This window comes from Erpetoichthys calabaricus, chromosome 13 (assembly GCF_900747795.2).
Source record: "Erpetoichthys calabaricus chromosome 13, fErpCal1.3, whole genome shotgun sequence".
NCBI lineage: Eukaryota > Metazoa > Chordata > Cladistia > Polypteriformes > Polypteridae > Erpetoichthys > Erpetoichthys calabaricus.
Window position 1 is genome coordinate 608,467 of NC_041406.2, and position 222,327 is coordinate 830,793.

The following is a 222,327-nucleotide window of genomic DNA, read 5'->3' on the forward strand; positions in this document are numbered from 1 at the left end:
AAAAATAAAAGTAATTAGATGTGAAAATGAAAGAACAAAAGCAAAAGTTCAAAGAAATGACAGAAGGACAATTCCACAATAGGAAAATCTCCAAAGAAGAAGTAAAAAGAAGAGGAACTCAGAAACATCCGTAAAACACAAGCAGGGCATGACAGCGCCATTAAGCAAGAAGACAAAGAGATGTTTGGCTGACTGAATTATCAACGTCGTCATCATCATTAGCCATCATAGTCATCATTATCATCCTCATCATCATCATCAGTCATCTGCTCTCGAAACATTGGTCTGCCTCTCCGGAAAATCTCATAACAGGTATGACATACAGAGGTGATCACATGGGACTGTTAAAAAAGAGAGAAGGACGCTCTGTAAAAGGAAGGCCAATAGATAAGAAAGGCGCTATATAAAAGTTAGGGAGGTCACTCAGGAGACAGACAGACAGCTAGATAGTGAGGAAGGGCACTATATAATAGGCACTATGGGGTAGATAGATAGATAGATAGATAGATAGATAGATAGACAGATAGATAGATAGATAGATAGATAGATAGATAGATAGATAGATAGATAGATAGATAGATAGATAGATAGATAGATAGATAGATAGATATTGAGTGAGGAACGGCACTCTATAAACTTTGCTAAGAGACAAAACACAAGTTTCTCTCCATTGCAGGCTCATTTTCACCCTGACTGGCACAGATACCCCCAGCCCCACTAACTCCTCTTGCTCTGCCAACATGAGTGCCCGGCTTGTGGGTCCTAAACCTGAGCTCCTCTCCAGCTGTACCCATGCTGTCTGTCGTGCCCTTTGGTCCAAGCGGTCAATGTGATGATCTGATTTCAGTGCTGGATATCAAATTGTATAAAATCCCTCATCTCCAGTCTCTGATGCCAGGCCCTCATTCCGTGTTCGTAGAGGTGGCATTTTGCCCAGGCACCAGTGAAGTGCAGTTTGCTTCTGTCACTTTTCTTTCGAGACGGCGCACGTCAGCTGAAGGAGACTCAGGCCTGTCAGCAGTGCCCTCTAGTGGTGCAGATAAAAACTTCATTTCTTCCACGTCTTGTTTTCATGCCCAGGATGAGCTCAAGGCGCTTTACAACACGTCAGAGAAGTACAGTAGTTACATGCAAAGAAAAACAAATCCAATTTAAATAAGAATAATAATGAATTATCAGTAATAACAAATATAGGTAGGGCATTTACATAAGAAGGGGATATAACTGAGGGAAGGACAGTATTTAAATGTAGAATTGTTATTCAAGTCCGATGATAAAGTCAGATAGCCGAGGCGGGCTGAAAAAATAAAAACAAGAAACAAAGCTCTAGTGAATGCCTTTGCTGCGTGTCCCTCTCTGTCACTCTGTCACCCTCCCCTCACGCCGTGTCGTGGTAACGGAGCATCTCGGTGGCCCCCTGCTGTCGGTGAGCCAATGTGTGTCAGGTGTGTAAGAATTGTGACTCTGTTAATTCTGAGAGGCCTGGTAAAAGGCGCTATATAAGAAGAGGCGATCTGGAGGGGGGGGGGCAGCACAGAAACAGCAGGTGGGACACACAAATCCACCACAAAGGCTGCAGACCCTTCGCGTTTCACTTGTTGCTCTGCGTCTCTCTTCTCCTAAAATCGTTTCCATCATCAAGGAACAATTAACGTGTCACCGGGATTTTAGAAATTGATGAAAAGCGGACATATGCCAGCAACACAAGCCTGCAGACCCTTCACTCTGCACTTAGAGCTGAAGCCCCTTGAAGACCCCGGTCACTGGTGGTGTGGATACGGCAACATTGAGCCAAAGACTGGGGAGGGGGGTCCTCTGTGACACTTCACGAAGACGGATGAGAGCCTGTCAATCATTGTGACACACTTCCGGGGGCTCCGGTCACTTGAAGAGTATGGGTGGGCTTGGGGAGGCTGGTGAGTACTGAGTGCCAACGTCTGGGCCGAGGTGAGGCGCCAAGTGTGCGAATAAATAAAGAAATAAATAAGGCCGCCTGGAGAAGCGCAAACGAATCGTGCCGTCCTGCGCAAACAACACGTGAGTGCCACTCTTGTGACTCTGGCGACTGTCACAGCTTCAGCGCTTGGGGACTTTAAGGCATCCTTGTGTCCCTCCAAGCATCACATCGTATGAAGGTGGGCTTTGCCATTTACTCCACTTGCTAATCAATTGTCAATGACGAATGAGGGGTAATGCAGGAGACATGCGAGGGGGCACCACTCGGCCCAACTGTCGCTCGTCTGTTGAGCTGATCGCTCAGCTGTCCCCACATCTCCTCTCATCGCCTTAGTCCTAATACACTTCTCCTTCGTGTCCCCTGATGTCCTGACAGAATTGTGACTGCCTCAGCACTGTGGACCCTAATCTCATTTCCTCTCTTCGACTTTGTCGTCGTCCTCCTCTGAAGTTTCCAGAGATGTCTGCCTGCCTGTCCCGTCCAGCCTGAGGGTCCCACAAGTCGGGTCTCATTGTATTCCTTGTAGTTTGGGCGCCTCCTCTGCTCCTGCTGTACTCTGGTCCGGTGGGACCTCTTCAAACCACTGGAACGCTGGAAGAATACAAGAAGAAGACGAAGAACAGAAGACATAGTAACACTGAAGGAGGTTCACCTTCATCTCGATATTAAAAACCGCAGCTCCAGTCTCAGCATCTGCGGGATCTTAGGAGCCATCTGAGTATTCGCACCACGACTTGGTTGGCAGGACACTGACATGTGACATCTGACTGCAGAAATGGCAGACTCTGGTGGATGCCCCCCCACACATCATCATCATCATCATCATCATCATCATCTCCCCAAGTGGGATTCCTGCCAGCTGCCTTCTGCTATTCTTCAGGTCAGCGTTACTTTGTGACGGTCATCATGTTCACTCACTCACGTGCCACTCAGAAGCGTCTGCAGAATAACAAAGTGCTGAGGTCCGCCTGTGCGTCTCCGGCCCCCTAACGGCAGATTCACTAAAGTCGCGACTTTTCTGAATTCAATGGCAGAAGGTCGCGTACGGATTGTGTCACCGTGTGGCTCTGCCATGACCTGCAGCGGTGGCACAAGTCCTCCCCCAGCACCCCCCACCATGATTCTGGGCCTCAAAGACACAAAGGCACAAAAGCTTAAGTGACATCACAGCGTGAGCGCAATCTGATTGGTCCGCTTGGCTTTGGCGATGCGATCAGAAGAGGGACTGCGAAGGTGAGCCTCGCATGCTGGGAGTCGGCGTGACAGGCCTTCCAATTCATGGTCAGTCTGTCCAGACACACGGCCCAGAAAGACACACATCACAGAACAAATGAAGGAATACAAATCCACAATGAAGCTAAAGCCGCTGTCTCCGACAGACAGAGAAGGAAGTCGGTCGCCTCGGCCAATCACAGGCTTACCCAGAAGAGAAATCGACACGTAAAGAAAAGCAGCAAAACCTACAAAGAGTTGGAGGAAGAGCAGATGAAGCTAAACACCCTGCCATGTCGCGACCCATTCATGAAGAACACGGACATCGTGGACGTCACCACACGCTGGCACAGTTACATCACAAATATTGGATCCCACAAGCCAATTCAGCGATCAGAGAGATGATCTCAAGATGATCTCACAAACAGGCGAGCGAAAGATGGCAGACCTACCAGAGGATCGTCTACTTCCTGACCAGCCACCTTTACTAACGTCGGACTCGATTATTTTGGCCCCTTCCAAGTAAAATGAGGGCGAAGTCGAGGGATGAGGTATGGAGTCATTTCCACTCGCCTACATTTAGAAATTGCGTAGACTTTGGACACTGACTCTTGTGTCAATGCCATACGCCGATTTATTCACAGTTGAGGGCGAGTTATAATCATGCGCTCGGATAATGGAACGAACTTCAACGGAGCAGAAAGAGAAGCAGCTGAACATCTCGTCCAAGAGAAACTTTGTAGTGCCCTGACGGACAAAGATATCGAATGGATTTTCAATCCGCCGATGGCCTCCCACCGCCTTGGTGTGTGAGAAAGACAAATCAGAAGCATCAGAAAAGTCCTAAACAGAGTGAAACCATCCAAACAGTCCACCCTCAACGACAGACCCCTCACAGAGGTCTGACCCGGAGGCTCACACTCCGGCCCAGGACTCCACTGACCAGCAGACCACACACAAACGGCTCACAGCGAGGACTCCTGGGAATGAGACGAGTCGTCAAGACAACGGCGGACACCAAAGGGCAGTTAGAGGGGTCTGACCTGGCAACCAACTGGGCGGGGCCTGCTGTGCTCCAGGAACACCAATCACTGAAATGACTGCGCTTAAGATTTGCATAACTGGACTTGGGCTTTTACACTTAAGTAGAAATGAAGTCTTTGACCAAACTTACTGGTGACGATGTTCAGGTGACTGCATAAACAATTAGGGGCTTGTTATCGAGGTCGTATTCAATATTAGTGCCTAGTAGTCTATGGGTGGTCCTTGTAGCCCCCCTAGCTAAGCTGGACTGCTGGATTCTGACTGTTTCTTGCCCCTCTGACCACAGATTAGTCTCAGTAGTTTGTGACCTGCCTGGTTGTGTTTAAGGCCTCATAATAATCAGGAGTTGCATTTATAAAGCGCCTTTCACAAACCCAGGGTCACTTTACATACAAAGGAGAAAACCAAAATCACACAGAAGACAAACATTCATGGAAGAGGAAAGTTTTGAGATTTAAAGGAGGAGAAAGAGGAGCAAACTCAGAGAGACTGAGGAAGAGGAGCCATCACACTGAAGGAGCTGAGAGTCTGGTGTGTGGGACAGCAGGAGAGGACTGTGTGAGGACCTGAGAGAGCGACGAGGAGTGCATGGAGTGTGAGGAGCGGAGTGAGAATCTTGGAATGAATCCTTGATGTTGTAAGAAGTGGACGCTAGGGGTCATTGTTGCCCCCCAACAGACAGACACAGGAACACAGGTTAAAAGCACCAAGACGTTACTTTTTCTTCTTCTTCTTTCTTCTTGTACTGTGCCCCAAGCACCACAGCCACAAATACACAATTCTAATCACAATTCTCTTTCTCTTCCACACCTCCCAGCAAGCTCTGCCCACCTCCACCCGACTCCGGCTCCCTTGCTGGGAGTCCTTGACCCAGAAGTGCTCCTGTTCTTCCTCCCACGTGACAGATGGAGAATCCCAACTCTTTCATCAGCCCAGACGTGCTTTGGGACTTGCGTCTTCCTGATCCACTGGTACTTCCGGGCTGCAAGGGAAAGCAGGACTCCCCAGGTCCTTTCACAGCTCCCCCCGGTGGCACCCAACAGGGCTGAGAAACTGAACTCCAAGTTCACCACTACACTCCAGGGGAGCTGCCATCTAACGTTTTGGGGGAGACAAGTAGCCGCCTTCCCCCATCCTTCCATCTCAGGGCCGGGATGAGCTGCTGGCCATCCAGTCCAATGGAAGCAGTGAAGGTGGGAGAGAACAAGGGAGACGTGAGCAGAACGCTTGGTGTGGCTGCCGACTTCTGAATGTGCTGGAGCCTCTGTGTGGATTGTGCAGGGAGACCGAGGAACAGGGAATTCCAGTAATCGATACGAGATGATTACGAGAGTCTGAGCTTCATTAAAGGACAGAAATGGACGACGGCGAGCAACGTGATGGAGATGACAGAATGACATGTTGGACAGAGACCTAATGTGAAGCTCAAAGTTAAGTGATGAATCAAACAAAACGCCGAGGTTTGTGACAACAGGAGCAGATTTGACATCAGAGAACTTGGAGGCCTTAGAGAGCAGGCAGTTTGGGCCAACCAGTGACACTTCATGAAGTTTGAGAAAGTGATTTTCCATTGTGGACCACCAGGTGGCGTAGCAGCCATCCGAGCTGACATAGACAGGCAGACGCACAGCACACACGTTTATCTGCAGTTGGGGAGCACTTTAGCTTGTTCCTCACAGCACAGTACATAAAGTACACTCCTTTGTTCTTCTTCTTCTTCTTCTTCTTCTCCCTTTTCCTCCTCTCATCCGGTAAGCTTTGTCTTCTCCTACCCGACTCTGGCTCCCAGAGTAGAGGCTGCTGGCCTCAGGAAGTTCCTCAGGTCCTTATTGGTCCACTTCCAGGTGTGGCAGAAGTGCAGCAATTAAGAGTTCAGCAGCTCTCCAGGCGCCCCCTGGTGGTGTCCACGGGCCCCAACAGAGTTGAGCTTCCATGCTCCAAACCCGTGGTACCATCACACTCCAGGGGGGCTGCCCTCTAGCGCTTCGAGGGAGACAATGCTCCTTCTGATGTAGAGGTGTCCCAGCCGGGCGATGGCCCCACCATATGCCACACCATCCATAGCTTAAGATCAGTGATGCAGTCGGTGAGTGTGCTGGGAGGCGAGTCGTCCTCAGATATAACTGAATGTATCATCTGCATAGCAGTGGAAGTTCAGGCCACGTCTGTGAATAATCTGAGCCAAAGGAGGGATATAAAGTAGAAAGAGTAACGGCCCCGAGGGACACCACGTGACACAGGTGACATGAAGGATTTCTACTGTATATCGGCCGAGTGTGACAGACTATGACGTGAGCCATTGAAGATGCCTACAGCGGAGAGACGTGACAGGAGGACTTAACAGTGTCAAAGGCTGCACTTTAGTCAAGAAGGAGGAGAAGATGAAGTGAGGAGGAGATCATTAACTTCACGCAGTGCCGGGCTGTGAAGGCTCATGGAGTGTGTCATCTACAGGAAAGGCATGGAGTTGTGCAGTGACCACGCGTGCCATCATCTTAGCCAGGACACAGATGGGAGCTGTAGATGTACCACCCACAGCTGGCCAGGCCGCCCCCTTGTCCTGTGGACCTGGGTGTAGATATGTGGCCGTAGTCAGGGGGAGACAGCAAGTTGAAATGTCAATGGTCACCAGGCTGTTGCCAAGTTTTCATAAGAAGAAACACGGAGGGCACGCAGTTTCAAACCGTACCTTATGTGCCCACTAGCATGAAACACAGTGAGCTCTGCTGAAGGTGCAGCGTCACACCGAAGGTCTTGAAGTTTAGAAAGAACTGAAGTTTCACAAGAAAAGCGACGTTTAGAGAAGAGGCGTTTTATTCTGCGTGTGTAACGGCCTTTTTTCTTTATTTTTGTGTGTGTGAATTTTCGCTAAACCTTTCAAAACAAACCGTTGGACTGAGAGAATTTCTTCATGTGAACCCGCGCTTGATCGGGCCATAATCACCAGCAGCTACACACCTGGACCACCAAAAACACTTGAGGAGCTTGAAATGGAAGCACAAAACACTCAGTGGTCCAGCGAGCCCACCATCTGAGCCTCCTTTAGAGTCCCGTCCTGCGATTCCATTTGACTTTACTGTCACGTCATGTTATGGCGGGACAACAAACTGCAGATCAGCAGCTGACCAAGCGTGAAAAGAGACAGGAAGGCGCAGTAAGGCAGCAGACAAATGAGAGCAGCACATCTGAATTTACAGGTAGAGGGAGACATGAGGAAGACCACGGCAGCCTGAAGGCTGACCAGCGAGTGCAGATAAAGGACAAAGGAATAAATAACCAAGATACGAAATGTCATTATGTGCAGAACGGCTGAAGATACACACAGGGTGCACTCAGGCGTCGCTCACATTGACCGTTCAGGATGGCGCCGCCCTGGTGGAGGGTTACATGGCTGGGGTGTGAGGCGAGCCCCTCCCAGATACTGTGTGTACTGCCGGTCAGCAATGGTCAGCCGCGGGATGCCAAGGACGTGCTGCACATATTCCACCACCCGCTGCAGCCTCGGAGCAGCGGCCATTGCACACCAGAGTGCAGTTTGTTAGTCCATAAGCGCTCAACAGGATCTGAGGAGACCAGCAGGCTTTGTCTGTCCAAGAAAGGACCTCAGAGATGTGGACACCCAGGAATATGAAGCTGGACGCACACCCCACCTCAGGCCCATTTCTACTGCCTTTAGTCTTCTGGGAATCCACACTGAGCTCTTTGGTCTCCTTGGTGTGGAGGCCGAGGTTGTTGGCAGGTGCTGAGCCTCCTCGTCATCGTCACCGATCAGTCCTATCACCGTCTGCCAAGTTTATGATGGAGTTGGAGCCAAATGAGGGACACAGTCATGGGGGGGAGAGGGAGTGGAGGTGTGGGCTGAGCACCCAGCCCTGCGGAGCGCAGATCCTATTCAGGGTCAGGGCAACAACAACAACAACAGTAATTTCTGTCGCACGTTTTCATACAAATGATGAGCTCAAAGTGCTTTACATGATGAAGGAAGAGAAAAAAGACAAAATAAATACGAAAATAGAATTAGGGAACACAAATTAACAAAGAATAAAAGGAAGGAACCGATGGCCGGGGAGGACAGAAAAAACAAAAAAAAAAACTCCAGACGGCGGGAGAAAAAAAAAACAAAATCTGCAGGGGGCCACGAGACCACCTGACCACCCTCTGGGCATTCTACCTGACATCAGTGACCTCAATCAGTCCTCATGGTACTCAGGGTACTCATGCAAGAACTTGATGGCGACGGTCATGTGGACCTCTGGCCTTTAATCCATCAATGGAGGGACATCACGGCGCTTTGGGCAGAGGATGTCTGGTGGTTTAACGTGACAGACGGGGGTCTCTCGGTTAGAAAGTGAAGGTCCAATCGCAGAGAGCGGTGCTGATGCCGAGGTTGCAGGGTTTAGTTATCGCATTGGAGGGGATGACTGAGCTAAAATCAATAAATAACATCCTGACGTAGAGCTGAGGATATGGCGAGAAATGCCCCCCCCCCATCACACCAGCTTTCATGGCGCTGACCTTCACATGCGAGTGTCACAGCAGCGACCGAGACTCAGCAGACCAGGCAACCTTCTTCAGTTGTCCAGTTTTTGTGAGCCCTCAGTTGCCTGTTCTTAGCTGACTGGAGTGTCACCCGCCGTGGTCTCCTGCTGCTGTAGCCCACCAGCTCAAACGTTTGACATGTTGTGCGTTCAGAGCTGCTCTTCTGCACACCTCGGCGGTAACGAGTGCTTATTGGAGGTCCTGTTGCCTTTCTGTCAGACCAGAATGGCCATTCTCCTCGGACCGCTGGCATCAACAAGGCATTCTTGCCCACTGGATGGTTTCCCTTTTCTGGCCCATTCTATGGAGACCCTGCAGATGGCTGTGTGTGAAGGTCCCAGGAGATCAGCAGTTTCTGAAATATTCACGGCAGCCCGCCTGGCACCACCAGCCATGCCACCGACATTCCAAGTCCTTTCAGTCCCCTTTCCTTCCCCATTCTGATGCTCAGTTTGATCTTCAGCAGGTGGTCTTGACAATGTCTCCATGCTGCCATGTGATTGGCTGCTCAGATATTTGCGCTAACAAGCTGGTGTACCTAATAAAGTGTCCCCCTAACCCTGGCTGCACAGTGACACCTCAGCGCACTACGACTGCGCCTCACCTCCTCGTCTCCTGGCAGAGCACAAAGACTAATCAGGAAAGTGAATGAAGGACGTCAGGGCCGCGCCGCCCATCCTGCTGTTCCTAGCGTTCATATTCAGTTTCTGTACTTGGACATTCTCCACTTAAGGCTTTTCTTCCTTGCTGTTGTGCGTGGTTGAGATCTTTTTATCATTTATTTTATGGTTTCATTTTGACCAGTAAGATGCCAATGTTGTAGTTAGGGGCGGAGTCACGGAGGTCGTGACCCAGACGCTAATAGCGTGACAGGTCAAAAGGCCGTCCTCCTGCGTGTGTTGTCTATCTGACTTTCTGGACCCAAAGACGCTTTGTTATTCTCTCCTTTGATCGGCCGTAGTTGTCCTGACTTTGCCGTTTTTGTCTCACGATTTGCTTCACTACTGCGTGCCCTCGGCTACTCGTTTCAACTTACGCCAGTCCCCCAATCTGCCATGTCACTCATTTGCTGTCTTGTATCACACAACAGGTACGCCGTACACCAGCGTGGACATGGTGAGCACACAAGAGGACACTGATCAGGACGTCACAGTCACTTCCCTCTCCCGTCAGAAAGCCAATGGACACCAAGGACCCCATCGGGGCCTGCCTACTGCCCACCCGCCTTGTGTGGTCTCCATGGCCTCCACAGACAAGATGGTGTCAGAGCTGAAGGAGACAAAAACAACTCAACTTCCAGCTACTCCTCAGCATGTGACAATAAGTGGCGTGTCCTGTCGGAGCCTCAGACCACCCCCCTATACACACACACACGTATAGCGCACCATATAGGTGGACAGCATCTGTCTGGGTGAATACCTTGGTACTGACGCCCAAGTGGTGGTGAAGGAGGTTCAAAGGAGACTTGTGGACTGCAAGTCATTTATTAAACCACAATGCTCGTGCTGTCGGGACACTTTGAAACCCCTAAAAAAGTCACACATCAGCCGCACAAACAAACAGCCAGGCCACCGTACATCAGCCAGCAAACCATTCATTTAACGTCTGTCCCCCGGAGGTCACAAGACCCCAGCCCCACAGTACCAGAATCAAGCAGGGGGACAGCTAGAGGGGGTGATGAGACACACTGTAGCTCATTGATGGATTTCACTGCATCCCAGGCTGATGTCCTAGTGAAGCCACTGGGAGGACAAGTGACATCACAGACATGGCTTGAGAAACAGAACAACATAAGACAGACAGTGACAAAGCTGGGACAGAAAGGACACTACGCCAGCTAGACCAGACTGCCACTTTAACAAGTGTACGTGTTCTCCCTGTGCCCACATGGGTTTAATCCGAGTGCGCTGGCAATGTCCGCTTGTCACTGCAAGTTCCTTCTCGAGTTTTCCAGAAAAGAAAAAACATCAACTGGAAAGGAATGGCAGCAGACATGAGGAGCAGGTGGTCTGCAGTTTAAATGGCATCAGCCACAAACCGACAGAAACGGCTTCTAATTATGAAACGGGGGGACGAAAGCCTGCAGTGACGGGGGTCCTTGTTGAAATCTTGTTTTGTTGTTTTTTTCCCCCCTTTTCCTCTGGTGGTCTTTCCAGTTCGATTTTGGAATAATTTGTTACCCAACTTCTGCTTGACTGTAAACTATGTGACATTCTTGAAATAAAATTAATTAAAAAAAGGAACATGCCTGTCCAGCAGGAATAAGTCGAGCGCTACAACAACAACAGCATTTATTTATATAGCACATTTTCATACAAATAATGTTAGATTGACAACAGAAAAATAAATAAATAAATAAATAAATGCCAATAAACTGGCACTTAAACACCACTACAGTACAATAACAACAGAACACAACGAGGGGCCACAGGTCTGGGATAAACTGGCAGCCCACCGGGCTCATTTCTGTGTTGTGCCCTAAGTGTCTCAGAGAAGTTGCAGATTTTATGTGGGCCCTGAAAATAGAAGACCCCCGCACTCAGATTTTAATACTAACAAAAAATAGACCTGAAGTTAGTCACCTTCTATGGACCCCATACCCGGGGAGGCGGGGGGGTAACAGTGTGACAAAGACGCTATAAAACGCCGAGACCTGCTATCTGATTACACATACGGACCCGACCCGTGTAACTGAGCGGCCTGCGGCGGACCGGCAGTCCATCCACGATCAGCTCGCACCGGCTCTCCACGACTCTCATTCGCCCATCTATCCGGCTCGTGGCTCGTGAAGGTCTAAGTCGCCTTGCCGCCGCACACAGAGTCGAATGAAAAACGCTGGAAAGACCTCTGTGCTCTCGCTGAGACCCCCGTCGAATCATAACTCGACACTGAGGTCCTGGAAAGGCGCAAATCTTCGACGAAGGCGGCCGTGATGTACTCTTAACTTCACTTTACAGGACCGTGTCGTTTTGGTGCAAGTTCACGAAAGAAAAGGTCCCTTCTTTGCAGTAGCGACGTGACGAGGTGTCGCCTTGTGTCCCCTTTTACAGTAATAATCGCGGTGGCTGTTTGAACCCACAGTTCCACTACAAGCTACGTGACAGCGGCTCAACGTGGTGTCACATGCAACGAAACACATCGGTCCTCACTACAAACGACAGAAACGTTTAAAGCCACGGGTGGAATAGGAAACGCAGCCCGCCACCTCAGAAGAAGACGCGCACCTCCCACTTCAACGGCGAAGGTCAACATAAAGTCAACGCGGAGATCTCGCACGACGTGCTGATTGGATAAATCATGAAGGACATCCAATCAAAAGCAAGCGGAAGGCGGGACTCACTGGGGCACGGGGTCCAGCTAGCCAATTAAAGGCGCGGGAAATCACGTCAATAACAATCTGACAGCGAATTGGCGACGACCAGAGCGTTTAACTTAACGATGGAAGAAAATCAAATTTAAAAAGAATTCAACTTAAAAAAAGTAGGAGAAACAAATTTAACAGAAGAGCTGATCGTCTGGGAAATGACCCTTCAGAGAAGCCGGATGGACTTTTAAAACAACACTAACTTGGCACGGAGATCAGAACGTCCTGACGTACGTGGGCTTTAAGTTTATGGCGAGTTCAGGGAGTTTGGCAGAAAGTGCGGTTTTGATTGTTCATTAAAAGGATTCCTACAGCTTTAGTTAATCTAGTAAAAGAGTACATTGCATATTTTACCTTTATTGATGTCGTTGTTCTTTGGAAACATAAACTTTGAAAGAACAAATTATATCTATCTAAAAGCAAAAGCAGTACTGTACACGTTAGAATGTCACGTGATATTCCTTTAGAGTGACTTTTTAGGTTGAAATTTAACTCTGATTGTAATATTTGATCTTATTGCAAATATATATAATACAACTCAGATATTCTTCCTGTGTAAAGCAGTAGAAAGATTTTGGGGTTCTGTAAACGTTTGTCTTTGTGCATAAATTCAAGCCTCCTGAGATTCCAGTTGGAAAATACGACATTTGGTTTGTTTATCAAGGAGCAGAGAGTTCATTTATGGTCAACACAATTTACATTTAATTTAAATACTTTATACACACATGTAGATTTTAAAAATCTCCTGCAATCAGCATTGTCAAAACTGTGAAGCCTAACTGCACCCCGAGTTCATTCTGCCTGCCAGTTTAATGTAAGCTGAGACCCCCAATGCTGTCTGTTCGTTGATTTTATTGGTATATTGAATTATTTCACTAAATGCTCTACTGATACACGTGAACAACAGGAACAGGAACATCGATTATAAACCCAAGACGGGAGACTCTGAGCTGCAGGTTTTAGGGGTTTATGTTGGCCCAACGTTCCCATCGTTTAAACAACGTGCAGAGAGCATTAAAGAGAAAAATAAAAAGCCAGGTTATACCCTAAAAAGTGCTGAATGACACTCTAGAGAGCCCACATCTGGAGTCCTAGGTGCAGCCACACAGCAGCCCTTGAAGAATGGCACAGGAGAACAACCAGGTGCATCATGGGACTTGAGGACGTGTCCTGCTGCCTTTAGTCTGAGCAGAGGAGACTGTGTGGGGACCTCATCGTGGTCTTCAAAATCCTCAAAGGCCTTGATAAAGTCCAGCTTAGTAAAAAGATTCTCTGGTCTGAGGAGATGAATTTGAAGTGTTTGGGCCTGAACTCCAAGGACGATGTCTGGAGAAGACCAGGCGCTGCTCATCAGCTGCCTCATACCTTCCCTGGAGGTGACAGGGACAGGAAGACTGCTCAGAATGGAGGGAAGGATGAAGTAGGATGAGATATACTTTATGAATGCAACAAAATCCAGAGAGGTCCTTGAAAACCTGCTCCAGGCTACACAGCACCTCAGACTGGGGCAAGATTTCAATGACCCGTAGTACACAGCCAAGACCACGCTGGGGTGGCTTCTGGACAAGTGTCCCTGCCAAAGCCCAGACTTACACCCTCCTGAAGATGTCAGTTTGAGAGGATCGGTCAGGAAACATGGAGTTAGCTGTCCAAATCCAGGTGTGCAAAGCTTGTAGAGACATCCCCTGGAGACCCAAAGCTGGAACTGCAGCGTTCTACTATGTGGTTGAATGAACCCTCTGAATACTTCTATGAATTAATTTTTTATATCAAATACATTTGCAAACCTTGCTGAAAACAAGTTTGCATTTTGTTAATATAGCTTCTGAGTGTAGAATGATGGACACAAATGGCCAAAGTGTCCATTTAAAATGAAATCTACAACAAAAGAAAGTCTGCGCAAACTGAAGGGGAGACCACCGCCTTTTAGCTGTATAGCTTTCATCAGGTGTGCCGTATAAGCATATACACACACACACACACACACACACACCATCCATCCATCCATTGTCTCCCGCTTATCCGAGGTCGGGTCGCGGGGGCAGCAGCTTGAGCAGAGATGCCCAGACTTCCCTCTCCCCGGCCACTTCTTCTAGCTCTTCCGGGAGAATCCCAAGGCGTTCCCAGGCCAGTCGAGAGACATAGTCCCTCCAGCGTGTCCTGGGTCTTCCCCGGGGCCTCCTCCCAGTTAGACGTGCCCGGAACACCTCACCAGGGAGGCGTCCAAGAGGCATCCTGATCAGATGCCCGAGCCACCTCATCTGACTCCTCTCGATGCGGAGGAGCAGCGGCTCTACTCTGAGCCCCTCCCTGATGACTGAGCTTCTCACCCTATCTTTAAGGGAAAGCCCAGACACCCTGCGGAGGAAACTCATTTCAGCCGCTTGTATTCGCGATCTTGTTCTTTCGGTCACTACCCATAGCTCATGACCATAGGTGAGGGTAGGAACATAGATCGACTGGTAAATTGAGAGCTTCGCCTTGCGGCTCAGCTCCTTTTTCACCACGACAGACCGATGCAATGCCCGCATTACTGTGGATGCCGCACCGATCCGCCTGTCGATCTCACGCTCCATTCTTCCCTCACTCGTGAACAAGACCCCGAGATACTTGAACTCCTCCACTTGGGGCAGGATCTCGCTACCAACCCTGAGAGGGCACTCCACCCTTTTCCGGTTGAGGACCATGGTCTCGGATTTGGAGGTGCTGATTCTCATCCCAGCCGCTTCACACTCGGCTGCGAACCGATCCAGAGAGAGCTGAAGATCACGGCCTGATGAAGCAAACAGGACAACATCATCTGCAAAAAGCAGTGACCCAATCCTGAGCCCACCAAACCGGACCCCCTCAACACCCTGGCTGCGCCTAGAAATTCTGTCCATAAAAGTTATGAACAGAATCGGTGACAAAGGGCAGCCCTGGCGGAGTCCAACTCTCACTGGAAACGGGTTCGACTTACTGCCGGCAATGCGGACCAAGCTCTGGCACTGATCGTACAGGGACTGAACAGCCCTTATCAGGGGGGCCGGTACCCCATACTCTCGGAGTACCCCCCACAGGATTCCCCGAGGGACACAGTCGAATGCCTTTTCTAAGTCCACAAAACACATGTAGACTGGTTGGGCAAACTCCCATGCACCCTCCAGGACCCTGCTAAGGGTATAGAGCTGGTCCACTGTTCCGCGACCAGGACGAAAACCACACTGTTCCTCCTGAATCCGAGGCTCGACTATCCGACGGACCCTCCTCTCCAGGACCCCTGAATAGACTTTTCCAGGGAGGCTGAGGAGTGTGATCCCTCTGTAGTTGGAACACACCCTCCGATCCCCCTTCTTAAAGAGGGGGACCACCACCCCGGTCTGCCAATCCAGAGGCACTGTCCCTGATGTCCATGCGATGTTGCAGAGACGTGTCAACCAAGACAGTCCTACAACATCCAGAGCCTTGAGGAACTCCGGGCGTATCTCATCCACCCCCGGGGCCCTGCCACCAAGGAGTTTTTTGACCACCTCGGTGACCTCAGTCCCAGAGATGGGGGAGCCCACCTCTGAGTCCCCAGGCTCTGCTTCCTCATTGCAAGGCATGTTAATGGGATTGAGGAGGTCTTCAAAGTATTCCCCCCACCGACCCACAACGTCCCGAGTCGAGGTCAGCAGGGCACCATCCCCACCATATACAGTGTTGACACTGCACTGCTTCCCCTTCCTGAGACGCCGGATGGTGGACCAGAATCTCCTCGAAGCCGTCCGAAAGTCGTTCTCCATGGCCTCCCCAAACTCCTCCCACGCCCGAGTTTTTGCCTCAGCAACCACCAAAGCCGCATTCCGCTTGGCCTGCCGGTGCCTATCAGCTGCCTCTGGGGTCCCACAGGACAAAAGGGTCCTGTAGGACTCCTTCTTCAGCTTGACGGCATCCTTCACCGCCGGTGTCCACCAGCGGGTTCGGGGATTGCCGCCACGACAGGCACCGACCACCTTACGGCCACAGCTCCGGTCAGCTGCCTCAACAATAGAGGCACGGAACATGGCCCATTCGGACTCAATGTCCCCCACCTCCCTCGGGATGTGGTCGAAGTTCTGCCGGAGGTGGGAGTTGAAGCTACTTCTGACAGGGGGCTCTGCCAGACGTTCCCAGCAGACCCTCACAACACGTTTGGGCCTACCACGCCTGACCGGCATCCTCCCCCACCATCGAAGCCAACTCACCACCAGGTGGTGATCAGTTGACAGCTCCGCCCCTCTCTTCACCCGAGTGTCCAAGACATGTGGCCGCAAGTCCGACGACACGACCACAAAGTCGATCATCGAACTGAAGCCTAGGGTGTCCTGGTGCCAAGTGCACATATGAACACCCCTATGCTTGAACATGGTGTTCGTTATGGACAATCCGTGACGAGCACAGAAGTCCAGTAACAAAACACCGCTCGGGTTCAGATCGGGGGGGCCATTCTCCCAATCACGCCCTTCCAGGTCTCACTGTCATTGCCCACGTGAGCATTGAAGTCTCCCAGCAGAACGAGGGAGTCCCCAGAAGGTATGCCCTCTAGCACCCCCCTCCAGGGACTCCAAAAAGGGTGGGTACTCCGAACTGCTGTTCGGTGCATACGCACAAACAACAGTTAGGACCCGTCCCCCCACCCGAAGGCGAAGGGAGGCTACCCTCTCGTCCACCGGGGTAAACCCCAATGTACAGGCTCCAAGTCGGGGGGGCAATAAGTATACCCACACCCGCTCGGCGCCTCTCACCGGGGGCAACTCCAGAGTGGTAGAGAGTCCAGCCCCTCTCAAGGAGATTGGTTCCAGAGTCCAAGCTGTGCGTCGAGGTGAGCCCGACTATATCTAGCCGGAACCTCTCAACTTCGCGCACTAGCTCAGGCTCCGACATCTTCAGAGAGGTGACATTCCACGTCCCAAGAGCCAGTTTCTGTAGCCGAGGATCGGACCACCAAGGTCCCCGCCTTCGGCCACCACCCAACTCACACTGCACCCGACCTCCTTGGCCCCTCCCATAGGTGGTGAGCCCATGGGAAGGGGGACCCACGTTGCCTCTTCGGGCTGTGCCCGGCCGAGCCCCATGGGTGCAGGCCCGGCCACCAGGCGCTCGCCATCGAGCCCCACCTCCAGGCCTGGCTCCAGAGTGGGGCCCCGGTGACCCGCGTCCGGGCGAGGGAAAACGCCGTCCAAAATTGTTTTTCATCATAGGAGGTTTGTTTAACCGCTCTTTGTCTCATCCCTCACCTAGGACCAGTTTGCCTTGGGTGGCCCTACCAGGGGCATAAAGCCCTGGACAACAGAGCTCCTAGGATCATTGGGACACGCAAACCCCTCCACCACGATAAGGTGATGGTTAAAGGAGGGGCACACACACACACATATATATATATACTGTATATGGCCCACAGTTGTATAAGTACAGTACGTAGTCCCAAGTATTATACAACGTCTATATAAAGTATTCGCTCCTTGCGAGCTTTTCCATTTTATGGTTGCAGAACGTTGAAACTCATTTGATTTAATTTCGCGTTTTTGAGACACATTTGTAATTCATTGAGAACACTTTGACATTTAAAAGGTCTTTTTCTGCAGATCATTATCAAAAGAGCCAAATTTCATTCTAATGTGACTTAATGTGAAATAATAAAATTTGAAGACTTCCCATTAACTAAACAGCAGCACACGACCCGTGCTGTTGCCGATCCGTATACTTTGGAATTTGTTACGCACATAAGTAATGAGAGACATTTTGTGCCTCCTTTGCGTCTAAGTTTTATTCCGATAATACTGCACGTGCGACGCAGAATCATCATGCGCACTGCACATTTAGCATTTTAGATAACAACGGCTGGCGATAAGATAAGTGACTGTGGGCAGCTAGCAGAGAAGAGATTGTCCATCGGAATCGTCAATTTCTTGAAAATTGATAAACCTTCAGAGCCAGTGTTTTTTTGAATGACAGACGATTGTGAAGGCCCCTTTAGAACAATAGCGGACCCTTTCTGTGACTCCATTGACAACTTCGATTCTTCGCAGCTTTCAACTTTTACAAAACAGGGTAGCAGTTCATTTAATTCATTGGCTGGCGGGCACGTGACGTCAAACTCTTGCTCATTCTTGTCCTCCACCGATTGGCTAATGGTCTGACTACTCTAGGACCTGCCTTCCGCAAGCCGGCTGTCGCGTCATTCTCCTTGCTATTCGCCGAGCTGCTTGTCAATTCGCGGTGGAGGACGAGACCGACACGATTTTAAGGCGGGGCCAAGCGCGCTCCGCCTTCGCTCTCTACCTGTCGCGTTGTGAGAGGCAGAACGCGCTTCCTGTAGTCGGAGCCCCGCCTACATCTCCACCCTCTGGCGGACTGGAGTCAGAGACGCCGCTGCGCGTGAGTTCGGCGGGCGGCTGTAATGTCGAAGTGTTGCTAGTTGCGTTGCGTCTTGGAATTAATAGCAGTGGAGCACATCTGATCGGGGGGGAAGAAGGCAGAAGAGGTGGAGGAGGCGGAGGTGGAGAGAGAGTGGGAGACCATCGGGGACTGAGGCGGCGGCAGGGGCTCTCTTCCCAACCTAGAGTCACACAAGCGGTCTCTACGCAGAATATGGCGGAGCAGCAGTCCGTCCCCGACGGCAAGCACAAGGCATCCCCAAAACCCGTTGGCTCGCCTGTGGGAAACAGTCGGTCGAGCTGCAGCGGCGCCGCCACGGCGGGCAGTGGAGGCCTGTCCGGTGGCCTGACCCAGCCCGCCGGCTGGCAGTCCCTCCTCTCGTTCACCATACTCTTTCTGGCCTGGCTGGCAGGCTTCAGTTCCCGGCTGTTCGCTGTGATTCGCTTCGAGAGCATCATTCACGAGTTCGACCCCTGGTGAGTAAAGTTCGACGCGGCGGCGTTCGTTTTTTTTTTGGGCGCTTTTGCGCGTAGTTCGCGGGGAAGGCAACTTTGTTTCGAGCCCCGGTCAACTTTTAGGCCGAAATTGTAGTTCTTTGGCAGGTAAGCGCAAGGCGCTGCGCTCGCAGCCCCAGTTGTTGTTCTGCACTTGAGTTTCTTTGCTGCAACTGTGCCGGGTGGCGTTTCAGTTTGGCGCGGGTGTTGTTTTATTTGTGGGTTTCCATAACCCCCCCCCCCCCCTTCGGGTTTGCAGTTATTTTAAAATGCGACGGTTTCACGAATCGCGCTTGTTCGTAAAGGCGCGTTATAAATAACCGCGAATAACGCGAGCGATCGGTTGAACGAGCAGGCAACGAATTGCACACCTTTGGGATTTCCAGAGCTCAACTCACCTCGCCGCTGGTGGTGCTTCTCCACCCGGAAGTGGCACGTTTGAGGAGCCCTTTGAGCCCCCTCCCTCCCTCTGCCTTCTTGGAAAGTAAATCGTTATTGTGTTTAGCGCCATTGGCGACACGCGCCGGCACCTGACGATTTCCACATGAAACAAGAGCGTGTAGGAAACGGCACATCGACTTTATTAATAGGAAAAAATAAAAGCACACAAAACCGACAGTTGGAGCATCTCGGGAAAACGCGTGGCGTGTGTGCACTTGACGCAGTGACACTTGCGTCCGCTCCCGCGGTCATCACGGTTGGCCTTTCTTGGTGGCTGCTGGGCATGTGGGGGAGCTGCTTTTATGAATGCCACCGGGCATCGCGATGATCGCCAGCGCTCCACGATTCGGTGCACGTTTTGTTGGATTCTTCAAGTCGGCCTCCGCACATCCATTGACCCGGAGGAGGTCAACAGTTGGAGTTTGTCCTCCTGAGCTCTTTAGGAAGGCACTCTAGTCAAATGGTATACTAGTGACATAAACGACAATGGCTCGTAGAGACGCCGATTGATTTTTGGTTCAATTTGCGAACCTTTACTTTAGGGGTCACAAATGGGGACTAAGTTGGGGTGCGCGGATAATGTTTTGAAGCACAAAGGAAATGTGCGCATGCGCCGTCAAGAACACCACCGTAGAACATAAAAACGTTATGTAGACCTGTAACAAAACTAAAGAGTGCCAATGTGCAAGAGCCTGCTGTATACACCTGATTAAGAGCCACACAGTAATACCCCCCCCCCCCCCCCCGGAGTGTGACATTTATGACAGGGACACAAATGGGAAATTCAGCCAAACACTTGGAGTTTTCCTTCAGATATATAGATAGATACTTTATTAATCCCAAGGGGAAATTCACACAAAACCACAAACTTGTGGAAGGCAGTTGGGCTTCAGGCACCTTCAGAACTGGACTTGATGTTTTTTTTTGGAGGATTGGTTTGTTGCTCTGTTTTGCCAACATTTTTCTGATATTCTAATGTATGCAAGGCCCAGTTTTCTACACGCAGTTTAATAAAAGTGATGGGATAATGTAAAGAAATGTTGACCATCTGCAGTGTATCTGTTAAAACTAGGATGGGTGATGAAGTCTGATGGTTGTGGGCAAAGGGGCAGTCAGTGGCAGCAGGGTACGCTTGTGCCAACCTACACCTGCATCTAATTGGGCAATTCAAAGTCATCGGTTAACACGTCTCAGATGAGGGAGGAGAGTCTGTTGAAGAGGCACTGAATTGTTTAAGTAAGTAAAAATGTATTACGAAGTGCCTAGCACAGACAAAAGTAACGAAGCGCTGAACAGTAAAGAAATTGAATTAAGTAAGATATTAAAACAAAATACAGAGCAATGACAATACAGAAAACACCCACAGATGACCACGCTACCCAAATGGCAGTCTGAGCCAATGTGTCCCAGGTTGACACCTAAACAGTAACCTGACACATCGATACTCTCAATTGTAGTTTTGTTGGATTTGTAAAGTCGGACTCGGCGCTCGCGCACACACACACACACACACACACAGACCTAATGGTTTACCCATTGACCCAACAGTTGGAGTTTATCCTCCAGAGCTCTTTAGGAAGGCACTTCATCAAATCGTGTGCTAGTGACACACATGAGGATGGATTGTAGAGAGGCCGATTGATTTTTGACTACAGTAAATCGCTCATTTCCAGACCTTCATGATCCAAGTTAGTCTCGGTGGAGATGAGGGTGGGTAGACTTTGTCTTTGTGGATTAATCAAGCACATTTGCTCGCTTCAGTGCACCTTCAGACCTGAGGTTGTGGGTATAAGTCCCGCCGCTGACTCTTTGTGACCACGAGCAGATCTCTTCACTTGCCTGTGCTCCAGTTGGAAAAACAAAAGAAGCAGAACTAATTATATTCAAATTCTTTAAGTCGCTTTGCCTAAAGTTAAAATTTAAAAACATTAAGTAGAAACTGAATTGCATATGCAAAACCCTGTCCTTTACATTGGACTTAATAATATAAAGAGAGAGTGCCCTCCAGCAGCGTGTCAGGGTACTATGGGAGATGGCATTACAGTCTGATGGCTGTGGGCACAAGAGCCATAGTGAGACCTGATTGTGCAGTGTGGTGATGTTGCCAGTCAGTGGCAGGGCACACTTTGAATACACCCACACCTGCCACAGCCGGCCCTGGGTTCAAACCCGCAGCCAGTAATCCCTAAATTAGTAAGTATTGCACCGTCTCGGTGTCAGGAACAAGTGGAGTTCTTAATCAAGGCCTGTGAAGTCCTTGTTTTGCTGGTCCTTACCCAGCAGTCTGCATGTCGTGATTAAAGAAAAGTGTAGTGTGAGGACCCTTCTGAACCCGAGCTTTGAATATTTCTCCTGTTAATCGTATACGACCCCCTTCTCGGGTCACATCTCAAAGGACACGGGTTTGATTTAAAGGACATCCATCTGCATGTGGCAGTCGAGACTTTGAGAGGTTTGGCCGAGGGACCTGAAAGTGAATTCTCTTTCTCTTTGGCCCTTTGAGTCGACCAACACCCCAAATCTGAGACCACCTGCAGGTGAATGTAAGCAGCTACCCCAATTGGGGAACTTTGGGCACTTGTGGGTTTAATCCTGATTACTGGTACATTTGTGAAGTAGATGAAGCTGTCTGCTTATGCTGTCTCTCATTGTTCTGTCCTGGAGTGGCACAGTGCCTGGCTCTGCCTGCTGCTGCACTCCTCCAGCATCCTTGGTTTGAATTCCACACTTTGTTGTTGGCTGTGTGCAGGTTATGAATTCTTCTGTGTTTTTTTTTTTTTTTTAACATGTACCCCACAGAGGTGTAGTTAAGTACATTGGCCTGGTTTGGGTGTGGGCAGAGTTGGTACCCACGTTTTGCTCAGGGTAAAGTTCAGTGCCCTGGGGTCCTGAATTTGGTTCTGTGGGCTAGAGAGTGTGGGTATGAAAGTATCCATCATCTTCTCCTCTGAGCTCCAGATGGCGATTGAAGAGAAGGTGCTTGGGGTTCATAGAGCTGAAAAGACGGTCCTGTGAGGACTGTGGGGCTCCATTCCTATTAGAGCAGGGGTGGGCAGTATTGGTCCTGGGGGGGGGGGGGGGGCAGGGGGGCTGCAGGTTTTCCTTCCATCCAAATTGCTTAATTAGAAACCAGTGCCTGTAAATCTCTGACCTGATTTAATTTAATGGTTTGTTAGGTTGCTGTGTAATGTTCCCTTTCCATTGATGTCATCCAACTGATTTGAAGCCTGAAACGGATACGTTTGTCTGATAATTCGTCTTTGTGTCTGATAATTCTTCTCTTAAGTGTTTTTGTTTTTTAAACCAAATGGTGCAGGATGAATCCACACAGGTGTAAATGGAAACAAGCGAGATGGAGAACTGCTGGCTCCTTTGTCGTTTACATCTTATTGCTATTGAGGTGCCATTAAAACACTGAATGTGGCTGTTTAAGGGTGGGGAGCCTTAACAATTGAGACCACTAAAACGAAGCACCAACATGTCACTTGATCAATAGGCGCAGTAATGGACTTGTCATTAAGAAAGTGGCTTGGAATAAAAACCTGCAGCCTCTGTGGCCCTCCAGGACTGACGCTGCCCACCCCTGTCAGAGAGCTTGGCGCTCCAGGAAGTTTTTGAACTGCCAATGGCACTGATGTGAGGTTCTGAGCTGCTAAGATCAGAGTAAGTCGTCTTGTGGTGTGGAGCTCTTCACTTGTGATACCGAATTTCAGAACTTCACCTCTAAACACTCCCCGGGCTGATGTGTACTCCATTGTGCTGACCTCTTTTATAAGTCGCTTTGGATATATGTGTCTGCTAAGTTAATAAATGTAAATGTCAATAATGATGATTTTAGCATCTGGTGAAAGTCCTTTGGCTGGAATGGACCACAGTGAGCAGGCCCAGGGACTGACAATTCCAGGGAATCTCTTGATTGAGTTATCTGTGAGCGAACTGAAGAAGTTCTGGTCCGTCAGGAGCCGCTAGTTAGAAGTGCAACCTTCAGCCTGGTCAAGTGGACTGAAGATGAATGAATAATAAAGAAGAATACACAACGGCAGATCATTCAAATAACACTCCGGAAGTGCAGATGGAGTGAAGCAGCGCTGGAGTGCACGGCCTGTGTGCAGTAGTACAGGGGTCTCAAGCTTGGCGGTGGTGGCGCATTTGTTTTCTGAATTATTAATTCAGCTCGTTTGAGTTGATTTTAAATTGTATCGAGTTTTTAAGGGTATGTTGGGTTTCCGTTCAGATCTTACAGTGGACTGCTTATTAAAACAATTCCTGGATGCCCCGTGAGCATATGAAAGGCGCTATATAAATGTGTTCTCATTCTCTTGGCTGATGTTTTGAGGTCTGCTACTTTTTGGGTGGTGGGGGGTTTACTGTTGCTGTAGATTATTAATTTATCTCTCCCCCCCCCCCCCCCCCACCGTTGAAAGTAACTATTGTGTGTTGTTTGTACCCCCATTTTGTTTGCCAATGATCAGCGCTGTCGTTTCATTGGCTGTTAGAGCAGCTCCTGAGTTTTTTCGGGACACTGTGACTAAATGGTCCTTTGGTGTTAAAAGTGGCCTGGACAAGTCACAACTTCATCCAGGTTTGCGGATTTCAAGAAGCCTTTTGTTGTTTGTTTGCTAGAAGATGCCCTTTACTACGGGGAGTCAGTGGTTTTGACACGTGTCATCCTTCTTGTCTCTGATTTTTGTCTCGTGGTGGGTGAGATGGAACTGCACTGCTGCCAAAGCCACACTTTTTGTGTTTACTTGCCTCTCTCTTGCGGACGTCTCTTCTGCTGGTTACTCGATGAGTTCTCTTGCTTGTGTTTCTAGCACAATGGCCGGCCGTTGTGCTTCCTTGCTCGCTGGGTATTTCGTAAATGCCCGCGCTCATTGGCACAGTGCAGGTGAACTTAGTCTCCAGTTGAAGAAGGCGATTCTTTTCACTTCCATCTCAAATCGATTCATCTACAAAGGTGTCCAGAAACAATCCGTTAGGGACATAACAGCTGGGACAGGCAGCATTTTAAAAAATGTAGTTAAAGACAGAAACGTGCAATTTGTTACGCATCGAAAAGATTACGTTTCATTTTATTAGCGAGGATTTCCATTCGGGCTTAAACAATTCTGGGCTGAAACCCAGCAGCTTCATGGTTTCTGTAGCACCGGGAATGTTGGCCATCATTGGAGGCCTTTCAGATGAAGCACATTGTGTGACTTTTTATGAAATCTAAAGAGGCTCAAGTCGGGCCCAGTTAGTAAAGCGAGGGGGCATTTCAGAAGACTCCCTCCGCTGGGGGTCCTCCATGTGCTTTCATGGCGATGCCTCAAATGGATGTTTAGTCAGGAGTTCCCATTTTCAGCTATTGATTTTTATTTTTATTTTTTTTCCTACTTCAGTCATTCCCAAGTTCAGTCCTGTGGGACTCCTGCGGCCACGGGGTTTTATTTCAACCAGTTTCACATTTAATGCGTCGTTTTTACTTTTAATTGGTCTGGTTGTTTAGTGAGCTGCCTTTTGTAGTCCCTTAAAGTAAGAAGTTGTTTAAATGACGTTATTTGCCACTCTTTCTTCCTGTGGATGCGGTGTCATTCATTGTATCCAAATAGCAGTGCAGACACGTAGTGTCAATGAGCGGGCCAGCGAGTGTGACAGTGAAGTCGATGATCTCCTTTAGTCTCGTTGTTAATCATTGACATCTGAAAACATTTAAATTCCCCCATCACCCTGCGTGACTTTTCCACTGTTGTGGCTTCATTTACGTGACCTTAGAAGGTCCAGTTTGACATCCCCAGTGATTTGGTCATAGGGGTCCGCAGCTCAGAGATGTTTGACTTTTGCCTTGAGCTGCCTGGGGTGGGCTCTGTGTGTGGATGTGCGCTGGACATGTGACGTGCACAGTGAGGCCACAAGACAAAAAGAAACATGGCAGGGTGTTTGGACCTCGCAAACAGAGATGCGGCTCATCTCCCTGATGTCTTGTTTGTCATATCATGACAGAATGGAAAGTGAAGGGTCTGAGACCACCAATGGACGCACCCCACCTAGAAAACGCTCACACAGGCAGCAAGTGTAGTGAGCTGACTTTGGAAACTTGAAATGGGGCTAAAGAGGGGTGAAGCCGAAGTCGTGTAATCAGTCATCCCCTGCATTTCTAGCCGTGTAATGCGACAAGATCAGCAACTGCAGCTCCTTAACGTTTAACAAAGACGTTTAGTGTGCAACCGACACTTGAAAGAAATTGGGAGATGCAAAAGAAGCAGGCGTGTTTAAAGAACGCAAAGACTTACTGATGTAATGTCAATATTAGTCAGAAACCATGTCATTTTATTTATTTTGTTGGTATTTGCTCCACTGTATTTATCACTTAGGGGGAGATTGTCTTTTCACATGACCTTTGGGGGTCAGAGCACAGGGTCCGCCATAGTACAGCAAGCACCTCGGGAGCAGTTTAGAGGTTAAGGGCCTTGCTCAGGGGGTCCTACTCTGGCAGTGACAGGATTTGAATCGGCAGCCTTCCCGATACCAGCGCAGATCCTTCACCTCTGAGCCAATCAATTGAAAGTAAGAATTGACTGGAATGAAAACTGCAGCCACAGGAGACCCTCAGGACTGCGCTTGTAGACCACTGCTCTGTTCATACTGAGTCCTAGCAATGACGGACCCTCAAGTAATTATGACAAAGAATTTTAAAACCCTAAGTTTCATCTTTAATAACTGAATGTCGCAGAGCTCGTCTCGTGGTCCTTGTTTCTGTTTTGTATTCACTGCTTAAGTTCCTTTTTACTGTCTGCTTTGGTTAATTTCAAGTATTTTCTTTTAGGTTTTTTATTTTTCTGTATGTATAACTGGTTGTGCCTCATGGCTTCACCCACATAGTAGTGAAACAGGACAGCGAGGAGGGCCCTGCCTGGATCCCTAATCCTGACGTCACACTTCCTCCTCCTCTCGGATTAGTGCAAATATATCATGAATATAATAATATATATGAACTGTGCTGCTTACGGCGATGAGAGAAGTCACAGAATCAACCGGAATGTTCAAGTAAATTATAGAAAAAAAAAAAAAGAAACCCCAATCTAAATCCGTTAAGTAGCACTCTCGAAGTGGAGGCTGACGCGTAAGTGAGGATGGCCCCGCCCCCCTCGCCTCAGCCCGCGGCGTCTCTCAGATGCATGCAAATAAATGGGTATGGCAGGCGAACTCTGATACTGAACACGATGAGAGAATTCGCAAAATCAACGGAATGTTCAAGTAAATTATAGGGAAAAAAAACAACCCGATCTAAATCCGTTAAGTAGCTCTCTCGTGAAAAGCAGACGGAGTTTTCTTTATTGTGTCGCTTAGATGTTCTCTCAGGCCGCTTGTGCTTTGTGGTGTGGGAGACCCAGCTGGTCCAGTGCGCCTCATTTTGGTGCGGCGAGTCCTCTTGTGTTTCCCGTGACTATCATGCGTGTTGTTTGCTGGATTCTCAGATTACCGTATTGAGCCTTTGCTCGTTCCCCGTTGTTAGATCTTTCTATTTGTGCCTCTTCAGAGCACTTCTGTGTTTCAGAGCTGTTGAGAAATGAATCTCTTAACTTGTTAAGGTTTTTTGCCTGCCCTGATTCACAGCCAAAGGTTAAAGGTCAGGCACATTTGTTACCGTATTTTTGGACTTGTATTTCAGTGGCCAGTTTCCCTTTTAAGGGTCTGGGACCTGTCCGGATTGGGTGGGTCTTGGCAGGGTGCACCAGTGAGGGTTCTGGTTTACTCCCCAGCCAGTGTGGAGGCCTCTGAGGAGTTCAAGGTGAAGATAACAACTTGCCTGTTGAGTTTTGCTTCTTTTGTTGTTTCCAGTTGCAGTGTAATCCCCTTGGCAGATGTTGGCATGACCCCACTGCCCGCAGAAGCTTCAGGAAAACTGCAGTGCTGTGTGGTGGACGTGCTCTTAATTGCCTCTAATCTGTGGTGTTAATTTTATGGTTGGGTCTTCAGGTTTCCCACCAGACACAAGTGGTTTGATGGCCATGCGGCTAGTTTGCTGTTGATTGGCTGCACTTTGTAAATGGAAGCACGAGGCCTGCTGTCTTCACTGCTGGGGTGATTGTTGTACATAAAATACACAGACTCGCATGATGGAGGATCGGATTGGCAGGGCCTTTATGTTGAGATTATTTTGCACTGATTTAGTAATGTACTGCTGTAAAGTATGGGACAGAAAGGCAATGCTGGCACACACACGAATCATGGATTCAAATCCTGGCTCAGTCACGTCACATTGTGCATTTGGATGTTTTCCTTGTGCCAGTTTCACCTATTAAAAAATGCATCGTGCGAGTGGTGGAGCCGCCGGAGATAAAAGCAGGTCAGTGTTGACTGGGAGGCCTGCACTCGGCGATGAAGAAGGAGCAGTAACTGCAAGCTGACCTCTCGTTCAGTTCAAGTGACGTTTGTGTAGCACCCATGACTGAGTACAAGGTGACAGCAATGGCGCACATTACATCAGTTACGTTAAACATGCTCAGAAGAGACCACTCACAACCTGATCAAGGTGAAGTATACACACACCAGTCAGTCAGCCATAACATTTACACCACCGGCCTAATACGGCGTGGGTCACCCTCAGAGTCCTCTGAAGGTGTCCTCTGCCATCCGCACCAAGCCATTACCAGCCGATCCTTTGTAAGTGGCGAGGTGGGGCCTCCATGGATCAGAGTTTTTCTTCCAGCACTTTTGATCCAGTTGAGACCTTAGGAATTTGGTGGCCGAGTTAACACCTTGAACTCTTCGTCACGTTCCTCAAACCGTTCCTGAACATTAGTACAGTGTGACAGGCGGGGCACTTTATCCTGCTCAATGAGGCCAGTGCCGTCCGTAAATACCATTGTCACAATGGGGGGGTGTGCAGCGATCTGGAGTCCATGTTAAAGTAACCTCCACCTGGATGTCAGGCCCCAAGGTTTCCCAGAAGAACACTTCATCACGCTGCCACCACTGGCTGGCCTTCTACCCATAGTGCCTCCTGCTACCATCTCTTCCCCAGGTAAACAACGCATGCATGTGATTCACCAGACCAGGCCACCTTCTCCCAAAGCACCTTGTCGGTGCTTTAGATGGTGGACAGGGGGTCAGTATGGGCACTGTGCCCATTCTGCAGCTACTCAGCAAGCCATGATGCACAGCGTGTTCTGACTTTCTCTCATGGCCAGCATTACATTGCTCAGCACTTTGTGGCACAGCAGTTCTTCTGCATCAGTGAGCCTTCACACCCATGACCCTGCCACCGGGACCACGCATCACGGGAATACCCCACAAGAGCAGCCTGACCCAGCTGTCTAGACGTCAGTTTGGTCCTGGTCAGAATGATCGCTCAGATCCTTATGCTTACCCAGTTGTTCTTGTCTCTAACACGTCTCCTTCAAGAGCGGACTGTTTACTTGCTGCCATTGGAACGAGATGAGTGGTGCTGTTCACTGCATTGCTGGAGAAAACCTACCAGGGGTCCATGGCTGGTCATGACGGGTCCCAGTTGTGGTGTCCCCGTCTAGCTGGTCCGCTGTCACCAGTATTCTAGATGGGTTTGTGCTGGGAAGTCTGATAGGAAGATTACGTCGCCGCTGTCCTCCAGTGCTTACTTGAGTGTCTACAATACAAAAATAAAGAGTTGAGATGGTACGTAGCATGTGACAGATGATCAGAAAGTTCAGTGTTAGTGATTGTTATCTCCATCAATAAAACTGTAAGCCGTTTCTGTTTGTTAGTCTGCTCGTCTGTTCACTGGTCACACAAAACGGCGAAACTGATTTTCACCTCATCCTGGAACAAGGATATCGTCATTGGAGTGGCCAAAGCGTCGTTTTCTTCTCTAGTTATTTGCAGGATTGCGGCTTTTCTCCACGAGTGTAGCTGTTTGGCGTGTTGTGGGTTCTACTTGGCCGTGTTGAATTTCCAAAGCCTGTTTATTTATACCCAGGCAATGGCAGGAGCTTTGGCTACAACATACTGTATATGCACTCTGTTTGTTCTCATATAATATTTGTTCTTATGATTGACTTTTCAGTTTAAACGTATGCATCGTGGGTAGAAGCTGTCCACTGGCCAGAAGGTAGGAGTCAGGAAGCGGCTGTGCAGGGGGGCTCAGGTATTTATTTAATGAAGCCGTATGCCTTGCTAAGTAGTGAATAGAAAGGTGCCAGCCTAATTGTGGGCCACCTTCAACACACTATTAGTATCTCACCGCCCTGGAATGAGCAGGTGCCCTACCAGGCAGTGGCACAGCGAGTGAAGATGGCCTGCAGACGCTGGCGAGAACTGCCATGTAGTGGGGACAAGGTGTGGGAGACGGTGGGTTGGTGTCACCGAGAGGGGCCGCACCGCACCAGGCGTTCAGGGACAGGCTCACGTGGATAGTTCACCACAGAGAAGATCTTCAAACTGAAACACATTGGCATCTGAGTAGCTGAGGCACTGGTGAGCCTCCATGACAAGAGCCGAGTTGTGTTGTGTCCGCTTCAGCTCGTCAGTGATGGTCACTTGATGTCTGCAAGGATTAACAAGCCATCCTTGGACTGCAGGGCGCCAGTCTGTGTGGCGTCTTTTTCCATGGCATCAAGAGCTACATAGAGACGGGTCAGTTGCAGTTCATAGTTTTTGTTCTGCTTATTCTGTGTGAACGATAAACAGATGTAATGTACACGTGGGGTATACGTGGCCCGTTGAGGTCATTTCTATCAGATGATGTCCTCCGTTCTTTGATTGAAGCTCTAGACCAGTGGTCCACCGTGTATCATGGACTGGACCAGCTAGATATCATGTTGATGGTGACTCGGTCTGGTCACGTTGTGCTATTTTCTAACCTGCTTAATCCAGAGCAGGGTGACAGAGGGTGCTGGAGTTTATCCCAGCTAGCATTGGGGTCCGTCACGGGGCAAACAAACAGAAACACACACACGTGCCCATGTAGCACTGCCAATTCACCTAACCCTGTGCTATGTAAATTCAGTAAAGCCTTGTCAAACACCATGTCACTTTGTCAAATATCCTAACATCATTTTTAGGTCAATTGTCCCTTTATTGTGGAATGTCCCCATAATTGGTCATCTGACAGTGGTGTCCACGTGATGGCCATTGTAGACTGAAATATTTAAACGTGTTTGCGAGCAAACTTATCAGCAGATGGTCTCCTCCTCCTCCTCCTCCAGTAAAGTGGCAAATGACTGTCTGATGTACTTTTGGTTATTTCACTGGCCTTACATGGGGACCCCTGGACACTTTTAGATTTTTCGTGGCCTCCTCCAGTTGTAGGAATCCATGTATGATGGTGTCTTTCTGGTCCTGCAGCCCATAGGGGATTGAGTTGGAGGTGGCTGCAGTATTTTTGTCTAACTTGACCTACATTTCTGAGGGCCATCCTGGCTGGTGGTCTTGCTGCAAATGTATCCAGGACCCTCCTGTGAGTAGACTGTTGAACGGCCTGTTTCAGGACACTAGAGCTACTTACCCGCGGAAGCTGCTTGCTAGTGTGACTGGTGCGAGGCGTCGTTCATAAAGCTGATCTTTACCAGGTCAAAGACCCACCGTGTCCCAAGGGCACTCGCATTGATTCGAGTCAGCCAGGCAGACTGATGAGATTCGCCATGAAAAGTCTAAGACGAATTTAACTCAAGCAGCTCCCCGACGATTCCTTCTGAGCCTGTGCTGTATTCACGGGCCGTTTGAAATACGTGGGAGCGTTCAGAGGCCTTCAGCGTTTAGTTGACCTGAGACTGCGGTCTGGGGTCTGTGTGTGAACTGGGGCGTTGGTGGCGAAGGCCACACACACACACACACACACACACACACTGGTCTGGAGGAGTGCTGAGATGTCGTGAGCTTCATAAACGTCAAAACACAGGTAGTGAAGGCACAAACACAGCCTTGTGAAGATCGCTCAGTTCTGATGCGGAGTCCTGTCTTGTGATTCTTCATTTATGTTTATGTTCGTCTGCCAGCGCCATTTCATTCTTGTCCTTTTGTTGAGCCACCGTGTGGCACGTTTTGCTGTCCTCCTACCATCTGAGCCTCAAACTGGTGCTTTGCGTTGCTCTCCCGCTTAGCCTTTGGTGTGCATGTAGATGGCATGTGTTGTAAATGCCACTCTTGGTGGTTTGTGTGCCAGTGCTGGCCTGCAGTTTTCTAAATGCACAATAAGAGACAAAGCAATGAGACCAATTGGGGAGAAATTGTTCCTGCAGCAACTGGAACAAGTGGGAGCGTTTAGAAAGTGTGCTTGAAATACAGTAATCCCTCGCTATATCGCGCTTCGCCCTTCGCGGCTTCACTCCATCGCGGATTTTATATGTAAGCATATTTAAATATATATCGCGGATTTTTCGCTGCTTCGCGGGTTTTTGAGGACAATGGGTCTTTTAATTTCTGGTACATGCTTCCTCAGTTGGTTTGCCCAGTTGATTTCATACAAGGGATGCTATTGGCAGATGGCTGAGAAGCTACCCAGCTTACTTTTCTCTGTCTCTTGCGCTGACTATCTGTGATCCTGACGTAGGGGGTGTGAGCAGGGGGGCTGTTTGCACACCTAGACGATACAGACGCTCGTCTAAAAATGCTGAAAGATTATCTTCACTTTGCTACCTTCTGTGTGCAGCTTTTAAGTATGCTGCACGGTGCTTCGTATACTTAAAAGCTCAAAGGGCACGTATTGATTTTTTAATCTGTCTCTCTCTATCTCTCTCTAACTCTCTCTCTCTCTCTCTCTGCTCCTGACGGAGGGGGTGTGAGCTGCCGCCTTCAACAGCTTTGTGCCGCGGTGCTTCGCATACTTAAAAGCAAACAGCCCTATTGATTTATTTGCTCCTTTGAAGAGGAAGATATGTTTGCATTCTTTTAATTGTGAGACTGAACTGTCATCTCTGTCTTGTTATGGAGCACAGTTTAAACTTTTGAAAAAGAGACAAATGTTTGTTTGCAGTGTTTGTATAACGTTCCTGTCTCTCTACAACCTCCTGTGTTTCTGCGCAAATCTGTGACCCAAGCATGACAATATAAAAATAACCATATAAACATATGGTTTCTACTTCGCGGATTTTCTTATTTCGCGGGTGGCTCTGGAACGCAACCCCCGCGATGGAGGAGGGATTACTGTACGCCACTCTGTGCATTGTCCAAATTATTCGGTAAGAAGCGCATGTGCACCTTTAGGATTGGGCAAGTCATCATAGCGACCTCCATGTCTCCTGCTCGTCTTTCCAGTTTACGTTGCTGTGCACTTTGGTTTATTTTTCGTTTTCATTTAGCGCAGTTGACGTGTTGCGCGAGGTCACTGCTGTGACTTGTGGTTTGAGGAGGATCGTCCGTCATTGATATATAACCTGCAGCCTTTCTTTCCATCCTGTGTAACTCGTAACAAATGCTCTTTGGTGTTCAAACACCGGTGTCGCCTTTTCGGCATTTTGTGTGGACTCAACGGGAGGGGGAATCCAAATCAAAGTGACTCCAGTTTATCACAAGTGCAGGCAAAATAGTAACTGAGTGAATGAATACGTGATTGAGGTTTAATGGGTGGGCCCAAAAGTACGGTAAGGTAGCAACTGTTGTCAGAAAGAAATGCATGCTGGGATTAGTGACAGTGTGTTTTAGTGACAGATCCGCATTCTGATTTCACTGGTGAAGCACAGCAGGATGAAGAGTGAGGCTTCGGCTGAGAAAACCTTCATATGAGGTGAGACACACAAATAACCGGATTGGTATAATAATAATATTATTATTATATAGATAGATAGATAGATAGATATATATTATATGTATTGATGAATTCCAGCCTTCTAAACATCGTCACCTTCTCTATAGCCCCCCTCCTGATCTCTATACCGCTCCAGACGTCCTGGGAGGCTTCTTGCTTGAGGCTCTTCAACTGGCTGGTCGTTTCTGTCTTCACTTCATCCATTGAAGTAAAATGTCTTCCCTTCAGGTCACTTTTGATTTTTGGGAACAAGTAAAAGTCACAGGGAGCTAAATCGGTGAATAGGGAGGATGAGCGAGGGATGTTTTTGTCAGTGGGAGCTTTGTCTTGGTGAAGCACAAACAACCCTTCACCCAACCCGGGCATTGAACGTCTTCCACATTCTCTTGTCTTTCCTTGAAACATTTGTGCAACTCAAACTTGTGTGCAACACCGACTGTTGTCACCATACACGGTTTTTATCATTTCATAAGTTCCCGTGGCCATTTTGTTCAAATTAGTGAGAAATTTGATGTTGATTTACTGTTTGATTTTTTTTTTTTTTTTCCACCCAACATTATAGCGCCAACTCGTGTAGCGATCGTTGTGCAGATCCTGGCTGGGCTCATCACAGGATACACTGAGCCGGCCGGCGGTTTGAGAAGGCCTTTAGGAGGGAGGGGATATAGTTCTATTGTTCGCATCCAGCCAGCCGACCTCCAGACGGTTTTCCAGGAAAGCCCCAAGCCCAGTCTGGTTATTTTTGTGTCTCGCCTCATATATTCTGAAAGTCCAGTTTAGGGTCTCGGTGCCTATCTGAGAACTTCCAGCTGGGTGCAAGTCAAGAAAACGGCTGCAATGTGACTGTTGACCACCCAAGGAGGTCTTTGTGATGAACACCATGGACGTGAAATCAGCTGGAGGACTCCAGAGCCCTCGGTGACGATCCCTGTGTTTGTGTAGAACTCCTTAACGTCCTGTCACTCGTGTCTGTAGTCATCAAGCAGTGATCGACAATGCCCAGTCTGTGATGGCAGAGATGAAACCTAATGAGCAGGTTCAGAGTAAGAGTTAAGTATTGGGTGCCAAAGTGTATGTTAAATTGAGCAGGCAGTTCAATCCCAGAGAGTAGCGACGACTCTTTATAGACCTGGAAAAGTGATGAAGACGCAGAGAGTTTGAAAGTTCAAATCCCGCTTGGTGCCAGTCCCAAACCAACCCATCCATCCATCCATTATCCAACCCGCTATATACTATCTACAGGGTCACGGGGGTCTGCTGGAGCCAATCCCAGCCAACACAGGGCGCAAGGCAGGAAACAAACCCCGGGCAGGGCGCCAGCCCACCGCAGGGCGCGCACACACACATAGACACACACACCCACACACCAAGCACACACCAGTGACAATTTAGAATCGCCAATCCACCTAACCTGCATATCTTTGGACTGTGGGAGGAAACCCACGCAAACACGGGGAGAACATGCAGACTCCACGCAGGGAGGACCCAGGAAGTGAACCCAGACGGGTCTCTTAACTGTGAGGCAGCAGTGCTACCCACTGCGCCACCGTGCTGCCCCAGTCCCAAATCGGCTTAATGAGTCACTTCTTACCAAAGTAGGCCAGGAGAGGAAATGGAAGGGCAGCCGCATTAAACGTCCAGAGAGTCTGATTGAATGTGCACGGAGTGGAGTCCTTCCTCTGCGCCACAGTTGTGCTTTTAAATGTGTTTTGTTTTTTCTTTTTCTAATTGCATAAAAGTGCTTGATGAGGCAGCAGTGGGGGTCTGCATTGGCACATTGGTGGTCTCGGTGAGTGAGCGAGTGAGAGGAGCCGATGAAGACCTGAGGAGGCCTCGGCGTCGACTCCGCTAAGCTAACGGTGCAGTAGAGGAGATGGAGCGAGTTTGGGCTTGAACAGCAACCACAGAGCTGGGTGAAGACTTTTGTGTGAAGATCACGTCTCCTACGGTCTTTTGCGATGGGTAAATTACCCTTAATGAATATTTAGAACAACTTGGCGTGTAATTGAAGCGAGGCTGTTACTGGAATGGATGCATTTTAGGAGCGGCAGTGAGGAATAATTGGGTGCGCTAGAATGTCAAATTACATTCCATTAAAATGGAGCCGAGGCTTAGCTTAGCGTGTTAATCCTGCTGGCCTCGCTCATCTAATGGAGTCTGATCAGCTTTCGTCTAAGTGGTGTTTTATGTAAATGTGTGGGTAGTCTAGTAGTGGTGCAGTAGTAAGAATTGGTGTGCCACACACACCTCAGTTTGCCTGCCCAGAGTGCATTGCACACTTTGACGTCTCCGCTGTAATTTAAGATGGCTTGACTTAGTTGTGTCTTGGAATGGGTAGGAGGAAACCACAGGCACCCTGCCTTTCTCCGGGCATTAGAGTCATCCAGCAGTGGCTCAGTTTGAGACCATGTGCCACTCCTCTCAGGTGGGCGCATGTCACCCCCTTGGTGTTTAGAATTGGGACACCTTGTACAGAACAAGACATTCCTGTTTTAGGGTCCTGTCTCTCGTTGTTCTGTTGTTGGTCTGTGGGACGTATTAAACTCCAGAAGGTACTTTGTATTAATAATGTGGAGATCCTTTTATCGATTAATTAAAAGTGCGTCACCTTGTCATTTGTGCTGCACTGTTACTTGGGCCTATGCCACGTCCTGAAGCTTCACTTTAAAACCTGAGGCAGCGTTCAGTACGACCCTTCATCCCTCAGATGTGGGTCTCGCCCTCTTGTTGTTTTATTTCCTGGTCTTCGTTAATTGCTTTCCCCTTCTTGACTTGGTCTCTGGTTTTAGCAACGACACCACATCTTCTAGTTGCTGATTCCTGGAGATCCTGGTGTCGGTTTTAGCTCTTTAGTTTGTGGCAGTGGGCAGTTTGAGTTTTATACGTTGACTCTTGTGACGATTTCTCTGACGCACAGGACATCACCATCTTCACGGTTACTCACATTTCCTTTTGCCACCCGGCAATTCAGGGAGGTCGGTTGGAACTATAAAAGCAGGTGGGCTCCGTCGGTCTGTGCTGCACTCCAGCAGGCCATCTCTGGGGACTTGTGACAGGCACAGCAGTTGGCCATCTGTTCTTGGTGGGCCTCATAGTCATTTCAGTGGAGTGTAAGTCGTGATGATGATGGTCAAGTTGGCTTAATTTAATAGATGAGGTTTTTAAAATGCCTACAGATGGCAGCCATGAAATGTTAGTGCTGGATTACAAGGGTTCTTTCTGCCTTGACCAGCTGATTGTCCAGCTCCTTAATGACAAGAGTCCCAACATCACTGAAGATGTGTCTGCTCTGATGTCACATGTCAACGAAGGTCACATTTGCACTACCAGATCTCAAAGCCCAACCTGGAAAATGATGAAGAATTCCACTCGAGCCATCGGTGGCTGTTACATTTGTGCTCAGGTTCTGGGGATGCTTTGTGACGCAGGTAAGGAGCTCCCATGGACCCCTGCATGTTTTTTCCACTGATAGCAGAGCTTGTTTTCTAAGTATGGTGGGTCAGTATGGGAGATGGCCCTTGCATTTGTATGCCTTGGCATTTACTATGGCGATTGCCACCTCCTGCATTTGGAGGAGAACTTGGATACGCGACAGGAGCCGAGCGTGATGGAGCACTGCTGTTATTAGCAACTCTGGTGAAGGATTGAGAACTCGTTGAGTAAGATTAACGACGTTTGAATATCCACGCGGTCGTCTCCCCCTAGAAGCCACTTTCACCTTTTAATGTGCTGCACTAAGCACAGAAATGATGTGGTCAGGTGACCGTATGATGATTTTGGACATTTAGAGTTGAACTGGAGTCCAGTCTGACAATCGGAAGCAGCCGGATCTGATGCAGACCTTGTGCACTTTAGGGGTAATGCTAAACTTCAGTCTCTCGCCCTTTGTGGAAAGTCCGAATTGGGGACACATCAGAGTGTAAGTGGAAATAGATCTGAATGAGGATGAGGAGTAGCCTGTCAGAGAGGATCGTCTGTCATTGCTTTGCCGATCTAAAACAGTAGCGCCTCAGTCTGACTTGAAATGCAGGTAGGCCTTGGCACTGGCTTACTTTGTGCACCAGAGTCGTGCCCACCTTTAGTCGTAGGTCTGATTTTTATGGTGGAATGGCAACTCCCTCGTCACTTTTGTAGTTGGTGGTGGTCTGCTGTATGTGACAGGTGCCCCATCACTAAAGGTGGTGGCAGTAATAGTAGTCAGGGTAGTTGTGGTGTCACATGTGGTGCACGATGATGATTGGTGATTTAGGGTCTTCTGCAGGGTGGTACAGTGCTGGACTTGGTTAAAGACCCCAATTTTAGGAGTACAGGGCTTCCTACTACTGTAATTGGGTCAGCCCAAACCACAGAAATCCAAATTGAACCATTCACCCCCCCTTGGACAGTTGTAGGAATGTGAGAGACCACCTCTCAGTGCTTTAAGCCCTTTTGTGTGGCTAATAGCCGAGATGACCTGATAGCTCATCCTGGTCCTCCTTAAAGGTTATAAGGTTTCTGCTGTCTCGTTGGTTTGCTTCAGAGTCCCACAACTCTTCATCTCCCTTCATCTGCACCACTTTCCTCAAGTGTGGTTATGTGGCCTGTTCTGTTGAAGTCCTGGATTAGGAGCTCTGCTCCGACGTTAACCAGCTGAATTCACTGAGCGTGTGCGAGGAGGCGGTGGCCTCAAGTCCCAGGATGCACTTGGTGGTTCTTCTCTGTACAACTTCAGGTGCTGCTCTGTCTTTGTATGCAGTGGTGACCAGAACTTCTCGTGGTCTCATTAGCCCAGCTTGTAGTCGAAGCATCGCGGCCCTCCATTTACGTTTGGCTTGGCTGCCTCTCCTAACTTTTTATTTGCCTCCTTCTGCACTTGACTCAGATGATGAGTGCGTTGCGTCCACAGAAACTGCTAAACTCTGTTCACAGGTCACTTCCTGCAGCTCAGGGTCTCCCATCATTTTTTTTATATCTGATGGTCCTCCTCTTCTCCCCCCCCCCCCCCCCCCCCCCCCCCCCCCCCACTTTTCCGAGTGTTTTCCCAGGTCTTTTTAAATTGTTTGCCGACCCCGTCCTCGCTGTCTCGTCTCTCCACTTTTCATATCGTGAGTGACTTTCACAGATTTACTAACAAGAGTATACCAGAATCTGTCATTAATGTAAATGAGGAGAGAGCCCCGGGGGGCTTCATTGATGACCTCCCCTTTATCTGCACTCTTCATCTCCTCAGACATCTCTTGCTCCAGATTAGGGGATCACTTGCTGCTGTCCTGCTCAGCTCACCATGGGGGACGGTTTTCCCTCGCGTCGAGTATCGGCTAATCTGTTGAAGTATCTTGTGAAGCTCTTCAGTGACTGTTAATCTCCATATCGACTGTCAGGTAGTCCTGGGCTTTATGGCCGGCCAGTGGAACTGTAAATGCAAAACTGAGGGCTCAGCCATATGCAGCGGACTTTGAAATGGGACACCTTTGTGCTTACTGCTGGCTCTTAAAGGCTCCTGCCACAGCTGAAAGGTGGATGCCATGCGAATTCATTTGATCAGACAGACGCTACCTGCTTACCTCCTAGGAGTGATGGGCCGGAGAGGGCGAGTTCTGTAGATGCGGGTGACGTGTATTTGTATGTACTTTAAATACTGCAGAGCTGAAAAAGGTTCAGAGAAAGAACAGAAAAATATTGGACAATACGCATCGTGTCTAGTGGCTTCATGGTGTGCATTAAGTAAGGTGTTTAGGGGCTTGTGTCAATTCACAGGGCAGCACTGAATGGCAGTGGTCTCCATCTCTGATACCCTTAGATCTCCTGCCGTGTGCGTGTGATACTCGTGCTGCCTTACTGCTCATTTCTCAGTTTTAATTTCAGTTTGTTTTTGTGTTGTGTTCTTTATTGAGTAGAGAATTGGGACACTTTAATGACATGTGTACAAAAACATAAGAAATGGACAATGTACGTACAAAATCCGAGTCAAGTTAAAGACCAAGTAAAACGAAGCAATTTTAACATGACATGTTGGGGATTATCTAGAAATTCATAACTGAGGATCGATCAAGCATGACTGCAAGTACTTTAGAAGGCATATGTGAGGAAAAACTACTTCTAGAAATGGCTGACAGTGGTGGCGATAGAGCATTGTGAAAAGAAAAGACGCAGACGTCCTGTTTGGAAAGGCAGTGTAGGCCATCCAGTCCTGTCCACTGAAATCCTCCATAATAACATCGGGTTGTGTTCTGAAAGTCCCCAAAGTCCTCCTGTCTGCCACACTACTTGGTCACTTATTCCATGTCTTTGTGGTTCTCTAGGCGAAGAGAAATTTCCTAATGTTTGTGTGAAAATTTCCCATCAGAAGTTTCCAACTGTGTCTCAATCCACTGTGCTAATTCCCTTCATCATTTTAAACACGTGAGTCAGGTCTTCTGTTCATCACTGTAAAGGCTCAGCTCTTTTCATCTTTCCTCCTAACTCATCCCTTGTAGCCCCCCATAATCAGCCGAGATGCTCTTCTCTGGACCTTCTCTTTGCTGCTAGGTCTTTATGGAGACCCAAACTGCACCCAGGAATCCAGATGAGGCCTCACCAGTGTGTGTTAAAGGTTGAGCAGAACCTCCTGTGACTTGTACTTCACACATCAAGGCGCTGTATAACCTGTGAGCTGCCTTAATGGCTTCTGAACATCCTGAGGTGCACTCAAGTTTCAGACCCCCCATTGTGTGTTCAAACCTCACGTTTTTACTTCCTCTTTGTAATTCTTTACAGTTACTGACATTAAATTTCAATGTCCACAAATCTGCCCAGGTCCCTCTGTGGTGATTCAGCGGATTCTCGATTATCTGCCAATGCACCTATCTTGGTATCATCTGCACACTTAACCAGCTTGTTCCTTGTATTCCTATCTAAATCATTTATTTATATTAAAAATAGCAGCGACCCCGGCACTGCCCCGTGCTGGTCACCACTCTTAACATCAGCCGATTCTGATGAGGTTCCTCGCACCCTCACCCTCTGTTTCTTGTGTCTGATCCAATTCTGCACCCACACCACACCCTGAAGTGCCACTTGTTTTAGTTTGATGCCCACCCTGTCATGTGGCACCTCATCAGATTTCTTCTGAAGGGCCAGATAAATAACAGTGTAAGCTCCACTCTGATCACATCCTTTGGTTACCTTCTCTTTGAAGTCCATCTTGTTGGTCAAACTCGACCTCCTCCTGCTGACCACACTCTTACTTTCCTGTTTTTTTGCCGTGTGTTGCTCCATCTCCTCCTGTTAATTTACCCATCCTGCATTGCAGATGTTGCTCTGTCAGGCCTCATACGGCTGCCTTTCCTTTTGCAGCTTCTCTTTGTTAGCCCACTGCAGTGTTTTTATTTTTATTTTCATTTTTTTTTTGTTTCTATTTTTTAATTTCAAATTTTGCGCTGTTCCTGTCCCACATTCTCCGCAGAACCTGCTCCTTGACGGTCTCCACTCCTATCCCAGTAAAAACGTTTGGCCTTGGCATCTGCGCTCTGCCAAAACCCTGACCATTGTGTGATGTTGTGGTCATTTTAGGACCCTGGAGGTTCAGTCGCCTTGACCCCCTCAGTTCTGTGCTGATTAATGCTACGTCTAGACAGGCAGCCCCCCATAAACTGCTGCGCTTGTACTCCGCTCTTTGTAAGGGCAGCCCAGGTAACATTTGGGTAGTTGAAGCCCCCCATGTCTGTGTTAAACTTGCCTTTTTAATGTTAATGTTCTGTAGTGTCAGTTGCACTTTAGAAAGAAGACGTGCTGTAATGACGCTTATTTGGCACTGCGTGGTACAAGCTGTGCCAGTCAATAACGATCTCCTGATATTATTAAGAACACGGGGGGGCTTTTCACTTTTATAGGAACTGAGGCTGCTGGTACCAGGGGGCCCTTTTCTATTGAGAATGAGGGACTTGTCGTCACAGGCGTGGCGGCCGCAGATTTTATTTCTGCTTATTTTAGCCGACCTCTGACCCCCTCGATACCTCTGCCAGGCAGTTGCTGTCTAGTTGTGCGGCTTCTCAGCGGTGTGTGCTGCCGCCGGTGAAGTTCTGGCCGCATTTAGCTGCCCGTGCCCGCTTATTCGCTAGCGTTGTTAATTTGCTAGCTGGCAGAAGGAGGCGAATGGATGAGAAGAGGCCATTTATACCAATTTGTCTTCTCTTTCTGTTCTCAAACACATGTGAAGAGTAACACAGAGCTGCAATTTGGAAGCCCTGGCGGCGCCACTTTCAGACGCACTAATTTGTTCAGCAGATCCGCAGCTCATTCTTCAAGCATCGCCTCCCGTGTCCTTAAAAGCGACCCACCCAGGCTGGTGATGTGGAGTCCCCCCAATCTTAGATCCCTTTATGAGGGCCGCCTCTGCGTTTTTCTGATGAATTCCGCTCCTCTCTTCTGGGTTTTCCTCCGTGATGTTGTGACCGCAGTAGCCGCTCTTCGTAAAGTGGTCAGTCATGTCTGTTAGGTGGGAGGCTTCGCAATGATTGTGTGCCCTTTGGAAGTGCTGACATGTTCATTCAGTAGAGTTGAGTGGACTGTCCCCAAATGAGGTGAGTTATTGTCCCCTGACCTGTCCTGTGAGCCAAAGGTTTGGGCTTATGGGCCCATTTTTGTGACAGCGCATGTTAATCGCTGTGCACGCCTCACAGGTCTCTGCTGTTTCATGTCTGCCTTTAGTGTTCGTTCTGCATTGTCAGTTGAGGACATCTTGAAGCTGATGGCCCCTGATGCCAGGTGGCACAAGCCTAAAAAGCACAGGCCCTGAAGCTGTAGTGACCCCGTGGCACTGCGGCTAATATTGCTCACCCCTGTTAATAATAAATTCAGATGGCTCGGAGCCCCTTCATTAACTTCCAGAGTGTTCCTCACTGTGATATTTAGGGCGGTCTCTGCTCTTCTGAGCGCCATACTTTAAGGCATTTCATTCCAAACCGTCTTCACCGAACACAGCAGTAAAATAAAGTCATTCCAGGTTCACGTAGGTCAGACGCTTGCTCCCCCAAATCCACGTTGCTTGGTGTATCAGGGACCACCATCACAGGCTCCGCAAGTGCGGCTCAGGGTGACGAGAAGTTTTAAGCAAACAAAATGGGAGTCTAATCTGGTAGGACATGAGAGTGGACGGACAGACACCGGAGGATCAAGTGGTGGGGACAATGATTTGAATGGGGGCTTCACAAACGGGTCCAGGCGGGGGCAGCGTAAATGAGCCTTCACTGAAAGACGGGTGGTCACACCGTACCAGGGGTGTCAAACTCTAGGCTCCGATCCTGCCCTGCGGCCCACTCCCTCCATATGATGGCCAATAGATTTCTCAAAGACCCCCTCTAGTGTGTGCTTACATTTACACCTGCCATTTAAAACGAGTGCCCCCAATGATCTCATTCTAGCTAGAATGAGAGCGGGCTGCTTGTAAAGACCCAACAAGAACACGTGATGGATGTCCTGCTGCCATAGAGAAGTACGGTAGGTGTGACTCGAGACGCGCCGCTACTGCCACTCCACTCACGGGAGTCAGGACTGGCTAAGCTGCGCTTTACTGGGCTGCTGCCCACCGCCCCGGCCCCTCACAATTCTTTTTCTCTTTACCGCTGACTCGATTGCTGTATGTGTTAAATGTGATCACTAATCCCTCACCTCTGAATGTGACCTGCGCACAGCCTTCATCGCCAGCGTGTGTAGTTTAACGTGGTCACGTGTCATCCAGTCATGACGCATGTTCAAGTCGGTGTAAACGCATGGGCTTTGCTTCATCTGCCAATGCCTACACATCCACTACTGGCCTTTTACGGGTGGTGGTGGTGGTGTTGGCGTCACGGAGGCCCACTTTACGCCGAATGTCCTTGTGTCTTTGTTTTCGTCTGCCGCAGGTTTGTAGCTTTCCTTTTAGTACGTTTGTTCTGTATCTTGTTTTTTAGCCTAATTTCAACATTGATGCGGTTTTTGTGATGCGTATCTTTGGTTACAAAATAAAGGAAGAAACAAAGTGCATTGTCATGACGAGTGGCTTTTACAAGGGTCTTTTATGTGGCCGTTACGAATCCTGCAACGTTTAACAGTCTACTCACAAAACTGGTCAGCATAGACATGAAAACCCTGGCATTTCTTCAGTTGCGTATTTGTGCCAGTTTTAGAGCAGTAGTAGTATTTTATATTTTATTAGTATTAATTTGAATACTTGGTAAAATTCATGGAACTTACAGAAAAACCCAATCACCCAGCCATGCATGTCCATGTTGGCCATAAGGGTCAAAGTTCAATGCTGGAACACGTCCCAGACAGGAGGCCAGATGGAGATGAAGGGAGAAGCGTCCCTTGAATTATTCAAAAGATGTAAAAATAAAAGAAAGAGGGCAGGCACCAGAAACAAGTGCCCAGTCCTGTGCCCTGTAACTGCTGGCACTGCTGGGCCGCTATTGAGGCTTGTCTGGCCTCTTTGGGATGCCTGGTGAGTGGTCAGTCCATGGAGCCCCTCTGAGAGAGCTGGGAGTGCAGGAGGACGTAGAAGAGGAGCCAGAGGGGCGACTGAAAGGTCTTTATTTTGCTTTCGTGCCTCATTTTTTGTGGGTTTTTGCCTTCCAAGTCCTGCAGCCATTAAGTCAAAAATCTAAAAGAAACTTAAATAATGAACTGGCGGAGTGGTGGAGCGGAGGCTACGGACTGGCACTGGTGTCTGAAGCTTCAAATCCTGTCACTGCCCTCGAGCCTTGGCTCCGGGTGTGCTGTACAATGGCTGACTTAGTCCCCGAGAGGTCAGTGCACCAATAAAGTGTACAGACACCCGAGTCCATATTCTGCACCCACCGGGTCATCTGCGGCGCCAACTTGCATTCCGGCGTGGAGATCATTTTGTATATTGTGACGTCCACATGTCACTTGGTAGCCGTTGTAATGCAGCCTTTGGGATTGCGTGATGTTTCACAGGGATGGTGGTCTCTTCTCTGTGTCTCCATTTGCTCTCCTCACATTCATTTTTGTGTTGGCACTTGAGATGTTTGTGGCGTTGCCTTGTCGTCTCCATGGAGCTCTGTAGTTCTAGACCACAGAAGAGGTCTCGTTCTCTTGGGGCGGATGCTAAAAGTTGTTTCTTCATTTTCAGAAGCAGTTGGCATTTGACCAGTGTTACCCATTTTGGAATTGGAGCGCTGCCAATGTCGTTTTCTCCTCCTCCTTCACTTGCACATCACAGCGTGCTTGAGGTCACATGGCACATTTCACTGGTCAACGGTCAGTGGATCCCTAATATTACCACAGATGGCTTTATGTACCTGTGCAGCGCTGTGAAACAGTATTTGTGGCCTGCATCCTGGTGTCCTCTGGTTTTGTAGATTTGTCACAAGAAATGGCTTTAGATATTTAGAAAAATGAAGGGAACCACAGTAAAATGTCATTTTAAATTGCTGCTTAATATCCTTAAGTTAGGCAAGCACTTTGTGTCTGTGTGAAAAGGTAATTGCCCCCCTTGGTTACACACTCAAATAGTTGACCACAGTCCATTGTTCTCTAGATTCAACTGACTGAACACCACCAGCCCTCTTGATAGAACCCTTCCCATCTACTGATTCTCTGCATGAGATCGAAGTCCTCAGCTGACCTGCCGAAATGACCCCAAGGGCGCACACAGTGACATCATCCTCAAGATGTCACAGAGGGTCACAGAACAACATCCTAAATACTGCAGGCTCCCGTTACCTCGGCTAAGGTCCGTGTTCAGGACTCCATTAAATGAAAGACGATAAATGGGATTCATGGGAGAGCACCAAGGAAGGGAACCTCGGCTCTCCAAAAGTATTCCAGAATATCCGTAAGGAGAAGGATCACTCATCTGGCACCATGATTCTGAAGGGCCATCAGGTCATGCAGCAGGACAAGGGGCCAAAACACACGGGCAAGTCTACAGCTGAGTAGGTCAGAAGCTTTGAAGTGGCCCAGTCAAAAGTGTAGATTTGATCGCAGTAGAGATGAACTGGAAGGAGCAGTCGATGCCCACACGTCTGCCAGTGTTGGAGTTTCGCAAAGACAACCGGGCCAAAACTCCACAGCAATGTGAGCTCAGACTATAAGACGCATTGAGCAGCGTGAGTCAGGAAGCTGCTGGGGCTTTGACTTCTTCTCATGGCATGTTGGATGTTCCTTGAATCCTGCAAGACCCGATTTCAGGGCTGTGCTGTGTGTTCCTGCAGGGTCCCTTTGTCTAATATGGTGTTTTGCCTAAAGGGCTGAGGCCTTTCATTGTGTCGGACATGCAAACATGGTGGAGACGGGGGAGAGAGCAGATGTTTTCACAGCTCTGTACGTGTTTGGTGTCCAAACACCAAGTTGTTTGAAGTTAAAGCAGGTAGACATTCATACACAAAGTTCATAAGGGTGTTTGCTGCTTCCTGGTCACTTGGCTTTGTACACTTTAGTCAAGCAGGTCCTGCCCGCTTTAGGCCTCTGCCTGCTGTTTGTTTACATGCCTGTAATGGGTTAGCAGTTCAGCGGACTGTGTGTGTGCCCTCAAAGCTCAGGGCCACCCACCCCTTATGACTTTCTGAAGACCAGCAAAATAATAAAAATCCTCAACAAGCAGAGCTGTTCCCGTTTCATTTTATTTGCCATAAATGCAAGGCGTTTCACAGATATTTAAAATGGGTCACACGGTGTTTGTCCCAGAAAGAAGCCACGCATCAGGCACGTGACGGCTTGTATGGCACTGAAGTAGTAAAGAGCCGTTATGTCACCTTAGGCTGGGCTTATGTCGGTTACAGTCGTTGGAGTTTTCTGTGCTTGACAAGCGAGGGCAGCATTAATCTGATTGCCACCACTAATGGCGTGGAGATCAAAGGAGCCTCAGTTTTTGGCAGCTTTATCACTTAATTCCTGGAATCCACCAGAAGATAAAAAGCAAATGTCATTTTCATCAAACTGTGGCTGCAGAAATCTGTGTAGCGAGATGAGGAAGCACATGCATGTTGGCTCGGGCTGATATCCTCACAAAATGGAGGCAGCAAGAGCCACACATACATGTAGGCTTACCAAGTATAGAAGGCCCAGGTGTCTCTCCATTTAAACGAGTGCCCAGGACGAGTCCATCCTCACTGGCTTCCTAATGGCACCTGCTCATGCCAGGGCCACAGGGCACTACAGACATCAATTAACATAAAAAAGACCCCAATCAGTGACAAGTGCAGAATGGAGCTGATAGAATCTTAACTAGGAAAAGAAAATCTGAGTACATCACCCCAGTCTTAGCGTCACTACACTGGTTACCTGTGCCATTTAGAATTGACTTTAAAATCCTGCTGATGGTTTACAAAGCCTTCAATAATAATCTGCTCCATCCTATAACTCAGAATGCCTGTCACCTTACACTCCGAATCGTAACCTTAGAGGGTCTGCTTTAGAAATCCAAGAGCTAAACTTAAAAGAAGTGACGAGGTGGGCGGCCTTCTGCTGTTATGCACCTCAAATCTGGAATACGAGTTTACTGATAGAAACTGGCCAGGCTGATACGGTGGAGCTAAGCCCCATTATCGCTTTCTCATAGCTTCATTTTAGTGTAGCCCTGCTATTCTCCATATGCATTGAGTTACAATTTTTATGATGGCTCCACAATCCACACTAACCCCTACTGTTCTCTGCTGTTCTTTCACTGGTCGCCGCCGCCACCACCACCTGATCAGGGCACCACGAGGTCCACATGACCATCATCATCTCGTTCTTCTACGTGAAGCCTGTAAACCATGAGGACTGATTGAGATCATTAATGTGGGGTTGGGTGGAGGCTGGGTGGTCTAGTGGCCTTTTTTTGTTTGTTCTGTCCTCCTGGCCATCAGACCTTACTTTACTCTTTGTTACTTAGTGTTGCCTGATCTTATTTTTGTATTTTTCTGTTTTCTTTGTTCATCTGGTTAAACTCTCTTAGCACCGTCATTTGTATGTAAATGTTACAGAGGGTAGAGACGTGCAGTATGTCGTGAACAGCAGTGTGCAAGGAGCATACAACAGGAGTCGCCCCACACCATCCGCTTTCAGAGCCATTGGCACTCGTCCCACTAGATTTGGTTCATAAGGGTGACGAGGAGCCCCTCGCGCCAACCACCACTTGAGAGAACCTAACAGTTGTGTGTTTGGCTTATTACAGGAATCATTGGAAGCCTGCCACCTTTTAATAAGATGTCACATGAGGTCTAATGACCGCTGTGCGGTTTTTGTTTTGTTTCCTCACAGAAGCGACGTGGCCAGCGTTAAAGGCCCCTTTGACTAAGCGTCTCGCTTCTTCTGCTGCTCTTGGTTTCTACCAAACTCTCATCATTCATTATTTCTCCATTAAAGTTTTCATTAGTGGGTTCTCTGAATGCTGGAGGGTATTGAACAGGGGTCTCCTCTCTCACCCCCTTAATAATTAAGCAGTGAAACATCATCTTTGGATAACCAAAAAGGAATATTAAATTGAATTACAATAAAAGCACACCCATACAGTGGCGTCTGTATAGTTTTTAAATTGCATTCACCAAGGGCACGTCCACAGAACGGCACACGCGCATTTTTAACCGAATCCCATTTTTCTAACTTGTGGTGGCACTGCCAGAGGACAGCTGAGGACAGAGAGCAATAAACAATGTGTGGCGCACGTTACAACATGTTTATGAATTTCTCCACTGGCACATCCACTGTACATCTGATAATGAAGTTTATTACAAGTAACGTACCTGAACGCTTCTCACTGAGGTATTACAAACTCTGGTCAAGTGAAGGAGGCCACGTCCGAGACTGCTGCTGGTCTAACGCTGCCTTCACGTGCTAACGGACAGACGGGCGACTCGAGCCCCCAAGTTGGAAATTCCACGTGGACGTCTCACAAACTCGAAGCCCCAAGACGAACAATTTGGAGGAACGAAGCCACGTGAACTCTCGGAGTATGACGTGTCAGTGACCTTTCACCTCAGTCTACTGTATACATTAATAAAGTATAATCTGGTCATTTCATATACAGGTTAAGCTGTATTTCGAGTGGTGACGCATTTAAAATGTTTGCGCTTTATTTTCATGAGAAATCTGCAGTTCATCTTAATATGTCTGAAGAACCAACCAACCTACCAATCAGCCGCATCCTCGCGTTTCTCTGAAGTGGGAAGTTGAGACGTCCCAAGTGGAGCCCCGCTCTTAGGATGATCCCAAAGCCATCCGACTTCATGTCTTCCTCGTTGGCTGAAGACCACAGGGTGGCAGAGTGGCAGCGCGTGCCGTTTACAGGAGCGCCCCTTCTGCCTTTGTATTTTGTGTGGTAGACGTTATTGCAGCCTCCACCCAGAAGGCCATTTTTTTCCTGCCCATCAGGGTGAGTAATCATGGCGATTGCCATCCGAAGCCGGCGGGCCCCCCTTAGTCTGCCACACACGATGTTAACGCTCCGTTTCAAGATAAAGCAGCTGAACAGGAAATTGAGGCAGTGTGTCATTAACTCCTCGAGCGGCTCTCTTAATCGCGTTTGTCTTTATTTGTTTTAATACCTACATGATTTTTTCTTTTTTTCCCTCTCCTCTCCGGCCTTATCTATAATTATCTTATTTGGGAATTAAACTATTAGGGAACATAATGCAGAGCAAGCTGTAGTTCATCCTTTCTGTAAAAGATTAATAAGATCTGCGCTCTCTTTGGTACTAACCGCTGTTAATGCCGCCTTTGTGGACCTGGCATAAAATGATTCAAATTCAATGCAATAACCATGCGCATGTATTACCAGAAAAGCGGGCTTTCTGCTGGAGCGCCGGGCCTTGTTAGCTTTGTTCTCCACGGTTTCCTTGAGTCATGTTTATGAAAATTTGTTTCGAAAATGAAACATTTTGACTGGAGGACATGATGGGGTCTGAGGGAAGAGGTCCGTCCTGGAGACGACAGATGGGAGGTTTGTTTTTAGGTATTTCATCGATAACCTCGTAGGTGTCCAGATATTTGTGTGTTTTAGGGACCCTGGTCTGTGTGTCAAGTGAAGGCCTCTCTCCTGCCACCCGTTTCAGTCGGCCCAGTGGTCTCCAGTCTGCCGCTCTAACCAGTTTGGCAATGTGAACGAAGATGTGGCTCAGACGCAGACATTCATATGCTTGGTGGCCGTGTGTGGGCTGCACGTCATGCGTGAACGTAGGAGGAGGTGATAAAACGGCGAGTCCCCAGTACGTGGGATTGCATTCTATTCATGGTGTAGATTTCAAGGAAAAAACATTCAAATATAAAACCTGCCCTTTCACAAAATGTGCAACCGCTAATGTGTCCGTTTCTGAGTGTCCTACGAGGCGGTCACGTCTGTCTGTCTGTCTGTGTGGAGTAATAAGAACGCTCCCCAGAGTGATGTGTGTGCAGACTGATGCTAGCTCTGACCCAAACCCATCGGGTTAAGACGGGCAGACAGTTTCCGTGTTTAAAGTCGGGGATTAGGAGAGGAGGACAAGAAGAAGAAGCCGCCGCTGCGTCTATTTGATAGGTGATGGCCTGAGTGACAAAGACGCTGCACTTCGATCTGCTTACCGTTTGAGTAGCAGGGCACTGAGAGTGTTTGGGTGAGGTGACTCGACGTTCACATTACAAAGCCCTGCGTCTGTGTAACTGTCATAGGGACACATCTGTCCTTTAAAACGACACACAATTACACACCGACATCTGTGCACCAGTCTTCTGCATCACCAACAACTAACGTCACACTTGTGAGGCGACTCGTCATACTGAAACTCTCCAAGTGGACGGGCTAGTTAGTAGCCAGGGGCCGAATGTCATTTGGCTCTGGAGGACGGCAAACCGCTCGTCAGCAGCACTTGATTAGGTCGAGAATGTGAGGAGACGCCAGATGGTGACTTCTGATGTTCTCGCAGCTACTGCTGCACCAAGAGACGTGCGGGTACGAGGAAGGAGCCAGCAATGGTGCGACCGTGACTGTTGTCACAGCTGTAGCTCTCCTCCATTGTCATTGTCTCGTGCTGGCTGATGATGACACCTCTCAGGCCATGTGTTGTGTAGGCAAAAAAACAAATGCCTTGATTTCCGACCTTCCTGCACTCGTTCATGTCACATGATGCGTATCTGATCCAGGACCACATATGAAAGCGACTCCAATCTGATTTGAAAAGATGGGATTTCTGTGTCCACACGGCCCTGAAAACATCGGATTTGAGTCGCTGCAGCCTGGTAATGTGAACGGAGTCTGAGGTGTGCGCAAAGGAGTCGATGGTACGTGTGCGTCAATCTGTAAAATATAAGGGAGGGACATTCAGAAAGCTTCTGCTCCATTTATTAAGAATTTCAAAAACACTTTTCTACATCGTCACCTTCCTTTGCGGTGCAGTTTTCCCAGCGTCATACCATCTTTTTAAAGCCATCAGCAGAAAATGTTTTTGGTTGAGCACGTAGCCACTGATGCCCCGCTGCTTTCACATCATCATCATCATCACATGAAAATCTTCTTCCCGTCTGGAATGCATCCATCACTCTATTACGGCCATTTTCAAACACTCCCAGATGACTCTACAAGAGAGAACTTGATCCTCCATACTGAGATGAATTGGTGCTCCTGGCACACCTCCTGCCCACTTAAAGCATACGTCAGAACGCTGTTCTCTTTGGTGCAATGTAGAAGTTTGGCAGCCATCTTCACCACGGGGCGACAACTCTGATACTAACTGCAAGGGCAGCCGGCTTATACAGACAGAACTAGTCACATGACCCTCTCAGACCTGACCAATCACCACTCCTCTGTCCCGCCTTCACCGTTTCCAATGCATATATAAAAGTGCGGACACTTTTTGAACGTCCCTTGTGTGTATCTATACAAATACGTTGTAAAGGTGTGCAGTTGAAGTTTTAATTATTCAGTGATGACGATTTCTGGCCACATCGTCCGCTCGTTGATAAATGGCTGCAGTTCTCGAGGAGCTGTTGGCGTATTTTCTCTGGTTGTCCCTTCTGTGCTGTTGCTCGACTCTTTGAAAATATAAATATGTGATGAAACATTTTTTTGTTTGGTGGAATTCCACATTTCTGCATCCTTACAGCTTTGCATGGGAGTCGACCCCAAATTTGAGGAGTACAGGTGGGATTTGGGTTACAAAACGAGATCCATGTCTGCAGATGTTCATAACCCAAAGTTGACGCTTGACCTGAGAAACGGACCTTGACATTCAATTGGCTCAAATGCATAGCGATGGTGGCACCTTATTTTACTGAAAAATGGTTCACATTTCCTAGAAACATAACAGCGAAGCAAGGCGACTGTGCTTTGATTCACAAAACTCAAACTCAACTCCACGTTACGTCCAGTTTGTCCGCCTGCAGGTTTGAGTTAAACCACCACGGCTGGCTGACGATTGGGAGACGTGTCCCGTCTCAGCTAAGGAACTTCGCTCCCCTGGGGCTTCACTGCTGGGTTACGCACTCGAGGTTTACAAGTGGCGAGTTTCTGTTGCTGTTGATGGAGCATATCGTGCAGGTGCAGGCACCGCCATTTACGATTGCTGACCTGTGCAAGCGAAAGCACAACGAGATTGAAAATGGCGACAGATTCCATAAGTCTATTTACTATTCCCTGGTGTTGCATATTCGTCTGTTCATTCATGGTGGGTGAAACTCGGTTAAATCTTGGGCCGGGTGGCAGCTTGTGTGCTGGTTGGTGTGCATCTTGAGAATTGCCACAAGCCATAGTGTCCTGACCCGTGACCTGCTCTTCACTTGTGTGTCTGTCTGCGTTCTCCGCCCCGGCTCATGTAAAGACTGGCAGTAGCACTGGAGCTCTGCGTGGTGATTTGGTGCAGCCATTTTGGTTTTTATTCTTAGTCGAGATTCTCCACTTTCTGCCCAAGCCAGGCATTTAAGCGGCAAGTTGAGTCACTGAAGTGAAGGTTGGTGTTCTGCCACTGTGACTGATTTCTTTGTTTTTTTTTTTTGTCGTTGCAGGTTTAACTACAGATCAACACATCACCTCACAACCAATGGATTCTATGAATTTTTAAATTGGTTTGATGAAAGAGCGTGGTATCCACTTGGGAGGATAGTAGGAGGCACGGTAAGTACCGTGTGCGCTTGTTGTTATACAAGTGGGTCCAGAGGATTGGCCCTTGAAAGTTTTGGCCTTACTCCGTCTTGCCCAGTCGGAGAGAGTAATGGAAATGTGGTGCATTCTGGGATATTGCAATGAAGAAAAATGGGGAAATGTGTACAGCTGAACAAAGAAGAGGAAGAAGCTTACGGTGCCATGCAGAGGCAGAATTTTCACAGCCCTCTTTGGGGGGCCTGTCAAGAAGGCGACTCTCGACACTCGCAGAAGTGCACTTCATGTTAAACGCTTGTGCTGTGGCTGCGCGTGTGGCCTAATCGTGCAGGACGATCCCCATTGGACTGTTTGTGGCCCGTGGTGGTGTTTCATCACTGGTTTGCATGTAGGGGCTTGAATTTCATGGGAGATGAAGGAGGGGGGGGGTTCCCGAGGGACCCACCCCCCAATTTCACAACAAATGGCAGGATTGTGTTATTTATAAGCAGTGATATGAGCACCCGTGGACGTCCTTCTTCATCTTCACGTGTGCACACATCTATTCATAGTGCTTCAAGTGACTGTTAAAAATCAGTCTTCACACATTCTTGTTTGTCTTCTACACGTTTTTATGCCAAGAGTGTGGAGGAGCCACGAGCAGGAGAACGGCAGTAACATGTAATGGACAAGTCCAGTGAGTTGAGGGCTCAAAGGTCACAACACACTGCGAGCGACCTGATGCTCTCCCTGCTCTTGCTGATTTGCCTTCATTTTAAGGGGACCTTGTTGAAGTCAAGCTTGTCCATTTAAGACGATCATTTCATGAAGCCTAAAGCGGGCAGACTGCTGCTGCTGTTCATTAATGCAGAATTAGTCATTGAGTTGGACGGAGTGTAGGTGCAGAAATTAGTCACGGCAGCTCAGATGTGAGTCCTGTGTGCTTCAGTCCAACTTCAGCTATTCCACAAATAGACCTTCTGCAAGTCTGTGGACGCCTTCGCTGTTTTCCCATTGTGCTCTGCTGCAGCCCCTGTGCTAAAATCCTTTACATTCACGTAAAGCAATACTCGCGTCGTCTTTTTAGAAATTCCACATCGCCACAAGTATTCAGACTCTTTACACAGGAATTACAGTTCTGGCCTGACATCGTCTTTGGTTTGACATTACAAGCTTCATACCCCCGGATTTGGGGATCTTCTGCCAGTCTTGTCTGCAGACCCTCTTACGCTCTGTCAGGTTAGATGGAGGCCATTGGTGGGCAGCTCTGCTTTGATTTTGTACCCGCCAAATGTTAGCAAAGACTGCAAGATTATCTGTTAAATATACGCTTGAGTCTGAAAAGTGTACACCGATGCATTCTAGTGGCATTGACTTGAGCTGGCAGAATGTTGGTTTAATTCTCTTGTGAAATGCCCTCCTCCTGCCCACACTGCGACTTGAGTAGATGGTGGGCTTAAGTTTCCTTTCTTGGATGTCAATTTTCATTTTTTTTCCCTTCTGTAATAACCACAAGAGAAATAGATGAAGAGTCGGGGCTCCTTAATGACCCCCATATAATAATGGCAACAGCAAGTGTTTTTTCAGATGTCTTTGACGGACTCCAAGATGGCGGTGGAGCCACTGTTCAGTCTGGAGGACAGGAAGAGGCGGGTTCAGGCAATCAGGGACCAGAAGTGACATCATTAGGGAATGCGACTGTCAATCACAGCCTCTGCAGAGGGAGGAAAACAAAAAGGCATTGGGCAACAGCGCCACCCCCTGGCTGGGAGTGCAATTACATTCACGTGAGCCCTGAAGTTGTCTGCCAAGTGCACGTGTGTGTGACACCTCTTGTGTCTCCTAACTTTTTCTAAGAATTTGGAATAAATAAGCACCTGAGCAGGTGTTGATGTTGTCAAAGTCTTCATTAATCTGAATGGCGTCGAGTTTTAAAAATCGGGACGGCTTAGCTCTTGATAAACTGAATGGCCTCCTCTCACTTGTCACATTTCTCATGTTCTAACACTGCACACGGTGAAAGCCGTGCAAATCCTTGGCTTGGACCTTTCAAGTCCAAGGCTGATAAGGGCGGATGTCAACTTTTGTCGAAACTCGGGGGTAGAGGACGGTAAACAGCGACAGAACTCACTGTTATGTTGTAGTTCGGCTCTCTTTGCTAGAAGAAAAGACAGTTTGGTTGCTCTGACCTCGATTACCTGCACATGTATGAGACGTGAAGAGCAAACCACCTCTAAAATGGCATCGACGTCTGGCGAGAGACCAAAGCGAACGTGCAAAGCAAAATTCTGTGTATTGTCATTGAGTCCGACTCTGACTTGCCGGACTCCGATTTTGATGCAGGTGATCTGGAGATGGAAAGCAGAAGTGAGGTACTGGCATCGTCTGATCGGTCCTCAGGCGCTGAGCAAGCTGGTGTATCTGATGCGCCCATGGGGACATTCACCTGGGAGGACCGCCACTTACAACGATAAGGGGTACAAACCAGATAGCATCGCACTGTGGCTGCCACCGCCACGTGAAGACAGCCGGCCAAAATGGCGAACAGGCAGCAAACAAAGCAACAGACGTTTTATGTTGTTTTGTGTGCTTTTCAGAAAAATGAGGAGTAGTTCAGCCCTCGAAGAGTTAACTATAAAACATCTCTACAGCGTCTGCTCCGCTTGTATGAAAAAATTCAAGTTTTTGAAAAGGCCGCTTGTTTCAGAGTCGTTAGTTGATTAAAGTGTGTGTGTGTGTGTCCCATGTGGCACCTTTTCTAGTTTGGCTGTGTTAATGATAGATAGATAGATAGATAGATAGATAGATAGATACTTTATTAATCCCAAGGGGAAATTCACAAATGGAATGGACTACTTTGTAAATAAAATGAATTCTAATAAAGCGCTTCATTGATCCTTACACAGTTTTTCATTTTTGTAAATCCTTCTTTGCAGGTCTACCCAGGCTTGATGGTAACAGCCGGCCTCATCCACTATGTGCTGAATCTCCTGCACATCACAGTCCACATCCGAGATGTGTGTGTGTTCCTGGCCCCGATTTTCAGCGGCCTCACTTCCATATCAACGTTTTTACTCACCAGAGAGCTCTGGAATCAGGGGGCCGGACTGCTAGCCGCCTGTTTCATCGCAATAGTCCCAGGGTACATCTCTCGCTCAGTGGCAGGATCTTTCGACAATGAAGGCATTGCGATTTTTGCACTTCAGTTCACTTATTACCTTTGGGTAAGTTCTCTCTTTTTTGTATTCCTTTTTGATTTTTAACAGAGTGTATGAGTCATAATGGTAAAGCAGTCGCTCCGTGTATTTCCACAACTGGCATGTCAGCAGATTGTGTCGTCTTCGTGGCACCTGTTGTGATTCTCAGAATGCGGATACACGTCTGGTGACATCCTGCTAAAATCGCAGTAGCAGACAGCAGCCGGGCCCATAGGGCTTCTTTCTACAAAGCTGAGTTCCGCCACTCCATCCACTGTCAACATTTAGAGTGTAAGAGATGGCCGGGACGCCCAAGAAGTGGAAGGAGGAGGGGTGGCAGCCTCTTCCCCCAGAATGCTAGGTGGCAGCTCCCCTGGATTGCAGTGACGCCCCGGATTCCCACAGTGCACTATGGGACTTGGAGTTGTTTATCTCGGCTCTGTTGGGTGCTGTAAACACATGGCGTTTCCACCTCACCCGGAAGTGCTACTATATATAGTTGGCCACTATAAGAGGCCTTGCCAGCCTGATGGTGAGGAGGCAGAGCCGCATGGTGGAGGACAAAGCTTGACAGAGGAAGAGAAAGAAGAAGACTTGGTGCTGTGTAGTGGAGAGCAAAAGAAAAATGCTTCCCCACTTAAATAAAGGGGTGCTATCTGGAAATCCTTGTGTCTCAGCCTGTCTCTGCCACGGGTGGGGTGGTGGTGCCCCCCTGGTGGTCCACAAGGGCTACAACCAAACACACAAGTGAAGCAACATCTTGGTGGCTAGCAAAACGCATTGAATTTGCTAAGGCAACATTTTAAATTGGAGGTCTAAAGTGTAACACTTGATTCCGTGTTGGGGTCCCACATATTCTGCTATGGCATGTGTGGCATTTAACACTAAGGCGGTAATTTTAACTTCAGTTGTCTGTTTAGATGTGCTGGCATCCCGCTGTGCGGCTCATTAGGCACATTTACTTTTTCGGGTGTACTGATCACAGAAATCCCCGTAAAGACCACCCTTAATGGGATTTTTTTCCCCACCTCCTGTTAGCTGGGTGTGTTGGCACACCGTTTAGCATAGATGCCCATCCTAGAGGTGGTGGTCTTTTTACAGATGCAGCTGCCTCTCATTTAGTCTGAATGTATAGTTGTGTAACTGCACGTCAAAGACCACCTGCAGCCGTCAGCAGCGCGTGGTTCGCTGTTACTGAGAGCCCAGTGGTGCCTTGGAGTACCGGGGTACAATCTGCTTTCTCACTTGTAGTAGGAGATGTTCACTTTTGACGTGTGTGACTTGTGCTCCAAGGAGATGAGGAGGAGGAGGTGAATGCCGTATGATGAGCTGTTACATACAGGATTGATATTTAGTAGTATTAGTGTTATTTTACTGTACACCTACAGTCCTGTTCAGACATCTTAAGCACATGGTTACATCTGCTCCTCCCTCCCCAACATGCTGGATCCTCTCCAATTTGCTTACAGAGCAAACAGATCTACAGAGGATGCCATTGTGCTAACAATAAACACTGCCCTCGCCCACCTGGAAAGAGGAAATACATATGTAAGAATGCTGTTCATAGATTACAGCTCGGCATTCAACACCATCATCCCCTCAAAACTCGTCTTGAAGCTTGACGACCTTGGGCTGGGGACGACCATCTGCAGATGGATTTTCTCTTTCCTGACAAACAGGCCCCAGGTGGTGAGAGTCGGCAATCGCACGTCCTTATCACTCATTTTAAACACAGGAGCGCCGCAGGGCTGTGTGCTTAGCCCCCTCTTGTATTCCTTGTTCACCCACGACTGTGTTGCAAAACACGGCACAAACAAGTTTGCAGATGGCACAACCATCATAGGCCTTATCACTGACAACGATGAGACGGCCTACAGAGAGGAGGTGCTGGCACTGAGTAATTGGTGCCTGGATAACAACTTGTCTCTTAACGTCAGCAAAACCAAGGAGATGATCGTGGACTATCGGAAACAGCAAGGCGGAGAACAGCAGGCCATCTACAGCAGTGGCGTAGAAGTTGAAAGGGTTAACAGCTTCAAGTTCCTTGGAGAAAACATCACCGAGGATCTCTCGTGGACCCTTCACATAGACACTGTGGTTAAGAAAGCTCACCAGCGGCTCTACTTCCTGAGGAGGCTGAGGACGTTTGGCATGAATGCCAACATCACCTCAAACTTTTACGGGAGTGTGGTCGAGAGTCTGCTGACGGGCTGCATTACCGTCTGGTATGGAAGCTGCTCTGTCAGCAGCCGGAAATCACTACAGAGAGTGGTGAAGGCAGCAGAGCACATGACTGGCAAGAGTCTCCCTGCCATTGAAGACATTTACCTCCATCGGTGCTTGTGTAAGACAAGCAGCATCATAAAGGACCACAGCCATCCAGCACGCCAGCTGTTCTCCTTGTTACCGTCTGGCTGCTCGGACTACAAGACTTCAGAACAGTTTTCACCACCAGGCCGTTTGACTCCTCAACAGCAACACCTGAACTCTTACATACACTTACAGTACAGTACACCTACATTGCACTACTCACACACAAACTGTACCTGCACACACTCGGAATACTGACTGACCGGAACATGCATCTGCACTTTATAAACCATTATCTGTGCAGTAACTGTCATTTGTACTTGCTGCTCATTCAACTCCTATTGCTCTATAACTTCTTTTAAAACGTACACATTTTATTTTATATGGCTTGTCTATTTTTAACTTGTAATTTTTTTTTTTAATTATTTTTTAGCTTTATTGGATCTAGGCTGAGTGACTTTTTTCTAGTCATACACATTTCATTGTATGTTGACCCTGTGTTAACCTATATATAACAAATAAACCTAAACCTAAAAAGAGAATTCTGTAAAGCAGAGATGTATTATTGCAGAATAATTAAACGACAAGTACAGATAAAGCCATCAGGAGGAGTAGACGACCAGCACTGTAACCTGTCAAAGGTCACTTTAAATAGAATAAGTGGAGGAAGCCCATTGGCACCCCAGACTCGCACAGAAGGAGGCGGTCGATTGCCTTAAACGTGGGTCCCAGGAGGGCACCGTGGCCTCTTTTATAGCCGTTAATGGAAGTTTTTGATTTACGTGATTCATTTTTGCTCTCATTTTGCTACATTAATGAGGACAGATCAGCAGCTTGTTTAATGGTCTCGAATGAGGTTAGTACTCCTTCCATCCGTCATTTTGGCCCTTTTATTTTTCTATTGGAATTTTCCTTCATCATGTTAGTGTGTCAGTTTCTCTTTTGTCTCAGTTGTATGAAATTTGCTATAAGGTTCTTAATAGCAGTGTTAGTGCTAAGCGCCATCTATTGGAATGGAAAGTGTGTTGCATTTTAATTACTACACACACTTCAAGTACATTTCAGTAGGGGGCACATCGCAGCCTTTAACACCGAGTGGGACTGCTGGACAGACAAGGAACGTCTAATATTGATTGTGTAGATTCTGTGGAGCATCAGTGGTCAGAACTCGGACATTTACACTTTTCTACTGACTCACTCACTAAGACAGAAAACAGATCTGAGGCTCACTGCATGCTGCCTGTTTGCTGTTTAGAAGGAGCGAGTCTGATAATTAAGTGCAGAACAGTTCCATTAACGTTTATCCAGCGCTCTTCATTGGGTGCCATAGCGAGTTCACAGGTAATTCCAAACTTTACAGATGGCTAATTATACTAGGAGTACACATAAGGGCACCGATTAGTTTAAACAGACCTTTAGGGCCACAATAAATGCAAGACAAGGGAGTCTGCCCCAACCAGACACGTGCGCACTCTTTGCTCCTGAAGGTGGCGATGTGTTCTCCTTCAGTCTTGTACTCCTTCGTTTCCAGCTGATCTCGGTAATCTGCTCCTTAAATTGCTTTCCGTTATCCCGACTGAGCAGATTTGGCTTCCTTGCCTCTTCACAAGGTGTTGCTTTGTGTGACCGCATGCCGCTCTCGCTGCTCAGACCATCTGCCATCGACTTGCTCAGCTATTTCTTTGTGTGTTCCTGCAGGTCAAAGCTGTGAAGACCGGCTCAGTGTTCTGGACGATCGGTTGCTGCCTGTCCTACTTTTACATGGTAAGCGTGTTCTCCTCCTTTTTATTCTCCTCTTTCAGTCGGCTGTTTCACTCGACCCTGGCTAACTTGGAGCAGTTAGACGTGCGTCCAGCTGCGTTGTCCTTCTCTTGTGCTCACTGCTTATTCAACGCTTGCTCAGGGTGGTCCACACGGGGTCAAGCAAGTTGTTCCTCTATGTGCTCTTGTGCTGTCTTGCTCACCCTGGTGTGCGATGGCACGTGTGAGAATGAGGGAGTTGTGTTTGTTTACCTGTGACATTAGCTGATAAATGAGGTTTGTGTGTTGAAATTTAAAAAGTAAATAGTGGGATATATTTGAACTTGGGTCCTCACAATTCTGGGTGGTATGTGCACATTTGTGTGTGCTTTTTTATACTTTATGATTATGGCAATGTCCACAGTGGCAGGCATAGCAAGAACAAACACCAACAGCAACCTCCTGAAAAGAAGCTAGTGCTACTTGGGTGAGTGTGATTTAAAAAGAAGAGCCATTGAAGTTATTGTGAGCAGCTGCACCCTATAAAAGGAAAGCAGCGGCACTGGCATCTTACTTAAAGTCGAGTACGGACAACTGGGCGACCAAGTCTTAAACCGTACAGCCCGTGGGGCACGAAAACACTTGATGAGGAAACAAGGGCTTTGGAGAAAACAGAGCCCCACAACGTCACAGAATGTCCATCATGCTGGACAAAGGGGGTCAGGTTCTTTTTAGTGTAGCCAATGTCTTCCTTTCTGCCAAACCCCCCCTTGAGTTTTGTTGCTGTAAAGTCAGACCATAGAACTGCCTTATCAGAGTGTAGTAACCTGTGGACACAAGAGGGGAGCCCGGCCTGCTAGAGCGAGATATGGAGGTTTTGGGTATAGAAAAGTAGTTTGGACTGGAACGTGTCGGTGCCCGTTAACAATGCTGTCTCAAAAATAATCCACGTGTAAGGGGCACAGCTTCCCTGGTGACAGTTGCCCCAAATGGCATACTGAGTTGAGATATGATGAATGTTGCATGAGCTGTGAGGGCTCCACATTGGTACACAATTTGTATTCACGCAGCTGAAGGACAGATGAGGTTTCATTTACATTCATGCGTTTCAGACTTGTTGGTTTTCCTGTCTGTTAAACAAATCTGTGTCTTTGTTTGCTCCTTTGTTATTTCATTATTAAAGTTTGTATTTGCATTTTACCTGCGAGATTGTCATAGCACCCTGTGCCTGCACTCGCTGAGGGCCGCAATACACAAACACGCCGCTCATGCTCAAGTCACATGTTAAAGTGGTCCGAATGCAATTGGAAAAGTTCTGATTTCATGTGCTTGCTTTTCTTTTTTGCTTCCTTTTCTGTCTGAAAAAGATGAGACTTGTGTCTCAAATGATTTAAAAAAAGCGGAGTTAGGCTGCAGTGTGGACATCCTGTAGCCTACGTGAGTCCAGGCGATGCCAAAGCAGTCTGCAGCCTGGACACCGACCCCTATAACTGTTACAGTGAGTGTGGATGTGAAACCGGCGGGCTTCCCCTTCAACCACTGGGTCGGCGTCATCATCTGTGTTGAGTTGGAGTCCCAGTATTGTCACCTCTAGTACTTGTGTCTCATGTGCTGTTATGAACGAGACTACATTAGTCTGTTATTTAGTGGCTGATGCACTGAGCACATGACACTTAACCTCCAGGTACAGTCTGGCAGATGACACTCTCTTGGAGGGTCTTGTCCCAACTTCTTCATCCATCCGGCCCTAACAAAGCCTTCCTGAGACGAGTGTCACCTATCAGCCCTCGTGCTTCAAAGCAGGAAGTGCAACAGTGACTACTATGACTACTGGCCTTCGCTAGCAGCAAAAGAGGAATGGAAGCGGCGGAGTGTTGGCGCTCCTGAAGCGTGGCAGATACCAGAAGGCTCTAATCTCTGCCGCATGGATGTATTTGTACAGCTGAACGAAGGCTTTCCACAATCTACCTTTTTCACGCTCTTCTGTAATTAGAAATAAATTGTTTTCAAACAGCTGAGCCTGGCAGGTTTTGTTTTAATTTAGCCTAATTTTCACAGTTTATAGTCATTACGTGCAGAATAAATGTGTGCCATTTGCTTAATTGGCAAGTTAATGCTTTAAAATGGAGGGATGCCCAGTGGAACCCTCTGAAGTGCAGCATTACTCGTTGGTAAAGTGAACTTTACTTGGACAGCAGGTTAATAAGTAAAACTAATAACAGACCCCCAGATACTAGGCATGCCATATTTCTGTAACCCTGGAATGCCTCATGGCTGGCGTTCCCTCCCAGTCTGCTCCAGTTTGCTGTGCCCAGCTAGTGTGTAGTGGTCTCCTAGTCGTCATTGGCGCTCAGTGGTTTTTTTTGTTTTTTTTTTATTGGCCACCGTTGCTTCTCCCCAACTCCCCTCATTAGCTGCTCCTTCTTCATTTGTTTGGTCATTTCTGCCAAGGCTGACGTTAACGAAATCCTGAAAGCCTCACATGTCATTCATCGGCGTTTACTCCTTGTGTTCTGCTTTATAACTAAAGTAAAATAAAGCCATTCACGTACCCTGCTTAGGCCCAGTGTGACCAGAGGCATTTGTTGTCTGTGTGTGTCCACCTCCTGGTGGAGTGGTGGCTCTGAGGTAGTGATTTACGTTGGCAATTAGAAGGTTGCCGGTTCGAATCCCATAAATGCCAAAAGTGACTCAGGTGTCAACCGTTGCATGGCTGCACTCGGGTCCTAACCTGGGGTCCTGTGTTGGTGTGTGTGTGGCAATGCGCTGTATCCTTAACCTCCAGATTTGGGGTACTTACTCACAAGAGGATAATGCATCATGAATGACGACAACGGGACCACCACTTAGAATTAAGTGTATGCTGCTCTCTAAAGCTGTTGCTGGCCCCAGTGTTCTTTCAGTATTTTAGTAAGGCCGAATCTTACAGTCCATATTGTTTAAATGCTGGATGGCCATCTGCTTCTTAGCAGGAACTTAGCAACTTACCTAAAACAAACAAACGAGAGAGAACTTTTGACAGCAACACAAATCTAAATTAGAACAATCTAGACGAGAACAGGCCACCCAGCCCGCCAGAGCTTGCCAGTCCTGTCCTCTTCATTCTTCGAATTTTGAAGGTTCCTAAAGTCCAACTGTCCACTACACTTCCTGGTCACGTATTCCATCTGTCTGTGGCTCTCTGTGTGAAGTTTCCATGGTCTTTGACTCAGATGAAGTGTCATTTCTAAGGTTACAGCTGTGTTTATTCTGTATGGCGATATACTGAGGTCTGTCAGCGTGCTGGCATGAGAAAGGGGAACACACCTGCCCTGGAAATCAAGGAGGAATTCCTCCAGCAAAACTTGGTAGCGCTTGTCCACTTTGAGTGTGATTGTTGACGACGGCTTCTCGGCTCTGTTGAGACTGGGATAGAATTAGTTCAGGAACATTGGAGTGGGACGGACTGACGCCTCACTGAAATACACCATGACACGAGATTTTCTGTTCACTCCTTTGTCCTGCCGCCTGGAGTCACTGAAATGGCAACACCAAGACGTCAGCGCAGGACTTGTGTACGTATATCTGTATCACTAAGTTAGTTTTCAGTCCCAAGTTTGAGTTTTATAAATCACGACTTTTGTGTACCAAATGGCTTATGGACGTTACCAAGGACAAGCAAGTTTTATGCTTGAGGCCTCACAAATCAGCAGAATAAGGAATGAATGTGACGACAACATCAAACCTAAAGTAAATAAAACCAAATCAAAAGGAGAGGCAACTCTCAAGAGCGAATTTAAAACGGCCCTGGCATACCTTACGGCTTCTGGCAGAGCATTCCAGCCGAGGGGTGTAGGCGGCATTGCTGGGCTTTAGGTTTGGACTGAGGCGGCAGCAGGGTGAAGGTTAGAATATCTAAAATACGGAGAGGGACAAAGTGCAGCCATCAGACGTGCATCTTGAAGTTCACCAGTTGAACTTTGAACTTCATATTCTTTTGTTGGTTCCCCCCCCCCCCCCCACCTTGCTTGTGCTTTAGAAATCTAAACCTTTGTCGGAGTTCACAGCCTCGTCAGCAGGGTGGTATTGGAGCAGACATTTTTAAAGCTGGTCCCCTTTCAGCCTCCTTTAGTTACCAGAGGGACGGTGACCATCTATTAGGCCCGGGTGAGAGGGTCAGTTTGTGGAATGAAAGCAGAGGTGCTAATTATTTAGCATGGAGTGGAGTGTCAGACTGGGCGGCCTCTTGGGCCTTTAACACACACACACACACACGGATTACTGTTTTCCTGCATGGATTCCGTAATTGATATTTGACTTCCCAATCTCTTATCACTGAGCTGTTTTCACTGTCGATGGAAGGCTCAGGATCTGTGGTTTATCCTACTTTGTCATTCGGCTTCATTAGTAGCCCCCCGTGATAGTCTGAGCCTTGCGTCCCATGAAATTGGAGATCAGCCAGAGGTTTTTAAACCTAATTGAGATTAATAGCTGCTATAAAATAAAAAGCGCCTTTTAAAGTATTAGCTGGTTTTTTTTTTACCTCTCCTTTAGACGACGTGAGATGCGGTAGTTTGGTTTTGGCTCCTGCTAGGCGGCCGGTACACTTGTTTCCCCCTTTCATTTATTTTCTCTTTTATTTATTTATTTTTGAGATTTTTGATTTCATGCGGATTACTGGCAGGGCTGCTGTTTGCTGCTGCTGTATGTGATTTACAGCGGCGTCACTGTGTGACGATATCAAAGGACAAAACTTCTGTCACTGGCTAAGCGTGACTATTAGATAATAGAATGGGCCATGACAGCTATTGGTCTTTTTTATGGTTTTCCATTCATGGCTGGATATCTTTGTAGGTCTCGGTCATCTTGACAGATGAGAGCTTTGCGGTAGACGGGCATGGAGATGCTCAGCAGTGCCGTGCTTTTGGTGCAAGTAGCCATCCTGTCACCTTGAACCCATGCTTGTGTTCTGCTGATGTCTCCACTCACCTGCTGCTGCACCAGAATGTGTCTTTGTATTTAGGGGCCCAAATGAGACCCTCGCATTGAAATGAATGGCCACCCATGTGGCACTTTATCACAGTGGTCTTTTGCAGAAAATGAAATTTGGTGGTTGGCACTGGTTTGCTGACCAAAGAGGAGCCACAGTGGAGGAGATGACAGTGAGAAATGATTTGATGATAAATTCAGTAATGTGACGAACGTCCTTTTCTAACAAAGGAGGAGTGCACAGCGGTTTTTATGTAAGTTAGAATACAAGTTAGAAAATGTAAATAGTGGCTGATATACCAGAAGAATTCACTTCAGTTTAATGTACTCAAGAAGAAGTTTTTCGAGTACATCTTGATCATGTGATAAGTTCTTCATGTTTATTACTAAGAACTTCTAGCAGTGTGGATTTGGAAAGAACAGATTTACTGGCACGCTAAACACTGGCGAACGCATGCAAACATGACGCACAAAACTCGCATGCAAAAGCAGACGGGACAGGAGGTTTCAGCGTCTTTGTGCATGGAGCTGTATGTCAGTTCAGCGTACCAAGTCAGAGTCCACCCCTTTCAGAATATCACCGAGAGGGATGTCATCAACAAACAGGAAGACGGGACAGGAAAACGCTGTGCTTCAACAGGAGAATCTGACCGTAGGCCTCCACCGCTCTGCTCCACATTGACAAGTCGATGAAGTCGCACCACACAGATGATGTTATCCTCTAACACATACCAATGATACCTGAATAAGGACTTTCTAGTGAGGGTTTTGTGCACCAAAGTCGTGAGTTTGACGTGGCATTGACTGTTTATCTCGTCGTTTTTGTCTCCTGTGTCCTTCTTCTCAATCCAAATCATTTAAAGGAATTCTCCACCCAAAAATGATGTTTTTTAATGGTTGTTACTCCATGCACTTTGTACTTGTCATTGAGAATTTTATTGTCCTTTCTGGGTGGAGAAAATAAAAATTGAAAATTCAAACTAAACGTTGGTGGGCAGTGCCTAATGATGTAAAAAAAAAACAACAAAAAAACAAACCACCCATAGAAAGGAAAAAACTATTTTTATTGTTACAGTAAATTATTGTTAAAATTGCTACAATACAATGCAGTCATTACAATAAAGCATTTATATTATTACAATGTGCAACATTTGAGCATTTTTTGTGAACATATTAGAAGTTGCTTCCTTAAGCCCTGCATTGAATGTAAGCAGAGGAGACCTCATTCCCACAATGCTGTGCGTCTGAATTAAAGACGGGTTTCTTCACCAATGAATGAGGGGGATTGGTGGATCTTCCTGTTCACATTGAGTGTGGAGATTCGGGGAGTAACCACTACAAGCTACTTGGGGTAAGTAACATTAAAAATAAATTAAACGTTTGGGTGGAGTATTGCTGTAAGGTCAACACTTGTGCAAATCTGTAACTCCTGGATGGAGGTGGTGCTCTCCAAGTCATGTGACATTATTAGTCTGCCATCCAGTTGGCTGTTTAGTGGCCTTGCTGAATTAAAATTGAACTTTGATCAAATTTCCTTGAGGGATAAATGTGCACAATTTCAAAAAGATCGGTCCAGTGGGAAGCGAGGCACACAGACATGGCGACGACAGTAGGAGAATTTTGCATTATATTTGAACACACGTACATACAAATTTTAAATTGTATTGTAGCAGCTTTCTGGGGTTTTTTTTTTTTTGTTTTTTCTGTCCACCCTGGCCATTGGACCTTACTCCTTTTCTATGTTAGCTAATGTTGTCTTATTTTAATTTTGTCTTTTATTTTTCTTCATTATGTAAAGCACTTTGAGCTACTTTTTGTATGAAAATGTGCTATAGAAATAAATGATGTTGTTGTTGTAAATTGAACCGCATTCACAAAAGGCCTGCAGATTTTTAATTGAATCACAATCCAAATAGGTACCTCTGCTTATTTTGGGGTGAGATCCTGGTGGGACGCAGGCTCAGGGGGAGACGGGGTTGTGCATACGTGCTGACCCTCTGCTCACACCCCTCAAGGCTCCATGATCCATCCACAGGTTCACCAACAGAAACCTTGTTACGCCTTTAACTTCCTCTGTAGGCACGTTTGATTGCCTTCTAGGCGCTAGGCCAGGGGCGCATCTGAGGACATCGACAAGCCGTCCAGTCAGTAGTAGCGATGGGTGGTGTGTACCCAGGGACATGACTTAAATCAGTGCCAGCTTATGATCTGAACAGACTGGGAATTCCTCATTCAACTGCAAGGCCCAGTCCCCTTTACGCATGGGGGTTCAACAGCTTACCCCCACCTCTCAGCCCCGGGTAGGTGCACACCGATCTATTCCGTATAGCACCCGGGCATCTAAGGGCATCACTGACCTGTTCTTGGTCAATCTCACATTTTGCTGGTGCGTGGTTTATGCATGATGACTGTGAGTACGAACCCTGATGCCCATTCCTGCCCCATCTGCAGCGGGGTCCTTATCCACAAACAGACCACGAGTGGCTCAGAACGGGTTACGCTTTTATTATAGTGGATAGTGGGGATTTCCTGGGATTCGTTTTGATTTACCAGAACTTATACTCATCATTACTGTGATTTTTTTTTTGACTATGACTCATTGTAATAAAAACATATGCAGAAAAACTGGTCTTTAAAATATAAAGTAATCTAAAACTGCACCAACTGTCAGAGCCGTTAAGCAAACCCTTGAATGCTATGTCTTGCCTCGGTTTTCTAACTTGTTTTTTTAAATAGGCGGTCAGAACACCGATGGTCACTTTTCTGTTAAAGTATAACATTTGCTTTAGACTCAAATGGGGTGTCACGTTGTTGCCTGAAGGCCGTGTCAGATTTACGTCTCAAAACTATGAATTTTATGTGGACAGCAGGTCTCCTCTATGGAATAGAGTTGCTGAAATCTTGATGCCCCCTGGTTGCTGCCACTGCCCTTTCCTTAGGTGGCTCATTCTACGAGCGTTTCTCCATCTTCACACTGATTCCAAAACACACACTGCATTACACGTGTAATACAAGCTAAGTGGCTTTTCAGACAGTTGACATGAAGAATGGTGGAATATGTGCAGGAGCTCCATGTGAAAGTAAACTAACAAACCTGCAAAATGGACTTCTTGGTCACAGTGCGTCTCAGAGTAACGTAATCAGCTTCTGACCTGGACGCTGCAATGCCCACCCACTGCCCTTGGCATGCAGCACATTTATTTAGCGTGGAGCTTTAAATTTGGAAGAACCCTCTCCACTGGCTGATGTGGCTATGTTTCTGTAAGATTAAAAGCTTAACGGGGAGGTCGGCCAGCCAGAAGGCTGCTTTTCCTACGCTGCTTGTCGGTTCCCCGGTGCAGCCCACCCGCTTCTAATTTACACTTTACAGCAGCTCTCCAGGTGGTTGTCCGGCATTTCTAGTGTGCGTAAATTAGAAACTTCTCACCCAAGAACCACGATGCAGGCCGTGTTTGGATTCTTGCTGTGCATCGCTGCTCTCCATCATGGCTGAGTGTTGAACATATGCTGCTTTCGCTGTGTGTCTGTCAGGGGAGGTCACAAGGTGAGTGAAAGGTTTGCATATTTCATGGCTAGGATTTTTAATGAGCTGGTCCAAGAGTCGCTGCTGGTGTGTCTCAGAAAAAGAAACCCTAAAAACACCAAAAGCACCATCAGTTGAGAAGCTCTTCTCTGCACACAGGCCTGTGCATCAGTGGCTCCAAAGGAGAGAACATGGCTGCTGCTTGAAGAACGTCTGTTGGCAGCACGACATTCACAGGGCTGAGTTCAGCTAGAAGTTTGAGCAGCCCCCTAAAAATGTGGGTAGTGTGTGGGTGTGGAAAAAAAATCTGAATCTGTAGTCAATGTGGCTGTAGTCTTGGAGATTCAGGAGACCGCTCTTTAGACCTGACCTGTGTGTTTTTGAGAAGTTCCTCATTCTCAGTCCGTAAATTCCAGTTTACTCTTTATGTTGTGTTACAGCAGAGGGGAGAACGTTCATTTAATGATTAGCTCTTCATATAATCAGTAAAAGGGAGTGAGAGCGGGTACTGACATGGAGAGATACACCACAGTGAAATGAGTGAAGCGCGGCAGCAGGGCATGCTGGTCCGAATGAAGATCAGTAACGTCTTTGCCACCTGCTGGCTCAGTCTGGCAGCTTTGTAACTAGAATTTCCAGGCAGTACTTGGTGGGGTTCAATTACTAAGTTACCTGCGTTTTCCTTTAATTGCAACATTGTGCTACAAAGGAGTAGGAATGTAAAAAGATTGGCTGAAAACCGACAACTCAGCCCAGTGCTGCAAAAGTGAATTAAACTGGGATTGACAAGCAAGGTTGCAGACCCCAAAAACATCTACTGTACCACTTGGCCACTTAATCAGAGAGAAAATACTTTGTATCGTTAGTGTAAAGTGCTAATAATGAACTAAAGCCTCGTGGGAGTTACTTTATGAATTAGTGACCCGCCTCTGCCCTTCATTCATTGGTCCAGAGCCCTGTTTTCAGTTCAGAAAGTTAATCCCATGAGGCTTTAGTTTTGTACTTGTGATGTGTGCTTATTGTTCTGGAAGTAACTATGTATTTCAGAGTATTTGTTATGTACATTTTGAGCATATGATTGGATTATGGGACATGAGTAAGGCGAGTGGATGGTTTTTCACATCATTTGCTGTTGTACAGAAGTTGTCACTATTGGCGTCTCATATGGCATAAACATTTTTCTCTCCATTCTGCATGAAAACATGAGGTTAAAAGTTTTTCATTTGGCCACCAGTGCCAAGTCCATGGGGTAAGTAACATTAAAAACTGCCTTTTGGGTGGAGTGTTCCTTTAAACACCAGCCTGGTGTCCATCTTTAATGATTTTGCTGATTCTTAGGACATTCAGTGTATTCTGCAAATTTGTGATAATCCAGGTGTGCGGATTCCTCCTCCCTCCCTTCCCAAACCTCCTCATTGCTGACATTCTTTCCTCTTTACCTTTGCCAGGTTTCTGCGTGGGGCGGCTATGTTTTCATCATCAATCTCATTCCTCTGCACGTTTTTGTGCTGCTGCTCATGCAGAGGTTCAGCCGCAGAGTGTATATCGGTGAGTAGCTACACGTCTCTTGTACCACCTCTAATGTGTGTATGTGTATGTTTAAAAACCCTAGTTATGGGCATTTTCTAAGTTTGGTAAGGCGCTGTCTGTGCCATGTTTCATGACATCTCACCCATTGCTGCATGTTCTAAATTGTGATGTGTTAACAAAGAAGCAGCAATCTCCGGCTTGTGTACGTCGTGTATGGCCAAGGCCAGGGTGGCAGCCGAGCGGAAAAATCACCAGGCTTCCCATTCCACCATGTTTGCTCCCATCATGAACGTGTGACCAAACTTCATTTCATAATGGACTCACCGGCCAGTTTATTAGGTGCACCTTGCTAGTGTTGGGTTGGACCTTGCTGCACATTTGTTGGCTGCACATCCATGATGTGAATCTCCTGTTCCACCACCTCCCAAAGTTCTCTATTGGATTGAGATCTGGTGACTGGAGGCCATTTGAACTCATTGTTCTATTCAACAAACCAGTGTGAGATGATTTGAGCTTTGTTATCACAATGGCACGTTATCCTGCTGGAAGGAGCTGTCAGAAGATTGGTGCACTGTGATCATAAAGGGTTGGATGTGGTCAGCAACAATACTCTGGTAGGCGGTGGCATTTAAATGGTGCTCAGTTGTTACTGAGGGAGCCAAACTGTGCCATGAAAATATCGCCCACACTGACACCACCACCCCGCCATCCGAAAGTCCCAACAGAAATCGAGTCTAATCAGACCAGGCGACATTTTTCCAATCTTGTATCAGTTGCCTGTTCTTAGCTGACTGGAGTGTCGCCCGGTGTGGTGGTCTGCTGCTGTAGCCCCCCTGCTTCAAGGTCTGACGTGTTGTTTGTTCAGAGCTGCTCTTCTGCACACCTCACTTATAACGAGTGCTTATTTGAGTTCCTGTTGTCCGAGCTGATATGAAGACCAGTCTGGACATTCACCTCTGGCACAGAGAACGTGCCAGTCAGGAGATTTTTTTTTTTTTTTCTCCCATTCATCTGTTATGGATATTTTGAAAGCTGTAAATTCTTAAGGAGTATAATTGTATTTTCATTTGGTATAAATAGTTTCAGTTTGGTTTTAGAAAAATATAAATATTTTAGTTGTCTAACTTTAAGAGCATTACACGGCCGTCTTGTAGTGGGCAGTATGGCTACAAATCCACATCCTGGTCCCCTTTGAACATTTTGAGGGGTCCCTTCTTAAGATGTCCTGTGACACACTTGAAACGAGCAGCTCAATGTTGTATACGTGCTTTTGGTCAAGGCACGCGTAACAAACTTAACGATGAAGCCCCTCCGTCTAATACTGTGGTGGTCTTAGGTACAGGTGATATCTGTGGGCAGCATCTCGTCGAGGATGGCATGGGGAGCCCAAACCAGAAAAAATGAAGAGCATTAAAGGGCTTGGTATGTATGCAGAGGGGCGCGCACTCCAGACAACAAGGGGGCTAGGTCATCGAAATCAGAGTTCTGTCTGTGCCGTTGGGCGCACGCTCTGCTAATTCCACGGTACACACACAGTCTATAGATGGCTACAGTTAGCCTTGTTTTGGAACGCCATTGAAATACAGTATGACGTGTGTGGCTTTGGAAACCTTAAGTTTTATTATTTTGGTTTCAGGTGACCCACCACGGCACACCTATAGCTCTTTATCTGCTCCCTCCTCTGGCTCTGCCCAGCTTGCCTTTTGAGATGTGCACTGTAATGGCACTCCTTGTTGTCCTCTCAGAGCCACCACCCACCCTCTGGGTAAAGACCTGTTTTTAACTTGTTTATAGTGGACCCCCCCCAAGTTCAAGCTATGGAGCTGATGTGCTTGTCATGCTATGTGTGAGGACCCTCAAGAGGGACACTTAAGCCTCTCTTCTGGTCATCTGTCAGGTTTTCCATCCTAACAGCACTTGTAATAGTTTGCTCCGTGCCAAGGTACTTGGTAGGCATGGTAATGTTTGCTCAGGAGGAGCTTTCCTCACCTTGCTTAGCCTTTTGCCATTCACACAGATTTTCTTCTCTTGGGCGAGCCAAAGTCCCCTGTGCTCTGGGCAAGTGGCACAGAGCATCCAGCCTTGTGCAGTTTGTGCCTTTATAGCATTAACTGGCAGCACTGTGAGTGACCTTGCAGGTAGTGAAGCCAAGTCAATCTGCTTTGAACAAATTGGCTGGCAGCAAAGTTGGCGTCATATTTAGGGGCAGATAGAACATTCTGGATCACAGTCAAGGACAAGAAGATGCTGCAGCTTGGCAGACGGCTCGGAGTGAAGTGCATTTAAACAGCTGGGCAAGAATGATTCCTCCGCCTTCGGAAATCGCCATGGTTACCCAGGCTGCCTTCTGTGCCCTGCGCACAAGTGCTCAGGATGGCTTAGTCAGCTCTTTCTAAAGCTCTGGGGGGTACGGCCTGTCACGGTAACTCCAGGCTGAGGTTTAAGCCTCCCAGCCTGCCTTTAGCTTGGCGACGACTGGAAACTGTCTCGTGTGCTTTCTAGGAAACATCTGACGCCAAGCGCCACATGTCTGATTCATTTAAAAGTCATGAATACCCACTACACGGCACCACGCAGGTGACTCTCTACGCCAAATTTTTATTTTATTGTTGTTGGGGAGGAAAATGAAGGAGCTGCGATTATAATGTTAGACTTGAGGTTGTCTTGTGTATTTGACTTTTACATTACTAAGGAGATGTTCACCTTTACTTATTACACAACTGCTGTCAGAATGGAGGGTAACCCAAAAAAAGGAGACCTCCTAAGTAATCCGGCCCACCTTCTCTATGATCTGCTGTCCTGGCACAGTGTAGGCCGCAGGCTTATTGCACCATAGTGTGCTAGGTGGCACTGCTGGGGTCTACAAACCAAAAGGCCGCATAATCCTCCCTCACGTTGTGTGTCTGACTCGATTTGAAGTCAATTCTATCACACGAAATAGTCATCCAAAAGTGCATTGGATTTAAATCATTATATATAAAAAATATGTGTAAGGGCCCCCCATCACACAGAATTTCAGGCCATTCCAGAGTCGGCACTGAAAATGTCACCAGTGTGTCAATGGCAAGTGACGATGGCAGATGCCAGCGAGGCTCCTACTGAGAGAGCCTCAAACTGTCGAAGGAAGGCCCAGGGGTCGTGGGTGGGTTTGTTTTAGATGGACAAGCTGACATTTCAAGAGGTGGAGGTTTCCAACTTCCATGAAAGCCGCTAAGCCGAGCAGCCTTGGGACGCACTACTTCAGCAGGTAAGGTGCATAGCTGGCCTACGGGATATCGAAAGACCGAATCGACTGGTGGTTAACTTTTGGGAAGTGCCCTTCTCCGGTTTGCTGGGTGTCTTTGTTTCTCCTGTTTTTGCCCTTTGTATGTGTGGTCAGCCCCACTCTCGGTACCACCACAGAGGCAAAGGGGGCTGTAAATCGGCTTGTGACATTTGACTGTAGAATTGATGTCTCAGACGATTATATAAAATGACTGCAGTCAGGTAAAATAATTGTGATAAGGCAACTATCGATGATTGGGACGGGCCCAGCACCACCTTTAGTGGCACAGTAGGGCCTGGGGACTTGAGGTGGCCTGGATTTGGTAGAAGTGAGTAGCCATAAGGTCTTGGGGGTCCATTTTACTAAGACATTCCATATTCCCTGTTAAGATGGCTCAACGGCACCTTCTGTGTTTGGGAAGGAGAAGCAAAGCCAGCCTGCGTCTACCCACAATGGAGACCATACTCAGATGCTGGGTGACCCCAAGGCCCTACAATATTAGGGTCTTAACTGCAGCCTTAAGAAAAGCTCTTTGCATTGTCTTGGGTTGACCACAGCACACTGATGAAGGGTCTTCCTGCCCTCCATTTATACCCCTTTGCTATTAAACAACTTCTTCATCTTCACCTTTTCCCACTTTTCTGTGCAGTTGAACCCGTTGTAGCCCCTTGACCTCTGACAGAGAATGGAAGCCCCTGGACTTTCTGACCACCCTGCAGTGTTTCTGTACACTCTGAGACTTTTGATGTCTAATTCAAAGCTGCTGCGTGTTTACTGATATTTAAACTTCATTGTTTTGGAAGGTATCATGACAGCACGCTGAATTGGAACTGAACTGAGTATTGTAAAGCAGGACTTCAGTGGCACCTTGCTGGAATTGTTCACCTGCACTCGCCAAGCGCCATATTGTCAGATCAGAAGTACGAGGAGGCGTGGCTTATGCATCTCTGTATGACGTGATTGGTCTGTTTCAGAGCTGCGTATCCTAACTCCTGGTGTTCTCCTTGGCCGCCACTGCAGCAGCAGAGTAAGATTTCAATGTTCGGCCAACACGGAGTACTAAGACGACCCCCTAATCACAGCGGGGTGTATGTAATGCTGAAGGATCAGCACAGGACTCTGTGTGGCCGTTTGTGTTTTTCACTAAAGTCTTTGGTGTTTCATGACGATTAGTGCGTCAATAGACAGGAGCAGATTTTAAAGTCCAGACGTTCCTTTTGTTAAATGTAAAGCAATACAAAGGAATATCTCAGTGTCCTTAAATAATGAAACTCCCATAGTAGCTGAGCACTTCAAGTCCGGTTCAGAAACGTGAGCTGTGTGTAGACGTGTGGCCCAGTGCCTGGTGATGATGCTAATAATCAATCTGACGTCACGTGTATCTTGAACCAAAGTGATGACCTGAAACAGTCGTGTAGAGGAATAACGCTGGGTGGGGACAACCACATCCAAAAGGTACGGTTGATTTAGACCTGGGGGTTTACACTGTGAGCATAGCAACAAGAACCAAGGGGGCTCATCCTGCATCATTGAGGTCTCCCCAGACAGACTGGTGTTTCCAGATGTGCTGTCCAGGATTTTCTGTAGAGACGTTCAAATTTGAGGGTTAGAAACACAGTGGTCGGTGACAGCAAACCAGAAATACATCAAGTTTACTTGCCGTCAACATCAAGAGACGTCCAGCACCACCATCAGTACAAATCTAGTCGAAACCACCAGGACTGACCCCGGGGCACTCGTCTATGGCCTGGAGAATTCTTTTCAGAAGTTGTCTTCACAGAAGTGTTGTAATTTTAGGCCCTAACAGAGCGTAGCGTGTCGACTGAAGGGCTGGAGATCAACTCATGAATGAATGTCTGCAGGCAACAGTCAAGCGCAGGTTTGGAGTGGCATATCTGCACACTGAATTGGTGGTTTGATGACCCCTCACTGCTGAGAGGTCCAGGCAGATTCTTAGCCCTCATGCCGTATCATTAGGGAGGCATCTGATGGGTCTGCACTTCATTCTGCAGCTTGACAATGAGCCCAAAACCCCTGAAAGAAGAACATGGAATCATGTGCCAGACAGATTGGCCTACAGAGCCCTGATCTCCAGTATCATTGAGCCACTGTGGGGCGACAGGGAGGTTGGCCAAAGTCTGCAGCAGAACATTGACAAGAGGAAGGCGAGGACCTGCAGAAACTATGGGACAGTGGAGATCTAAGACCAGGCAAAGGGTGGGCACACCTGAGAAGTGGGCATTTTGGGAAAGTTTTTAGGCTTATCTTCTGTGCCCCGTAGACTTGACTACAAAGTCAAATGCCTTGAGTGAGAAAGATCATTTTTTAAATTTATAGAAAGCGATGAACTTTAAATAAAACCCAGCTTTGAGTGGCAAATACATTCAGTACACCCCAGGTTTGTGAAGAAAGAACTTCAACTTGTCCTTTGAGCAGAATCGGTGCGGAGAGCTGATAATTCAGCGGAGTGTCATCTTTGTAAATTTGTTTGTTCATCTCCCTTTTTTCTTTTTTTCCCTTCCAGCTTACAGCACCTTCTACATTGTTGGACTCGTCCTCTCCATGCAGATCCCATTTGTTGGCTTCCAGCCTATAAGGACGAGTGAGCACATGGCGGCTGCAGGTACTCTCAATGAATTCCTTCAGTCTGAATGGCTGATTTCTAAGAAATGTAAAATTGTTTTTACGTATGTATCTTATGGACGCTTGTAGATTTATATTTTTTATTTTATTAATTTTCATTGTAATCATTCCATACAAACAGATCAATTTATAACCCAACAAATTTGAAGACAAATCAAACCCCACCCCTGAGAAGGAGAGCTTAGCTAAAGGAAAATTGCTTAAGGCTTTTTAATAAGGCAACATTAAACAAAAGAAAGGGAGAAGTAAATATCTATGTAAATAAGAGATGGAGAAGGGACTTAAATGCGGTAATAGTTATTTCTCTTATTCTAAAATAATATTGATTAAATCCTGCTATGTTTTGAAAAAATTTTGTACAGATCCTCTAACTGAGAATTTGATTTTTTCCGCTTGTAGATTTAGATATATATATTTTAAATCTTCTGTCAGTTTGGATGTTCAGTCTCCCAACGTGGTGCTAATTGTGACACTCGCTGAAGCCCTCACATTAGCTAATGGTGTCTGGGCTGTTGGCTTTTTTGCTTTTCCCTTGTCGGCCTTTTCTTCCCTCTGCCAGTCGCTTTCCTTTCTGCTGTGTACTTCAAGCTGTGTCCACACGACTGCATTTGTAATTATAGTCTGTGTTTTATAAATGAAAATGATCCGTGTCCACAGCAGCATTTTCACATCGTTAATAAAAGTATTTTTGTCCACACTAAAGTGACTAAAAACCCATCTGACATGACCGACCGCCTGCCAGCACTGGCCATGCACACAGTGTAGACATCTCTAGCCTGGCAAACGCTGTGCGAGTCTGACGCAACTTTTAAACCTGACTTGCGGTCGTCGATTGATTTTGAGTCAGTCGCTTGACAACAAGTTATGAAAGTGGCACAAAATGTCATTTAGATGCATACAGGTAAGCAGTACAAGAAGCGTCATGGAAAGCAACTGTTCCATACCTGCTATGGCAGAATGTTTTTCTTTTTCCGTGAAGGGTGACCAATTAGGGAATTAGACATTGCAATGAATGGGCTCCAGTTAAGAAAGACGCAGTAAGTACAAGCCCACCATAGTGCATCGGAGTTGACGTTTTCCAAAATCTTTGTAATCGCCCCTCTGTGGCTCTCATTTTTGTGGATTGAAGCCACTGGTGTAGGGTGAATGAAAGGCAAAAATGGAGTTGAATGTCTGCGATTTTAAACAAGCACATTTTATTTAGTGTGGACGGATGGGGTCTCAGATTATTAACGTAAGCGCCGTTTGGCTCAAGTGGGCCTCTGTAGGGTCCGCTTTGAGTCAGCTGAGCAGGTGTGCACTTGGGTGATGTACAGAAAATGAAGAAAAGGGATCTGCTGGTGTGCTTCAGGACCTGAAATATTCTTTAAAGAAGTAATGACGGCCACTGGGATTCTGAAAGCGTGACACTGCGAGGTCCTCAGAAGTGTGCAGCCAAGCCCCTGAGGCAATCGCTCTTTTATCAGTGCCCTAGTCTGGCATGGTGGCTTCATTGGAATTTGAAACATTAGCATGTTAAAGAAAAGTGTTTGGAATACAAATCACCAGGTTTCCATTTGAGTTCCTGTGACGCCGAGCGAGTTGCGTCATGTCCTGTGCCCCCGAGCCCCAGCTGCGGGACCCTGAAACGGCTGTTTGAGACTTGCAAGGCACTTTTCAGGGAATGGAACGCTTGTGAAACCTTTAGGACAGTTCAGTCCAGGGTGGCATCCCGTGGTAATTTCACAGTCCGTGTGCCATGCGCTCCTTGTTTAGTGAACTCTCTCGCTCTGTTTGCCATTCATAGCCTTCTGTTGTCATTGTCTTTCTTTCTGTTTGAGTTTGCTACCCTCGTTCCATAGGTGTTGGAATAAACTTGCAAACACTACACAGAGTCAGGAGCATCCAGGAACACAAATAATTGTTCTGAAATATCCACAAGTAATGCTGCAAGTCTAATTGGACTGTTTAGAAACGGCACAAGAAAGCCACGATTCTTGGCTGTTTTCATAGAAGTGGCCAAAGCATACAAATCTGCTATCGACAAGCCAATGTGAAGGGCATGTGCAGTTGGTAAGGAAATTATACCGAGAGTCCAAATTACAACACCAATAGTCACATGACTCACAAACGTCCTTACAAAAGGAGAAATTGAGACGTACAGCAAGTGGAATTTAATGTCATCGGAAATCTGAAGCCCCCCTCTCATCAAGTAGTCAGTCTGTCAGTCAGGTTGTACGCAATTGAGTTAGGATTTTGAGAAAAGGTTTTAGGGGCAGGTAATTCAGCCATCTTTGAGGGGTATGCAGTATGGCATTTTAAGGGCAAAACACAGAACTTTAATTGTAGCAGTGAATGGTCTCATGCACTTTTTTTGAAATCCTCGTCAGTGGGCCCAAAGCAGTGAGGTGAAGTTTAAAGGGTTAAGTGAACTTGCAGTCATTGGTGTGCAATATGAAAGGCAGTTGTTCGGCCTTCATTTCTATAGCACCTTCTGCGGCATACAAGATGACCAAGCAAGGCTCAGAGTTCAGTGTAGTGTCGTAGGACAGATCTCACAAACGCTGCTAGGGCAGACCCCAGGGGGCACTGGGAAAGAAGCATCTTGGAGGACATTTAAACAGCAAGCATGAAAAGGAGCTGTACAAGTCCGACACGAGAGCGGTCTTATTAAAAGAGAAGAACACTCGTTTATGATAATGTCCATGGCCTTTATCCGTCACCGAGACTATTCTGCTAAATTGTCCGTAAAGATTATTGGCATAGAGACAAAAAACAAGGTAACCTGATTGTGTTGCCTGTGTGGTGCATGAGGCTTGTTTCATTCTCGCTGTGTGCTTTTCTGTTGGAGTCGTGCCAGGCTGCCAGCTCCTTTAAGGCACAGCAGGCTCGTCTCCAGGGATGCGTAAAGTTGAAAAGACTTGCGTTTGCTCATTTAGCTGACTCAGATATGCAGAGTGACTCGCTGGAATCCTTTCCATCAACCTACAGGGTGGGCAGGTGCGGCAGTTCACTCGCGGTCACAGGTAGAGTCACTTGACCTGACGCCTCAACGGAGACCCCACCATGCGAGGTATTCCAGCAGGTCTCGGTTCATTGAAACGCCATTCTGTCTTAACAGTTTCAAGGTGGTACTCTCCTGGCCTTTGCCTAGGTGTGATACCCCAGTGCCAATGGCCACCCCACTTTATGCAGACTGTTTCTGTACATTACAGGGAGCACAGATTTCCACCTCTCGTATACACCGTTTGAGATGAGGATTTTCACACACCTCTGGTTCAAGCCGGTGTGCTGTTTAATTTCCTTTTCTCTCGTATTTTCAAGGTGGCCAGTCACCTGCACACATGAGACGTGATTTGGGCTCTTGTGTAACCGAATGGCAGAGTTGATAGACTTCAGGTGAATGTCCTCCACCAAGGAGCCGCTTCAAAGCCGAGTTTCCTCCTTTCGTGCCACAGTTTTAGCGAGTGCAGCTGTTTGGCCCCATCAGTTACTCCCAAGTGCTTTTCATTTACATTTTCTGTAATTTTATTTGTGTCAGCAGGATGAAGTCCTTCTCGTTTGATCCTTACAAAGTCTCTTTCAATGGGCTTTCCTAAATCTGCACATCACACCCACCATACGTTTTCATATACAGTGGGTACGGAAAGTATTCAGACCCCCTTCAATTTTTCACTCTTTGTTATATTGCAGCCATTTGCTAAAATCATTTAAATTAATTTTTTCCCTCATTAATGTACACACAGCACCCCATATTGACAGACAAAAAAAAGAATTTTTGAAATTGTTGCAGATTTATTAAAAAAGAAAAACTGAAATATCACATGGTCCTAAGTATTCAGACCCTTTGCTGTGACACTCATATATTTAACTCCGGTGCTTTCCATTTCTTCTGATCATCCTTGAGATCACCTTCATTTGAGTCTAGCTGTGTTTGATTATACTGATTGGATTGATTAGGAAAGCCACACACCTGTCTATATAAGACCTTACAGCTCATAATGCATGTCAGAGCAAATGAGAATCATGAGGTCAAAGGAACTGCCTGAAGAGCTCAGAGACAGAATTGTGGCAAGGCACAGATCTGGCCAAGGTTACAAAAAAATTTCTGCTGCACTTAAGGTTCCCAAGAGCACAGTGGCCTCCATAATCCTTAAATGGAAGACGTTTGGGATGACCAGAACCCTTCCTAGAGCTGGCCGTCCAGCCAAGCTGAGCTACCGGGGAGAAGAGCCTTGGTGAGAGAGGTAAAGAAGAACCCAAAGATCACTTTGGCTGAGCTCCAGAGATGCAGTCAGGAGATGGGAGAAAGTTGTAGAAAGTCAACCATCACTGCAGCCCTCCACCAGTCAGGGCATTATGGCAGAGTGGCCTGTCGGAAGCCTCTCCTCAGTGCAAGACACATGACAGCCCGCATGGAGTTTGCTAAAAGACACCTGAAGGACTCTGAGATGGTGAGAAATAAGATTCTCTGGTCTGATGAGACCAAGATAGAACTTTTTGGCCTTAATTCTAAGCGGTATGTGTGGAGAAAACCAGGCACTGGTCATCACTTGTCCAATACAGTCCCCACAGTGAAGCATGGTGGTGGCAGCATCATGCTGTGGGGGTGTTTTTCAGTTGCAGGGACAGGACGACTGGTTGCAATCGAGGGAAAGATGAATGCGGCCAAGTACAGGGATATCCTGGACAAAAACCTTCTCCAGAGTGCTAAGGACCTCAGACTGGGCCGAAGGTTTACCTTCCAACAAGACAATGACCCTAAGCACACAGCTAAAATAACGAAGGAGTGGCTTCACAACAACTCTGTGACTGTTCTTGAATGGCCCAGCCAGAGCCCTGACTTAAACCCAATTGAGCATCTCTGGAGAGACCTAAAAATGGCTGTCCACCAACGTTTACCATCCAACCTGACAGAACTGGAGAGGATCTGCAAGGAGGAATGGCAGAGGATCCCCAAATCCAGGTGTGAAAAACTTGTTGCATCTTTCCCAAGAAGACTCATGGCTGTATTGGCTCAAAAGGGGGCTTCTACTAAATACTGAGCAAAGGGTCTGAATACTTAGGACCATGTGATATTTCAGTTTTTCTTTTTTAATAAATCTGCAACAATTTCAAAAATTCTTTTTTTTTTTGTCTGTCAATATGGGGTGCTGTGTGTACATTAATGAGGGAAAAAATTAATTTAAATGATTTTAGCAAATGGCTGCAATATAACAGAGTGAAAAATTGAAGGGGGTCTGAATACTTTCCGTACCCAGTGTAAATGATGGAGCTCAAAGTGCTTTGCAAGTTGAAGAATGAAAAATATCAAAATAAGATTAGGCAGAATTAAATAACAAAGAATAAAATAAAGTCCGATGGCCAGGGAGGACAGAAAAAAAAAAAAAAAACAAACTCCAGAGGGCAGGAGAAAAAAAAACAAATTCTGCAGGAGTTCCAAGGCCACGGGACCACCGAGCCCTCACTGGGCCTTCTACCTAACATACACTGTATTGTCTAAAGTATCCTCCAAATGATTGAGTTCAGGTGTTCCAATCACTTCCATGGCCGCAGGTGTATAAACTCGAGCCCCTCGGCACGCAGACGGCTTCTACAAACACTTGTGAAAGAATGGGCTGCTCTCAGGAGCTCAGTGAATTCAAGCATGGCACCGTGAGATGATGCCACCTGTGCAGTAAGTCCATTCGTGAAACTTCCTCGCTATGGTGAACCGTTGGTGGTATTATAACTAAGTGGAAACAAATGGGAACAACAGCAACTCAGCCACAACGTGGTAGGCCAAATCACAGAGCGGGGAGACGTTCAGAAGTCGCCAACCTTCTGCAGAGTCCATAGCTACAGACCACCAATAAGCTCAAGAACAGTGCAGCGTAGAGAGAGAGGGAGCGTCATAGAATGAATGGGTCTTCATGGCTGAGCCAAGCCTGACATCACCAAGTGCAATGCAAAGCACCAGATGCAGTGATGTAAAGCCCACCATAACGCCACTGGACTCGAGAGCCGTGCAGATGTGTCCTCTGGAGTGACGAATCACGCAATCCGATGGACGAGTCTGGCCAGGAGAACAGGACTCGCTGGACTGCATTGTGCCAAGTCTGCTGGATGGGGGATTATGGTGTGGGGTTCTCGTGAAAGGAACTCTTAATGATTCAGCATACGAAGCCGTTTTCATTTTCAGTTTGGGGATGGCACTTCCTGTTCCAACATGACTGCACACACACCAGTGCACAAAGCAAGGTCTGTAAAGGAATGGAGGAGTGAGTTTGGCGTGGAGGAACTGCACAACACATGCACAACTTACCAGGTCAGATGAGACTTCTGTGGGAGATGAAAGACCAGCAGTTTTATTTTCTGGGGGGGTTACAGGTGGCCAGAGATGAAGACTGAAATGAAGCAAAGGGAGTTGCTACACTAGAACATCCGGTTGGTCCAGGAGGAGCATCAGGGAAGCTGGGCTAGCATACATTTAGACTAACAAGGAAGGCCAATGTCTCCTGCCGCTCTGTGCGTTCGGCCTCGCTGTCTGTTTCTGCCAGATCCCATCAGACCAGAGACCAATCAGAATACTAAGACGGCGAGCCACCTGGTAGCTAAGCACGTGAAGGTCATCTGCTTATTAGTCAGGTTGTATTATTTTGCCATCACTCATTTTTGTCCATCTTTCATTTTGGACACAATTGTAAATCTTAGCTTGATCTGGCTGAGTTGTAGAGGATCAAATCCTCATTTCTCTCAATGACATGCGAATCAATTTATCACTTTGATGTCATGTGGTTTTTTTTCTGGATTTTTGGTTGACGTTCCGTCTCTCTCCATTAAAATGAAGCTACCATTAAAAATGAGAGACGGTTCAAGTGAGTAAACGTACAGATTCAGCAGGGGATCAAGTACTGATTTCCCCCACTGTACAAGGGCTGGAGATGGGATTTGGGGCATTCAGTTCAGGTGTGCATAGTAAGGCATCTGAAAGGGAAAAATGGGGTCACCTGCGGACCCTACCACGATCAAAGACCTGGAAAGGCCTCGTTAGGGCATCGGCACGCTGTAAGTAAGCTCCCTATACTTTGGAACTCATGTCATTTGTCATCCCCTGCACTGACTAGTTGTGTAATCTGACATCTTGAGGGTGACACGATAAGCCAGTGCAGTTGTCAGGGCCGACTTGCTCTTTGATTAGAAGTCGTGCAGCTTTATTTGAATAACTAAGAAAAACAGGAATGGTAAATCCACCAGTGTTTATTGAGTCAAGTATTATTGTGGGGAGTGTTATTAAACCGTTTCAATGCATTTTGATTATGACTCAACAGCCCATCCATCCTTTTAGACTGTGATGCCTACTACCTCCAGAGTGCCCACCGGTCTGCTCGTCTTCAAGGACTGTGGTATTTTTTTCTACAGTGGTTGTCCACCCTGATTGGCTGAATTTGAATGTTGTATCAAAAGCCCTGACAAAGAGCCCACCTCGAAACACAAGGCACCTGTAAACTTGGCAAAACTACCACTGCCATGGTCACTGAAAGTGACTCTCTAGTCGGCACAAGTGTCCTTGGAAACGTCTGAATTTATTATACATGTCAGGCACGACCGCCGGACTCTCTGAACCTCACGTTGTGGCCATTTAGTCACAAAATGTAACGACGCGCGTCTCATAAGCCCCTCTCGTTCAGACAGACGTCTTATTAGCAGCCTAATAACCAAGTGACTCAGAGTTTATTGGAACGTCTTCTCCTGGTTGTTCATTTAACATTCTTTTCATTTAATTTTGTGGCAGTGCGTCTCTTTTTATTGCTTACATTCTCCATCATTGATTTACATTGACCCTTTAAATATGTGGTAATAAGAGGGTCTGCTTTTCAGATGCTCTCTTAGCACCACTTTTGTTCACGTATAAGTTACCTGACTACTAACAGTAGAATACACGCACATCCAGGGCATTTTTTCCATTTAAATGAGCAGCACACGTCGTTTATTTGGACAAATGATGTAAATTTATATTTAAACGGGCAGCAGCCTGCAAGTAACAACTGCATGAAAGGCTACAAGTTATAAGAACGATTACTAAATGTGATGATGATGAAGAAGAAGGGCGTTAACTAAGATAAAGCGTCGTGACCCCCGGTTTTTGTTTTTGAAGCAGTGCCAGCAAACGGCCTCTTGGGTTTTCAGGCTCTCCTTCATCATTTGGCTTGAAAGTGAAATTTGTCATAGTTTGCAGTCTGAACTGATTTACGTGACAGCATTACCCATGAAACCTGCTGTGTGACGTCACTGTTTGCTTGTTATGGGGACAATTTGCTAATACGTGCCACAATCTGAGCCACCTGTCCATGTTTGTTTGTTTGTAATGAAAACTTCTCACAAAATGAGTTACGTTACGTTTGGCTTTGAAATAAACATTGTCACTGCTTTTTGTCACTAATGGGATAGAGGCTTCCCCACCCCAGGGTAGTTGTCTTAAAGCGGTGGAATTGTTGCTAAAGGCGGAAACGTCCATTAATGAAATCGGCTTCTGGGCTTTGGAAAGCCTGTGGGCCCTCAACAAGGCCTCACTGACCCTGATTGACCCGTCCAGGTGGCATCAGTGATTGGTGTCGGAGTCTCAGTGACTCACCACAGAATGGTCTTGGCTTCTCAGAGGTGGTCTTGGCCACAGCATTAACACTGCAAGTTGGGCCGCTTTGGTATCCTGTGCAGCTTAAGTGGAGTTCTCCTGGAGGTCCTCTCCACCTTGGATGAATCTCTTCTCATCCTGGTCGTTTCTTCTCCCACCTGCTCCACTTAACACCACTTGCTTGAAACCAGCAAGGACCAAGGCAGCAGTCCAAGGTGGTATGCACAGTTCCAAGACCTGGCTAGGGGCAATGGAAATGGAGGCTTAGAATAGAGATACTAATCCAAGATGGCGTATGCATAGCGAACTGTAGGCAAGGGAACCAGGAGCTTCTCACCCGCTTGACAAGTCTGCAAACAGTCTAGATGCCAGCTGGAGGAAACGTCTTTACAAAGGGAGTAACGATGTCTCAAGTGTGTCGCATGTTCCATTTGGGGTGGACATACTCGTGTTCCCCAGCTGAATCTTGTCACCTCTGTCCAGCAGCACTTTGCTGTTCTTCCCGTGACACTGACAGGCAAGGCGGCCTTTTTATTCTGCACTTGGCCACCAAATGCATTTAGATAGAGGGATATTCTGCTCTTGTGTACTTTACAGGTGACCCTGAATGGCATTTGAAACCACAGTGATGTGACAAATGTGACACCTGCCTCTGAGCGTCTCTGTCTGTGTCTCTTTCTCGCCCAGGTGTGTTTGCACTCCTACAAGCGTATGCCTTCCTGCAGTATCTCAAAGATCGGCTCACCAAGCAGGAATTCCAGACGCTGTTTTTCCTTGGAGTTTCGATGGCCGCTGGCGTCGTATTCTTGACTGTAATTTATTTAACCTACACAGGTAAGTCTTTGATTTCTGCGATTTTGATGTGAAAATTCACAAATGATGGTTTATGGGATGTAGTTACGCTTATATATTAAATGAAAACTGCAAAGTCCAGAAGGCACCTTTTAAAGATTGTGTTTCTTGTAGTGTGAAGTTGGACTGATCGTCGTAGCGTTGGCACATATTGCACAGTAAATTGATGAGCTATTAACCGTCTGGCCAGTCAGAACACGATTGTTTCTTTTCATACCTTAAAACTGTTTTTTAATGTCAAGAAGACTTGCGGATCTTCACACAAAGAATTGTTTGTGTGCACATGCAGGCAGGCCCCCATCTTTTACAGGTAAATGTCATTTATGGAGGAAAGCCGGACAGAAAATCTCAAGGATCTCGACCTGGCGGTGCTGCAGGGTAAATAGCCTTTGAATGCCTTGGCCTACATGAGCCGACTCGTACCCAGGTCAGGGCCCACGACAGGCCTGCTGAAGGGGGATACAAGCTGTCCAATCAGAACGGCCCGTGTGCGGTGCCTTCAGAAAGCGCTTAGACCCCTGCTCTTTGTGAGGCTGCAGTCTTGCACTAAAATCTTTTCAATTCACCCCCCACAAATCAATTGATCTAGTATGGCAGAGCGTAAACGGAATTTTAGAGGTTTTTTTTCCACCAGTTTACTAAAATATAAGCTGAAGTATCACATTGACACGAGTATTCAGACCCTTGGCTTTGGCATCCCGTTCTTTTAATCGTCACTGAGATGTTTCTACTCCTTGTTTGGAGTCCAACTGCACTCGATTCATTTGACTGGACTGATTAGGAAAGGCCCACACGTGACTGTCTATCGAAGGACCCACAGGTGAGCAAAAACCAAGCCATGAGGTCAAAGGAATTCCCTGCAGGGCTTTCAGACAGGATGATGTCAAGGGGCAGGCCGCAGCACTGAAGGTTCCCAAGAGTTCAGTGGCCTCCAACATTGTAAAATGATAGACGTTAGGAGCAACCGCGACTCTTCCTACAGCTGTCCTAACCAAGCAATTGGAAAGAAGGACCTCGGTAAAAGAGGTGACCAAGAGTGCCTGTGTAGAGACGGCAGAAAACTTCCAGAAGGCTAACCGTCACTGCCACTCTCCACTAACCGGGGCTTTGTGGCCAGGTGTCCTGGCAGAGGGGTCTCCTCATTAACACTAGAATTCCTGAAACCTTCAGAAAAACTCGTAAGCCCAGGCCGCCTTAAATTCCTTCACAGCTCTCCTCATCAGCATCTTTAGTTTTACAAAAGTGTCAACCAGGATTACGAGTTTTAAAGCCCACCTGGACCTAAAGGACTCCTCAGAATGTGAGAAATGAGAGTCTGTGCTCTGATGAAACGAGACTGGCGTCCTGTGCAGTGCCATTCCAGTGGCATTTTACTGCAGTGGCAGGGACTGGAAGATTAGCCAACGATAAGAAACAGCTGAATGGAGAAAAGCACAGAGAGAGACGTCCTTAATGAAGACCTGCGCAGAGCACTCCGGACGAAGGCTCACCTGCCAACAGGACAAAGCAGAGGCAGCACAGGAGTGGCTTAGCGACCTTTTAGATTTCTTACAGCCATCAAAATGCTGTGAACCCCACCTCGGTGTCTCTTTCTGTATCTGCTCCTTGCATATTGTCATTTTATGGCAGGTTATGAACTTAAAGTTTCTGCTTTGACTGTTAAGGGATGGGAGGCCATCATTTTGTTATAAGATTTTCTTTTTTTAACCCACCCTGTAAAACTATTTGTGTCTAAAATGTTTTGTCATTTAGATGCCTAGCAGAGTAACTGCACTTCTGATGACATTCATAAATCCTGTTTGTTTGTCCCTCTGAGAAATAAGACACACACAGGTGTCCCATCTCTGTCCTTGCATCACACACTGGATGCTTTACAAAAATACACACAAAGCTTTGACTCGTTAAAGTCGGCGCTGAAATGCCATTTTGAATCGAGTCTGAATGTGTCCAGCGGATGAGCTCTGCTGTGTAGGGTGGAGAGCTGACCTGCTGGAATGACATCTGAAATGAAAACTGTTTGCTCATCTGCTCTGCTCTTTCTTTGTTCACTAGTGATGATCTCTTTGTTTTTTCTTTTGTTCTTTCCAAGGATACATCGCACCGTGGAGCGGCAGATTTTATTCATTGTGGGACACCGGGTATGTAAGCACTAGCCCTGCACGACGTCCTCTAAGTGCTTCTAGTTCACGCACGTCCTTTTATTTTGATGCTAGTGTGATTTGTAGACTGTGATCTCCTTGTATTTTGCATCATTTTTCAGTGACATTAATTAACTAAAAATAAATTAACCAAGCATGGTGATGAACTTCACTTGACTTGAATAGGGAGGGAGTTAGCTGCGCTCGGGCATCTGATCAGGATGTCTCCTGGACGCCTCCCTGGTGAGGTGTGCTGGGCATGTTTAACCAGGTGGAGTCCCCGGGGAAGACCCAGGACACGTTGGAGGGACTATGTCTCTCGGCTGGCCTGGGAACGCCTCGGGATTCCCCCGGAAGAGCTAGAAGAAGTGGCCGGGGAGAGAGAAGTCTGGGTATCTCTGCTCAAGCTGCTGCCCCCGCGACCCGACCTCGGAAAAGCAGAAGAGGATGGAAGGATGGATGGATGGATGGGAGTTAGCTGCTGCTCTTAATTCATTCCATTCTCAAGCTGCCTGTTGAACCCAACTTGGGCTTTTGCAGGGCTGCATCTTTTCTCTGCAGCTTCTCCTCTGATGAACTCCTGCTTCTCGGCCCAGGACAGGGTGCCAGCCCATCAGAGGGGGCACACACACACAGGGTACAATGTTATAGTGTCTATTAACCCAGCATGCATGTCTTTTGGGGTGGTTTTTAGGTAGAAAGCTCACACAGACTTGGCTGGGCCCAGCATGCTGGCTCTGTGAGGCAGCAATGCCAACCACTATGCCATTTCACTACCCCAGGTGACTAATATTAAATAAACACCCATTTTTTGGGGTTTTTTTTCTGTTACTTAAGCTTGGAGTGATGAATGAGGGGAAAGAAATCTTAATCTCATGGAAAGTGAATTGAGGCCCTTGCAGTTTGCTGAAGCTAAAGTGAGAGTGTCATGTCATCTACAGCAGTCCCCAGTGGCCCTGAATTGGATTAAGCGAGGTGGAGAATGTCCTGTAAAGTTGCCTTCTGTGAAGACGGCTACACAAACATGAACTGAAGTGAATGTTGGCTTCCCCAAAGTGTCCGATGAGTTTATACCTCATTTAATGTACTTACGCTCTACCAGGCCTTTCCCTGGACGTTTAGAGTAGCTGAGAAGTGGCCACAGAAGAATTGGCATACTAAACCCCATAGAGCAAGGTGACCAGGATGGAGCAGCCCTGGAGCTTCATGGTTTTTACTCCCTTAGTCTTTGATTTCTTCCATTCTGCTTGTTTAACTCAAAGCTCCATGCGTCTCTCCTGATGCCCACTTGTTTTATTTTGAAGGTATGCAAAGGTTCACATCCCAATCATTGCTTCGGTGTCAGAGCATCAGCCCACCACGTGGGTTTCCTTCTTCTTTGACCTCCATATCTTGGTCTGCACTTTCCCAGCCGGCCTTTGGTTTTGCATTAAGAATATCAACGATGAACGAGTCTTTGGTGAGTTGTTTTTATGCATTTTAGGCCTGTTTCTATCTACACAGATGAGCAAAGCGCTTTCCTAATTCAAGAAAACGTCTCTCAAGTGGAGTGTCCTTTATAACTGATTGAACAAAGTGGGATCTCCGGGCACAAGCCTTGTGTATTTGGCATGGTGGTGACAGACACTGAGCAGCCTGTAAGCACTGGGGTGACACAAATATTTAGGCGAGGATTAAATGATTTGAGTAGCTTTCATTATTAGCAGAGTTTAATTTTTGTTTTGTTTCTAAAAAGATTTATGTTCCAGGATGTTAAACGTGTTTCTTTGTAATTAACGAATTGATCTTCTGATTACGAAAAATGTTCTAAAGCTCTACTTCCACCTGTGATGCCCTGAGTGCCCGCAGTCGTGACATTGATAGTCGTGACAGAGGATGGACTGTGACAAGTGAGGACACCACAGGAGTGCCCAGTGCTTTTATTCAGTCAAAGACAGTAAAGTGAAGTAAAATCAAGCGAGTTAATGGCAATACATAGATAAACGGAGGATAAAATCAGAGTCGCACTTCTCTGAGCCCTCTGTTCACTCCTTGATCATGCTCAGCAGAGCCGAGACCCTCATGAATGTGGTCCACATTATGACTCCCTCCTTATGCCCATGATCACCTTTGCTCCACAAAATCAGCCCCAGGATCGCCTCTGCGGGGCTTCCCCGACTGCTCGCCTCCGTCCATCTGCATGGGCTCCAGCCCAATTCTGCTCTTCCTTCTCGGAGTCCACTTGGTTGTCCTCCCTCTTTCTTTCCATCTCAGTCCTCCTACACTCTCGTGAGTGCAGGTGCACACAAGGATGTGCAGAGCACTGATGACGGATGGTTGAGCAAGTGAATCGGTCCATTTTCCCCAAATTGCACTCCACAGCCACTCGTCACTCTCTTGCGCTGATCCACACCATTTACAAATAAGTCTTACACCTACTGTGGTCCGCCATGCTTCACCTCACCACCCTGTACCGTGCTCTGAAAGCGCCTCCTAATATCAACCTTGGCAGACAGTCGGTGCCATTTGTGTAGTCCAAATCAGGATTGGGTGACGACACCATAAGTGAATACAGTAAGTTTATTATTCTAACCCGTAATCAAAGAGCGGGGAGAACAACTAGAAGGTGAAACACAGGAGGCAGGGTCGAAGTTACCAGGTCATTTCAGACATGTCGAGTTTCCTAAGAGGGAAGTCATCAGGGCTTTACAGAGAGAGTGCAATGTCCCATTTAGAACGCAGCATACCTGTGAATTGGCGCATTAACACGTAATGCTTGTGAGATTAGACCACACGTACAGTAGTGTTGTATGTCAAGATTAAACCAACACAGAGACTAATCAACGACTGAGCCGAGTTCAGCTCACAAGTTACACCAGTGAGGGTTTATTTCAAAGATTCAAAGCTGCAGAGCCATTCACTTGTGATCCTTAGAAATTTGAACCTGTGACCAGATGGCAGCAGCTACAGCTGTGAGTGTAGGGTGGGTGAATACGCTCTGCTATGTCCGCGGAGACGGGTTAACTTCCCTCGGCAGTGACATTCATGTCTCTAGTGACTTTTCCTATGAAGTCAGTAGACGCATTGGGGGTCATGAGGTTGCTGGAAAGGGGTGTGTGGCGCTCCCGGTATGTCTACAAAAGGATGAAGGTCCAAGTCTTTAGAGCCATGGTGCTTCCTGTTTGTCAGACATGGACGCTGTCCAGTGACCTGAGACAAGAACTGGACTCCTTCACTACTGTGTCTCTTCAGAGGGTCCTTGGGCATATATGTCCGCCATACTTGCTGTAAGATTTCACTCCAGTGGACCTTATTATCTCACCGTTTCACTTGGTCCGTTTATGTTGGTAAAAATGAACTTTTCCATGCCAAGCTAACATAAGTAAATAAATACAATAAAGACCGACTCAAGATTTATTAAAAAAAAAAAAACAAGTTTGGAACTCAAAGTAAAAAGACTTGGTGTGCTTAGACAGGAGACAGCTTCTCTATTTTGATTAAAACTGCAAAGAAAGGAAATGGTCAGATTGCATTTAAATCACGATAATCAGAGAACTGAATGCCACATTTTGTAGTGGCACAGCAGTACATAACACCGGAGCAATGGCGCCAATCCAAGCATTGCCGCCTTGTCCTCCCTGCATGCGACTGCTCAGTAGTTGGGCTTGAGTGGCTCCAGTTATGGATAGGAAGGACTAGGGGCGGAGCCTCAAACAGTAGGCAAAGGGAAGGTGTGTGACATCATAAAAGGGGCAGGGCTAGGGGAGGAGTTTCCCTTCTCTGTTAAATGTAACAGAGGTGGCCTGAATTTCAGGTAGCATATGCCAGCATAGCAGCCAGCTTGAGAGACGTTCTGGTGACAGCAGAGCTCTAGTGCAGTTAGGACATTTTAATTAAAGTGTTGACAAGACGCCTAGGAGTGACTAAAAATGGCTTTACTGGCGATCTTTACCTCCCTGCTGAGAGAGGGTTAAATGAACAGCAAAGTCCAACAAGTCATAAAAGTAAATGTCAGCGGCAGCAGCTGCTTCCTTTGCATGCACAGCAGGTGAAGTGAGATTTGAGAGTCGCCATTCACGTGGCACTCAATTAAAGAACTGCTGCAACGGACAAAAAGCGTGCATGCGTGTGAAGCTTCTGTGAGCCATCTTTATATAAGAGTGTTCTAGAAGTTTTTGTTTTTAATGGGAGACTCGTCAAAGAAAAGAAGGGTTACAAACGCTGGTTTTGGTGGCTCGTGTTTTAAGGCAGCCTTCTTCCCAACTCATTGAAGGCCCGAGTGACTTGGATTGTAAGTCAGTTTCAAGTGTCATCTTGAATCACCGGCTTGTTGAGAATGTGTGCACTGTGCCGATTGTGTAATGTGAACTACTGGAGACATGTTGGGAAAAACCAAAGGAAACCGTTACATTCTGCTCATGTTACATGGCGTATGCTCTTGTTCTCCGTCAGCTGTCATTGTCATAATTAAACAGTTTAATGTCGCATTACACATAAATGGTGGTCCAAGTCCGCAGAGGAGGCTTGTCCCCAGTCCTTGTCGATGTGTGTTCAGCCCCAGCCTGTTCTCCGGACCTCCACCCCGTACCTTTGACTCTCTTATTTCAGGAAGCAGCTGGCTTTGGCTTTATGAGCTGAGCTGTAAGCCTAAATGCTTTGTTTTACACCACACTGTGAGGTGACGAGCGTTTCTCTGCTTTTCTTTTGCAGTGGCCTTATATGCAATCAGCGCCGTATACTTTGCTGGAGTGATGGTCCGTCTGATGCTCACCTTGACCCCTGTTGTCTGCATGTTGTCAGCCATTGCATTTTCAAACGTTTTTGAACATTACTTGGGAGACGATTTGAAACGGGAAAACCCACCAACAGAGGACAGTAGTGATGAGGATGACAAAAGGAATTCCGGGAACTTGTATGACAAGGTAAACGTCTTCACTTTGCTATGCCAGCTTTCATTACACAAAAAGAATGCATTTTTTAGGCCACTGGGTCAGATAGTCTTGTACTGGGTAGAAGTGGCACAAGGCCTTTTGTCTCATTCACCAGAAACTAAAAAAAGAAACCTGCCAGCCTTCATTGTCTTTGTCATAGGGGTCTGGCCAGGACGAGGAGTGGAAGCAGAGCACTGCTGACAATGACCACACAAGCTGCTGTGTTAGTATAATTGGTGCAAATCTGAGACGCAGAACGTTTACCTGGGGCTTTGGTTAAGTTTGTTGGACTTTCTGATCCCTGTGTCTCGTGATTGTTTGGCTGCTGATTTATGAAAAATTAAACCATTAAAATGGTACCCCGTTTCATCAGCGGCAGTAACTGTTACTATTGAAGCACAAATCTGCAGACACTGTGGCCACCCAGGGTTTGATTTTGACTCCTGTTCTGTGACGCATCAGGCATAAGTGGCCACCAGGTGGAGCTCTAGGCTAGCGAGTCAGTCTGGTGCTTTTTGTAAACGGTCACTGACCTGGTGACCTCAGGATGAGGTTTGAACCCGGACCACCTCTAGTGGCAATTGGAGTATAAATGTGGGAGACACGGAGATGTCTATCAGGTAGGCGTGGTAAGGCTCTGGAGTGCCCCCTACCTTTAGGGCTGTCTTAAGGAGACCAAGTGCTGGCCCCCTAGTTTGGTCATTTTAATTCATAGATTCATTTGTATGAGGTGCTCTGTGGGTGTTTTTCACTCTATAATGGTTCTGCAGTTGCATGGCCGCACTCTCTCAGCAGTGAATTTCCACTTCTCACATTTACTTCCAGTGATGAGGTGTGACAAGACGTTCCAGGCGCCTACCCGGATGGGCCGCCTCAAATTGGGACCCGAGTGCTGTCGTGCAGTGGGTGACGCCTCCGCACCACACCAGTTCTGATCTCCAACAGGCCTAATCCCATTGGCTCTCATCTAGGAATGGGGTTCCCAAGGGCTTCCCCCATCCCAATCATAATGAGAGCAGCCTTCCTATGGGCGGCAGCAGTTGTGCTACCCCGCAAAAAGGAGTCCCGTCTGTCGTCTCGGAGCTGTGTGAAAGTTTGTTTTTATGGTGACTGGAGTGCCAGTTCTGCCATCAACTCCCATGATTTCCCAGCAAGTTGCAGGACCGCATTTTAAAGTCCTACCACTGGACATTGTCTGCGGAGAGATGTTAACTTCCCTCAGCAGTGACATTCATGTCTCTAGTGACTTTTCCTATGAAGTCAGTAGATGCAAAGGGGGGTCATGAGGTCGTTGGGGTGTGTGGAGCTCCTGGTATCTCTACAAAAGGACGAAGGTCCAAGTCTTTAGAGCCATGGTGCTTCCTGTATGTGAGACATGGATGCTATCCAGTGACCTGAGACGAGGACTGGACTCCTTCACTACTGTGTCTCTTCAGAGGGTCCTTGGGCACCGCTGGTTTGACTTTGTGTTGCTCATAGAGTCTCGAATCAGGCACATGACCTGCATGGTGAGGGAGCGTCAGTTACAGCACTGCGGCCATGTGGCGAGATATCATGAGTGTGATCTGGCTTGCATTGTGGAGGACCCGAGTGACTGGACCAGGCCAAGGGGACACCCACATAACATCTGGCTGCAGCAGACAGTCATTTCTGGTGGATGGGGGACTGGATCGCATGACTGCCTGAGGGGTTGCCAACCAGGATCCCAAGCTGTTTCATCTTGTGGTGGGTGTGGCAAAGTGCTATACCAGTGCAGGCTCCCTGACCTGACAAGATGTCCCAGTGCCTTCCTGAACTTGCACTGAAAGGCAACAGCAGACCCGGAGTGCAGGACACCTGAGGATTTGTGACTAAAGTCTTTGAACGCTTTCTCTGTCTTTTTATTTTGGGAGTTTGTGATGTTTGCTGCTTTATAATTTGGTGCTGGGAGTCCAGTTTCCTACCAGCTTGGACTGAACATGTCATCATCGGTTGCACCGCCTGACCTAGAGGATGAAGGATTTGAACTTAACGCACAAGTCCTTCCACTTCCCTCGTGTCCCCATACCTTCTCCTCCTCCTCTCATACGTTGTGTTGGCTGTTCGTGGTTGCCCTGTCCCTCCGTCACTAGTTGTCAAACATCTCTTGCAGCAGTCTGACCCAAACCATACCAATGTACAGTAATGGATCTGTGGAGATACACAAATACGAGAGTGGTCTCCACACCGCCACAATCGGAGTGTGTGGTCTGCAGAGTGGGGGAACAGTACTTTTAAAAGTAACTTCACTACATTACTGATTACAGACAATAAGCAAGTAAATGTTTGTGACATAGTTAGTTATTATAAGATGTAATGGACTACAAGATGTCTTACCTTGGCATTACTTTGTCTTTTTTTTACATGAAAACTGCACATGTCACTGGTTTAGTTATTCAATCCTCCACCCATGAAATGGACCAGGGACATGGCTGAATGGGAGCTTTTGTGTGCGTTTTGTAAATACAGCAGCACCCCGGGTCCAGACCTGTGAGCGACACGTACCTCGGGTGGCAGGAGTACCAGCTTTAAAAAGCTGCAGCCTCCCTAGAGCACCTGGATTGTGTCTCGAAGCTCCTAAAGCCCATCAGCCCCTTGCCTTACAGTGTTTGGCCAATGACACATGCTTGACAAGTAGAAGACGAATTTGGGGGGTCACCTGGTATTACTGACTTTAGGAGGGGAAAAAAAGAGGAGAAGATGGCATGAAAGACCCGGACATTAACCAAAAGTAGTAAAGAGGGGGCGAGTTTAATGTTCTTGTGCGCTGGTGGACCTACATGATGGAGAGATGCATGCTGGGTATTTTGCATGTCGCCTTGCACTTTGCTAACTGGTTGTGTGATATTTAGTACTTCCTTTATCATTCTGGCAGACACGTGACCAGTTTGATTTTAATTTAGTGTTTGGTGGACTGCTAGATCTTGTATTTGGAAGGTCACATTTATGTATAATTGCTCCGGTTTCCTCCCGCAGTCCAGAACACGTGCATGTTAGGCGCCTGTGTTTTCACCCGGCGATGGGCTGGCGCCCTGTCCTTGTTCCTGATGCTTGCTGGGATAGGCCATAATTAAAACATTTAATTTAATGGACAGATACAATTACAATACCATTTATTTTTGTATAGCCCCTGCCCTTTGACAGCCCCCCAGCCTTAACTGTCTAAGAAGACACGAAAAAACTCCCAAAAACAAATGGGAGAAACCCTGTGAAAGGCAGTTCAAAGAGAGACCCCTTACCAGGTAGGCTGGGGGTCAATACAACACAATCCACAGAACAGAAGACAAGTCATCCGCAATACAATAGAAATCTGACAAGTACAGAGCAGAACTGAGCAGCAGATGACATCACACAAAAGATCTCCATTTATGTTTGTCACTTTCAAACTTGGTATCCTTGTCTGTGTGTTTAAACAAATGGCGGTCTTTCTGTGTGCTAATTCAGTATTTAGGAAGTTTTAAAAAAGTATACTTCTACCGGAGAACTTGTCGCCCACACTCGCTGAAGAGCGCTATACAAGAATAAACGGAATTAAATGGACTCTGCTCCAGCTTCCTCACAAACTCGCTCAGGATAAGCGGGTTTGGAAATTGGACGGACGGACAGATGGATGAAGGGACATAAAGGTCAGATGTGCAGGTTAGCCGTCTGTCTGCTTTTGACCTTTGATCAGCCAGTTGTTCAGGCTGAGGGTGTATTGGAGTAGATCTTTTATGACACATGAGAGGCGGTGGTCACCTGATACTAACCCCAGGTCACTTGAGTCGAGGTAATGGGGGTGACGTGAAAAGGTTAAGAGAGAATTGGAGAGGCTGATCAGCCTGAGTGAAGAAAAATGGACGTGAAACTGGTGACGATGACGACAACCTCGGCTTCTGCTGTCCTCTCCTTATTTCTTATGTATGTCAAAGTCACCGCATGTTTGCTTCTCACTTTCAGTGACCTTGGCCTTCTCTACATTGTGGTAAAAGAATGATTATTGTCATTATAAACAAGGAGCATTTTTGAGTGTTGTAATTCTCTGTCTGTTTATTATAGTTGGCTTTTCTTTCTGAATTTGCAATAAGTTTTGTGTGTTCACTTTTTTTATTTTTTTTTGTGATTGGGTAACATTTTAAAATAACGGGTGGACTGCAGAGGCCCACCGCTGCTTCCATCTTCGCAGTCCTGTTTGTCTTGACAAGCTGCTCTCGTCTTTGATAGGCTGGCAAAGTAAGGAAGCACGTGTCTGAGCAGGAGAAGACGGAAGAAGGACTGGGGCCCAACATTAAAAGCATTGTCACCATGTTGATGCTGATGCTGCTGATGATGTTTGCCGTTCACTGCACCTGGGTTACCAGCAATGCTTACTCGAGTCCCAGCGTCGTCTTGGCGTCCTACAATCATGACGGGTGAGGACAGATTTGCACTTTCTGGTGGGCTCGTCGACTGTGGCTATTCAGGTTAATGGGGGGTCTGGCTGCTCGTTAACCCTGAAGGTAACAATCTGCTTTTCTTTTTGTTATAATAAATGTTTTTATACATTAAACTGTGTAATGTGTCAGCCAGCAGCAAAGCACTAACTGGCGTTTATTAAGGTTCTCCATTATCATGTCAGTCTGGACAGGTGGATGCAAACCATGTGATTAAGAAGCTTCATGGCGTTTAGTTTTACATACGTGTTATACAGGGTGGCGCACGAAAAACCGAACCATCTCCGACCGGGAGGCTCGAGCTATTATACATGTGGGTGCCATCGCGAAAACAGAGCCTCGTTGTCACGACGGGGTCAGCAGCCCCAACTGTGCATTAGTAAGGAGGCTGTGAGCTAGTGAGACATCTGGAAGATGTATTCTCTGCAACAGGAGATTGGAATAGTGGAGGCGTCTACCGGTTCTTCTAAGGAAACACAGGACATCCTTGGTGTAAACCTACCAGCAAAGAGCAACATTCACGAGTTGGTGAGGAAGTGGCGTGAGACTGGGTCAGTTGCAAACTGCATAAAGATCGGGCCCCGTCCGTTTGTACACCTGCGGTCGTAGCAGATATTCTGGAACGGGTGGCCAGAAGCCCTAGGAAATCGACACATAAATTGGCACAACAAGCAAAAGTCTCGTGCAGGTCTTGTCAACGTGTGTTGCACTCGCTACAAATGAAGCCGTACAGAATGACTTGTGTCCAAGAACTGAAGGATGACGACAAGGGAAAACGTGTATTTTATTGCACGTGACTCCTTCAAACAATTGCAATTGGATTTTTGTATTGCATATCTTTCATTTCGTGTTCGGGCTAAGAAACATACATCGACGTCAGAGATGGTTCGGTTTTTCATGCGCCACCCGGTAGAATTTCAGTCATAATGAATGGCAGCGCTCATGGCTGTAGGGTTCTTTAGAATCGCTCACAGTGTTGCATTTATTAGCTTACCTTTACTTATTTGGGTGAGGCCTTTATCCAGGGTACGATTGGTGCCACTTCTTTTGTTGTTCCAATTGGAGTCCCAGCAGGTGAAGTGACTTAACTCGGGGGCCACGGCTGCGTTTGAACCCACAACCACAGGCTTTGACATCCAAGGCCTTAACCACTGGGCCCCAGTGCCAGCAGTGATCTCGCATTGTGGGAGTTCTGCCGGGTCGTCTTCCCTCATATACTTTGCAGTCTTGTATTCCATTTCTTGTTTGATTGGAATTTATAGTTTAAATGATACAAAAAATAAAGAAGCCCAATAAAAGCAACCCTCGAGTCAATTCACACCACCGAAAATGTGCTTTCCAAAGTAGCATCTAAAATCTCCACTGTCCCCATTATAAGACTGGGAGCGCTCCGTTGTGGTGCACCACACACATACACACACACACACATACACCGGTGTTTTTTTTTGTACCGTCACAACGCCAGGCACAGTGGGCCCTGTTATGCCCAGCCTCGTGTAGCTAGAGTGTATAGGCAGTTCCTGGATGACAAAGGCATTGATGCCATTGACTGGCATGCAGGTTCCCCAGATCTGAATCCAATGGAGAACCTCGAGATGTTGTGTAGTGGTGCATCTGACACTGCTAAGTAGTGCCACAGACGTGCCAGGAGCTCACTGATGCCCTGGTCCAGGTCTGGGAGGAGATTCCCCAGGACGCCATCCACTGTCTCATCAGGAGTCCATACAGGCACATGGGGACCACACACACTATGGAGTCGCATTAGGAGTTTTTTGTGTCTTGATTTTCGGTGTGATGTTCAATTGGCCCTCATTGGGTTGGTGATTTTGGTGTCCATTGACCGTGGGCACGTCATTTTGTTCTTAATGAATTACACAGCATAACAACTGAATATTTTGTTTGAGTTCTGATGTGTGATTTAAGTGTTCTCTTAATTTTCTCAGCAGGGTATTTATATGAGAGTGTATTTATTTATTTATTTATTTATTTATTTATTTATATATGTGCAGTACGTGTGTATACTTGTAAAGTTGTACTATTTGTAACCCTTTGTTTTTGCTCCCAGCTTCACACACTGCCCCTTCTTTTCCTTTTCTTACTAACCCTTTTTCCAAGGCCTTTCCCTAATCCCAATCAACCATCTCATCTGCAACCCCCTGGTAGTTTCCTTTTGTTGCTTCCTCATAGAATTCCAGCATATTAGTGAACACTAATCCCAGATTTCAAATCTGCTTGGATAACCATGTGATGAATAATGCAAATGTTATCCTTTGCCAGGTCTCGGAATATCCTGGATGATTTTCGTGAGGCCTATTATTGGCTACGACAAAATACAGATGAACACGCCAGGGTCATGTCATGGTGGGACTATGGCTATCAGATAGCGGGGATGGCCAATCGAACAACGCTCGTGGATAACAACACGTGGAACAACAGTCATATAGCATTGGTAAGTGAAAATGAATTTGTCACTCTTCGTCATTCCTAGCCGTCTTGGTGACAGTTGCTTCACTTACACGTACAAGTTGATCACGGAAGGGCATTCAGTGTCACTCCTGCCCCAGATAGCCTTTACAGTTTGCTGCTGCTTTTGCTGTGCTGATGGTATGGATTGAGGGCACGGGGGGACATTACTTTTTGTGGTTAACACTGAAGGAAAAATGTGCAAACTCGTGTAATGTCCTCCTTCAGCCCTGGGCAAGTCTGCCAGGTTCAGCTCATGTTTAAGTGAATTTGTTGTTTCCGCCAGGAGTAAGGTAAACAATTCTTGTTAAAGTCACAATGATCTCTAGACCGATGCCACACCGAATATTTAATGACACTGCAACATCCCAGCAGTCTGGTCTTTGCAGAGCTGATGTGTTTATTTGGGACATAAGGGGAGCTGTGTGCCTGCCAGGATGAAGCACTGCCACATAGGCAAGTTTGTGGATTTGGCCAGAGGTGGGCTCAGTACGTAAAAGAGATGCCAGTCAGCAGGGGTTGCTAAATCCTGATGGTAAACTGTGGAGTGAGAGTGACGAGGGAACGTTTGGTGTTCAGTTTGAAGGATTTGGTGGTCAGTTTGGTCTCATCTTTGAAGATATGAGAAAAGTGAAAACTTGACCAGAGTGCAGGGCACAGAGAGCTTAATGGGGCTAAAGTTTGGTGACAGTTAGTTTAAGAAGCTCTGCGAGTGTGAAGCCCTGTATCGACAGAACTGGTTATACCAGAGGACCATTTTAGTTCTGTCGGAGTTGCTCATGTTGGTAACTTTATGAACTGTGCATTCACATCTCAATAAAAAAAAAAGAAAATCACCCCAGTGTGAATCAACATGTCGGTAAAATTCAGTCCTGTCCCCTGGGATTTTAAAGGTTTTCACCAAAAAACAAAATGGAGGCAGTCGAAGAATGTGTCCGTGCTCTATGTGACCAACGTGGAGCCACTGGTTCATACTGCGTCAGTCAGATGGATGAGTTTGTGGACAAAGAAGCTCCAAATGCAGAATTTCTACCAGAGGGGTCGCGCTTGTGGCGTCATTAGGTGAACGGCCCACCTGATCCTTCTAGATCCAGACACACAGGGTATTCAGTAACACTCAGTCTCCGAAGGACATTTCTCTCACAGCTCTTTAAATATGCCCACCAATCCAACCACAAAACGACAGATTGGTACTGCACCATTCACTCCAGAGTCTGGGAACGCTGGTCAGCCTGACTGAGAATGAGGCACAGTGTTTCAGCCCTGCTCCAGTTGATGACTTTCCTAAGCTTGGTTGACTGCCACCATGATGGTTTTCTTGTTATGGAGAGGAATAATAATTACGCAGCTACAGCGTGTGCGGCTCTTTAGAGGAGATGATATTGCATAGCCGTAGAAAGCTCGCCTGCCTTTACTGGTTTTCTAGGAATGTCTTGTAACTGTGCAAAGCCGTGGCAAAAAGTACCAACATTGTGTGCCAACGGTGACTTTGTAACAGCCGACCCCTCACCCAGACTGGCATCTATCTATCTTTATTTCTATATCTATATGCATCTATACTATATATTATTTACAACAAGCAATCAAAACAATAGAAAGCCCCTGCCCCCCCCAACCCCCCACCTTGTCATTATACCATAAATCAGTGGTCCCCAACCTTTTTGATAGCAAGGACCACTTTATTAGATGCAAATTTTTCCACGGACCGGTCCCTTGGGTTGGGTGGGGTGCAGTTTTATACACAATTTAACATAACATATCTATTATTATTAAGCAGTTCGCATACGTTTGCAATCTGAGATTTTTCTTCTTTTTTTTGCATATAACAAAGACGTATGCTTTGCATTTGCCAATCCAACAGACTGCACATCACAAACATTAACACTGCTATCGTTTTTTTCGTGTCTGCCATTTCTATAGGAGGGTGACAATGAGTTAAATTCCAATGGATGTTTTTCAGATGTTGACAAGCAATAAACAAAAGGAATCAATGAAAACCACAGACAACAAAAACGGCAAAAAAAAAAACAGTACGAGGAAAGTTCGAAGAAAGAATTTTTTTTTTTTTTTTACAATGTTTCTGTTTGGGGATCGTTGTGCAAATGTGAACAACTGAGCTGCGACCACAGATCTAACTGCTCTGTGGATGATTCATTCAGGCATTTCAAGGTCACTTCGTTGTAATGAAAGCATTTGCTGAATGTACTTCGTAGTAACGTGATTTCTATAGACTCGTGTCATATGGGGAAACTATCAGGACCGTAACAATACTTTATTGTAATACTCTCTCCTCTCTCTGCGCCGCTGCAAAGCCCCGTCCGCCAAGCGTTCTGAAAAGTCTGAGTGAGTCTCCGTTGCCGGCAGTTCTCTCGCGGCCCGGCTGTCAGACGGCTGCGGCCCGGTAGTGGGTCGCGGACCGGTGGTTGGGGACCCCTGCCATAAATGAATAAACACAGAACAAAAACAAACTGCAATGAATGGATTGAGTCCAATAGACTCAAATCCAAAGTCCAAGTCCAAAGTAATGAATGTCCTGAATTAAATTAAATGCTGTTCACTGTGATATGTTTGCTCCTTCTCAAAACAACTCAACAATCTCACCGTGCGAGTCCTCGGCTTTGGTTGAAATAAATCCAAACCCCAGGGGTTCTCCGAACTGGCTGATGTACTGATGATCCGGTCAATGAATAAAGCAGACGGTGAGGTTGCACAATGAAAAGTAAACGATGATTTTATGAATTGAATACGAAGTGGCTCCTTTCGATCTCTCCCTTGGTTCTTCCCTCCTGTGGTTTAAGTAAAAATATCCCAGATGAAATTGGTGTGTCAACAGGAGATACCAGTATTGGAGTTGCTGCCTCCCTGCATCATCCTTCCCCGTTTGTTTCCCGGGGACAACATTTACATAGACACACAACTGATTTAAAGGGGACAATGCAAAAAAGTGCTGTGACTCAGCACCAGACACACATCAAATATCTACACTCATGTAGCCCCACTTCAACTTTACAGACATGTCCCATCAGAATTGGGCTCAAGGGTGAGAACGAGAGAGACGTTCTTGATTTCGATGTCTTTGTGTAATAATTGTCCGATTTAGTGAACAAATTTTGTTTTATTTTTCAATTAATTGAACACAGAATTGACCAATGTGTCTGTGGCACTGACCTTAAGGGATTCTCGATTGCACAATAAAGTGTTTGTTGTGAGTTGCACGTCTGTTGTCTGCCTCAGTTTGCTGTACTGCTGGTCCTCTGTCCCGTTACGAGACGTCCTTGTACTGAACCGTTGACACTAACAGTGCAGGTCATCACATGACGTGAGATTCTTTTGCTGATTTGCCACCCAGCTGCTAAGATGTATCTGAATCTTTTTTCCTTTATCCTCCATTTGCAGGTTGGAAAAGCCATGTCCTCTAATGAAACGGCTGCTTATCAGATTATGCGCAGCTTGGATGTCGATTACGTGCTCATCATCTTCGGAGGTGTCATCGGCTACTCGGGAGACGACATCAACAAGTTTTTGTGGATGGTCAGGATAGCTGAAGGCGAACACCCCAAAGATATCCGAGTGAGTGGCGTGGGCTGAGAATTAGGAGTTTGAAACAGAATCACGTAGTGGTATTGAGAAGACCACCGGCTGGCAGGAAGCTCCTGTCATTTTGTTTGTTTGTAACCAAACTTTTTAACTCTGTGCTTTTTTTTTTTTTTTTTTTTTTTTTTTTGTTACGTCAGGAGAGCGACTATTTTACACCCCAGGGAGAGTTTCGTGTCGACAAGGCTGGCTCGCCAACATTGTTAAACTGCCTTATGTACAAGATGTCCTACTACAGATTTGGTGAAATGCAGGTGAGACGTCGCTACTGTGCAAGTCCTAATGTTTAGTTTAGCTGGGCCCTCTTCATTTACAGGGCTGTGATTAAATGTCTTCCTCATCCATCAGCATCCTCTCTCTTTTTGCATATTTGACACAGTGGATGGCTTCAGACCTTTAGTCAAAATGCAGTATTGGAGAACGGGAACCTGAATGAAGGCACAGTAGAGTTTTTAAATTAGTACTTTCAAGGTGAAAGTCACCCTGTAATTCCTCCCATTGCTTGACCACTTGGACAGGTCACCGCACTGTTAACTCGGGTTCACCCGCTCCACCTTGCAGACCTGCTTTACTTCGGACGCACTGCTTGTTTCAAGGCCATTCCGACCTCTCGACGATTCAGTTATCGACTCGCTTTTGTGTTTTCTGTCCTTGTCCTGCTGTGTGACCGAGTGACGCTTCATGTGACAGTCAGATGTCTGGCAATCTCCTGATAAAGTGCACAACTTATTGTTACTCCAATAATGGCAAGACTTTCAAAGCATTCCCCCCGCAATAGCCCCCACCCGCCATCGTCTCCACACTATTATCCACCGACATGTTTTATTGTAAATCTGACGTTTGTACCATCAAAACGCTGGGCGCAGTGGGCCCTGTACTCTCTACTTATGACCGATGTGTCATTATTCATAAAGGCTTGGGGAACATCCAGGTGTTTCTTTGTCCTTCTGTTCCCCTTGGACACCAGCGGTTTCTCCCATGAATCCCGTTTTTCTTCAGTCTCTTTTTTTTTGGGGGGGGAGTCTTGAACTCGGACCTTAGCTGAGGCTGGAGAGGCCTGCAGGTCTCTGGATGATGTTCTGGCATCCCCTGTTGTAACAGCCTCGCTTGGGCATGGATGGCAGCAAGTTACGCACTCCAGTTGTGAAGTAAACCGTACTTACCTTTCAGTTTGTCACTCTCCCCAGCTGACAGACAAAATCAGATAAATAAGTCGAAGGGTAAGTAAATGTAAAGTGAATATATTCAAAAAGATGAAATGTTACGTATATCTGAATTCCCTGAGCCCAATGTAAATGCAGATATTTACTGTGATGGAAAAGTACAACATAAAATGAACCCCAACCTCCCTTCTCTTAACTCTTAATGAATGAGCGTCCATAATGTGAGCTCTTTGAGACCCCAGCTACACTCGGTTAATGCTGGCAGGGTCTGCTTGTCGGCTGCCAGCTCCCCGTGTGACGTGTCCTAGGCCCGCTGGTCCCTTTAAAATGGGCCACTGATCTGGCGCTGTGTGCACTTTGTGTCCTCGCTTGTGCAGGAAGGCAGGACTGCGTCATCATCCCTGACTCCGTGCTGCGTGTGTTTTAGTAAATGCGTTAAGGACGTTCCTGACCTGACAACAATAAGGCTGATTTTTTTTTTCTTGGAGCCTGGACTCGCCCCTTTTCTCTTGTGCAAGTCTGCGACCCCCCCCACATCACAACATACATACACACAAAGTCCAATATGAAAACGCAGTGACTTTAGGGATGGAAGCTGTCAAAATCCAAATGGTGACGTCACAGTAGAAACACAACTGAAATGGGGCTTTCTGGAAATGTGACCCAAAACAGTCTTGCTGGGTGTCCAGCAGCCTACAAGTCTGACAGCCATCAGCTAATCGGCTCCCTGCCGTCTGTAACTGGATGAAGAGTGGTGGTCTGCTGTTGCTGTCAGTGAAATGATCAGTTAAATCCCGGACTCTCCTGCCTCCTTTTCTCTTTTTGAAACGTGCGGCCCTTCCTTTTAATGTGTGCAACGCGGAACCCAAGGACAGAAACCCCCTCATCTACCACCACCGGCTCCAAAGGAGGTCAAGCATTGTAATGGGTGACGTCCTTGCAGTTTGCAGATGGAGGGAGACTCTTCTAGAGTTAAATATACGAGAAAAAAGGGCAGACACTCACACAACACGTATCAGCATTGAACAAACACAATTGACCTTTTATTGTATGGGGGCTTTAATGAGTCCTCAGTATGTGCCTCATTGGTCATTTTGGCAGGCCAGCCTGTCCTGGCAATGGTTTGCCACTGTTTGTGTACTGCATGGCTTTCTGTGCCTTTCCTGAATGATAGGTGACCCCACAACCCAATCTCTTCTGGAATTCTGGGTCGTCATCATTGTTCTAGAAACCTTCACTCTCAAGGTGAGGGGTTGTTTGTGGGAAAACTTTACAGCAGATTGAGCAGGACGGGTTGTGTTCAGTCAGCTGGGACTAATGATTAGTGAACTTGGGGCAGCTATCTGTAAGTGACAGACAAAGGGGGCACTTACCTTTTCACACACAGTACGGGCGTTGGATAGCTTTCTTTAATATATGTCAATTTAGAAGTCTTACTGTGCCAACTATCCAAACTAGAGGATATCCTAAAGGGGCGATTACCTTTTCACACAGACAGTACTGGATGACTTGACTCTGCCAAGTATCAATTTAGAATTCGTGTTCTGTGTTTCCTTTGGTTCCCTTCATCTAATATGACATTTTGTCTAAATATGTGAAGCCATTCATTGCGACAAATACACGGAAATACAGGAAATCCAAAAGAGGGCAAGGACTCTCACGGCTCTGTTATTAATTAAGGTTGTGTGTGTTTGGGCGTGTATTTATCACTTTTTTCAGTTACCATTTAAAATGAAGATGTGCCCATTCAAGATTTTATTTCATAACATGGCACCGTAGCGGGTATGCTTTGTTGGTTTATGTAGGACAGTTCAGTTTGAGGGGCAGCTCATGAGCCGAGAGTGAGGGGCACTTGCTTCTTTCTGACAGACTGCCATGTGCAGTCATTGGATGTTTTAGAAGTCGTAGAAGTTCCTGTCGTTGTTTTACTAGTGACCTTGGTGCCATGTGTTATTGCTGGAAGGGCACGTTTTCCAGTTATTTTTTTCTACAAACTCGCTTTGTGTTTTAGTCTTTTCTCAGGATTTCCATGTGTTGTGCCACTTAAGGACATTCACTGCTGTTTTGTCCGCTACTCCATTAGAGCTTTGATTTTATACTTCCAGTCATTTGTCCTGCTGAAGCCACTTGGAGGTCTACGGCCCACTCAAGTGGGTTTCCTTGTCGGTTTACCAGCACGTTGTGCTTTCCTGGGCAAGCTGATGGGGCTTGTAGCTGCTGATGTTCAGTGTTGGGTTGGATCAACACACTCCATACCGTCCGACTTTCTGCTAAACGTCTGAGAACTTCACACAATGAAGGAAATGGCGAACCTCTCCTTGACAAATGGCTCATTACAGGCATGGCATTGGCTTAGTAAATCCGTGCTGTGTTTGTACAGAGTTAAAGGTGGTCGAGTTAGGAGATGAGTGGTTTAAATGTCACAGCTCCGCTCTTCTTTTCCTCGCCATCGGTCGGCTGCAGCTGCCATCTATTCATTTGTGGGCCTGTGAAGTCGCCTCCTCGTGCAGACGTGTGTAATGGACACACAGGCCTCACACTGTGCATGTGACACCAGAAGGCGCTGCCTTTATGCCAGAGGCTTTACAACTTGTATGATCTCAAGACCCAGTCTTACCATTGTAGTTCACCGAGGAAGAGCAAGACGGTCTTTTCTTTCCCCCTAGTGAAACAAGCACAGTTTGAAATGGAAGAAAATATCGTGGTGGACTGTAGAGGGATGTCACAGCAACTCAGTAGATGAATTCCTGAGGCATTCTGGTGTGCCTGTGAGCGATTGACAGCAACTTGTGACCAATCCGTGGTTGAGGGGGGCTGCTTTATGGAAGACTGAGCCACAACTCGAGTAGGCAAAGAATTAGTTTGTGAAGGTTTTCTCTGCACCATTTCTGTGATGCCCACAGTACAGTAGCATGACACTGAGCTATGCTGGGCTATGCAGGCCTCCCCATTCCCAGTAATGTCTTCTTCAGCTGAGAGATATAAATAAGTCCTCGACGATGTCCGGGGTCTGCCTCTCCGTCTCCTCCAAGTGGGCTGTGATACACTTGAGACCAGTGGCACATCACACGACTTCTTGTTGGGCCTGACTGCTGCATTTGCAGGATCTCATCACGTTGAGGATGTCAGATTCCACAAGTTACATGACTGCCTCGTGACATTCATGGCACTGGAGAGTGGTGACGTGCTGCATGTTGATTACTGTCTACAAGTAAGAACGTCACTGGCCTCTGTCCACATGACAGTGGTAACCCTGTTAACCAATCAGACGTTTGCCCCACTGTGACAGCCATGTGATGTGCTGCCTGTCCACGCTGGTGCCTGTATGAGTGCCTTCCAGGAATGGGGAGCTCAGCCGCAGTCCTGGGCCGCCTATTTGTATTTGTTCCTCTCACTTGGCAGAGAAGCCTCTGTTTGGATTTTGTGGTCTCTCTCCCCCCCCCTTTTTCTTTCTTTCCTCCTTTATTGGCTGGTTGTCGGCACACATACCGCCCTTGCGACACTGGTGGGCACAGGAGTGCAGCACAACTGCCCCTGACTCACTAAGATTGTGTAACTGAAGTCTACAACCGAAAATCGTGTAGTGTGATGGGGCTTTAGAGAGCCATACCAAAGAAAACGGATGACCGCTCCCTGCTTGGGGTCTCAATGTCGGTAAACCAAAGGCAAAGCGGCACGAGTATTGGGGGTTTATTTAAAACAAGACCACCCATCCACATGGAAAGGTGATACCCGCTCAAAAAATAAACTGGGGTGGCACACACTGCATCGCCGGATACTCTGGGGTGGTCCTTGGTCTTCAGGTTGCTTGAAGTTTCTGATGTCCAGGAAGGTTGGGGTTTGGACAGATTTGTGCACCACATAGACAGCAGCCATTTTGACTCCTCGTGTGACTTGTTAGGCGGGTTTAGTCTAAATGTTTTGTTCTTCTGTTCTATTTGGTTCTTTATATTTTATAATAAATGACGATTTAAGTATTCAGGTTTGACTTCAGTAGTAAAAAATGTTAGCTTTAGTTTCACTTAAAGTTGCCACTGGCCTGGCTGAGGACATCAGTCAAGTGTACTGTCTGAACGTCTGACTTCTCTGTCCGGTCTTGAGTTTCGTTTCTCCTGCTGGCTTATAATGTATGTTTTTTCTTTTTAGCTTGACTTCAGGACGCCCCCTGGGTTTGATCGCACGAGGAACGCTGAAATTGGCAACAAAGACATCAAGTTCAAACATTTAGAAGAAGCCTTCACCTCTGAGCACTGGCTAGTGAGGATTTATAAAGTCAAAAAACCAGAGAACCGGGAAGCTTTGGACCATAAGCCTCGGCTCACCAACACCGCTTCAAAACAGAAGCATTTATCTAAAAAGGTGGGTTTGATGGCGGGACTTGCTGACGCCTCTTAAGCTAAGTGTGTGAGTTTGGTGGGGATGGCTTTCATTTTAACAGGTCAGAAACTGCTCTGTATGGATCAGTCAGTCTTTCAGAAAGTGGCACTCCAACGGGCCACTGGCAATTTGGCCATGATATCCAGCAGATGGGGACGAGAAACGTTTTGAGGCTGCCATGATGGTGTTTAGGGAAAAGGACGCCTTTGATACTCCACAGGTCAGATGGTCACTTTGTGCACGCTGTGAGTTGAGCAGACATCCTTTAGTTGTAAACCTGTGGACCTCCTGTTAAAGTAGTCGGAGGATTAGACAGACAGACGTTGGTGTGTTTTCAGTTCTCTCTGAAGATGCTGGACCAAAAATGCAAAGGTGCCAGTAACTTCAACCGTAAGAACACAATCAGAAAGACGGAACACAATGGCAGGAAGGTGAAAACAAGCGTGAAAAGTTTTGTGTCCGCTGAAGCCTGCCTGGCGTCGGTCCGTAAGAAAGGAACTGACGGCATTCTGGTGGTCTTAAAGTCCAGGCTGGTCAGCGTAATCATATGGCAGGCCGTTTTAACATTTGATCCATTTTCTTTGATATCCACAGTTACAAAACTGATATTGTTAGTTCTGAGTTTTTAAAATGAGATATTGTGGTTATGAAACTTAATATCAAAAATGACGGCTTAAATGCTAATTAATATATTATGTGAGGCCTTTTTAACGTATAATCCAATTTTCTTTTTAGGAAATTTGATGTCATGCTTATAAAATTGGATAATTTTTGAAATTTGATATCAACATCCTCAAACTTAATATCCGATTTTAAAACCATGATATCAAATTTCATAAACATGATATCAAAATGACACAATGATGTGAGAGTTTACAGTGTGTGTGTGTGTGTAGGGGAAATTCACATACTCCAGCAGCAGCATACTGATAAAGAACAATATTAAAGAGTGATAACAATGCAGGTATACAGACAGACAATATCTGTATATAATGTTAACGTTTACCCCCCACCGGGAGGAATTGAAGAGTCACAAAGTGTGGGGGAGGAACGATCTCCTCAGTCTGTCAGTGGAGCAGGAAATGACATATCTATCTATATAAGCATTTAAGCTATCATTTTAAATTTTAAAAGTGCGGATATCAAATTTAAAACTCTTTATCAATGTTTTCAAAGCAGATATCAAAGTAAAGTGATGAGATGTTCTGACGGCTTGCCGTGTGATCGGTGCGTGGTGATTGGATTGCTGTGTACTGACATGTGACTTGTCTGTGATTGGATTGCCGTGTACTGACATGTGACTTCTCTGTTTTTCCTCCCTAGGTTTCCAAAAGGAAGCGTGGCTTTATTAAGAATAAATTAAATCTCAAGAAAGGCAAGAAATTAAACAAGAAAACTGTTTAAAAAGAGCCGAGTCACCTGGAATCCCGACAACCTTTGCCTTGAGCTGCATTCCCATTTCACAGAGCGGTGGACACCCGCACTCTCAGTGGTCCACGGTCTGTCTGGAGTCCGTCTCCTTTTTTTATACTTGAATGTGCTAGCAAGGCAGAGAGCTGCTGTGTGTTTATGGCGGCACATGTTGTGTGGTAAACGTTAAACCTAGAAAAGTCCTAACGAGGAAATCGGATCGATTGCACCAAAGAGCCCCTCTTATTTGGTCCTCGGCACATGTAACTTGTTACCTTTATTAAAAAATCCAAACCCGAATCGAGAGACAATTGTGTACAAGTAGGAGTTCCTGACGCGTGTACAGACGGCACTAGATGGAGGAACGAGATGTGAACAGATGTTTCTGACATTTGACAGTCTTAAATTGTCCAAATCTGTAAATAATGTGATATATATATATATTAAAATAACAATCTTCAGATGGGGTTATATAATATATTCTGTTTTGTTCTAGTTATTTTAAATATGCAAAAAAAAAAGGACCCCCAGCAACTGATTTGAATTTGCAGGTTCTGCTGCCCCCCTAATTGACTCTAATAATACGATGGCAATAATTAGAAACGAGCACCCGCCGCGGCGCAGGGGCTGTCAATTTAGTGACGTCGACTCCTCGCAGCGGGCCAAAGGTAACAAGTCTACAAGCGGGAGGCTGCACAGGCGGGCGGGCGGGCGTACCACGGGGGCTCAGAGCGTTTACTGCGTACCCCTCGACTCTTTCCCTTTGTTAGATACGGCGAGCGGAGCGGAGGTCCCCCCTTTGAGCCGTTTCCAGTTTGTCAGCTCGCTTGTTTTTTAACGGCAGACGTGACAAACTGCGAAGCAGACGAGAAAATGAAAAAGCGACGAAGCAAATCAAACTTGTAAAGGGCCAGAAATGGTGTAAAGATGTAATTTCTTTGTAAACATAACTTTATTCCCGAATATAAAAACGACGGGCCTTTTGTAAATAAACTGTCAGAGGGCCAGTTAAGTAAAGGAAAGCCTTACCAATATAAATAGAAAATGTCAGGAGGGCTTTTGGTTTTTTTTTTTGGTTTGGTTTTGCCAGCTTCTGCTTGACGAATTGTTTTCTTTATTTTGTAAAATTCTCTTTTGATTTTCTTTTCATTGTTTCTTCCTCACCCCATCTGCCTTTTTTTCTTTTTCTTTTTTTATGCTTTGATGAAGACCACCTGCCGACTTCATCCTGCCTCCTCCTCCTCCTCTTCCTCTTCTCATGTATGCCTGGGGAGTTCATTTTTGTTGTGTGTCGTTTTCTTTTTCCTCGACCCAGGAGTACATTTTTTACATTGTTGCTTAAAGATTTGGTTTAGACTTGTTAAAATGTAGACAGAAATAAAACTTCAAGTTTGTGTTAAAGTCTTGTTGTTCTCCATGTCGTCTTATTTGTGGGCCCATCTGACTGAAAGTCTTCACAAAGGTCTGCAGCCTTGGCGTAACCCTCCTCCTCCTCCTCAAAGTGACCGCTTTAACTTCCCTGCGAGAATAAAGTGTGGGGGCTCTGAATGGGAAACAGCGGCGGGTGGGCGAGTGTCAGCTACTCGTGTCACCTGATCAAAGCACCGCTGGCCAGTCGTGTCCTCGCAGCATCCCTGACACACACACACAAGCTGCGCGGCGGTGGGTGAGTTCAGGTGGCCTGTGAATTGAAGCCCCGCCTCCCCCATTCATTGGTCAGTCCTGCCCACTGACGGCAGAGTGACAGCCAATTAGGTATTAAAAGTTACAGATAAGCGAGCGGCGAATCTCATTGGAGGAAAAGTAGGCATCAGACCGGAGGGGCTTCAACAAGCAGACGATGGGAGGCTCAGAGTGGCGATGTGGCTTAATGACGAGGGGCACCAGTGAGTAAGCTGGACCTCCTGAGTGGTGAATGGTGACGCGGGGCTGTGTGCTCCTCACTGTCACACTCAAAGTGCCACTATGGGACTGTATGAGCACACCTGACATTATGTGACGTGACTGATTTGTGGTCCCCATAACGGTGGCACTCATATTGTGATTTTCAGTCTCGTTGAAAACATGAGATTAATTTTTTTTTTTTTTTCTTTTTACCTTCGCTCCAAACAACGCAGAGCGAGTAAAACGAGAAACGGGGTCCTCTTTAGGTGGAGGATTCCTTTAGTGGGCTTCAGTCATTTGCAGCCATCTTGAAGGGGGTCCCATTCGGTGAAATGTACAAAAGTGACTGGAGGAGTCCAGGAGCCTTGACGCCATTCCCAGCAAGCATCGGGCCGACAACTGTGAGTGTTTGCTTTGGTTTACTGCTGCCTGGCACCCTAGGGGTTAAGTGGGCGGAGCCTGCAAGTGTTGTATGTTAATTTCTCTCTTTATGCTAATTAATGTCCTTGCCACATGGCTCAGGCCCCCTCTGTGTACACACACACACACACACACACACACACGGACAGTAGACGTGTAGGTCAGGCGGTATATAACTGATTGGTCAAAGCTGCTTCTCCAAACTGAAGGCCTCGTAAAGTTTCAGACGTCTTCCTCACTTCTGTCCGTCTCGGGTGGCGTGAGTCACATGCCCACCTGGTGGTCTGCGCCTGGCACCTCGCCCATTCTCAGGTCATTTATGAGGCTAAACCTCAGGGGTCTCTAGTGGACGCCCAGCCGGCTCAGACAAAAGAGAATTGAAAACAAGTCAGAGGCCGAGCCACCCTCAGGTGGGCACTCAGAGGTCCGTGACTGTGGTGGGTTTAACACTAAAGGGAGTTTGTGAGACGGAGTACTGCCACGCTGTCTGCATTTCTGTTTTTTCTGAATGATGGTCCAACATAGAAGGGGCAGCATATCGAGTATCGCAAGTGAGGGCACCGAGCTCGCGGTCTCCTAACGCAGCACACCGAGACCCCAGTAAAGTGTCCATCTTTTAATCAATGTGCAAAGCAAAATAAAAATAAATATTTCTAATTGCAAACGGCTCGAGGAGAGAAACGTCACAGACGGGCGAGGAAAGGAAAGACTCTTTGGAATGTCGACGCCCGCCGCTCCCTGTGCTGATGCCATCTTGGTGCCCGTGGGATGAGTGAATGGCAGATTCATGCGTGGAGTCTCAGTTTGGCAGGTCGCATTACGGTGGTATCATGAAGACATGGAGGAGGAAGAAGAAGAAGATGTTTGTGCCGTACAACTTGGTACAAGTGCAAAAAAAGGCCTTGGCAAAGTGAAAAATCGACAATTCTGTGTACGTCTCTACCCGAGCCCGCCGCCCGCAGGGTGGGTGGACAGATGGCTCTTGTTTAGGGGTCCATAGTGTTCCCTCTCTGTCTCCTCCACGGAGACCTGTCACAGTGATGGCGGCAGCACACCGGTGGGCTCATCACAGCTCCTTCCAGAGCGGCCTGTGGTATTGCCATCCCTCTCCCTGCAAGAAATGGTGGAAGAAGAACACGTCGGTTAAGGTCGGCCACACTGTGGATTGTCACGGCGAGGCCCACCCAGGCTCAGTGGGGTCATTAAATGGCTGGCCAGCTGTGTGGGGCAAGCGGTGACGATGACAACAGAAAAAAAACTCGACACATAAGGGGCCTTCATGAAGTCTCGAGCCTTGAAATCCATAAAACAGCAGCAAACGCCGCTCCGCAGGTCGAGACCACCGACCCGAAGGGGCAGACCTTCATCACCGATGTCCAAATGGCCAATTAAATAAACCGATCGGGGCAGCTGCCCTCTGATTGGTCGCCTTCCCCTGGGCGGCCATTTTTAACCCCCTAGTGGCTTAGGGCGACTGAATGAGTAAAGGCGCTATATTAGGTCAATCGCCTGTGTGCCCCCCCAATGCCCAGCACATTACAGCACACAGTCGGACAGGACGCTCACCTCCTTGTTGAAGTACTTGGCTTTCCAGTCGATGTTGTTGGTGACCCTCAGTCTCTCGTGGGCCCGCTGCTGCTCCTCGATGACATTCTTGCTCTCGGTGGCCGCGTCGAGGTCGCCTTCCCTCAGGGCGCTGGTGACGCCGTGCCAGACACGCCTGCCAAACAAAGAGTGGACAGCAGCTGTGAGTCGTCCTCGTGTTCTGATGGCACATTCCCCGTCCAGTCACCTGGTGGGTGGGCACACTTGCCTATAGCCAAGTGGCCAGCGTTTGGTTAAAGTTTTCAGGTTTGCTTTGCCCACCTCACAGGGTGGTCCCCTGAATGGGACAGGAGGGCCATCACTGGGCGAGTGACATTTTACTGAGCTTGAGGACGAGGAATCGCAGGGAAGCTCGTTGTTTGCAGTTCCCTCCCAAGTGGGTGGCACGGCTCTCTGACTGTTTGTGCCACACGAGTTCAGCCGCCGTCTCGTTTCTTTTAGTTTTTTATTTTCTCATGGAATGACAGACGCGAGCCATCACAGACGGGCGTCTCTCTCTCGTGTTGGTGGCCGAGCGTTCAGTGGTCTGTCAGCTCAACCACACGGGAGTCTCGCTGTAGACCACTGGGGTCGAGTCGCTGGGCTCGAGAAGGGTCCTATGACAATAGATCAGGTGAGGCCCATGATGTCCGTCACAAAATGCCCTCCAACACCCCGAGTGTAACAGGGCCCTAATGCGGTGGGCGTTACGTGACGGACATCGAGGGCGTTTGGTGATCACATGACTGACCTCGTAGCTACTGCAGTCTGCAGTTACACTCGGATCACGCAGATGAAAATGCTGGACAATCACATAGGTGGACCCGATGGGACCCCCCGGCCGGCCACCTCCAGCCCATCCATTGGGGACTCTGCCACCTCGGACTGCAGCAAGTGAATGTCTGGTGTAGGGGGCCGGCTCTAATTAGCATATTCATGAAGCCCAGTGGGCGGTGCTGACCAATAGGGGCGACGAATCAGACGCTCAGTGGAGCTCACGATGGAGGGACAATCAGAAGTGACATGGGAGTGGCAGTCGTGGTCGCGCCATGGCCATCAGATGACATTAAACGACAGGGTGGTCCTGGCTGTGGCCCCCTAGTTGTGTCTCCAGTGTGGACTCCCTGTGGATTGTGATTGGGTCTCACCTCGACTCGTAGGGGCTCTGCTTCTTCAGTGGGCGGATCTTCTTCTTGATGACGGGCAGCTTGCTGGTGTCGATGACTTTGGTGTCCCCGCTGCTGTAGGCGAACTCCAAGGTGCCATTCCACTCGCCCTGCGCTTTGCACACGATGGTGTTGCTCGCGTGGTCTTTGACTTCGGCCGTCACCCTGCCGGACACAAACAAAGGGGTCAGGCGAGGCCTTCCATAAATGGAGCTGTGCGCTGTCTGCCCCCTCGTGATGACAGAACCCCCTGAAGTCCCCATGGAAAGCACAGAGTGAGGACAGAGGGTGGGAGGGAGGCCTGGCTGTGCCCCCAGAGAGAGAGCCTGTTAGATGGCGCGTTGTTCTACGTCTGGCCATTGTTAGATAGACAGAAACTTTATTAATCCCAAGGGGACATTCAATAATATATAATAATAATAATATGATTCTAATAATATAGCGCCTTTCACTTTACTCTCTCTCTTATTTTCTATTGCGCCTTTCACCCTGTGAAGTTGGTGCTCTTGGCAGCTCTCCGTCTAAACTGACGCCTTTCACTCTCATGCCTACAATTTAAATGCTGTCGTCATTGCGGACCCCCAGGCTGCCCACAGCGCAGGCACCTGTGACTGCCAACGCCCTTTTGATCACATGACATGATGGGCAGGCCCAGTATTTGACTGTCCTCACGGCCGTGGTGCCACCCTGTCATTTGTCCCCCTGATGCTCGTTTTAAGTATGACACAGTCAGATATGACAGGCGCTATATATAATATAATATATAAACAGACCGGTGTCCTGTGTGCCCCCCACCCTGGCTGACCTTCACAGTGTTGAGGAGCAACAAAAACTGAAAAACAGGCCTCTCGGGGCGGCAGAGGAGGAAGAGTCCTGTGCCACCACTGCATCTTTTAATGTTTGTGGCTTGTGCCCCCCCCCCCCCCCCCCCCCATATGCCATACCTGTGCACTTTGCCCCCATAGAAGGGTTTTGTGTGGAACGTCACAGAGGCTGAGTAGCCTGTCTTGGCACAGCTGATGGTCACTTTGCCCCCCAACTCCATCCAGGGCACGGTGAGGATGGAGCGCACGTAGGCACAGGGCAGTGTGAAGACGTACTCCTCATCGTGCTCCAGGAGGAAGAGGACACCTGCCAAAACAGAAAGAAGAGCAAGTGGGTGAGGCGGGGAGAGGACCACCACGTCACGGGGCACCGGCGCCCGTCTGCCTGACTGCTGCAACAGGGTGGGCATCGGAGCCTCGACCTCCTCCCACTCGGAATCCAACAATTTGTGCCCAGCCCTCGGCCACCGAAAGGGTCAGTCAAAGGCTCTGTATGACGGAGAGGTAGACAGGTGGTCAAAGGCGCTATGTAACTGATGGCATAGTGAGGGTGAAGTGGTGAACCTCGGCTCCAGAAAGACACAAGAAAAAGAAGGCGCCATCTAACAGAATACACGTAGATCATGGCGCTATATAACAGACCACTCGCTATGCCAGGCATTATCTAATGCTTATGAAAGGCACTATATAATAGGGGGGGTAGTTGGCCAAAGGTGCTAGAAGATTCAAAACTATGGAGACCCCCCCCCCCCAGTGAAGAGGGGTGCCAAGAGTGGCACCAGCAGAGCAACCAGACTGACAGGTGTGAAAGGCGCTATATAATAAAAGGAGCAATACTCAAAGGCAGGTAGGACAGGCTGGGGTCCACTATGAAAAGAAGACCCCCTTGCAGTCACTGAACTCAGCTGCTCTGATGCCCACCACTGTGCCAGCTGCACTCTGGCCTGGGACAAGGAGAGCCAATAGGGGGAGCTCTTCAACATTATGCCACTTACCAGACAGGGCACCGGGGGGGGGGGGGGGGGCTAAGGCTCTCACTTAGAGACGAAGGGTACAAAGGTCAGCAGGAGGCCGTGCTGTCACCCAGGTGTCACCATTACATGGTCCTCTCCTGTCCAGGGTGTCTTGTCCTGGGGGGCAGAGACTGAGTGAGGCACGGGTGTACCCACCAGGAGTCAATGCTGTGTGCCATGACTCGTCCTGCTGTTGTGCGTATCAAAGGTCACTTTGTGACCTCAGGTTCCTACATTTGACATTGGTGTGGCACCCAGAAGTGCCCACCCCCCTGTCCTTTTGGGTGGTATTTGTCATCACTGGAACAGAGGACACCAAAGCAAGTGGACGCCATACTGAGCTGTGCTGCGCGATAGTTCGGTCACTTGGCAGCTGTGCCCCCTTGCCCACCTGCCCGCCCTCTTTGTATTTCCGTTGGTTCAGGTATAAAACGAGATGCCACAACATCTACTCCACGAAGGATTTGACACCCGCTAGCTAGAGAATAACCAGAAGAGGTCGCCTTACCTTCGCCCGCCATGGATATGCCCACAGACATGCCCAGGAACTTGGTCTTGGTCAGCACGTGGGCATTGACGCACAGCCGCCGCTCTTTGCACTCGCAGTAGAAGCCCGACACCGGCGGGTGATGAGACACCTGCTCGGCCAGAAAGCGCAGCTTGTAGCAGTCGCTGGGGTCCTCCTCGTGGGTGGCAGCCGGTGGGCCGCCGGTGGCCAGGGGCTTCACCTTGTCCTTTGGCACGTCCCAGGAGCAGTGGAAGGTCTCGCCGTGGGTGGGGTTGTAGGGCTTCTTGGCCACCGTGCCCTTCCAGCCCTCGTGGAATGCGGTCAGGTAGTACTCGACGAACAGGATGATCCGCTCCTCGGGGCTCGAGCCCGCCGTGATGCTGAGGAACATGTCCGGGTGGGCCATGAAGTTGGCGTACATCTCCAGCAGGGACTTCCTCTTCAAGATGAAAGCTGGCAGTGCCACCTGCAAACAGGAGAGACGCTTGTAAGGGACCCCTGGAGGAGATTGAAAGGTCATGGGGGTGGGCTGTGAGGTGGGGACCTCGAGAAGTCACTTGGACTACTCTGTTTGTCTTGAGTTCTCCAAGCTTGTCACTTGTCACTTATTTTCAGATCTCCGCCGTTTTGTGCACAGTGGGCCGTAGCGTCTATGGTCTGGGCGGTCGTCACACATTATGTGGTGGCAGTGTCCCCTCCCCACCACCAGTATAAAAAATGGTGGGATGTTTGGCAAGGTGTTCCCCCTTTGGACACAAAGACCCCAATCTGCCAGTAAGCTGATGTGAGGGGCTTTGAGCCTGCTGATTTGGGGTCTTGTCATCTCTGCTCAAATCATTTATCTCATCCCTCCTGATGTGACACGACTGTCACCACCGCCTCTGTACAAGTCAGACCAAAGGTCCAGACATCACTGAACTGAAGACCTGTTAACGGTGGTCTCATTTGCCAGACATGCTGCCCGTCTGTCCAGGCCACCTTTTAGGCCGTGTCCTCGTCCCACCACCACTGATGCAGAGGCGCTGGGCACAGAAGGACCACCCTGCAATCTACACGACCCACCCCGACTCGGTGACCGATGAAGAACACGTCACAGGGCCCTGGATGGCAGGAAGCCCACCCGCCACCTTCTGCCATTGCCGTCCTGACCACCTGGGCACTCTGGGGGGCTCCAGTGGGCTTTGAGCACCTCGTCGTCTGCCCTTTGACCTCCTGGGTGTTCTTTAGTTGCGTCCCATAAGTAAATAGCAGTGCTGCTTTGTCACCCATCCCCAGGAGACACTTGTCATTGTCATCGTCCGCCAAAAGCTCAACGCTGATCAGGTGACAAAAGTCGAAAGCAAACGCAAGACGGGCGGGCGAGCGACTTGGCGCTGCAGCAGAAAACGGAGAAAAGCCGCGCAGCGCTTTGCTGACACCGCAGGCGTACGGCGAAGCCATTAAAAGGCTAATGAATGTCACCCTGAAAACGGCTTACGCTGTAAAACGCACCATGCCGGGGGGCTAAGGGGGGGGGGGGTCTACAATTAGCAAAAATAAATAAAAAGAACGAGAGACCACTTAAAAATGAATGGAGAGAAGTGAAGTGGGCAACTTGAGGCAAATGGCGTAAAGAGGGCACTGGAGCATTCAGTTTGAAATGGGGGGGCACAGAGTGGGCACCCTATAGATGGACCACCCTATAGACGGACCACCCTGGTGGATTTCAGCTTTCTGTCCAGCAGGAAAGAGCAAGGGTCCATCAGTCAGTTCATCAGGCGGTCAGCTCAGTGGTGCCAGCTGCCTACCCTGGCAGCTGTGGGCACACGTTGGTGAGATCCCCCTTGACTGTTTCAAAGCCCCCCAGCATGTTGACTTGCTATGTGTGACACTTTACTTCCGTTGAAGGTCCTCGTCACAAAGTCTGTGCAGGTCCTGCTGCTGCCTCTGCCGAGGTGTGGGGACAGCATGGCCAGTAGTGACACAAGCGGGTGACAATAACTGAATGGCCTCTCGATTCTCGTGGTCTAACTTGTGTGTCCCTGCCTGGAGGTCGAGGTGGGATCTGTACCCGTCCTGGCGGTGGTCTGAGCGCTGCGGCCGAGGGGGAGACACGGTGCCAGCTTTCAGGGAGGAGAGGAGAGGCGGCCCACCGGGCTGGAGACACGAGCCGCACCAGTGGGAGGTGTGGGTTCACGGTGCCACCCGGTCGTGTCACATCACATCAGTTTTTGTAAGTGTGAAGGGCAGCCATGAGGGTCCCCTCCTATCACACCACACATCAGTTGCTGAAACCCCTTTAGATCTCAACTGGGGGTCTCAGGTTCATGCAGTTGAATGACTCGGGCCGACGGTGGCAGCAGAACCTTCTAGAAAGGCTGTCATCGGCCTCTCAAACTGGCTTGATCCAGTTCAGGGGTCAGCGAGCCCAGCACAGGACCCACTTGGAGTCGCCCGCCAGTCCATTCTTTATATCTTATTTATAAGGGGGTCAGGACTCGGGCCTGCAGTGTGGGTGGACTGGCGACGCTAAATGAGCCCCTGGTGTGTGCGTGTAAGTGTTCACTCTGTGAAGGACTGGCATCATGCCCAGGTGGTGTGCCTGCTGATGGCTGTGATTGGCTCCAGCTGCCCCGCGACCTGCTCGGGACAAGCAAGTTGGGTAAATGGATGGATTGGTGGCGGGGGGGGGGGGGGTATTAATGGATGTTATAAGCCCACCATACAGGCAATTATGAAAATGGGGGGCACCAAGACATGGGCAGAGATGCCCATGTGCTCATCCCTCCTCCAACGTTCCTTCATTGATTTCCTGAGGCACCGTTTGTGTTCAGTTGGTGGCACACATGGGATTGTACTGACTAGAGAGCCCCTAAAACAGAGAAATGTACATCCCATAATATGCCCGAGAACAGTGGGGGTGATGACTGCAGGCCTCGTCTGCTGTTATCAGAATTGGGCACCAGGTGGAGCTTGAGCCACTGTCACCCATCTGTTCGTGCCAAGCTGACATGAGCCTGGCATGACTTCAAAGGCCAGGAGTGCTGGCACACAAGCACGAGAACACGCGCCCGCCGACCCAAACGAAGCAACTGTGGCCATCCATTGAGAAAGGAGGCCGTGGGTGAGGCCAAGTAGGGAGACGTTCTGCCAGCGGGTGGGGGGCTCCATTCTTTACCTTCTGTGATTTCACTCGAATGGCCCGGCCCCTCACTGTCGCCAGGATTCATTCAGTGCCACCTACCCTGGTGAGGTCCATGCCCAGCTTCAGCTTGGACAGGAGGTGCAAGATGACGCTCCTCTGCTCCTCCATCACTGTGGCATCTTCCTCTTCCTCCTCATCTTCAGTGTCCGTCACCTCTTCAGCTGGGTTGAACACTTCTGGCTCTGGAGGCTGAAGCACAGAGAGAAGGCGGTCGGTCAATAAAGCAGCAAGATGAGGACCACCCAGCAGAGTCCGAGAGAAAGGCGAAAGATCACAAGACCCCCAAGGACTAACGCAGGACTCGTGGCAAGCGCGGGTGGCTGCCCAGACAGCTAGGGGGCGCCCTTTGGCAAGGCCCAAGAGACCTGGAGGGCCACAAGAACGGATGGCATCCTCTGGAGTCTTCTAAAGTAAGCAGACGAGGGGCCGAGTGTGGACTGGGGGGGCTTTTGTGTCAAGTCGGAATGTTCTCCTTGTGCCAATTACAAGACGTGCAGGTGGGTCAGTGAGCACCTGAGGGGACCTGATGGCCACCAAATTTGTGAAATGTGGAGACGCTCTGTTAGTTACACACTTGTGGAGTGTGAAGAAAGACCACCCTGTGGCTGTCACTTCATGGCACTGGGAAACGGGCAGCAGAATCACCCGAGTATACCAAGGACACACAAGGTGACACGACGTGGTTTATTTGCTCTGTCAAGTGTCACATGTCACCACAAACACACACACACACGCATTAATACCTAGTGTCACCTCCACATGCATAAAAGGTGACAAATGTCCTCCCCTGGCCTTTTGAACTGCTTGAGGCTCGTTGCTGCTGACCACACCATCCACACCAGTCACGTACAGTACATGTGCGATCGGCCAGCTGAGGTGACCACCAGACCACCTTTAGGTGCACCAGGGAAATCTGGGTGGGCATCGTCTGGATGGATGAACACACTGGACCTGGAGCAGCTGCTGATGTCCCCTCATCAAATCCCCAATGCAAACGTGCACTGAAGCTGCTAGTAATGATGCCCGCCATGGGCCAGGAGTGTGTGCCAGGCTGGCAGCCACTTACAGGGTCTTCACCAGGCTTATTCACGAGCAGCAGTCATTCACAGGGAACATCTGCTTTCATGACTAAAGATGAGAGACCACCGTCCCTCCCTCCAGTCAGCCTCTTGAGGTGTCACTTGTGACAATGAGTGAGTGACACTTGTGATGGGCAGTAGACTGACGGGGGGGGGGGGGCAGCTGGAGCCCATCCTAGCAAGCAACGGGCACAGGCAGGAACAACCCCTGGACTGAGTGCCAGCCCGTCACAGGGTCACCACACACACACACACACCTCACCAACTCGCCCCCCTTGCATGTCTTAGGACTGTGGGAGCACCAGGGACAGGACGGGACCCCCAGACTCCTTACTACAAGGCAGCACCGCTACCACCATGTGCCTTAAAAAGTGAGAAGAAAATGCCCTCAAGTGACGTTGTGCATCTGCTTGGCAGAATCCCCTCCCCCCCCATACAGGCCACCCCACCTAATGTCAGTAACCCCCCCCCCCCCCCCCCCCAAGTTCACAGTCAATAAAGTAAAGTCATCACTTGGGGACACTGCCAAATGTGTATGGTGATTAGGTCATGAATATTCAAAAGGGGCGTTTCTTAAGCCATACATGGCAACTGGCGGGAAGTGACAGGGAGGGGCTAAAAGTGCATCGGTGATGTCAATTTAAGATGAGCAAAGGAACTTGGGGTGGCACCTGGCATACACGGGCTTCGAGACCCCAGAACACTATTGTACTGATGTCACTTCTGTGCCCAAGCCCCCACGCCGGAGATCCTGTCTCCTCCACCCCAGAATATATGCAATCAACGATGAACCCGAACGTTGAAGGACCCCGTATCCGACAAGCATATGGTGCCCCCAGAAACACATCGCCTGGGTTTACCCAGCTGGCACGTTTTGCTCTTGCAAATGAGAATTGGGCCGTGTTCTCTACATGTGACAGTAAACTTGCCTTGGCATGATTTGTGCCCTACATGCACACTAGTCATTGTGTTTCCATATGCCTCCTTTTGATTGGCTGTGCAGTCTGATGGCAGACCTCTCCCTGAATCTGCTGGCATGAGTGCCAATCGTTCGGGCATAGGTGACCGTGGCTGAGCTCTTCAGTTATCTATCTTGTGTGGCGTGACTGTTCTGTCTGTGCTGAACAGAAGGCAGCAGGGTGTCAGTCATATGCTAGTGCCACCTTTGCCAGCCTCTACCAATTTGAGCCAAGTGATGAAGTTGAAGAGAACAGACGGAGAAACACGAGGTGCCCACTTCGGTGATGGGCACTGCTGCTCCTGCCCTGTGATGTCGATGTCGGTCGGGCCTGGTGGTTTTGCTGACATTAAGGGTCAGATTGCCATCCTGATGCCACTGAGTCAGCAGGGTGTAAATGTCCCCCCTGCCAACGGGCACACATGCAGGCTGAATCAAGTGTTATCTGAGGTTCTGAGGACTCGAGATCAGTCCTGGGGGAGCTGCACGCTGGTCGGATATCCAGCTAAGAGTTTCACCATACTCGGTGGATGTGCCAACGTCATTAAGTGAGCGTGTGGCTGCCCCAAGTCAAAGGCGGTGCCAGTCAGTCTGACTCAGCTTATCCTGTCTAAAGTTCAGCCACAGTCACGAGGACACAAAGTGGACAAAGTGCACTGCGTGCCGGGCTGGAAGTCAGCGAGGCTGTGGACCCAGTAAACCCTGAGAGCCCCCCGGTCCTGCCTTCTGCTTTAACGCACCTGAGATGCCAGGCCCGCACGTCCCACCCTGCACGTTCGTGTCTGCGACTTTCAGGCTCCACAGTTGTGCTCTTCCAGCTCATCCTTGACACTTTCTGGTGCCTTTGAGCAGCTGACTCGGGACCCTCGAATGACCCTTCCTCTGCCCCTAACCCCCCGAGCCCTCCAGACCCCCTTCACGCCGTTTGATAAAAACTTACATTCCACGGTGGGACGACTACGGGCTTGCGTCTCCTCCAGCTGGACCACATTGTCAGGGCTGTCTGACTGCTACTTGTGTCCCTGAGAGCCGAGGGCTGGAACTGACAGAGGAGGGGGGGGGGGGGCTTGAATAGGGGAAGAGGGGGGGCCGGAATGGGGGGAGAGGGGGGGGCTTCATCTCAGTGTGGTTTGCTTTTATTTGAATTCAGACCTACAACTGAACATCATGTGCCGTGTCAGACCGGTCAGCCTGACTGCACAAGTGACACACGTGGACCTCTCAAGTGGTCTGCCCGCTGGTGGGCTCTGCCCTCAGGCAGCTCGTTGGCCGCAGTGCAGATGACTTCGCTGGAAAAGAATTTGGTCAAAACTCCAAAAGGGGGGCAGCGTACAGCTTTGTGGTCAAAGTATTAAACTGTAGAGCAGGAGGGTGGCAATCGAGGCCTAGTCACACACACAGCAGGTGCCCCTCAACGGGACACCACAACATCATGTGATGGGCAAAAGCCATCAAATAGAGGTGGCCTGTCACCGCACAAAAAATGTGATGGGGGGGGGGGGCTGCACGACGTAGTTCTGCTGAATTCAAATTAAAGTCCTTCCCAAAATTTAGGAAACGGGTCCTTAACTTGTTTGTGACGGGCTGTGAGCCGAAGGGGCATCTGAGCCAGAAAGTCTGAAACACTCTGGTGGGCCCACAGACTGGGGGACATAGGCTCCACCCACTCCGCCAGTCCCACCCTGAGAGAGAGAAGGGGAGGTGCCATCAGAGTGGGTGGAGCCTTAGAGAGGGAGAAGTGCTGTCAGAGTGGGTGGAGCCTTAGAGAGAGAGAGAGAGAAAAATGGGGAGGTGCCATCAGAGTGGACCGAGCCTAAGAGAGAAGGTTTCTGCCGGAGTGGGCGGAGCCTTAGAGAGAAAGAGAGGGAAGGATGGGAGGTGCTGTCAGAGTGGGTGGAGCCCTGAAAAACAGAGCACAAAAGGGAGGTGCCATCAGAGTGGACCGAGCCTGAGAGAGAAGGTTGCTGACAGAGTGGGTGGAGCCTGAGAAAGTGCGAAAAACAGAGAAAAGGGGAGGTGCCATCAGAGTGGGCTGAGCCTGAAAGAAAGAAAGACAGAGAGAGAGAGAGAGGTGCTGTCAGAGTGGGTGGAGCCAAAGAGAGAGGGACTGTCAGAATAGCACACTAGCCTTAAAGAGAGATGGGAGGGTGGAGCCTGTGAGAGGCAGATGGATGGAGGGAGGGAGAGGGAGATACAGTTAGTAGGGGTGGAGTCTAAGAGTGGATGGTGCTGTCAGAATGGGTGGAGCCTGAGAGCGGAGACCGTCATTGGTAGCAGAGCCGTCTGGTGCAGACCGTGTGTGTGTGTGTGTGTGTGTGAGAGATGGCAGCACTGCGAGACCCGTTCCTTGGCTTGTATCCATTGGCTGGGGTTGGGGGGCCCTGGTGATGCCAGAAAGGATCCTGGCGTGGATTGGCTCATGGAATTTGGGTAAGCGCATTGTCTCTGATCTAAAGTGAGTGGTGTGAGGCAACGCTGGCACAGTGAACACACAGGCAGTGGGCACAGCACAGAAAAGGTCACTGGAGCCACATGAGAGGAGCGGTGGAAGAGCAGAGCTGTGGCTGAGGAAGGAGATGGCCTTCAGTAAACCACACATGACATTTGACAAAGAATTAGGCCACCAGCACCAGTGATGAAAACGTGTTGTTAGCCAACGTGAGGACAACCACCAAAAGTGAGAATTGAAAGACCCCTCAACATGAAATAGTCGACAGCCAAAGCAGCTTCTGAAGTTTCCAACTTTTGTTCAAAGTGCCACTAATAGTAAATCCCACTGTAGACGAGTAATCGACGTCACTCACGATAAAGACAAGGACTCCTGTGAAACGGGGATTGAGGTCCCGGGTATCTCCTGGGGCTTTGGCCTGGCCAGTGGACCTCGGTTTCCCACCCTCGATCTTCAGTAGCCCAGCCGTTCTTCCTCATGTTCTGCGTTCTAATAACACATCAACTATGCAGAGAGTCCATGGGGACCCCCACGAAATCTCATGGGGCACTGCCACCATGTTGGAGTGATGGCATGACGTACTGTAAGTGCTGAAGCCAGCGCCACCCCAGCGAGACACACAGGTCCACACCACCTTTTAAATGGTGTCATACGGTGAAAAGCTGGGGCTGCACCTGCGCACACCTGAGCACAGCGGGTCTGACCGGGCAACGCCAGCCAGGCACACACGCCAAAGTGAAAGACCCTTCTAGATGAGAAACCGCGCTGAGCGTGTGGTGCAGTAAACATCTACCAAGCCATCCAGTTACTGTTGGCACAGGAGGCAGGGCCCACCTGGCCTTACTGCAGAGATGCCACCGGGTGCCTGCGTTTGAAGTTTGTATTTTAGTGTTTGTTTGGTCAATAAGGTGCTGAAGCCTTAAATTGGGGGTGTCAGGTGGCCGAGCAGGTGACGATGTTGCAGATATGACCAGAGCCGCGTGGAGTAGCCACATTCGCTTCAGGGTTTGTTTGTTAGGTCTTTCGTGTGAAGGTTGTAACTTCGGCTTTATGTGGCCTGGGACGTTTCTACATCTAATCGAGTCCCAGAAGACCCGTCCTGTCCCTATGAAAGGCGCTATACAAGGCCACAAGATGAAACCTCCACTGCGGACTCCCCGAGGGAGAAGCCGTCTCTGTCACACTTCACAAATGTCCAACTGCCGGAGGGGACTCGTCACTTTGAGCGGCACCCTATGAAATGACAAGATGACCGTTTCTATGGAGACAGCCCGTCCTCCAGAGCTCACCATGAAGGCCGTGTTGTCACCGCTGCTGTGTCACTGCACGGCTCCTCGTGAGGCTCTACATCTGCCGGGGCTCATATTGCAGATGTGAGGGTGGTCTTTCCTGGCATGTACACCCATGGTGCCATCCCATTTAGGCGTTTACATACACCCAGTGCCACCGTGCTACACGTGTGAAATAATTCAAGTGCCAGCTCAGTCGACCAGCCAGAACCGGGAGATTCAGCTGCCTGTGCCCTGACTGCTGCACTTCACGGTGGGGGGCACTATATAAAGTTGTGCAGTGTGAGGTGGGACGGCGGGTACTGCACATGTGAAAGGCCCCATGCTGCAGAGTCGCCGTGTGTCCCCGTGTCACATCACCTGAGCAGCCCCTACATAAACACCTGTGGATGGCCGACGGGTCCAGATGTGAAGTGTTTGGTGTGCCACCTGTCCCGACACGCCAAGTGTGGAGAGGAGACGAAGTCCACCGCAGTGCATGACGTGCCGAAGGCTAAAACACAGGAGTCCTCGCTTCTCATCGCCGGCGTCACTCAGCACTTCAAAGAGGAAATGACAAATGACACAAAAAAGCCACCTGATAACAACAACAGCCGGGCTAAGCCACCGTCACCTGATGCCAGCCACTCAACAACGCGACTGTTAAAACTGTGAAAACGCCCACCTGAGGGCCTTCAGGGGCCCGACTTAGAAGAACGTTCTGGAAGGTGAAACAACGAGCCCGTCGTCACATTCTTGTGCATTTGACATTTTTGTAAGGATGAGTCGTATTTGAAAACTGGCTGATCCGGCCTAGCGCTTAAATCAGAGGCGTCGTCTCACTGACGTCGATTCAACAGTCGGTCACACCTTCAATGTCACTCGAGGCCGTCATTCTCGATGGTTCACTTTTGTATAGCGCCTTTCACTGGGTGCGAGTTGTGACCTAATAAAACTTGTCAAGCAAATCCTGAGTTACAAAATGCATACACATACATTCCCCAAGGCGGTAGTTGTGTGTCCTAATAACCTGCTGTCTGCGCGTTTCATTCCAACAGATGGCGCATACAAGTGACACTGTAACCTAATAAAGGAAATTAAATTGAAGAAAATAAAAAAAAAAAAAGGCTGATAGAGGAATCTTATTGGAGCCCACCGACTGTCACACGGATGGTCTTGAACTCGGGAGGCCAGCTGGTGCCCTTTTATGTTATTACATCATGGCCTACATGACTAAGGGCAGAGCCCCAGAATGTCTCATGGAGCTCACATGAGATCAGGGGGTCAGCTCCAGAAAGAGACCCTGGGTGACCCTGGACCTCAACGCCATTCCAGGACCACCAGATTAGTCACCAGGCCGATGGACAGACAAGCAGCAGCCAAACACTGCGAGTCCCTCGGTGCCAAACTCGGCTTTAGGCTGGCATGGTGATGGGTATGCTCGGTGCCAATGGGCGTGCCCAACATGTCAGTGAGCTCTCGGCTCTCCTCGTCTTCACTCCTCGCCACGCTGTTTATGTTGTTCGCCCAGGTAAGGAAACTGGAAGACACAAAGTCAGCTTGTTCTGTGCACCGTGGTGGAGATTGGTGAGGCCTTGTCAATGTGCTATATCAGTTGGCATTTATCAATAGATGACCCTGATATGACACCCTGGACCTGACGTTTCAAGTCGGGGTCGAGCTGCTCCCTAACTGTGGCACTGTAGGGTGGTGACGTGTTGCATGGTGGTTACTGTTTCCCAGTACTCAATACACGTGACGGCACTGTCCCTAAAAATGTGGCCTAACAGCCTCTGACACGCTTGATTCAATTCACGGTGGACGGCCAATTCTAGCAGCACTGCGCCCAAGTCCACCCAGTCAGGGTCCGTTTGAAATGGGCAATGAACACGTCTACTGGCACACGAAGAGAACATGCCAACGCCACGCTGACAACTCAAGACGCACCTCCCAGAGTGTCCTCCATGACTCTCTGGACACTCGATGCCACCACGTCCTGCCACTGGCAGCGCTGAGCGTCGACCCAAAGGCAGATAAAAGACAAAAACAAGCAGCAGAACGTCCGACTTGTCCAGCCGTTGTGTTAAGGTTGTCATTTGAAGACCACGATGATGACACACTTGTTGTCACAGAAATGACGGATATCACATGGCAGATGTATTAAAACTCGATGGCCAGGGTCACCGGTTCAAATCTCACCCTCAATCATTCTGCAGATGGGTGCGAGTGACCTCATCGGAGGGCCCCACACCGGTGGATGACGCTATATAACCTGACAAAAGGCCTCGGGTGACATGTGCTAGAATGGCAGCTTCCATGGACTGGCGCTTGATGCTCTAATAAAAGAGGGGACTTGGCTGGCTTGTTTGTTTCAAATATTGACGTCAGTCAGAGCTTTCAAATGGTGCCACGCGTGCCCATTTGGTGACACTGAGAGCAAACGTCCAGCCTCTGCTCAAGAGCGCCCCCACCACCCCCTCAGGTGGCTGCTGCTGCTGCTTATTGGGCGGGCAGTGTGGCATAACGCTAAAGGCAAAGCCTGAGGATGTGGGTTCAGATCCCACTACTGACACCACTGTGGGACCCCAAGTGAGTCACGTCACCTGCCGGTGCTCCAAACCAATGGAGAGTGGCCTCGGATTAAAGAGTCGGCAAATAACTCAGGATAATGAAGAAGAATAAGAATAATTAATAATAATAATTAATAATGTGTTATCACGGGGCTCTTCAGAGAAGCCTGGGAGTGAAGTTGCTGGCTGTGTTTAGACAAGCGTCCCCAAATGTCACCTAATGATTAGTCACTTATCAGTCACTGGAGTTTTCTCTCTCTGTTAGTATTGGCGTGTCGCTCTGTGACCCCCGGACCCTCTTTGGTTAAGGTGTCTCGCTTTCCTCGGATTTGTTGTGTGAGGTCAAAGTTCATCTGGCTGCTGTCCTCTGGCTTTACTGTCCAAAGGGCTTCTGTGTGAGGCACTTGGTGTAAAGAGCGTCAGCGGCAGGAGTGTCCACCGTGTGTGTGTGTGTGTGTGTGTGTGAGTCCCACTTGCACTTTACCTGAAGACAACGCACACACAACGAGGGCGACTCGTCTCCTCCTCCTCCCGTGTTTTGGGCTCTGCCCTCTGTCCTTTCACTTACAGGACCTGCGTGCCCCCTGGCTGGGTGACGTCAGCTGTCGCCCTCCTCCTGCTGAGCCTGTAAAGCTCCTCAAACAGCTCGAGGGATGCCAGGCCAGGTGCCATCCTGACTGACTCCCTGCCTGTCCACGTCACGTCTACAGCTGAGCGGAGTGAGGGTCACCCAACAGGGCCCTGGACCACCCACTCTAAGCCTTCCACCCCAGTCCTCTCCGTCTCTCCCTGCCCCGTTTTTTCTAAGCCTTCTGTCGACCACCTAACTTCACATTCCTTACTGGGCACTTGGAGCTGTGTCACATGTCACCATGTCCCTCAGGTAAGTTTAATATTCTTGCCAGTCTAAAAATCTGATTTACTGAACATCTGCATAGGAAGGGAGACAACGAGCGAGGACAAGTAGCCCCCGTCACGCCGGTCAAACCAAAGACCTCACACTTGGCCACCCCGATCTCTCTGTCTGCGGACATCACGCGGAGCTCAGGGTCACCCTGGCCTGACGCGTGTCTCCAAATGCCAGTGGCCGTCTCTCTTGTCATTCTCCTCTCATGGCAGCTTTTTCTCGTGTCATCTCCCCGCTTTGTGACCTGCTGGTTTCTTTTCAGTTGCACATCTCAAGAAGGCTTTACAGACAAACTGTCGCGTCTTTAACCTTTTAAAGATGGCATGCGGGGACTGGCATCCCGGCTGGGAGGTCAATGCAATGGAAGGACCGGGCAGATGAGCGCTGATAAATATTTTCTCCCCCAATACACCAGATGGCAGCCTCCCGAGGTTAGGAGCTCCGTATTGACGCCCCAGGGGATGCTGGGACCTGTAGTCCCGTGAGGCAGCCCTGTTGGTTTTGGTCCGGTCCACCGGGGGGGTGGGGGGCTGATGGGATTTACAGTTTGTACTTTTTGGGACTTCTGATTGACCTGGAAGTACTCCCGGGTCCAAGATAAGACAGACCACTCAACCTCATCGGGTGGAAGGAGGGCGAAGGTCACCTGGAAGGTGTGGAGGAGCAAAAGGAGAAGAGGATTGTGTTGAGGTCGGCTGATGACTCGTTTGAAGTCTTTGTGCACTGAAACCTTTCATTTATAGCACAACTTGTGTCTGGGGTTTGGGGTGCTGCTGCAATGCCCCCTGGTGGTCACGGCCTTCATCCCATTTTGGTTTAGATATAACTGAGAGGCACACAAATGTGTCACTTGAGTAGATTATGGTGCCCAGCGGTGTCCTCCAACACACAGGAGTGACATTTGAACTCCTGGGCTGGTCCTCTCATCGGCCACTGCTGACAGGTCTTGACACACAGGGTGAGGACCCGTTAGGACTCCATCCATCCATCCATCCATTGTCTCCCGCTTATCCGAGGTCGGGTCGCGGGGGCAGCAGCTTGAGCAGAGATGCCCAGACTTCCCTCTCCCCGGCCACTTCTAGCTCTTCCGGGAGAATCCCAAGGCGTTCCCAGGCCAGTCGAGAGACATAGTCCCTCCAGCGTGTCCTGGGTCTTCCCCGGGGCCTCCTCCCGGTTGGACGTGCCCGGAACACCTCACCAGGGAGGCGTCCAGGAGGCATCCTGATCAGATGCCCGAGCCACCTCATCTGACTCCTCTCGATGCAGAGGAGCAGCGGCTCTACTCTGAGCTTCTCACCCTATCTTTAAGGGAGAGCCCAGACACCCTACGGAGGAAACTCATTTCAGCCGCTTGTATTCGTTACGGTCCCGTTAGGACTGCTTTTGGATATTCTCTGCAGTGGGAGCCGCTTCAGTGACTTACTCGGGGACATCCATGGGGTCTACAGGCCCGTTCCTTAGTCACTAACCTTCACGGCACGGCTCTGAGGGATTAACAGCACAGAGCCCTTGGGTTTGGTTCATCATCTAAACAAGTAGTGAAGGTGGGCCATTGAACTCGCCTGGTCATCAGTGACCGGTTTACTCTCTGATGGCGTCTGGGGACCTTGAATGAAATCAGATCTAACCCTGGTCAGCCACCACGATAAAAAAGCTTTGCCTGGAGAGTGACAAAGGTCTTCACGTCGTATGGAAGAAGGCAGCAGAAAGGCCGTCACTCAGTCACGTCAAGCACCTGAGGGTGGAGGTCCACAGAGCCGGCCACCGTGCCACTTGGTCATCTGTCAACTCAGTGCACGCACCCTAAAGCAACGGGGTCTGCCTCTTTTAAGATTCACCTCGAGCTGGCATAATGAACATTAATTAACTAATGTAAAGTGCCCTATAAATAAAATGCATTATTAGTATTATAATTAGATGTTCCACACAGCAGGTTGGCCATCAGACCACGAGAGGCAGAATTGGCTAAAACACGGGAGGCAGAGGGTGACGGGGTGAGGAAGCTCCTCAGAGATGGTGATGTTAAGAGAGGTGACCAGCAGGGGGCAGTGCTGAGGCCGCTGCTATATCTAATATTTATAAATGATTTAGATAGGAATATAAAGAACAAACGAGTCGAGTCTGCAGAAGATACCAAGATGGGTGGACTGGCAGAGATCTCTTAAATCATCACAGAGGGACTTGGACAGCAGACTGGTCTGCGCAAATTTGTGGACGACGAAGTTTAATGTCAGTAAATGTTAAAGTGTGACATGTAGGAAGTAAAAACGTGAGGTTTGAATACACAATAGGAGGTCAGACAATCGAGAGTCCACCTTATGAGAAGGACCTAGGGGTCACAGTGGACATTCAACTGCCAGACAGATTAAGGAGGCTAACAGAATGTCAGGTTATATAGCACCTTGATATGTGGAGTACAAGTCCCAGGAGGTTCTGCTCAGGCTTTATAACACACTGGTGAGGCCTCATCTGGAGTCCAGTGTGCAGTTTGGGTCTCCATAAAGACACAGCAGCACAAGAGAAGGTCCAGAGAAGAGCGACTGGGCTGATTATGGGGGGTTAGAAGAGCTGAGCCTTTACAGGAGATGAAGAGGAGACCTGACTGAAGTGTTTGAAATGATGAAGGGAATCAGTGCAGTGGATTAAGATGGTGACTTTAAAATGAGGTCATCAAGAACAAGGGGACACCACTGGGACACTTGTTAAGGGTGAATTCTGCACAAACATTAGGAAGTCAAGCACAGACACACGGAGTAAGTGACCAAGTTGTGTGGTGGGCAGCAGGGCTTTAGGGACTTTATAAACCCGACTTGATGTCATTACGGAGGAGTAAAGTGGACAGGCCTGGTGAGCCTTGGTGGGCTGAATGGCCCATCCTCGTCCACAATGTTCTAATATATTTTAAAGTTCAGAGATTTTGGTAATGTCTCCTGTCCCTTAGGATGAATGTCATGTGTGATAGATGACTGGGGACCTGGAGAGGGACAATTCCTACCTCTGGATCCCTCCGGGATTGCATGGGAACTATGGAGCTGGGAAGCTCAACCTTATGGGGACCAGTGGCCACCGCCAGAGGGCGCCCAGATGGTTCAGAAGCCACACCAGGAAGTGCTGCAAGAAGGTCATCAGGGAGCACCTGGAGCCCATCTGGGTGAACTATAAAAGGGGCCGCCTCGCTCCATTGGGGGGGCCGGAGTCGGCAGGCAGAGGACGGAGTTTGAGAGAAGTGGAGGCGGCAGAAGAAAGAAAGTAAAGGAAAGTAAAAGGACCGAGTCGTCGCTGTGACAGAGAGTGGGCACTTGAACGTTGTGTGTCCTTGGCGTCACACAAATTTACGACTGAGCCTTCGCTCCTTCTCGTGCAGGGGCGTCCAACTCTAACCCCTGGGGGGCTTGCAGCCCCCTCACTGCTGATGTGGACGGCACACACTGTATTGTGTTGTCTTCATTTTAATTGTTTCATTTCGTCTTTAGATGAGCAGCCAAATGATAACGAGATGCAAAGAGAGCCAAAAGATGGTGGGCTAGCTGAGACCTCATTTGCGCCAGTGTCATTCATACAAGGCCTGCCACCATGAAATATCTGAAAAGAGAGAAAGCGAAGGCCTGAGGAAGACGGGTCTGCTGTGGCGCTCCAACCTTCTGGACGGTGATTTACGAAGCCATGAATTGTTGTGGCCGTCCTCTTATATTGTCCTGTTGAAGGCCCAGACGTTGGAGATGAGCGACTGAGCATTTCGCTACCCGTTGTGCCGTGGGCATCACTTGTGTGCGACTTGATCTCAGAGTGTGGTAGAATGACAACGCTAACAAGCCATTAAATGAAATCCTGCGCTTCATTAACAGCTCAACAGGAGATTGGCTGGACTGCTCTGAGACCCCCGAGGTAGCTGGTCATCTGCTGGCTCTCCTTGCAGCTCTTTACCATTTGGCCCTGGTGTCACGCATGTCTGTCACACGATTGCGTTCTGGGCTCATCTAAGGCGTGTCAACCCCACTCCAGGATGACAGGGGGCGCTGTCGCTAACTGGGTTGTCTCCCTTTTCCTCTACAATTCTGAGAAAATGCCCAGTGAGGGAAACTGGCCCATCCAGCTGGACCCCTATAAAGCCCCCAGAAGGAGGGCCCGCTCGAGAGAGCAGAACAACCCTAACCCTCGAAGGGCCGCTCTTTGTCTTTTGTTTCATTTGTTCTTCTCCACACCAATGTGTGAACTTTTGAGACCACTGCTGGTTAAAAGGGACGGCCCAGCTGGCACCCCGACACTTCTATTTGGACAAATACGATTAAACACGTCAGTCCTAATTAATGCAGTAACTGACTGGTCAGTAATTAAGAAAACCCACAGCCAGTGTGCCCGCCCAAGGGCCCAGAGGTGGGTACACCCCTGTTCTAATCCTTAATCCGGCTCATCTCCTCACCAGTGATGTGCCACCCAAGATGGCCAAGTCCACATCTGCTCTATGTGTGTCACGGTGTGTAATTGTGCTCTTTCTGCTCCCACACACAACTAAAGTAAATTTACATCAACAGAGAAGCCCTACAGCACCACGGTAGACGGGTGATTCAAAGATGGTGGGCACCAACCTTCAGTATGGCCGCTCAGCACAAAGCCTCAGACTCGACCCACTGAAGTCCGGCTGGCCTGCTGCTCTTAAAGTCGGCCTTGTCCTCCCCTTAGGCTCCGCCCCGGACTACTCCATTGTTAAGCACAATGGGAATCGATGGCAGCAGTCCCCATGGATACCATCTATAGTGAAGACGAAACAGCCGATAGTGAAGGCCCTCCAAACACGACGTGAAGTGGGCACTCGGAGACACGCGACAGGATTCTGAATGCCCGCCTCGCCTCATGGAACATTCCAGCTGTGCAGTAAGTGCAGGCCCAGCCTGACAGACACATCAGCGGACCGCCTGTGCCTGGCTTTGCTTCTTTGGGTCCTTGTAGCTCCTAAGAGGACATACTGTACACCATGCCAGCCATTTTAAAGGGCGGGCTAACCCTGAGGTGATCAGCACCACGCCGCCCCCCCAGGTCCTCATCCACTACCTGCAGCTGCATAAACCTTCTAACGTCTGAAACTCTGAAGACACAACGCAAGTTACTGCAGTTCAACGAGGCCATCTGGACATCTGGATCGTATCCAGCATATTCGTTAACCAACAGCATGCCAGGGCCACCTCACCAATGTACACATGTGGCCATGGTGACCCTTCAAACCTGGCTCGGTTTGTTTTTTATGATTTTCATCAGATCAGGTGACATACACCACATGGCCAAACGGCTGACTTCAGCTGTTTCATTGTGAATGGGTGCATCAGATCAGCACACAGCTGTGCCATCTCCTCCACTGAAGGGCTCAGTGACTTTAAACGTGGCACTGTCATAGGATCCCACCTTTGCCACAAGTCTGTTCTGTGTGGAGGCACTGAGGACCAGCAACAGCTCTGACATGAAGTGGTGGACCATCAAGTGCTACAAATGGCCGCTCGTCGGTGGTGTCCCCCACAGCGGGGTCTCAGACTGCCTCTGGAAGTAACGTCAGCACAGGAACTGTGCACCAGGAGCAGCATGGAATGGGTTAACATGGCCGAGCCTCAGATCACTGTACACAATGCCAACCATCGGCTAGAGTGCCATAAAACACACTGCCAACCATTGGACTCCAGAGCAGTGGGCACGTGCAGTTCTCTATCTGGCAGTCACTGTCTGGGTCTGGAGGATGCCAGGAGAGCATCTACTTTCTGGACTGCGTAGTGCCTGCTGTGAGGTTTGGCAGAGGAGTGATGATGGCAGGGGTTGGCTTCGGCCCCTTGGTCCCAGTGAAGGTCCCTCTTAATGCTATAGCAGACAAAGACATGTTAGACAATTTGTAGTTCTTCTCTGTTTCACTTGGGCACAAAGTGTGGTCCTAAAAGACATGGAGGACCTTGAGTGGACGACACAAAGTCCCAGCCTTGAATTGGAATGCTGATTGTGAGCCAGGTTTTCTCATCCAACATCAGCACCTGACCTCACAAGTGGAACCAAATTCCCACAGTCTCGCTCAATTGGGCGACTCCATATTAACACCCATGGTTTGGGAATGGGACGTTCAACAAGCCCATCCAGGTGTGATGATCAAGTGTCACAAACTTTGGGCCGTATAGCGTATGTGGGACTGTATTGTCACTTGTATGACAGGAGATGATGAGTAACCAGCAAGCAGTGTGAGCTCCCAAAAAGTGAATCCCTCCTGGTACGCATTGCTGCTGAATCGGGACAAGGGGCTATTTAATAAATTAGGGTACACATTGGTAGTACTAGGGTGTTACTAGGATGTTCAGCGACAGACTGCTGTCACAGTCCTGCTCCACTGACACACTGAGGAGATCGGTCCTCCCCCATATACAAAGTTATTGTCTGTTGTTACCTGCATTGTTATCACTCTTTAATTTAATATTGTTTTTTTGTATCAGTATGCTGCTGCTGGAGTATGTGAATTTCCCCTTGGGATTAATAAAGTATCTATCTATCTATCTATCTATCTATCTATCTATCTATCTATCTATCTATCTATCATATAGCGCCTTTCACTCTATCTATCTATCTATCTATCTATCTATCTATCTATCTATCTATCTATCTATCTATCATATAGCGCCTTTCACTCTGTCTATCTATCTATCTATCTATCTATCTATCTATCTATCTATCATATAGCGCCTTTCACTCTATCTATCTATCTATCTATCTATCTATCTATCTATCTATCTATCTATCATATAGCACCTTTCACTCTATCTATCTATCTATCTATCTATCTATCTATCATATAGCGCCTTTCACTCTGTCTATCTATCTATCTATCTATCTATCTATCTATCTATCTATCTATCTATCTATCATATAGCGCCTTTCACTCTATCTATCTATCTATCTATCTATCTATCTATCTATCTATCTATCTATCCATCTATCTATCTATCGTGTTCATTTTGCTTGACTTCTCACTACATGTATACATTGGGAAAGTTTGCATAATAATAGAAAATAACTAAGATTTTTGTTGGATTATTTGTTGCATGTATTCTTTGAACAGGACCACAGTACACTCTTCTGCTTTATACAATGCAGGTGATTTATCTTAATTACCTACAACTCCCAGCAGCCCCTGCAGTACTGCGCCATAGGGCAGAGTCAGAGGGCGCAGGGGTTGCTGGGAAGAAGAGTAATTGAGCGGGCTTTTTGGAAAAAGGAACCAAAAAAGGCGCCGAGAGGAGTCGCGCGCATCACGCGCCCAACTGGATGACACTTTTAGTGTCCTGTGGATGTAACTGCTGTGCTTGTCCTGCGCCTGCTTGCCTGTGTGATTTCGTCTCAGTTGGACGCGTCTTCACAACGAATCTTTACTCAATGCTGTGAACCCGGTAGGACGAAACTTTACAATTCTTTCCGAGGGCTGTTCCCGGTAGGTTTGGGGGTTTCATTCCACACACCTGCCGTACCGGACCTTTATCGCGGGTGTTCATTGTTACGGAGGGGAGTCGGGAATGGCTTTTGCCTACGCGTTGCTTGTTCAATAATTGTTGTTTTATATACTTGTCCTGATTATCGATTGATTGAACCTCTTTATCAATGTTTCGGTGTGCGTGTGTGTGTGTGCGCGTGTGGCGGTCAAGGCCGGCCGTGTTTTTGGATCACCGTAGTAAATTAAACAAATCGCCGTCTTTGGAGGATATGAGTCTTCGCGACCGCTACAGCGTACAGCCAAATCATTTCTGAACTTGAGTCCTTCATAATCAAATATTCAAGTCCCTGATTGTCAAAACTCTTATACCGATGGAAGAAGGAGTCTGCTGTATGGCTGGTGTGTTACAATGACATCGTGCTGTCCACATCTTCTGTGAGGTGACTGGTTTCACGGACACGGCCGTTCAAGCAGTGACACGTTAGGTTAATCACACGCTTCTGAGCGATGACAACCCTGGTGGGTCGCTGCTGTCTGTCTGTCTGTCTGTCATACTGTCCGGTCCACTGTGATGGCCGAAGGTGGACGGAATGTGGAGTCTGTATTGGACTGCTTTATTGTGCAGCCGAGTACTGCAAACGTTTTTCAGGGGTGTGTATAGTCGGTGAAGAGTCCCCAGAGCGGCACTCTGCCTACAAAAGTCAGCTATGATGCTCGTCCCCGTGTTGTCGAGGAGCGTTAATTGGTGGTGCACCCCCAGCGCGGCTCGGTCGGGGAAGGCGCAAGACGCGGTGTGAGGAGTCGCGCCGTCTAAGCGCTCTCACTGCCTCGGTTTAATATTCAGATTTACTTGTCACGTTGTATGTGTGGCACCACGTGAATATCTCCAGTGTTTTGTTTCACATACTGCATGTGCGGCTATTTTATATTTAAAGGTATTACAGTAGTTGGAAGGTTCGTGCCGATCGAAGCGTCAGTGGTGTACAGTACTGGATTGAAATCGCGTAGCCTCCGTTTTCTGTGTTTTCTCAGTTTCATTTTGTGTTATCTTAGTGTGAAATGTTTTATTTATTTATTCTGATTTCGGTAGGAGTAAAACAGAGAAGCTGATTGCCGGTGTCACGCTTTTTTTGCCTTGTGTATCTCCGGTCCCAGCTTTTCTTTCTCTCCCGTACCCCTTGATTAGGCTTTTCATGTATGAGTACCCCCTCTCTTCCACCCAATCCTCAAAAGTTTTTTTTTTTATTTTCTTAAGTTAGCTAAATAATCAAACGACTCAAATGAACCTACTGACATTTATAGGCTGTTATCTTTGATTTGACATTTTACCATTTATTTACCATTTATTTCAATTGTTTTATAATAGCAGCCTAACATAAGATCAAAACAAATAAAAACAGCATCTCTGGCAAGAACAGTCGCTGCACCCTGATCCCCTTGTGCTTGTGAGTCATCAGGTTGCTCAGAAGTACTTGCAGCTGCCGAATCAGCAGGTTGAATTTCAATGCTAACTGCAGCTCTCTTAATGAGTTCCAGTTTTCAAGCACTTATCCATTTTGGGGCACAAAACAATATCAATAGAAAGTCACTCAAAACAATAAATAATATTTAAAAACACTTCAAATTAGGCACTCAATCTAGGCCTGTTAATACACGTTACTCACTTGACACCCAAACCAGCCCTAAAATGATGGACCGCTTTCAATCACAGGGACAATTTTGGTGAAGAGGGGGAATCGCGCGATATGACTAGTGGTGGGCGCGTCTAGTGACAACTCTCACACGTCTCTCTTTGTAAACCCAAACTCTATAACTTAATAATTCTTTACATTTATATAGCGCTTTTCTCACTACTCAGAGCGCTCAGCAATTGCAGGTTAAGGGCCTTCCTCGCTCAAGGGCCCAACAGAGCAGAGTCTCTATTGGCATTTTACGGGATTCGAACCGGCAACCTTCCTAATGCCAGCGCAGATCCCTAACCTCAGAGCCGCCACTCCACCTTAGTTTTTGTGTTTTTATTTCAACTCCTCTTTTTGGTGTTTTCCGCCATTACCAATATTCTTTTCACATACCCCCAACTGGTCGTGCCACAGGTTGGGAAGCGCTGAAGTAGATTATCGTGGTAAATATATTTTTGTGTAATGTGATTTACTTTTAACAGTTGTTTCTGTGTAAATGGAGACGCAGTGTAAGTGCTGAAGAGGAGTCAGAGAAAGAGAGAGAGAAGTTCATTCCTCGTGTGACGCCATCGAATCGGTCTTGTCTGCCACCCTGCTCGACTCAGAGGGCAAGCAGGACACGGTGGGCTACAGTTGCGCTCTAATTATATTTGTAGAGCACTGCGCAGGTTTTTAAAATTTTTTTTTTTACTACACTGGAATTTCACCAAGTGTTTTGATTGAAGATTATCGATGCCCTGCTATTTCACAGTTCACTCTGGCGTCCTGCTATTCTCGCTTTGGCAGCACAAACTGGCAGAGCTCTGACTGACCTGTATGGTCCACTCAACACGGATGTAATGAATTGAAGTCCATTTTCTGTGGGTTCTGTCATGGACTTCTTTTAAGCAATTGTTCTGAAGTCACTCTGCAAAGGGCTCGGTATACGAGGGGCGACTCAAAAAATATTGGAATCGGTCAACAGCACAGGAGTAGGGTGTCCTTGTCAAACATGCCGCTAGGTATTGTATGCCTACAGTTTTCCAAGTGGCATTGCACCGAGTTGACAGAGTCTGGGTTTTGGCCATTCTACAATCTTGCGTGTCATCTATTTTTTTTTCCTCCAAGATGACAAAAGCATGTCATGTCACATCACGATGATCACATTTCCAACAATAACTAACTTGTTAATGATTTTGTTCCCTGTCACCAGACTGTTATTAATTGGTGACATCACACTGAACTGCTGAGGCGTCTGTTTGAAAGCATCAGGAGAAGATGTCCGGAGCAGCAGCAGCAGCAGCAGCACTCCCAGAAGTGCATTGTGCACCATAACAGCTCCCCTGAACACACCACATTAATGTGCGACACCACCGCTAACACACATTCTACTTATTACTCTAGAGAGGAAAAGTAACCCTCAGGGGGACAACTGACATCGTTTCTGACATGACACTCCTCCTGCTCATCTGGGCACATTACTGTAAACCTCCAAATTCAGACCAGCTTGGCACCAGAACAGAACTCCGCCAGTCTTGGACTGTTTTTGCAGTGCACTTGTTTGCCACTGTCCTTTTCATCCTTTGGGGCTATGATATTAAACCGGGCATCTCTTAGGACCCCGGCTGTCATTTTTATTTTGTTTTTTCAGTGGATCCATTGGAGAGAGACCAGCAATACTGACATTGAACTGACACCACACTGCCTAACGAAGACACTCCTTTAGGTTTCATTGTCCTCAGATAAGAAAGGTTGGTTTTAGTGTGAAATCTGTATGTGTGTCTGTAGAAAAATGAAATTGATTTTCACATCTTAAAATTAGGGTGTTTGTCAGAAAATTGTGGGCTTTGTTTCTTTTGGCTGTTTGGGATGTGAAGTATTTGATATTGGAAGGTGCTATTTAAATATGCCCTTTGTGTGTTCTTCAGAGTCTTGATGGTATTGTTATCAACTTATTTTTGAACATAACTCACTACTACAAGACTAGTGATCAGATGATTACTGTCTATGGTGAAGTGGCAAGTAACTCAAAAATTTAAAAACACTCCAACTTTCAAAACTGTTACCCAAAGGTGCCCAATGTCGCCACATCAGCTTTAGTTATGTCAGATTTGCAGACTGCAGTTGCCAGGCCCAGCGATGTTCACATTTACTGACCTTCTAGTGGAGTTGTGCTCGCCCTTTATGTGACAGCCTGACAGTGCTGATGCCATATGAAGGGTAAACAGGCAGGGCGAGTTCAGCCCTTCTTTTCCTTTCTGACATGATATGTAATGTATCCCTAATACAGGAGACTCTCCTCAAACCACCGGTGTTCCTTACTCCATGTTGCTGCCTTCTGTGTGTTGTACTTCCAGATGAGCAGTCATCAGTTGTCCACTCACATGCACACACAGCCACTCCTATGACTACTGAGCCAGGGCCAAGTCACAGGCTAGTTAGACTGAGTTGCTGGGTTCCCAATCATGTCCCCATTTTCTTGTTGAAGTATTTAGTTTAAAGTAACATCTGGGATCCACTGTCCTCATTCCTTTCATAATTGTAAACGCTTGAATCGGGTCACTGCGGTGGACTGGCGCCCTGCCCAGGATTTGTTCCTGCCTTGCGCCCTGTGCTGGCTGGGATTGGCTCCAGCTGACCCCCGTGACCCTGTGTTAGGATATAGCAAGTTGGACAATGACTGACTGACTGAATCAGGTCACCTGTTAACTTCCATTAGCTTCATCTCCTTTATTGTGTGTCCTCATAGCTCAGTCCAGCTGCTCTACTTTGGACCTTCAATGGCACTGCTTTGTCTTTTTTGTAATATGGAGATCCAAACTACACCCAGTACTCCAGGTGAGCCCTCACCGGTGCCTTAGAAAGCTTAAGCATAACCTCCTTTGACTAGTGCCCTGCACATCAGGATGCTATACTGTATAACCTAACATCCCATTAGCTTTCTTGATTGCTTCTGCTGCAGGACAGACTGGCATTGCCACACAAGACTTTGCTAAAAAGCAAAGTGCCAAACACTCCTAATTCCAGCTCAAGTGTCAGTTTTTTTGTGTCTCTTTGGACTGAAGCCATTGCGTCATATCTGATAAAAATGACCAATCCCTGACCAAGTGGCATCCCAGAGATGTTTTCATGTGGTATCAGTTCAAACATCCATCCAGCTCAAAGAGCCACATCTCAATGACTGGCAACCATGATGGACAAAACTCTGCACCAATAGTCAACCAAAAAACAAATGGGCTTATGTACACGTAAGCAACTAATAGCAAGATGTCCACTGCTTCCTATAAACACCACTGCACAGCCCAGTCTGAGCTGTCTCTATCAAACTCACTGCTCAGCCTGGCAGTAACTTCTGCTCTCTGTAGCAGATACCCCATTGCCAAGGGTGTGTCCATAACCAAGACTGGAGCTGCCAAAAGGCAGCAGAGTGCTGGACTGGAGGAGTGGAAGGCGTGTATGTAGATTTATACATCGCTAAGGAAAGCAAGTTCACGAGCAAGAGAGAGACCAAGCTAAAAAGAAAGCATTTGACCTGCTGAAGATGGGAGTTGACTGATCAGCGGCTGCCTAGCAGGTGTACACTGTGTGTGTGTGTGTGTGTGTGTGTGTGTAAAAATCACAAAGGGAAAACTGCAGTACTGGCCACAACCAGAAGGTGTGACCAGGGTGAACAAAGAAAGGAAAGCGTGGTGAAGATCCTTCTACATGGGCTGGAGAAGGCCAAGCCGGAAGGGAACGACGTGCTGATTACACTGAGCTGTAAATACACCAACTCGGATTGTAGTAGTTGGGATAAAGTCAGCTAATGTGTTAGGGTCTTGGTGTCACAGTAAACGAGAAGTAGTAGCTTTTGTGAAGGACACGGCTTTAATTTTCATCCTAAATTCAGTAGGAAATTCTGGAGCAGCATCACACACACACACACACACATAGAGAAACTGCAGGGGTAACCCAGTGTAGATTAGCTGTGAGCAAATGAACGTCACCACCGTGGTGTAGATCCTTGAAGCTTCAAAACTAGCTAAAAAATTGAATTCATGTGGTCAAGATAGAAACTTAAGTCATGCGCCTTTTTATATAGGACACTAAGCTGTCATCATTTTATTATTTAGTGATGGTACTTTTGTGTGTGCGTATATGTATGTATGTATGTAGTGTGTAGACATCAAAATCCTCCCATACACTTTATTAATATGGCACCCTTGTCTGGGCATCCTACTCATTTTTTCTTTTCTTTTTTTCCTCCCGTCACTTGTAAACCTTCTCAGATGATTCTGCACTTACAGGGTGTACTGATAAAAGGGATGAGACAGAGGAGGGGAGTCAGGGGGAGAAGTTTGAGAGTTCTCTGCAATTTAACGTCAGCAAACTTAAGCAACTGGTTATTGACTTTTGCCACACCACACAGCCTCTATGTCTGGTCACTATTCAAGGAGTGGATGTGGAGGTGGTCCACTCCTACAAGTACTTGGGGGTCCAAATCTATGACAAGTTGGACTGGCCTTGTAACACTGAGGAACTAGAGAAGAACAGGCAGCCCTCTTTTCTTAGAAGACTGCATTTCTTTCATGTGAGTAGTGACATCCTTCTCATCTACATCTCTGTGATGGCCAGTGTGGTGTGCTGGGCTGGTCACCTCACCTCAAGTGAGGCCCACTGAATCAACAAGCTAATTAAAAGGGCAGCTTCAGTTTTGGGAGGCACTCTGGACACCCTGAAGGTTGTAGAGGAGGAGAGAATGAAAACAAAACTGTGTGCCATTATGAACTAAGGACTTCAGCCAACGAGGCATACAGTAGAAGTATGCCAAGAAATGCAATTTGGGGTCCTTTATACATCAGCAATACACCTGTTTAGTGCCTCACTGGGGCTGCCAAGTCAGAGGTTTTCTTTCTTTTTGAATTTTCTTCATTTTTAGCCATTCCTAAGTGTGAATGTGTGTATTTATTTATTTAAAGAACTTCTGTAAAAGGCCAAATTTCACCTAGGGACAAATCAATGACAATTTTACTGCCCTTCCGCCTTGATTGGTATCATCTGCCACCTTGCTAAGGGTAGATTTCACACAAGTAGTAAAGTTTTTCTTCATTCAAAAAGTACAGACACGTGGAGTAAGTGACCAAGTGGTGAGGTGGCCAGCCAGAATTGTGGTGTTGTTTTAGGTGGTCAAGGCAAACAGGACGGACAAGCTTGTTGGGCTGAATGGCCTGTCCTTGTCATGGCTGTCGTAATGTTCTAACTGTGGTGGGTGAGTTGACCATTTCTTAGAATAGCTGGACGGCACCTCCAAAGTGTTGCTTACGGAGTTCTCCAAAGGCCTTTGGTTGTGTTGTTTTTGTCTGTTGCTTGCTTTTTTTTTTTTTTTTTTTTGCCGCATACCATTTATCTCTTATTTCATTATAATTTTAAGAATTCCTTCTGTATGCTTTGAAATCACTTCACACATGATATATCATTTCACTTGTCTTCATGTCTACTTATGCAGGTTATCAAGTGTTTTGGACCCAAAACCCCTCATTTTAGATCATTTCTGGATCATATTTAAAGTTAAAATAATATCAACTATAATTATATCATAGTTATACCTGCATTGTTATCACTCTTTAATATTGTTATTATCAGTATGCTGCTGCTGGGGTATGTGAATTTCCCTTTGGGATTAACAAAGTATCCTATCTATCTATCTATCTATCTATCTATCTATCTATCTATCTATCTATCTATCTATCTATCTATCTATCTATCTATCTATCTATCTATCTATCTATCTATCTATCTATCTATCTATCTATCTATCTATCTATCTATCTATCTATCTATCTATCTATCTATCTATCTATCTATCTATCTATCTATCTATCTATCTATCTATCTATCTATCTATCTATCTATCTATCTATCTATCTATCTATCTATCTATCTATCTATCTATCTATCTATCTATCTATCTATCTATCTATCTATCTATCTATCTATCTATCTATCTATCTATCTATCTATCTATCTATCTATCTATCTATCTATCTATCTATCTATCTATCTATCTATCTATCTATCTATCTATCTATCTATCTATCTATCTATCTATCTATCTATCTATCTATCTATCTATCTATCTATCTATCTATCTATCTATCTATCTATCTATCTATCTATCTATCTATCTATCTATCTATCATGACACCTTTATGATGAAGAGTAAACCCATAGGTGTCTTCAGCAGAAGAATTTGAAGATGTGCAGGCCACATTAACCGGGCCCCAGAGACTCCCACCCTAATGGGATATGAGGGGGTCACAAAACTTCAAAGAAAGGGGGGTCGTGTACTGTCCTCTTATTATTTCGAGGTTGCTGATCATGAATATGATCACGTTTTTAATATTCTGTACCGGTGGTCCTAGCCACAGGTTCAGAATGACAAATTTCATACATATGCATGTGGCATATTAATTTGAGACTATTTCAAGGTCAATGATTATGAATGTTAAGGGTATTTCTGATATTTGATCCTTTACTGACCCTCTATGGACCTGCATCAGAGTGTGATAAATGACAAATATCTAATAAAATCGAGAATATTTAGACTTTAAACATTTCAACTGAAGCACACATTTCAAATATTTGATGTGACTCTTGTTATGTACTCATGAACACCCCAAATTAGGCTGGCTTACGCTAATTCCGACTTCTTGTAATGGCGTTTGCCTACACTGTGGTGCGAGTAAGGCTGAATACTTTGTTTTGTAGATATGAAGAATTGAAGAAAATCCTTGTGAGTCGCTACATGTGGTGTCTGTTAGCATCATTGCAGGAAACTTCAGCTCAGGGTCTGTTAGGATCTCCACTTGCTGCTTTGACTGGCCTCTCATTGTTATTTTGCAGCCAGGAAATGCTGGGGTTCAAGTGCTCTTTTTATTTTGTTCGTTTTTCATGTTAACCTTTTAGTTTCTGTAATCTGTTGAGTTCTTTGTGTTTTGTGGGTGGTTCCCTGAGAGGCGGGGCCACCTGCTCGTCACCGTCAAGGGACTGCCCTCAGCCCACTGTCCCTTGCAGTGCGGTGACTTCTCCTGTGTGTTTCTTGTGCTTTTGTAAGGTGTTTGGATATTTTGAACCCTTGCCCTTTCCATTTCAGGCAACTCCTTTTGTGCTCTTTGGGACTTTCATTATCACAGAGTATTCTGTGAAAACACAGTTTTATTTTATAAAGATTCTTTGTCCCCGTGACCCTGTAGTTAGGATATACCGGGTTGGATAATGGATGGATGGAAGATTCTTTGTTGCCCTCCTCATTACTAGCTGGGGTTTGATGGCGTTTCCCTCTCTAGTGGGCATTTTGAGTTTTTCTCGGACTCTGTGCATGGGAACTCTACGGTCGTTACCAGCTCATAAGATGCAGCGTGTTTTGTACCCGATAATTCCTGAACGTGTCTGTAAATTTTTACAAATGCGGCAAAAAACAATGAAGCTTTGGTGTTTAACGGCACCTTAGTGAACACTCAAACAAACTGTGCTGGTCATTAATAAGCAAACAAAGCAGGAAGTCAATCAGTCTTTATTGAATAGAGTGCCATGTCTATCGAGTAAGTACCATCAGAAGCAAACAGTATTACAATATAAAATGACAAAGCATGTACCTTCATACAAAAATAAAAATCAGAAAAATATGAAACTGGAAAAAACGTCGAGACTCTGCATAGATTGTTGTGAATTCTGACGTCTGAACAATAAACTGAAGGAGCTCCAGAGGACTGGCACAGGAGAGCTGAAGCAGGACGAATCGGTGCTGGTGTTTGTGGCGTGGACGGCCGCATGTCATGTGTGTCAGCCCGTCTGATGTCCCCTCTAAGGCTGTGATGTCTCTTTGGGCCTCAACTGAAGCAAAGCCTGATGAGCGGAGTGCCGTCCATATGAATGAAGTTCTGTTTAAAGCTATAGTCTTGAATTGACAGGACAGAGAGAAATGCACAATTCATACAGGACGACTTGACCTTTTTTTTTTTTTGTTTTTATTCCTCTGTTGCTCACGGCTCACTTCAGGATGCACCATAATGCTGATGTCACGAGAAGGAGGGCTACAGTCTGGGTTTTTAAGTATGGAGGAACTTTACGAGACCAGGAGAGCAGAGGGCACCACACACTTTATTTCCATAACAGCCCAGTACAGTGAACTCCATTCCAAGGAACAGGTCCAGTGCAGGTGTTTGGAATGAGAATGAGGCTTGTGCTGGATTGGCACCTCACCAGAGCCATTCAGGCGCCACTTCACTGGGCATTTTGTAATGTATGTGAACTCTATTTGAATAGCGTATGTGATACACGGCTGTCCGATGTAAAGTTAGTTAAGTAAGAGAAACAAGCTAAAAACAAAGCAAAGATTCAAACAAATAAGTGCCAAGATAAACCAGTCAGCCCCACTGGATTGGGCAAGGTGCTCCTTCACGTGCATCTAACATGCCAGGATCTTCTTTATCTTTTGGTCTCAGCCAGTGAGCCTTTTTTCCCACAATTCCCCCCAATTCTGGGCTCAGTTTGGCACTTGGATTGGCGTGAATCTCTTTTTCTGGGTCTGTGACTCCTGGGCCAGCAGTCTGTAGTTGGGTCCTCCATAGCAGTCTGAGGCAGCCTGATATCTTTAGTCCTGGCTGGCTTGCCATCACATTGTCAGTTTGGGTGACAGCAGAATGCTGGTTGGTTTCTCGCAGTCCCCTGCCCACACTGGCCATTCTGTCCCTAATGGGTGCTTCTTTTGTTTCTATACTGTACCAACTCCTTGCCCTTTCTGCATTTAGACAGTGTGCTCATCAAATGTTAGGAGCGGACAAACATGACTTTCTTCAACAAGCAATGGAAATCCTTTTGCTGTCATTTATTAAAACAAAACAAAATGAGCTGACCCCTCCAAAGATTTATGTGAAAAGGAAGAGCCCTTAGATGTGGTGAATGCCTGGGGTTCCTCGAGGTGAAATGAAGGAGCTTCCCTCTGGCCCACTGGTCCAGCCTTAACAGCTTTGGCAATGTGAGCCCCAAAATCTCTCCTTGCCAAGAACATCACTGCATCTCCATGACATTCAGGGCTGGCTTATGACTTGGCTCTTCTAAAGTCCAGAATTCTCTCCTGTCCCACTGATAATGTGCCCGTGTTTCCTCCTGGCTTGGTCCAGTTTTGTGTTCTGGTTCACTTTGAGAGTGGGTGTCTCACATCTGCATCAAGAACTATCTGCTGAAGAGGGCACCGATTCGGGAGTCTTTGACATTAGAGCAGGCCCCAAACTCTCAATTCCACCATTTTGCTTGATACTTAGTTTGGTGGTCCTCTGATCCATCTAGCCAAAGGGCTGCCATTGTGGCATATCTATCCAAGTTATTCAAGCAGACAAGGTCTTCATTGAGCACTTGAAAGCCAGGCTTGTCTTAATGGTGGACAGACAGACAGACAGACAAGGGTTCACTGGTTCATTGAATGTAGTAGTCGAGCTCCTGGAGACATCTAGTCGCATTCTGTGACCAAATTTCTAAGAGGACAATCAGTCACTCATGTGAAGACGTTACCTTGACACGATGGACTTTGTTCCATTCTGGATTGATGAGCAGCAATTACTGATCATTCTGTAAGAAAACCTCCTGTTTCTTTGTATTCCTCCCTGATTGCAGACTCTGGTGATTGAGGATGTTGTGGTTTGGTATTCAAGTGCAGCAGCTCCGCTGTAATCCGCTGATCCCACACACACATTGTGGTGCGTTTGATTGTCTTGACTGGACCGATGGCGGCACACACTCCCTGCTGGTTCTCTTTCTTGTCTCTTCTTTTTTTGACAACTTTTCAGTGATAACATACTTTTATTTTTTTGTGTGTGTATTTGTCCCATTAGGTGCATTCCTGTGGAGAACTAAGTGAGTGTCAAGTAGGACCGTACAGATGCTGAATAACTTCAAGTTTACTACCAGAATTCCAGAGTGTTTATGTTCTTGCACAAATGACCGACTAGCTGGACGTGCTTCAGTTTACACACTCAAGAGCACGGCATGCTTTAATTGTCAACTGCTCTTTTATAATGTGCTTCTTAATGAAACGCATAAAGGTGCTAATCACGAAAGGTGCAAATCAAGTGATGATCATCTGATAACAAACAGAGACCTCCCCAGGTCAGAGCCCAAGTCCTCAAGGCTTCAAAGAGTCCTTATTACACATGGTGGCCCAAACAGAATGGGCCAAGGTGGACCAAGCAAAGCGTGTTGCTCAGCTTAAGCCACAACTGCAAAAATTACATCCACTGCTTGCCCATCTTGCCTCTTAATCTGGGGTGGGGGGTGGAGGGGGGAGTCATAAAGTTGGGTTGGCTGAAGCTCAGGCACGTGTTACTTGGTGAAGGCCACAGACGGTTTCTGTCGGGATTGGGAGGCAGATGATTAGGCAGATGTAGCTTCTGTGGTGGAAGTGTTGGCTTCATCTCACTAGGCTAGGACTTCACCGTGTCAATAGGCTAAGGATTTGTAAAAGAACAAAGACTACGTTAGAACAAAGATGAACAGATGAGCATTTACCTGCCTGTCTGGGGGTTTATGTTGACATCAAAGCAATGCGCAGAAGTGAATACAAAGCCAAATAAAATGTCAGGCTATATCACTAAAACCATCAAATATAAATCAAGGGATGGTATGCTCAGAATGGATAATACACTAGTGAAACCACATCTGGAGTACCGTGAGCAGTGCCGGTCACCACGCGACAAGAAGGACATAGCAGCACTTGAAAGTGTGCTGAGAAGAGCAACCAGGAACATCTCGGGACCTAAGAACATGTCCTACTGGAACCGACTGTTTAGTGTGCGCAGAGGAGACAGTGTGGGGACCTCCTCCAGGTCCTCAAAATCCTCAAAGACCTTGATACATTTGATCCAGCAGAATTGCTTCAGCTTATATGATGAATCACGTATTCGAGGACACAAGTGGAAATGCATTTAGGACTGAAGCCAGCAAGCATTTTTCTATACATGGAGTTGTGGGAACAAAGTACCAAAACATGGACTTGAAACAGAAACTTGAACAACCTTTAAAACATTAGAACATTAGAACACTCTAGACGAGAACTGGCCATTCAGCCCAACAAAGCTCGCCAGTCCTGTCCACTTATTTATTCCAAAAAAACATCAAGTCGAGTTTTGAAAGTCCCCAATGTCTTACTGTCTACCACACTACTTGGTAACTTATTCCAAGTGTCTATCATTCTTTGAGTAAAGAAAAACTTCCTAATGTTTGTGTGAAATTTCCCCTTCACAAGTTTCCAGCTGTGTCCCCGTGTTCTTGACGAACTCATTTTAAAATCACCGTCTCGATCCACTGGACTAATACACTTCATCATGTTAAACACTTCAATCATGTCACCTCTTAATCTTCTTTTGCTTAAACTGTAAAGGCTCAGCTCTTTTAATCTTTCCTCATAACTCCCCTCCTGTAGCTCTGGAATCAGCCTAGTCAATACCACCTGGGGTGGGGGGGGGGTGGTAAACGTTAACATTATACAAAGTTATTGTCTGTCTGTATACCTGCATTGTTATTACTCTTTAATTTAATATTGTTTGTATCAGTATGCTGCTGCTGGAGTATGGGAATTTCCCCTTGGGATTAATAAAGTACTGTATCTAGCTATCTATCTAGTCGCTCTTTTCTGGACCTTTTCTTGTGCTGCTATGTCCTTCTTGTAGCCTGGAGACCAAAACTGCACCCAGTACTCAAGATGAGGCCTCACCAGTGTGTTATAAAGGTTGAGCAGAACCTCCTGTGACTTATACTCCACACATCAAGGCGCTATATAACCTAACATTCTGTTTGCCTTCTTAATGGCTTCTGGAAGTCGATAGCTTAGAGTCCACTATGACTCCTAAATCTTTCTCATAAGGTGTTCTCTCGATTTTCCGACCACCCATGGTGTATTCAAACCTCACATTTTTCCTTCCTATGTGTAATTCTTTACATTTACTGACATTAAATTTCATCTGCCACAAATCTGCGCAAGCCTGTCTGCTATCCAAGTCCTTCTGTGATGATATAACGGATTCCAAATTATCTACTAATCCACCTATCTTGGTATCATCTACAAACTTAATCAGCTTGTTACTTATATTCCTATCTAAATCATTTATATATATTAAAAATAGCAGCAGCCCTAGCACTGCCCCCTGCTGGTCACCACTCTTATCATCGGCCAGTTCTGATGAGGTTCCTCACCATCACCCTCTGCTTCCTGTGTCTGAGCCAATTCTGCACCCATCTAGAAACATCACCCTGAACTCCCACTTCTTTTAGTTTGATGCCCAACCTCTCATGTGGTACCTTATCAAATGCTTTCTGAAAGTCCAGATAAATAATATCATCTGCTCCACTTTGATCATATCCTTTTGTTGCCTCCTCATAGGAAGGACTTGGAGGAGACTTGGGGACAGCTTAGCTAGTAGGTAAAGAAACAAGTGACACATGGACTGGAGTGGTCTTCTCTGGTTTGTCAGATTTGTCTGTTGTACCACCAATAGGTTAATAATACTATTCAGCTGTTTGGTTTTATTTAGATTTTTGTATTTTTAGCAGGGACTGTCTTTGCAGGTCAGTGTGTTGCCACAGTGGTTAGCGTTGCTGCCTCACTACCCCAAGTGTCTTGGTTCAAATCCCAGCGCAGTCGTTATCTCTTTATACCTCTATGACTAGATGTGTGTTGGTGGTAATGTGCGTGAGAGAGTGTGTCACAGAGTTTATTTCTGACTTGTGCTAACTTGATGGGTTCCAAATTTCCCTCTCCATAGCTCTTAATGTGGAACTTGTGAAATCTGGTAAAGGTTAACCTTGCCAAATATCCACATCCTCAACCTACAGGAATCTCTCGGACAAGGCCTGGTGTATAGAAATAGCACCGATTTCGCAGGTAAAACATCCTCTCAAGATTCTAGAGTGAAAAGACAATCTAGAAGACTGTTAGTCTGGAAATGCAGACAAAGCCATGTTAGGAGATGCCAGTCCACTACACTCAAGTGACAACACCCATAAAATGATCTAAAGTAATCTTCTAAGATTAGCCAGAATCACTTCATGAACCTTCACAAACTTTGAAAGAACCCCCTGCACCACATCCAAGGATGTGTTTGGTTAAAGTCACCCATTGCAAGTGTGACAGTCTTATTCACGTGAGAGGAACACAGGGTGTGATGGTACAGTGAGAAGGACATCAACTGACAAATGGTAGTTTTCTGGAGACTTTGGTTCTTTTGGATGGCCAAGTCGAGTGGGCACCTTTCAGTAGGTTGTACCAATTGGCACTGTACTTACTGTACACCAGGATCTACACTTCACCACAACACCGAGCCATATCCAGACTGGACTCCCTTAATCAATTTTTAAAATAAGAAACACACAGAGTTAAGGAAACATCAGAAGTGTAACTGACAGGCAAACACAACCAAATATGCAACAAGAAATCTGAATCTGCACCACAGCTCTTTGTAAAGGCGTTATTTATAAGTGTCAACGCACCCTAATTACATCACCGTGTAACCTACGGGTCACATGAGACCCCTCATCTTAAGAGGGCTGAATATTTTCACAGCAATACTTTGTATGTAAATCCCTGTCCCACATTATCCCCTTTCCTCAACCCCAGTAAGTGTTTGGAGAAAGTAAAACAATCAAACATCCAAAGAGATTAAAAAGAAAGGAGTTGTATATTAAATTGTAAAAAACAAACACACGTCCTGCACAGCAATTCCATTTGTAAACAGATACAAAAATAAATAAACAGAAGCCCAGCGACCCAACCCAACAATACTTCTCTCAGTTATTCTCACGACATTAGACCCAAACAGCCCCCATAACCGTACACTATAAGAGACTCTGATTAAATGCAAATGAAAAGTTTATGTCAGTCAAACAGGCATATGGGAACGGCGTACCATCCTAAACTCACTCCACATTAAAAGCTTCACCAGTTTAATAGCGTCAGTCCTGATTCTTGTTTAATCGATTTGCTTCAAGCTGCTTAAGCGCGTCTTATTGTCTCCCTTTTAACAAAACCCTTGGGACAGGCGGCTTGGCAGAGGGAGCGATTGACTGACACCTTCAGATCTCTTGTAGTCTTCTGTCATGCACAACTTCATATGTTCAACCATTAAAAGCTCCAGAGTGACAGACAAGAGAAAGCACTTCTGATGATCTGCCGCTCACAATCCACTTGGATGAAGTCAGTAAGTCAGTCTAAGCCTAACCCTAACCTGGAAACCAGTCCAAAACTGCACAATCAATCCCTAGAGCTCAACAGAAAAGGGGGAAAAAAGAAAAACCACAGCAGATGTTTGTAAAAAGAGATAATAAGGGAGTTGAACTCAAATTCGGTTAAGATGACAATAAAGGTCTAAGCCTGTTCTGTGTTCTTCTGCATACTTGTTGTATCGACATCTAGTGAAACTCATTTAAAAATTTGCAAATGGCGCCATGGGCTTTACTCCTAGCCCTATAATACGTGATCTGTGCCCTCTTAAAGCCCTGCCATATTTAAAGACCCTTCTGTTCTGGGGCTGTCCTCTTGTTGCTTACTCCTTGTCTTTTGTCTCCAAGCCACTTTCTATGATTGTGTCTTTGAATATTCCTCTTCTACCTCATATCTGTCTTCTCTTGGATCTGTCTGCATGTACTGCTGCCCCAAACTAAACGGATGTGATCAGACCTACCACTGTAATCATGGCAGGAAAAAGAAAACAAGTAAATCAAAGGGTCTTGTGACACTCCACGTCAAGGAGCTGTGGCAAAACAATGGGGTGCAGTGTCACAGTGTTACCCAAATTTGTAGTGTAGGTGTGGAGAGAGATGAAATACGAGTGGGCACAGAGCACTTAATGGGGGAATGGTCTAATCCCACGGTTTTCAAACTGTGGTACGCATACCACTGGTGGTACTTCAAGTCATGCCAAGTGGTACTCATGTGGTCCTATATTTTCCATGAATCGATGTTGCTAGAATGCCAATATGTTGCATACAATCATATGTAGTATAAGTGTACTACTGTAAATGCATTGAAGACTCCAAGCTGGCTTTTATTAGCGCGGGCACCCATTTCCTTAATTAGTTTAATATCACTTTAACGTCATAATTATAGTCATTATAGTGACTTTTTCTTCAAAACAACACGGGCGTAAATTAACGATTCATTGACAGTGGTACTGCAGTTTACTGGTCCTCGCGGAGTGGTACTTGTTCAAAAAAGTTTGAAAACCGTGGGTCTAATCAGTTCTACAAGTGTGAGTGAATAATCGGCACCGCCATCCCACATTATGGGCTCTTTGTATCGCTTTGCACAACATCAGTACATTGCAGGATCTAAAATGTCTGAGTCAGGGAGACTGACAGGAGGGAAAACAGAAAAGAGAACAGAGAGAAAAAAACTGTACTAGAACCAGAGCACAAAGAGGGCAGAGCAGTCAAGAGGAAAGGTAGGCGATAGAAGTACCAGGGGGAGATCAAGGGCTCTGGGGAGGGCACTGAGGGCACAGACAGGAGTGACAGCGGTCAATGGTGTTTCACGTCTGCTGATTAATGGAGGGAGCAGTGAACACAGACTTGTTGGGGAGTTGTGAATTTATCTTTGGGTTTCAACTGTTTGTTTAATTTTTCCCACACTTCACTATTGGTTTTATGGCTATACTAGAGGGCTCTGCCCCCTGCACGCTTTGCTCGCCAACACCTGGGTGGGCGCTATGCGCTAGCCACTTCGCAGCTCTGCTGCTCACGTGTGGGGAAGCAGATGTACAATTTAAACAGATTGTTATTTTGATGGGAATTGTTACATATGCATAATAGAACTAACTATTTTACATTTCAGTGAGAAATTAACCATAGTAAAAAATAGTAAAACGTAATAAATTGAAAGAAAATTCTATTTCATGTTGTGTTAGAGGTATTCATTGCGTTATACTTTTTTGTTCTGTTTGGCTTTGAAATTAACACGCAAATACTTTTTAAACATACACTTTTACTGTAAAACTTCAGTAAAAACAATATTTGGAATTAACTTATCAATATCGCATTGAATTTTGATTCTGTGTTTGGTGTTTCATCGTGACAACGCAACATATAACTGCCCGTGAGTGAATTTCATTTCTTTCTCTCTAATAAATAAAACGACTTTTTCAAATGTTTGTCCCTGTGATTTGTTAATTGTCTTAGCAAAAGCTATTCTAACGGGAAACTGTAAACGTTTTAATACGAATGGCATATCAAGATCTCCTTTGGTGTCTAATGTTATCCCCTGAAGATGGACTACATTACCTTTCTTGTCGCCTGTTAAAATTTTACATGTTAGAATTGTTCGACCAATTTTGAATACAACTAATCTTGTCCTATTGCATAGCCCATCAATTAGACAACAATTACGCAATAACATTATGATACGTCTTTCTTTCAACAGTAATTCGGCCGGTGGAAGACTCAATGGTGTTAACGGTTGTAGATATTTTTCGTTGTATTGCAAGTTGATGTCTTCATCTTCTGCACCATTACCACCAACTGTTTCAGCAGAGTCTATTGATACGCATTTAACCAATTCGCAGTGTAACCGATCAACAATTTTCACGTTAATTTGTTTGACTTCATTGTTTCTTGGTGCTAGGATTGCCCGTGTGCTCATTTGTTCTGTTGATAACCCATTGGGATGAAATTCTTCAATAGGATTTGGACAGAATACGTCTTCTTCTATTGGGAACTTAAAGTTAGGAAAATGAAAACATTTATAAGAGCTGAGAGCGCAGGAAGTGTGTCTGACAAAAACATTCACACCAATGAGAGGTGAGAGGACCGCGGGCGTGGGCCGTGAACCGGATATGGTTGAGAGGAGGGCGGGAATTGAAAAAAATGTCTTGACAATAGTCACGTCTCGTTTCAAGATTTTCTTTTATAATAGAGAGATTTATTGAATAACTGCACGGTGATAATTTTGCTTTTTTGTCTTTAATAAATATGCACTATAAACTTTTTGTACTTAAACTTCTTGCCTCCTCACTTGGCCTAACCCATGCTTGGTTATGAACTATTAGATGTCCCAAAATAGGTAGGTGCCCACTGGGTGTGGGCACAGGGCATCACAGGCCACATCACACTTCACCTAAACTCCTATTCAGACAGGATCAGTTGTACAGCAGGATGTACAGTAAAGTCGTCATTAATGGAGGACCTCCGTCACTTTTGTTCTGTCTGACTTGCTCATGACTGTGCATTCACGCCTCATTAAAGATTATGGAGCCTCTCATCATCTTTGAAAGCTTTGCAAAAAATAATCCCAGGTTAAACTAGCCATACAAATCAAAATGTTCCTTCATTTGAGCAGTTTGGGCAGGACTAAAATGACAGAGGTCCTTTGGTAAAGGTTACTTTACCTCACCTCCTGCTGTAAAACTAATCCTGTGTGAAGAGGGTTCAAGATGTGCTGCCATACGCAACACAAAATCCAGTTCACACAGTAAGTCTTTTAATGTGTTGACAGGACACATCAGTCACACAATCAAACACTGAATTCATGGTGTCCAAGCAGTTCAGAGTGACGCCAGATGTACTGCACATCTGTTCAAAGTGCTTAGAAAGCAGAAACTGTCCCAAAATTAGATGAGAGGTGCATAAAAGCAGAGGGGTCCACCAGCAGTTGGTACCCAAGGTTAGAGGTGCGCTTATACTTGCCAGGAGCCTTTCGGTTTGAAACGTCCAATTTCTGAGGAGATTTTTTGATTTTGTCCTTGTTTTAAAACATCTGACAGCACAGTAGTAGCACCACCACTTTGGGATCCCGTGCTCCCTGTGCCTTCCACCCCACATCTAAAATAGCCAGTGATTTTCTGTGAGTCTACACTCTGTTTGCTCCTCATATCAGATTTGTGACTTTAAGGCCATGTCTCATTTGAAAAAAAAGAAAAGTTCTTTGTTCAGGTGGTCTTACTCACTAATGACCACACCGGAGAGAGGAGACGAGTGGCAAGTCAATTAGCACGTGCAAAGAAAAAGCTCACAGGAGTCTGGAATTGTCACAATATTGACCACATACACTATTATATAGTGTCTTTTATAGACTCCTTTCCAATCTGACTATTCGTTTTTATTAATAGCTACACAGAACTATCCCTATTTGACAAAGTTGTTCCTGAGCTTTTTCAGGCACGTTTGATGAGCTTGAAGGTAAGGAAGTTTTTCTCACTAATCCTGGCAGTGGCGTGGGGAGACTTGTGGCCTGTTGCTGAGCAAATGGCGGTAAGCATTTCACTGTACTCTGTACACGTAGACGCTCTGAAGTAGGGCTGCACGATTAATCTTTTTTTTCTCATGATAACGATATTTATGACCCACGATCAGTTAATAAATATCGTCGCGATTTTACAGTATAAAGACCAAACTGTTTTTTATGGGCTGCGTTTACGGATTGGAATGCGTCACTATGACGTTACTGCGTCTAGATTGCAAGCGCTTTCTGAAGCAGTAGAAGTTAATAGCAGCAATAACAGTCAGTCAGAATAAATATATGATGGCGGAGCAACGTGAGGAAGGTGCAGAAGTGCGATCGTTAGTTCCTAAAAAGGGGTCATACTCAGTTGTCTGGAACTATTTCGATTTCGAGGAATGTGATGTTGATCAGGTACGAGTCTTGTGCAAACTTTGCTCCTGTTCCGTCCAAACGTCCCAAGGTAACACAACAAACCTCATCAACCACCTTAAAAGCCACCACAAAGTACACTATCAAGAATTTCAACGACCGAAGGCACAAACAGCAACAACAAAAAATTACCAGCCATCCACAACACAGACAACAATATCAGGGACATTGTTCAACGCAATACCATATCTGCCGAGCTCGCAAAGACACCGGGAAATAACAGAGGTGATCACGTACCATATAGCCAAGGATATGTGTCCAATAACCACCGTGAGCAGTGAGGGGTTTAAAAAAATGATCGCAACACTTGATAAAAGATATAGCATTCCCTCACGCAACCATTTTTCCAATGTCGCGCTGCCCTCGCTGTATGCGAAATGCCGAAAAGAAATAGAAAGAGAAATTCTCAGGCTCAGCCTTGAATATTTTGCTGCCACGACCGACTTATGGTCAAGCAGAACTGCGGAACCGTATTTGAGCTTGACAGTTCATTTTATTGACAGCGAGTTTGAGATGAAAAGCAAGCTTTTGCAAACTTCGTTTTTCCCACAAGACCATACAGCGGAGTTTATTGCAGTGGGCCTCAAAGAAGCGATGTCCGCTTGGGGCTTTGTGGAAGAAAGACTTGTGTGCATCACAACGGACAACGCAGCTAATATGATTAGGGCAGCATCTGTGAATAACTGGCCGAGGCTACACTGCTTTGGTCACAGACTTCATTTACCAAAGGAATAAACGTCATTATTAATCGTGATAAAAATTTTGAGCAAAATAATCGTGATAGTCATTTTTTCTGTTATCGTGCAGCCCTACTCTGAAGGCAGACGTAAAATATGCACGTCTGGAGACAACTAGTGACTGGGCAGGAACAACGAGACGCCTCACTGAGTGTCACATTTCTACACCAGTCCAACGCCTCGTGAAGGTAGGGTGGTGATTCTGAACAGCAGATCAGTGGTGCTTTCGTACGACACACAGCAAGCTTCTGATTACGATGAACCGTCTACAGCTGAAACAACCACTTTGAAACATATAAATCTGCGTCGCTTGTGCTGGGGCACAGTGCAGGTTTTAAAAATGCTAACCCTAACATCCTTGAAGAATTACGCGAGGGCTCATGAGAGTCCCACGTGGATGTAATATTGAAGAACAGGAGGGGAGTCCCCATTAGAGAGTCACGTAAATCGTACAAAGAGGCAAGTGGGAATATCTGGGGCTGAGTGAAAAGGATCAACTGGAGCCATGCCCTTCTGATACCAACAGCTACATCTGCTTTACTTAACAACACACCACGCCTGTAAACTTGGACTGTTTTACCCATGTGGTAGAGGCAGCCCTGCACATGTGAATAGGGGGTGTCCTCAGAGCGCCCATGTTAGTTGTACTTCCTACCCAAGACTCTGGCTGGTGCCATCACTTACACTGTTCCCCTCTTTTGCCCTCAGAAATAAAGACTTATGTGTGATGACCAATGATGTCACTTCCTCTTCCATTACAAGCTCCACCCTTCTGGCCCTGGTGGGGGGGGGGGGCGGTTATGTAACACCGGCCTTGCCAGAAGTCATCACTCAGATCAAGACTCGTGACCGACTGAGACACCATGGCATTCTGCACTCTGGCTAGAAGCTTTTTTTTTTTTTCAATTCTGGTTTATTTATTGGCTTTTTCACCTCTGCCAGTAAATTCGGGTCCAGCGGGTGGTGCCCCCTGCACTTACATGACCGTGACATTTTTCAAATGTTATGACATTTACCTGAAAGCTCACCATACAATCAGAAATCGCACAAAGGTTATCATCAGTTTGGTTTTGTGTGTTTTGTATTCTTGGGTCCCTTTTTATGGCCAACCCTGATGAAGGCATCAGAGTCCTGAAAGGCTTTGGCTGGGATGGACAAATCGGGTTGTCTGGTCTTAGTGTGGAGATCATGGCTTTACAGGTTTTGGACATTTTGATTTTTAACACCATGAAGCTGAGGAGAAACTACCTGCTCTGCCTGTGTCTGAGACGTTTGTGAGTAAGTGGAGGCTCTCGTGCTCAAGTAAAATAAAAAGAAAGTGGAGACGGAGTGATTGTCGACTTCTAATATATGATGAATGACCGTTCATTGTGTTAACTGTATATGGGACTGCAGCTCGTTTGGTATAAGTGTGAAGCTTTGTTAGCAGATGTTTTTAGTGCCCATACTAATCTGCCAACTGAACCATGAAATGCATGAAAGCCTGCCAGCTACTGTGGCCAGAAACTCATCATATCTTTGTTGTCCGTGATGTCACAAAACCAACCACCACTAATTCTTTCCTACATCAGAATCTGACAAAGTAGAGAAATGCAAAGCTCTCCATTCAATGGCGAGCCACCGCTTACCTCAGCCGTGCACTGAAGGCCTCTGCTGGTCAAAGCAGGAGATGGTTCTGCAGATCTCGTGGAAGGAATTTGATTTAAACTGCCATTCTTCAGGTGCTCAGCAGAATAGGACTTTGGGCCCAGCCATCCAGGAACGCCGTCTGCAACAGGCAAACACATTCATCATGGGAGGCACAGCGTGAAGAGGTGCTTCTGCATTTGCTCTGTGAAGATGTCCCGTAATGGTCGTTCATTTACTTGTGCCAGTGCAGAGTCAATAGGCACCCTTAATGTGGTTGGGATCAAGTTTTCCCAGTTTCAACATATCAATAGGAATATTTCTATCGGTTTATTACAGAATAATTCCCTCCCAACAACCCCCCATCTTGTGATCTGGCATCCCATTCTGCCACTCACCACCACTGTAAGGACAGAGGAACTTCAATTTGAAATCATTTACTGGTGAAAGTGATCAACTCCCAACAGCTCTGGTTTACCACCAAAATGGGGCTAATTGCTCAATGATCACTTGGTGGTCTTCCACTTCCATAATGTGGCCCTAAACTCTCACTCATGGAGTCACTGAAAAATTAACACAAATATCACAAGAATGTGTGTAATGTTCTATGTATGATAGACAGGACATACAGCCATGCACATCACCGAGCTAGCGAGCATATCATGCGTCTTCTCCCTTTTACTGCACTCATGTGTCCTTCAGTTCTGCACCAGTAGCTGACTGGGTTTTATATACGTTTACATCTCAGCCTCCAGTACCGATGGCAGTGTGGAGTGGTTACTGGAAAAACGAGCAGACGGTGACCTGTAAAGAAATCGCCATAAGTGGACGCTTGCCCTTTAAGTGAGGAGGACCAAAGATTTAAGACAAGGTCCAGTAGTCATACACACACCCCAGCGGAGAGCGGAGAACGGCCACGTGTTAACAAAACTGTCACATGGTGTCTGTGATGAATGAATGTGTGTTGGATTCTTTTTTCACTTTAGCTTATTTCCTCTATGAGTTGTTTTACTTTTATAGTTTGTCCTGCTCCACTGACAGATTGAGGAGATCGTTCCTCCCCCAAACTATGCGACTCTTTAATTCCATCTGGGGGGGTAAACGTTAACATTTAACATTATACATAGTTATTGTCTGTTTTTCACCTGCATTATTATCATTCTTTAATTTAATATTATTTATTGTATCAGTATGCTGCTGCTGAAGAATGTGAATTTCCCAGTGGGATTAATAAAGTGTCTGTCTGTCTGTCTGTCTGTCTGTCTGTCTATCTATCTATCTATCTATCTATCTATCTATCTAAAAATAAAAAATACAGTTGGGGACCTCTTGGTGAAATCCCTTTTAATAGAGAAAAATGAGAAGAAAATATGAAAATGAGATTGGTACTGTCAGTAACAGTGGTCTGAGTGGGACCACAAGAGTGCGGTCGTGTTATATAATGGACACCCCAGAAGGGTGTAAAGGAAGTGACGTTAGTTGGCTTCCTGCCGATCTTTGAGAGTGTGAAGGAAAAGAGAGAAGGAGTTAGCATAAAATTTCATGTGCCCAAGCCTGTTTGTTATCCAAGTCCCTCTGTGATGATTCAGGAGATTCTTGATGATATGTGCCAGTCCACCCAGCTTGGTATCATCTGCAAACTTCACCAGCCTGCTCTTTATATTTCTATCCAAATGATTTACATGCATTCAAAACAGCAACAGCCCCAACACTGACCCCTGTGGGACACCACTCTTAACTGCACCTAAACCTGAGAAGTCACTTGTGTACCCCCCACCACCACCCTAAATGCCCACATGTTTCAGTTTGACCACAGACCTATCTTATCAAACAACTCCTGAAAATCAGCTCCTATGCACCTCTCTGTTCATCTGCTGTCGTTTCTTCCATCATATCAGTGAAGCTCGGCCTTCTCCACCTGCACTCACACTGACTGTTTTTGTCAGGTACCGCTCTATCGTTTTCTTAATAATGCCTTCCATTAGTTTATCTGTGATGCATGTTAAATTCACTGGCCTTCACTTGGATCTGCTTGATCTCCGTTTTATATAACAGGATGATCTCTACTGGCCACCAGTATGAAATGTTTTGTTAGAACCAAAAACATGCATGTTATAGGACAAATCGCTCAGACGCCACTGATGTGGCAAATCATAAAGTGGTGGCGGCCAAAATAGTATCGAAAATAAGGAAAAAATTGAAAACAATAAAATCACTGAACTAACATGTGCACTAAGGGAAGTGGTGTCTTGACTAGAAGATGCAAATAAATTAAAGAATGAATAGATATACATCTCAAATATAAGTGTGTTGATGAGTTAGCAAGATTTTACAGTGACAGGCAAGAAAGGAAAACAACACGGGGCAGGAAGCCGTGACGGGTCTCATGATGAACACGAAGAGCTATTTATGGAGCCCTTATAGGTCAACCTGCAAGGGTTTGCTTCACTCCTCAGTTGATGTGTGGGCAAATGCCAGTGCCTGGTTGCAGTAAGCGGGCACCTAAGAGCAAGCAAAGCACCACAGACTTGCAAAAGACAAAATCGTAGAAACACAAATGACGAGCAGGGTGAGCAAAAGAAACCAAAAAGGAAAGTAAGTTTTGGGGGTTGGGGATGCAAATGGCATACGTCTCTCCTGTCCATACAGGCTACTTGCTGTTACTTATTTATTTAGATTTCTTTGTTCTGCTCAACAGACACCGATAAGTTATGCTGCTGCAGAATGCAATGATATCCTGTCACCATGTAACTCAGTTGGACTAACTATTGGTGTTGTTGAATTGGCACCCAGCTTTGCGTGTTATCTTTGACACCAGCCTGTCTTTGAAAACACACATTACAGAACCATCTTAAAATATTAGAAAATGAAGGAGTTTTATACGTATGGACGATACTGAGAAATGTGTTTGTTTATTTCTAGCAGTGTCATGAGGATGGTGTAATACAATGTTAAGATAAAAATGTGTACATAGGAAAAAAGTTTAGAAACCAGTTGTTGCTCAGGCCCAGTTATGATCCTAACCAGATCAGATAAGAACTTTTACATGAAGTCATTTAGCCCCCAGGTGGATAACAAATCCAATACTGACTGGCTAGCTGGTCAGAGAGAATACAGGTGACAGAGGTGAAAGGCCATTGACAGAATGGAGGCTGGTGACTGAAATGACAGGACCTGAACAGGTCTGTGCTGGCCAGCAGCTGGACTGGGGAGTTGTGCTGGTGAGCTGAATCATTGACACCCCCATTCGTGCAAGTGGGGTGACAAGGATGACCGGAATGGATAAACTGAGGCTAACAAAGGTGCCCAATGTCTCTCTGCATCTCTCTCAGCTGGTAAATTTAGTGCAGACACCATTTTGTCATCCAAGGGCCAGTGCAGACGAGAGATCAATCAACATACTAAGACAGAGAGCCACCTGGTAGTCTAAGTATGATAAACTAATTATTAGCCTGGTCGTACTAATATTACTTTGTCAACACTTCTCTTTTTATTCTGTTTATATATGGGGCACAACTGGAAACCTTAAATTAATCGATGAATGAAAGTGTAACTTTATCTCCCATCTGTTTTAGGCATTCTTCTCTAACTTCCTGTGATGTGATCATTTCTGTCACAGGCAAATCAAATCCACACGTTCACTGCACTGGTGGGTACCCGTTGTTAGGACACCTGATGGTTGTAATGGGCATATCTTTGGAGATTGAGATCTGAGTACTGTGGTGCAATTGATCTAAAATGTCCTCCGGGACAAACTTTGTCTATCTGAGGTGTGGATATAAAAAAGTTTTATTTGCTTGTTAAAAATCTTCATGGTTTTGTTTGTATGTGTTTTGACCTTTTGCTTACTTCCTTAAATTTGTTTCTTGCTTGTTGTTTTGGCCTTTCCTTTGATCTCCTGGTTTTGACCCGTTTTGATTTCACGTCCTTCACCCTGTTAATCCAAATCTCGTCTGCCCTGCACACATAACAGCCTGGAGTTATACGGTAGATTTAAAAGACAGGAGGACTTATTGAACTACAATAGCAGTCCATCCAGACAGAGACAAGGCTACTCAAGAGTAATCACTGAAGGGCTAAACATGGGCTTTGGGGGCATTCTGTTAAAGTCTACGTAGCGGAGTCTAAAATGGGAAAATAGGGTCACCCAAGGACCTCAACATGACAAACCAAGTAAGATTGGCCACTGCATTGTGTTATTCCCAGGGTGTTCATATCGTTCTTTCTGCAGCTGTCAGTTAATTCAAAATGCTGCTGTATGAATCATTACAAGAACTAGAAGTTCCAACTACATAACCCCCATCCTTGAGTCTTCACACCGGCTTCCAGTTACGTTTACGGCTAATTTCAAAGTCCTCTTTCTTGCAAACAAAGCCTTAAGTGCTTGAGGCCCTGTTTATCTATCTGAACCTATCATTACTTACAATCCAGACTGCACCTTAAGATCTGAAGACCCAGGCCTACTGAATCCAAAGTACAATACAAATCCAAATCATATTGTGTCATTTCATTTACTGTTCAATTCTGCTCTGTACTTATAATATTTTTATTTTACTGTTATACTGTATTGAGGATGACTTGTGTTCTGTTCTGTGTATTGTGTTGTATTGACCCCCTTCTTTCTGACACCCACTGCACGCCCAGGTGTCTACCTGGAAAGGGGTCTCTCTATGAACTGCCTTTCCTGAGGTTTCTTCCATTTTTCCCTACAATAGTTTTTTGGGAGTTTTTCCTCGTCTTCTTAGAGAGTCAAGGCTGGGGGGCTGTCAAGAGGCAGGGCCTGTTAAAACCCATTGTGGCACTTCTTGTGTGATTTGGGGCTATACAAAAATAAATTGTATTGTATTAAAGATTCATAAAATAACGGCAGGACGTCAGGTTTTTAGCTCCAGGGCACCAAGGTTGCCTGCTTATATAAGATATGAGGCTGAAGAGTCATGAATTTAGTGTGGCATATGCTAATTAGAGCTGTTGATTGGCTAGGGTTCATAGTATTGTCACATGTACAGAGTACCATTAAATTCTTATAATAATTATGAAGCACTGCTAACCCTGGCCCACTCTGTTTCTCACCATGATGTCCTGCTGTGCCCACATGGTGCCACTGTTCTACTGCCAAGCTGTTTGCCTGCCCATGGAAAGACATCTGACATATAGGGAGCCTTGGAATTGATGGATAGAAAGATTCTGTCGTCATATTAGACGGCCCAGCACAGACACTACAGTAGAATGACCAGCAGGGAGTGGGTGGCCAGTTGGCCGAAGTCTCCAGGACTCTGACTGGGCCTGACTGTGGACCCCCCAGAGGTTTTCTTTCCCTCATTGATGCTGCTGAGTGAGTTTGTGTTCCTCTCCTCTGTTGCCTCAGTCCCACTAGACAGACATTGTGAGCCTTCATTTATGTTAATCAGTATGGAGCTGCTTACGTTTATTGTGTTTAAATTAATTGGAGTCTTTTTGTGTACTCACTGTGTAATTAGAGCTTAATAACGCTTCTGTAGTGCCCATCACTGAGAATGGGCTCACGTGCAAGCACAATTACAGCAACAGGCTGAACTTTTAAGCTGATGTGTCCCAACTAACATATTCTTATGTGTGTTAAATCTAGTGTCCCCTTTTTAACACAAGGCCTACAATGGTGATGACATGCTCTGCAGGGGCACAGGGTAGGGGTTGGCATTCCTAGATGCATTGTCTCTCTTTCTCTAAATTTTAGGGCCCTGGTGGCACCTCAAGACCAGCCACCCTTTGAGCAACCCTGATCCCTCAAGCATAACAAGAGACAGCAATGCAGAGACAAGTCAAAGCAAGCGGGGAAACCTTTTTACATTTGTCGTGCAGACAGCCGTGCAGTGCAGAGCCAGTCAGGGTGGGCATGGGGCGAGCAGGGAGCCTTTATACTTGCTGTGGAAATTGTCCTTCTCCAGACTACTTGCCTACACTGCAACACGCCGTAACTGCAGACATAAAGAAAACAAAACATATGAGAAGCACAGAACCTGATGCAGACCACTGTCGGGGGGTACAGCACACGACAGAAGAGTCACAAGCTTGCTTAGGAGGACACCAGGAGCCTCCTTCTGTGACACTGGGAGGGGTGCAATATACGATAAAGACTCATTTGTGCCTCACTGAGGACAGGCAGCCGGTGACAATTCAGGAGTGCCCTTCTCTTGGAACAGAAGTACAGGTGCAGTGCACCCAGTGACCACTAAGACGCCCTTGACCACTGAAATGAGGACCTTGTCACAGCCATGAAGTGCTGGGGTGGGAGGCGTGGTGAATGTCTGGTCACGCCTGATAGCCACAGCAGGTAAAATGCACAGCAGTCTGGCTAGAGACTTAGCCATATATGGGGCTTGCATAATTGAGCTGGCAGAGGTATGGGCACAGAGTGGCAAGGACCATCAACAGAACATGTCCACCTGGACAGTGAAATGTCAATAGGCACATATTAAATGGTGAAATATGAAGAGCAAATAGCCTTCACGCCACTGGAGTCAGCCATGACATATCCAAAAAGGACCGCTGACTGACACAAAATTCCGTGCTGATGACATTCTGGTCGGTGCCTGTAGGGGGCTCTCTAACAGCAGTTGTACATTTGATCCCCTTGAGGGGAAGCTTCATGGCTTTGCAGTAGTGATGGACATTTTAATTCACTTTAACGGATTTGATTTTTAAGTGACTTCGTTCATTTGTTTCATTTCATTTGTTTGATGCCACAACAGAATCGAGGGGAGGTGGCAGAGAAAAACAAAACACTTTTGGTGCCTTCTTTGAATGACTCGCATTGCAAATACCTAATAAAATAATTCTTACACACTTCTATATAATCTGTACATTAAACATGCTGATAATTCATATCGTATAACATTGTCCTGATTGACAGCACACAGCATGAGTAAAGAGTTAAAATGCATAATGAAAACAAGACGATCTGTTCAAGAATCAGAAGTGAACAAGACTCTACAGCTTGTTTGAAGATAATGATGCAGTGTACAAATCACATGCATGAGAATCATACAACTCATTCTTGGGTAATGATTCAGTTGGAGAGTCCCATGACTCATTTGTAGATTATTATTCAGTTTGTGAATCAAATAAACGAGAACATGTCATTTGTTCTCGGGTAATGATGCAGTGCACAAATGAAATGAATGAGAATTGTCTGAGTCGTTGCAGGGTAATGAGAGCCGTGTGACTTGTTCTCAGGTAAGGATTCAGATTGAAAATCGAATGAATGAAAATCATCCGAGTCATTCCTGAGTAATGATTCAGTTGGAACACCAACTGAACGAGACTCATCTGATTTGTTCGAAGATGATGATTTAGTTCATGAATCCAACGAATGACAGTCTTGCAACTCGCCGACTCGTTGGTGGGTAATGATTCAGTGAGCAAATCAAACAAATGAGAACCACGTCCCGTGTCCTCAATTCAGTTCACAAGTCAAATGAATGAGATCTGTGCTCCTTGTTTGTGGGGAATGACTTGCTTCACAAATAATTGTTAGAATTCAGCACAAAATTTTAATGAGGTTGTGCAACTAATTTGTTAAACGGTGACATGAACGTATTAATTTAATATTATGTTTATGTATTCTTGCTTAAAACACTCCACATTGTACATAACAACAATTTACAGATACAGTGGAACCTCAGGTCACGAGCGTCTCGGACCACGTACAAATCGGGTTACAACCAAAACGTTCGCCAAACTTTTGCATCTGTTCACGACCACACAGTCGGGTGACGAACAAGCCAGTTTCCCTTCCAGTTTGTATGTGTCGATGATTTCCGCATGTGTTCAGTCTCTGCCTGTGCTTTGTTTTCGGTCAGATGTGCGTGCTTTCGCTGTGAACTCTTTGTGCTCTATTTCGTGTGCCTTTGCATTAATTTTGCAATTAACTATGGCCTCTAAGCAAGTGAAGAGTGGTAGAGTTGATGAGAAGAAAGGGTTTGAAGAAAATTGAAATTGAATTAAAGAAAGAAATTATTGAAAAGTATGAGTGTGGCGTTCGTGTTACTGATCATACCGCCGAGTACAAGAAGTCAAAATCTACGATCGACTTTTCTAAAGCAGAAAGAGGCCATTAAAGCAGTTGATGTTGCAAAAGGAGTTACAGTGTTAACCAAGCAGAGGCCTCAAGTGCTGGAAGAGGTGGAAAAACTGCTGCTAGTGTGTCTGAACGAGAAGCAACTTGCAGGGGACAGCGTAAGCGAGGCGATGTCATGCGAGAAAGCCAGGAAGATTCATGGCGATTTGCTGCAACACTAACCTACGAGTGGCTAGTTCTTCCTCCTCACTTCCTTCATGCCAGAACTCGACTCATGTAAGGTTAGTTTTCTTGGTTGTTTATGGTTAGCTTTTGTATAAATTAAGGATTTTTCAAATTTTCATTTTTTTCCCTGTGCTTAAAACTCATTAAAAAAAAAAAGTGTTTACAGCGATCGGTTCGTAAGGCTGTTAGCGTGAACTCCTGCAATGTTAGTTTTCTCTGTTGTTCGATGTTTTTATATTTAGTTTACTATTCGCTGTGCATTCTATGGTATAATTAACTATTTTTGTGCTTAAGAATCATTAAAAAAAATATATTTACATACAGTTTGTACGGTCTGGAACAGATTAATTGTATTTACATACAGTCCTATGGGGGAAATTAGTTTGGGTCACAACCAAATCGGGTTGTGACCAGAGTTTTGGAACGAATTCCGGTCATGACCTGAGGTTCCACTGTATAAAGGTGTTCTTTCTCTATTGTACCAGTGTGGTGAACAAGAGAGCGATTGGTGGCGGAGCTCTTGTTTGTCGGTAATAATTCAGCTCAAATTTGAAAGAATCAGAATAAGTGAAGGAGAATCCTGAATCAGACAAGCGATACTCGCACATGCGATTTCCACATCTACCTGCAAAATGAAAGCTGCTGCTGACGTCATAAGTGTGCCACACGCTTCTGCTGGGCAGCACTGAACGGACTCCTTTTGTGCTCGCAATTTGATTCGTATGGCTGATTGAAAAGAGTCCTTCAAAAAGAATAAATTGTTCACAAATCACCCATCACAGTTCTTACAAGCTGAAATCTGATTGAAAAATTAAATTAATAAACATCAGTCTAACGGTTATGCAGGCTTTATGCAGCAAACACACAGATGAGTTTGTCTACTGGAAGAAACTCGACACTCGGAAGTAACGACGACTGAAGCGCAAACAGCACTTTCTTAGACACCGAGACCTGCAGAATTACAGGTGCACCAGCCATTTCCAGAGATGCCTTCTGCAGGGGCCAGCCGCTGGTACAGCGTGACTTGTGTGTAATTTTAACAAGCGGTGCTTTGTAAGAAGACTGGAAATCAAGAACACAATGAGGAAGGCCACTTATGGTCACAGTAAGAGGGCAGAGAACACAAAGAATAAGAGCCAGTGCAAGGAGCCGATACTGGGCAGCTCTTTAAGGGTGCAACGGCCGTGAGAGGAGCTACCTTAAATACTTCTGACCAGTCAGAAAGAGTCTGTTGTACCCTAGCAACCAGAGACCCCGCTAGCTAAGTGTACGTGAAAGGCCGGTGGACGCTCACCTGGAGGCAGGGTCTTGCTGTGCTGGGACGCCTGGCTGACGTTCTGCTGTAAGATGTTGAGACACTCGCCAAGGCAGCTGAGAGTCGCGGCTGAGGTAGCTTTCAGAAGCAGCAGGTCTTGGTCCAGGGAGGTAAGAGGGCCTCGAGTCGGCAAGGCTTCTATAGAATGGACGAGGCTCTTTTGCTGCCCCTCCGCTTGACTCATTATCTGATAAAGAGAAGCACAGTAAGGCTGTTAGCATCTCCATGTCAATTGTGTACATGAAAGTCAAGATAAGATAGACCGCATAACCTGACAAGTGTGCCTTGCATTTGCACCTCCACATGACGAACTGCCTCATTAAATCCTGGGGTCCCTACAGAGAATAATTCAGCAAAAATCAGGAGCTACAAAGAGACTGCACTTAGTGGGACACAATCAAGGAGATCCGTGGTGAGGTTGAACCTGATCTGCTCTAGCAAAGTGGGCAGAAGGATCAGAAGACAAAGACGTAGCCAAAGAAATGAGACGCAGTCAAAAGCAGAAAATCAGTTGTAACTGGCGCCACAGCCACACCACTAAACCAAAATCAAAAAACACGTCAAAGCACTCATAAAGCTGGAGAAAGCACAAGTGCAGTAAATGGTGTGACCAGCAGGGGGCATAATAGCACCCTGAATCCCAAAACACGATGACACCAAGGCAGTCCTGGACAGGTTTGATCCTCCAGTGCAGCACACAATTACAGTCATTACTTCTCCTCTGTCTTCACCCCTCTCTCCAGTGAGTTTTGTCCTACGGCCTCCTGACTCCAGTCCCTGAGAGAGACAAGACGCCTTCTTTTATGACGGACCTGGCAGGACATCTGGTACCATGGCAGTACACTGTGGATGCATTTCTGGGCCATACGGAAGCTCAGTAAAACATTGAGTATTTCTCTTGGCAGCACCCAGCGACCCCGACAGGGCTACACTTTTAAACTGTAAGTCCCAGGCAGCCCTGTGGGTGACCAAACTGGGAGTATGCTAGAAGAACACTGCCACCTCTTGTTGACCCTGATTTTAAGCCTCCCTAAGTCCATCCATTATTCCTTTTTCCCCCGCTGGGATTGGAACAGAAAAGCGTCCTGGCCAGAATGTATCTCAATCCAGATGATTCTTATGGCCTCATGGCTGTGCAAGGCATTGTAACCCAACCCAGCCAGGATGATGTCCGTCCATCCATTATAGCATCTACAATAGATAGACAAGTATCTGCCATCACAGACGATGCTATGTGAGCTAGTGACGTCATGTGACACGATTTACAGGGGCAGGTGGGGTCTTGTATAGCACCTCCCCATACAAGTGATCATTTCTATGCTTTGCTATTTGTCCTCCTGCTGGCATGTGTGGGCAGAGAAAAAAAACATGGAAGAGAGAGACCACCTGTACACGTCCATGACAAGAGACTTGACAGGTGGGACTTCCAGTTAGTAGGCGTCACTTCTTGGATTGAAAAGAAACTTGGATGAATTGTTCTGTTTTCAAAATGCTAGGAGGAAGAACAACAACAACAAGCAGAGAGAAGAAATAAAAGAATCGGAACAAAACGGACCAGCAGCCACCGACTTGTGGACCCTCCAGTGGTGAACAGAATGGGTGGGCTGTGCTCATTTCAGGTTTTAGCCAAGTGAAGGACTGAGTTTCACTCATCAGTACTAATCAGTGAGTGTGTCAAACTTAATGACTGCTGTTGCTGATCTCAGCACTGTGAGGAGGTCCGATTACACAACGACGGGTGGCAGAGGATGACAAATTACACGACTGCCTCATGGCTTTTCATCACACTTTCAGATTTGCCTGCACGCCAACAGCCAGTTAACACGCAGAGCAGTGTCCTGTACAAAGGCTTTCCAGGTATGGCGAGTTCAGCCTCTCATTTTCTTTTCCCATTTTGTTGTGGTGCGGCCAACACGAGACATCTCTCCTTTTCATGTGGTTCAAACCCCCCGCTTTCATTCGCTCCATTACACTTCCACCCGAGCACTCCTTGGCTCTCCGCTCTCACACACACAGATTCAGTCAGGGCGAGTCGCAGACCAGTGTGACCGAGTCACTGGGGGCTTCGCCTAGAAAGGAAGGGCCTGAAGGTACAGAAACGCAGAGGGCCGAGGACAGAGCCGTGAGGAGCTCCTTGTCTTTCTGCTGCTAAGATGGACCTCCTGTTGCTATCAGTTTCATTACTGATCAGTGACCTGCTCTGTAAGATGAGGCCTGGACCCTAAGCCCACCACCCTGCCCAAACCCTGTCACCATATGACAGTCAACAGTAACGACATCCCTTTCACGAATCACAAGATTTGATCGGCTTAATCCTATAGCGACACTCTCTTCATAGACAGCACGTGATACGGAGAGCAGGCAAAAGTGAAACAAAGGGCAGTGCCACACAAGACGGTAGGTGACAGACCAGAGGTGACAAACAGTGGACAGCGCATGATAGCTGACACACAGCAATCCGTAGACCACAGACGGTAAACGACAAAGGAACACTGAGAAATATAGGTGCAGAGGTTTGTGTTGTGAACTGATGATGACATCAATAACAGCTCATGTGGACGTGTCATCTGAATAATGACAGGCTGATGGACAGAACTTTATATGTCCTGTGGAGACTGGCCCTGACACAGACAGGCGGACACCGATGGTTCGAGCACCAGCACACGTTTATTTACAATCGCCATACTTTCAAGTACGCACACAAGCCAGTGCCCCAGCACCAATCCCCCTCAGTCCAGACCTCTTTCTAATGCCTCTGTCTTCTGGTCCGCCTTCACTCCACTCCTCTCCTCCAAGCTCCGTCCGTTTCTCTCCCGACTCCAGCCCTCTGATTGTAGGGAGGCGGCCCCTTGTATTTCCACCCAGATGTGCTCCAGATGCTTGATGATGTTCTTCCGGCAGCACTTCCTGGTGTGGCAGAAGTGCTGCCCTTGCACCCAGAAGCACTCTGGGCATTCCTGGAAGGTCCTTCCTCCACCTTCCCAGGTGTGGCAGAAGTGCCGATCTCCTGGGCTCCATGATGCTCGGGGTGCCGCCTGGCGGTGGCCACAGGCCCCAGTGGGCTTGAGCCTCCTTGCACCTTCCCCGTGGTCCCCTCAACATCCTGGGAGGTTGCCCCCTCGTGGCCCGGGGGACATATAAGCCACCTCCCAGTCCTTCCAGGTGTCCCGGCTGGGTCTGACCCCCAGCCTCCTGTGACAGTCCCAATTGAAAATGATGCTTTTGCAGAAACTCAAGAAATAATATGACAAACAACGAACCCCCTCAAACACACACAAAGTTACAAAAAAGAAGAAGAGCTTCTGGCTTGGCTGAAAGTAAGAGAGCAGTTGGGATGGAGGACCACCAGTCGTCTTTCTTGACACACTTCTGCTGAATAATTTGTTGGTTGAGTTGGTGTGTCACAGAGGGGATGTGCGGCATTTGGTCTCCAGTCTCTCCTCCAGGGGGTCCAGAGTGTGTCCTATAACTGAGCCAGCCCTTATAATTAGCGTGTTGATTGGGTGGTCCTCTCTTGAAGTGATGCGACTGGTTGAGAACACCACACTGGCCATCACAGAGTTACAGGACACGTAAAGGACGTCCCTACCCAGGAACAATCAATGAGTCTACTCTGCCCGCTCTTCTATCGTTTCTCTGTGGTGTCAGATCAGTCCAGCCTGTCGCTGATGTGGACCCCAAGTGTCTATAGCAGTGTCGCCCCTGACTGTTGACTGGCTGTTTGAGTTGAGCTCTCCACTGAACTTTTCTCCCCTGCCTCGTCCCCCTTGTCGACGAGACCTTATCTGACCTGCTGTTAGATTTCTAGTCTGAGATGTCAATAGAGAAGGTGACAGGCCTGTTCCTTGTGGTGCTCCAGTGTTCCCCAGACACTCCTTGAGTCTCCCTGACAGAGAGTCCATTATCAGGTCCCCACAGGCTCATCCACCTGCATATCCCTGAGCTGAGCCCTCATCTCGGATGCCTGGATGGCACTGAAGGCACTGGAGACATCAAACACCTCATCCTCAGACCGCTGCCAGCGCTGCCCAGCCTTGTGGGGCAGACAGATGATTGCCTCCTCCACTCCAATCTTTGTCTGAGCGGCAAACTGCAGTGGTCTACCATGAGGTGAGTCCTATAGTCCTGGACCAGCTCCTCAAAGGGCTTCATGATGTGTCACACCGGGGCCACTGGTCTGCAGTCATGAGGTGAAGAAGCTGCCTTACAATCAGGATCTCCTTCACAGCGCCGGCTCTTTCTGGAGCTTTAGTGACACAAATTTAGTTACCTGTCATCTCAGCCTTGTAGACTTCCTCTTTAGTTTGCTCTGTTCCTACCACCCAACCATCTCTCTATCCATTTCTAGTATGTGACAATAATAAAATTCTAAATGGCCCTGTAACTCCCTCACTTATCCAGTTCAGAATAGAGAGAAGCAGGTGTCTGTCCCAAAAGCGGGTGCAGGATGGGAAAGAACACTGGATTTTGTCCCAGTCTGTCACTCTGCACACCAGTGCAATTTAGTGGCACACCAGTTCATCCGACCTTCATCAGGGAAGAGAAACTCCATTGAAATGAGACAAAACTGTTAAGGCAGTATGCACCACCTTAAAGAGCTGAGCTAGGAGAAGTGCAAAAAACCAAAAAAACAAAGTCAGCAAATATTTGGAAATCAGGAAGTTGACCAGCAAATAAAGCGCCTCTCAGCATCCTGCTGCCCGTGAAGAGAGCGCTCCCCACGGGTCTCGAGATCTGCCAGTAATGGAAATCAGCAGCTTGGGGCCTCTGAAATGGTCAATAAGACATCTGGAATTGCTTGGAAACAAAGTGTCCTTGGCAGCCGCCTCGGCCTCTTTGAATTACGAGCAAAGCCGAGGCTGACGGCGGAGACACCTCCGCACAACACAATTCTTGGTGGCACTTTAATAATCTCCGAAAAGAAATTTATAAGCAAGCGGTGAAGAAAGGAACAACATGAAAACTCGGGAATCGCAAACACAAAAACTGCTGAGTGGAGGCGAGTCAGCCATGTGCAGCAGGACAGCCAGCGTGAAGGCCGACGCAGCCAAGATTTACTGAGGCGAGAAACTGAAAGATGAAGGTGTAATGGGGGGGGGCCAAAGGCAAACGTGCACAATATGGTAAACAGCATTCCTGACCACCAATCACTTATATAGTGCCTTTCAGCCTCTGTTAGAAAAGGTGCACTGTCTATCTATTATATAATCTATCTGTGATGCCTTTCAAACTCTAGTTTCCAACCATGTAGTGCCTTTCAGTATCTATTTCTGTTATATAATACTTCACATCATTTCTAATATATAGTGCCTTTCAATGTCTCTCTTTCCAATGGATAGTGTGCCTCTTCTATCTCACTGTTATACAGACAGCTTGTCACATTTATCTCTAGTTCTATCTAATATACGGCAGCTTCAGCGTTTGTCTCCCTATCATATAGCGCCTGCAGGAGAGCTGAGACAGAGACACGTGTATCGTAGACACGGGGAGACCCGGCCAGGATTTCATCTGAGAATGGAGATCTGCTGACCTAACACTGTGCCAGCGTGCCACCCACTGTGCTCATTAGAGGACATGCTGCAGTGGCTTCACTAGGATGTCATCCTCAGGTGGGCACCTGGATAGGCAGGGAGGGCAAGGACATACTGGCATCAGCAGATTATGTAGGTTCCTGCTTTTTATTAGGAGGGCAGACAGCCCCTTTCAGATGGCATTGCCCACCCCAGTCACCTGTAGCCACACCCCTGACACACAGGTGCCAAAACTCAAGTCTGGTTGGTTTTCAGTTTTTGTCGTGCGTTGTCCTAACATGTCATACAATCAGTAACTCAGGGGGTGACGCACTTGAGAAATAATTCACAAACACGACTGACGCCTGTCTTTCTGTGTCAAAGACGCTATTGTGGCAGACGCCCGGGACACATGCCTGGCCGGGATGCCCCTTTGACACTGGATCTGGGGGAGCAGCCATGGGATGCACATTACATCCCGCGGAACTCTTGGCAGCAGCCCCCCTGAGTTGCATTGGGTTACATCGGTGCCCATCCCTGTTGGGCTCTGTGGCCGCCAGGGGGCGCTGCACGGCTTCCTGAGCCCATGTGGGCGGTTTTTCCACCACACCCAGAAGTGCAGCTGGAAATCCGTCATCAAACACCTGGAGCACCTCTGGGCGGACTGTAAAGGGAGCCAGAGTCGGAGCAGTGGTGGTGAAGACCAGTGTGTTTTGGGTTTGCTTTTGGTGACTTGTTTGTGTTTATAGGACTGTGTTGTGTCTGTGGGTACGGGGAAGACGAAGAAAAATAAGAAGTTTATTTATTTTACGTGTGCCTCGCGGTGTCAGTTTTGTGTCGGGTCGGCGCTCATATAGCGCCTTTGTTACAATATATAAGCTCTGACTGACTCAAGTCTATACATATACAGTACAGCCAGTGACACCGACAGCCATGTGGGCCGTCCTTGTGGACCTCACTGCCACGTCTGCAGTCCAACTTAAACATCCACTGCTTTGGGTGGGATGAGCCAGGACACTTAGTCAATCGCCCATCAGCTCTTCATCTGAATAAAGGACCCACTTATTAGGGCCATCTTCATCTTGTATCTTGTAGAAGGACAGCAAGATTTTGAGATGAAGTGCAGCCGTGCCCTCTAAACACCATTAGTCTGAGCGGGACATGAAACACAAGTGTGGGTATAAACGTGTGCCAGCAGGGGGCAGTACATTATAACAGAAACCAGTGCTCTGTGGATGCCAGCCTAAAGAAAGCATGGTGCCCATCAGCAAATACTCGAGGGCACCAGCAAGTAGCAGAGAACAGCAAAGGCATGAGACACGGGACACTAGTAGACGGGCAGAGCAGGGCTGTAGAGGGCACATCACCTGGCAGTCACAGCCAGGGTAGCAGCTAAGCTGGCCCTGTTGTCCAATCACTCAGGGTCCATGCAGTGCATGAGGGGCACGCGTATTAAACTGAGTGGACTTCAGCACACTCCAACACCACCAATGGTTATCTCGTTTCTCCCGTTTCCAAAACCTTTGAAGTTTTATGTGCTAACACAAGGCAGGGCCTCAGGGTGAAGGTGCCCCGTGTTCAAAGAGGGGCCACCAAAAATCAGCCTGACAGCACCTCCTGACCCCCCACAAGGGGGTGCTTTTGAGCTAAAATGCAGCGCACAACATGGAGGGCAGAAGACCAATGACAGCCCAATGGAGACCCTGCCACCCCGGGGCCAGTGTGGCCTGTCATCTGTTTCATAGCACCTTTCAGGTCTGTCTGTCCTCCTATCTGTTATGCAGAAAGCTCCTTCATTACCTACGGTGCCTGTCTGTCTATCATATAGCGCCTTTCCTATCGATCTGTGTACCTCTTATATAGCACCTTTCATATGTCCCTGTCCCCTTCATTTCATCCATTACATAGTGTCCTTTATATCTGCCTTTCTATCCATAGAGCGCCTTTATCATAAACTGCTTTTCATGTCTATCTGTCAATAAATATAGTGCCTTTCATGTCCAGTATATCTGTCTATATAGTGCCTTTATATGTACCATACTGTGCTTTTCACACTTACCTATCCTTTATAGATATGAATAGCACTATATGATAGAGTTACTTTATATAGATATTTCAACATTTAGGGGTAAACTCCCCCCAAAATCTTTAAAACGCTTTGACTGATTTGACAGAAATTTGGTGACATTGTAGAAAAAAGAAAATTACTCGCCCCGAGTTTTTTTTTTTTTTTTTTTTAATTTGTTCATTTATTCATATTCTGCTAACATTCCTGCTGTGTGCTGAAGGCGGGCTTCATGCAAATCAGGAATGGAACAGAAGCAGTTGATAGGCTGAATAGCACCACTAACCAATAGGGTGGGCGGATGACGGAAGAAGGGGCGGTGTCTTGGGCAGGAAAAAAGTCATGTGATCACGTTTGGCATGTACAGCGAGGTCTGAAGTGGAAGGAGAAAGTTCAGCAGAGCGCTGTGGCTGAGAGCGAAAACGGAGGAAGAGCAAAGTAGAGGAGGCAAGTGAGGTGTCCTCTGGTCCAAGACAAGCCTGAATGTACACTGCGGCACTGGTGGGTGGGTAAGGGGCTTCAGAGATTTGTGCCCCTGATCATTCAGTCCATCATATACAATACAGCCCCTGATCAATGTTACCCCCACATATGAATGTGTGCGAAAGCCCAAAGGGAACCTCCACTCTTCAGCTTTATATACACATGTAGACCACGCGTGACAATCACAAGGTGGGGGGGGGCTAAGGCCCTGATAGCTGCCGATCCTGCAAACACTTCTGGACTGGCGGTGTCAATTTAAACTCCATTGTAATATACAGTACATTCACATCTATGGACCTCCATAGTCGTTTACATATACTGTATATGCGCGTCACTTACTTTGATTAGGGAAGCCCCCTATCAACGCCCCCTCCACGCACTCTCCTAAACTCTTTACATGTACATTTGCATCTGTAAATTTAAAAGGATGGCCACATACAACTGAAGAAAAACACAAAGAACATCCCGGTGTGAACAGCGTAAAGGAATGAAAACGGTAAATCTCTAATAACGAGAATAATACACACTCAGTTTCCCATAATTCTACTGGTTATTTGTCTCATTTCAAAAGAATAAACTCTCCGGTAAAACTGTGTTTTATATTGGCCAAGGCACAAAGACCAGCAGAAATCGTCCAGGAGTGAAACATTCCTGCTGTTCTCAATCATGTATGGCGTGTGTTCAAGAGCAAGCAGCTCAGGCAACCTGCGAATATAATGATGATGATGATGAGGATGATTTTTATTTCTTATACAACAGACACCTTAATCCAAGGCGACTTACAACATCCACAGCACAGGTAGGTGAAGAGCCCTCCTCAGGGTCACACCGTGTCAGTACCAGGATTTGAACCCACAGCCTCAAGGTTTGAAGTCCAAAGCCTTAACCACAACACCACACTGCCTGCCAGTAACATTATAAATACATAAATAAATAAATACAAATATCACCCACAGAAAAGCACAGCGTTAATCACACAGCACTTGTGATACCCCCGATTAACTGACGGCTCTCTAACTAAGGCCCCCTGTTGTTTGAAATTTCAGAGCAAAGCCGAGTAACACAGCTAGAGAGCGATCTGTGAAAGGCACCATATAATTATAGAGAGAAAGGTGCTATATAATAATAGTGATCTGTGAAATGCACCCTTTAATTATAGATAGAGAGAAAGGTGCTATATAATAGTGATCTGTGAAAGGCGCTATATAATTATAGATAGAAAGGCGCTATATAATAATAGTGATCTGTTAAAGGCGCTATATAATTATAGATAGAGAGAAAGGTGCTATATAATAATAGTGATCTGTGAAAGGTGCTATATAATTATAGATAGAGAGAAAGGCACTATATAATAATAGTGATCTGTGAAAGGCGCTATATAATTATAGATAGAGAGAAAGGTGCTATATAATAATAGTGATCTGTGAAATGCGCCCTTTAATTATAGATAGAGAGAAAGGTGCTATATAATAATAGTGATCTGTGAAAGGCGCTATATAATTATAGATAGAGAGAAAGGCGCTATATAATAATAGTGATCTGTGAAAGGCGCTATATAATTATAGATAGAGAGAAAGGTGCTATATAATAATAGTGATCTGTGAAAGGTGCTATATAATTATAGATAGAGAGAAAGGTGCTATATAATAATAGTGATCTGTGAAATGCACCCTTTAATTATAGATAGAGAGAAAGGTGCTATATAATAATAGTGATCTGTGAAAGGCGCTATATAATTATAGATAGAGAGAAAGGAGCTTTATAATAATAGTGATCTGTGAAAGGCGCTATATAATTATAGATAGAGAGAAAGGCGCTATATAATAATAGTGATCTGTGAAAGGCGCTATATAATTATAGATAGAGAGAAAGGCGCTATATAATAATAGTGATCTGTGAAAGGCGCTATATAATTATAGATAGAGAGAAAGGTGCTATATAATAATAGTGATCTGTGAAATGCACCCTTTAATTATAGATAGAGAGAAAGGTGCTATATAATAATAGTGATCTGTGAAAGGCGCTATATAATTATAGATAGAGAGAAAGGAGCTTTATAATAATAGTGATCTGTGAAAGGCGCTATATAATTATAGATAGAGAGAAAGGCGCTATATAATAATAGTGATCTGTGAAAGGCGCTATATAATTATAGATAGAGAGAAAGGCGCTATATAATAATAGTGATCTGTGAAAGGCGCTATATAATTATAGATAGAGAGAAAGGTGCTATATAATAATAGTGATCTGTGAAAGGCATCATATAATTATAGATAGAGAGAAAGGCGCTACATGACAGATGTGAAACTTCCAATGTAACAGATAGATAGGAAGTCGCTGCGTGATAAATAGAGGTGAAAGGCACTATATAATAGATTGATAGGAAAACACTAAGGTAGATGGACAGACTTTTCTGAAAGCCTATATGTAACAGATATGAAAGGCATTAGATCTGTCATATAGTGCCTTTCCTATCTATCTTTCAATCATATTGGGCCTTTCACACCTATCTGCTATCTAGCGCCTTTCTCATTTATGTGTCTGTTTCACATCTGCCATTCTATATAGTGCCTTTTAGAGCTAGCTCTCTGAGTTTTATGTGATGAACGTTCTGTGAAAGTCTTTACCACAGATCAGCTGCTCCAGGTGGTCCTAGTAATAGAGGATCACTAGGGGGCAGCAGGTTGATGGAAGTACCACGAGTGACTGGCATAACTGCTAGATGGCACCACTGAGTTCCACCAAGGAGACAATGGGCCTCCAAAAGGCTGACTGTGTATAGTAAGGGCTTAAGGCACAATGGAACAAGGGGCCAGCAGGAGGCCCTGTTCCTCAGTAACTCCTGGGTCGACTTCTCTGCTCACTGCCCTAAAACTGTGCACCCCGGACCCCCGAGCGCTTTAGCAGTGAGCCGCCACTTAAAATTGTGTCCACAGTCAGGGCCTCAGAGCACCTGCACCCACGTTAGCAGACTTGTGTTTCGCGTCATGAAGCTCAAGTCATGGTCAGGGGTCGCCCTGTAAAGTCCTGTGGCTTTCTCTGTGGAGTGTCCCCTGGTGGCCCACTGGTTCCACTGAACTCCTCGTCTACTGTATGTCTTGTGCTATGTGACCTGTGACACAATGCCAGTCCCCAGCTGCACTGGTCTGAGTCCGATGATCTCCAGCATGGCCTCAAGTTCAAGTACACATTGGCCTCTCCCTCCTGTGCCAGGTCCTCATTATAGATGGTGACAGACCAGCTCTTCCTCATCTCATGCCAGTTGCCCTCAGCGTGGTCACATACAGTACATGCCCTACATAAGCACATTTATAGACAGGGAATAAAGAGAAGCTCCTGACGTTGGATTTGCATTTCACCGTCTAACAGCAATCTGGAACATCCTCCATGCAATAAGTGACCAGTACAAGTCCAGTAAGTGATGTGTGACACAAGGCTCGACATTTTAGGCAAAGACTTATAAAAGCATAAAACATCCCAGAATAGACCCCCGGCACAAACTCCCACCTCTTTGACTTCAAGCAGGCGTCCTGGGTACTGGTTCTTGGCCCTGCGGGCCGCAGCCGGAGACTTGTGGTGGGTGATGGTCACGATGCTGGACCCTCCGCTGTGTGGCAGGTGCTTCTGATTGCTTGGCGATGCGGAGTTTGACGTGCCATGAGGGAGCAAAGAGAAGCTCCTTGCCCTCCCAGTAGGGTTGCCCTGAAAGTCACAGCAGAAGAGACCGTCACACATGGTATATCCTCACACCCTCCCCCACTCACGCTCGGCACCCGAATGAGCGGCGCCAGGCCACCCAACCCCCCTGGCCCCCAAACCGAGTGACGACTTGAAAGATTGATGGCAGAGAAGAGCTTACTCAAGAAAGGAGTGAAAAATGGGTGACGGCAGCAAACACGAGGGAAAGGCGGCCAGCAGACTGCTACTGCTGATCGAGACGTTTCTGTACAGCCTGGCGTTCGCTTCCCAGCCCAAAACAACGATCACCTATTGAGCGAGCGAGCGATCGACGCGAAAACCTTAAGAGCAAAATTACACGGAGAAAGCGGCCGCCCTGCTGCTGGGACTCCATCCCTGTGCTCAGTTCACGTCACTTGCTGTTTGTTTCTTTACTTATTTCTTTGGAGTTGTTTTGTTTATTTTTATCAATGAAAAGTTTTGGGTAATTTCTGTTTTTTTTTCATGAAGCTGTTTTCTTGCTTCCCTTTTGTGTTTTAATTTATGTCAGTTTAGTTCGTCCTTTTCTTTGTAGTCTGCAAATTGAGACCAAGGGGGGCAGAGCCTCTGCACTCTATATGCAGTGTGTGTGTGTGTGTGTGTGTGTGTGTGTGTGTTTATGGGGGCCCAGCAGGCCTCACTGCGCCACTACTTGTTTGTTGCTTGTGTTGCTCGGCTGCCATTTTGTGTTTCCTCATAAATTCTTTGATCTTCTCCTTTGCTTTTCCTGGCTTTTTGACGGTTGCTTTTGATCTTTGGTTCTGTCAGTTGGTTTTGTTGAAGTTTGGAACTTCTGCCTTTTCTTTTTGGTGTATTCTTTTCATGATTTTCTAAACAGTTCCGGGGGCTCGAAAAATAATTCATATATTGTTTGGAGGTCCAGTGGTCACAGCACATCGTTACTTATGCTAGTTACGTTTTGTGTTCTCTCGTGGGGACATTTTATTTTTTGTGGCCAGGGCCATTTTGGGACTTTAGTGTTGATGTTTGCTAGGTGGATGTCAGAGGTGACATCGGGGTCACAGACGGCATGACATCACAGGTCAAGGGCTATAAAGTCAGCTGCTTGGACGTCCTGCTTTGTCCAAGTGTGTGGATTCTCGTGTTCCTGTGGTTGTCAGCTTCCGAGTTTGTTTGTTTTCTTTCTTCTGTGCACTCCTCTCGCTCCCCGACCACGGCTGCTGTTTCACTCCCCTGCTCACATTTAGTACTTTTGTTACGCCTTTGGCTTGTTCACTCTGAGCTCATTACATCTCCCTATTCAAACTCCTCAAACGCACTGCCGCGCTCGGCAGCTTCAGCCGCAGTCCTTGGATTACTTGCTGTTGTCTTCCTGTAACGGGCTGCTGCTCCTGCACATCTCCTCTGGATTGTCTACCTTGAGACCCTGGCGTTTCTCAGGCTTCATCTGTTTAGAGGTTTACTTCGCCATCACAAACTCTTGAATCTTCTTTCTCCTGTAATATTTTATATTAAATGATGTTGTAGTAAATGTGTGTGTGTGTGTGTGTGTGTGTGTGTGTGTAATGGTGTCTATCCATATTGATACACTGCGGTACAAAAGTGCCTCTCTTAGCATGGCATCGACTGAAGAGCCACCTGCTGGGTATTTCAGTGTGACTGCTGCCCCCTTGTGTTATTGCAGCCATCACCACATTGGCTTGGGATGCCAGTGGTCAGACTCCAACTTGAACGTCTTCATTGCCTCCCATGGCTGTCCTTTCAGGTGGGCTGGTGGCATTTGAAAGACTAGAGCCCCCTACATTCCAGCCATTTGTGCTGAAATAAATGTTATGGTAACCTGAGTCTGAAATGAGACAAATGAGGGGCTAAAACTCCTCAGTTACTAACTAGTAGACCTGGTCGATGTGATGAACACAGCAAGGCCCGTCCCTCCAGTGGTTTCCTTGGTTTGTTCTGCTGAACGGACGCATCTGCTGCTTGGCTGTTAAAGCAAAACGCCCAAAACGACTGAATGGAGCTCCACTTCACACACGAGGCGCGCTTGCTTGAGTGGGCGAGAGGAGCAGATGGCCCAGATTCAGCATATTGTTGCGTTTTAAAACAGATTGAGAAGAGCAAGTCGTGTGCCTGGCCGCTCTTCATCTCGCTCATCAGGAATTCACAAAGTCAAGACCATGACGGTGGACGCTGGCACCGCTTGAACGTCATTCAGGGTGCCCAATGCTGATGTGGTGCCCCTTGTATTACTAAAAAGGTGTTTTATTTCCTAAATGGCCTTTCTGAATGACTGCAGCCCCCCATTGCTGCCACGTACACAAAGTGGAGGATGGAGCTGGAAATGGAGTTGTGAGGAGAAGAAACTGAAAAAAACAGTCAGAACCAGCTAAGGTCCAAACCAGAATGATGTCATAATAATAATACCGTGGAACGTTTAAAAGGAAAAAAACTCGTAAGCTCCCACTTTTTCTTAGCTACACTTTAGTTTTAATAGACCACACAACCCTCCGATTCTTCAATGGACTTGCTGCCTTTACTAAGCTCGACTTTTCTCTTTTCTGGTTCTTCTTCTTCCAGCAGCACCACCTGATCAAAGTCCTGTGCAGCCCCCTGTGATCCTCGAAGGAAGGCGGGAGTCGCACTGCGTCAAGCCCTCCGAGACAAAGCCATAAGGATGGACTGCAGGACACTTCTGTTAGGTAGAGTGCCCACTGGGGGCTGGCTGGCTGGGTGGTCTTTTGGCCCCCTGCAGATTTTTTTTTTTGTCACCCCGGCCGTCTAACCCCATCATCGGCCTCATCTGTGGATTGTGATAACATGGGGTCTCCAACTCCAGTCCTGGTGGGCTGCAGTGGCTGCAGGTTTTCATTCTCACCCTTTTCTTCATTAGTGACCTGTTTTTGCTGCCAATTCACTTCTTTTAAGTTCATTTTAATTGACTTGTTCTTGAAGACTCAGACCCAATAATTGTTGCTTTTTTGTTAATTAGCAGCCAAACAAGAATCCGATACAAAATGAGCCGAAACAGGACCAGCAAACTGTGACCATCAGACAATATCTGAAAATAAAAAGGGTGGAGGTCTCAGGACTGCTGATCTGCTCAGGTCCCCAGAGCTCTTAAAAAGAGAAAATTGACAATTTCAGAAATGTCTGCTATGGTCCAATGAGAGCAGCAACAAGCCACGGAATTAAAGAACTAAAGAGTTTAATGAACGACAAGACTCGGCGCCTCATTAAGCAACTGTTTGGAGTTTGAGGCCCTGACTTAGGTGGTCTTCTGTTGGTCACACACTTCACATTTCATTTCTGTTTAAGGAAAAATATGAAGAAATTCAGAGGAACAAAGCTTAAGAAACACAAGTCAATTAAAATGAATTCAAAAGAAGTTAATTAGCAGCAAAAAACAGGTCACTAATTAAGAAAAGGGTTAGAATGAGAACCTGCAACCTCCTGCGGCCCTCCAGGACCCTGGTATAGAGGGACGCTGCTTCTCTGCTGATGGTATATTCATGTGAGGTTTGCTTGTACAGATTTATTTTTTGTTACTTATTTGTTGTTTTCTTTATCTGAATTTCGTTTGTTTTTCTTGTAACTTTCTCTTTGCCATCTTGTAAAACGCTTTGAGCTCGGTTCATTATGTGCTATAGAGGCAAACTGATGATGACGATGATGAAGCAGTAAAACCCTTGCATGTGACGTGCATAAAGACTCTAATATTAAACATGTCACCCAAACTCGGGTCTTAAATCATCACATTGACCCTAAAACACAGAAACTGGGACACTGCGGTGTGCTTAATTAGACCAGGAGACCAAATGAAAAGAGAAGACTAAAAACCTTCAGCCACCGGGGGGCGCCAACATGGAGTTTGAGATCCACTGCTGTAGAACAAAAGACCCTCAAATAGCAGATGGGACAGAAAATGTGGACAGATGAGTGGAAGGAGCCCTTTATCCAAAGCCCAGTTCAAATTACAAGCGTAGGCCCCACTGGCTCCCATACCGGCCCATGTGTTGGGGGTCATCACTGGATTTTTTGAAGGGGTTTATGTTTTGTTCATTCACTTATTGGAGATAAAGAGGGCCGGCTGTGAGCACTAAATTGAATCTGCTTATTCACGAAGCAGGCCGTGTAGAAGGAGAAATGACAAACCATTTAAAGAAAGAAGACAGAAGTCGTCACTGAGGCGACCTTGGAGATAACCGATTGGTAAGAACTTCACTCGAAGGCCCGGTCACCATCACTAACACAGTACCAGAGACTTACCAGGCTGTCCTTTCTGTTGTTGGCCTTGTCCACACACAAGTTTTCATCCGACTTTTTTCTTATCTGGATTAACAAATAAAAAAAAAGACAAATCAGAAGCTCTGAAAACGTGCAGACACTTCTGTAGACCAAAAGGCACTGAGCACACAGCAATAATCCAAACAGAAATAAACTCTGAGCCGCCAAATTTCCAGATGGTTGCATTATTTCTGAAATCGAATATGGCCACTGTGAAGGAAAACACAGACGGGGCTGGCATTGCAGCCAAGTTGGTTGGTGGGACCCGCCTCAGTTGGGATGCCACAGGAATGGAAGGACACTGGGTGCCGCATTCCCCTGGCCGTGTCCCTGCACGATAGTTGTATCTCCACTTGAGGGCCACTGGAGGGAGCTGCTGGGTGGAGAGTCCCCCTTCACACGGAGGGTCCACCTGACCCGATGTACCAGAAGTGCTCTCTGGATTAACTTCAAAAGAAAACTCCACTTGTCCGCCAGGTGAGTCAGAAACGGGAGTGGACGAGGACGAGACACAGAAAGAGTGAGGTGTCTGAGAGTGGTCTGCTGGCTTGTGAAGAAAGCCTGCGGTGGTCTTCAGAGAGTGGAGACTCTGAGCACTTGTGGTAGCACAGGATGTGACATTGGGACAACACGGCGGTCAGCTCACAGGTCAACTGCATGGATTCATATTAAATACTTTTCTGTTGAAATATTTTCGAGTGTTTGTCATGTGATTGCATTTTTGTTTGTGGTTTATTTGGCTTTATTCTCTCACCCACCTGGTGCTTTGTGGGTGGAGCCGCTCTTACGTCACTCCGCCCCTATATTCACGCAGAGATGCTCGGCTCCTTTATTAATTGTGATTTGTGAGTGCCGATTTGGAGGTTACTGAACTTTTACTATTATTCTGTTTTTTGCTTTTGCTTTTGGATTTCGGTATGAATTTGTTTGCTCGGAGTTGCCTTTTTAGGCAAACCCTCTCGTCTTTTTTTGCCTTATTTTTTTTTGGTGACCCCCTGCCTCTCAGGTCAAAGGCTTGTTACAATTTCCCTCTCCCTGGAGGGTCATTCTTGCTCTTTTTATATTTTTGAACTGTGTGTCCAGAGTCTCAATTTAGGTTTGGGTAGGCCGAGGCCTGCTGTTTGCCTGAGGCTCAAGCCTGCCTGAGGTGAAGCTTCTATTTGGGCAGGCCAGTAGGGTTCTAGCCTGGTTTGTTTTACAGGCCTTACCCGTTTTGCTATTTTAGGGTGTTGGGAATCATAACACGTGGATTTTTGTGATTGTTTGTGGATTTCTGAAAATTGTCTTGTTTTTAAGGATTATCCATCCATCCATCCATCCATTTTCCAACCTGCTGAATCTGAACACAGGGTCACGGGGGTCTCCCGGAGCCAATCCCAGCCAACACAGGGAACAAGGCAGGAACCAATCCCGGGCAGGGTGCCAACCCACCGCAGGACACACACACACACCAAGCACACACTAGGGCCAATTTAGAATCGCCAATCCACCTAACCAGCATGTCTTTGGACCGTGGGAGGAAACCAGAGCACCAGGAGGAAACCCACGCAGACACGGGGAGAACATGCAAACTCCACGCAGGGAGGACCTGGGAAGCAAACTGTGCCACCGTGCCACCCTTTAAGGATTATGAGCTGGTGTATTTCACTGTGGTTTGCCTTTTAGGTATTTTTATTGCCTTTTTTGCTTTCAAAGACTTGCTAAATACATTTTTGAAATAAAAAGGAGTTTGCCGATTCTCCTCCGATCTGTGTAGGCCGAAGCCTGATTTTGAGTTTGGCGGTAATCTGATTTTTACTGTAGGAGTCTAAGGAGCCTGGAGCTAGAATTTAGAGGCTGAGCCTCATTTAGAGCCTGGGACTCTGCAGGAGTCACAACAGAGGGTGCTGGTCATGTGGCTTCATCATTGCTAGTGAGAGCTTGTCCAATCTTACAGATTCAATCCAAAATATTTCACAAGGCTTTTGGGCTCTTGACTTTCTTGGGTTTGGCGTTTTGAGTGTTGTTAACAAATTGGGCTGAGAGACACAATCTTGGCCTTTCTCGTTTGGACTTTTGGTTTGTTTTCATCACCTGATCATGTTTTGCTTGTCCTGGTGGTCAGCCAATTTTCTCTCTCTAGCAAACAAAATTAAAGTCCTGGGGCCTCATGTATAAAATGATGCAAATGTTTCCATGTTCACATCACGATGTATAAAACCTAAACTTGGCATAAAGCCACTCACATTTTCACGTCAACTCAATCCATGGCATACGCAAGTTCTCCGCTTGGTTTTGCAAACTGGCGGCATCCAGTGTCAAAGCAGTGCTACTGTTCCTGTGTGGCTTCCCTTTATTTTTTAGATTCACATCCCTGACGCAGCTTTATCAAATGCACTGAAATTAACCGCAGATTGTTTATTACTTTAAAGCATCTCATTGTAATCAACCCGTAACCATATAATGGTGCATAGAATGGCCAAACTATTCCAAATACCACAACTGCTTTACGTTGTCACTCTCAGTGCACCATTCGAAGTATTTAACCCTCTGTATCTGAGTGTGGAATCACAACTCTACAGCAGCTGATCAGATTATCGGTATACAGCATCGAGCACATGCTGCCTCAGCCATGCACACAGTCTATTTGAACGTCTTCCATACAGTATATCAAACGCTTCAGAGCCTTTCCTGTAGGGTCCTCGCAGTTCACAAACAGTTTCATCCCAAGAACTATAAATGCACTCAATCAGTCCATCAAGTGCTCCTTGTAGAACTGTTTGTACCTATAAGTACAGTCACCTCACTGGAAACTTGCACTCCAACTGTAATATCTGTAATATTGCACAACCTGAGCCACTTTATAAAGTGTGTATTTACAAGTGATGACAACTGCCTTCTAAGTCGATTTAGATTTCCAAGCGCTATCTTCTTGGAGCTCTTGATATCATTTTTAAGATGAAATGCAGTTTATTACATTATACAGATAAGTTTTAAACTTCATGTAAATAATGTGTATTGTTATTAAACGTGAGGACACGGTGGACAGTGGTAGCAACGAGCTGGTGCCTCATTCAGGGATTGTTCCTGCCTGTATTCTTGCTGGGACTGGCATGACCCTGAATGGATAGAATAATTAAACATGTACTATGAAGTAGGGCTGCAACGATTAGTTGACGTAATCAACGTTGTTGACTACAAAAAATCGTCAACGCGTAATAAACAGAACCTTCAATTAAGGCTCCAGTCAAAAAGAACCACATTGGTTTTTGTAACTCTAATGCACTCCATCAACGGCTGGGGGCAGTATCACTTGTTATTGTTTGTCAAGACTGCACACAGTCCTACCAACGAAGAAGAACGTCTGGGGAGAAGAAGAATGTAGAGGAAAATAAATGTGGTAGCAATGGCGAGTCGTATAGAGGAGGGGGAAGAAGATGGAAAAAAATTGAGACAAACTTTCTAAAGTGTGGAGCACTTCACCGAAAAAGGAAAAAAGTTGAATGCAGATTATGGAAAGCGGAGCTTTCTTTTCACAGCAGCACCACCGCGATGCACGAGCATCTGAAACGCAAGCATCCTGGAGTTGTGATGCTGCCGTCTCTCAAGAGGTAAGTTTTAGTGAGTAAAGTTAGTGTCACGTGTTAACACTGATGTGTGTACTATAATGTGTGAGGAAGAGAAAACATTATTAACTGTAATGATTATAAGTATCCATCCATCCATCCGTTATCCAACCCGCTATATCTTAACTACAGGGTCACAGGGTTCTGCTGGAGCCAATCCCAGCCAACACAGGGCACAAGGCAGGAAACAAACCCTGGGCAGGGTGCCAGCCCACCGCAGATGATTATAAGTATTTAACTCACAAATACCAAGGACTGTATTTTGTATTAATCATGCTGCAGAGAGCTATAGGATTTTTACTTCTATATGATATGATCTTCATTTAGGTAGAAAAGGAATTAAGTTTATGCACAGAATTTAAGACTGGCTTGCATTCTTTTATGAGAAAATGCTGACCTCTTGATACTAAGAGAACACCCTGTGATATTATAAATCAGTGTGATACTTTCTGAATTCCTGCTTAAACTTATTTGAGCCTATTTCTTAAAACTGTGAGTGCTCTGATAACCTCTGTATCTGAAAGAAGCAATGTACACATTCCAAGTCAGGGAGTAGTAAGCTATTATAATTTATGTATAACCTCAAAATGAACTGCCATGCATATTTCTTTTTTGTTTAATACATGAAGAAGGTACAGTATATAGAGGGAGGACCCATGTTAGGCTGCAGGCTTACAGGCAGGCTGCTCCTCTCACCAAGAATGAAGAACTTGATTTTTATTTTATATCGTCGTCCGTTTCCTTGTCGTTCCCGACTTTCAGCGTCCACATGTGCATATCAAGGTTTTGACAATGATAGTTAACCCTTTAACCGACACATACTTGGGGGTTAATGCACCCCTGGACGCCAAATACCTTTTAGCTGCACTTTTTAAGTAAGCGTCACAATTCATAATGAAAATGTGAAATTTTAATGGAACATGTATTTTTTTTCATGCAAAGAAGCATCACAATTACTGCAACACTGATCATTTTACACACTGCAAATGAACTGTAAAAACTATAAAAAAAAATACTGCAACAATCTATTATTTATATGTTCAAGGTGCAACTGACGCCATCAATGAAATTCAGTAAATCACCGAGCCAACTGCGTTTGAACGGGCTGCACACAAACACACAGAGGTAAGCGCTGATGCTAGCAGGCTCGCCTAGTGCAGCGGCTCAATCCCAGAGACAGTGGGGCTGGCAGTGGTCATGAGCTGGCTGCTCAACGAATATACGGCACGGACTGATTAGCTCCAGCGTGCTGTCAAATTGCTCTGTGAAGGAAATATAGCCAGTTGCGGGGTTCAATGAATGTACGTCGCCGCATATACACGACTTCGGCGTGCTTCCAAACTGCACTGGAAACCGACTGTAGCAAGTTCCAGCGGTTTAAGGGTTAAGTGAATATCATTTCAGTTTTGTCTGCTATACTGTAGTAAACGAGTGAATAGGAGTAGCTGAGCCGTCCTTGTTTTTTTTTCTTCTTTTTCGTATAATATTTGAGTTCATATGAATAGTAAACCACCTCTAACTAGCGTTAGGTAACTTGTGTTTTGGAGTATATCAGTAATTAGCTTGTTACATATTTTAGTCCGTTATTTTTGTATTTTGGTATAATATAGTACATGATGTGATCAACTACAACACTTTTCCTTCAGAGTGTGATGATTATAACATCTTTCTCTGTCTGTAAACTCATTCTCGTGTATTCCTGCTACCTCCACTCCCTCTGAGCGTCTCTGCTCAGCAGCAGTGAACATCGTCTCAAAGACGAGAGGCAGCCTCACACCAGAGCACGTCGAAATGCTCACGTTCCTGCACTGCCATCAGGAATATATGAACTGAATCTTTATAAAGTGTACATTATTCTTTTATTTCATTTGAATTGAAGCTTCATTTAAACTTTTGGACTTTAAGACACACCAGTGGCCATTTTTAGTTAAGTTAAATGCACTTTTTTTGTTTAAAGACTATGTGCACTTTAGTTTGTATTGTTTAATGTATTTCTTTTTTATTGTGATGGTCAGACTAATATAAAACATCTGATTATTTTCAAATTCATGTGTTTCACTGGTTGTTATTTGAATTTGATTATTATTAACTTTAGTCGTGTTAATGCAGAGACATCAGGGTGACATTCACAGGTGGACAGATGTGAGCAGATGAGGTAAGACAGGCACTGGAGCCCAGAGCAGGATGTGCAACCACAGGTCACGGGCATCGAAATAGTCAGGCATGAGATAATCGTGACTAATCGATTACTACCAAAATAATCATCATAATCATGCAGCCCTACCACGAACATATTTCAATGTTCCATAAAAGCTTTGAAGAATCTGCGTTTTAAGCTTACAGATGGCTTGGCATGTATTACAGTGCTGATCGTGAGGCGATTGGTTACTTGGAGAAAGAAAAGAAAGGACAGGAATTGGGGGTTAGTATGTTTGAAACAGAAAATTATTTCATCAAAGGTCGCGCATGGCGCAGCAAGCATCTTGTGTGAGGCAGGAACAATGACTGGACGAGGCGCCTGCTTGTCACTATTACTGCGCCACCGTGTCCCCATGTTTAGTAACATGCTTTAACTCCTATCATCATGAAAATGATATCACGTATACATCTCAGTATTTCATTTATTCACAGAGCTGTAATATCACGAATGTCATGGATTCTGTGTCCTGTCGGAGGAAGAGAAAGCCTGGAAGCACGTAATGATTCACACACAGAGCACATAAAAGATCAAATACAAATCAAAGCATAAAATGTGCTACTTTAGTTACGATGGGATTTGAGAGACTAGTAAATTAAACGATTTTAAGATGAATTTTATGATGTTCTACTTTAATGACAAAATAAACTACGTGATTAAAGTGGAAATTTAGAGATTAAAGTTAATATTTGGACATTTTTTCCCACTGTGTCCCATTTTTTTTTCTCTGTACCCTAATAAGCTTTCATGTGACACTCAGACGGTGGGCTACCACTCGCCTTTTCACAGTGACCTTGATATCTGACAACTTCTCTTTTATGTCAGGCACTTTGCGACTTTGTGAACTTGAACTTTTGAGTTTTTCCACCACTCTGTCACTCGATCAACTTCCTTTTGTTGTTTATCCCACTGCTTAAACCAACAGAGAGTACGTTTTTCTTTGCCTCTACTTGGTATTTGCTGAAATTCTTCTTTTCTGCCATTGCCTTTTCACAGAACGCCAATCATAAGTGGCTATTTATATTGACTTGCATATTCCAAGAGGAATACAACCACCTGATTCCATGGCCTCAAAAACCAAACTCAAAGAAAGCCAAGGAAGAAATGGAAACAACTGAAATTTCTAAGGCAGAGCAGGACGGCGTCACGACGAAGGTTTAAATCTCATGGTGTTGATGGTGTCCCACTGAGCGAGTATAAAACAACGGATCCCAAATGAACATGAAAGTAGACATTCAGACAGCACTACACTACACACTTTTTGTTTTCCTGAATGATTCTGTTCTCATCGGTTAATTTCTGCTTTATTGCAAACAGATTAAGATTGTTTTGGCTCATTTCTTGTTGAATTTATTTTTACGCGTCACCATGTGGAGGTGTCACATAACCACAAATGTCACACGAATGACATCACCACTGTGACGATATTTAAACGTTGTCACACACGTGTGTTTTGGAGACAACTAAAGGGCTTGAATACATGTGATTCCATGCCAGACCATTGGGTGGCGAAGTGCACTAATTTTCCCTCTCGATCTTTTGCAGACCATTCTAGGGAAATCCCGCCCAGCTCTGGGGCAGCCAATGACATCACTTCCAGTTCCGGTGTTGATGACATCACTTCCTTCGCTGGCCTTTAAAGTCGCCATATTGCCTGAAGAGAATCAGTTCTGTTTTGGACTCAGTTGAATGAACATGTCTTTGTTCATTAATCAGTTTTGCAGCCGGGAACGATTATACGGGTGGCTGCCCCAAACCTTTGCAATGTCTTATGGTCATTTTTGTGACAACGTGTTCTCCCTCTGTGGACGCACAGCATTTCTCAGGTGGCTTTGAAACTCAAGCTGATCTCGGCACTCGGGTTGTGTTTTTGTTTCGACGTATGGCGCACGTCTTGTCCCGTTCTGATTCAGGTACGATCTCACGGCTTTGACCTCCTCTCTGTTTGTGCTGCCCATCTCCTGGTCAACTGAGATCTCACAACAATCTTCTTGCACGTTCGGTGAGTCAATAAAATGAAATTGAAACCCCAGTAAAAAACGAACAAAGCCCAGGGACAAACTGACCAACTTGCAAACACCACAGTGGCCGTGTCCTGGTGTCCATGGCACTCAACAATAACTACGAGGTGTGACAATTTAATTCCCGGGATGAGGCTGTAGAATGACACCTGTGTGTGTGTGTGTGTGTGTGTGTGTGTGCCACTGTCACTCTTGAAGTCCCCTCCCTCTGCAGCTATGCATTGAGTTTGGTGACACACACCTGGAGCTCCTTTGTCAGAAATGTCTGAAAGTCTGCATCCTTTCATGGCAGTTTTAATGTTTGTGACGAGTGGTGACGTCACATGAATGGAGTGGATGAGAGGATCGTGGCATTTGTCATGATGGACAATCCACTCTGATGTCATCGGTTCACATCTTCTCGTCCTTCCTTGAACCTCTTATACCACTTAAAGACATTTCAGTAGGACGGGTGACACTACACGGCCGCTCCGGGAATTACATGATCACAACTCATACAATGAAGCGTTGACAGTTCAGGGTGCAATGTTACCTTGGCACTTCCTTCGGCGTGGGACTTGACACAGGCCTGCAGCTGGCTCACCCAGACCTGCTGCTCCTTGGCATCAGCAGCTGAGGAGGAAGAGAGAGAGAGAGATTAGTGACAGACGAGGGCACATCGGGCCAGCAGCACTCAAAGAGACGAATAACAGAGTCACACTTGCTGCACCGAGAGTCAGGTTAGCCTTCAGAGAAATGAGCAAATGAACAGAATGGGCGTGGAGGAGATGAAGTCACAGAGATGACGCCCTGAGATCTTAGCCATGCGGCTAAGAGACCACCTGAAGAAACCAGTCAAGCTCAGAGCACCCAACCACGAGGGGCTTTACAAACTAAACCAGAAGAGAACTCCAAAGAGAAGAGTCCACGCTGGCATGAGACTGGACTAACCGTGTGGTACATCACTGCAGCAGATAGCGTGGGGGGCTCCAACTAGAGAAGATAATCAATATGACTGGGGGGAGTCACACTGGAGAGGTGACAGTATGTGTGTGAGGGAGACGAGGAAGCACTTAAAGAGCAGCTTTAACCCCCCCAGCCTGCGTGTGTGGCTCGCCGTCGATCTTGACGAGGAATCCTGCCTTGGATTGGCTAACAGAGTTGAGTAAAGTGAGGCAGACCACGTGGCTGTGGGAACGTGGCAGAGGAACGATCATTGGAACCACCTGGAAGGAGATGTGAAAGGTCACCGCAACAGCAGTAGTTCTGGATGGCAGCCAAGGAAGGAGAATCAAGGACAAGGCATGACATGAACCACAACAGGGGCCGAGTGCCATCTTGATCTTTACCCCCACTCACTGCAGAGGACCACCTTGTGGCACTACCACATAAGTATATTGGACTAATGTCTGGGCTGGCACACTTTTAATAATGCATGCAAGACTCAGAGTGGGAAGGCGGTGATTGTCAGTGGTGGATGGGATTTCTGCACTGCTGTCAGGAAATGTTTTGTGTCGGGGACAACAGGAGGTCAGACCACCAAATACAAACAAGAAGACACAACCCATTTTTGGGCATCAAAAGATCAAATGCTTGTTGGGTGAGAAAACAAAACAAGAAAAGCAACAGACTATCAGTGCGGAAAAGAAAGTCCATTATGGAAGACGAGCCTACTGAGGTGGCCACCTGCACGCCTTTAAGGACAGGGCCATCCTCATGCCCTGGCTAGCTGACTGTTGAAGGAGGGCGAGATCGAGCTTTTTCAATGTCGTCCCATTCTCCCAGCATTGTACTCAGACTTCCACAATCTCCTCAGCCCATTCAGACAACACTCCATTTAAACTCGGAGGTTGGCGTGCCGGGTCTCACGTTGATTAACCTGCTTGGTGTTAACCCCGACTCGAGCTCCAAATTCTATGTCATTACAGTTAAGCCAGAGTCGGACTTGGAGTGACACGTGACGATGTGCTTTACAATGTTAGGCCTGAGTAACTCTCAGGAGAGTGTTCTGTTGCCATCTGGTGGTTGAAATGACATGGTGCTGCAAAATCATCACAACTACTTCTGCAACTCATTAGTATTCATGAGTGGGGCGGAGCCTTCAACAAAAACACACAATGACTTGTAAACTAGGAGCTGTGAAGTCAGTGTTGAATCAAGCCATAGCGAGGACAATGACAAGGACAGTGAAACTGAGGCACAGAACGACCATATCAGCGCAGTGATGTGCCTGCTGAATCTGGTCGCCCACATTAAAACGGCAAAATGAGTGGGATGAAGTAAAAAGACAGGAAAGCCGTGGGCAGCAGCTGGTGATGTTGGTGCCACTAGACACGAGAAAGTCACTAAGCCTTGTGCCACAGTGGGCTACAATAACACAAGGGGTGCGTCATGTCAGGTCTGGACTGTCAGCCCTCTCATGTGTGAGAAACAGAATATTAGAAGAGAAGGGTGCAAAGAAACACACGTCTACTGTCCCGATTGTGACATCGGGCTGCACGCTGGTGACGGTCACATGAGAGGTAAACCTGCCTCAGTCCAGTAGTGGAGACGTGACAGGCCTCTCCCCCGGCTTTACGGGTCTCTGTTACACCTTCAAATTCAGTGTTTTACCTCATTCTTTCGGGGGGGGGGGGGTTAAGCAGAACGCTAAGGGGGTTAAGTGTGTGAGAATATGTGGGGTAAAGTGACGAGGGTGGGAGAGCGACAACCCCCCCCCCCCCACATTACACAGAGTGCACTGAAGGAAAATGTGGAGTGTAAAATGGTCACGTCATGTGTGTGGGTGACAGTTTGTGAAGGTAACTTGGGGGGCCGCACACACAAACACTTCATGCACTTCTTCATGCTTTTCACTTTTATTATTGCCTTGCGACTTTCTGTTTGTCTCGTCTTTATGTTACTAAACATTTTGAGAGGGGAGAAAATCAGAACGAGTGCAAACGAATCCCGGGTCAACACCATAACAGCAACTCCAGGTCAGACTCGACCGAGTCAGGAGGTTAGGGGGATTGTGCCCGCCTGACGCCAACATCCAGCCGTCCGGTGCCCCCAGGGGTCCTCATCTGGAGGCTTCCATACTTTTCTGAGTAGTGCGGGTTCATTGACTTTGACGTTTGGCTTCCTTTCCTGCTCCTTGGACAATGAACTGCTGTAGCAGTAGTGGACGCTGTGCAAGGTGGCACTGACCTGAAGAAGGAGGTCACAAATACAAGCAGCAACAAACGAGGGTCCCGCACAGGACAGCTGGGTGCTGATGGCAGGACAGGGTCATCAGAGTGGAGAAAGGCTGAGCACTGGGCACAGACAACCAAAGCCATGGCCTGCAGGGGGGGCTCTAATCTAGAAAAGGACGTCTGACTACGCAGCCCTGGGCATCTAAAGGACAAAATTCCGTTTGCTTACCTCTGAGCTTGTAGGACTCTCCGTTTGAGGAGTTTACGACAAACATGTGGGGGGCTTCGTCACTCAAGGAGACCACAGCACCGTTCAACGGCAGGACTCCACGGGGCTTCTGGCCTCTGCTGGGCTCATTCACAAAATAAAGGAGCAGAGCAGCGTCCGTGTCCAGCACAAAGAATCTGTGGAGAGAACAGGAGGGACATCAGTGAAGGGAACGCTGACGGGTCAGCCCTGTCCCCAAGGCTCGGGGGTCCTACTGCTTTAAGGGTTACTCCCCCTGTGTGAACGTTCTTTTGTTCATTCATTCATGATTTTATCTTATCGTATGAAGTATTATGTTACCATTGGGCCAGTTGTCTTGAGCTCCTCCTGATGCCCCCCAGGCCACATGATGTGCTTCAGCTGGGATTCTGTTTTGGCTTCTGGGATTTTCATTTTGTGTTTTTATTTTTTTATTACTCCTGCTCTTTGGTTTTTGTTCTCTTTCAATGTTATTCGTTTAACATGCTGCTACTTATTTAGGATTTTCTTCATGTGCTCGTTATCTGCCCTGTCTCCTGTATGTGGAGCCTAAGAGGGCAGGCCCACCCGATTCTACAGGTGCCATTCGAGTTCCCACCCCAGCAGCATTCAGCACTGGATGCGCTTTGTTGTTGCGTTGAAAGCAGAAACCTGTCGATGCTGAAATTAGCAAAGTCTAATCAACATTCAGAGTCATAACAAGAGAACACAAAAAAACAAGACATGCGCACACGACTACCGCGTGTTTAATTGATGACATGACATGTGACAAAGTCCGAAGTCACCCTGTCCACCACATACAAACACAAACATTATAATTCACTAAAGAAAACAGCAAACTTTATAAATCAAAGTTATGAACAAACGAAATTAAGAACAAAAAAAGGCAACACAAGGGTCAAATGAACAAAGAAGGAAGTCGGCCCCCTCCCGGCTAAGTCGCCGTAACAGGACAGTTGAAGTGGGCCGAGGGGGGCAGCGCACTGTGAGACCCCAACCCTCGCTGCTGCCATTTGGCTTTGCTTTCATATTTGACAAGAAGAGCAAAGGCAAGTGAAGTGACCTGCTTAGGGTCACACGTGGAGTCAGCGGTGGAAATCAGATGAGTGAACTGTGATTTTATATAGCGCCTTTCCAACGTGGACGCCATCCATGAAGAGTTGTTTTTATACTTGTACACTGTAAACAGTGACAGATGAAGTGACACACTCTGAGTCACAAAGACAGCCTGTCAAGGGGCCGGCTTGTGAGCTGATACAGTATAGTGCCTTTCCACACTTACAAATACAAATGCGTTCTTTCCATGTTTCTACAGCAGGGGTAGCAGTGGGTGAAGTGGGCCACTCGGGCACACACGGTGCCTGATCTTCCTGTATATAGTGCCTTTCAATCCTGAATGCCTCGCATGTTCACTCTAATTGTTCCCCTGTTTCTACACCATGAGTGGTGGCAGGTGATGGTGACCCCCACACTGACTCAGTGGTGGTCACCGCCCCGGAGGTCTCGCTGTGTCCTGTCCCCATCACACCACTAGGAGGCCATGCTGTCTCCTCCTGCCTCCTGACGCTCGCCGTCTGGGTTGACCCTGCGTGTTCTCCCTGTGTCTGTGTCTTTTCTCCCTCTTCCTAAAGCCATGCAGGTCGGGACCCTTGAATGACTGAGTGCTTGTGCTCTGTGACTAACTGATGCCCCCCCAGGTTGGCTCACTGGATTTCCTCCCCACTGCCCGCACTCAGCTGTTAGATAAAATGAGTTGCCCAGATCTGCTAAGCAAATAAAAATAAATCATTTACTTGGAGGTGGCGGAATGGGGGGGGCTCCTAAAATCCTGGGGATACCCGAACATAGCGCCCTCTGCCAACCTTCACATGTATGAGAAGGGGCAAACAAGGAACTGCAATAAAATAAAAAAATTCTGATCAAATATGAACTGCAACAAAAGAATCTGCAAGGAGCACCAAAGGCCCAGGAGGAGGCGCCGCAGCACAATCGGCAATCCAGCGGCGTCCCAAGAACGCAAATCCAAAGCGAGGTCGAGAAGAAGTCCAGTCAGTCAAAGGAAACTCACTCGCAGAAATCACAGGGGCGTCACCAATGCCAGCACAGCCAATGAGCCGCCAGGGACAGAGGGCTGGGGGAGGTCCCTCAATGGAGATGGACAGCAGGACTGGCATCAACAAATGGAACACAAACCAATAAAAAGGACAAAGGAATCTGAGCCCCGGCTCGGGGGCGACATTTGGCCTTTTCTAACGTTGTCCTATCGTATTGTTGGGTCCTCGTTTTATTGTCTCTTGTTCTTTAGTATTTTTCCTTTTCTAATTTTTGTGAATATCTCACCGTTTTGTAATTGTGCTCCTTTTTTTTTTTTTTTTACAAATCCTTGTCTTTCGGCATTTTGGGATTTTGCAATTCCAGGCCTTTAGCAATGTTTGCCCTTTTCTTTGTGCTCTTTCTGGATTTCTGACTTAACTTCTTTGGTGGGTGTATTTGTCAATCCTGTGGCCGCCATTAAATATACTTGAAGTGAATCGATTCACTCGCCTGTCTGTTGTGACGTCACAGCACGGACTCCATGGCCCGGCCGGCCTCACTCGCTGATTTGACGTGTTGAGTGATTGCGAGTCGCGTGTCCCCCACGTAAAGCGCCGATCGTTCAGATCTCTCGACCTCACAGCTCCACTGACAGAATCAGCTTTTCTCGAAGGCACATGGACACGTCAATTTAATGGAATAAGAAACGTCCACTTTGGTGGCACACCGTCATGGGGCAGAAGGAGGACAGTAAGAGCTTGTCACAGAATCCATTGGTGTCACCTGAAAGCACCCTCAGTTGTTAAAACGTGATGAGTCACTGGCACCGGCACCACCGTTGTCCTCCTGCACCGCTGCCCGGTCGCCCACATGCACTTGGGAGGCAGTCTAAGGGCTTAACTGGGAATACAATGCAGAAGCAGGCGTTGATGAACGGTACTAATGCCACAGACCACCAGTTAAGACTCCGCCCACTGCCGCTTCTTCATCCCGCCCTCCTGCTGACCTCATTTCCGCCTGAGATCCCGCCCCTTCATTCCCGTCTGCATTCGGACTCCGTCTTCTGTGACGTCTCGCTGCCACCGTGTATGAGGGGTGAGGTGGACCCCCTAATCCTTTATATTTGTGGCTTGTCATTTCTTCCCACTCAGCATCACCGTCCTTCACTTTTATTTATTGAGATGGCAACGGCTCAGTCCACAAAACATCCACTTCCTATCACCCTCATGTCATATAGCGCCTTTCACTGCGAGTGCCATCACCAGGTAAAAAGAAAATACAAAAGAACACAAGACAACAAAGCTGGCTGTCACCGTACAGTATAGCGCCTTTCACATTCAACACAAAGACCTGTGAACAAGTGGGAGACAGCGGGTGACACCCCAGGAGACATTTGTGACACTGGTTTAAGGGCAGCTTGTAACGCTGAGCCGCGTGGCGTCCCTTTACAATGCCATTCATGTGGCCTCCGATTGGGAGAGGGACATTCATAAACCTCTCAGCCAAAGCAGACAAGAAACACCGGGGGGTTTCACAGAGGCATCTGTTTATATGGCGCCTTTCACTGTCCCAGGATGCAACTCAAAATAACGACTGCGGCACCAAACCCACCAGACCTTCTCGACCCCCCTAAACCAGGCCAGGCCCATCCCAGCAGCAAACAGGACATCAGCCCATCACACATTCGGCCACCACTCCTTGACAATGGGGAGAACACGCAAACGCCACACAGGCATGAGACTTGAATATAGCGCCTTTCATAACCAACACAAAACAACAACGGCAGGTGCCAACACCAGTGGTGTAGTGGTATATCAGCTCGCACCTTTCCCTGGCACACAGCGTGGCGGTGTAGAGCGGGCAGACGGTTGTTCTTCAGTTTCTCTAGAACGCTCTCAGTCTGGACACAGCCATTTTCAGGAGATTCAGAGCAACACCACAAGGTGGCACCAAAGCGGCCTGAGGATTTCTGCAGGTGTCACAGCTGACATATAAAGGGGGCACCGCACTGTTGGTGTTACTGTTAGGACTTTATGGGTTGGCTGTGCCAATGTCCTTGTCTTTAAGAAGCATTTCTCAGCAGGTGGCATCTACCATGTTAGCCATTTCTGGATGCAATGAGAAGTGACCCAAAATGACAACTTCTTTTGGCTAAGCGAGCAGATTATGATACGCCAGTTTTTCGAGGCAGCTCAGGCCCCCTCTTCAGGCAGGGCCTAAAGTGAAATTCTAAATACCTTCATTGTCAGGGGGTCTTGGACCCCCTCATAAAAGACAATGTGACGTCCAATAGAAAGACACCTGCAGCAGACCTCCAAACAAAAGCCACACTTAAACTCGACCTCTCTGACCAGCTTATTCCACTGTCACAGTTTAAGGGCCACCCCACCAGACCCGGACAGGGCACCGGACGTGTGGAGATGACCAAAGACACCCACTGCGGTCCTCAAATAGCCATCTCAGGATGCTACTAGGCCACGCCACGTGATGTCGCCGTCACAATGCTATTTAAGACGGTGTCACGCTCGGTTCAAAGTCCAAGGTGACGGGTACTTATTTGTGACTCTCGTTTTGTTGGCTGATGCTGTCCTCACCTTTGTGCCCCGAATGCCACAGTCGCTGGATCCATTTTTATGATTTACTTGTTTGGATTCAGCTCAGTTACATCACAAAATGCATTGGTGACACCAGTGCATGAGCTATGGGTGGCTATGAAGTGACATCGAGGGCTGTGTGCCGTGTGACGTGACAAACAGTCACTTCTAAAAGACGATGGCTTTGCTGGCTGCATTATGTGAGGTGGCCGATGACATTAAGAAACCTCAACGCTTCACTGGCAGGTCTCTTCTTGTGCCCCCTTGCCCAGTTCATTGACTTTGTCCTCCAGGTGTGTTTGCCAGTTCTTGATTTTGACTTCAGGTGACGTTCGACTCCCGCTCTTTCCTGTGCCTTTTCCTCCTCAGGTGACACTTTGACTTCACTTTGATTTCCATATTCAGCTTTGTCAACTTGCTCTCCATGATGTCTTGGCTTAGACCCTGCAGTGTGGGTCTCCTCTCCTGGTCTGCAATGAATTCTGCCCACTGTGTGCCATCCCTTTCACGTGTTGGCACCAGACGTATGCACTGCTCTGCCCAGCACCGTCTGCAAGGGGACCAGAAGTGGGACAAGTGTGACGTCAGGACGTCTGTCCTCTCCTGTCTGTCACCAAAGCTGTTCTGCCATTGGAATGGAAGATGGCAGAGCAAAATGTAAAGGACGAGGAGCAAGAGATGAGATGGCATCAGTGAACAGGGAGCCACCAAACCCGACAGGAAAAGTGACAAGATGTTAACGCGACTCCTGAAGGACTGGCACCGTGAAGAGGACGTCTTATGGCTTCACGCCTGGGGTGCCGTTGTTGGTCTTTCGAGGTTTTCATGTTTCAAAGTCTCGCTTTTGTTTATCGACTCATTTCACGTCTCTCGCCGTACGCGTGCCTTCAGCGCCTCCCCTCGGTATCCGCGTGCGTCTAAACATCTCCTCACTCGTCGTGTTCTCACACTCGGTCGCCTCCTGTCTGCCGTCACACTTCCCGTCTTTGACGGCGATTCTCCGTGTCACCCCCTTTACTCCTCCTCGTGTCTGTCACGTCACCAAAGCCAAAGTGACCAATCAGGTTACACAAAGAGACTGGGGACACACACACACACGCGGACCTTAGTGTTTTATGATCCAGTAGATAAGACACGATTGGCGCGTCACGTGATCAGGAGTTGTGTGTCATGTGACCACGATCGTCGACTTCCAGCACAAATATGGCGGCAGTTTCCATTATTCACAAACAAACCAATCAAATGTCTTTGTGAGACTCGGGGTCTTTCTAAGTAGGCCAAGTGAAGGCTCGTCTCGCCGTTCTTCAATCCCCTTTATTGCCTTTGCCACCGTGTCCTGGTGGGCTTACCTGTGCCAGCTTGTTTTGGTTTGTTTTTCCAGCCGGGTGTCGACTATCAATTCCGGTTCACGTTTCCATCTCGCACAACCATCCGTGGTGACACAATCCCACCACACACTCCGCAGTTGGTGGCAGCGCTGCGTTAACAACACCCCTGTGAGTGACGATCAGAGCCACGCCCCTAGCAACAGAGCAGCACCAAACCCATCAGAGCCACGCCCCTAGCAACAGCCCGTCACTTCGGAGCCACAAAATGGTGGCACTCACATGAAAAGCAAGCCAAAGAGCCATCCTGATGGATGAATTATTCAAACTTTTTCCCAGAAAAACAAGAGCTAATAACAGCAGCGTGTGCCCTGACCAGTAAACCCACCAGTAAAGAATAACAAAGACAATGGAGTCACAGCACAAAGGTCCGCATTGAGAGGGTGAACCAAAGACGCAGCGCGGCCGCCGAGCTCTAAGGCTTCATCCGCAATCTCGGATAACAACGACCTTCACACACACACACGTCAAGTCCGGTGCCGATGCCACCACTGCCACCACCGGGGGTCTGTGCTTATGCTGTGCTCTCGGACAGACGGCAAATCCGAGTTTGTGAGTCGAGAATTCCAAGTGAACGCTCGATGTACTCGGAGTCGGACTATTTGGAGAAGACACAGCGGGCTGGGATGCAGCGCTGACTTAAAACAAATATCCCAGCGGGCACAAGTGCCATTGTTTTGGGTTGAATTGCATTTTGAGCAAAGTGATGCCCATTTAACGCGTCTGCTTTGCACTTTGATGTCATGAAAGACCACCTTTACCTTCAACTGCAGACAAAGTGACAAATGAACAGCCAAACAGTCCAACCGGAAAGCCACGAGAACGCACTCGGGTCATTGGGGAAGGAGCCACAGAAGGGGACTGTAATGACACTGTGAGGGCCTGGGAAACAACTGTGGACCGATTAGGGTGGCCATGTGGGCTGTGAGGCAGCAGTGCCAAGTGCTACGCCACTGTGCCTCAAACAAACAAAAACAGAACATCAATCACTGCGCCCACAGAGTGCCAGTCCTGGCACACGCTGGCCGTGCCCCGTGGCTCCCGTGTTTCCTAATGAGGGGACAGGGATGGGGGGGAGAGGCTCCGTTAAGGAATATGCAGGCATAAAGGCTGCCACCATAGCCACTGCTGCACTTTGAGCCTGGCATTCAGGTGACAGCTCGCTGGCATGCAGGGAACATGAAGGCTGAAGGTACACCGGAGGTGGAGGCCACTGTGCGCAGTTTAAAGGAGACGTCACCGTGCGCCTTATAAAGCCCTCGGGACACTGGGTGACAGCGCCCTCTGCTGGCTCCCGGCCCCCCTGCACCCCGCCACGTGTGCCACTCTCCTTTAGTCCTGGAGTTACAGAAACAACAAAAGCAAACAACTTCCCGCCTTGCACTTCCCTGCTTGAACCGCCGACCTTATGGCTCTCTGTCCGTCTGTCACTGCCTGTTGTCTCTTGTCACTTTTGTTTTGTTTTTCTTGTCCTTGTCATGTCGCCCAGTCAGGTGTCTCAGCTCAAGAAATGACAACCTGGTGGTCCGAGGTCAGGCGCTGTGGCCAGTGGTCACTCGAAGGCTCCGCTGGCACACCTACTGTGATGACCTCCAGCTGGCGCTCGGTGCCCATTGGTGCCCTCAGCTGTGGCACAGGTGGCATTTGGGGTTTGTGACACTTGGTGCATTCCTTGGAGTTTCCTTTTCGATTTCCACTTCAGGTTCAGTCCTCGGTATTCTGCGTGTGGACTTTTCTGTTTTTTGAAGGGTTTGTATTTTGTGTTTTCTGACTAAAGTTGAAGTTTACTATTTAAGTTAAATAATTACTTATATTTAATACGTACATTTACTTCCGTTATGTTCATTATTTGTGTGCCTTTCTTCCTCCCCATTGTCATAAAAATCAAAATGCCTGGCAGCTGGAGAGCTGATCACATACTGATGGCTTTAAAAGGCACAATATAATGGACAGAGTGAAAGGCACTATATGACAGATATAGAAGATGCCACATCACAGGAAGAAAGACATGAAAGGCACTATATAGAGCTCCTCCATCACTACTGCATCAGATGGATGTTACGGCACTATACTGTATATGCAGTATCTATCTATATATACAGTATATTACAAACAGAGTGACAGATATGACATACTGTACAAGTGCCACATAACAGATGGTCAAGGCACTATATAAGTAACAGGTCTAGACTGAGAGATCTAGAGAGTCAAAGGCACAATATGACAGATAGCTGCTAGCCATAAGACAAAGCCATCTGCGCCCACTTCCATGCCCATTCATCCATTTTGTTTTAATCTGCTTTGTGCCACTCAGGGCTGCCATTTCTTATCCACAGCATTCACCAAAGCCCAGCCCTCAAAGGGATGCCAGTCCACCACAGCGCCCACTCATGCCAGGGCAGTTCAGAGCCACCAGATGTTGGACCCGAGGAAGCTCAGCCAACTTGACACAGTCAGTGCCCAGACTAGGAGCCTCTGTGGCTTAAGGGCAGAAGCCCTAGGCACTGTGCCAGCATGGTGCCCACAGGGCATGGCCTTTTCCTCTGGCACCACTAATTCATTATTCATGCATTGCTGACCGCCTGCAGTGGGGTGGCATAACTGCTCACAGTGCAGACTGGCTTATGCCAAGTGACTCAGACTGGCACGCTGAACTCCCTGTGCAGATGAGGACGTGGGCACACAAATGTGGGCTGTCCCGTGTTGGTATTCCCACCTAGAGCCGCTGGCAGGAATGCATTCACCAAACGTATGAACCCCTGAACTCTGCCAGTCGTCGCTCTCAGTCGCCCGCCTATCGGGTGTGGTGTACACAGAGCTGAGACCGGGCCACCTGTGCCACCTCACTCATTCTGCGGTTAATGATTACATTGTGTCACAGAGAACACCTGCCTGATTGTAATGTCCACGAGCTGCCAGCGGGGCACAGTCTCACGAACGAGCTGTAGGGGGGCATCCGAGCAGGCACACTGCATACCACCCCCATCAATGCCCAACTGGCACCAGCGATGACAATTCAGTAACAGGGTATGGGATTTCTACTGCCACTTCCTCTTTAAATTCGTTCACTGCTTGGCACTTTAATTAGTAATGTGACACAAAAGTGTCAGCAGTCGTCTAAAACATCGAGATCTCAGCGGCGACCTTGGCATCTTCAGTCTGTTCTCTGGGCTTTGCTTTTATTTCCTTCTTTAAAGTTGAAGAAGTGAGAGTGGAGAGGGGGATGCATGAAAAGACGGGCAGAGATGGGCAGGCAGAAAGATTGAAGCCCACCACACAACCAACTAGCACCCTGTAGTTTGTGAAACGGACAGCGCAGTGCCCAGTTTGGTCAGCCTGGCCGTTTAGTGCCCTGCGCGGTATCATTCTGAGGTCCTGTCCGACAAGTGGGCATCATGTGGCACGTCACAAAATCAAGCACATTTGCCACCGTCACTGACCAACCTGCCCACTTCAGTGCCTATGTGGAATGTTTGCCCAATTTGATGAACTTGCCTATAGTACATGCCATATTTTGCCCACTTTGGTGCCCATTCTGAAGGCTAAAGTTTTGTCCACTTTGGTACCAGATTTACACGGTGGACTTTTGTCCATGTATATGCCCATCCAGAAGGCTGTATCTGCCCACTTCAGTGCCCACCCTGCAGGCTGTCCTTTCCCCGTTTGTTGCACAGGCTGTTCTACTGCTGATTTGCCACATGCTGTGCCTGGCACTCTGCTGGGCAGGTGCACGTGCCTGGCAGTAAGCGGCCAGGCTGGCACCAGGGTTTTCTCAAACCTCATTTCTCGCGCTGTATAATCTCGGGGAGTCGACGACGTCACAACCAGAAATCCGCAGAAGAGACCACCAAAAAAGTTTCAACGACCACCTGAGAAGTACGAGAAAGTGGGACGAGAAACACAAGCAGTGTGCCGCCCGGTGTGGCTACTTTGGCTTCTTCGCCACATGCCGTGCCCCCTTTCCCCGCTCGGGTGCCCGGCTGGCAGTTTCGCTCCGATAGCTGCCGTTGTGCCAACCTGGCAGGCGCTGCCTCCACGAAAACAAAAAAAAAATGGTCGTTGGTTTGGGCGCGTTGGACTTTCCCTGTGCCCCCCGCCGGCGTCGCACTTACCTGTTCTGCCAGCCTTGGAGTAGGTTGGTGTATTTGCTGAGGAGCCCCTCGAGTGGCGGCGGCACCGCACCGCCGCTTCCGGCTCGTCTCGCTCCGGCGGAGCAGCCTGCCTGCCCGGATCCCGAGCGCGATCCGGGGCTCTTGCCGTCCGCGGCACCCCGGTCGCCTGAAGAGGCGGACGCCCCGGCGGGGCCGCTCCTGCTCGCGGCCCCGGGATGCGAGGCGCTCGGCGCGGCTTTCTCCATTCTCGCTGGCCCGCGGCTGGCGGAGCCGAGACGCAGGAGGAGGTGTTGGTGGCGGCTGGAGGAGGAGGAGGAGGAGGAAGAAGAAGAAGTGGAGGTGGAGGAGGCGGCGGCGGCGGTGGAATCTTTCGCGGTCTCATGAAAATCTCGGCGGATCCGTGTCGGATTACAGCGCGGTCTCCATGTTCAGGGCGCAGCCGATCTCCTCGCTGCCTCTGCCAGGGTGACACTGAGGCGCGGCGCTCGTGGAGATCTGCGTCGGGTCACTCCCTCCGCGTGCCAGCAGCCAACCCGGATATTCGGATAGCGAGGCGAGATTACCATCCAGCCGGCCGATCGAGTCCCGCAGCGGTGCGTGTGACTGTGGTGGCGGTGGCGCTGCTGACCTCTGAGCGGGGCTGCCGGGACGACCTTCGCCTTCGCCTCCTCGAGCAGAGGTCAGTCCGGCGCCGCGACAGCCTACCGGACACGGGTCACTTCACTCAGGCGTGCTGTGGATGTCTGCACGTGCAGGGGAAGAACGGCAGGGTGGCGCAGTGCAGCGTCCCATGGAGTCGGGCGTGGGGACCCCCTGAGATGGTACGTGATGATGACAAATAGAACGACAGATTATGGACAGAGGGATTGAGCTCTTATTGCTTTGGGGACTCCGCTGCCATGTTTTAAAGGCGCATGTGTGCCAGTTTGGATTGTCGGTGTTACAAATATAACAGCCGATGTCACTCCAACGCTCCGCCTAAAACACCCAGAAGACACGCCCGGATATCTTACTGAACGGCGACCGTCACAAACCGGGACAGGGGGTGATATCGTGGTGGGCTGTGGTCGATGCCTGTCCCTAAACTTCATCTAGGGCTTTGGTGACAGTGGCCGCCACAACAGAAACTGAGTAACACAAATCACTTGCTGGAGCCGTCCTCAAAAATGGCTGAGAAGCGCTGGCCCACCGCAGGGGTCTGCTTAAGTGGGCCCCAGTGATGGGTAGGGATTGGCACCAGGAAGAGCCAACCCCGGGGAGGAGGGCACGCTTGAGACTGGGGGTTGGTGCTGGGCAGCCATTGTTATTATTAAAGTCGGCCTTCCACATCTGGGGAACACAAATATGAAAGAACACACAAAACAATTCTAGAAACGTGAATTTGAAGTGCCATGAAGGGTCATGTGGGCACCCCCTGCTGTAGCCTCCGCCTTTTCCCGGACCCTCTGCGTGGCTCCAGCACTCGTTATTTGAGTTTTGCTCGCCTCGCGTCTCGTTTTTTTCACTCCTTGTGTTGTGTGCCTCCATCGTTTCTGTGAACAAATGGATCCTAAAAAGCAATTCAGTGCCCAGAGAGATCCCTAAAGTGCACTCAGGGCCCTCTTAATGTGTGGGCACAGGGGGTACAGGAGCTCACGATGTTGCTGATGCCCATGTGTCTTTCTGCTTTGCTATCAGTGCACTACTTTCCCCGTGATGCTGTTACGATGGCTCTGTGCACACTGACTGGCACGTCGCTTGCTGAAGTGGGCATTACGGTTGGTAAGAACGAGTCGTGCATTTGCATAGTAAAGCAGAAAGAAGCTGAAACTGGTGACCGTGTTAGTGCTGCCCCGACAACAGCGGAACTGGGCTCTCTGGTTCACAGGTTATATGCCAATAGCATGGCGTTTTAGAGAAGGGATTTCGGCGTCCACAGTGGGTCCTGGAGCCCACCCCCCATGGACTTCGATGTTACTTGGCTGACTTACGACACGAGAGGTCCAGTCGGCTCCATTTCTTTTGTTTTTCTAATCAAAGCTCAGGCAGGTGAAGGGACCTGATCAGGGTCCCATGGTGTCAGCAGTGGGATTTGTTTGTTAGATATTTTCAGTTATTGTGAAACTGGCTGGGCTGAAGTCCAAGTGGTCAGCGTCGGCCTCAGGCTTGGCATCTCTGTTATGTACCAGTTGATACCCAATTTGTGCCAATGTTTGGATAGCAGAGACACAGCAGCTGGATGGGCACTCAGACAGACACACAGACACTTGTCCTTTTGTTAAGGAGGATGGGGAATAAATAAATATGAACTTTGTCTTGCCCTCATGTCCGCCACGGGGACAACTTTGAGCAGCCAGCCTTGGGAATCCTGTGGTCCATAAGCCCGTTGAAATCTGAAGAAGAAGAAGAAGAAGAAGTGGTCTGGGATTCTGCCACCTTAACGTGAGGAGCCCCAAACTGCCTATAAGAGTGGGGTCTGTGCACATGTGACAGGCGATTCACCAATCAAAAGGCAGGACATGCTGGAGCCCGCCCCCTCAGCTTTGACAGGTGAAAGTGACAGTTGCCATTTCAAGTGGTGTGCAGAGGAGCACTTTGACCAAAATGAAATTTAAAAATAAGCAAATAAATAAACGTGACGCTCAATAAATAAAACACCACGATACGTGAGCAGAAATAATTCAGTGGCTCAAGAGATTTGCTTTTGTGTTCTTTAGGCTTTGGCACCACCTGTCTGCCATCTCGCCAAATGGCATGCTGTTTGACTCGTCTTCATGTCTTTTGGGGTCCCCCTATAGCCCCAGACCCCCTCATGTTTAGGCCATTCTTGGACCACAATTAGTACAGGGAATGAAACCCTTATGGTGACGAGTAAACCAATAGGGGTCTGCAGCAAAATGACCAGAAGGGCTCGGACCCCCTAATGGCATACAAGGGCTCAAACGTCCCCCTTCAACAAACTGGTCAAAAACGGGGCGCAGCTCTAAAGGCCAGCGGAGTGTCATCTGATGTGACTCCGACGTTGCTGACGTATGTTTGATATGTGATTCTTTACCGGTGGTCTCAGCCCTTCAAGAGCCACTCCAAGGGGGCTTACAAATGACAAACGTGTGGCGTATCACTTGTAGAGCACTTCAGGGTCACTCATTACGAATGTGAGGTCCTCTGCTAGCCCTGTAGGGACCTCCATCGGAAGGTGACAGGTGACACATATCCATTACAAGTGAAGCCCACGTGTTAATATTTCAAATATCTGACCTGACTCTTCTTGTTTATGATGAAATCAGCAGAAAGGTTTGTGAAGACCCCAAATTAGGGGGGCCAGTGCTAATTCAGACCTTTCATGCTTTATTGTCATAAAGTTGTGTAATTATTTAATAAGGTATTCTTATCAGATTCGGTGCTGCTCTGATATCTCCAGCTCTGATGTCCAGAGGGTCATCCACATTTCTAAAAACAAAACCCTTTCTGCGTTTGGCTTCACACTCCAATCTCTCGGCTTACGGCCGCAGACTTAATGATCTTTGGGTCTTGTTGTGGCCGTCTCTCTCGCTGAGCGCGTTTTCTTCTCCCTTTTCTGAGTCCTTTCCTTTTCTGACGCTGACTACCTTGCTGTTAGTACATTCATTCATTCATTCATTCATTCATTCATTCATTCATTCATTTATTTATTTATTCATTTATTTATTCATTCATTTATTTATTTCAGTGACAATGAACTACACCTTGAAATGAAAGCTGTCACTTTGACCCATCAGCATTGAGAGGGCGGGCTCTAGCAAGTCCTGTGTTTTGATTGGTGAATCATCAGTCTGCACACGCCCACCAACCACAGGATTCCCAAGGTGGGCAAAGCGCCAGCTCAGAATTCTGTGCGTCTCTGGTGGGCACGAGTGCAAAAAAAAAAGAAGAAGTCCCCCAGAATGACAGCACAAAGTGGCGACTTCAATTGAAGAAGCTCAGAATTCATCGTCACCTTAGGTGTCTGCGTCTGTTAGTGGGGTGCCTGCTGTAAATGGTGACGCGCTTGAGAGTGAGCCAGGAGATGGACAAAAACTAACCAGGATTCACAAAAAGGACGAGCGTCAAAGCCAAAGTGAGAGACAAAAATCACAGTCAAAAGCAGGAAAAAGAATTCAACCTTTAGCAAAAAACACGTCTGAACGAGGGATTTGGAGAAGGCTTTAGACTCCAGTCCTAGAAAAGAGCAAGAGAAATGGGCGACCAAAGTCGAAACTTTAGGGCAGTGACCTCGGCCACACCACATGTCCTCAGGCCCACAATGAAAGCCATAGAGCCAGCCCAAAAGCGCAGATCATGAATGACACCCCCGGGGTGACTCCAATCCCAAATCAAAGTAGGAATTCAAGGTACAGGCCAGGAAATCGCCCTAAATTTGGATACCAGCAAGTGAATTGTACTCATTCTCGGGTCACAGCCCCCTAACAAAATACAATACAATACAATTTATTTTTGTGTAGCCCAAAATCACACAAGAAGTGCTGCAATGGGCTTTAACAGACCCTGCCTGCCTCTTGACAGCCCCCCAGCCTCGACTCTCTAAGAAGACAAAGTTAAACTCCCAAAAAAAACATAGTAGGGAAAATAGAAGAAACCTCCGGAAAGGCAGTTCAGAGAGAGACCCCTTACCAGGTAGGGTGGGCGTGCAGTGGGTGTCAATGCAACACAACACACAGAACAAATCCTCAATGCAGTATAAAAATAAAAACTTTACAAGTACGGAGCAGAATTTAACAGTAGATGATATCCCATAATAGGATTTGGATTTGTTCAGAGTCCTGGAGACCTCAGCCATCAAGCTGCCTCCCCCTATTGGCCATTCCACAGCTGAGTCTGTGCTGGGCCAGCCAATCCGATGACAGGACCCCTCTTTCCCACAATTCCTGTGATCCTCCATCACGGGTGGCTTTACCTTAGGCAGGCAGGTGGGGCGTAACACCAAGTGGCACATTTGAGTACCGAGAAGAGAAACAGAACAGGTGAGAGTTAGTAACAAATGAGAACTATCATGTTACTTCTGCTGCAGTGGGTTGGTGCTGTGCCTGGGATTGGTTCCTGCCTTGTGCCCTGTGTTGGCTGGGATTGGCTCCAGCAGACCCCCGTGACCCTGTGTTCGGATTCAGCGGGTTGGAAAATGGATGGATGGATGGATATTACTTCTGTTTTAGTGCTAATGACTAACAACAGAGATGCAGTCTGCTCAGTTAATCAGCAGCTCTAGTCAGGGTGTGCTAAACTGAAGTTGTGAGATTTGAAAGCTGAGACTGAAGGGGCATCTCTTATAGTAGCAGGCAGACCAGTCCACAGTTTAGGGGTCCTGTAACTAAAAGCTCAACCTCCCACTGTTATTTTATTAATCCTTGATCATAAGCAGACCGGCATCTTGAGATCTTAATGTGCGTTCAGGTTTGTAAGTCATGATAAGTTCAGGTCAGTAAGCCGGACCTCCGCCATTTAATGCTTTATATGTTAAAAGGAGGATTTTGAAATCTGCCCTAAACTTAACTGGGAGCCAGTGTAAGGATTTAAGAACTGGAGTTATGTGTTCGTATTTTCTTGTTCTTGTAGTAATTCTCGCAGCAGCATGTTGGATTAACTGGAGGCTGTATAAAGAACAGTTTGAACATCCAGTGAACACCACATTGCAGTAGTCAATCCTACTAGAGATAAATGCAGGAATTAATTTCTCAGAATCCTCTTTATTCAGAAAATGCCTTAATTTCCTAACATTTTTAAGATGGAAGAAACATGATTTGGACAACTTTGCAATGTGCGTTTTAAATGACATGCTAGAGTCAAAGAGAACTCCGAGATTGTGGGCTGATTCAGTAAAATTAATGGGGACTCCAACTGAGTTCAATGATGACAAAATATTGTGGTGATCAGCGTCATTCACTCCTACAATTAACATCTCTGTTTAAAGACAAGTCGTTCTCATCCATCCACTCCTTTAATTCACTAACACAACTAATTAAAGACAACATCGGAGAAACTTCATCTGATTTAAATGAAAGGTATAACTGGGTGTCATCTGCGTACATGTGAAAATGAACGTGATGTGTCCTAATGAGAGACCCCAGTGGACACCTGTAAAGTGACAACAGTGACGGTCTGAGTACTGAGCCCTGCGGGACACCATATCTCACTTCTGTGTATAATGATGGAGTCCTGTCAGCACATTTCTGTACGTATTTGATAATAAGAAGTAAACCCAGCGAGCACAGTCACTGCCTGTGAGCCCAACATCATTTTCTAGCCTGTGTAGTAAAATCGAATGGTCGATGAAGTCAAACGCTGCACTTAAGTCCAACAACATCATGACAGTGGAGTTTCCTTCATCAGAGGATATCAGAATGTCGTTCATAACCCGCGTTAGTGCCGTTTCTGTACTCTGACCAGTGCGGACACCAGACTGGAATTTCTCAAATAAATTGTGATTTGTAAGGTGGGACTGAAGCTGACTGGCGACTATGTTTTCTAGTATTTTAGAGAGAAACGGTAAATTTGGAATAGGCCTATAATTATTTAGTATGTGTGGGTCTAGGTCTGACTTTTTAAGTGATGGTTTAATGACTGACACTTTTAGGGCATCAGGTACTGTGCCATGCAATAATGAACTATTGATAAAAGTTAGAACTGGCACTGTAAGAACATCCATTGCACTTTTTACTGGTTTTGTTGGCACTGGATCTAGGGAACAAGTAGTGGTCTTCATGTTAGAAATTAAAGTTCAGACTTCCTGCTCAGTTACAGGATTAAAATGACTAAAGTGCTGAGTGCGATGTAAGACAGGGTCTGCTAAGCGAGTGTGTGGTGTGTACTGTGACGCTGAGGTCTTATACTTTCAATGTTCTCATTGAAGAAGTTCATAAAGTCTGTACTGCTGATATCTGTTGGTATTTTGGACTGTAGATCTGAATTCCCATTTATTAATTTATCAGCTGTTCTAAACAGTACCTGAGGATTTTTATTATTTTTATCTATTATTGTAGAATAGTATTCTGAGCGAGCTTTAAAGAGAGCTTTTTATATTTATTAACACTCTCTGTCCATGCAAAAGGTCATCACATCAGGTTAATGAAAAAACAAAATGGTGTCAGGGAAGACACAAAATACTTTCCAATTTCTTAAAGTGACATAAACAACAAAAAAATAAAATAAAAACCTAACTTCAAAAGCTAACAAAGCCAATGAGATCAACCAGAAGATAGAGAGCTGGAGGGTCAAGAGTGCTGCACCAAAGCTGCTGATGTGCCCAGGGCAGCCATCACTTGCAATTGAGATGGAATCAGAAGATGGTCAAGGTCAGAAGTGCCAAGACAAGATTTAGGAGCAGAGCCCAGGAAATGAGGCAAGAAGCGTAAGTTGAGAGGATGACAAAAAACAGAAATAATGGATAAGCTGAAGACAAAGTGCTGGGCGTAATAGTAGTCAATGGGCCGAAAAAAAAGGAATTCAAAGAAGAGACTCAAACAAGAAACGACTTCTGACTCGTTACGCTGATGATGTGAAATGTTCTGTCTAAAGAGAGACAGAGGACAAAAAATAAAAATGAGCAGAAGATGCAGCAGTCCAGAAACAGGGCGGGGTCCAAACTGGGAATCAGAGCGACCTCAAGAGCGCAGGATGACAGCCGGGAATTCAAAAGACAAGTGGAGGTTCTGACGAGGATCAGATCTGTGAGCCGCCGAGGTCAGATACCCAGACCTTAATAACGTCACTCATTTGATCAGCGAATCCCAGGGCATTCTGAGATGACTTTCCATGGGCAGTGGGCAACACAGAGTGGCGGTGCCCTGTGATGAAAACAAAACGGCGCTGTGGTAGAACATAAACTAACATTCAGCTTTGTCAGATTGAGAGTCTCTGTACCTCAGATATAAAATATCACAACGAACATATAAAAATATCAGAGCTCCTAGCAGGTGTGACGGGGCCCTAAATACAGCTGCTCAGGGTAGTAGTGGTGCGTAAAACGAAGACAAGATGGTGTGGTGCAAGAACCTTTTTACTTTTAAACACCATTAAAATTGCGTCAGAGTCAAAAAACACAATGGCGAGCAGATTCCTCGACCTCTAAAGGCCCTCAAACGCATCTTCAATTAGTTTTAGAGGCCAAGGAGAAATGTTGAAAAATGAAAAATAAACTCCCAGGGATGACAACTAATTCATCTTAAATACGGCTCATGATTAGGTGGCTCTGCATACAGGAGACAGGGCATAGAACAAGGAAAAATATTTCTATATAATCTTAACAATGGAAATGATAAGTAAACATACAGTCAGAAAAAAAAATCAAAAAGAGAATGAATATCAAAATATACAAAAATAATATTTCAAAACGACAACAACAACAAACGTTTAATAAACAGTAGGAGCCCGTGAAAGAACTCTGACTGAATCCCGTCAACATTGCTCAGGAGCAAATCCAGAATATATTTCACCAAAAATCTGACTTTCTGTCCAGCCAAACTACATGCAATGATCCAGCACGTCGTTTTGAAAGTCCACTAGTGGTAACAGAGAAGGCCTGCTATGCCACTGCACGCCTGACAAGCTGGCCCGATGCCCGTTCTTTGTCCTGCAGCGGTGACAAGCTGCCATGCCATCCCGGGCTCATTCCTGCCCGCTGCCCTGTTTCTCCCCTGGCTGCGGTTCACGATTGTGTGTCTCACTTGTATGGTTTCATTTGATGCCATTTATTTATATTCGTCTTATTTTATTTATTAAGAACGTGTGTTGTACATGTGATGTGTGGGTGGTTCCCCGAGGGGCGGGGCCACCTGCCAATCACCGCCTAACCCTCCACCCTATTTATGGGAGGGCCTTCTGTAGTTCCTGGCGGCGCATTGTGAGTGCGCTGACGAGTGGACTGGAGAGTTGAGTGGAGACTTTCTTGTCTTTACTTGCCTTGTGCTGCTGCTTTTGTGTTTCTCAGGACCTTCTTGACCCTCTGCTTTGTTTCTCGACTCCATTTTTGGATTCTGTATTGGGATTTTGTTTGCTGTGATGGCCTCGCTCCTCAGAGCTCTTCATCTATTGCAGAGCCTTTTGTCAAAATTAACCTTTTATTTAATAAAGATTTTCCTGGGCCCTCTCTTGTATCTAGTTGGGGTTTGATGGTATTGCCCACCCTAGAGGGCACTTCTTTCAAAGTCTTTTTGAAACGTTTGTGCTTTTGGGACCCCCAGGTCACGACACCTGCCACCTCAGGCTGTGGACACCAAGGCGTCCTGAAACAAAAACATGACTTTAGTGTGAAAGGATCTGCTAGTAATTTCCACTGCTGGCACTGTTTTCTCTTTTTCTGCCAGCCTTGTGATGTCCTTCCATGCTAAGTGGCACACGGCGTGAATGGCGCATTGCAGCCCTGCATTAGCAGCATTCTTGAAGGCTGGCTCTCCTCGAGGCTTTTAGCTTTATTTATTCACCGCACTTAGACGCTCATATTATGTCAATAAATAATGACATCATAACAGACTCTTCAGATTATTGGCCATGAATGTGAAGAACACAGAGATTCAATGGTGGAGCAGCCCCATTTAATAATCACGACGTCGACGTTGACCATCCTACCAGCCACCTCACAAAGCGTTATTATGGTTTCCATCAGATTTGCTCAGCCCTCGTTTCTGCAGGTGTCCCCAATGGCACCCACATGATTGGCTGCTCTAGGACAGAGTGGGACGATTTTGATGGGATTTTAGTGGCCCACAATGCCACCTGCACCCCCAACCCGGACTGCTGAGTGAACACCAAAGCGAATGGCTGATCTCAGTGCTCCAGGTGGGACTCTGGTCAAGGAGATTCCACGACATCTTACTGAAGATCCCCCCTGTGAAGCTCTGGGCGGTATTCTAAGAAAAGGTTCCCTGTAAAGCTTCGGCCGTTTCGATACACTGACCATCGATTGAAGAGCGGGGGTAGAGGTGGTCCATTGTGAAGCTTCAAGCGCTAAGACATTTGATGGAAGACACACCACTACCTCATATAGAAACTGCAAGAGGTGCCAGCACTGCGGACTGGCGAGTCACGGCCCACTTCAAGCACCGGCTGATCTGCAGCTCTAGCAACTTTGGTGAGGTCCGCACTTCATCTGACAACAAAGCCGCAAATCAGAGGTGAGCTGACATCTCTGCAGAGACCCCTTCAAAGGAAAATACATTAATTTTAGGCTCGCAACCGCAATCTTCACCCAAAAATTAGGAGGTTTCTGTCACACTGAGAACTACGGGCATATAGAACAAGTGACCCCGTAGTGTGGTGGACAGGAGGACATGAGGGACCTTCAAAACTCGACTTGATGTTATTATGGAGGAGTTAAGTGGACGGGACTGGCGAGCTTTGTTGGGCTGAATGGCCTGTCCTTGTCCAGATTGTTCTAATGTCCTAAATGAACTCTGGCTGGACATGTGAGACAAAATAGGGCACCAGTAAGTGGGCACAGCATCTGTAACTGGAAGGGACTTTGATCCAGTCCCCAGAGGTCACACCTTCCTTCAGAGCTAACTGCATTCATCTCTTCTGCCTTTTCGGGGGGCTGAGGGCTGGTGAGCCGCTCTCTTTGGGGTGAGGAGCCACACATTCTTGACAGAACAAAAATCAAATCACAAACTTTCTTTGGCCTGGAAGCCCCTCTCCCCATAGAGCCCTGGAGTGGGACGTCCTGAATGAGCCCCGCTAGTGTGGTGTCATCGGCAGATGTAAGGCGCTCATTGATTAGGCTCACGTCAGATCATTTATGTATATTCACGAGAGCGGCGTCCCGAGCGCTGACCCCTGAGGGACACCACTGTTACCGTCACCTAATTCTGAATATGCCTTTACCTCCTGTGTCTGAGCCCACCTGCACACCGCCCACTGAATGCCCACTTCTGTCTGTCTGACCACAGGCCCCTGTCATCAATACGCTTTAATGTTTCCTTCCATTAATTTCCTTGTGATGAACGGTAAGCTTATTGTCCTGCAGTGACTTGGATCGGCCCGATCCCTCTTGTTACGTAATGGTGTCGTATTTTCTACTTTCCAGGTTCTCCTTACAGCGTGGTGTCACTAACCTGCCGGAGCACTCGGGCGGTGACTGCTGTTAGCCGGCTTTTTGCACGTTGACTAAAAGTCACTTTTGAGTCTATGATTGTCCCCTGATATTTATACAGTAAACTGTAGGTGGCGCCACTGAGCCCCAAACCCCAGACACCAAACACGGTCCTGGGTTCAAATATATGTTTTTGTTTATTAACACATCACAAGATCTGCTTTTAGAGCCATCCATGATGTTCTGTTCCTTTCCCTCCTTCCAGTTGTCTTCTGCCACAAATGGAGGAGACTGGATGGCTTCCTTTTATGGTGGACCCAGAAGTTCTTCTGGTGTCATAACACTGAATGGCAGAAGCACTTCTGGATCACGTGGAAGTGCCATGAAACAGGGAGTTCTTCTCCCTGCAGTGCCCTGTGGCAGCACCCAAGGACCCTGACTGGGACTCAGGACTACAAATTCCATGGCTCCCTGCAGGGTCCACACTGGAGAAGCACTGCCATCTATTGGCCTGGGGGAGAAATTGTTCTGGATAGACAATCGATCCTTGCCCATCCATAATTACCTCCTGACCAGGAAAGTGACCATCAACCAACCTGGCTGGGATGCCAGTCCATCTACCTTTGGCACCTACAATCCCCTTCAACACCCTCTGCTGACCGCTTTTTGGTAGTTTCTTGTGGGCGAATGGCATTTCTTCTAAAATTGATTATTAGTTGTTTACTTTTTTAAATGTTAAGTCGTAGAAAAGTCTCCTCATACCAGTTAGAAAATTCATCTGCCACTGGAATGTAACACACGTCTAACTTGGCATATGGACCCACGCCAGTGACCCTTAGATGTGGTTTCAGAAATAGGAGGATGAATAAAGGAACTCACAATAATCTCTTATTAACTGGTAATTCTTACAACGAAAAGGTGTGTGGCCTGCAGGGGGCGCACCACCTCCCCAAACAGGCAGACGCAGCCACAAGTCCAGCAACACACATTTTTATTTTTCTGTGGGAAACGCTTCCCAAAATGTTTCGAAGCACACAGCACCTTCTCTTCTCTTTCTTTTCTTGTCTTTCTCTTCCACCTCCACTCCTCCCAGCAAGTGTCATCCCCTCCCTCACATCTCTGGCTCTTGAGTGAAGTGATGCTGCACCTGGGAGCACTCCAGGTGGCCCATTAGCATGATCCGGACGTATGAAACAAGGCTTGCTGATTCCTACAGCACACCCTGGCTGCACCGCCGGAACCCAACAGGACTGAGCCCACAAACTCCAAGTCCCAGCATGCCCTGTGAGAATCTAGGGGGCTGCCATCTAGTGCTCTGGGGGACGTGTTGTCTCCCTCGGTCCTTCCACTATGGAAGAAGGTCGTCCACCACAGGTGGCATAAAACAAACACCCTGTGGCCCCTGCACCCCTTGAGGACAAAGTCAGGGGACCCCCACGCCGCATCCAGTAAAGGGCGGACTGTGCCTTACTGGAGTACACCATTGTGAAGGTGTTTTATGATTTGTTTGGAGTATGAAGGAATATGAAATAATATTTGGTGTTTTCTCATACTGATCATCAACCAGAGGCTCCTTGCAAGAACTCGCTATCAAGTAACCTTTACTAATGCAAATGATTTGTTTGAAGATTACAAGGGCAAAAAAGCAAAAAGGAGATACTTGAGAAGGCAGTCAGGTGAATAAATCCTAACATGAAAGCCAAAGTTCAAAAAACCACAAACAGACACAAAAAATATTTGAGAACCAGAAAATCCAATCCACACATTTAAAATCCGCTCAATGACCACCCATGGACCACTGAAGGAATATGAAGGCTGTGGGAGGTCCTTCAGTGGTGACATCAGGGTGACTCCACCTCTTTGGGTTCCACCCACAAAATACCTAAGAGAACCATTCATCACACATACATCCATCCATCCATCATCCAACCCGCTGTATCCTAACTACAGGGTCACGGGGTCGTCACACATACAGTAGGCAGTAAATAATAAACAAACAATAGCTGAGTGTCTACGGGTGTCACTCATTCATCTTCGTGTTTTTTCTGTTCTGCTTATAATCGTGTCTTGTCCTTGTCACTGTGCTTCATTTCCTTGTGGGTGGAGCCTCAGGAGGCAGGGCCAGCCTCTCCATGGCTATTTAACAGCCAGAGCTGAGTGAGCTCCAATCAGAATGCAGCTTAAAGCTGCTCCGCCCACCGCTACACAGCAGAACAGAAGAAGAGGAGCTCAGAGCAGGAGACGTTGGTTTGTTAAAGGAGTCTTCACATTCGCATTTCTTCAGTTGTGTTGCTTCTCTCATTGCTTTTCTCGTCTGGATTGTGGAGTTGGACTTGTTTGCTTAGGATTACCTTTTAGGAAACTCCTTTTTTTGCGTAGTTTTGCTCTTTTGAGTATTTGTTTGTATTTTGTCTAATGAACCTGTGGCCAATGTGGCCCTCCAGGAACTGACTTTGACAGCCTGGCACGGGTCTCTTAAAGAGTTAAGTGTAAAATGTGTATGAGTGGAGGTGTCTGCTGGTCCGCTGTGAGTCCTACACTGACTGTCGTCCTCTCAGTGTGAAGCCCCATGTCCTCCCTACTCAGATGTTACACACCTACTCAGGTGTCCTATCCCTTACAGTCGCTGGTGGGCCTACATTATTGAGGTTTTGGGGGCCCCTTTGCATTCAGCAACAAGGTTCATTTTTATTTTATTGTTATTTTGTTCTGAATTACACTGTATTATTACATTTATTTTTAAACCCTTCTCATACAGTAGACACTCAAAATGTTAATGAATGTGGACTAAAGTCACTTCTGAGCCCCTCCGGGATTAGGGGCCCTGAAGCTCAAGCTTCATTAGTTTCATAGTAATAATAATTAATAATTTTTTGCATTTACAGTGGTGTGAAAAACTATTTGCCCCCTTCCTGATTTCTTATTCTTTTGCATGTTTGTCACACAAAATGTTTCTGATCATCAAACACATTTAACCATTAGTCAAATATAACACAAGTAAACACAAAATGCAGTTTGTAAATGGTGGTTTTTATTATTTAGGGAGAAAAAAAATCCAAACCTACATGGCCCTGTGTGAAAAAGTAATTGCCCCCTGAACCTAATAACTGGTTGGGCCACCCTTAGCAGCAATAACTGCAATCAAGCGTTTGCGATAACTTGCAATGAGTCTTATACAGCGCTCTGGAGGAATTTTGGCCCACTCATCTTTGCAAAATTGTTGTAATTCAGCTTTATTTGAGGGTTTTCTAGCATGAACCGCCTTTTTAAGGTCATGCCATAGCATCTCAATTGGATTCAGGTCAGGACTTTGACTAGGCCACTCCAAAGTCTTCATTTTGTTTTTCTTCAGCCATTCAGAGGTGGATTTGCTGGTGTGTTTTGGGTCATTGTCCTGTTGCAGCACCCAAGATCGCTTCAGCTTGAGTTGACGAACAGATGGCCGGACATTCTCCTTCAGGATTTTTTGGTAGACAGTAGAATTCATGGTTCCATCTATCACAGCAAGCCTTCCAGGTCCTGAAACAGCAAAACAACCCCAAACCATCACACTACCACCACCATATTTTACTGTTGGTATGATGTTCTTTTTCTGAAATGCTGTGTTCCTTTTACGCCAGATGTAACGGGACATTTGCCTGCCAAAAAGTTCAACTTTTGTCTCATCAGTCCACAAGGTATTTTCCCAAAAGTCTTGGCAATCATTGAGATGTTTCTTATCAAAATTGAGACGAGCCCTAATGTTCTTTTTGCTTAACAGTGGTTTGTGTCTTGGAAATATGCCATGCAGGCCATTTTTGCCCAGTCTCTTTCTTATGGTGGAGTCGTGAACACTGACCTTAATTGAGGCAAGTGAGGCCTGCAGTTCTTTAGACGTTGTCCTGGGGTCTTTTGTGACCTCTCGGATGAGTCGTCTCTGCGCTCTTGGGGTAATTTTGGTCGGCCGGCCACTCCTGGGAAGGTTCACCACTGTTCCATGTTTTTGCCATTTGTTGATAATGGCTCTCACTGTGGTTCGCTGGAGTCCCAAAGCTTTAGAAATGGCTTTATAACCTTTACCAGACTGATAGATCTCAATTACTTCTGTTGTCATTTATTCCTGAATTTCTTTGGATCTTGGCATGATGTCTAGCTTTTGAGGTGCTTTTGGTCTACTTCTCTGTGTCAGGCAGCTCCTATTTAAGTGATTTCTTGATTGAAACAGGTGTGGCAGTAATCAGGCCTGGGGGTGGCTACGGAAATTGAACTCAGGTGTGATACACCACAGTTAGGTTATTTTTTAACAAGGGGGCAATTACTTTTTCACACAGGGCCATGTAGGTTTGGATTTTTTTTCTCCCTAAATAATAAAAACCATCATTTAAAAACTGCATTTTGTGTTTACTTGTGTTATATTTGACTAATGGTTAAATGTGTTTGATGATCAGAAACATTTTGTGTGACAAACATGCAAAAGAATAAGAAATCAGGAAGGGGGCAAATAGTTTTTCACACCACTGTATATAGCGCTTTTCTCATTACTCAAAGCGCTCAGCAATTGCAGGTTAAGGGCCTTGCTGAAGGGCCCAACAGAGCAGAGTCACTTTTTGGCATTTACGGGATTCGAACCGGCAACCTTCCGATAGTAGATCTGTCCTGACTTACGGCCAGCTGCCAACCCACCTGCACTTCAGAAGAGGTCATCCACCTGAAGCTAAGCCTGGTCAGTACTTGGATGGAAGACCAACCAAGAAAAGCGTGTGTTGCTCTTGGAAGAGGTGTTGGTCAGGCCAGCAGGGGGCACTTACCCTGTGGACTGAGCATGGACCCCAATGCCCCAGTGAATTGACAGGGACACCGTGCTGTAAAAATGACGCTGTCCTTTGGATGAAATGTTCAACCGAGGTCCTGACACCATGGTCATAAAAGATCCCAGGGCATCCTTCGTAAAAGAGTAGGGTGCATTCTGATGCCCAGGCTAAATTTCCCAGCACAGCCTGGTCATTCTGGCCCCCTAATCATCCCCTGCCTCTAATTGGCTATCTCACCACTTCACCAGCTAACAGCTCATGTGTGGTGGGCATACTTGTGCAAAAATGGCTGCCATCACATCATCTAGGTGGATGCTGCACATTAGTGGTGGCTCCACACTCACTGAAGCACTTTGACT

At 47.0% G+C, this 222,327-nt stretch overlaps 2 protein-coding genes and 1 long non-coding RNA gene across 3 annotated transcripts; 2 read left to right on the forward strand and 1 right to left on the reverse strand.

Moving 5' to 3' along the window:
* The first annotated feature begins 18,427 nt into the window (after positions 1 to 18,427).
* On the forward strand, positions 18,428 to 110,623 carry stt3b (STT3 oligosaccharyltransferase complex catalytic subunit B). The gene is made up of 16 exons (XM_028817849.2): positions 18,428 to 18,970; positions 52,044 to 52,152; positions 55,053 to 55,340; positions 59,322 to 59,387; positions 69,303 to 69,402; positions 75,174 to 75,272; positions 84,573 to 84,719; positions 86,827 to 86,875; positions 88,180 to 88,334; positions 91,565 to 91,776; positions 96,007 to 96,194; positions 98,493 to 98,664; positions 102,075 to 102,248; positions 102,413 to 102,526; positions 107,582 to 107,794; positions 109,136 to 110,623. The coding sequence occupies exons 1-16, from the start codon at positions 18,708 to 18,710 to the stop codon at positions 109,214 to 109,216; spliced, it is 2,430 nt and encodes an 809-aa protein (XP_028673682.1). The 5' UTR covers positions 18,428 to 18,707; the 3' UTR covers positions 109,217 to 110,623.
* Positions 110,280 to 206,766, reverse strand: osbpl10b (oxysterol binding protein-like 10b). Its single transcript, XM_028817850.2, has 13 exons — positions 206,144 to 206,766; positions 196,001 to 196,176; positions 193,149 to 193,228; positions 184,776 to 184,838; positions 180,339 to 180,533; positions 168,753 to 168,960; positions 159,177 to 159,316; positions 119,845 to 119,994; positions 116,622 to 117,087; positions 115,221 to 115,407; positions 114,259 to 114,441; positions 113,093 to 113,246; positions 110,280 to 112,637 (listed from the first exon to the last, which is right to left on the reverse strand). The coding sequence occupies exons 1-13, from the start codon at positions 206,386 to 206,388 to the stop codon at positions 112,593 to 112,595; spliced, it is 2,292 nt and encodes a 763-aa protein (XP_028673683.1). The 5' UTR covers positions 206,389 to 206,766; the 3' UTR covers positions 110,280 to 112,592.
* On the forward strand, positions 140,255 to 141,741 carry LOC127530048 (uncharacterized). Its single transcript, XR_007936582.1, has 2 exons — positions 140,255 to 140,702; positions 140,842 to 141,741. It is a non-coding gene; the product is annotated as an uncharacterized LOC127530048 (long non-coding RNA).
* Positions 206,767 to 222,327: the final 15,561 nt, after the last annotated feature.

Excerpts from the sequence above, each read along its gene's own strand:
- stt3b (XM_028817849.2), top strand. The coding sequence starts at position 18,708 with ATGGCGGAGCAGCAGTCCGTCCCCGACGGCAAGCACAAGGCATCCCCA. Across the intron at positions 59,388-69,302 it reads GCCTGTCCTACTTTTACATG|GTTTCTGCGTGGGGCGGCTA; the intron begins GTAAGCGTGTTC and ends TACCTTTGCCAG. Across the intron at positions 107,795-109,135 it reads AGAAGCATTTATCTAAAAAG|GTTTCCAAAAGGAAGCGTGG; the intron begins GTGGGTTTGATG and ends TTTCCTCCCTAG.
- osbpl10b (XM_028817850.2), bottom strand. The coding sequence starts at position 206,388 with ATGGAGAAAGCCGCGCCGAGCGCCTCGCATCCCGGGGCCGCGAGCAGG. Across the intron at positions 180,534-184,775 it reads ACAACAGAAAGGACAGCCTG|GGCAACCCTACTGGGAGGGC; the intron begins GTAAGTCTCTGG and ends TGTGACTTTCAG. Across the intron at positions 168,961-180,338 it reads GCCTGCTTGAAGTCAAAGAG|ATAATGAGTCAAGCGGAGGG; the intron begins GTGGGAGTTTGT and ends TCTCTTTATCAG.